The sequence below is a fragment of the Pongo pygmaeus genome, chromosome 3, assembly GCF_028885625.2.
Source record: "Pongo pygmaeus isolate AG05252 chromosome 3, NHGRI_mPonPyg2-v2.0_pri, whole genome shotgun sequence".
NCBI lineage: Eukaryota > Metazoa > Chordata > Mammalia > Primates > Hominidae > Pongo > Pongo pygmaeus.
In genome coordinates, this window is record NC_072376.2 from 186,105,376 (window position 1) to 186,393,733 (window position 288,358).

The window sequence follows — 288,358 nt, forward strand, 5'->3', positions numbered from 1 at the left end:
AAATATTTCCAAATCTTTAATAGGTAAGTTCCAAAAGACTGTATAGTATTTCATCTGCAGCCAGTCACCTTTCCACTTCAAATCAGAAGCCAAATGCTAAACTTGCTTGCTACTTTGCTGTTAACTTGTGGGGGAAAAAATCTGTTTGGTTCTTGTTGATATGACAGATATTTATCTTTCCTATTGTTTTACGTACATTATTTTCAATACACAAAATACTAGGCAAAGCCTTGCTGTAAAGAGCTCTTTTGTTGGAAAAAGCCCATTTCCAAGATTTTCATCTGACTTTACCCAGCAGGACCAGAGGGCAGAAGCCCATCTTTGGAGTGTTGGCTAGGATTACACGCTGCGGCTGTCAGCCAGCAGTAACTGCATAACAGACCTCTGGCATGTCAGTGACTTTTGTGTTCAAAAAAGGGCAATATTTGCAGTTTACAAAGCACTCTAGAAAGTGTAAGATCTAAAAATCTTGCTAGTATCTCCCATCTAGATGAGGAGACGAGAATGTTACCCCAGGATTCATCAGTCACATACTCTCTGTGCACAAACAACCATGAATAGTTCAGCTGCAACTAATGTTTTGCATTTTTTCTATGCATTCTCTGCTTCCTAACTAGAACACCTGAAGGATAAATTGGAAGAATACATGGCCAGATTTTCCAAAGTGAGGATTGTTCGCACCAAGAAGAGAGAAGGACTCATCCGGACCCGTCTCCTGGGGGCATCTATGGCCAGAGGAGAAGTCCTGACGTTCCTGGACTCCCACTGCGAAGTCAATGTGAACTGGCTGCCCCCGCTCCTCAGTGAGTACAGGTTGCTAAGCACCATCCTGGGATGCCTCAGGGGAAGTGAGCGGTTTGCTTCTATTTAGTTTGCAATCAACAAACACTAGAGGTCCCTTCTACAAGTTTTCCAGTAGAAGCCTTGAATTTTATATTTACCACTGCTAAAAACAGTTTACTAGGTAAATGTTTTAGGCAGTATTCTAGGTAATGCCATAAAATTGGCATTTTAAATAATATCAACTTCAATCTAACTTACAGTTTAAAAAAAGATTTCATTTATCTTAGATATCCTCCTTTAGCGTAATCAAATTCACTGGGTGAACACTAAAAGAATAAAGTGTCCCAAAACTCTTTTATAGTCCTGTAACTATGGCAAGATTAAAATACACACACACACACACACACACACACATTGAACAAGTATTACAGGATTGTTAAGAAAAGAGGAAGGAAAATTATTCATCCCCAGAATACAGTTAAAGTATAAGCACCTTGACATTTTCTAGGATTTAAAATGTCGTTTCTTTTCTGTTATTCTCTCCACTTCTGGCACCATCCTATAGCCCTAAATATACAGTTGTTTGTATTTACATAGATTCCTTCTAACACAGTGCAGCTGTCCAGGTGTTATGTCTTAAATGCTCACAATATGGCTAAGCTGAGGGAAAGAAGATTATGTCATAACACACTTGAACTGTTAGAAACACAAAAGAACTGAAAGTAATTTAAGCTAGAAAACATACGTGTGGTTCAGTTCAAGCTTCATTACTTTTGTTTTAAAACGAAGTAAAATATAAAGTCCAGTTGTAGATAGGAAATAAATTGTCAGCTCGAAAAAAAAAAAAACCCTCCTTCTAAAAAGTTCTTGGTGCACACATTGTGTTCTCCTTTCCGACTTTGCTAAATCAACTTTTATTGTAAAAATATCCCTGGCCTTGGAACTAAAGTCACTAGCAACTGCCTTCACAATAGCTGTCTCAGAAAGAACAATTTGCTATTGACTACTGTGTAGGTTTTCAGCAAGAACCAGCAAAGCTCTATTAGTAAAAGATGGGCGGGGTGAGGGGAATCAATTTAAACTGTGTAGGATTTAAAACAGGAAACAACCAGCACCCAACACCCTCCACCACATTGCCCAGCCACATACCCCTGCACAGGTGACTGCCCAGTTATCCTAATCAACTGAATGTTTCAGTGCCCCTGCAGTCAGAGACTCCTCTGAACCTTTAATTAAAAGTACCTTGTCCAAGGACACAGCAATTTAGAGCTTCATCAGCAACAGTGAGATTCCTTCAAACAGAATTTGACCTATATGGTGTTGAATACTCAAGGAAGTCAGCAAAAGGCCTAATTTATTTATGAACCAAAGCAAATCCCTAAACGCCAATTATTGAGTCTCTGATTGTTCACTATGAATCTAACTAAAAAGAAGAAGATAGAAAAAAAAAAGAGTAAGAGAAACCCACAACCCACATTTTCCCATTAAAGTATTTCATTTCCTGTAGTCCTGTTGGATAAGAAATGATTCAAGCTCAGGATCACTATCTTTCTTATTTTCCTCTATCAGTGTCTTGACACATCATCCAAAATGAAAAAACAGGCAGAGCCACACAGTTTCTTGGCTCATTTTTCACCTTGGGATTATACCTGAATTTCAATTTCCCATTAAGTCTGTTTGTTTGATCCCTGGAAATTGAAATGTAGGCACAAGCCTTGGATGAAAAATTAGTCGTGCTGCTTTCAACCTAAGCTAGTACAGCTGGATAAGAGTGAAAAGGAAATTTGAAGGAAAAGTTGACAGTTACTTTAACTGACACATTCTCTTTGGGTCACCTTGGGACTCCTTGATGGTCAGGGAACTTGTAAATCAACCTGATTCTGAATTTGATTGAAGAAAGTCACTGAAACCTTAATACTAAAATACCTGCAGGGATGAGAGAAAAAATATTCTGGACCCAGCAACGATGGTCTCCTCTGTCAAAGACATCTCTGGGGAAATACCATTCAGTAAAATATTACTGAATAGAAATACCATTCAGTAAAACCCATTATAAGGCTTGCCCTGGTAAAAAACAAATGCTTAGCCATCCCTTGGTGCAGATTAACTAGAAATGGTGCTGGGGGGTCTCTTCATCTGCTAATTAAACTAAAGTAAGACAAAGCCCACCTCTAGCTCTCTGTGGCTTACCAGGGCCATGCTCTAAAATCGCAACCCTTTCCACACTCCAGTATCCTGCATTCCCCTTCCCCTGTTTTATTTTTTCCCATCTCATTTATCACCTTTTAAAACACTATATAATTTAGTTATTTATTATGCTTATTAATTGTCTTTGCTTCATTCCTGAAGACAGAAATTTTTGTGATGTTATTCATCATGGTATCCCCGGAACCTAGAAAAACTGACTAGCACATAGTTTCTAATCAATAAATAATTGTTGAAATATGAAAAGAATGACTGGATGGATAAATGGATGGATGGATGGATGGATGGATGGATGGATGGATGGATGGATGAACGGACAGATGGAAGGATGGATGGATGGATGGATGGATGGAAAGGCATATAGACCTAGAGGGGAAAGTTTTCACAAAATTCCGTGGTTTCCATCCCCTGTTTCATCAGTGTCATCGAAATAAAGCCACTTGTTATTACAACCAGTAAAACCTTATGCTTTTTATCCCATGCTTAAGAGAAACTTCTAAAGCAAATGGACAGTTTCCTTACTGCAGGAACTTTATCCCCAACATTTACTCCACAATCTCTGGGGAAACAAAATATGTTACGGAAATAACCAAACTTCGTAATTATGCTAAATGATATCGTTTGTTTATTTGTTTATTTGTTTATTGTCACATCTAAAGGTCTTCCGAATAACAAGAAGTTCTGCCCATTAGACAGCATTGGTCTGTTACAATAAATATTAACTAAATTCACATTCTCGGAAAGAAAGATACCTCACAGACAGCTATTCTAGCTAAACCAAAGGATGCAAATGCCAGTGCCCTGTGCTAGCTGTTAATGTCATCACAATAACCATAGCCACATAGGAAAGGAAGGTGCTGGAACTGGAAAAAACAAATCACCTCTCCGCTACCATGAGAAGCACAATGGAACACTCAAAAGGCCAGGTTTGAAACTGGATTGTTAAGCAGAGGTTGCATCTTGGTTATTGCTCTCAAAAGCTGCATAACCCTTGACAAGTTAATTTCTCTAATCTTACCTTCCTCATGCATAAACTGGGGATGATAATAATAGTTACCCTACAGGGTTGCTGAGTATTAGAATAGCATGAGAATAAATCACTTAGTAGTTGCTCAAGAATTTAAGAGTAGCAGAAGTAATCGCAGTAGTATAATATCACCTAATACTTTTTCGAATATGATAAGGGAAGAAAATGTATAGCTTTGATCAATAGAGTTTAGCTTCAAGAACAGTGGCAAAATAGGACTTGGAAAAATCTCTGGCAAACCTGAGAGCAAAGAATTCTATGTATGATCTGTCAGCATTTATAGAGGAGCAGCCACCGTGATTGTTATAGATTAGATGCTACAAAAACCATGAAGTTAAATATTTACATTTTGGAACCTCCAGAAAGCAGGCCAGTATTTTCTCAGCAGGCTCCAGCAGTATGCTTGAAAGAACACGAGTACTGTTTATACTCTACGCATGTTGGATGCACGATAAAATGACAGATTGGGGACAGGTCAGAGCAAAAATGTGACAGAGGTAGAGCTAAATGGACTTCTGCAAGTCTCTCTGGGACATAACTTTCTTAAAGGAAAATACAACGACTCTAATTGGACCTAATCGCTGTCCCATCACGTTAAGTCCAGAATTCAGAGATTCCTGAAAAGTGCTCTAAGGACGACAGAGAGCCACGGCTGCGAGCATTATGCATTAGTGGAGGACTATAGGCTTCTCTTTGCTGAAAAATGATAGATGACCTAGGCAGGCATGTCATTTCCTATTTTGTGCTTTCATTTTTCAGACCAAATTGCACTAAACCACAAAACCATCGTGTGTCCCATGATCGATGTCATTGACCACAATCACTTCGGGTATGAGGCACAAGCTGGGGATGCCATGCGAGGAGCCTTCGACTGGGAAATGTACTACAAAAGAATCCCCATCCCTCCAGAGCTCCAGAGGGCAGATCCCAGCGACCCTTTTGAGTGAGTAGCAGCCAAGGGAGGGGCCGAGGGGGTGAGGGCAGGTAACTCATTGCAGTGTTAAACCTGGGCTCAAGAAGACACTTATCTCTAACAAAATGGAATAAAACAGGTGGCAACAATATGCAAAACATCAGAGAAAGGTCAGACCTACACCCTGTAGAAAATTACAAGCTGTGCCGAATTCATGGATCACCCCTTCTTAAACTTTGCTAAGCATGAAACAGTACAGATGAAAGAACCAGGAAAATGCATAAACAGAAAATACATAGAGAAGGAAGGCATGTTCCCTTCTTAGATGCTTTCTTATTTTCAGTTGTCTCTGTTCTTTTGACTTTTCCCTAAAGGATTACTGAAAACAACTACTTTGCTTTTCTTTTTATTAGAAATTGATATAAAATATGAACCAGTGTTTAAGCCTACTTTCTACACCCTGTCGAAATTGTCTACCTATAATGGAAGTGTGCTCCTGAGCAGGTGTTCCCACAACTGAAACATGGGGAATTCAATCAAAGTGATATATCCAGAGTCAATTATCTTTGATAATCCTGTCCCTAATTTAAGTACATACTGCACAGAGAAGAATGTACAGCAATGATCTAATGATTAATTTCTACCAAACGACATCCTGTTTTTTCAGTGTGGACATGAGAAGTATGCATTTAAAGAAAAAGAAAAAATATCTATAGTTTAGTTTGACAGACTATCAAGACCATTCATAGTGAATGGTAAACTTTTTCCAACAGTTAGCCTAGAGGTTACCCAAGGTATACTATATATCTATTCCTCATACTGCAACATTTGATATCATTAAAATTGTTATTTTAAAACTATTATATATGTTTTTCTTAGTACAAGAAAAATGTCTGTGATCAAGGCTTTGCACACTCTGAGTCCATTTAAAATGCATTAAAAATATTGTCTTTTCATCAATAATATGGGCCATAAAAGTTTGCAGTAAAGAAGCTACTGAGTACAAAAACCACTTCCCTGACACTAACAGTTTAAATTACAATCAACATTTCATAATTATCAGGAAAATATTTCCTACACTTCTAGTCTTTAGAAAAATGAACTCCTGGGGAAGCAAAAGGAATTTCAGAAGACGTTAGCCTGATACCACGCGAGAGAAGTCGTTTCTTTTGTAAAATGAAGCGCTCTCATTAAATATCCAGAGCTTCTGGAGTTCAGCCTCTTTTGACTCGACACTTACTGGAGAGTTATTGAAAAGAAATAATAAAGGACCTTTGTTACTTCCTCAAATGCTTTGGCCAAAATTTCACGGATATTCAAAACTACTAGAAAAGCTTTTTAGTAATCTAAGCAAAAGTGTTTCTAATAAGCATTTGAAGTGGGCTTAGCTGAGAGAAGCTCTTCAGACTTCTCTGAAGGCAACCATCTGAAAATCTTGACAGAGGGGCTTAAGGTGGGACAAGTGACAAGGGTGTGAGGTGATATGTATGTTAATTAGCTTAATTTAGCCATTCCGCAATGTGTACATATTTCAAAACATCATGTTGTACATCGTAAATATATACAACTTTCATATGTCAGTTTAAAATATAGATGAGAAAAGAAAATAAATTTAAAACGTTTTAAATGTAAAAGATTTTTAAAACATGCGTGTGGAGAAGAGTACAAAAGGGCCTTAACCATGGTAGAACTGTTATTAGATGCTGGCCCACAGCAGAAGAGCCACAGTTCGGCCACTATGATGTGAAAGTACATGTTTTAAGGGCTAGAACTCACCCAGGCTGGCTTTCCAAATACCATGATAGTAACTGGTTATAATGATCTTTAGTTTATTTGCACTGTGATAGCAGAGTAGGGGTCCTGCTTCCTGAAACAGTAGGATCAAAATGCTATCAGAGGAATCTGCAGTGGAGACAGTTATAAAAGTATTCTCAGTGCCTGCACTGACAGTCACAATTTTTGTCAGGCTGACTCTGACTATGGCTATTACAATATCAAGCACCTTGCTTAACTACAGAGCTGGCAGAATTGGTAACTTTCAGAACTAGGTTACCTCTTGTTTCTGCCCCCTACATAGGTGGTTGTTGAGCTGTCAAAAACTGCATTCATCTATTGCATATTACTATCTTTCTGCCTTAAGTCTTATTGATTCCTAGGAATGTGGACACTTTAGCCTCTTGTAATAAATGTAACTTGCAGGAGGTGTCCACTTTGATCTTATAAACCGTGTTTGCCTTCCTGGTAATAAAAGAATGGTTACCCAAGCAGCTCTGAGCAGTGTATCAGCAATTTCATTATCACGGCAGTCACCTGAATGTGCTCATAAACAGACAAGCTTTAGGCTAAAACTTGCTTCTCTAGCTGTAAAGCTTTAAGGTACACAGAAAGAACGAAGGCAGTCTATCTATATATCTTTCTTGTAGTCTTCCACATTTCAAGACACTGCTACCAAAGTGTATCGTTTTCTGTGGGAAGACAGAGAGGAGGCTGAAAGGCTAGGAAGAAGGGAAACAAAGAAGAATGTGCAAACGTATCTCAAACCCCAGTACTTTTCATACAATAAGGATGCAAAAATTATCTTTCTGTAGCAAGTTTATCAAATGTCTTAAGTGACAAGATTTGAATATCTAATTTATTCTGCCATTACTTGAATTTTCAGTGACTATTATAGCAGTGATTACAGCAGTGTTTTCCAACCTGAAAACTCTGTGAAATTAGTGGGGCATTAACAGTATTTAATTATTAATTACTTGGATTGAATTCTGTTGAAAATTTTAGAGTGTTATACTAGTGGGTAGGCATAAGTGTCATTTCTCAAATATTCAATTTCAGTTATAAGGCATATATGAACCTGATGTGGTATAAACTGTATTTCTTCACATAGACTACAGAGTCAAAGAGGTCATCATGTACCAACTTTCTAAACTAGGAATCAAGACTTTCAACAATCTGACTAGAAAAGAAAAGGAAAACTCATGGATAACTTTGAGCACTAAGAAAATATTTACTGATATTTACAAAGGGATCCTGTTTTTCAACAAACTGCTACTAGAACATAAGAGAAAAAGCAACATTCATGATTCAAATTATTATATGGTGGTCATAATTCCTATTGGATTGGATACATTTAAGAAATATTTTGGCTGGGCATGGTGGCCCACACCTGTATTCCCAGCACTTTGGGAGGCTGAGGTGGGTGGATCATTTGAGGTCAGGAGTTCAAGACCAGCCTGTCCAATACAGTGAAACCCCGCCTTTACTAAAAATACAACAATTAGCCGGGCATGGTGGTGGGCGCCTGTAGTCCCAAGCTACTTAGGAGGCTGAGGCAAGAGAATCGCTTGAACCCAGGAGGCAGAGGTTGCAGTGAGCAGAGATCGCACCACTGTACTTCAGCCTGAGAAACAGCCAGACTCCGTCTCCAAAAAAAAAAAAAAAGAAAGAAATATTTTGGGGCCAGGAACAGTCACTCACACCTGTAATCCCAGCACTTTGGGAGACCAAGGCAGGCAGATTGCTTGAGCCCAGGCGTTTGAGACGAGCCTGGGCAACATAGCAAAACCCTGTCTCTACGAAAAAAATATATACATATATAGTGGGGCATGGTGGTGCACACCTGTAGTCCCAGCTACTTGGGAAGCTGAGGTGGGAGGATCACCTAAGCCTAAGAAGTTGAGGCTGCAGTGAGCCATGATCACACCACTGCATTCAACCTGGGTGATAGAGTGAGATCCTATCTCCAAAAAAAAAAAAAAAGTTAAAATAAACAAGAAATATTTTGGGTTATTTATTAAGGAAGAAACCAAAATGTTCCCTCTTTCTGGTGGCTTTTATCATGATGTAATGCTTTGAGGAAATTCTTGTTATTCATGGCTTTTAGAAGGTTTTCTCATTACCGGTCCATCTTGAATTCAGGGCACTTAGCAATGAAAGACTTTTCTGTGTGACAAAACATAATATGCTCCTTCAGCCATGATGACAAAGAGAAAGATGTTTATTTACTTTCTAAAAGTTTAGAGTGGGCCCTAAGAAATTATCTTGTCCAGATTCCCTTCAATGTGAGCAACCACTAAACAATGTCCAAGACAGGCATCCAACCTCTGCAGTAACTCATCTTTAAAGTAAATTTCCTACCTCAAAAGATAGTCGTTTCTGTTAGACTTATTGACAGAAATGTTTTCCCTTGTATGAAGAAAATTATGCCTTCCTGATCCCAAATTGTCCTACTTGAGATACAAGGAATATCTAATTGGTCTTTAATGACAGAGCTATTAGAAATATTTGAGAATAGTTGCCATGCCTATACTGCCCAAGAGGGAAAACAACAAAACATTTTTCTTTTCCAGGCTACATATTTTCAGTTCTATCACCATGTTTTCCAGGTCTACTAGAATCTTGTAAAAGTTCACACTCGTTGATGTAATGGTTCCATACATGTAAATTCACTTCACTGCTGCAATACTACCAACATTTCTCCAACTTGTCTCCAAGGGCAGCATGAAATAGTCCATCCAGTATATCAGGTACCCAGGCCCTAATACATGACTCTGTCAACTATAAAAATCAAGTTAATTTCTAGAGAATTTATGCAGGTTCCTAGCTATCATGCTTCCTTTTGCTAAATACAAAGAATCAATTCAGCAGTTTATTCAATTTTGTAAGTTGATTATATTTTTCAGAATCCACCTGTATTCTGTCTTTGTGATTGTGGGGAAATTATCTTTGCACTGCCAGTCTTCCTCAGATAGATCTTCACAATTCCTTAAAGACTTCTAGAACTAAGAGTTTTAATCACCATCAGTGGAATTCTTGCCTAGACTTATTAGTGAGAACTGACATTCTCTATTTTCCATCTATTTATACCATCAATTTCCAAAATGTTGAAAATGAATATATATATACAGCAGTGGGGAAATTCACAGGCTACAATCATCCTTTTTTTTTTTTGGAGACAAAGTCTCACTCTGTCACCCAGGTTGGAGTGCAGTGGCACGATCTCGGCTCACTGCAACCTCTGCCTCCTGGGTTCAAGTGATTCTCCTGCCTCAGCCTCCTGAGTAGCTGGGATTACAGGCGCACGCCACCATGCCTGGATAATTTTTGGATTTTTAGTAGAGACAGGGTTTTGCCATGTTGGTCAGGCTGGTCTTGAACTCCTGACCTCATGATCTGCCCGCCTTAGCCTCCCAAAGTGTTGGGATTACAGGCATGAGCCACCACACCCAGCCACAATCATCCATCTTATTCTCTCAGAAACCACTATGTTCCACACACATATCAGTTTGAATTCAGTAATTCCTCATCCAGGGCCAATATCTAGCCTACAAATGTCCCTAGGCATGGATAGCAATAGCCATGACCCATTGCCAAGGACCTCAAGGTAGGCACTTCAGACATGAAAGATCCTCTGACATGGGCCAAAGGTGAGATCCTTGTGAGCTGGTTCTGCAATCCAGAAGTGTGAGGCATAGCCCATGCTAAAATGGGGAAAATTCTACCTCTTTGCTACAGAGAGTTGTAACACTGTCACATGGAAGTGGAATGCTTTCTATAGATTTACTGATAGTACCTTCCTTTGTTCTTCCAAGGGACGCAGTGCAGAACTTGCAGACTCTTTCTTGTATAAGAATGTGAGAAAGTGCTGGTGCCAACACCATGTGAAAGTCAGTGGTTCTTAGGTAACAAATATAACTTTCTGCTAAATTTAGGCTTAGAATAAAATCAGAAAAAAGTACAAATAATCATAAATTAATCAAGCTAGAAAAAACCTTAGAGACAATTCAACTTCTTATTTTTACAAAAAAGGAAACCTAAGCTATACAGTCTAAATGACTTATCCAGTGTCACCACTAGCTAACTTAACAGCTACTACTAGAATCTGGGGTTGCTGACTCATCATCCCATGCTATTCTTTCTTTCACGCATGTTGATGGAGGGGAAATTAACAGTTGTTAAATGTCTACTGCTATGGGTCAGGCACTTTGCTAGGAAATTTACATATCTTCCTAACCCATTTCATCCTTATTTCAAGCCTATGAACTATGTAATTTTTACGAATGAGATGATTCAGGCTCATAGAGGTTAAGCAGTTTTCCCAAGTTTACACAGCAAGTAGGAGTAAGAACGCAGAGCTAAGAATTCCCATGATTCCATGGAGATTTCACCTCTCATTCTACTTAGAGAAGACTACACATTCTCTAGTGGTTAAGGAATAATCATACTCAAATAGGGAAAAAACCTTCAGAGAGTACAATTACTTCTTCCCTAAAACACGGCAATGCAGCTGGTAAGTGAATATCACAAAGCCAAAACATCACTGACCTTTACCAATCCTTACAGCAAGTCTTATTTCAAAACACGTTCAGGACACTGGGTCAAACAAAATCACTCCAGGTCTGCCTCATACAGATAGACTTGTGCCTGCACAAGGGTGCTCAGTGGAGAGTGTGTGTAAGGCTAAGATCGAGCCTCTGTTCATAAAGCCATGGACCCAGGCTTGGGTTGACTAACCTGGAGGAAGAGGGGCTCCTTCTCCTTGGTGGGCATAGAAGCTTCACTTTATTAACACAAAGGAGATAACAACAGATTGAGGATCAACTTACTTGATGCCTAGAATAAACTATTAGCTTTTATCAGAACCTTATTGATGGCACTAATTGACCTTCAAAATTTTATCATCCTACTTGGGTAAATTTCATTGAGGGTTAGGGGTACCTTAGCCTACTCAGAATTTGAAAGTAAAGATAATCTGTTTTACACAAAACTCTTTCCACATAGGTTTTGACCCAATATTAGTAATTCTACATTTAATCAAAATCAGTAAAGCATGAAATTGATTTCCCATGGAAAAAGTGACTGGTCAAACTGTGAATTTAAGGTAGAATATAAGCTTAGAAGGATAACTTTGGGGGTTTTCTCCACTTTCACCTCTAAGTTTAATTAGATACTGTTCATCCTCCCTTTTATTCTATCCTGCCCCTATTAGGACACCTCCAGAGCCTGGAAAATCCATTTGGTAGAGTGGGAGAACTTTGTTCATTCCCTGCTTGTCAAGTCAAGTCAATATTCTCACAAATTTTGCATGGTCTCCATGCAATTGCTACAAATCTTCCTCCTTTTTTCCTCAAAAAATCAAATTGATGCATAAAAATACCAAAGTGTGTGCTCCTTGACCTCAACCTCCAACCATGTAATTCTCTATGATTGAGGTTTCAAAACTGAAGTTTCAAACATTTGAAGGATTGGATTAGAATCTATGTTCATCAGTTTAGTCTAGAGACAAGTTCCAGGAGAGTTAACTAGGTCTTTAGCTCTCCACAACCACAACCACAGATCTTGCCAGAACTTCTCATTATTCCAGAAGCCGCTCAATTAAACTGGCCAAAGAATCTATTTCATGAAACCTATGTAGTATGTAATATGAAAACTAACATCTGTTTAGCACTTCACTGTATGTAAAGCCCTCACTATATTATCTAATTAACTCTATGTAATAATCCTTTAGAATGGGTTAAAGTAGATACTGTGGTTTTCTAATTTTGCAAATAGAGTGAGAACCAAAGAAATGAAGGGACTATCATAATGAGTAAGAGACAAAATCAGGACTCAAATCAATGCCTTCATTCATTCATTCAGATTTCAAATCTTAGGTTTAATCAATAGTCTCATAGGACTCAAGTGAATGCCTTCTTTCATTCATTCAGACTTTGAATCCTAGGGTTAATCAAAAATTTTCTTTTACTCTCCTTGTAAGAGAAACTTAGGCACCCACTAAGTGAAGTAGTTTTGTCAATTAATGTTTCATAGTGAGTTCATAATAAGAGCAGGAAAGGAAACAGATTGCCTTGTTCCCCATACTGTGTTCTTATCATTAGACCAAACTGGAGCTGATAGGTTGAAAATGTCAGCTTTCAGTTACTAATGAAGGGAAATGTCAACAATGCCAGCTTCTGGTCTGTTTATAACAAGATCTAATTCAATATTTAACAACCGCAAAAGGACAAAATGTTTAGGGAAAAGACTGTCAAACTTTTAAATGGTGTCCTAATCTACAGAAGGTGAGAATAAAGGAGCAGAAATGGCTCAAGTGTTTAAAAAACTAATCAAAATATTGAATAAAATCAATCTCCTTTGAAAGCTCAGAATAAACACTCACTGAAGATTTTTTAAATGTAAAGTAAAATAGTATAACATGGGCAGAGATGTTCCAAAGCAAAGTTGTAAATTACCCATCTCTCCTTTTGAAGCCCCCTCCCCCATTGCTTGGCTCTGGAGGCCCCTGGCTGCCTTGAGCCCCCAGTCTCCAGGGAAATCACATCTGACAAAGAAATGCTCCGTAAGGGGTGGCAACAATCTCTTTTCCTTTGTCAGGGTCAGAAATGACTGTTTCTTTCTTCCCTCTCCCTGTGGGTATGATCTTTACCTCAACAGGATGTTCCCTATGACTTTCTCCTTCATTTAACAGTTAAAATGATATTAACAAAATTAATTCTTAAATTAGCAATTCCTGTAATTATCCTACTGTACCTCCCTGCTTTTCTTCAGTTTGTCTTGGTCTCTTGAGATCTCTGAGTTCCTGGGATAGCTTGGGCTTTGAGATCTCATCTTTCTGGTTCCTGACCATGTATCCAGACTCTTGAACCACTTTTTTTCACTGCGACTTCAATCATAGGTAGCCTGGTAGGTTATGTGCACTATTTTAAAAGACGGTGAGACCTGTTCATCCATCCTGAAAGAGGTGTTCACTCTTGCATACCAGCCACTCAGGACCACGGTCTCTCTGGAACTCCAGAATACACTGCTCTTCTCTACCCAAACCTTACAGTGACTTTTGTTCTAACTATCCTCTGTGTTTCTTTGGTAACATCACCTCTTGAACTTTGGACTTTTGATCTCATTCTTGGTCTTGCTTCACTGCTGCCAGGATAGATAGCTCCTCCGTAGTCAGGCTAGGGCTTGAATTCTTCATGCCAACCACCCCTAGACCTCCAGTACCACCCAATAGTTAAAGATAAAACTTCACCACCTAAGACATAGCAATGGCTCCCTATGTGTTGAACTGTGAAGTTCATGAATGGATTGATGACTGTTTTTGGTAGGGGTTTTTTTGGCCCATTTACCTGTTATATCAACTATTATCCACTTTGTTCTGCTTCCCCAGCTGGTGTCCTGAGTCTGTTTGTCTGTCTAATGTGTGAGGGTAATTTGCTCTGTCCCTTCCCCACCCTTAAGATGTGACTTCACTTCATCTCATTTATTCCTTAGCTGGGCATTTTCATGGGTTCTGTCCTCTAGGATATAACGCCCCACTCTCTTCTTTCTGGCTCCCCAGTCTTCTTTAACTGAAATCTTGCTCCCTTTAGCTAAGGGAGAAACTTCCATGCACCTGTGAAAATACTGTCACAGCCGCCTTCCCAGCACCTGAAGTTCAGCAATATTGACTCTGCCCCAATAACATGATACCAGAGCATGACAGAATTAAACAGAATGTTCTGCCATTCACCTAATCTTCCTCTTCCCTCCCTGCAGATAGGGATATAGGCCTGAGGCCTATATATTAGCTTCATTTCGCTTCATTTTCTCACCCAAAGCTCCATTGCTAAAATATCACCTTCAGCTCTGCTCTCCTCTTTGCTTTCCTTCTCAATTCAAAAACTCTTCTTTTTTCCTAATCATTTTAACATCAATATTAGAACGTAAACTCCATAAGGGCAGGGAGTGCTGTTTTCTTTCATTCAGTCAGTGCTGCATCACTAGCACCTAGTCCCTGTGCATAAAAGACATGCAACAATATTTATTGAATGGATGAAATAAATATTAAGATTGGAAGAAGAAGTGGTCAGACAAGGTTGTGTATATTTGAAACAGAGATGACAGTTCTTCAGAAAAGGATGCTAGCTACAGAAAATGTTGTGGCAGGACTGAGCACAATTATTTGTAGGGTGTGACCCACAGAGCAGTCTAAATAGAGCATAAATTCTTATAGGGGAGTGGTAGAAAGTAAAGAAGAAAAGGAAGAAATGAAGAAGACAACAGAAGGCATTTATCCAGTATGTAGAAAGAAGAAAGATGATAAATAAATATTTTAGAAAAAAAATAGAAGGCCTTCCTGAAGTCCTTTACACCATGAATGAAAATTAAAATCATTTTTAAAACCACAACCTAGAAGATAACATCTTTAACAAGGGGGCAAGGTAATGATATTGATCTTCAGTTCTGTCCTTTTCTAACAAATAACAAGATGCTACGAGCATCTTGTGCTGTCTAGGTTCTAGACACCACCTACAGCCCAAGCTGGTGGGGGTGATGGACTTCAAGAGAGTTGACCAAAAATCCATGCTTGAGAGCAGGGCTGGGAAGGGCCAGTGGGCTTGATGGCGAGTATAATGTTAGAACTTATATGTGTAGACTATGGTCTTAGAATGGGAGGGCGTAACAAGCCTGAACAATATGTATAGATCTAAAGTCTAGCGAAGAAAACTAAGCCTTACATGTAGTGTGCCGTTGAAGCCTTCAATATTTATATTTAAAGAAATGATGAAAACTAGAATCTGTGTCCAGGGGTCAGCGAGGAGTCTCTAGTCCTGAATTACTCTGTTACTCTGCCACAGAAAAAGAACAGAGTTGGCCGCAAGGGCTTTCAGTCAGAACCTGACTTCCGTGTGTGTGTGTGTGTGTGTGTGTGTGTGTTTATGTGTGTATGTGCACATATATGTAATAATAATAAATTGGGATCAGGTTATTTATATATATTTATATTATGTATATGTGTATGTGAGTATATATATTATTTATGTGTGTATGTGAATGTGTGTGTGTGTAAATTTTGCTTGTAAATTGCTTCAAATGTAAATTGCTTTTTTAAACAAAGTGGATACATAGAAATAATAGGAGTGAAAAAGAAACAAAATCTGGCTTTGAGTCTATGCTGCTGTCTTCTCAGTGGGGCTGACTTTGTTCAGGATCACTCGTGGAGGTAGGAGAGACTGGCTTCAGGTGAGAAGGCGTCAGAAATGAGATAATTCCCTATCTCAATCCTCTAACAAAGTCAGAGCAAAACTTTTTAAAAATAAAACAGTACCGCACATACTCCCCTGATGTAAATAGAGTTGAGTGACACTAGAAAAGTAACAGACTTTCATGAGCTTACGTGTGACAAAAGTCATTAGTCTTTACTGTTTGCTGCTTGGATTATTTATTTGGATCTAGGCTCAGTATCTAAAGTGAGGCTACATCCACAGAGGCACTGGTTTTGACACGATCATCACTCCCGCCTTCAACGAAATAATCAGCAATGACTATGATGCTAAATCGGTGGGACAATTTTTTTTTTTTTTTGGTCTAATACTTCTTGGTATAGATCCACCTAGAAATACATTTAAGAGAAAGAAATGTCTGTTTTTGTGTCCTGGAGTACCAATAAAAATGAGACAAAATGTACTCTTGCGGTGGGAAGGGAGGGAGATTATATGGCATAATTCAGTGGAAAGGCTGAGGCCAGGCCGCCAGTGGAAAGGCTCGTGCTGGTTGGCCACTCCAGGTTGCAGCTTCTGATTCAAAAGTGACCTCGAGGGCACCTTCCCGCTCCAGCCTTCTTCACTGATGGAGCTCGGTGGTAACACAAAGATGTTTGCTGTTTCTGTGTCTTCCTCCAGCATGTTAGCGTGTTTTTCTGTCAGTGGGAACTAGGTTGGAAGCCCAAGACTCTGCCCAGATCCTGCTTCTGGGATTGAGGTGAGCCGGGGCAGGAGGGCAGGAGCTTAAGGTCTCCCAGCCTGCACTGCATTGGTGGGAAAACTCATCCAAGGCCTTCCAGAAGTGGTACATAAAGGGAGAAATTGAGCGAAGTGGTGGATAAGGTAAAAGTATACATGAGAGAAAGAATGATTACATCACAAGCCACAAAAAAAAGAAAGCAGGTTTGAATACCATGTAAGAGGAGGGAAACTGTAGGGGAAAGCTGTACATAGCTGAGAGAACTGGGATCTGCACATACAGAAGCCAGAGTGGGATCAGGCCATATTTCCCTCCTCCCCACATTTATCCCCCAGCCATTCCACCGATTTAAAATTAGTGAAGAATACAGGCTAGCTAAATGTTTTTTCCTTTGCTTGACACTGCTCCAAGAATTTACATTTTAACTTTTTGTAGCAATAGAAACCATCTCATAGATGATAATTGTAGCATATGGAGCAGGTTTGAAACATACAGTTACAACTCAAGTGGGCATGAATGTAACTTTCTTTATCTCCATAATTGAGCCTTGCAGAGCCCTGGAGTCCTGCTTCCACGGTGAGCAGCAGGCTGGCTCCCAACACATTTGGGCCCAGGACAAGAGTGCAAATGAAGGCTCAGGTGGCATATGGCTAAGTATTTGGAAGTTTATAAACTGAGCTAGCAAACTACTGGGTTCTGCTCTGTCCTCCTTTCTTGATCAATGTACCTTCAAAACAACCCAGAGAGTAGGGATGCATGGAGAATTGCTCCTTAGCGTCCATTCAGCTGTTGTAGCACCTGCGGACAGGCAGGACCGCAGCCCACAGCCCACACCTTCCCTTCCTATTTGTCCTGTGCCTCCACAGCCCATGGGCAGACGCTATGCAGGTGGACAAGGAAGCCCACACATCGAATTCCTTCTACAAAAATAGCCATCCTTTGCCCAACCCCCAGCCCTAAGGATATAAATTCCAAACCATGGGAAAGCAGCCCATGGAAAAATAATCAAATAATAATGGAATGACGCAGGCCTTTGAAGCAGGCTCAGAATCCTATGTGCAGGGAATAATGCAGTCTGGAAAACCCAGTTCACAAAAGGTGTGCAGCCTGTGGGGATGGGGGGAACGGGACATCCCTTTAGCCTCCAGACTACCCATCCCGTAGGGAGAGGAACATCCAAAGAAGACCAGAGCACAGCCCACTTTCCTGAATCTCAGGTCACTGGACAGCAGTGAGCCCCTGATCTCACCGATTAAATGTGTATTTCTTCTGATCCAGAACTTGGTCTCTTATGGGTAAATTCTCAGTAAATTCCCAATTCAAACTCAGTCAATTCAAAAGTCTAACTCCATGCCAGGATTGTTTTCCTTTCCAAACTGCTCTGCTCAACTTTCCTCCATTCTCCTCCACTCTCAGGATGGCATCTTGATAGTGGGGCAAGTCACGATGGGGGCAGGTGTCATCTGATACTTTATCTTTCTCAGCTAGCCTCAGCTGGGTTCAGATTGGATGCAGCAGACCTTTCAAAAGAGGCTTTGTCCTCACTGGATACAGTGCCCACAGATGTCATGTCTCCATCTGCTCTCTTGCATGGTAGGGTCACTCTCCCACTGACTCAGCTCTACCTAAGTTCTAAGATCTGGCTAAGGACTAGTCCAAGAGGCCCGGTTGCAGGCTTTTACTGAGCCCTAGCTTTGGTTTGTTCAGCCCCAAATCTTGGAGATGAGTCCCTTCACCCCGCTTCATAGTGCAGGTCCTCTAGCTTTCAACTCTCATCTGGTCCCCTCCCTCCAACAGGCAAGAATTCCACCCTTTGTGGGTTACAGAGAACCAAGAGGCCCTATCTCAGGCTCTGTCTGCCTAACCACACCATGCCACTCATTCTATTATAATGAGCTTCCTCCTGCTGGCATAGAGCATGTTACTTAGAGGTATCTGCAAACCGTGAATTCTAGGCAGGAAGTGGGGACAATCCCTCTATGTTCTGGAATCCTAAAGCTGATCTGGAGTATTTGTCTCCCTACCACACTCCACCCACCAGGACCGATTAGAACTGGGCCAAAACCTCCCAACTTTGATTTGTTGGAACCAACACCTCATGTTCCCTCTTTCAACAAATCATTGCTCTTGCAAATGAAAGCTCTGTTTCTTCGATACTATGTTATTTTGAAAGCCAAGCTGAGCAGTGACTTTCCTATTCTTGGTGGTGCACCGCCTTCCTCTAAACCAAAAGAAGCCTGAGCTTCCATGGGTGGAAAGCCAAATGCAACAAGAAAAATAAAGACGAAAAATTTTATCAATAATAACTTTCTTTCAAAAATACTATCTCACTATACAAGTTTTTTTCACTGCATTCTTTAAGTGGTAGAGCAAGGAATAAAAAATAAGTAGCCTTCTGCTTGCACTTTAGACATTGAAGGAAGAAAGGAAAGGCAATTCTGCTTAGGAGAAAAATACAGTGGACTGGGCGTGGTGGCTCATGCCTGTAATCCCAGCCTTTGGGAGGCCGAGCCAGGCCAATCACCTAAGGTCAAGAGTTCGAGACCAGCCTGGCCAACATGGTGAAACCCCATCTCTACTAAAAATACAAAAATTAGCCAGGCATAGTGTCAGGCACCTGTAATCCCAGCTACTTGGAAGGCTGAGACGGGAAAATTGCTGGAACCTGGGAAGTGGAGGTAGCAGTGAGCCGAGATTGCATCATTGCACTCTAGCCTGGGCAACAGAGCAAGACTCCATCTCAAAAAAAAAAAACAGAAAACAAAAACAAAGCCACTGAAGTGTTCTAACCCTGACTAAACCCTCCTTATTTTGTCAATTGCTGTCCCTGCACCCCACGTCCCACAGGGAGGGAAACCTGCCTGTCATCCTATGCCCCCCTCACTCGGGGCCACAGTCAGCCCTGCTGTCAGGGAAGGACCATTTCCACACCACATACCCAGACACAAGATCCTATGAGCCTACCAGTCTTTTCTTCAAATGTATGATCTGATCACCATCATGTGTTAAATTAGCATAAAAAAAGAGAAAAACCAGAATAAACCAACAGAACCCAGAAGAAACAAAGATACTTATTTTAAATAATCAAATTATCCTCATCCACAATCTAGAACAGTTTCTGTGTGGAAAGGGAACAAGCACAATTCCTCATGTATTTAAAATATGATAACTAAAAGAAAAGATTCAATGGATGAACCAAATAAAAAAAGGAACCAGGCTAAAGTCCACGCTGGCAATCTGGAGAAGAAAGTCAAGGAAATCCCTCACGCTATAAAGAAAAAAAGATGGAACAAAAATCTGGGCTATTTTCCTAGGGCTTCCATAACAAAGTACCACAAACTGAGAGGCTTGAAGTAAGTGAAACTTGTCTCACAGTCCTGGAGGGCAAGACGTCCTAAGCCAGGGTGTCAGCAGAGCTATGCATGCTCCCTCTGAAACACTGGGGAAGGATCTGTTCCAAGCCTCTCTTAGCTTCTCCAAGCTGCGTGCATTCCTTGGCTTGTGGAAGCATCGCTCTGGTGTACTCCCGTGCCTTCACATCCTCTCCCCTCTGTATGTGTATGAGATGCAACCTGAGAGAGAAGAGTTACAACACAGGACGAAGGCATGCAAGACATTCGCCATCCACCTACATGCACTCTTAGGAGCACAAAACACAGACAGGAGAGGAAGAGAGCCAGAGTTCAGATCCACAAGGATGTCAGCAGAGAGTGTGTCTGCCTGTTCCTGGCTGGAACTTCACACAGTGACTCCTCATAGTAGCTACTATTTGTTGGATGAAGGAATGAGTTTGGAGTCAGTATTGGTAGGGATACTCTGGGCTATATCTTTCTTTCTACCCATCCTTCGGCACCTCATTGCTTCAGGTTCAGGAATCTGATATCCATGTTTGAGCAGCACAATGAAAGAAGAAGGTAAAATATTTACTAGAAAGTAAATGGGGATGCAGGGCATGGGATCTGTAGTAGGAAGATTCCTCTTGCCTCTAGAAGGAGAAAATACACCAAAGAACTTCAAATGCTTATTTAGACACAAGTGAATTGGAATAACCTAAATTGCAAGTATTTATTCACCATAATTGAACATTTTGCAACTCACTGTCTTTTCTGAAAACAAAATGCAGTAGACATAGCCTTTAAGTAACAGATTTCTAACTTCCTGATGTACTTCTAACCTTTGCTTCTTGGTTATCTAAAAGTTTAACTAGGCACATCCTGCAAACTACTTCTTGGCTCCTGAGACATAAAATTCATCTTGGCCTGATGAATACTTTCTTCCAGTTTTATTTGAGAAATTCCCTAGAAGATATGGATAATTTTAAAAGTCTGAGAAACGAAATCTCAGGAAATCTAATTCCACAAAGAATGCTGAGTCTAAAAAATAAATTATAATTCTGGAAGACTGAAATAACTCTTTGAAAGACAATATCCCCATAAGTATACATATATCTAGAATGGGTATTCAAATAAATTCCACCAAAAAACTATTTTTCTCATCTGAGGTCACACCATAGCTCAAATAATTTTATCTTAGCTAACATAATATAGTGAATTTAAAGTAGCAACTAAAAATTCATTAAGATGAATGCACATAGTAAAAGAGATAAAGAGAATTTTTCCTAAAGACTCTCTTTTGTTTTATATTTTTGACATGGCAGGGATAAAGGAATTCTTATATATAACCAGGGCCAAACTTTACAGTTTGAAAAAATATATGCGAATGGCTGGCTGATAGTAAAAAGATGACCAATAGAGCAAATCTTTGGAAAGATTCTATTTTTAAATTCAGAATTATTGTAGAAATCTAGGCCAGAATGGGACTGCTATTGCTTGTGATGCTGAAGTGAGCCTAAAATATTAAAAACGGCAGTTTACTCAAACTTTTGTTTGTGTTATACTGCCACCTTCTGGTAAAAAGGTGAATTGTCTTTAAAAGAAAACGCACAAAAGGTCAAAATCTTTGTTTTTGCAAAGGAGGCTTTAACTCCTAAATTAAAGGTAATGTACACAGGGAATCAAGAGGAATAACATCCAGTCCGGATGCCCAACGTGTCCCAAGTTGAGAGGTATGAAATAAACCCTAACTGTAAGGTCATCAAGCTGCCACACCGTGGCATTATTTGTAGGTGAGTAGATTGATTGACAAAATCTTTCTGGTCTCTCCTCTGACAGAGCTCCCATGAAGGGAGTGCACTGTTGCTCTCCATTGTGTAAGATGTGGGGACCAGAGAAAGAGATCTCAGAGATTCTCAAGGGTAGGTTAAAAAGGTATGTGGAGATAAATGTCTGGGGCCTAAAGTAGTTATGAACAGAAAACAAGATTCACAATCAGGCGGGAGCAGTAGTGCACACCTGTAATCCCAACACTTTGGGAGGCTGAGGCAGGTGGATCACTTGATGTCATGAGCTCAAGACCAGCCTGACCAACATGGTGAAACCCTGTCTCTACGAAAATACAAAAATTAACAGGGCTTGGTGGCACATGCTTTTAATCTCAGCTACTCAGGAGGCTGAGGCAAGAGAAAAGCTTGAACCCAGGAGGCGGAGGTTGCAGTGAGTAGAGATCGCACCACTGCACTCCAGCCTGAGTGACAGAATGAGACTCCCTCTCAAAAAAAAAAAAAAAAAAAAAAAAAGATTCAGAATCAAAAGACATGGGCTTATTTATTTACCACGCAAATATATGAGTGCTGGTTTTTCAGTCTTGGAAGCTGCAGCTAATGCAGAGTGGCCTAGAACCCAAGCACAGTAATAGACGAGGAATGCCTTGTCTCTGTTCTCTGAATGGAGATGCAGACGAGGCATAAACACCCGCAACACACCGGGATTCACCGAGTGTACTGCAGATGCTGTGCAAACTGCTCTGAACTGATCTGCCCAAAGGGACTAGGTCAGAAAAAAATTGGAGAGGGGTGTCAGGAAAAGCCTCAGCGAGGTGAGATTTGGACTACACCTTGAAAGATCAGCACAAATAAAGAAAGGTGGTGGAGACGGGGAAAGAAAGATGACTTCCGGGGAAAGGAAACCGTGAAAGCACCAAGGGGGAAAAGCACAGGGTTGGCAACTGACAGGAACCGGAACTGGATGTGGGGTCTGGCTGAGTCTGAAGGGCCTAAGTGTTTGTATCCCTGCAAAATTCGTATGTCAAAGCCTAAAGCCCCAACATGATGGCATTTGGAGACAGAGCCTCTAGCAAGTGATGAAGTCATGAAGGTAGAGCTCTCAGGAATAGGATTAGTGCCCTTATCGACGGAATAAAGAGACCAGAGCTCACCTTCTCTCTCCACCATGTGAAGACACAACAAGACGTCTGCAGTCTGCAACCCCAAACGAGGGCTCTCCCCAGAACCGGACCGTGCTGGCACTCTGATCTCCGTCATCCAGCCTCCAGAACTGTCAGAAATTAATGTCTGTTGTGTGTAAGCCACCAGCTCTATGGTACTTTGCCAGAGCAGCCTGAACAAAGAGAGCCTTGAGCCTCATATTTTCCTCTGAGTCAGGGGCGCCATCACAGCTTTCGGCAAGGATAAAGCCCTGTGTGGACACTAGATTTGTCATCTTGAGGAAATTGCTTTACTTCTCTGGACCTCGGGCTTCTTGGTAAAACACAATGAAGTTGCGGAACCAAGATTCACTTCTTGATCTGTCTGACCCCACTCTCTGCCACAGCAAAAATGCTAACATCTGCCTATCTCGGATGTTGTGTGGGGATGGTGGGAAGTTAATTACTTACTCCCAGATCATCAACAAAGCTGAACTAGGATTTCAGACAGAGATAGAAAGTACGCGGTTCCACCAACTGGCATTCAATGTGTAGTAGCATGCTAAAATATTTTAAATTAGACCATCCTAATGCTTTTGGAGACTCTAAAGGTCTTTCTCATTTAACACCTATTATTATCTCTACCAGGAAGAAACCCGAATTTAATGATCTGTGTCTGTGATAAAGTTTAAATTATCATCATTCTTCTTCTAAGCTGCAAAGATGTGTGACTAGGCAGGCTCAAAAATTTCTCTCCAAAGAGTTTCCCTTTGAAGAGCAGAATGACCTTGGGCCAGGCCCCGGGAGGCTGGCTTCCCCCATAGTGTGCAATTCACCCCAGGAGCAGACAGCCTGAGGAGCAAGGGGGTCAGTGGGCTCACACAGCCCAGTGCCAGAAAGGCCAGAGCCTCACACCTGGAACAACTGGGCCGGGGTCTTGAATATCACCTGGACCCACTTCTGTCTCTCATCTCTCTCTCCTATCTGGGTGGCTTCATCCTCCCAGGCCTTGGGTTTTCACTAGACAGGACAGAAAATCGTGGCCACAGGTGGTGCTTGTCTCACCATCTAACAGCTCTGCCATCAGAAAGAAGGGGCGGTGATCCCCACTAGCTCCAGCTAGAAAAACATGAAGGGAAAACCTCTCTTGTGTGGGCCTATATCACAGCCACGTCCACCCCCATGGCTCTGGCCAGGCGGGAAGAACTGTGATTGGCAGCCCCACAGAACCATATGGTGAGAGTGTGTGTGTGTGGGGGGGGAGTGTTACGCACTAGAACATGGGCGTTCTTCTGGGATGACCCAATAATAAACATCCATTGCACCTGGCCGCAAGACCAGACCATAAGCTAAGTATATTGCATGCAGCTTATACAAGTTCTTCAGTAAGCCAAATTTTTAAAGTGCCCAGTATTTTCTTTTCTCAGTAATTCTGGAAACCTTATGTTGATAGTTTATAGAAAAATTGCAATTTAAGGGAGAAATGATAACCATTTATCATTCTGAAGATACTGCTGTGAGTGGATGCCAGAGAGCCCTTAAGTTGAAGAAAAACTGGGGAAGGCATCTTTTCTTGTCATTCCAATAGTGCTCTAGACAGGGTGAAATAGGGCAACTGGAGTAGGTGAAATCTGCCTACTTCACCCCACCATAGCCGCAAGAAGCCGCATCTCCTGGCTTTCCTCCTCTGCTCTCTGCCTTTCCAAAATCTTCATTCCCTCACACTTGAGCTCCATAAGAATTAGGAACAAGGGCTGATTTGACCAAATACCCGTCATTTATAGTTAGTGTGACTTTAGATTATCATTCTCTCCTGAAGTAAGCAGCTAACCCCAACTCTAATGCCCCATTCTGCAATAAGAGAATATTATTAAAAACAGCATTTCTTGATATCTTGGAATTACAGTGAAAGCCTCGAAACTGAAGTCAGTGGATGGCAAAAACGTCTTTCTACAGAGAGATGCTAAATATTCAAGATAGAAGGGAAGAGTCAACTTCCCCAACCCCTCATTTACAAGAAAAGACTCCCCTTTGGGAGGCTGAGATGGGTGGATCAACTGAGGTCAGGAGTTCGAGACTAGCCTGGCCAACATGGTAAAACCCCGTCTTTACTAAAAATACAAAAAAATAGCTGAGCATGGTGGCTCATGCCTGTAATCCCAGTTACTCTGGAGGCTGAGACAGGAGAATCACTTGAACCCAGGAGGCGGAGGTTGCAGTGAGCTGAGATTGCACTATTGCACTCCAGCCTGGGCAACAAGAGGGAAACTCCATCTCAAAAAAAATAAAAATAAAAATAAACTCCCAAGAATCCTTTAACAGGAAGGGCTGACAAGAGGAAAGGCATCTTACTCTCTGTTTGGAGCCTCCTGAGGTATAGAGAAGTGTGGACCCACCCTGGGTTACCTCTGGACTGGAGAGTAAAAGAAACACTGAGAACCATGAGAGCCCCACATGGCCCAGGAGTGTAGAAGGCCTAAGTGAAGACAGAAGGTGTCTGCCCTATATGTGGAGCAGTCCCAAGGCTGGAGTATGGATGGCGTTGCCCATTACAGTGAGGTAAGCATGGGCAATCAGGGAGAAGCTGGTGGTTTGACCACTCATGCCACTGACAGGACAAGGCACTTCCCAATAGGTCAAGTGGGCAGAGCACCAAGCTTGCAATTTCTTCAAAGGACTGTGCCCGAGAGAACTGCCTGCCAAGGAAAGAAGAGGATGGGCTGCCCTTCTAGCATGGGAATTGAGGGAAGTGGAACCAAGAGATCAGCTGGACAGGAAGACATCAATCATGTCAGGGTGGTCCCTGACAAATGCACCCTTGGAGAGAGCCAATGTCTAGGTACCTACCATGACAGAGAAAACCCAACAGCCAAGAGAGATCTAGAAAGAGCACCAGCTATTCAAATGCCCATTGGCCCCTTTCCTTCACTGTCTCCTTCTTTCACCCTGGAGGAGCCTGAAGCAAAGCAGGGAGAAACGGTGATATAAGGAGAATGACAAAACAATGCTCTCTATCTTCTTCACAGCTTGTTCAAGAACCATGAGTGAGACCTCTGTTGAGGGTGACAGAAAGAGAAGCTTTAAACTGGGGGAAAATTACAGTTTTTATTCTGATTGAATGAGATTTCTGTAATGCCTGAAGAAGAAACTGTTCTCCTTTGAATTCATCTATACCTAAGGTTCTAGAACCTGCTCAAGATGTCACCAAGAAGCAGGAAAGGATAAGCTGACCAAAAGGGTTTGAAAGCAGTGACAGGAGAGACACAAAGCAGGTTCCAGCTTGTGCCCTACCAAGGTCACACAGGTCATTGAAGTGATGAGGCTGCATTGACACCTTGCATTATGCAGTGAAAGGCTTTCTCTTGAAAAAGGGATTTGAAACAAAGTGAGTGAGAGGGAGGAGCATGCTCACAAAACAAAAAGTGCTAACAACAACTTCCCACAACCTGGCACTAGAGAACTCCAGCTGGGAATTGCTGGCACTTGAGGGAGACCTCGAAGGATGAGGAGGTTTTGGAAAGGTGGAGGAAGATGAAGCTATTCCAGGTATAGACAATAACATGAGCAGAGTCACGGAGACAGGTCCAGAGAAGAAGAATGATCTCATTTTAACAGAGTCTTGGCTCCATGGGGAGTTCTTCTCAGTGTTAAACCAGAAATACAGTGTGGAGTCCACACACGGTATGCTTAAATCTAATCTTTAAAATTTGGATTTTATTCTTTAAATAAAACCATGAGAGGCTTTTGAGCAGCAGACTACCATTATACTAATGGTATCTGTGTTTTAGGAGAATAACTCTGGTGACAGGGTGTACCATCCGGAATAGTGAGAGTAGCAAGAAGCCGAATGCACTCAGATTGGTCAGGAAGTGAATACCATGTGGATACCAAGAGACAAAATCATGGCTGTGGTTCCAGAAATGGAAAAAGTAAAACTGAGTAAGCAGATAAGTTAGAGGTAAGGTAGACAGGACTGACCGCGGCACTCCTCATAGACGTGTCTCTGAATACATTACTGCGGTTTGAACGTTTTCCTACAGGACTTCCAAAGAAATTCCCTCATTTCCTAGGGAAACCTAGAGACCCCCAAAGGGCCAGCCATGCTCTATGATGCCCAAAGCTCAGCCCAGCTAATGAAGAGTGAACCTCCACCTGCTGATGGGGCTTTTGCAAATCGGGGCCACTGTTTTCTCAGGGGTATGGGGTCATCTCTGCTGCCTGGCCGGGCAATGGCAGAAACAGCTCTGCCTCCCTCTCCAAGCCCCCAGCAGAGCCGGAAAGGATCTCTATTCCAGTCCCAATCAGGTAGACAGCAGAAGGCTGCAGCAGCTTATTATGTGGCCCACTTGGTTCAGCATGGCCCGTTCTTGCTTCTACAATAGCAGGCAGAAAAGAGAAACACCTGAAATGAATGTTACTGTGATAAGTTTTCCCACCTGAAGAAAACCTTGTGACTACCACAGCCAGAAAAGAGCAAAATCTCACAAGCTGTCAGCTTTCACTTCCCTTTCACATCCAGTTAAACTCCTCCACAGATGTCCTTACCTGGGCTGGGGAAGTTTGCTATATATTCTTCAAAAATAATACTTTATGTAGTGCCATGCTCCAAAGCATGATTTTTATCAACCTGTGTTTGGGGATGACTGCCAGTTACCCTTACAAAGTCTTCCTATGAGTTGTGGCAGTTAGATCAAATTGGATACAGAAGCCCAGACATTCTGAAGAGGAGAAAAATCAATGTAAATACATGTAATTTCTACATAAAATATGCTTTTACCTAATTGAAAAGTCATTATCAATTAGCCAAATACAACTTTAATCAGACATGAATGATTAAGGAATTCTATATTTAGAAGAACACAGGTTGGCATTTGAAAACACTCATGTCTCATGCCATTAGCCTTGAAAACCTTTTCCCATGTAACTGAGGTGTGAGTTTTAATTCCCAGTATCAAACCAAGAATAAAATTATTTTAATTATGGTCAACTGGGTAAGGAACACTGACGATCTAATTGCTGAGCTGTAATTCTGTATTCTGTCCCTGGGAGACACACACCTGAGCCAAGTGCTTCAATAATTCATTAAAGCACTTTCCCTGTGCATCAATTATCAAATCATGTGCCTTGATTACTTAGGGAAAGTTACCCTTGCGAAAAAGACTTTCACCAATTATCAAAACACAGAACCTCTAACCTACATTATACGATTTTCATTAAAATAATACAAAATTGTACAATAGCTCTCAGTTATCTATGTGCCAAAAGCAATAGACAAAATGGTTACAAGGGCCGTAGCCTGACTAGCTTTATACAAAATTATGAGGTAGGCGGGTTTGGGGTTTTACCTCCCTAATTCTGGTTTTGCCAGTAGTTCATCATAAAGAATTGTTTCAATTTTCTTTAAACATCAAAATATTTGTGGTCCAGAATTAGATTGTATCACCTTCATATTCCCATGACGCCAAACTCCATGCTTTGAATATAGAGCACATAGCAGATCATCAGTCCGCTCTTTTCCATAGGTCATTTGTGGCTTTGATCATCCATAGTTATTGTTTTATATATACTGTTTTACCCAAAAATTCATATAAAAAATATATGAAAGAAAGTGAAAAACAGTGAACAAATGTATAAATAAGAGTCTATAAATAGAAACTAACAATAAGATAGTCTCAAAGTATATTTCCTTAGATACATAGAGAAGGCATTCCATAAATATTTGTTAGGTGGTAAATCAACAAAAAAATTAGAAGAGAATGAGAGGGGAGAAAGCCTTCATTTTCAACTTAGTGGCCAAAGATTTTGCCCTTACAGCCAATAAAAAGGAGTAACATTCAATGTGAAATTTAACTTTTCTTCCTGTGCTGATCCACCTCCCTATGATAAAAGTAATTCTAAACAGAAAATCACTGGATTAATGATAGCCAGATAAATATAGATGAGGAAAGGACAATTCACCGATTGAATAATCAATCCTGGATAGCTAAAAACTACCTTCATGGGGTTTACTAACTCATAATAATAAAAAGCAATGAGTATATTTATCCTCTGTAATTATTTCCATTACCAACACTCTTCTTGATACTGTAGTTTTGGGACCAACATGAACACTAGAATTGAGCACAAGGGTAATATATCTCAGTGCAACTGTTTTTTATTATTTTTTTCTGTACCTACTATGGAAAGGAATGCCACCAAAACAGGAACTTAATGTAGTGGATATTTGTCAGTGTTTGCTCGCACAGAATGGAAACACAATTCCTATGTTTGGAAATCAAAGGTGAGGGCAGTGGGGGCAGTTGAGGGATGGGGGGAACAGATCTGAGTTCTGCCTCCTCCCGTCCCACCTCCCACCTCCCACACTGCACTTGTGATCTAGTGATTGTGAAGGTGATCAGGGATTTTCAATCTTGAAAGAATGAGGCATGGGCAGATGTAGACAAAGACTGTTATTCACTGTGGCAGCAGCGGTGAGGGTGGAGTCAAGAGCCCAGCAACGCGGCAGGAAGTGTCTGGTGGGCGGAGTCCAGCCATGCAGTGTGTCCACAGGGATGCCCCAGGGTCAGCTGTCCTGCCACACTGTTCTTGTGGTGGTGGCAGAGGAGTCTTGCCCATGACTTCAATCTCTTCTTTCCCACCTGTTTGCCACACATGGACAATTCTGTGAGCCACCTGTGGTGCTTGTAACAAATTCCTTCTCTGTTTAAGTTAGACAAAGCGGCTTTCTTTTGTTTTGCAACCAAAGTCCCTGCTTTGTAGGATAATAAAATACAATTTTTAAAGGCATAATTTTCTGGGAAATGAAACAGGTGCAAATTCAAAAATTAGACTCGAGAGTTTAAAAATGGCATGCTTTTCCCATCTTTCACCCCTCCCTACTTACAATAACTTCCTCTGATGTATAAAAATAATTCATATAGGCACCAAAGACTCCACTTGACAGCCTGTTTACCCTTTGAAAAATACTTTTTGCCTAATTATAATAAAAAAGTGTCTTAAATTTGGTATTTAGATAAATTCGCAGGTAATCAGGTTAACCCATCACCACAGGGCATAAATGAATGAGGGGGAGAAGAGGAGACTGCCAAATTAGATTATCCAACTAGAGCATCTGTCAATAAACGGAGGGAAGGTGAACTAATTTAGAGTTTGTTTTATTTTACAGACTGTAAAAAGACCAACTGGCTTTTTAATTTAGAGGTAGTCATTCCAGGTTGTCGTAACAGCCAGAGTTCATAATAAAGGGACTATTACAGACATAAGATTACATTTTGCTTCAATAAAAAGGTGAGAAGGCACAGGGGTAAATGTCTGCAACCCACACCCTTTGGGAGGGGCCCCAAGTTTGCAGGTCTGAGCCGAAACCCAATATGAATGTAGCAGTTACCGAAGGCTGCCAGAGTTGTTATGCCTGATATTTCATAGAGGATGTAAATATTGAAGACTGAGAGACTACCTGAAGTTGCTAATCTAATTCTCAGACAATATTAAATTCATGTAATGACAGTTACAGCATCGAATCCTCAGATATTATGCCTATAGTATCTTAATATCACTATGACCTTCTGCAAGGAAACTGACTAATTTAAATTAAAATTCCATTAATGTTCTTAAAAGTCTTGATTAAACTGTGAGCCATTAGAAAGTCATGGCCACATAGAGGTGTGAAGATAGTGAAAAGTGAGTGTGAGTGTGTGTAATATCTGAAGTATTATCTGAAATTCTTTTTCTGAAAACCTGCTTGAGTCCAGGTTTTTAAGATGCCATGGTCTGATAGATTTTAATCATTAGTAAAGGTCTTTCTAGAATACAGAATTGATATATCTTCAGTCCTTACAGGAGATGAGTTAAGTAAAAGTTCTAGCATGCTTAGTCCTAAAATACAATGCCTGTTTGAAAATGTTGGATAACCTTTGAGGCAAAGAGAGTTTGTTCTAAAACTTAAAACTTCTAACCAGAGAAAAATTATCTTTTCCTCTTTTGAAAACAGGAAGGATCTTGGCAAGTGGCACAAGATCCTCTTGAATGAAACCTGAAAAGCAAAGATTCTTTTTATGTGAACATATGCAATTTTTCAGGAAGATTTTAAACAAAAAAATACATAATGCTGACAGTCAGATTTCTGAAGACTAGTTGTCTTACCCTATAGAGGTATGATGTTAACTCAAGTTCCAGAACCAGAGGCAAATGCTTCAAATATTTTCAAATTTTTAAATATTTTTAGCACTAAAAATAAACACATCCACAATAAGTGAGCTGCACAAAAAAAAGGAACCCTGTAAAATAAATTTAAAAGCATCCGCAAACGTTCCTGTTTGTTTTTCTCTGTACTGCCCAAATTCTAAAGATATGAAAGTAGGGTTAATGATGTATTTTATCTCAAAATGTTGAGTCACTAGAACTGTTATAATGTTAAGGCACTTCTTAATTCCTAATCAGACAGTCATCATATAGAAAGTCTGTAAACACTGAATTTAAATTCTATTTCAAAATTGGTTTTAAATTCATCAGTGGAATCGATTGTAGGCCCTTATTCTCAGTCTCAAGTCTTCTGAGCACTCCTCTTTCCCTTCCCCCAGCTGCTGGGCCCTGAACAGCAGTTCTGATGTTAGGATAAGCAAATCTGGATAATTCTCTTCTATCATTGCTAATCCTTTCTCTGAAACTTTCATCATGACCACAATCCTGCTCACCATCCATCCATTCATTTGTTGACTCACACACCAACATTTACTGAACAGCTAATGTGCAAGGCCACTATTCTAGATACTTGGGAGGCAAAGATAAATGAAAGCACAATGAACAGGCTTAGAGTTCATTGTGCAGAAGCACCATGTATACAGAAATGCCAATGACACGCAACATATAGATGTTTTGAAATGGCACAAATGTAACCAATTCAGTGCTTGGCAAATAAATATTCCTGTGAGAGACAAAGATATGTGCTATCCAGATTGTCCTTCAATCAGGACTTGCTACCCCAGCTGCTGGGAGGCTAGAAGTGGATATCCATTAGCTAACTGCCCTTCAGGGACTGGCTCAACACTCTTGCTCAAGACATGCCCTCTCCAGATCAATCCACATCCAAAGATTGATTAAAGGCATGAGCATTTATGCCCAACACAGTGCTGCCTCTGGGGCCAGTGGTCCTTCAGGTGTGCATGCATCTCAATTCTCTGCCTGCTCAATCCTGCCTCTTCCTCCATTCCCCTTCCATAGGTCTTCATTCCTGTGATACTTCCTAAAGAGTCATGCTGCCGCATCTGCTTCCAGGGAAACTCAACCGGCAACATTTCTTAAATAAGTTTTAAAAATAAACTCTGCCCTTAGCTTTCTTGCATTTCCATGAAGCCTCAGAAATATGCTACTGGAAATGGCTGCATTAAACAGAACATTGATAATGGTAATGATAATAATAATAGAATGGCAAAGATTGACATAGGATTTACCCTGTGTCAGGCACTATTTCAAGTGTTCCATGCATATCGGCTCATTTAACCATTGCAACAATTAAGTAGAGAGAATAAGACAAATACCTAGCTCCAAGTTCATGCAGCTACTATTTGGTTCCCAGGCAGCCCCAAAGTGTAATCTCGTAACTACTGTATTAGTCCATTTTCAAACTGCTATAAAGAAATACCCAACAATGGGTAATTTATAAAGAAAAGAAGTTGAATTGACTAACTGTTCCACATGGCTGGGGAGGCCTCAGAAAACTTACAATCATGGTGGAAGGCGAAACAGGCACGTCTCACACAGTGGCTGGAGAGAGAGAGTGTGTGAGTGCACAGGAAAAACTACCATTTATAAAACCATCAGGTCTCATGAAAATCCACTCACTATCACAAGAACAGCATGGGGGAAACCGCCTCCATAATCCAATCACTTCCCTCCCCTCTACATGTGGGGATTACATTTCCAGATGAGATTTGGATGGGGACACAAAGCCTGATCATATCAACCCCTATCTTCTGCCATTTCTCTTATTCTCTAGCGTCCTAACAAATGTCATAGCATCATTAATACCTGCTGTGGAATTATACACCTTAGAAGGTCTTTTAAATAATAACAGCTGCCATTCACTGAGCCCATATCACATGCTGGCTCTGTTGTGAGTCCTTATAACTTTTACTTATGGTCATGACATCCCTGTGGGTTAGGCCAGGCTTGGTTACTCTCATTTCACCAATAAGAAAACAGGCTCACAAGGATGAAGTGGCTTACCCGAGTCAGAGTTCACAAGTAGCAGAGATATTCTCAAATCTAACATTTCTCTCTCTAAAACAAAGTATCTTGAAGTTATCTCGATTTATTTAAACTGTGCTTAATCTATGAACTATAAACTATACTTAACCTAAAATAGCTTAAAGAATTTACCATCTTTAGGATCCATCATTTTTAATTTTGCCACCTTAGCCACTCTCTAAACACGTCAGAAATGTAGAAGACAGAATATGGCTCTCTGTCCGTTAACACAGCTATAGCTATGATCTGGAACTTTCTTTTATAAACCTAGATTACTTAAACAGAATTATTCTCTGTATTCTGTGAAGGACTTCCTGAAGGTCTACTAGAGCTTCTGCTCAAATAAAGAGGCATCATATTCTTTAGTTTAAGCCCAAGTGCTATGAATGCACCACATTTTATGTTTGATTATGTATTTTATGTTTTAGGGCATTGATGCAAATTCTAGGAAATCCCAGTTCACAAGGTGTAATAATATGATGTTATATCTGTGCTCTGAAGATAATTTTAATTTTGAAAAGACCACCAAGGCCTTTGGCCCATGAGTAATTGATTAAATTCAGCAAGCAGAAGTCATTCCTGTAGGTAAGATAATGGATTGGGGAGCTAGGGGAAGGAGGGGGAGAGTAAGAGGGTTTCTCTTATGTCACTTTTTTTTTATGGCAGTGAAATTACATGAATTTTCACCTTGGGAAATACAAAATTATAAATTTATCCTAACCAAAAAAGGACCCCTGAACAGTTTTACTCTAACCAAAGTGAGTCGTGAGGGAAGAGCGGCTCCAACACACAGTGCACAATGCCAGCTTTTGGTAACAGGAACAAATGGACAGAGAATAACGACTTCTGCAAGGCTTGCTCCTTGATGGGGGAAATGCGCTCACTCTTTGTCTCTATTATGTGCTGCCTGACAATTGTTCCCCGCAGTGAAAGGCAAGCTCACCCTCTGGGAATGGGTTCAAATATAAATGACTAAGAGCCCTGTCAAAGGTCCTCTGTAGCTGACACCCCTCTCCTCCACCCCTCATCCCCTCAAGGGCACTTCATTTTCACTTTATTACTTTTTTCCCTCCAAGGGCAGATTAAGGTTCAGGAAAAAATGCCATTATAAATAGAGGTTCTTGATTAGAGGCTAAAATGTCTGCCCTATCTCACCTCCCACTCGCTTTACTTCTGTTCTGCCTCTTTCCAACGTTATCCTTTTCTGCAATTGCAGAATCCCAGTCCCTGGTTTTGGTATTTGAGAGTGGCTTGTGTAATGGCTGCTGTAAGGCCTCTCATGATCGACCCCTAATGAACATGCACAAACCCTGGAAAGCGTTGCTTCAGTATCCATTTACTCTGCTCTCAGCATGACAGCTGACAGCCTCCTGCGCTGAGGGAAAGAAAGGCCATGACTTCTGAAAGCCACAGTTTACTTTACTTTTCCTTCCTTGTGAAAGTCAGGTTCACCCATACAACACTCTTTTCTATGCTCTGGTGTTCTGAAAATAGCAGTCATTTGGCTTCTCGGGAGAGTTAAAACAAAGAAATCACAATGGCAGGAGGCTTGCTATTCCAAAACTTTAAAATAACAAAAATTATGGAATGCATCACAAAAGAAATGACAGATGTCCTTGAAGTGACCCCTCATGACACAGTTCAACAGCCATTTAAAAATAATGGTCAAGCCAGGCACGGTGGCTCACACCTGCAATCCCAGGACTTTGGGAGGCCAAGGCAGGCAGATCGCTTGAAGTTAGGAGTTACTGACCAGCCTGGGCAACATAGTGAGACCCTGTCTCTACCAAAAACACAAAAATTAGCCAGGCGTGGTGGTGCACGCCTGTTACTCCAGCTATTTGGGAGGCTGAGGCAGGAGAATTGCTTGAACCCGGAAGGGGGATGTTGCAGTGAGCTGAGATCATGTCACTGCACTCCAGCCTGGGTGACAAAGTGAGACTCCGTCTTGAAAAATAAAAATAAATAAATAAAAATAATGGTTGACAGCTTGAATTGGGAGGAGACATAGATAGAAAAGAAATGGCTTAAATTCCACAAAATAAGGTTTTGGCTCATAATGTGTACATTGAGCCATGTTCAACATGATCTCTGACAGAGAAAGTAACGTTTTCCATGGTGGGAAGGGCTGGGAAAGGCACTGGCTCAACTGCGCATTACTACAGCTGACCTTTGAAATCTCAAAATCTCTTCACCTCTACTATCTTTCTCGATTCTCACAACAGCCTTCTGAAGTTGGTGACTGCTGTTAATATCTTCATTTCACAGAGAAAAAACAGTGATGCTCAGAGACTAAGTTATTGCTCAGGCATCGACAGCTAGAGAGTGGCAGAGCTCCAGCACAAACTCAAATCTTTTTCTTCCAAAGCTCATGTGTTTTTCACTCCTCACACCGGATTTTAGTGGCATGGCAAATTCTCAGAGGGTTTCAAGTTAAAATTAATTTTTCTTTCATTATGTTAAATCTGCTTCCTTAGAATGCCTAAAATGAGGAGGTCTCTTTTCTTTGGCAGGCAAAATGGTGACCACATGGCTCTCAGTGTGTTAGAATTAACATTCTTTTAAATGAGAAGTTGATCTACCAAACACGATTTCAGTTAAACAGATGCGCAGTGTGACAGTGTTCTCAGGGTAGGTGCCACAGGTCAATTATGCAAGCATTGCATAAGCAGCTCATTGTTGCCAGTTTCTAATTAGATTCATCAGGGACTTATTAACCTCTGGAAAAAGTTACAAGTTTTGCATAGAAGCAAAATGGAAAAAAAAAAAGTCCTCATTCACACAAAGTAAAATATGAAGGAAAAATAAAATAAAAATAAGATTCTGGCTGGGCACGGTGGCTCACGCCTATAATCCCAGCACTTTGGGAGGCCGAGGCCGGCAGATCACAAGGTCAAGAGATCGAGACCATCCTGGCCAGCATAGTGAAGCCCCATCTCTACTAAAAACAAAAACAAAAACAAAAATTAGCTGGGCGTGGTGGCATGCGCCTATAGTCACAGCCACTCTGGAGGGTGAGGCAGGAGAATCGCTTGAACCCGGGAGGCGGAGGTTGCAGTGAGCCGAGATTGCACCACTGCACTCCAGCCTCGTGACAGAGCGAGCCTCTGTCTCACAAAAAAAAAAAAAAAAGAAAAGAAAAAAGAAAAAGATTCACCTTATTCACATGCTCGTGAGAATCAATTGCATAAAAAACTCGTATTTCCTGGGCCTCAGAGACATTAATCCAATAGATATCAGGTAGATTCCAGGAACACAGCATTTTGTGCACTACTCTTATGTAGAGAGTACCCCAACCGCACTTAGAAATGTACTGGACTGTGGGTGGGAGGACATGGGGAGGAAGTTGGATTCCTGAAAAAAGCTGCAATTCAGAGTTTGCAAGATGAGACAAAGTTACCCTTCCTGATGCTGGCTTTGAATGAGAGCATTGTTAGCAGTAATATATAATTAAGCTCTGCCTTCAAAAATCACTGAGACTAATAATAACTTAGTAGACAGTAATTTGACTAGTTTTCAGTTTTAAGTCTCTTCATTGCCTCTTACTGTTTGTAGCTAGAATAAAACTTCATTAATAAAGAAATTAAGTGGACTGAAGTGAACCTTTTTACTATTTTTAAATGATTTGTAAAAACAAGAAAAAAGACTTTTTTTTTTACCATCAAATCAGCAAAGGGATTTTTTTTATGTTAATTCTCAGTATTGGTGAGGCAGGTAAGTTCCTAATTACCTGTAGGAATGCAAATTTGTGTAATGTTTAAATTGTTCTGGAAAGTAATTTGGAAATGTGCATAAAAGTCTTCCAAATAGTCGTAACCTTTGGTTCATAAATATAAGTTCTGTCCTAATGAAAAATGTGCACAAAGATTTGTACATAAATATGTTTATAACAGTGAAATTTTTATAACAATCTAAGTGTCCACAATAGGAAGATAGATAGCCAATTTGTGATACATTTCTATTAAGCATGTCAAGTTACAAATAATCAAATGTATCTAGTGTCCTTCTCAACTGAGCCCTGGCCCCAGTAGGGAAGAGCATGTGTTCCTGACATCCCCAGTTGGAATTTGGAATGCATTTTCCTAAAGAAAATCACACTATAAATAGTCAATGTGATTGCAGGCCAACTAGCAGAAGCCTATTTAACCAAAAAGCTTAAAACTTTAGGAGGAACATGAACCTTAGAAAATATAATAGTGCTATTTCAACATCAAATCCAAAAATGTTATAATTATTACTTGAAAAAATACATTTTCACTGCTAAACAACTGACTTATAAACTGGCATCAGGAACATAATCATCTCGTTATCCGTCTTCTGTGTACATACACAGAACATAACCATATGCCTTTTGAATACTTTCCAAGATAAATTCTCAAAGAATTAGGACAACTGTCAATTTAACCCCCAAATAGTATTATTCAACGATAATAGCAATAGATTTTTCTGTAATATGGCAAAGAAAAATGAGGTTATCCTGTAAAGTGGATTTCAGTTTGTTGTTTTAATTAAGTTATCATGTGGAATTAGTAGTCTAGTAGCATGAGTGGACCTCAGCAATGAACACTTCATTTATGAAGAATGAGTTAAAATCATTCCTATTATTATTGCTAATTTACAGATCAATACCACAATAATGTATTTGTTGCCATGTACACTGCAGGCACTATTGATGAACAGGAAAGTTTAAATCTTAATATATCTGATAAATTTAATCTTAAATATAATTTTGACTACATGAATTTTAGAAGTCTTACATTGTTTATAACATTACCTGAGAGTAATTTTATTCTGTCCTACAATATATCAAATTTTTTCTTTGTTTCTTTCTCTCGTCCTCTCTCTCTCCCTCTCTTTCTCTTCCTCTCCTTCTCCCTTTCTCTCTCTGCATTGCTCCTGACTTAGGTTTTTGAGGACTACACACTGAAAACTTGTCCATGAATATAAGTCACAATCACCTTTTTATTCATCGGCATGGGAAGGCAATAAAAAAGCGATTATATTTTCTTTTGCCTATAGCTTTAAGGCAGCCACTTGACCTATGGCAAACATGAACCAATCTTTATTTCAGAGGTTTGCAATTTCAGCGGTAAAAGTGGTGCTGCATCTCCCTTGAAGACTTTATTTAAGATAACTCTATCACGCTTATTTGAGTTCTTATCAACTATCTTGGCCTTGAATGTATGTTTTCCCTTTATTACTCTTCTTTGGATCTAGCAATACATTCTATTCCATTATAGAGCTCTCTTTTTAAAATTCATATTTTCATATTTCTTCCACCCAGGTAGACAAAGTTAAGACATGTGCACAAATGAGAAAGTTTGTATGTACTGATCAATTTTTTTGTAAACAGAAGATGAATTTTCTCTGTGTATGCTTGTCTGTATATGTATCTATATATTTATTATTATTTTATTCTAAGTAATTCCGTTGCTGAAAGATTTAATCCTACTTTTTCTGTTTAAGTTGCTATATTATTCCCAAAGGTTGTGATGGATGAATTTATTCAGCAGACATTCACTGTGTTCCTGTATGAGCCAGGTTCTATCCTAAGTATTAGGAATTGGGTGAGCAAATGAGACATTCTCTGCCCTCATTAAGTTTTCAGTCTAACAAAGAAGGTGAACATTCATGTAATCTTCACATAAGTATCGTTTTATATTGCCTCACTTTTTTGAGGGTATAAGGACATCTATGTAAATCAGTTTCCAAACTTTCAAGACACAAGGGATCCCTAAACTCCCAGGGACAGTGCACAACTGGGGGTCTTAAGATTGCGTTTTCACCCAGCTTTCTTCCTCTACTAACCATTAAGTGTGAGAGCTACTTAGAGCTCAGTCTGAGAGACCCTCTATCTACATACACCTCACCCTCCCCATAGGCAATTTTATTATGCACATCTAGAAGCTTTAATCATTGTGTATACAAAGGTGAAGGTGACACACATGTCTATGTCTTAGTCCAAAATTTTTTTTGAACTAGATTTCTTTGGATTGGATTGACATATCCTACTAATGACTTGGCTTCTTCTCTTGGGATATCTTTAAATCATCTCAAAAGTTGTGACCTATGTCTGGTGTACATGACCCTGAAAACCTGCTCCTCTTCCAAAAGAAATACTGCTTCACTGAAGCTTTTCAGATCTGAGCTTAAATGTCACCTCCCCAGGGTAGACTCATCTAAGCATCCTTCCTGTCATTACCTTCTTTTATAACAGCCCGTGTTTCCTTTTCATTGACCTGTATTTATTACAAGTAATAATTCTATACTGGTGTTGAATATTCATGTAATTAACATAATAACATATAAATATTTTCAGAAAGCTCTGAGTATAATGGAGCTGCTATTATAGCCTCAATATTTCTTAGAATAGACCCTTAAGAAAAATATTAGCTGGATGAATGAATAGACAGGGGAAACGTCTCAGTTATCTGGATTCAGACCCTGCTGGGAAAAGAGAAGCAGTTGCTGGTTTCTTCGGCTCTCTGAGCAAGTTTAAGAGCTCATCTTGAGTCAACAAGAAGTCTGGCACAGCCAAGAGAGTTAGGGGACAGCTGGAAAGGACGCCACTATCTAATGCACATTAAAAGGGTTATTTTTCTTGTAAATTTGTTGGAGTTCATTGTAGATTCTGGATATTAGCCCTTTGTCAGATGAGTAGGTTGCGAAAATTTTTTCCTGTTTTGTAGGTTGCCTGTTCGCTCTGATGGTAGTTTCTTTTGCTTTGCAGAAGCTCTTGAGTTGAATTAGATCCCATTTGTCAATTTTGGCTTTTGTTGCCATTGCTTTTGGTGTTTTAGACACGAAGTCCTTGCCCATGCCTATGTCCTGAATGGTAATGCCTAGGTTTTCTTCTAGGGTTTTTATGGTTTTAGGTCTAACATTTAAGTCTTTAATCCATCTTGAATTAATTTTTGTATAAGGTGTAAGGAAGGGATCCAGTTTCAGCTTTCTACATATGGCTAGCCAGTTTTCCCAGCATCATTTATTAAATAGGGAATCCTTTCCCCATTGCTTGTTTTTCTCAGGTTTGTCAAAGATCAGATAGTTGTAGATATGCAGTGTTATTTCTGAGGGCTCTGTTCTGTTCCATTGGTCTCTACCTCTGTTTTGGTACCAGTAGCATGCTGTTTTGGTTACTGTAGCCTTGTAGTATAGTTTGAAGTCAGGTAGCGTGATGCCTCCAGCTTTGTTCTTTTGGCTTAGGATTGACTTGGTGATGCAGGCTCTTTTTTGGTTCCATATGAACTTTAAAGTAGTTTTTTCCAATTCTGTGAAGAAAGTCATTGGTAGCTTGATGGGGATGGCATTGAATCTATAAAATACCTTGGGCAGTATGGCCATTTTCACGATATTGATTCTTCCTACCCATGAGCATGGAATGTTCTTCCATTTCTTTGTATCCTCTTTCATTTCATTGAGCAGTGGTTTGTAGTTCTCCTTGAAGAGGTCCTTCACATCCCTTGTAAGTTGGATTCCTAAGTATTTTATTCTCTTTGAAGCAATTGTGAATGGGAGTTCACTCATGATTTGGCTCTCTGTTTGTCTGTTATTCGTGTATAAGAATGCTTGTGATTTTTGTACATTGATTTTGTATCCTGAGACTGCTGAAGTTGCTTATCAGCTTAAGGAGATTTTGGGCTGAGACAGTGGGGTTTTCTAGATATCCAATCATGTCATCTGCAAACAGGGACAATTTGACTTCCTCATTTCCTAATTGAATACCTTTTATTTCCTTCTCCTGCCTGATTGCCCTGGCCAGAACTTCCAACACTATGTTGAATAGGAGTGGTGAGAGAGGGCATCCCCGTCTTGTGCCAGTTTTCAAAGGGAATGCTTCCAGTTTGTGCCCATTCAGTATGATATTGGCTGTGGGTTTACAAATTTACAAGAAAAAAACAAACAACCCCATTAAAAAATGGACAAAGGATATGAACAGACACTTCTCAAAAGAAGACATTTATGCAGCCAAAAGACACATGAAAAAATGCTCATGATTACTGGCCATCAGAGAAATGCAAATCAAAACCACAGTGAGATACCATTTCACACCAGTTAGAATGGCAATCATTAAAAAGTCAGGAAACAACAGGTGCTGGAGAGGATGTGGAGAAATAGGAACACTTTTACACTGTTGGTGGGACTGTAAACTAGTTCAACCATTGTGGAAGTCAGTGTGGTGATTCCTCAGGGATCTAGAACTAGAAATACCATTTGACCCAGCCATCCCATTCCTGGGTATATACCCAAAGGACTATAAATCATGCTGCTATAAAGACATATGCACACGTATGTTTATTGCGGCACTATTCACAATAGCAAAGACTTGGAACCAACCCAAATGTCCAACAATGATAGACTGGATTAAGAAAATGTGGCACATATACACCATGGCATACTATGCAGCCATAAAAATGATGAGTTCATGTCCTTTGTAGGGACATGGATGAAATTGGAAATCATCATTCTCAGTAAACTACCACAAGGACAAAAAACCAAACATCGCATGTTCTCACTCATAGATGAGAATTGAACAATGAGAACACATGGACACAGGAAGGGGAGCATCACACTCTGGGGACTGTTGAGGGGTGGGTGGAGCGGGGAGGGGAGGGATAGCATTAGGAGATATACCTAATGCTAAATGATGAGTTAATGGGTGCAGCACACCAGCATGGCACATGTATACATATGTAACTAACCTGCACATTGTGCACATGTACCCTAAAACTTAAAGTATAATAATAATTTTAAAAAAAAGAAATTAACTCTTTCTCCTCATTATTGCTTTTTCACTTTCTTTTGGTGTTGTACTATAGTGAGTTATATTCTCCAAGTCATCGCAACTAGACAGTAAACTCTTTAAAAATGGGAAGTACTTCTATCATGTTTTTCTTTTGTACCTTTCAGAATACCAGGACAGACCCTGCTGTAAGTAGTAGGTGGTAAAATAACAGTAGGTGGCAAAATAACAGTAGGTGGTAAAATAATATTTATGAAATTGACTTGGGAAAGATGCCTCAGTAAATCTAGAACACATTTTTACAAAAAGTGACTGATGCCTTACTGAGCTTTCTTCTACAGACAGAATTTAAAATAATCCATCATCTAAGTTCAAGCAAAGCTATGTTTTATTTAAAACAAAAACAAAAAGCAAAAGAGCCCACTTGAAGAGAGCAAATTATACAAGTGGAAAGCTAGTCAGGATCCTGAGAACTTTGAGGTGGAAAAAAAAAAAAAAAAAAGAAACACACAGAGAATGGTTTTACAAATAGTTTTCCTCAAATGTGGTTCACATACCACTGTGGTGCTTAAGTTTGTCTAAGTGGTAGAAATACACAGTTTTTATTTTTAATATTTTGTATTTATTTTGATTGTAATGGAAAGATATATATACATAATAATAGTTTCAGGGGTATTTTGCTCATGATGAAACTCAATTAATTTAAGTTTAAAGAAAGAATTGAGTAAATAATAAATAGTTCAAATCCTATGGGATGTAATAAAAGTTGTGAGAAGACTACGGAAATGACTGCAGCTTGAGAAAGAATGACCAATTTCCGTGTTCTAATCAGTCAGCCAAGGTCATGAGAGCTCATTGGAACTTCTGATTTCTCAGTTCTCCTGGCTGATCTCAGGCCACTGTCTAAGGGTCTCTGAATGTAAATCATAGATTTCCCTCAAGAGTTTTCAGCCCTTGAGTATTTGCTTTTTAAAAGACTAGATTCTATCACTGGCCACATTAATACAATTTCTACCAACACCCCAGAATTTCCTCAGCATGTAACATTTCGTTTTTGCACAGCTGTTTCCCAAGGCCACGGGCTCCTGTTGCACCCTGGAACTTGAGTGATGAAGATTCTGTGTTGTTGCTAAAGTGCCTCTCTTCTTCTTTAGAGAGGCCTGGATGTCGATATGCAGCAAACGTCCCACTGTCTGTGGTGCAATCGACATATGTCAACTTGTTTCCAGGCTGGGTCTCTGAAGGGCCAGGTCCAGACTGCATTTTCTTCCCAGTTGTCCAGGCCAACGATCCACACTGTACTGCTTATGAAGGACAGTTGACCTCTCTCTTCAAGGGCTATGGCTTCTAAAACAATGCCGGCCTTCTATTGAAAACAGTTTCATCAGTTGCATTGCTATCCTCAATGATTTTCAGTTTCTCATCAACGTAGTTGGTCCTTCTTGCTGATTCTTAAATAAATGATGATTTACTATTCTTCTTCTGACAACTTGATGATTCCTGACATTATCTTTGTGCAATGAGTGACTGGAACAACTCACATCTGAAACTAAAGCCAGCTCAAAAGCACAAGTCAAATCAGAATTTGATAAAATGGACAATAAAAAATGGTGAGAAACAGAGAAAAATTGTTTTAGTATAACCTTCCACATACAGCATTTTCCCCCACAAACCTTCAAATTATTTTCAAACATCTCATTATATGGGTACTTATTTTCCAGCCTTTTCACTTTTTTTGCCATCTTCCCTATCCATGCTTTAAAAGGAAGTAAGAAAAGACATTGCAAGTTCAAGAAAACACAAGAAGTCAGGGCCATAATTGCACGGCAGGACCATTATTGTTTGTTGCTGTTCACTTCCTAGAAACAAGAAAACAATCTCCTTCTTTTTGTGGACTGATAAAACATGAAGGTTCATTGACTGTGGTTTCTACTCTTCTACCTGTCTGGCTTTACAACAGTTTCAAATTAAAAGCAGGCAGGACAAGGGGATAATAAAGGGTCCAGCCTCATCAGCTTTCAGCTTTTATTCTTTATGGTAAAGGGGATTTCAGTGTTTCTTTGTCAAGCCTATTTTTAAGAAACCACTTTCACAGCTTTTACAAGAAAATGTCACTGTGCCTCTGGTGCAGGCAAGGGGAAATCTAATTTCATTACAGTTAAGTGCCTGACTCCACATTACCCTCCATAATAGTGTAACATGGTATATTATAGGGCTTTAATAAATAGGAAGGATGTGGGTTGCAGCACATTTTAGTAGAAACCAAATTACTTTGGGCCACACATCTGCCTCCTCAGTTCATCCTATTTGCCACCATTTCACAACCTAATTACAGGATTTTCTGGAAATTGCTGTCCAGCAGTAACTGGATGACCTGCTTTATGTGGCCGAGACAGGCAGCTCCACCGACTTCAGTCTTCATCACTGTCACCATGTAATTGCATTGGACTTCCATGTTAATCCGTGAAGGTGGGAAGTAAATGAAATATTATAATTACCTTTTATTCCCTTGCCCCTGAAGCCTGGATTAGGGCAGTGTGCATCCAAAGGAAAGAAGTGGGGACTGCCTCTAAGAGTATTAGCAATGGTCTGATCAAAAGCTGAGGATGGTCTCATCTTCAGCTTTTGGCCTGAACACGGGCCACATCATTAAAGCCCTATGTCTCATCCACTTAGCAAAGTGTGTGGCCCCCATCTGTTTAACACAGGATCACTACGAGACACGTTGGAAAGATCCTGGAAAAAAGGCCTATTATATCAATATATATGTGCAAGGCATTGGAATTTGAAAAGACTTTTCTGAAGGAAAGCGATAGGTGAACTAAACTTAACAAGAGAACTAACATTTTCAGACTATTCCCCTGAAAATATAAAAGTGCATTGCTGTTCTTTTTGAGAAAATTGTATTGGAGTCACTTAATTGACATATCTCACTAAGAATGACCTGAATTATTGAAAAGGTACATGAATTTAAGGCTAAAGTTTTCTAGTCTTTTTTAAAAAGTCTTTAAAATCCAATGATTCTTTAATGAATGGGATAAAAGCAATTGTCTGAATTTAAATTCTACTCATGAGCCTGTAAAAGATATAAAAATAATCCCAATAAAGCAAATCTTGACTTTGAGGAAGGAAATGGCTCTTTGCTGTATTTCATTTACCTTGGTGGGGGTGGGTTGAGTGTAACTGGAGACTAATCCATGGTGACCTGTTGTCCCTGATTACTCTGCAGGCAATCCTTTGAAAATACTTTAAACATGGAGTTCACTTAATTTCTACTTCCCTCCTGAAGAGTTCTAAGCTGGGACAAGAGTCTGTGTCCTTGAGAAGTACCTTTGCAGTTGCACTTTATGGGAATTATTGAATAGTACTCAATTTAGATATAATTTCCCAGAATGCATTTTTCAATGGCACAGCAGGAAGCATGATGAAAAAGGGGTGGCATTCCCTTTAACTAGGCAACTCCTCCAATAATAGAAACAACACTTCTCAATTTTAAAGTGCTGCTTTCACTGTATGCCAACTTTATCACTATGTCCAGAGCTAAGGACATAGGAATAAACAAAATAGCAATATGTTTGTCCTCTTGGAGCTCATACTCCAGCAGAAAATCATCAGAAAAGTAAACATAACCTGCAAAAATGTAAGATCTGTGAGTAAATATAAAGCAAGGTAAGGGGACAGAGATTACAGGCAGAGGGGTTGAAGGAGTTATTCTCAATAGGGAAGTCAGAAATTCTTCTCTCATATAATATCATTTGAGCAGAAACCTGAGGCAATGGAGCAACCTATGCAACTAACAAGAGGTAGAGAAAATCAAAAGAAAACCTTTGGCTGCTGGCCAGGCATAGTAGCTCATGCCTGTAATCCCAGCACTTTGGGAGGCCAAGGTGGGTGGATCACTTGAGGTCAGGAGTTCAAGACCAGCCTGACCAACATGAAACCTACTGTCATGGCATAGTGTTGGTGAGGAAGCACTAAGCAGACTAAAATCTAAGCTGTCTACTGTTCCTGCTCATTCACATGGTACCTACTCTTCAATATCCAGCAGCCTAACGAGCTGACCCAAAAAAAATGGCGCCACTCAAAGATGAACAACCAGATAAGAACGTGACTGGGACTTGCACTAGATAATGCAGGGAAAAGTTGTAACAAAGACAAATGAAAAATATGCATTAGAAAAACTATACCCACAAAGAAAATTAAAAATGAACAAACCCATCTCCATGAAATCAAAGAAATTATGGTCTCTTGAAAAAAAATAAACAACAAAGTTTAAGGATTCAAGAAGATAATGAGTCAACAAAATGGAATGAAATGCAAGCTGGAGTGGTCAGGAAAAAAAAAAAACAATGATAAAGGAAAAGAAAATGGGGTCAGGAATCATATTAACTACAATTTATTCATTGCAAGCAACAGAAGTGGACTCAAACTAACTTCAACAAAAACGGAATTTAATGACAAGATATGGCAGAGCTCCCAAGGTCAAAGGAAAGACTGAAGATCATACAAAGGAACAGCAAGTTCCAGAGGCCTTGTTGAAGGAAAATTATTATAGTTTTACCTGGTGTCACCCCTGTAATAAATGCATGAAAGGTGACTCTCTAGCTTCAACCTTGTTCTCATCTTTGTTCAAGATTCAAGATTGCAGGAGATTAGGTCACGTCCTGGCTCTTGGTTATACCAAGGCAGTACATGAAGTGCTTCAGTATAAGAAGCCCATAGAGATCTTTTCCACATCTTTGTTAGAAGGTAAGAATTTATTGATTTATCATCCTCCGAGACTTGCACCAAACAGGGGAGAGGAAATTCCTTAAAGGGAAATAATGCTGCCGTTCATTAAGTAAATGATACAATGCAAAAAACTAGTAACTATCCACTACAGAGACAAGATAGACAGGTTTGAGAAAAAAATTAACAGGGATAGAATAAAAAGCAAAAAATGAAGGGCTTACAAATAAAATCATACTTTTATAAGACAAGGCAGATCAAATGTAATACTATATACTCCAGGGTTTGCTTTTTTAGTAAATCATAAATGATGACTAAGAAGTATTAAAAATTAACGAAATATACTTATCTCCATAATTCACTATCACCTCACTTTTGCAGCTGTTTTAATGCTGAGTTGTGGTGAAGGTGGTGTAGAATTTTTCATAGTTTACTTGCTCCAAATATAATGAATCCAGCAATACTATAGCCTGACTAGTATTTTCTCTTATGGCTGGCCGACACAGCTCCCTCAATAATACAAAGCTCTGGAAAGAAGTGATACAGATACCTTGTTTATTGTTATTTTTAATTCATTTGTTATCCAGGTCAAGTCCATTTATAATAAGCAAATTAGTTTCCCATCCTCCCATGAATTATACTGAACTACTGAACTGATCTGATTATAAAAGTTGCAGAGAAAGCAGAGACAAATCCACATATGTAACTACTTTTGGCCTGCTGCTATTTCAAATTGCAGCTTGGCAGGGGAAAGAAAATACTTACACCTCTGGTTATATTTTTCTACAAAAAATTTTTTTTGAAGGAACACGCAAGGAAAGAAATAAGGAGACATGGAGATACCTGCTTAAGAGATCATCTCCAAGGCCTGTTTAACACAGCACAGTAGGAGGTTACGGTTATGCTGAATATCTGAAATAGAAAAAAAATTCACAGAAGTACTCAAATTATGCAAATTATCTGACCAAATCATCAGACACATATAGACTAAGGGAACCCTGGGTGTTTTTTGTGTTAAAACAGCTGCTGAGACTTTGAGAGGAATGATACATTAAAACAAAATGTCGGAGCAGTCTGACTAGGTGATCCTTCATTGACGATTTGCTAGGGTTTTGTTATCTTTGGGTCACACAGCCATTAAGAACAGAGGCTCCAGAAACAGACTGGGCCTGCGTGTGGTTTCCAGGCCCATTCTTCACTACAAAACCTCACTCTGGGCTTTGTTTTCCTCATGGGTTGTTTTGAAATTAAATAAAACAAAACATGTAAGGCAATGAAAATGGTACCTGAGGTCACAGGTATTTAATAAACATCTGTTATTTTTATTGTCATTAAAAATATTATGAAGGGATAAAACCATAACAATAAAGACAATGAAAAATTGTGATCACTTTGAAAGGCATGCTACTTTGAAATAGAACAAATTCAAATATGTAGCTAACTCCGTCCTCTGAGGAAGAGGTCCTCAAACACCAGGCCACAGACAAGTACCCATCCGTGGCCTGTTAGTAACCAAGCCACACAGCAGGAGGTAGAGGCCAGCAAGCGAGCAAAACTTCATTTGTATTTACAGGCACTCCCCATTGCTTGCATTACTGCCTGAGCTCCACCTCCTGTCAGATCAGCAGCAGCATTAGATTCTCATAGGAGTGTGAACCCTATTGTGAACTGCACGTTGAGGGATCTAGGTTGCGTGCACCTTCTGAGAATCTAATACCTGATGATCTGTCATTGTCTCCCATCACCCCTGGATGGGACCGTCTAGTTGCAGAAAAAATAAGCTCAAGGCTCCCGCTGTTTCTACATTATGGTGAATTGTATAATTATTTCATTATACATTACAATGTCATAATAATAGAAATAAAGTGCACAATAAATGTGATGCACTCAAATCATCCCCAAACCCCCTTGACGTTGGTCTCTGGGAAAATTATCTTCCATGAAATTGGTCCCTGGTGCCAAAAGTTGGGGACCGCTGCTCAGTGATACAAACATTGTGTTTTACACTTTATAGGTTCTGTGTATACTTCTGTGTTGCACATATATTGTTCACTGATGAGACTGTAACCAATTTGAGGACACAGACTACTTCTGACTCAAATACTTATGATCTGCAGCATATTATACTAAGGAATATAGAATTCATATTTTAATTTTGTTCAGGAGTTGAAAATTAGACAGCTTTTGTTTTTAAGAAAATCAAGTGCAAGCATAATGACAAAAACTAGCATCTAATTGCTTCCAAATACATTAAGACCAAAACTGGCAAGTTTAAGACAGACTGAAATTGGACCTTATTAATCTTTATTTCACAACAACAAAAAAGTAAATTTATTGAGGTTAAATATCCCCAGCCTTTTACTTAAAAGAAATAACCTCTATGACTCAGAACATCTGAGTCTTAGATACTCTACCAAAAAGTGCTGAGGAAACTAGGAAAACCAATAAAGATTGCACAGAAAATAAACTCTTATCTTACTGTAATGCTTATAAGTGAAGTAAGAGAAGATGCTTCTAAATAATATTTACAAGGAAAATATATACGAAAATGATGCCTAAAATTGTTACTAAAATGTAGCAGTTAAAACCAAATCACATTAATGATGTTTAAATCACTGGCATCCTACTCAGCCATTAGTACATTTTATAGGTGATTTTTACACTGCTACTTCACAATAATTACTTATCAACTTGGAAATAATCTTTCCCTGATAATTCTGGCTGTTTTTGTTTAATAAGTGCTATGCTTAATAAGTGCTTAAGTGGATACAGAATCCCATATGGCCTCTTCATATAAATGTCACTCCGTCCATCAGCAATATTGATAAGCATGAGAAAAACAATCTACAGCTCAAGGCATCGTGCTTAGCTTACAGAAGAGAAACTTGGATGCTATTTTCTTTTGTCTTGTAAAAATGAAGACTATGTTCTTCATAATGATTGATAGGACATACAAACTAATATTTAGAAACTTCATTTAACAGAGAATATATTTTAGAATGCACTGGGTTAGGTGAGATTTGAGGATAAGCTGGTGAGAAATAAACTTTTTGTTTCATCAGTAGGTTATGCCTAAACTCTCCTGTTTCTGGAAAAACTTTGCTGTGTAAGGGTGTTGTCTGGCTTGGTTTTTGCTTACGTGTGTGTGTGTGTGTGTGTGTGTGTATGTGTATGTGCGTGTTCTGTCACTCATTTGAGCCCATTTCAAAGCATCTGCCCTGAAGAAACTTTCACTTCCTGGATTAATCCAGGTATAGATCGTAAGGACTTGAATAAGACAATGTGGTTACCATAATGAAATCAATGTCTTGTTCAGATCATATAGGAAGATAATCAAGGTGGAGATTACATGTAAGAGTGAGCCTGGGAGGAGGCCTGCTGTGGATTTTAAACTTTAGCTCAGTCCTACCAATATGGTGTGGCTATGTCCCCACCCACATCTTATCTTGAATTATAGCACCCATAATTCCCACATGTCGTGGGAGGGACCAAGTGGGAGGTAATTGAATCATGGAGGTGGTTCTTTCCCGTGCTGTTCTCATGATAGTGAATAAGTCTCAGGACATCTGATGGCTTTATAAAGGGGAGTTCCCTCGTATACACTCTCTTGCCTGCCACCATGTAAGACATGACTTTGCTCCTCATTCACCTTCCATCATAATTGTGAGGCCTGCCCAGCCATGTGGAACTGTGAGTCAATTAAATCTCTTTCCTTTATAAATTACCCAGTCTCAGGTATGTCTTTATGAGCAGTGTGAGAACAGGCTAATATAGTAAATTGGTACTGATAGAGTGGGGTACTTCTGTAAAGAGGCCCAAAAATGTGGAAGCAACTTTGGAACTGGGTAACAGGCAGAGGTTGGAACTGTTTGGAGGGCTAAGAATAATATAGGAAAATGTGGGAAAGTTTGGAACTTCTTAGAGACTTGGAAAGCTCAGAAGACAGGAAGATGTGGGAAAGATTAGAACTTCCTAGAGACTTGTTAAATGGCTTTGACCAAAATGCTGATAGTGATATGGACAATAAAGTCCAGGTTGAGGTGGTCTAGAACGGAGATGAACAACTTGTTGGGAACTGGAGTAAAGGCCACTCTTGCTGTGCAAAGAGACTGGTGGCATTTAGCCCCTGCCCCAGAGGTCTGTGGAACTTTGAACTTGAGAGAGATTATTTAGGGTATCAGGCAGAAGAAATTTCTAAGCGGCAAAGTGTTCAAAAGGAAGCAGAGCATAAAAGTTTGGAAAATTTGCAGCCTGAAAATGGGATAGAAAAGAAAAACCCTTGGGAGGCCAAGGTGGGTGGATTACAAGGTCAGGAGTTCGAGACCAGCCTGGCCAATATGGTGAAAACCTCGTCTCTACCAAAAATATAAAAAGCTTAACCGGGCATGGTGGCGTGCACCTGTAGTCCCAGCTACTCAGGAGGCTGAGGCAGAAGAATCGCTTGAACCCTGGAGGTGGAGGTTGCAGTGAGCCGAGATCACACCACTGCACTCCAGCCTGGGTGACAGAGTGAGACTTCATCTCAAAAAAAAACAAAAAGAGAAAGAAAAAACCCATTTTCTGGGGAGAAATTAAAGCCAGCTGCAGAAATTTGCATAAGTAACCAGGAGCTGAATATTAATCAACAAGACAACGTGGAAAATGTCTCCAGGGCATGTCAGAGAACTTCACAGCAGCACCTCCCATCACAGGCCCAGGAGCCTAGGAGGAAAAAATGGTTTCCTGGGCTGGTCCCAGGGCCCCCTGCTGTGTGCAGCCTAGGGACTTGGTGCCCTGTATCCCAGTTGCTCTAGCTGTGGCTAAAAGGGGCCAAGGTACAGCTCGGGCTGTGGAAGGTACAGGCCCCAAGTCTTGGCAGCTTCCAGTGGTGTTGATCCTGCAGGTGCACAGAAGTCAAGAATTCAGGTTTGGAAACTTCCACGTAGATTTCAGAGGGTGTATGGAAATGCCTGGATGTTCAGGCAAAAGCTTGCTCTAGGGGCAGGGACCTCATGGAGAACCTCTGCTAGGGCAGTGAAGAAGGGAAAGATGGGATCAGAGCCCCCACACAGAGTCCCCACTGGGGCACTACCTAGTGGAGCTGTGAGAAGAGGGCCACTGTCCTCCAGGCCCCAGAATGGTAGATCCACTGACAGCTTCCACCATGGGCCTGGAAAAGCAACAGGCACTCAACACCAGCCTGAGAAAGCAGCCAGGAAGGGGGCTGTACCCTGCAAATCCACACAGGCGGAGCTGCCCAAGGCTGTAGGAGCCCATCTCTTGCATCAGTGTGACCTGGGAGTGAGACATGGAGTCAAAGGAGATCATTTTGGAGCTTTAAGATTTGACTGCCCCACTGGATTTCAGACTTGCATGGAATCTGTAGCCCCTTTGTTTTGGCCAATTTCCCCCATTTGGAATGGCTGTATTTACCCAATGCCTGTATCCCCATTGTATTTAGGAAGTAACTAACTTGCTTTTGATTTTACAGGCTCATAGGCAGAAGAGATTTGCCTTGTCTCAGGTGAGACTTTGAACTGTGTACTTTTGAGTTAATGCTGTGAACTGTGGGCTTTTGAGTTAATGCTGAAATGAGTTGAGATATTGGGGGAACTGTTGAAAAGGCATGATTGGTTTGGAAATATGAGGAAATGCGATTTGGGAGGAGCCAGGGGTGGAATTATATAGTTTGGCTGTGTCCCCACCCAAGTCTCATCTTGAATTGTAGCTCCCAAAATTCCCATGTGTCATGGGAGGGACCCAATGGGACGTAACTGAATCATGGTAGTGGGCCTTTCCCATGCTGTTCTCATGACAGTGAATAAGTCTCATGAGATCTGATGGTTTTATAAATGGGATGCACACAATTCCCCTGCACATGCTCCCTCTTGCCTGCTGCCATGTAAGACATGACTTTGCTCTTCCTTTGCCTTCTGCCATGACTGTGAGTCTTCCCCAGCCATGTGGAACTGTGAGTCAATTAAACCTCTTTCCATTATAAATTACCCAGTCTCAGGTATGTCTTTATTAGCAGCATGAGAACAGACTAGTACACCTACCAACAAGCTCTTGCTTCCTAACTTAAGAATCCCAGCACATGCTTCCTTCTCAGACCCTTTCCCATTCATCTGCTCCTTATCCCCTTCCTAAAAGCACACAGTAACCCACCCATAGCATTCATCAATGCTTTCTCCCCTGTCCTAGCTAGAATCATAAATAAGTAGAATGGAGCTCACCTAGTAAGCTGAAGAACAGCTTACAGTGTTGGAAAAACCCTAACAAAGAAGAAATAGAATAATTTGAGAAGTACTAGAATAATCTGTGAAATTAATCAAGAATGCTCTGTCCCTATTTAGAAGGTGGCATAAGAATTTTCGCGTGGGTCCATTCTGCTTATATAACAGTTTGCTGTTTCCCTTGGAGAAGCCATGATATCTCTATTTCAGGTTTTTTCACTTATAATATACAGTCATCTGTTTATAGGGCTGCTTAAGATAAAATGGGAAAATGTTGATTAACAATATTTCCAGATCCTTAAAAGAAAGCTTAGTTTAATCTATTAGAAATCTCAAAGTTACATGTGATGTTAAGGCATATCACATATATTAGATTGGATTTGTAGAATATTTGTTTCCTTTTTTCCTTGACATTGTCTTTGATGTTCTATTTCTATCTTTACTATGTTTGTATATATGCCTCTTATTAAAAGTATTTAAAATTATTTTGGAAGGGGACAAGTATCAACATAAATAAAGTAAAACTTTTAGATAAAGGCAAATTATCAGGGGAACAATAGCCATAGACTATCACTGTTATAATTATAGTTGCATTATTGGATCTGCTTGCCTGAAAGGATTTGGGTTTTGTTATCTTCCTAGAAAAAAAAAGAAGTTGAGAAACTATGAACCTTTGATAACCTTTACAATATTTTTTCAAGTTTGCCATGTGCCACCAAGGGAACATTTCCAGGCAGAGCGGAAAATTCATTAGACTTGAGTGTTTCAAATATCTATATCAAGGACAAGGACAAAACTGCTGTCATGGAGAAAAGGCTGGTGCACTAGGGCACAATAACTTCAATTTTTCTTCATCTGGGTCTAGTGACCCATTCCATAAAAATGCCAACACTGCATTATTTGATCCAGAGGAACTGAGGTGATGACATCAAGATAAACGCTGTTTGTTCAGAAAGTCCCATGCACAGCACCACAAGACTACAGTCCTGATAATATTCACAATCTCATTCAGTAGAGTCAAAAGTGACGTCTGGTTTGGATGACATTTGTGGAAATTTTGGCCGAAGTCTTTCTGTTTCCCAAAAGCAAAAACTTTAAATCAATGGGAACAGTAAGTTTAAATTAAGGTATATTTTATAGTAATCAGATAATATTAGATGTTTGATTAATGAGGTGAACAACAACTATAATTGTGATATCTTTATGTACCAATTTAGCTTTGCAAACTTTTAAAATATACACATAAATCACTGTTTAATTATTTTCTAAAAGATACATTATCCCATTTTATATCACCTCCTCTTGCTCTGTCTCTTCTCTTGGCTTCTGTGCCATGATTTTGTCCTGACTTTCCTCCTGTCTGTCTCTTCTCTCCCTCATGAGCCTCTAGTTTCCTCATGTCCTGGGCCTCTTCTGTTCTCACTCCATGTTTATCCTGGGTCTTTTCATCTGATTTTATGCTGATGGCTTTTATGTCTACAGACATCTGTACCACTACCCCAGGTCTTTCTCCAGAGTCTCCAGTCCTGCACATTCTACTACGTATTTAATAACTCAATTTGGATATTGCACAGACAACTCAAATCAAACATGCCCCAAACCGAACTCGTAATCTCACCTGTTTCCATGCCCAACTCTCGGTTTCAGGGAATTGCACTGCCACCTACCTGATTTCCAAAGACACAAACCTTCTAAGTGAAACCACATTTTCAATCTCTCTTTCGACTTCTTGTGATCCTTTGTGCTCACAATCTCTTGGACTCTTTCCTTCTTCCCATCCTTACTGCCTTCATCTTGGATCAGGTTCTCACCCTTCCCACTTGGATGCCTGTAACAGCCTCTTAGCCTTCCCACCTAGGATACCTGTTCAGGTATCCTGCTCCAAACTTTGAATCCCAAACGTCTCCCTACATAGCCTCTCTAAAATAGAAATCTGATGATGCCATTTCCAGCTTAAACACTTCAGTAAATCCTCATTGACTATGGGATGGTGGATGTGAGTGCATATACGAGAGAGAGGAAAGAGGCGAGGAGAAAGAGAGAGAGAAGGAGAAGGAGCATAGGCTAGGCTTTGGTGTCACACCCTCTTGATTCAGATTCGCACAACCATATGACATCAGTCAGATCACTGAAACTCTTTAACCTGAGATGTTTCCATTGTCCAGTGGGGATAAGAACTGTATCTGACTCATAGGGGAATTGTGAGAATAGATTGAGATAAAACATGCAAAGCACTTAGCCCAGTGTCTGGCATATAGTTAGATGTTGATCATTGTTGGTTATTGTTACATTACCTGACAAAGTCCAAACTCCTCAGCATTACAAATGGTCCCTCTGCTCAACCAGCCTGCACTTACTGCCTCCCAGCTTCACCTTTGCTCTGGCCCTCACACCCTAAGATTCTGCCATGTCCTGTGGTTTCGCCTGCCTCTTGCAGTGAGGATGCTGCTGCTCTGTCTGAATTGCCCTGCCTTTTCCCTGGCCAATTCCCACTCACCCTTCAGGGCCCTAACAAGCACATCTTTCTCTAGACCATTTTCCCTGACCCACATCCCTGTCTGTAGTATGGGCTTGTGCTATGAATTTAATAATTACTTCAATCAAAAACTGAGTGCATTTTATGTGTCAGTCCTATGGCAAATGAGAATAAATTGATGTCTGAGAATCCAGATCTTGTCCTCAGAGAGGATGTAGGTTAGAGTGAAATAGCAAATAGACAGGTGTGTCTCCAAGCTTCATGGAAATATGTAGAAGGGGTCCCTCATTCAGTCTTTAAAAGTCTGAGAAAGCTATCTGGAAGAAATGGAATTTTCAGAATCTTCTGAGTATGCTAATCTTGACATTCATTAATTTGTTGCCCAAAAGGAGACACTCCTAAGAATAAAAGAGGGTGCTATTAATCATTACACTGGGCAATAAGCATAAACCAGGACTGCCTAGGACAAAAAGGGTATAACATCCCCCCTACTTGTAGCTATGTTGTAATGAGTATGTCTGCCACCCGTGCTATAAAGTGACAAGTCTACTACGGAGTGCACTTCCTGACATAGCTTAGTAGACGCTAAGTAGGTGTTTGTGGTTTTAGAGGACAGAGGTGGTACATCTGAAGACAGTCAGAAAACAGAAGAGGGCTGGCAGGTCTCCAGAGCAAGAAGAAGCCTCTATCCTTCTGCGTAGGAGCATGGTGGCAGGAAGAAAAATGAGAGAGGAAAATGGGCTTCCTAAACAGCAATAAAGTGAAATCTTCCTGGTGTTGCTGATTTGTCCATATAAGTCTCGGCCTACATCACCCATACAGTGTGGTGAGGGCAAAGGAGATGAAGGCGCACGATGCTTTCTGAGCATCTCATGTTCTTCGCCACTAAGGCCAACAGCAAAGCTTTAATTCTCCAGATAATATCAGTCTTCATCACATGACCAGACTTCCCTATCTTTGTAGCACAGGCAGGTATACCTGTGACCCATGACATTCAGCAAAATGAATGGCTTTCTCTTTTTCAGCTGTAGGGAACAGAGAACATTATGACCACACAGGGAGGAAAGCATATCTTCGGAATATGGTCATCTGAACCATCCAATTGGAGTGGCAGCAGAATAAGAACACCTGAAACACACAGTTAAGTTCAGCCAGTGCTTAACATAAATTGATGCATGGGCAGAAATAAGAGGAGAGTCCTCTCTTGCACACATAGTTGCATATTTAGTACCCCAAGGGAATGCTAATAAACATCATATTACAAAGGCCAGAAGACGATCCTTTGGGCTCTATTTTTGTATTATCAGAACATAGCAGTGAATAGAATGAGCTACATGCAGTTATCTATTCTATTTACAGCCAAAACTGAATATTTAGAAGCCAGGGGTGACCTGTTGACTGAAATTTGCAATGCCTGAAGGGATGCATAAACATAGATATATGATTCAAATCCTGCAAAGCCCATCACAACACTATGCAACAATCACAGGCTCTTGGAGCTAATACCACCCAGCTTAAATGGAGACCCTGCCTCCAAGTAAGTCAAAGCACATGGAAGATCCTTTTTCACACTTTATCTTCTCCACATCTTTGGGAGCTAGGAAGAGGAAAACATTATAAAATTTAGGGAGATGAAAAAGGATATGAATATATGATATAAAAATCTCCTAAGAAGAAAGAATCCAGGCAGTTGAAATGTTAATTGTCTGCCTTTTTATAACAGAGAAAACCTGCTTTTAAGATGCATACTATTGTACTTCAGAACAATGCACCAGTGGATCTTTGCAAGCTCTATAAATTCCAAGAATTACTAGGGCAAATAGAAATGTAAATTTATCTAGCTATTTCACTGGTAGAATATAACAGGAGCACCAAGCTAGGAATCAGCCAATCTGCATTAGGACCTGTCTCTGAAACTTGTAATGGAAGCAATGCTCTGTACTTCATCACTGGTCTAAGCATCAGATGAAATTGTATATAGAAGATTTGGCCATTCATGGAGTACTGTGCAAATCTAAAATACTGAGCACTCTTTCCTTTTCGCTTTTCTTTCTTATTTTTAATCCTGGGACTGGAGGGCACTGAACAAATGAACTGAGGAACACAGTCCTGCCTTCTAAAATTTGTTCTGGCCATTACCTCTCAGCACACCATAATCTATCAGGCTGACATGCTCCATGACAACCTGCTAATGTGTAGTTATAGCCTGTGCATTCCATTAATTGTGCAGACATTAAATACTAGATCTAATTCCAAATAATTGATTTCTTTGGTGTATTTGAGAATATTCTATGTTGGAAGGCATAGAGCGGTCTTTAAAAAGCAGGAAGTGTGGATAAGAAAATTGTATTCAGTCAAGGGAACAGAAGAATTCTACTGCAAATAAATTCTGGCCACTAGTAAGTTTAAAATACAAAATATTTAAGAAGACAAGCTTAAAATGATGAATATAAATCAAATCCACCTAATATAAATTTCTAAAATAAACAATAAACAGTAAGGAAACTGATATAGGTGGAGTTGTCTGAAAGCACAGCTTGAGACACAAATTTGCGTATATTTGATTTCTTAGTGGAGTGTGCGTCAGGAAAGATCTACAAGGGAGCTGGAGAAAAAGACAGAAAAATGAAAGGGGCCAAGAAGGGCATGATCTGATTCAGAAAGGTCTGGAGCATAAAGTGCATGCAGAGGTGGGATTTCTCCATGAGAAAAGGGGGGTGGGCTTTTGCATCCCCACATCCGTCTGGTTTCCAAGTCTGGGCTCCTAACCACTACTCTACATTCAATCCTTAACACTCACTCTCAACATAATGTGAACTTATTTCCAATGTCATCTAAGGTAGAATTACTTGTGAGAAAAGACTATAGTATATTTCCATTTAGATGCCAGCCTACATCCTTTTACCATCTTCTGGTACCCACACCCTGATTTCTCTCTTGGAACAATTCCCTCCTCCACCTCATTCTCTCTGGTTCCCATGAAGTGGACTCTACCCTCTACTCTAGAAATGGAGCAGTCAACCCATGCATAAACTAATCAATACGTTCACATGTGTTAGTCACCCCTTCTTAGGCTCTGGAAAGACTCATCCAAATAGACAAAGACATGACATAGCCCACTCATGACACAGAGTGGATTGTTCTTAACTTCTTTCATTTCCTAATTCCCTTCTTCTTTTCCCTCAGTCCACACACCCTGGTATTTGCTCTGAAATACACGGGTCCAGGTGACCTTTACTGTCATCATCCTCATCATCATCATCATCATCAGATGTTTGTAAAAAGATAGAAATTCCAGTGTACCCCTAACTATTTTCCCTGGGAACCACAAGAACATTTAAGGATCATAAAGATCCTAGGAGTCAAAAACAGCCTACTATTTGAACAAATGTATGTTTAAATTTTTTAAATTTTTTATTTGCTTTTAAAGATGGGTCTCAGTATGTTGCCCAGACTGATTTTGAAAGCCTGGCCTCAAGTAATGCTCCTCCCTTAGCCTCCCAAACCACTAGTATTGCAGGCTTAAACCACCACGTCCAGCCTGAGCAAATTTCTATATTGTCCTTTTGCTGCTGTAATTGTACATATTTTTGTTAACGGTGAGTTTAAAATTGTAAAGTATTTTTTTATTATTTCAGGGCAAAGAATCCATTTCTTCTGTATTTTACAACACAAGACTATTTCAGGTAATAGCCTTTCGCTTTGGCCCAGGGCCTGTGTGCATTTCTCTCTTTGATCTCTTTTATGAGGAATAGTTTTATAGGTTTGACATGAAATGAAAATTTGCTCCTCAAAACTTTTAGCTGCGACACAACAGGTTACAGGGCAGTGTGAGCTACAGAGCAAAGCAGATCCTGCTCTGATTTGGAGATAGTTGAACCGTTCAGACCGGCCTAGGACAGAGACACCTGGTTTACTGATGATAAATCTTTAACGACACTACAAGTACATGATAAATTCATCTCAGGATTATTAGAGAAATGTGACCAGGATTAAAATAAGAAAGTACTTACTCAGAAAGTGTCATGGAGTAAATTCCATGTAAACTTGTATGATATTCTCTGGACCCACTGAAAATAAGTTGGAAAGAGACAAGGACAATTGAGGGTACAGTTTCATACTGACATTAAATGTGGATATTCTTACAAATGATTTTCAAACATGTTTTGTTCAGACCCGGAGTGTTTCATCTGCTGGCTCACAGAGTTGGGAGGCTACAACTACAAATGCCAAAAAAGAAAAATTTTTTTAAGTAAGGGGGTATCAGGGGAAGGCTTTCCCTCTCTCTCTTCACAGAGTTTCTGCTCCATACCCTAATTACTTCTGGTCCCAACCCATGCCAAGGGCCAGGCCTTCTAAAACAACTCCTTCTGACTCCCAGCTTTTGTCCCTTCCTCTAGAGATAATAACAATGAAAATAAAGCTTTTATTTTATTTCCTTCAGGTTCTCGAACATTCAAACTGGCCTCTCCACAAATTGAACATGTTCTTATCTGGTTTCAGAAACTCCACTGTGAGTGATGAATGTGCCCCAACAGAAACAGGGTTACGTGCCCTCCTGTGTCTCAGTCTTCCCAAGCAGGAAATGGACCCAGCAAATAGGCTCTTTAGATATGGCTATACTGATCTACTTTTCCTTCATTCTTTTTCCATATTTTATTAGTGAGAAAAATGTCATAGACTTTAGGCATGCATGTTCCAGGCTTCACATTCATACTTTTTAGCCCAACAGAGGGAACAGTAGGATCTATAGTCTCTGACTCTGGGTGGTGTGTGTGTGTGAGAGTGCGCGTGTGTGTGTGTTACATTGTATATATAAAAGTTGAGAAATAACACTCAAAATTGTCCTTCAAGGCAAATGGTACAATTGTTTCTCAATGGTCAGTTTGGAGAGACTGGTAAAGTTTAGTATAGTTTTTTGTTTGTTTGTTTGTTTTTTTGGTGATGGAGTTTCGCTCTTTCACCCAGGTTGGAGTGTGACGGCGCAATCCTGGCTCACCACAAACTCCTCCTTCCGGGTTCAAGTGTTTGTCCCACCTCAGCCTCCTGATTAGCTCCGATTAGCTGGGATTACAGGCATGCGCCACCACGCCCAGCTAATATTGTATTTTTAGTAGAGACGGGGTTTCACCATGTTGGTCAGGCTGGTCTCAAACTCCTGACCTCAGATGAGTCACCCTCCTCGGCCTCTCAAAGTGCTGGGATTACAGGCGTGAGCCACTGTGCCCAGCAAGTTTAGTATCTTCTAAACAAAAAGATACAGAGATATTTGGGGATTCATTTCTGCTGTAACAACACTGAATTTTGTCCACAGTGGTCGTAAGAAGTAGAGTTTTGATTACGTGTATCCTCCATGCTAATTTGCAGAACAGAAATAGGAAGCAATTATGTGATTGTCGGGGCGGGGGAGAAACTAATTTTTTTCCTCAGATTATTTTTAGGATAAAACTGTGAATGAAAACAGCATCCTATACTTCTGATTTTGATGAATTTTGACTGCCCTTCCCCTCAATTAGGACAAATTAGTAGAAGTTTATTCTAATTACCTTCTGTTCATCTCAATTATTTTAAGCATTTCTATTTTAATGTGATTTCTAAATCAGCATGCTTGAGTTTTAATGTAAATACCTTCTCCTAAAAATGCAAGATGCACTACAATGTAGTGAGACTTTAAATAAAGAAAAATGCAGAAATATCCATCCAAATAAGTTTTTCTTCAAAAAAGAATAGCACATTGTTTAGCCTCAGGAGATTGTTCCAAAGAGTAACTACAAGAAACACTTTTGGAACTCATTTTCCCAGATTACTTTTGGAGTCTGCTTAAGAGTCAAACCAGAAAAGAAATCTCACTCTTTGCAGGCAGATCTTACTTTCTGACCCAAAACTGTAATGTTAGCTTGATCTTTTCTGTTTTTGTTACACCTGCATTTCCTCTTTTCTTGACTAGTTACAGGCCTATCCCACCCCACCTCTCCCGTCAATCACTACCTCCTGCCAATTTTACCTCTTAAATATTCATCCTATTTATCTTTGTTTCCACGGCACTAGCAAAAGTGCCTCATCTCTCCAGGACTGCCATTACCTCCTAACGGGGCTCTGTGCTCTGGTGTTGTCACCCTCAAGCTCACCCTCTCTATGCCATCCAAGTACTCCATCAAAAACAGAAATCTGCATGTATTATTCTCCTGATTAAAATTCTTCAGTGGTACCCAGTCACATACTGGCTAAAATTATTAACCCAAGATTCATAAACTTTCTTGGATTGGCCTTCCAGGAGCATCTATAATTCCCTTGAATCTTTATACAAAATTTTGTGTTTGCATTTATGCAAGGAAAGACCCTTCCACCAGTCTCCCTGAGGGAGGAAAGAATAACAACCAAAAGTTCCCAGTCAAAGCCATGCTACTTAATGTGTTACAAAGACTCTCAACATTAAGTGCTTCCTCCTAGGCTGGTGGCTTCCATGTAGGCTGAATTCTCTCACGATGACTCAGAGCTAAAAGATCAAATGTTCCAACAAACAAGACAGGAGCTACATGGTCTTTCATAAAGCACCTCGGAAGTCACAGGGGGTAAAGTCTGCCATCTCCTCTATGGGTCAGAGCACCCGCAATCCCACCCAGATTCAAAAGGAGGGACACAGACCCCACTTCTCAATCAGAAATGGTTTAAGATTTTGTGAACATGTTTCAAAGCTGCCGTAGATCGTGAGGGAGACAGGTAGAAATAGAACACAACAAGGATGCTGTTTTTCCCTCCTGTCAGAGTTAGATGAAACTTCTTTGTGGATAGGCTTGACCTAGAGGGGCAAATAAGGTGATGCTTTTTTCCAGACTTTTGATAAGTTATACTTATAGACTTTTTGCTTAAGAACTCTTCTTCTCAGGTCCTTTTTTTTGTTGTTGTTTTGTTTTTAAGAAATTAAGGTCATTAAGCAGGGTGTAAACGTACAGTATAAATTTATTAAAAGGTAAAGGGCTGATCAGAGGTATTAAAAAATCCATGCCACATGCAGTAAATTTTTACTTGATATAAAGTGTCAGGAAATGAGACCAAAATTGCCTTTGAGTTGCAATCAGTGCTGTAGAGAAAAAGCATATTTTGCCTTCCTTACTAAGATGAAGGAGTAATGTTTTCATAAGAAGAAACTGTCAAATGTGTATTAAATAAATGAAGCATAAAACAAGCTTTCCTGCAGTTTCAAGCATGCTTGGATTTTAATAACAAGCATTTATCCCATGAATGAAAAGTTATATTTGTATCCAAGAAGAAAGGCTCTCCACTCTACGCTGGGTATTTTCAGCTTTTAACAGTCTCCATTACGGATGAAGTCAGTGATTTGCTCTGCCATTTCACATCACATTTCGATGTTGGTGTTTATGGGAGAGATAAGAGCCTAGACTAAAGAGGGAAGAGCAATGGGAAAGGATCCTTCCAGGGTTGGATGGAGAGTGTAAGGGAATGTGGAAACAGACTACAATTAAGATGGGACACAGAAGCTAAAGCCCAGTAGTGTGCACTCATCAACATTGTGTCAGTGTCTCAGGGATCCCTCTGTGCCAAATTGTGGATTTAGAAAGGGGCAAAGGTCATGTTTTGAGGACAAATGAGGTGGGAAACAGGAGGGTTTCAGAGTCCCCATCCTGATTGTTATAAGATCTAATCTATGTTTTATGTAAGAGAAGTTGGGTACCTTTGCTAAGCCCAAACTGGGATTCAGAGACTGACAGTGCTGGTGAGCCGGTGACACCCTGGGGCATCTATTTACATATATCGCTAGATGTGTGGTTGGCAATTTTTTTTAAGCTAAAGAATTAGAGGAGCATTTGGGAAACTGGGAGAGGAGCAAAAGGCAATAAGGAGAACCTCAAGGTGACATGATGGCGTCTGCTCCTGTCTGGCCTGAGAGACTGCATGGTGGCCCATGTGGAGAGCAAGGTGAATTTCAAAAGAGAAAGAGTTGTTTTGACAAAAGACTTTGTGAAGCTCGGGGCATTCGCAGTGTGGCTTTAGCACTCAAGCCTAGGACAGGACACACAGCTCTAGGCCTAGGTCCCAGGGCAACCTTCCCCAGAAAGGCCACTCCAGGGGACCAGCAGCAGGGTCTGACCATGGCTGGCAGAGCAGCTGCCAGCTGGAGGGGGCTGGCAACAGGCACCATAGCAAGGTGACTTCATGGGCCAGAGGAGAAAAGCACGAGCAGACTAGTTCCTGGGGTTACAGTCACATCCCTGGGGACTCTCAGAAAACCAGGAAAATCCAATGGGCAAAACACTGAAGCACTGCTATCACACAGATGGACCCAAAGACCCTTGTCATCTGGCCATTAATGTTAATGCAACCTCACTTCTCCTGTCAGGCAGGGTGAGTTTGCACTGAGATTGCATAAGAAAATGATTAATAATTGAAACATTACCAAGATCATTATCCTATTATGTAATGTGAATCTAAGGCCGCTTAGAAATTAGAAATGAATGAATCCAGTAAGAATTGCAGGATAATTAGACTAGGGGCATAATTTTGGAATATAAAAAGAAACTAAAATCTATACTTTAGCCAAGGTTCCAATCCTTCTCATTCCTCAGAGAGAAATGGACAGGAAATGACTTAACAAAATAAGCCATCATATTTACACTTTGTATGTCCCCAGACACCTTTGAGGAGATTTCTTCAAAGGAGACAAGATGTGTTCTGCCATTTTTAGGAGTGGAGTGTGGGTGACCCCAGCAGATTGTTTACCATCCACCTACTGAACAGCAGGAAAGATCAGCTCTATCCACCAGGTGAAGCCATCTATCACTCACTGTAGGAATGAGGAAGGGAATTTTGGAACCCTCCATTGTTGTTAGATCCTCCCTTTGCTCATACATAAACACACACATACACACACACATAGACACACACACACACACACACAAATGAGAACAAAACATTTCTGACCACAGAAAAGTAACTGAGGGACAAAGCATCTTGGTCACATAACAGAAGACTAAGACTGAAAAAGTCTTTACAGCATCTTATCCACTTACCTCCTGTACCCACTAAGATATTGTTGATGTAGGCCTTTGGCATCCACAGTTTTCAATTTCATCTCATGTAAAGATCAGTGCCAACCACTGAAGATATGGAGGCAGCAATATTCTGAGCCACTTCAGAACCAACAACTTAATTGAAACATCAAACCAAGGCCCTCCACAATATTTATGGCTATAGTTTGGTTTAATGCCTTATATAATTGGTACTGACATACACAAGATTTCCATCAAGTCTTTATATCCTTTCACAGAGGAGTCTACTAGTCTACATATGAAGTAAGCAGCAAAAAGCATATTCAATCTTATAAAACCTTTTAAACCATAACAGTATTATATGTCATTATGTGTGTGATAAAAACAGAATTATAAATCATGGTACAAAATAGCACAAAATTTGTACCATGATTTATAATTTTGTTTTCTTCCTCATCTTATCCAAAAAGCTGAGAAGTCATAATTCTGCCACCTGCTTTTGGATAACTAGTTGGCCTTATTCCTTTTCTACTAACTCTTTCCTAAACATTTGCATTTGCATTTGTAAATCTAGGAAAACAGAGAGCTTTTTTTATTTTTAAGGAGCAGCTTCCACTTTCATTTTGAGAAGCTCTGAAATCCAGTAAATCCAGTTATACATTGCAATATACCCTGGGGTATGAGTGCAGATAACTTTTCAAAATGACCCCAAAACAATGAGCCTATTTCAGAGAGACTTTAGAAATAAAGAAACTACCCACAAGCCTGTCTCTATCAAGGGCTATTTTCATCTATCAGCAGCATAATGGAAATGCTAATATATCTTCCTTTAAGAGCTTGAATCTCAAAATGAAGTCTGTTATCTGCCATCTATGGGTACACCACAAACCATCCCAGAACTCAGTGGCTTAAAACAGCAACTGTTTTGTTGGTTCACCGTTCTTAGGGTCAGAAATTCAGACAAAGCTTGAGTAAATGGTTGTTCTGTTGGTCTCTTAAATAGGGTAAACAATTTATCTTGTTCGCCTGGGACTTTCCCAATTTTAGCACTAAAAGTTCAGCATCCAGGGAGACTCATCAGTCTCAAGCAAACCACGACAGTTGGTCGCCCTGTGCCTGGGGTCTTTCATGGGGTGCTGGGCATCTGATGGTTCAAATGGAGCTGGGTGATCTAAGACTATCTCACTCGCATACTTGGTAGTTGGTGCTGATTGTCATCTGGGCCACGTGTATCCAACAGGCTTCCTGAAGCAGTAAGAGGGGGTGCAAGCCTCAATGCATAAGACCTGTGCTTGCACCACATTTGTTGATGTTGGCTACACCAAGTCACCTGGCCAAGCCAGTCAATGTAGGAGTGTACCACACAAGGGCATGGATACAGAAGCCACGATTCACTGGGATCATTATGCTTACCATCTAACATAGAGTCGCATTCCATTTAGTTCAGATTTAACAAATCTGAGATCCCCATCTTATTAATGCTGTTACTTTGGGAGTCTGTCCTCTACTGGTAAGTCAAAGAACTCCTCATTCCTGGGATACAATCCAAGTTAACTATTGTTTCTCAGAAAGAAAAGCAGAAAACCTCTGTTTGTTGCTATTTTTGCTTTTGTTGCCTCTTATTAGTGTTTAAAAAATAAAAATTCCAGCAGTCTGGTGCAGTCTAGTGGAAGAAGTAAGAAGTGTAATGCTGCTAAGACATAGATCACTCACTTATTCAATACTTCCTCAGAGTCCATCGAGCACAGAGTAAGCCTCGGTTTACTCAGCACTGCTGTCTCCGGACACAGGCCTGGGCACTTGGTGGGAAACCTCTTCACTTACACAATTTGTTCAGTTCCCATGCTATCAGAGCCATTTTTCCCATTATACATCTGTAGTTCCAAGATGGATGACTCAGGAGAAAGCACAGCCTTCTAAGATTGGAATCCATTTTTTCCTCCACTTCTGCATCCTGGTCTTCCAAAGAGGACACATTTCTCCCAGCCCAGGAACAGCTTCTATCTTTGCCCCTAGAGTGATCATCTCCTTGCATACCAGGAGAGTAGTCCTCTCTCATCGCCATAGAATCCCGTGACACCATAAAAAGTAAGCAAATTATAAAAAATGGTAATTTTTAAACATAAATTATACAAATGAATGTATCTGTAGTTATTTAGCCACCCTTTTCAAAATTCTAATGTAAACAATGCTTTCATACTTCAAAGTGTTTAAAAAGAGTGTTTTAACCTGAAATATCATTTTACTCCACAATTGAATTCTAGCTGAAAATAATTATATTTTAGCTGCAAGTGTTCTGAGTCATGGGCAAACTAAAGATTTCTGGTTATATAATTGAAAATTATGTGGTTCATCTTTATGTTTATTGACTTGGATTGACTGAGTCCTGAGGGAAACTGTGCCGTTTCATTGCTGATCAAAGTCACATCGCAAGCCACATGTCCGGAATGCTCACTGTGGCCATTGAAATGAATGGAAATTGTGAGCCAGTTTATTTTCTAAGAGGCCAAATTGGTAGTCTCCTTTAGTTTACTGAACCTAAGTTTTAATAGTAAGTAAATTTTTTAATAAAATTCTTTATGTATGTTTATCTTTCAATATGATGTCTTTTTTTATTATTCTGACCCCCAAAGATTATACAAGATGCATTAAAACTTGAAATAATGTTGTCTGAAAATGTGAGAAAGTAGGCAAGAATAAGCCAGAGAATTTTTTTTAAATTAAACTCCACCATTTTTTTCATTTATGGCATAAAGAGTCAATATGTGAAATAGTGAATATCAGGAAGATCAGCAGCTCCTTAGAATACTGTAAGAGTCACTCAAGGCTACAAGCATTAAGTACTGTATCTTGGTTTAGAGAAGATGACCAACTACACATTTTGAAAAATGCATTCACAAGTGAAAACATAAAGAATGTTTTCCTGATACCAAGTAAAGAATGGTTTTAGTACACTTTACCTTATAGCCTTGTTAATTTAAAATTTAGCTGAGTTTAGAATATAAAAATTGCTATAGAAAAGTAAACTAGTCTACCATATAAGTAAAAAGGAAAGCATATTTATTACCTTATTTAACAGACAACATAAAATAGAAAATTGATTTCCATTAAATATTCAGAAAAGTCATGTATTTCTATGGCCTGTAGAATAAAAAATCTTCAGTAAGAACATGTTGCTTCGTGATCATATTAATTTTAAAAGGCATCTCATGGATAACAGGTTTGTATTAGTAGCAAAATTCAAAGCCTGATCTGTGATATTGTGAGCAATATTCATAAAGTACATTAATATGTTAAAAGTTACATGGACACAGAGCCACCTTAAAACACAACTGCAATGTGTTAACATTTTCAGGGAAACAAAAATAGCAAGAATATTTTGCAAGAAAACAAACAATGTGAAGATAAACAAGTGGGAGATTGTAGGCAATAGAACCTATGGCTAAAGTTTCAAGTAATTAATATTATATTTTAAGCGAAAGACTGGTAGAACATGCTCAAGATAATAAACTACTCTTTTTCATTTCCTCTAATGAAAAAACAATGTGACACATTAAAATCTTTTATCGTTAATGTATGGGGGAAACAGTCATCCTTGTTAACTTCAGTACAACACTGCACAATAGTTAACTCCTCTTTTGGTGGTGGAGTATGAATTTCAATCCACAAACTCAGTTGTGCGTAATACATCACAATTTCAATTTTCCTTAGGGCCACTTATTTCCAACAGAATACACAAATGGTGTTCATAATATAATTTCATCTATATAAAACGGTGTTCAAAATAAAATATTATTTAAATCTTTTTAAAAGTTAATTGGCCAATTAAACAAAAATAATAATAATACAATGTGGGATTTAAAACATGTGTAAAAGTAAAATGTATGGTAACAAAGGCATAGGCTGGGGGAAGAGAAATAGAGCCATACTCTCAAAAGATTTTTATAGTATATGTGAAGTGACATAATATCTCTGGAACATAAATTGTGATAAAAGAAAGGTATATGCCATAAACCATTATGATAACAAAGAAGCCACTTAAAATGAAGAAACAAGGAGTTTTGTCATGTCAAAAAGGATAATAAATGAAATTATGAAAAATATTCAGTTAATCAAAAAGAAGACAAAAAATGGGGAAAAGAAACAACAGGTGAGACAAATAGAAGAGAAAGAGGAAGATGATAGATTTCAACCTAAACACATGAATAATCATATTGAAAGTAAGTGATCTAAATAACCCAGTTGACATGCAAGATGCAACTATATGTTACCTATAAGAAAACTATTTTAAGTGTAAAGACACAAATAGTTTAAAAGTAAAAATATAGAAAAAGTTATAAATACTAGTATTTAGATAACACAAATCCAAATAAAGCTGGAGTGACTATAGTAATATGAAGACAAAATAGATGACAGAGTGAAGAATATTATTAGGGATAATAAAAGTCATTTCATAGCAATAATAAAGTTAATTCATCAAGAAAAAAACAACAAAAAAGCCTGAACATTTATGCATCTATTAAGAGAGCTACAGAAACATGATGCAAAAAACTGACAGAATAGCAGGAAGAAATAAACAAATCCAGAATTATAGTCATAGATTTCAATACCCCTCTTTCAGTAATTGATACATCAAGGAGACATAAAATCAATAAGAATATAGGAGATTTGAACAACAGTATCAACCAACTTGACCTAATAAATATTTATAGAACACTCTACCCAACAGGAATAGAATACGCAACCTTTTCAAATACACATGGAACATTTACCAAGATAGACCATATTCTAAGCCATTAAAATGTCATAATAAATTTAAAATAATTCAAGTCATACAAAGTGTATTCTCTGACCACAATGGAATTAAATTGGAAATTAATAACCGAAGGATCTACAAAAAATTCCCCAAATATTTGGAAACTAAGTTATATATTTCTATATAACATATAGGTCAAAAAATAAAATAAAAGAGAAATTAAAAAATATTTTGAACTGAATGAAAATAAGAACATGATGTATTCTTATATTTGTAGTAGTCTGCTAAAGCAATAGGTAGGAAGAGATTTACAGTACTAAACACCTATATTAGAAAAAAGTCACAAATCAGTTATCTCAGTTTCCACCTTAAATAACCAGGAAAGCAGAGCAAATTAAATCCAAAGTAAGCAGAAGAATTAATAAGACTAAAGAGAAATCAATGAAATATAAAACAGAAAAACAATAGCGAAAATCAATGAAACCAAAAGTTAGTTTTTTCAACGGATTAATTAAATTGATAAGCCTCTAGCCAGACTTACTAGGAAAAAAGAGAAATGATACAAACACGTTAACATTATTAATAATTATGGAAATGCAAAATAAAACCAAAAGAAGATACCACTACACACCTATTATCATGACTAAACTTCAAAAGACTGACCATAATAAGTGTTGGTGAGGACATGAAGTAAATGGAACTCAACACTGCTTGCAGGAATAGAAAATCATACAGCCACTTTGGAAAAGAGTTTGGCAGTTTCTTGAAAGATTAGACATACCTACTATATGATCTAGTTATTCCACTTCTAGGAATATTCCCAGGAGAAATGAAAACACACATCCACACAAAGATTAGTACACAAAGTTTATGGCAGTTTCATTTGTAATAGCCCCAAACTGGGAACAACCCAAACGTCCATCAACAGGTGAATGGATAATCAATTGCGGTAAATTCATGCAAATAGAATACTACTCTGCAATTTAAAAATAATGAACCATTGATACATGCTACAGCATGGACGAATCTCAAAATAGTTACATTGAATGGAAGAAGACAGATCCCCCCAAAAAATGTATACTGTATAATTCTGGGTATATATAGCTGTAGAAAATGCAAACTAATCTACAGTGATGGAAAGCAGATCAGTCATTGCCTGTTGGAAGGAAATGAGAAGAGATTACAAAGAGACATGAGGAAACTTTGACAAATAATGAATAGGTCCATTTTCAGTGACGGCTGCACGGAGATACACACAAGTCAAAACCTATCAAACTGTACACTTAAAATATGTGCAATCAATTGTATGTCAATTACACAACAATTAAGCTGTTTTTAAAACTCATGGACAAATATGAGTAAACACATAAATACAGTAAATAAAAAGTTTATTTCTTACCTGTCATTCACACCAATCAGGACAGGAGATACCAATTTATTTAGGTCTTTGTAGGAACATCAATAAAGGTACAGAAGATCCATTTGAATTTATGTTATTATATGTCTAAAATAACCTAAGATACACTGCATGGGTTTTTTATAAACTCGTTAAGAAAACAAGATTATTGTGTTTCTGACAATTTGTAATAAAAACTCAATTTAGAATTTTTCTTGCCCAATATCTTTAACACTGTATCTATGGTGGTTCTAGTTTTGAGATTCATTGTGCACAGTGTAAGTTTTGGTGCCCTTTGTCTCATGTTTTACACAAATGAGAATATGTTTGTATGACTTGGGACCTTTCTATTTGCAGTTCAGATTAAATAAGACTGAGAATTTCTGACTACTTATAACCAACACTTGCAGAAGTAATGCTTACAATTGGTAAAGTGTTCTTTGGGGAACTGCACTCGATAAATGTTACAATCCTAGTTTGTTGCAGCTTCAGTTGTAATTCCACTCTGAAATTCAGTGGGTGAAAAATGGGAAAAGATCAGGCTGCTAGAGAGAGGGATAAAGTAAGGTACATATGATTCTAGGATTTTTATTACAAACAAAAAATTACATGAGAGTGTCTTTATATTATTTTCTGAATTCTGCCCACTTTCCCGGAGAAAAACCTAAATCTCTCTTCCAGTCTTGTAATCTCTTCATCTGCATAAAGCCTACAACTTCAAAACAATTCCTAGATTGAAGTAATTAAATCAAGTACCATCTTAGCATGCAAACTCTTTGAAATATATAATACACTTAGACAGATTCAGGTTTATGTTCCCCAAGGGCCTCATAAAGCATTACCAAGACTAAGTTCTCAGTTGTTCAATAAATTGGTGTCTACTATGGTTATGCATATCTTTTTGTGTATATCAACATTTGAAATGTTGTACTGTTATTTATAAATATCCTTTGTTTCAACAAAATTTTCAAAACTGTCACTTCAATTATGTGTTTTTATCGATTTGCTTGATCTGCATAAGGGTGTTCTCTGTTTCATATCCATTTGTATATAGTTATCTCTTTTTGCCTCCGAACATTGAAACAGAAACAGTGTTGTGGTGAAGAGCCCTTGCGCAGCCTCACCACACACTAGCCTCAGCCTTGGGCAACATTCCACCTCTTCTGCGTGATTCCTCAAACCGTATGCATAGGGAAGTTGTTCACAGGGTTGTTGTGAGGATCGATCAAGGTAATTAGGTATAGATTTTATCCTTTAGACCAGCACATAGTGAGCAGTCCAAAAAAAAAAATGAACAAGAGCACCTTTGAACTGCAAAAATATTTAGGGCAGGGCCCACCAAGTGGTTATAATTATCATATTACATGACTGAAATGCATCCTAGCAGAAGTGGAATACTTGAAATTATTATTTAATCAAAATTAATATTTCTTAGGCAGAGAAGACCTAAAAAGAATAGTATAAAATGAAAAGACTTAGTTTAAATTTTAACTTTGGCACATTAAACAACTAATTCTGGTTTCTTATTTTATTCTAACCTGCCGATCTGTAGTTTGTAAACTGGACATGACCTGTTCATAGTAGATGCTTGGTGAATGCGTACTGAGAGATTACTCAAAGATATTGTCTAGAAAAGCGTTTTCAATACTTTCATATGTCTGATAGTATAAGATCCCTTTAGTTTCAGGAAAAACCATAAAATTGAGTGACATTTCTCATTTTATGGGCCATTATTACTCATGTAGTAATATTTCTCACTAGTGATAAACAAGTGGAGCAAATGTGGCTCTGCAGGGCAATTGTTGCATTAAAACCTGAACTGCAAATATTTAATGCTTACAAGAATTCTTCTCCCTCCCCATCCATGTCCACTTCAGTGAGAGACCCAATGAGAACCCTATATCCACTTACAGAAAACCAGTGCTGAAAATTTCCACACAGCTGACCACTAAAACATATCTTGAATTTTACTTTTTTCCCGAGGAAAATGCCATTGTCTGTAATGTTCATAGTCCTTTAAAGATAATTTTGTTCATTTCACAGGTCTCCTGTTATGGCTGGAGGTCTCTTTGCTGTGGATCGGAAATGGTTTTGGGAATTGGGTGGCTATGATCCAGGTTTAGAAATCTGGGGAGGAGAACAGTATGAAATCTCTTTTAAGGTAAGCCCCGAGACCCTCTTCACACTATGTCTACATAATTTTGACAATTCTGATAGAATATCAGCATGTTGCTTTGTGACCTATGTTCTGAGATGACTTAATAATGATAATAGATGTGTCACCTTCCCAAGTGAGCTCTTGCAGTTTCTTTCTTTTTTGGTTTTTGTTTTTATTTTTTCTTGATATATAATCATTATACATATTTGTGGGGTACATGTGAAATTTTGAAACATGTATACAATGCATAATGATCAAATCAGGGTAACTGGGATATCCATCACCTCAAACATTCGTCTTTTCTTTGTGTTGGAAACATTACAATTCTTCTCCTCTAGCTATCTTGAAATATACGATAAATTATTGTTAACTATAATCTCCCTACTTGTATAAGGCCATTTTTGCATTGCTATAAAAGAAGTATCTGAGACTGGGTAATTTACAAAGAAAAGCAGTTTAATTGGCTCACAGTTCTGCAGGCTGCACAAGAAGTGTGGTGCTGGCATCTGCTTCTGGTAAGGGCCTCAGGAAGCTTTTAATCATTGTGGAAGGTGACAGGGAGCCAGCATATCACATGGTGAAAGCAAAGGCAAGAGACACAGGGGTGAGCTGCCACACACTTTTAAACAACCAGATCTCATGAGAACTCACTCACCAGCAAGGGGATGGTGCTAAGCCTAATTGATCCAAACACTTCCCACCAGGCCTCACCTCCAACACTGCGGGCCACATTTTGACATAAGATTTGGAGGTGACAAACAACCAAATTGTATCACTACAGTACTATCAAATACTAGAACTTATTTCTTTTATTTAACTGTATTTTTGTACTCATCAACCAACTTCTTTTTTTGCCGCCTCCCCACCCCCACTCCCTTCTATTCCCAGCCTCTGGTAACCACCAATCTACTTTCTACCTCCATTAGATCAACCTGTTTAGTTCCCCATATGAGCTAGGACATGAGATGTTTTTCTATGCCTGATTTATTTCACTTAAAATAATGACCTTCAGTTCCATCTATGTTTCTGCAAATGATAGTATTTCATTCCTTTTTATGACTGCATAATATTCCATTGTGTATATATACTACATTTTCTTTATCCATTCATCCAGTGATGGACACTTAGGTAACTATTGAGACCATTGTCACAAAACAACGGGAATGCAGATATCACTTCTACATACTGATTCCTTTTCTTTTGAAAATATACCCAGCAGTAGGATTACTAGATTATATGGTAGTTCTATTTTAGTATTTTGAGGACCCTCCATACTCTTTCCCCTAATTGCTACATTACTTTGCATTTCCACCAACAGTGTAGGAGCATTCCCCCTTTCTCTGCATCCTTGCCAGCATTTTTTTATTCTTTGTCTTTGAGAGAATAGCCAGTTTAACTTGGGTAAGGTATAACCTCAATGTCGTTTTGATTTGCATTTCTCTGATGACTAAAGATGTTGAACATTTTTCGTATACCTGTTCGCCATTTGTTTGTCTTCTTTTGAGAAATGTCTATTCATGTATTTTGCTCATTTTTAAATTGAATTATTTGAGGGGTTTTACTATTGAGTTGTTTGAGTTCATTATATATTCTGGTTATTGTCAGATGGATAGTTTGCAAATATTTTCTCCCATCCTATAGGTTGTCTCTTCACTTTGTTGATTGTTTCCTTGCTCTACAGAAACTTTCTAGCTTGATGTAAATGTGTCTATTTTTGCTTTTGTTGCATGTGCTTTTGAGGTCTCACCCAAAAAATACCTGTGCCCAGACCAACATCCTGTAGTGTTTCCCCAGCGTTTTCTTCTAGTAGTTTCATAGTTTTGGGTCATATAACTAAGTCTTTAATCTATTTTCAGTTGATTTTTGTACACGATGAAAGATAAAGATTTAATTTCGTTTTTCTTCACATGGATATCTCATTTTCCCAGCATCATTTATTGAAGAAACTGTCCTTTTCCCCATTGTATGTTCATGATGCCTTTGTCAAAAATGAGTTGGCTGTAAGTGCAAGGATTTACTTCTGGGTTCTCTATTTTGTTCTATTGGTGTATGCATCTGTTTTTATGCCACTACCATGCTATTTTGATTACGATAGCTTTGTGGTGTAATTTGAAATCAGGTAATGGGATGCCTCCAGCTTTGTTCTTTTTGTTCAGGACTGCTTTAGCTATTTAGGGCCTTTTCTTGTTCCCTACAAATTTTTGGATATTTTTTCTGTTTCTGTGAAGAATGTCAATGGTAATTTGATAGGGATTACATTAATTATTTAGATGGTTTCTGGTAGTGTAGAGATTTTAACAGTATTAGTTCTTCCAATCAAAGACCATGGTATATCTTTCCATTTTTTGTGTGTCTTCAATTTCTTTCATCATTGGTTTGTACAGGTTATTTCACTTCTTTAGTTAAATTTATTCTTAGGTATTTTTTAGCTATTATAAATGGGATTGTTTTCTTGATTGCTTTTCAGATTGATTTCTGTTAGTGTATAGCAACTTTATTGAATTAATTTATCAGTTCCAAGAACTTTTGGTGGAGTCTTTAGGTTTTTCTAAAAATGAGATCATGTCATCTGCAAAGATAATTTGACTTCTTCCATTACAATTTTGATGCCCTTTGTTTCTTTTTCTTCCCTAAGCACTCAGGCTAGGACTTCCAGAACTAGGTTGAATAAAAGTGATGAAAGTGAGCATCCTTGTCTTGTTCCAAATCTTAGTGGAAAGGCTTTCAATTTCCCCCCTTTCAGTGTGATCTTACATGTGGGTTTGTAATGTATGGCTGTTATCATATTGAGATATTTTCTTTCTATATCCAATTTGTTAAGAGTTTTTATCATGAAGGAATGTTAAATTTTACCAAATACTTTTTCAGTATGTATCAAAATGATCATATGCTTTTTGTCCTTGGTTCTCTTGATGCGATATATCACATTTATTGATTTGTATATGTTGAGCCATCTTTGCATCTTTGGGATGAAGCCCACTTGATTATGGTGAATGTTCTTTTTAATGTCTTATTGAATTATGTTTTGTCGAAGGTTTTTACATCTATGTTTATGAGGAATGTTGGCCTATAGATTTTTGTGCATGTGTATTAGGTATCAGTTTAGTTTAGGTATCAGGATAATACTGGCATTATAGAATGAGTTTGGAAGAATTCCCTCCTCTTCAATTTTTTGAAATAGTTTCAGTAGAATTGGTATTAGTTCTTCCTTAAAAGTTTGGTAGAAATCAGTAATTAATCCATCAAGTGCTGGGCTTTTCTTTGATGGGAGACTATTACTGCTTTGATTTCATTATTCATTATTGATCTCTTCAGGTTTTCTTTTTCTTCATGGTTCAATCCTCATAGGTTGTATATTTACAAGAATTTATCTACTTCTAGGTTTCCAATATTTTGGTGTATAGTTGTTCATAATGATCTCTAACAATCCTTTGTATTTCTGAGGTCTTATTTGTTGTTTCCTTTTTCCTTTCTGATTTTATTTATTTGAGTCTTCTCTCTTCCATTTTTAGTCTAGCTAAAGAGTTGTTACATTTGTTTATCTGTTTAAAAAATTGGCTGGATGCAGTGGCTCACGACTGTAATCCCAGCACTTTGGGAGGCCAAGGCGGGCGGATCACAAGGTCAGGAGTTCGAGACCAGCCTGACGAACATGGTGAACCCTGTCTCTACTAAAAATACAAAATTAGCTGGGCATGGTGGCACATGCCTGTAATCCCAGCTACTCAGGAGGCTGAGACAGGAGAATCACTTGAACCCAGGAGGCGGAAGTTGCAGTGAGCCGAGATTGCACCATTGCACTCCAGCCTGGACAACAAGAACAAAAAACTCCATCTCAAAAAAAAAAAATATTTTACAGTTCATTGATATTTTGTATTGTTTTATTAGTCTCTATTTTTAAATTCAACTTTTATTTTAGATTCAGGGGGTACACGCACAGGATTGTTACAAGCAAATATTGTGTGCTGCTGCAGTTTGGGTTATAATTGAATGCATCACCCACATAGTGAGCATGGTATACAACAGGTAGTTCTTTAACCATTGACCTCCTACTCCCTACCCCCTCTTGTAGTGATCAGTGACTTTTGTTCTCATATTTATGTCCATGTGTACTCAATGCTTATCCTCCTCTTATAAGTGAAAACATGTGATATTTGATTTTCTGTTACTGCATTAATATGCTTAGGATAATGGCCTCTAGCTGCGTCCATGTTGCTGCAAAGGAAATACTTTTGTTCATTTTTTATGGCAGTGAAGTATTCCATGGTGTATATGTACCACATTATCATAATTCAGTCCACCATTGATGGGCACATAGGTTGATTCCATGTCTTTGTTATCATGAATAGTGCTGCAATGAACATATGAGTGCATGTGTCTTTTTGGTAAAATGGTTTATTTTCCTTTGGACATATACTCAGTAATGAGATTGCTTGGTTCTATTTTTAGAACCAGCAACCAACCCCAGCATGGTAGTTCTATTTTTAGTTCTTTGAGAAGTCTCCAAACTGCTTTCCCCAGTGGCTGAACTAATTTACATTCCCACCAACAGTGTATAAGTGTTCTTTTTTCTCTGCAGCCCTGCCAACATATTCTATTTTAACCTTTTATTTATTTATTTATTTATTTATTTATTTTTCAGATCGAGTTTCACTCTGTTGCCCAGGTGCAATCTCAGCTCACTGCAACCTCCACCTCCTAGGTTCAAGTAATTCTCCTGCCTCAGCCTCCCATGTAGCTGGGACTATAGGCACCTGTCACCATGCCTGGCTAATTTTTGTATTTTTTGTAGAGATGGGGTTTCCCCATGTTGGCCAGGCTAGTCTTGAACTGCTGACCTCAGGTGATCTGCCTGCCTCGGCCTCCCAAAGTGCTAGGATTGTAGGCATGAGCCACTGCACCCGGTCTCTATTTTTACCTTTTAATAATAGCCATTCTGACCGGTGTGAGATGGTATCTCATTGTAGTTTTGATTTGCATTTATCTTACAGTTGGTGATGTTGAGCATGTATCAATATGTTTCTTGGCCACTTGTATGTCTTCTTTTGAGATGAGTCCTTTGCCCACATTTTAACAGGGTGTTTTTCACTTGTTGATTCATTTAGGTTCCTTATGGATTCTAGATATTAGACCTTTGTCAGATACATAGTTTGCAAATATTTTCTCCCATTCTGTGGGTTGTTTGTGTACTCTGTTGATAGTTTCTTTTGTGGTGAAGAAGCTCTTAAGTTTAACAGGCCCCACTTGTCAATGTTTGGTTTTGTTGCAATTGCTTTTGAGATCTTAGTCATAAATTCTTTGCCAAGGCCAATGTCCAGAAAAGCATTTCCTATAATTTTTATAGTTTGAGGTCTTACGTTTAAGTCTTTAATCTATCTTGAGTTAATTTTTATATATGGTGAGAGATAGGAGCCCAGTTTCATTCTTCTGCATATAGATATCCAGTTATCCCAGCACTATTTATTGAATAGGAAGTCCTTTTCCCATTGCTTATTTTTGTCAAGTGGATATCCAGTTATCCCAGTGCTATTTATTGAATATGGAGTTCTCTTCTCATCGCTTATTTTTGTCGACTTTGTAGAAGCTCAGTTCATTGTAGGCATGCTACTTTATTTCTGGGTTCTCCAGTCTGTTCCCATGCTCTATGTGTCTGCTTTCGTACCAGTACCCTCCTGTTATGATTACTGCAGTCTTGTAGTACAGTTTGAATTTAGGTAATGTGGTACCTCCGGCTCTGTTCTTTTTGCTTAGGATTGCCTTGGCTATTTGGGCTCTTTTGTTTCTTCCATGTGAATTTGAGAATAGTTTTTTTCTAATTCTGTGAAAAACGACATTGGTAATTTGACAGAAATAGCTTTGAATCTACAGATAGTTTTGGATAGTATGGCTATTATAACAATATCTATTCTTCCAATCCATGAGCATGGATTTTTTTTTTCATTTTTATGTCATCTATGATTTCTTTCATCAGTGTTTTGTAGTTCTCCTTGTAGAGATTTTTCACATCTTTGGTTAGTGTAGTCCTACATTTGCTTTTGTGTTTGTGGCTATCGTAAATGAGATTGCATTCTTGATTCAACTCTCAGCTTGAATGTTATTGGTGTATAAAAATACTACTGAATTTTGTACATTGATTTTGTATACTGAAACATTACTGAAGTCATTTATCAGGTCTGTAAGCCATTTGGCAGAGTCTGCGGGGTTTTCTAGGCATAGAATCATATCGTTAGTGAAGAGAGGTAATTTGACTTCTTTTCCTATTTGGATGCTTTATAGTTCTTTCTTTTGCCCAAATGCTCTAAGTAGGACTACCAGTACTATGTCGAATAGGAGTGGTGAGGATGAGCATCCTTGTTTTGTTCCAGTTCTTAAGAAAAATGCTTCCAGCTTTTGCCCATTCAGTATGATGTTGGCTATGGGTTTATCATAGATGTCTTTTATTATTTTGATATATATTTTTAATGCCTAGTTCGTTGAGGGTTTTTATCATGAAAGGATAATGGGATTTCTCAAAAGCATTTTCTACATCTATTAAGATGATTATATGGGCTTTGTTTTTAATTCTGTTTATGTGGTAAATCATGTTTATTGATTTGCTTATGTTGAACCAGCCTTACATCCAAGGAATGAAGATTTCTTGATCATGGTGAATTAGATTTTTGATGTACTGCTGAATTTGGTTTGCTAGTATTTTATTGACGGTTTTTGTGTCCATGTTCATCAGGGTGACTAGCCTGTAGTTTTCTTTTTTCATTGTGTCTTTGTCAGATTTTGACATCAGGGTGATACTTTTTCATGGAATGAGTTAAAGAGGAGTCCCTCCTTGTCAATTTTTTGGAATAATTTTAGTAGAATTGGTACCAGCTCTTCGTTGTATGGTTGGTAAAATTTGGCTGTAAATCCATCTGGTCTGGGCTTTTTTTGTTTGCTGGTTTTTCACTACTGATTCAATTTCAGAACTCGATATTGGTCTATTATTCAGTATTTCAGTTTCTTCCTGATTCAATCATGGGAGTTTGTGTACTTCCAGGAATTTATCCATGTCCTCTAGATTTTCTAGCTTTTATGCACAGAGGTGTTCATGACGGTCTCTGAGGATCTTTTTTATGTCTGTGGAATCTGTTGTAATGCCTTCTTTGTCATTTCTGATTATGCTTACTTGGATCTTCTCTCTTTTTTCTTTATTAATCTTGCTAGCAGTCTATTGATCTTGTTTATCCTTTCAAAGAACCAACTTTTTATTTTGTTGATCCTTTGTATTGATTTTTGAGTCTCAATTTCATTTAATTCTGCTCTGACTTTCATTATTTATTTTTTTCTGCTAATTTTGGGGTTGGTGTGTTTTTGTTTTTCTAGTTCCTCTAAGTGTAATGTTAGATTGTTAATTTAATGTAGGTATTCAGAGCTATAAGCTTTCTTTTTAACACTGCTTGTGCTGCATCCCAGAGATTTTGATATGTTCTGTTTCTGTTTCCATTTACTCCAAAGTCATTCAGGAGCAAGTTGTTTAGGTTCCATGTAATTGTGTGGTTTTGAGGGATACTCTTTGTATTGATTTTTATTTTTATTCCACTGTAGTCTGAGAATATGCTTTGTATGAATTTGATTTTTTTGAATTTATTGAGACTTGCTTTATGGCTAAGCATGTGGTTGAGGTTAGTGTATGTTCCAAGTGCCAAGGAGAGGGATGTATATTCTGTGGTTTTTAAGTGGGGTATTCTGTAGATGTGTACTTTGTCCAATTGGTCAAGTGTTGGATTTAAGTCCAGAATTTCTTTGTTAGTTTTCTGCCTCAATGACCTGTCTAACACTGCCAGTGGGGTTTTGAATAGTCCCTATTATTGTGTGGCTGTCTAAGTCTTTTCATAAATCTAGAAGTACCTGTTTTACGATCTGGGTGCTTCAATGTTCAGTGCATATAGATTTATAATAATTAAGTCTTGTTGTTGAATTCAACCATTTGTCATTATGTAATAACCTTCTTTGTCTGTTTTTACTGTTTTTGGTTTAAAGTCTGTTTTATTTGAAGAATAGCAACCTTTGCTCTTTTTTGTTTACCATTTGCATAATAGATCTTTCTCCATTGCTTTCCTTTGAGCCTATGAGTGTCATTACATGGGAGATTGGTCTCTTGAAGACAGCAGAAGGTTGGGCCTTTTTTTTTAATCCAACTTGCCACTCCGTGCCTTTTAAGTGAGGCATTTAGACCAATATGCGAGGTTTTGATTCTGTCATGGTGTCAATGGCTGGTTGCTTCATGGTCTCAATTGTGTAGTTGCTTTATAGGGTCTATAGACTACGTACTTGCATATGTTTTTGTGGTATCTGGTATTGATTTTTCATTTCCTTATTTAGCGCTCCCTTTAACATCTTTTGTAAGGCAGGTCTAGTAGTAGCAAATTACCTCTCTGGAAAAGATTTTATTTCTCCTTAACTTTTGAAGCTTAGCTTGAGGGGATATAAAATTCTTGGTTGGAATTTTTTTATTTAAGAATGCTAAAAATATGCCTCCAATCTCTGACTTATAATGTTTCTGCTGTTAGCCTGATGGGGTTCCCCTCATAAGTGACATAACCCTTTACTCTAGCTGCCTTTAAGATTTATTTCTTTGCGTTGACCTTGTAAAGTCTGATGATGATATGTATTGGGGATGGTCATCTTGTATAGTATCTTGCAGGAGTTCTTTGAGTTTCTCAAATTTACATTTCAACCTCTCTAGCAAGACTGGAAATTTTTTTATAGATTATATTCTCAAATATGTCTTCCAAATTGCCTATTCTTTCTTCTTCTCTCTCAGGAATGCCAAGGAGTCATAGGCTTTGTCTCTTTACATAATCCCATATTTATTGTTGGTTTTGTTCATATTTTCAATTCTTTTTTATTTTTGTCTGACTGGGTCTTTGAGCCTTTACATTCTTTCCTCAGCTTGGTCTAGTCTTTTGTTAAGACTTCCAGTGGTATTTTGAAATTTTCATAGTGAATTTTTCAATTCCAGAAGTTCAGTTTGGTTCTTTCTTAATATGGCCATGTCATTGTTCAAGTCTTAAATTGCTTTTCTGATTTCCATGCATTGGCTTTCAATTTTCTCTTGAATTTCATTGAGCTTGCTTGCCATCCAAATTCTGGATTTTATTATTGAGCTTCCTTGCCATCCAGACCCTGAATTCTATGTCTGTTATTTCAGACATTTCAATGTGGTTAGGATCCATTGCTGGGGAGCTAGTGCAATCCTTTGGATGTAAAGAAATGTTCTGACTTTTTGAATTGCCAGAGCCCTTCTCATATGAGGAGGCTGGCAATTCTTTTTCCTTTTTAAATTGCTCTACTATGGATGAGGCCTTTTGTTTTTATATATTCCTTTTCCCTTGAGGGTTTGACTGTGGTGTATGTTGTGTATAGTTGATTGTCTTCATTTCTGAGTGCTTTCAAAGGGCCAGGGCTCTGTATGGGCTCCTTACTTGTGGATCGTTTCCTGCTTTGGGTTTCACCGGTGTTGGGTGTTGAAGAAATTTTTTCTTCGGTGGTGTAATTCAGGATGCGAACCAGTAGATGGCGCTTAAGAGTAAGGGCCAGCAGATAGGCTCTTAGCCAAGCTCCTCTTGGAGCTTACTGTTGTCGGCTTTGTTCATATTTTTAATTCTTTTTTTTTTTTTTTTTTTTTACTGCTGCATATGCACTTACACCTTTTTTTGTTGTTGTTACTGACTGCTGCATATGCCATATGCCCTTACTCTTAAGTGGTCTGGAGATGGGAGATGGGGGGCAAGAGATGACTCCCTCACCAACTCCATTCCTAGGTCTTGGTAGAGACCTTTTCAATTATTGGTGTTGCATCCATGATTTCTTAGTCTCAAGCGAAACGCTGGCAAACTGCTTTCCCTCCTCCCTCAGGGGCAGCCCAAGGAAAGGTTTACATCACCAGGAAATCCACAATTATTTAGGGACCTACTGGTCCTCTGAGCTTGGCAGAGTCAGAACAGGTTGTGGTGTGTGTCTGCAGGTGGTCTGGTGATGCAGTGGGTCAACAGCAGAGGATGCCCAGGCAGGACAGTAATACCATACATGTGGCACCCACAGCCTGCTGTTCTTAGCCCAGCAGATGGCTGTGGGGCCAACCCAGCTCACACTTGCCCAACCCAGTAAGTCTTTCTGCAGTGTCTGCCCCAGGAGTGGGCCTGACCAGCTAGACTTGTCCCAAACTTTCTGTGCCAAGATTGCTGGGCAGTTCCAGGTGTTCCACGCTGTAGGGATCCCTGAGGAAGAAGGTGCTACTGGCTAATAGGCCACACCCTTCCCAAAACAGTCTTGTCGAGAGAGGGACACCCAGCTCCCACACCAGCACACAAACCTGTGTATCACTCTTCTAAGTGTTCTGGGGCGGGGGGAGGTCTTCCCCTTCTCAAACTCAAGCCAAAGATCTCAGCTCCAAACCCCTGGACAGTGTGCTCGAATCCTGGGGGTTTTGGGACCACGCCTACAGTTTTGTCTGCTGACCCCTCAGGGTCCAGTGCTGGCTGTGCAGAAGGAGCCAAACTACTCCCAGGCAACCAGCAAAACACTCAGGCAGGACAATGAAAGCTGTGCTGTGGGCACCTTCCTGAGGGAGTGACCAGGTAGGCAGTCTTGGGAAGATCTGGTGGACAAGGGGGCACAAAGATCGGATGCACCCCAGTTCCACGGAAGAAATAGCCAAGCCCTGCTCTCTCCCAGCCTGGAAGAAAGCAGGAGCTGTAGTCACTCAGAGCAAAATGGAGAGCCTGGGGGGATGGGTACCTATGGTCACATTTTGTTGCAGCTGCAGTGTGCACTGCAAAACCTTCTGGGATCCAAGCAAGTTTGAGCTCTTCCTCTGCCTTATCTCCAGGCAGTTCCCTCTGCCAATTCAAATGTCTCTGGAGGTCACAGGATCTCATGTATCTAGGATCCCAGATGTCCACAGTGGGAGTGTGGAGTCCCGGAGCTCCTTCACTCGCCCCTTCCTTAGGACCTAGTCAGGTTTGGGAGCTGGTCCTCAGCATTCACCAACTCCAGGCAAGCTTCCCAGCTTATTCCCTCTTCAAATATGGTGTCTATGTCACCTATCAACTTTCAGTATTTTCTTTCAGAAGATCTGTTCAAAGTGTGAGGATTTGCTCAATATTTTGGTTCCTCTCAGTGGGAGCGGTGTCTCAGCTATGTCTAATTAACCATCTTAGTTCAATCACTGTTTTATTGTCTCAGTTTCACATATTTATGTTCTGATCTTTATTATTTCTTTTATTTTGCTAATTTTGGGGATCGGTTTGTTCTTGCTTTTCTTGAGGTGTATCACTAGGTTGTTTATTTGAAGTATTCGAAGTTTGTCTATTTTTTATGTAGGCATTTATTGCTATAAACTTCCCTCTTAGTACTGCTTTTGCTGTATCCCATATATTCTGGTGTGTTATGTTTCCAATTTTGTTTCAAGAAATATTTCAATTTCCTTCTTAACTTCTTCATTGACCCATTGGTCATTCAGGGCATATTGTTTCCATGTACTGGTACAGTTTACAGAGTTTTGCTTTTTATTGATTCTGGCTTTATTCCATTTTGATCAGACATGATTTCAACATTTTTTAATTTGTTGAGACTTGTTTTGTGGTCTAACATATAGTTTATTCTGGAGAATATTACATGTGCTGATGAAAATAACCTGTATTACATATTAATTGGATGAAATGTTCTATAAATATCTGTTAGGTCCATTTGTTCTAGTGTATAGTTCAATTATGATGTCTCTTTGATAATTTTCTGCCTAAATGATCTGTCCATTGCTGACAATGGGGTGTTGAAGTATTCTACTATTATTGTATTGCATTCTCTCTCTCCCTTTAGATCTGTTAATATTTGCTTTATATGTCTGGGTGTTTTGGTATTGGTACTGGATGCACATGTATTTACAATTGTTATATCCTCTTGCTGAATTGATCTCTTTATCATTATATAATGATCTTGTTTTGTCTTTTTTACAGTTTTTTTTTTTTTACTTAAAGTCTCTTGTGTGACATCAGTATAGCTACTCTAGCTCTCTTTTTATTTCTATTTGCATGAGTGGAATAAATTTTTTTCATCCCATCACCTTCAGTATATGGGTATCTTTATAGATAAAGTGAGTTTCTTATAGGCAGCATACAGTTAGGTCTTGTTTGTTTAATTCATTCAGTCACTGTGTCTTTTAATTGGAGAATTTAATTCATTTACATTCAATGTCATTATGGATAAGTAAGAAATTACTACTATCATTTTGTTACTTGTTTTCTAGTTGCTTTGTAACTCTTCTTTTCCCTTCTTCCATTTTTCCTCTCTGTCTTTGTGGTTAAGTGATTTGCTCTGATAGTATTTTTCATTTGTTGCTTTTTACTTTAGTGTGTATGTTATACACTTTTCATTTTTAGTGTTTTTGGTTTTTTTATTTATTTTATTTTATTTTATTTTTTTGCTTTCAGCACTCTGAATATATGGTTCCACTCCCTCCAGGCCTGTAAGGTTTCTGCTAAGAAGCCTGCTGTCAGGCATATTAGAACTCCCTTAAATGTTATTTACTTATTTTCTCTCATTGCTTTCAGAAATTTTCTTTGCCTTTTACTTTTGTGAGTTTGATTATAATATGTTTTAGGGTATTCTTGTTTGGGTTGAATAAAATTGGAGACTTTTCACTTTCTTCTGCATGGGTATTTATATCTATCTCAAGGTTTGGAAAGGTCTTTGTTATTATTTCTTTAAACAAACTTTATGTTCATTTGTCCATGTCAGTTCCCTCTTTAACTCCAATAAACTGAATATTCGCCCTTTTGATGTTGTCCCATAGATCCCATAAGCTTTCTTCATTTCTTTTTATTCTTTTTCTTTTTTTCTCTTCTGTCTGTATATTTTCAGATAGTCTATCTTCAAGCTCACTGATTCTTTTGTTTGATCAGTTCCACTATTGATACTTTCTATTGCATTTTTCATTTCATTCATTGCATTTTTCAGCCCCAGGATTTCTGTGAGATTTTTATTATTATTTCAATCTCTCTGTTAAATTTCTCTGATAAATTTTTGGATTAACTATCTGTGTTTCCTTTAGGTTCATTGACTTCCTCAAGACAGCCATTTTGAATTCTTTGTCTGAGAGGTCACACATCTCCCTCATTTTAGGGTTGCTCTCTAGTACCTTACTTTATTTGTTTGGTCATGTCATATATCCCTTCATGTTCTTGATGCTTGTGGATGTGGAACAATGTCTACACATTGAGGGATTAGGTATTTATTTTAGTCTTCTTTGCCCAGTTTTGTTTGTGCCTGTCCTTTTTCCAAGGGCTTTTCAGAGATTCTAAGCAGACTGACTATTATGTTTCATGAGTCCAGCTATACTCACTGCAGCCATTTCAGCAGTAAATAACCCCCTAAGCCCAGGCATTCTACAAGTCTTCAAAGGACTCTCAGGTTGATGTGGTTTTTCAGTCCAGACAGACCTGGGGAAGGCCCAAAGAAGATACTTGTGTGGAAACTCTGTACAGGGCTGTGTGGAAACTCTCTACAGGGGTTCAAGCCTAGAAGACTGTCCCAGTGGCCCAGACAAGCATGTCTCCCAGCAGATCCCTGCACAGGCAGGATGGATCCTCAATTGCAACAAGGAGAACTTGAATTGAGACTGGGATCCCTCAGGATCTGCTATGGGAAGGAAAATAGCATGCCTGTCACATTGGCTTAAACTGGTACATGTCTCCTAGCAGGACCCTCCACAGATAGGATAGTTCCCTGACTGTAGCAGGAGGGGTCAAAGCTGACACTAGGCTCTCTTGCAATTTGGTGTCAAATAGAGACTGGAAACCCCAGTCTCAGCTCAGAGGGTGCATGTAATGCAGCAAGTTCCTGCACAGATAGGACAGTTTCCTAATTGCCGCAGGAGAGCTGGGAGCTGATACTGGGCCTTCTAGAGATCTGCTGTGGGACAGTGGCTAGCATGCCTGTCAAAATGGCTCAGACGGGCCCACCTCTCCCAGCAGGTCCCTGCACAGATGGGATAATTCCCCAACTGCAGCAAGAGGGACTGGAGCTGAGACTAGGCCTTCTTGGGATCTTCTGTGTGACAGAGGCTAGAACCATCTCCTTGGTTCAGAAAGGCAAACATCTCCCAGCAGGTCTCAGCACATACAGGATAGTTCTCCAACTACAGTGGGAGGGGTGAAAGCTGAGACTGAGCCCCCTCGGGGAGCTGCTGTGGGTAGAGGCTGGAAAGCCTGGTCTCATTGCTAAGAGGGACGCATGTCTTTCAACAAATCTCTGCACAGGCAGGATAGTCCTCTGATTGCAACAGGAGGGTTTAGAGCTGGGAGTAGGCCCCCTAGAGACCTGCTGTGGGACAGAGACTGGAGAGCCTATTAGGCAGGCTCAGACTCTCAGGCTGCACGATATGGGCAATTCGCCCTCTGGGCCCTTGTGAGAGCCACTCTGAGCTAGGACCTCAGCTGAGAGAGGCTGGAGCAACACCATGGCAATTTTCAGGTTCACTGCCTAAACTGATGTCAGTGGGCAGATGAGCCTTTCCACCAATAAGCTAACGTGCAAGGGTCCTTCCAAACCCCTTGGCAGATGGTTTTGATTGTAGGCTCGAAGAAAAATGGGGTTATAACCAAGTTCCTTGGGGGGACGGGTCTGCTTCCATGCTTGAACTTGGAAGCAAGCTTGATGGGACAAAACATGTACCTTGGTGTTGGTCCACACTCTCAAAACAACCCTCCTAGGTCTTGGGCTCTGCTAGGGTTTCACAGACTCCTACCTGAATGTTGAAGCTTCTTCAGAGAGACTTTTGACTGTGGATGGGTGCAGAATATTTGTTTTTGTAGGGGGATGTGAGCAGGTTGCCTTCTATTTTGCCATTTTGGTGATGCTGCTCCTCTCAAGTAAGTTTTCGAATGAGAAAAACTACTTCCTTCTAATCTTTCAGTGAGATGTAGCCATGCCATATGCAAAAAGAAATAATTCAAGCTTTCATTTGCAGGGAGGAAACTTGGTATTGTAGTAGATCTACTGTTCCACTAACAAGTACGTTCCTTCTAAAGCACTTAAAACATACAAGTAGAAGAATTAAGACAAACTAAAATGAAAGAAATCAAGTTATTGAAGCTTTTTATGTTTGTATTGTTTCTAGAAAGAGTAAGCCAGATTTTGATCTTAAGCAATTATTTCAAAATTGCAATAACAGAAGAGGAAACTTAAAAATACAAATGACAATGTACAGCTCTTCTTCACATGTCTCATATGAGCAAGTTTTTTGATTATTTTTATCTGAAATTGCCCAGTTCTCTACTTACTTTGATCAGTAAAATTATATACTTCATTACATACACACACACACACACACGTATATATTTAAGATAAAATATCAAATTTCAGAGCTTATAAATAAAAATAATTACAATAACATATGAAGATGCTAACCAAAGGAAAATAAAGAGCAAAAGGTTATACTCCAAACTACCAAGATGGGTATTTTTTTAAAAAAAAAAAGTTCTCATAAAGTAAAAGAAAACTTTTTTCACTTTTTCCTTCATTACAGTCATTATTTATTAGAAATGTAGGTGGATTCTTGCAACATTTCTCATACAGAAATCTCTCATTAAGCAAATCAGCTGTTGCTAATTACTTCTATTATAAAATCAAACCAGTTATTGCTGAAGGAAAAAAATGCATTCTGAATATAGTACAAGTCAAATGTAAGAATACAGCTAACTTTTAAAATGTATGCATAAAAAGCAAATGATAAAACTGATTTTATTAAACTATAACAGCTATATTCAAATAAGGGAGGAAACCACCCCCCATATTATCTTATGCCCAATTTCTGCCTCAAAGAAAAAGTAGGTGTTAAAGAAAAGACAGAAGTGAAATCAGTAGTCAGACAGCCCAGTGCTGCATTCCAGGCCTGGTAGTTAAACATCAACCCCTGACCTAACCAGTTGTGTTATCTCTAGATTCCAGACATTGTATGGAAAAGCACTGTGAAAATCCCTGTCCTGTTCTGTTCCCTTCAGATTACTGGTGCATGCAGCCCCCAGTCACATACCCACTGCTTGCCCAATCGATCACAACCCTCTCAGGCAGACCCCCCTAGAGTTGTAAGCCCTTAAAAGGGACAGGAATTGCTCACTCAGGGAGCTTGGTTTTTGGAGACGTGAGTCCACCGATGCTCCCAGCTGAATAAAGCCTTTCCTTCCACAACTCGGTGTCTGAGGGGTTCTTGTCTGTGGCTCGTCCTGCTACACAATGTGTTAACAGAAATGTTATGTTGTCTTCAAAGTGTCATATAATAAGATCACCAAAGAGAAAATAAGAAAGCATAATTGTAGGCTTCAGAACATCTAGAAATTTCCCTCTCACTATGGTGGCAGTAATCCCTGAAATACCATCTATTAAATTAGTGCTTGTTTTCCCCAACACTCAAACTCATCTAATTTCACATCTAAGGCACTTTTAAGACTTTTTTGTAGATGCATTTTTAAAAATCTTTGAATTTACTAATGTGTTTTGGGTTATTCTGGTATAGCAATAGTTGTACACTTTGTTACAGTGTGTGTGGCAGGAGGTAATACTAATAGTACTGGTAACTATAGAAATAGCATCTACTACCTTTACTTAGTAGTGTTACCAGAAAGGGGTCCTGATCCATACCCCAAGAGAAGGTTCTTGGATCTTGCTCAAGAAAGACTTCAAGGCAAACCCATAGAGTAAAGTGAAAGCAAGTTTATTAAAAAAGTAAAGGAATAAAAGAATGGCTACTCCATAGGCAGAGCAGCCCCAAGGTCTGCTGGTTGCCCATTTGTATGGTTATTTCTTGACTGTATGCTAAACAAGGGGTAGATTATTCATGCCTCCCCTTTTTAGACCATATAGGGTGACTTCCTAACGTTGCCATGGCATTTGTAAACTGTCATGGCATTGGTGGGAGTAGCGATGAGGACACCCAGTGGTCATTTTTGTTGCCATCTTGGTTTTGGTGGCTTTTGGCTGGCTTCCTTACTGCAACTTGTTTTATCAGCAAGGTCTTTATGACCGGTATCTTGTGCAGACTTCCCATATCATCCTGTGACTAAGAATGCCTTAACCTCCTAGGAATGCAGCCCAGTAGGTCTCAGCCTTATTTACCCAGCCTCTATTCAAGATGGAGTTGTTCTAGTTAAAACACATCTGACGGAAGTACACACCAGATGCTGAGCTGAGTGCTTTGTGTGCATTATCTAGTTTAAAATCATAACTCTAAAAGGTGGGTATTCTCATTTCATTTTACAGATGAAGAACCTGAGATTTAAAATTTTAAAGATTATTAGATTAATGTTTTTAAGTTTTAAAAATCACATAAATTACCCAATGTCACTTAGGGATTAAAATGTTCTGTTTCTGTTTAATTGCAGAGAATGCAGAAACATGAAATTTTCTGACATCCAAATTATGTCTACCAACACCATTCTCAAGTTCACTCTTAACCTTTTGATCCCTACCTAATGGTTTCTCTCATTAAGACTAGTCTCTTCACTAAAGTCTATTAATACAGCAACAAATTTTCTGCTGATCCTGAAAAACTACTATTGATTATCAGATATTGTTCAAATATTATCTGGGTGCAAAGTTTATAATTGCACCTTGAACTTGAAGAACAGAATATTACATTTCATCCTTAAAGAAAAAAAGAAAAGTATTAAAGCATTAAAGAAAAAAATGGCATTTCTGTATTTGCAGTATCTCTGAAATTCAAGGGATATTTTTTAGTTTTCACAGTTCAAGAGGTTTTTTTCTTAAATTTTCTTAATTCATGAATTCTTTAAGCTTAAAGTGTTATTCAGAAAATTCCTATTAAGCAAGAGATACCTGGCTTTGAATAATAAACTGGTTGGTGGATAAAATTGCTATTGAGAATCTGGAGAGTTTGCAAAATATATATTTTGCATTCTAAATCACAAAGGTGTTTTTTAGGCAACCGTAAACTTGCATCTCTCACTTCTCTGTCACTTGTGTCTATCACATCTCTTCTGAGTGACCTGAGATTTTATTGCCTCATTTCCTATTTTTCAGTTATCTGTCATTCTGAACGATATAATTGGAATGCCGCCCTATCGTCTTTGTCTAGAAACCATGGCAACAGTACTGGAAGTTCAGGACTAAATTGCCCCAGGTTGTTTGGTGGGAATGATAGATTCTTTGGTGACAGCTCTGTCTTAAAGGGGTCCCATTTCAGACATAGTCCTTCATTCTTCTCACTATCGTTTGCTGACCCTGGGGGTTCCTGTCCCTCCCTGTTAGTATTTGTGACATGAATGGGATGAAGTTAAACAGGCTTTGGTAGAATTTGCAGTGAGACAAGAAGAATTTTCTGTGTGTGAAAGGAATCAAAAGAGTTGCAGACAAAAAAAAAAAAAAGAGTTGTAGACAAATAGCTCTGTTAAATGGTAATGAAAACAGAAGACAAAAATCAAACATCTGCATTTTAGAACATTTTTCATCAATTGTGATTAATTTTTACAGTGGAAAGCACTGTAAAATATACCTAGTCAGCATTTAAGGTCTGGAAAACACATCTGGATAACTGAGAGTTTACTAGCCAATTTTAGGCCATAATATAGAAATTAAGTCCAGAACTTAGGTGTTCTAATTCAAAAGACTTACAAATGGTCATTATCATGCATCTTTGTTTCCTGTTTACCCTTGAAACAAAGAATCATTTCACTAAAGTGTATGACAAAACTTCATGGCCGAATGAAAAAAATTCCAGAAAATTGCTTTATCTGAAGGACTGAGTTTTTGCTCAAACAGTATTTGGCTAGGAGTGCTCTTCAAATCTGTTTCTATGTAAATATCTTTCCTTTATTTTCCTAAAATCTGACTAGATGAGTAAATTTCACGCCATAACATAAACATCTACCCTGTAGAATTTTCAGGAGTCTGCTGAGAAAATGAGCTCTCTGGAGAAATGATCTGTCTGCACTGCGCCCAGTCTTCAGTCTCTTTTCATATTAATCTGGATTCCTGAATGGCTCACAATTATCCAGCTGCCTTTCAAATGTTTCTAGATTAGCCAGCTGCAGGGGTTGGGGGGCAGAGACAGTATTAAGTCAATCCTTCAACCAGCTTTTATTGAGCATCTAATGTATGCCAGGCATTGTTCCAAATCCAGGTACTTAATTTGGAGTTGCCCCTGGATACACAGAGGAGCCTGAGACAGACCTCACGACGTGCATAGAAGACACACATCCCACATCTTAAATGTTGTCTACTGTTTAAGTTACTAAAATGATATTAAAACCACAAGTCTCTAATTTTTCCAGAGTGCAATTTTACATTTAGTCCCCAAAGATTAAAGTCCAAATATTAACATTTTCAAAAGATCAATCCTTTGATTGCAAAAACTTTTATCAAACTAAAAGTGATTAACGACAATGAACACTAATTAGACACCCACAAGAGACTGAGAAGGAAGCCCAGGGACTCTGCTCTGCAGAATCCTCTGGTAGGAGATATGAAGTCTCAATCCAGGTTGAAGAACACCAAATCTGGTTTCCACTGCCCTTTTCCATCCCCAGGATCTTGCCAACATGGTCCCATGTGGATCTGACAGTTCTTGGGCCATCTATAATTCCAGGAAAAGCTCTTGATCAATAGCCTCAGCAAGGCAGAAACATCCAAGGTTCCAGCTGAGACAAGTATGAACACCGTCTGTCCTAGAATGAATCTAACAAACTTGGGAGCCCTACAGCCTATTGCAAAACCATTCTAATGAATTATAACAAACTAGGTAACCACCTTTGTTGTGTTTTGTTGTCCCACCTATGTGGTAAGCTTAAGGCCCAGACATTTAAGGAAATGTTAACTTATCTCTCTCACAGTCGTTCAGCCCTTATCAGTCACGAATTCATTCAACAGACATCTACTTATTGATTACAACGTGCCAACCCTGGGCTAAGCTCCTGAGATTCAAAGGTAAACATGAGAAGTTTCTATCGCTGAAGGAGCTGACTCTCCAGTAGCAGCCTGGAAAATTAATTCACTACAATTCCTCATCGTCACTATTGTTTGGAATATATTTTATTCCCACATTCACCGTAATAATTCAAGACATAGCCAATAGCTTTTTCAATAGCCTTACCTTGTCTAATCTTTCTCCTCTTTTAATCTACCCAATATTTCATTATTTTTTCCCTGAGTAGCTTTATTTCCCCCCCTAAAAGTTCACACTTGTCACTAATTACTACACAAATCAAATTAACATATTGAATCATAAACCATAAAACTTTCTATAAATTATCTGCTCACCTAACTGCCTCAATCTATACTGCACACCATCCTAAACGTGTTTTCCTCTCCTTCCTAAAAAAAGATGGAGACTTATACTTCCATTTTTGTCCCAATTTACTGCAGGGATTTTAACTAACTAGTCAGACTTGGTTGGTTCTGTTTCTGAGAAATTTGTTTATTCTCTCTAACAATACTAATCAGCAACCTGCACTGTGAGTCCATATAACGTGCAAGCTTAACTCTGCAGAAAAAGGCAAAGGAAGCCCAGTAGAAGCCTTTGGATCAAGTACAACTGAGATGACTATTTCACCCATTAAACATAAACATCAATTAAGCAGGAAAGCATATAAACTACATTAATAATTTTCTCTAACATAAAACCTATAAATGTACATTTATCTATTTACCAGTCTTACACAAGGGAGGCAAAAGTTTTTTTTTTTTTGGCACTTGAGCCCAGTAATTGGAGTAAAACTACAGGTGTATAAACTACTCCCATACTGCATTCTCTGTGATTTCTAGTTTGAGTTCCTTTAAGTTGGAATGAGAACCTAAAGACACATAAAAGCAATCTTAATGCAGTAATAGAATCCTTTTGGGCATTTGTTTTATTATTTTACTCAATCTTTTATTGTTATCTTGCCCACATCTATATTTTTCAACTTTTATTTTAGATCCAGGGGGTGCATGGGCAGGCTTGTTACCTGGGTATATTGTATGATGCTGAGCTTTGCAGTAGAAATGATTCTATCACCCAGGTACTGAACATAGCACCCAATTGTTAGTTTTTTAATCCTTGGCTCCCCCCCGCACATCTATTTTGACAGCATATTTTAACAACTTAAACCTTCCAAACTATTCAAATTAGTTTTGACATGAACAACAATTCTTTCTGTTTTTATAACTGTATTTCATCAGTTTAAATAATATTTAATTAAATTACATAATTACAATGGAAAAACTAGCATAATCACATTTTGGGAAGAAATGCACTGCCTTTGAAGTAAGCATGTAATTTAACTATCGGAAGTATGGGGAGCAAAAGATGACAGGTGTATTCACTGTAGCCTATACGTTTATTGTAACATGGATATCATTCAATGTGTTTACAGAAGAAATAGAGAGCGATGGTTAATACCTTTAATTGGTTAAACAGAGCTTCAGTCCTTGCTCTTAAAACCCTTCTGTCTAATAATAGAGACAGGAAAAGCATCTGTAGCAGGGAGGCAGGGGCACTGCTGCCTTTGCACGGAGGTTAATTTCCCACTTGCTCAGTTTTGTTATGGGATGAGGCTGTCTCATCTGGTCCTTGTCCTAACCTAGGTGCCCCAGTCCCCTGACTTCTGTCCAGGAGGCTTACAGGTGCCCAGGTTTGTTGAATGGCCTGTGTGCTTCAGTGATGAGTCTGTTGGGGAGTCAGTCTTAGAGAGTTGGTCGTCTCCTTTGTCCCTTCCTCTCCACCCTGGTCCTCCAGACCTGTTCCTTCTGCAGTATTTTTAGTTACTTACTTTTAACCACTTATTTTTCTCATCTCCCAGGCCCAGTTATATGTAGTCTCTCTTAAGCAGAAAAAAAAAATTAGTCCTAAAATAACCCTCAGGAGTTTCTTTGAATCTTTGTTTCTACTTTGATGTGGCGCAAAAAACAATGTTCCTGGAGTGAGAAGAGAGAATATGGAAAACACACTGGGCATAACCAGACTAATACTTCAAGGTCTAATTCTGCCACACACAAATGCACATATACAATTTAAAGGGATTGAAATATGTCTGAGATTTTAATAGACAACATCTCTTTTATTTTGTGCCCCTTTATGATTTATAGAATATTTACATTGTATCCCTAAGTTCAGGCCTCTGTATTTTTTCTGTGGCGATGATAACTATAATTTGAGCCTTAACAAGGAAAAGTAACCAGTTAGCACTTGAATGTCATCAAATTTAATTTTTTATCCCATTCAACACTAGTGCAAAATGAAAAAAGGAAAACATCTGTGTTATAATCACAAAACAGGTATTACCTAGTTCATATCAAAGCAAGGATTCAAATTTGGGTTGCTCTCAAAACCATTAACCTAATTTATCTTAGCTGGAGAAATTGAAGACTATACGGTCTTATTAAAAAGTGGCTACTGCTACTTTCTGAAACTACTTTTAAAAGGAAATATAGCTTCTTCCTGTCTGACCTTTATTAAAGAGAAGACCCGAAAAATCTTGTTATGATTTAATATTTAATTTTTTACTATGTTCAAAGTGCAGTGGCTACTCAATAAGGAATGAACATGCATAAGAGAGACTAATCATTGAGTACAGAGCATTTAGTTCTAAAGAATAAATTCAAACAAGGCAACAGCTATCACTACAGAATTATCATAGCTCAGGAAACCACATACTCTAGAGTGTAACCTCATTACAGAACTTCTCAAGAACAACATGGATTTTTACTATTTGTGCCTAAGATAAACTCAAAATTAGTAAGTCTACAAAATTAGCCAAATTTAAAGCTTCCCTACATGGTACATAAGCCACCAAAAATGTTTTAGTTATACTTTATTAATTAGATGTTATATAATTACAATATATTTAGAGTTTTAAGATGGAAAAGAAAGACCTTCTCCTAGGGTTCACTCAAAAAAAAAAAAAAAAAAGGAGAACAAGAAACAGGAAAAATAAAAAACCTAAATTTATCCTTAACAAAACCGGAATCTTACCCCCCAACCACAACCTTTAAGGAAGGATATCATATGCAGGATGGCAAAACAGGGCCATGGAAAGATGCAATGACCGCAACTACAAATCTCACTTGAAATTGTCAGATATCAATTCTCCAAAGTAACTGGCACATCCCACTAAGTGGGGAATCAGCAATCGCTTGCTTGAAACAATAGCAACAGATGAGGTTGCTGGTGGCCAGAACTTCCCCTAGATGAGTTTGGCACAAAGGAGAAGCAGATTTTGTTTTTAGTTTACATGGCCAAAAGGGAATATTTAATAAGAGATATAGGTAGATGTGGAGACAGATAAATTCACGAGAAATGGTTAAGTGGCCATTAAAAAAAAACACACACAAATACCCAAAAATGATAATGGGGAAAAAATTAAAATTTCAGGAAAATTTAAATGAGATTACTTTGCTCAATTCTATGCAAATAAAGTTAAGATTATAGGTGAAACATGATTTCTAAGAAAATATAAATGGCAAACTGACCTTCAAAAAGAAAACACCTAAAGTGACTGTGTTCATTTTCTATTCATGTATAACAAATTATCACAAACTTAGTGGCTTCAAACAATACAAAATAATCTTACAGTCCTTGGGTCAGAACTCCAGCATGTTTTAGCAGAGTTCTCTGCTAAGGTGGACATCAAATGTTCAGCCAACTCTGTCCTTGCCTGGAAGCTCAACTGGAGAAACCTCTCCTTCCAAACTGGCTCTGGTTGTTGGCAGAATCCATTTCTTCGTGGTTGTGGGACTGAGCCCCCATTGTCTTGCTGGCTGTCATCTGGAGATCACTTTCAGCCCCTAGCAGCCACTCTCAGGTCCTTGCCATGTTGCCCCCTCCAGGGCCCTCTCACAGCATGACAACTTACTTCTTCAAGGCCAGCAGGAGAATTTCTCTCGCATTTCAGAATCTTCAAACATCTTCCTTGAGGAAGGGCCAAGTCCCATTTTAAGACTTACTTGTTAGGTCAGACCTATCCAGGAAAATTTCCCTTTTGATAGAACCATAATTATATCTGCAAAACCTCTTCACCGACTTCACAGAATGTCATCTAATCACAGGTTTGAAATCCATCATATTCAGAGTCCTTTCTATACTCAAAGGAAGGAGATGATACAAGGGCATGTATACTCCAGTGGGAATTTTGGGAACCATCTGAAAATTCTGTCAACCACACTGACCAACGACCTTAGAAGAAGGAGAAAATCATCAACAATCTATCTTCTCCAAAAAAAAAAAAGCACCAAACCCCATTAGTTTTTTCCAAACCTTTAAGGAGCACATACTATAATGTTCTAAAAAAACTTTTTTTCTAAAATCAGAAAAGAAATTCTTCAAATTGAATATAAAACTATCACAATATTTTTAACAAAGCTTCACCAGGGTAGCAAAAAAATAGAAAGTGAAGGTATATTTTTGTATAAATACTCATACTGAAAAATGGTAATCATAAATATAATATTACACAATAGACTAGCTATTTAAAAACTATACATCAAATTAACTTGAGCTTTCACAGGTATGTTTCAATATTGGGATATGTATTAACAAATTCACCTTAATAGTAAATTTTAAAGGTTATCATCATCTCTACAGATAACATAAAAGCATTTGATAAAATTTGCAAACTGCTTTTGCAAAATACTTAATACAGTAGATCCCCCTTATCCATGTGGATACATTCCAAGACCCCAAATGGATGCCTGAAACCATGGATAGTACCAAATCTGATTACTGTCGGTTGGAACATGTTTCTGTTCCAGTATTCTGCTCACAAATTTAATGCCTTTCCCATCGTAACTAAGCACTTAACATGCCTTAACAAGCACTGTAGCTATAACTTTTGCAGTTTGAGGTGTGACAGTAAAACTAGCATGAATTTCTTTTTCCTCCTGCACAATTTCATGGGTAGATTTGTTCTTAGGATAGATCTTAGCACCTCAGCCTATGACTTTTTTACTTTCCTTATTAAGTCAAGAACTGTCACCCTTTCACTTAAAGGAAGCACTTTACAGCTTCTCTGGCACATTTCAGTTGCCAGAGTCATCACTCTTGCATTTGGGGGCCATTATTAATCAAAATATGAGTTACTTGAACACAAGTACTGCAGTAATGTCACAGTTGATCTTATAATCAAGGCTATCAGGTGACTACAGGCAGACAGTGTAGCTAGCATGGAAATGCTGGGCAGAGGAATGACCCATGTCCCAGGCAAAATGGAGCAGGAGGATGTGAGATTTCATCACACTATTCAGAACAACACACAATTTAAAACGTATGAATTGTTTATTTCTAGAATTTTCTAATAATATTGTTGGACTGTGCTTGACCACAGGTAACTGAAACCATGGAAAGAGAAGTCATGAATAAAGAAGGACTACTGTATTTAGCATGATTAAAATATAAATATGTGTGTTTGTATAATGGATATATTTCAACTGAAAAGCTATCATTTTCTTAATGAGAAAACGCTAGGAATTTTTCCATTAAATTATTATTTAACGTTATTTTATATTATTCTGCAGATAGTAGGCAATGCAATTAGATAAGAGATAAAAATACGATATAAAAATTAGAAAGCAGGTGGGAAATTTTCTATTAGGTAATATGACCTGCCTAAATAATGCAGTGAAATCAACTGAAAAATGACTATAAACAATAAGAAATCCAGTAAATTACCCGGGTAAAATGTGCGTGTGTGTGTGTGTGTGTGTGTGTGTGTGTGTGTGTATTTGTAAATATATGGAAAACAATAGCCTTTATAAATATAAAAAGAAACCACCCAAAAGATAACAAGAAAAACACAATTTACCACAGCAAAACAAAAACTAGGAATAAATTTAAGAAATGTGCAAAATTCTATCAGAGAATGTTATAATCTACTAAAGGACACAAAAAAAAGACTTGAAAAAAATAAAAATTTATAAAGAAGATTCTCCCTAAGTATACTCATAAATTTAAGGCAATCTCAGTAAAAATGGTAATAATTTTTTTAGCTAAGCTAAGTGCTTCTAGTTCATAAGAAGAAATAGAATAATAAGAAAATTTTGGAGAAAAAATGATAAGGGGCTAATCATAACAAATAATAAAATACATAATAAAATTGGCCTGAATAAACACAGATATCTATAGCACAAAAGTTAAATAGACCCAGATAAAAATGTGAAGTTAACATAAGATAAAATTAACATTTCAAATCAAGGAGACAATAGTTGCCTCAGCGATAGTACAGAACAACTACCCATTCTGAAGAAAAAAAAATTGAATCCCACACTTCATACAAAAAGTATGAAGATCCTAAGAAGACAAATCATTTTAAGCATTAAAAATGACAAAAAATATAATTACAAAAATTACACAAGAATTAGAATAGAGATAGTCTCCTAAGTGTGATTTAAAAAAAAAAAAAACTAGAAGCAATCAACGAAAAGGTTAATTCATTTACATAAAAAAATTTTATGTGAAAATAAAAGTCAAATGACAATCTGGGAAAAATTATTTGCACCTAATACCCTTCATACATAAAGATCTCTCACAAATCAATAAGATTAAGCATTATTTTTAAAAGGCAAAATATTGCGACAGTTCACAGAAATGAAAATACAAATAACTCATCCATCAAAAGTTATTGATTCTCAATTATGATAAGAAAAATGTGAATTAATATTATAATGATAGATTTTTCACTTATCAGATTTGCAACAATCAAGAACTTTGATAGCAATGTGTTGGTTTAGAGGAACAGACGCTTTCAAATACAGTCAGTCACTGTAGTTAAAAGTGGTACAACCTCTAGTTGGAACGATTAGAAAATATGTTTCAAGATGTAAAATGTGTGTATATGTTGGCTCAACAATTTTATTTCTATTCACATAAACCAAAGATAAACTCACACCTGTGTGAAATGACACATATACAACACGTGTATCTCAATATTGTTCTTATGGATGGAAAAAGTGGAAAACACTCAACATTTATCACTAAGGGACTGACTGAATTAATTATTATCTACCTATGCTATAGATTACAGTATAGTCTTTAAAAATAAAGCAACTTTATTTTTACTAGTATGGAATAATATCCAAGCCTATTGGTAAGTGAAAAAAAGGCAAAGTATGTAGAACAACTGTGCAAAAATTAAAATGAAGGGAATACACATGTTTTTATTTATATTGAATAATTTATATATAAAACATATATAGTATATGTGAACATATTTATAAGACAAAATTAAAATGGTTTCATATGCAGACAATATTCATAGATGTCCTCATGAATTCAACAAATATTTGTTGAAAGCCTATTATGTGAAAATGACATTGTTATTGAAGATAATATAATATTATAATCTGCAGGAATGACAAGGTCTCTACCTTATGAAATTGAGTGCCAAGAAAGATTATACATAAACAAATATGATCATTTAAATCAGCCAATATTATAAGGCAGGATGCCCATAATAAAACAGTTATAACTGACCACGTCATTGACTTGGCATCTATATGCCAAGGTGGAAGAGGGCAGAATGGGCTGTGCTATTTCCTGGCCCCCATTTCTCACATATTAAACCCAATACCTGGCTCAATATGCATTCTCTGTTGGCCCCTGAAGGCCCCTGACTTTTAAGACCCTCTTAATGGAAGGAATTTAGTTTGGATGGTCAGAAGAACCTTTTAAAATACATCTATATCTGCATTCATGTGTTAACATATATTTACATGAATCTCACAATTGTTTAAATACAAACTCTAGAAACAAATCCAAGGTATCGATTAGGCCAAAACTTCCAAGCTAAAGGAAGGACTTTGGTCCACTAGGAAACCCCTGAGCAAAGAGAATGAGCGATTTGTTGAATAGTGTTCTCCGCATGGCATCCCTTCCACAGGTCTGGACCCCAGGGTAGCTTCTTTTCTTCACCCCTTACACCTCCAACCTTGAGTCTCTCTCATCCAGCCGTCACCAAAGCACTGTTTGCAGTGAATGTTCCATATGTTATACAACTCACAGATTTGTAAGAGAAACTACAAAATCATGACACACCGGCATCCTAAAGAAACGGGTTGTTTCTGGGCCCTTGTCCCCAAGCCGGGTGGTTGGCCCCCAGCCTCCACACTTGCTAACTTGCCAAACACTTGGTTCCCAAGACAAACCACTGTCAAAGAACCTCAGTATTAATTCATAAGCATTTTCACTTTCTCCATAGTTGTCTGAAAATACAAAAGCCCCCCAGGGTGTTTAATTTATACTCCTAAAGTAGTTCATTTGCCTCCCTGGAAGGGTACAACTCAATCTCATTTTAGGATTTTACACTTTTTCCCTTAAGCCATCTCTCATTAAACTATCATGACAATGCTTTGTACACATGGTTTTGTTAGAAATAAATTCAGCCTTATAAAATGTGCTCATTAGAAATCCTTTTTATGCCAAGGATGATTCTAAAATATTTTATATACCTTCTCATAGCCTTTATGAGACAGTTGTATTAGAGACCACTCCCTACTTCTGAGCTTGCAAAGTAAGTCAAAGTGTAGTTGCATTTCATATCTAAAATGTGACAGAAGCCTTTTTATGGCACATCACTTACCCCCAGATACACAAGAAAATATCTGGAATTGTTCCTATGGAATTTTTCATACAGTATTTAGCCTAGATGACATTAAAATATCCATTTTAGTTCAACATACCCAGAACTGATCTTCCAAAGAAAATATTAAAATGACTCTAAACTCATTCAGAAACTCAAAGATAAACAGAAACAGCTGCTAAATGTCTCACCAGCCAGTCTGAGATTCAATTACCCAACAAAAGATACCTCAGGTGTATCAGAGCACTTTCAAGTTAAATTTTATGTCTATTAGATATAAGCCTAGGGGCAAGTATGAATTCCTCCCAGTTGTTACTTCCTTTATGTCTAATGGCATTTTCCTAATTCCCTGTTTAATTTTATTTTAGCTTTTATAGATAGTTGTAAAGTGAGCAAGCTATAACAGTTTACATGGCATTCAGTACCTGTGGTAAGGTCAATTTGACTTCCTATAGAAATCTTTTTAATGTTGAGATTTTTTTCCAAAGTTTTCTATTTTTCTGGTTGCCATTTTTCCCTAACAAGAAAAATGAAATATAGTCTAATCATGCTAATGCTTCTAACACATCAATCTATATAAAGCAAGTCAGTTTGCCCCCCATACAAGAGGTATTTGTACAGAAAGTTTCAAAATAAAACGCCTCTTCATACAGTCCTCAAGTCCTTCACCCAAATCCAAATAACAATATTACTGTGAGCCTTCAGAGTGTATACACACATTAACTTTAGAGGTATAAGAATTTGATTTTTGGTTCCAAGATGGCCAAATAGGTCTGCATGAGCAACGCAGAAGATGGGTGATTTCTGCATTTCCAACTGAGGTATCAGATTCATCTCACTGGGACTCGTTGGACAGTGGGTGCAGCCCATGGAGTGTGAGCCAAAGCAGGGCAGGACATCACCTCACCTGGGAAGCACAAGGGGTCAGGGAATTCCCTTTCCTAGCCAAGGGAAGCCGTGACAGATGGTACCTGCAAAATCGGACACTCCCACCCTAATACTGCGCTTTTCCAATTGTCATAGCAAATGACACACCAGGAGATTATATCCCATGCCTGGCTCGCCAGGTCCCACACCTACAGAGCCTTGCTCGCTGCTAGCACAGCAGTCCAAGATCCAACTGCAAGGCCCCAGTGAGGCTGGGGGAGGGGCGTCTGCCATTGCTGAGGCTTGACTAGGTAAACAAAGCAGCAGGGAAGCTTGAACTGGGTGGAGCCCACCGTAGCTCAATGAGGCCTGCCTGCTTCTGTAGACTCCACCTCTGGGGGCAGGGCATAGCTAAACAAAAGGCAGCAGAAACTTCTGCAGACTTAAACATCCCTGTCTGACAGCTTTGAAGAGAGCAGTGGTTCTCCCAGCATGGAGTTTGAGATCTGAGAATGAACAGACTGCCTCCTCAAGTGGGCCTCTGATCCCCGAGTAGCCTAACTGGGAGACACCTCCCAGTAGGGGCCGACTGACACCTCATACAGCCGTGTACTCCTCTGAGACAAAGCTTCCAGAGGAAGGATCAGGCAGCAACATTTGCCGTTCTGCAATATTTGCCGTTCTGCCGCCTCCGCTGGTGATACCCAGGAAAACGGTCTGGAGTGGACCTGCAGCTAAGGGTCCTGACTGTTAGAAAGAAAACTAACAAACAGAAAGGAATAACATCAACAAAAAGGACATCCACACCAAAATCCCATTGTAGGTCACCATCATCAAAGACCAAAGGTAGATAAAACCACAAAGATGGGGAGAAACTAGAGCAGAAAAGCTGAAAATTCTAAAATTCAGAGCGCCTCTTCTCCTCCAAAGGATTGCAGCTCCTCACCAGCAACAGAACAAAGCTGGACGGAGAATGACTTTGACAAGTTGACAGAAGTAGGCTTCAGAAGGTTGGTAATAACTAACTTCTTCGAGCTAAAGGAGGATGTTTGAGCCCATTGCAAGGAAGCTAAAAACCATGAAAAAAGATTAGATGAATGGCTAACTAGAATAAACAGCATAGAGAAGACCTTAAATGACCTGATGGAGCTTAAAACCATGGCATGTGAACTACGTGATGCATGCACAAGCTTCAGTAGCCGATTCAATCAAGTGGAAGAAAGGGTATCAGTGATTGAAGATCAAATGAATGAAATGAAGTGAGAAGAGAAGTTGAAAGAAAAAAGATTAAAAAGAAATGAACAAAGCCTCCAAGAAATACGGGACTATGTGAAAAGACCAAATCTACATTTGATTGGTGTACCTGAAAGTGATGGGAAGAATGGAACCAAGTTGGAAAACACCCCTCAGGATATTATTCAGGAGAAATTCCCCAACCTAGCAAGGCAGGCCAACATTCAAATTCAGGAAATACAGAGAATGCCACAAAGATATTCCTCAAGAAGAGCAACCCCAAGACACATAATTGTCAGATTCACCAAGATTGAAATGAAGGAAAAAATGTTAAGGGCAGCCAGAGAGAAAGGTCAGGTTACCCACAAAGGGAAGCCCGTCAGACTAACAGCTGATCTCTCAGCAGAAACTCTACAAGCCAGAGGAGGGGGGGCCAATATCCAACATTCTTAAAGAAAAGAACTTTCAACCCAGAATTTCATATCTAGCCAAACTAGGCTTCATAAGTGAAGGAGAAATAAAAGGCTTTACAGACAAGCAAATGCTGAGAGATTTTGTCACCACCAGGCCTGCCTTGCAAGAGCTCCTGAAGGAAGCACTAAACATGGAAAGGAACAACCGGCACCAGCCACTTCATAAACATGCCAAATTGTAAAGACCATCGATGCTAGGAAGAAATTGCATCAACTAATGAGCAAAATAACCAGCTAACATCATAATGACAGGATCAAATTCACACATAACTATATTAACCTTAAATGTAAATAGGCTACATGCCCCAATTAAAAGACGCAGACTGGCAAATTGGATAAAGAGTCAAGACCCATCAGTGTGCTATATTCAGGAAACCCATCTCACATGCAGAGACACAGATAAGCTCAAAATAAAGGGATGGAGGAAGATCTACCAAGCAAATGGAAAACAAAAAAAAAAGGCAGGGATTGCAATCCTAGTCTCTGATAAAACAGACTTTAAACCAACAAAGATCAAAAGAGACAAAGAAGGCCATTACATAATGGTAAAGGGATCAATTCAACAAGAAGAGCTAACTATCCTAAATATATATGCACCCAATACAGGACCACCCAGATTCATAAAGCAAGTCCTTAGAGACCTACAAAGAGACATAGACCCCCACGCAATAATAATGGGAGACTTTAACACCCCACTGTCAACATTAGACAGTTTAACGAGACAGAAAGTTTACAAGGATATCCAGGACTTGAACACAGCTCTGCACCAAGAGGACCTAATAGACATCTACAGAACTCTCCACCACATATCAACAGAATATACATTCTTCTCGGCACCACATCGCACTTATTTCAAAACTGACCACATAGTTGGAAGTAAAGCACTCCTCAGCAAATGTAAAACAACATAAATTATAACAAACTGTCTCTCAGACCACGGTGCAATCAAGTTAGAACTCAGGATTAAGAAACTCACTGAAAACCTCACAACTACATGGAAACTGAACAACCTGCTCCTGAATGACTACTGGGTAAATAACAAAATGAAGGCAGAAATAAAGATGTTCTTTGAAACCAATGAGCCAGAGGAGGGGGGTGACAAAAGACAAAGACAGAACATACCAGAATTTCTGGGACACATTTAAAGCAATGTAGAGGGAAATTTATAACACTAAATGCCCACAGGAGAAAGCAGGAAAGATGTAAAATCGACACCCTAACATCACAATTAAAAGAACTAGAGAAGCAAGAGCAAACAAATTCAAAAGCTAGCAGAAGGCAAGAAATAACTAAGATCGGAGCAAAACTGAAGGAGGTAGAGACACAAAAAAAAACCTTCAAAAGTTCACTGAATCCAGCAGCTAATTTCTCAAAAAGATCAACAAAATAGATAGACGGCTAGTAAGACTAATAAAGAAGAAAAGAGAGAAGAATCAAATAGATGCAGTAAAAAATGAGGAAGGGGATATCACCACTGATCCCACAGAAATACAAACTACCATCAGATAATACTATAAACACTTCTACACAAATAAACTAGAAAATCTAGAAGAAATGGATAAATTCCTCGACACATACACCCTCCAAAGTCTAAGCCAGGAAGAAGTCAAATCCCTGAACAGACCAATAACAAGGTCTGAAATTGAGGCAGTAATTAATAGCCTATCAACAAAAAAAGTCCAGTACCAGATGGATTCACAGCCGAATTCTACCAGAGGTACAAAGAGGAGCTGGTACCATTCCTTCTGAAACTATTCCAAACAATAGAAAAAGAGGGAATCCTCCCTAACTCATTTTATGAGGCCAGCATCATCCTGATACCAAAGACTGGCAGAGATGCAACAAAAAAAGAGAATTATAGACCAATACCCCTGATGAACAGTGATGCAAAAATCCTCAATAAAATACTGGCAAACCGAATCCAGCAGCACATCAAAAAGCTTATCCACCACAATCAGGTTGGCTTCATCCCTGGAATGAAAGGCTGGTTCAACATATGCAAATCAATAAATGTAATCCATCATATAAACAGAACCAAAGACAAACACCACATGATTATCTCAACAGATGCAGAAAAGGCCTTTGACAAAATTCAACAACGCTTCATGCTAAAAACTCTCAATAAACTAGGTATTAATTGGACGTATCTCAAAATAATAAGAGCTCTTTATGACAAACCCACAGCCAATATCATACTGAATGGGCAAAAACTGGAAGCATTCCCTTTGAAAACTGGCACAAGACAGGGATGCCCTCTCTCACCACTCCTATTCAACATAGTGTTGGAAGTTCTGGCCAGGGCAATCAGGCAGGATAAAGAAATAAAAAGTATTCAATTAGGAAAAGAGGAAGTCAAATTGTCCCTGTTTGTAGATGACATGCTTGTATATCTAGAAAACCCCATCGTCTCAGCCCAAAATCTCCTTAAGCTGATAAGCAACTTCAGCAAAGTCTCAGGATCAAAATCAATGTGCAAAAATCACAAGCATTCCTATACACCAATAACAGACAAACAGAGCCACATCATGAGTGAACTCCCATTCACAATTGCTTCAAAGAGAATAAAATACCTAGGAATCCAACTTACAAAGGGATGTGAAGAACCTCTTCAAGGAGAACTACAAACCACTGCTCAAGGAAATAAAAGAGGACACAAACAAATGGAAGAACATTCCATGCTCATGGACAGGAAGAATCAATATCATGAAAATGGCCATATTGCCCAAGGTAATTTATAGATTCAATGCCATCCCCATCAAGCTACCAATGACTTTCTTCACAGAATTGGAAAAAACTACTTTAAACTTCATATGGAACCAAAAAAGAGCCCACATTGCTAAGACAATCCTAAGCAAAAAGAACAAAGCTGGAGGCATCACACTACCTGACTTCAAACTATACTACAAGGCTACAGTAACCAAAACAGCATGGCACTGGTACCAAAACAGAGGTATAGACCAATGGAACAGAACAGAGCTCTCAGAAATAATACCACAGGTCTACAACCATCTGATCTTTGACAAACCTGACAAAAACAAGAAATGGGGAAAGGATTCCCTATTTAATAAATGGTACTGGGAAAACTGGCTAGCCATATGCAAAAAGCTGAAACTTGATCCTTTCCTTACACCTTACACAAAAATTAATTCAAGATGGATTAAAGACTTAAATGTTAGACCTAAAACCATAAAAACCCTAGAAGAAAACCTAGGCAATACCATTCAGGACATAGGCATGGGCAAGGACTTCATGACTAAAACACCAAAAGCAATGGCAACAAACGCCAAAATTGACAAATGGGATCTAATTAAACTAAAGAGCTTCTGCACAGCACAAGAAACTACCATCAGAGTGAAATGGCAACTTACAGAATGGGAGAAAATTTTCTCAATCTACTCATCTGACAAAGGGCTAATATCCAGAATCTACAAAGAACTCAAACAAATTTACACGAATAAAACAAACAACCCCATCAACAAGTGGGCGAAAGATATGAACAGACACTTCTCAAAAGAAGACATTTATGCAGCCAATAGACACATGAAAAAATGCTTATCATCACTGGCCATCAGAGGAGTGCAAATCAAAACCACAATGAGATACCATCTCACACCAGTTAGAATGGTGATCATTAAAAAGTCAGGAAACAACAGGTGCTGGAGAGAATATGGAGAAATAGGAACACTTTTACACTGTTGGTGGGAGTGTAAACTAGTTCAACCATTGTGGAAGACAGTGTGGAGATTCCTCAAAGATCTAGAACTAGAAATACCATTTGACCCAGTGATCCCATTACTGGGTATATACCCAAAGGATTGTAAATCATGCTACTATAAAGACATATGCACACGTATGTTTATTGTGGCACTACTCACAATAGCAAAGACTTGGAACCAACCCAAACGTCCATCAATGATAGACTGGATAAAGAAAATGTGGCACATATACACCATGGAATACTATGCAGCCATAAAAAAGGATGAGTTTGTAGGGACATGGATGAAGCTGGAAACCATCATTCTGAGCAAACTATCACAAGGACAGAAAACCAAACACCGCATGCTCTCACTCATAAGTGGGAATTGAACAATGAGAACACTTGGACACAGAGTGGGGAACATCACACATTGGGGCCTGTTGTGGGGTGGGGGGAGGCAAGGGATAGCATTAGGAGAAATACCTAATGTAAATGATGAGTTAATGGGTGCAGCACATAAACATGGCACATGTATACATATGTAACAAACTTCCACATTGTGCACATATACCCTAGAACTTAAAGTATAATTTAAAAAAATAAAATAAAATAAAAAATAAAGAATTTGATTTTTATATTCTACATCAAGGTCAGCAATCTATAACACATAAGGCCAACAGAAGTTACCCAGTACTCCCTTTTCCTCTCCAAACAGCTGAGAATACATATAATGCCTTTCTTCACCCAACACACACATTCACAGACCTGCATGTTATCGTACACCCTGACTCCTCTCATGGAGGCCAACATATGGATACACGTCAACCACCTCATGTAACCCCCAACATACCAGAAAAATAGGCTGTCCACTAGGTAGACTATACCGTGTAATCACCATTCTTGAGCACCTATAATGTGCCTCCTCCAAATGCTGTGTGTATTATTTAATTCAGTCCTTACAACCACCTATGAAGTAGATACATCACCCCAACTTTATGGAAGATGACAATGAGACTCAGAAAATGGTGGAAACCACCAAATTGAAGCTGGGGTCACTGTGCCACATCGTGAAAGTGTATCAACTTTTCCTAGAGGTAGAAATAATTTGCAAACACCATTATAAACCTTCAAGAGTCTTCACATTTTTTATTTTGGTGAAAACATCTTCGTATTGAATATTGCTAAAAAAAAAAAACTAACAAAAAATTTAAAACTGAATTTCTATTTGATTCTTTGAAGTATTTATTGCAATGCTGTTCATTTGAGTAGCATTTGACTGAGTGCTTGTTTTAAAGTGCACCCTTGGCTCCTAGAAACCCAAACCCTCACTGTTCACGAAAAGAGTTTTTAAATGTGGATGTTTGACTTGCAAGAAGACAGAAACCCACCTCATTTTAACTTAGAAGAAAGGAAGAATTCGGGAGGAAGCTCATGGAAACAGTGCAAAAGTCAGGAAAATGGATGAGTCTCTTGGTGGCCTGAGGGCCTCAAGTGCTGCTAGGACCTTTGCTCTGAATGTCTCCCCACCATGCCTCTCAGTGTCCGCTTCATTCCCTCTCGTGGACTCCCCTCCTGCCCCTCAGGCATGGCCGCTGAAAGCTCTCGGGCTTTCATTTTCTGCTTCACCACCAGAGAGGTAGTTCCAGCCAGCAAGATGAAACCTCAGAGAAGGACTTCAATTCACCTGGCCTGAGACATGTTCCCACCCCTGCCATCAGGACATGGCAAGATTGACAGCCCAAGTGAGGGGCAAAGGAAAATCCTATTTGAATATTTCTGTAAAAGAAGGAAGTTTCTGTTCCACTACAGAAAGTCAACTCTTTAAAAATGTTTTTAAAACTTTGATTATATTTTTAGCAGATGGTGAATCCAGAAAATTTAAGCAATAAACTCAAATTCTGGAGACATATGGAAATATGGTAAAAAGCAGGTGCTTTGCCTCTGGTGTAAATTCTAAGCTGCAGAATAACAAATTAAGGGAAATGACAGGTTAGGTCCTTAATTACATTTTACCCAAAGAAGCACTCTTCAGATGTTCAAATCCAGTTTTTCCTCCCCAAGACTTAAAGTTTTGAATAAACATTAAGTGATACATCTGTTTTTAAGTTTCATTCCCCGCCCCCAAATCACTGTTTTTAAGACTGCTTAATGTTACTGTAGAAATTGAACACTTTCTTAAAAGTAGTGATCCCGTGAACAATGTAACCTCTGAAGCTCTTCTGCTACCACTCAAACCTCTAGAAACTCATTAAATGCAAAATTGACCACATTTTTTATACTGACACAACAGAGCGTTTCTGACTTAGAAAAAATTCTAAGCAGATAACTCAAGAAATTAGGGAATTTTCCCCTGAAAATAAAACCATCGTATTCTCATTAAAGACTATAAACACATTTCTAACTTCTACTTTTATTTCATTCTGATCAACAAATAGAAAAGGGGGATCAGGACAAGTCAAAATAAGCTGTTCTTTTTTTCTCGCTATCTCAGAGAATAACCTCAAAATCCAGATTTCTGTGAATAAAGGAAAGCAATGCTTTGTGGAAGTGTATCTTCCCAAAGTTACCCTTTTTAAATGTAGTTTTATTACATCTAGCCCAGAAAAGTAGTTTAATGATAGACATAGCCCTTTTCAAAATCTATATCCCAAAGCTTTTCAGGTTAACAATATTTTAATTTCTAGATAGATGGTAAAGTGCTTGACTATCTAGTCTTAAAAATTTTTTCAACCTTACCCGGCCTAAGTCATACCATACAATTAGAAAGTTATTTTCTGGTCCTAGAAATTTAATTATTTATGTATATACAGACTGCTGTATTTTTAACATCACTCATTTCTTTAATTTATAGTAAACCACTTGTGAATGAAAATAAGCTCAAAAAAGCTTATTCCCTTGAAATTTACATTTGAATGTACTATGATCGTAGCTGTTATTTTTAATGGCAGCTAGCTACAGAGTGAGTTATCATTAAGTAACTCAGTTGTCTGGAATTAACCTGACTTTATATTAATAAACCAATAACTCATTCATTCATTCAGTCAACAAATACCTACAGAGTACCATGTGTCAGGCACTGTTAAAGGTGCTTAGGATACATCACTTAATGAACATAGTAAATAAGTGAGATATCTACTGAGTTAGAAGGTGTGAGAACACAGGCAGAAGAGGGTGATGAGTACTGAGAGTATAGGATGGATCAAAAGGATTTGGAGCTATGACTTGAAGGAGATGAGGGAACTAGGCATGTGGAGTTCTGCAAGAAGAGAATTCCAGGCAGAAGAAACAGCCAAGATAATGCCCGAGGGTGACAGAGTATCTGGCTTGTAGGAGGAACAGAAAAGAAGCCAGAATAGCTTGGGCAGAAAGAGGGAAGGAAAGAAGCATAGGAAATAAGATTAGAGAGATAGCCAATTTTGGGACTGAATGCTTTTAATAAATACTTTTTTGAGAATTTGAATTATTATTTCCATAAAGCATATTATGCTTCATCTTACACCTGATAATAATGTTCCCTTATTATCCTCCTAATAACCAGTTTCTTATTGAAACTAATTTCATAGTTCATGTGACCAGTATAATTGTATGATTCTATTGAATTTAACATTCTCTATGTCCAAATTTCAGGTTGTGGCTGATATTGAAAATTGTTTTAAAAATAAGACAAACATTTAATTATTCCATCAATTTGAACTACATTATGACAAAAGAAAAAATGCCAGGCCAGGCACAGTGGCTCATGCCTGTAATCCCAGCACTTTGGGAGGCTGAGGCAGGTGGATCACTTGAGGTCAGGAGTTCAACACCAGCCTAGCCAACATGGTGAAAACTGTCTCTACTAAAAACACAAAGATTAGCTGGGTGTGGCGGTGGGCCTCTATAATCCCAGCTATTTGGGAGCCTGAGGCAGGAGAATCACTTTAACCTGGGAGGCAGAGGTTGCAGTGAGCCATGATTGCTCACTGCACTCCAGCCTGGGTGACAGAGCAAGACCCTGTCTCAAAAAAAAAAAAAAAAGCAAAGAAAAAAATGCATGTGTTCATTCACAGCTGAAATAACATTTCTTCAAAATATTTATGCTGTCAAAAGAAGACACATTATTTGCAAATGTAAAATATTTCTCTAAGAGTTAACTACTAAAGTATGGCGATATGGTTTGACTGTGTCCTCGCCCAAATCTCAACTTGAATTGTATCTCCCAGCATTCTCATATGTTGTGGGAGGGACCCAGGGGGAGGTAATTGAATCATGGGGGCTGGTCTTTCCCATGCTATTCTCATGATAGTGAATAAGTCTCACGAGATCTGATGGGTTTATCAGGGGTTTCCACTTTTGCTTCTTCCTCATTTTTCTCTTGCCACCACCACGTAAGAAGTGCCTTTCACCTCCTGCCATGATTCTGAGGCCTCCCCAGCCATGTGGAACTGTAAGTCCAATTAAACCTCTTTTTCTTCCCAGTTTCACGTATGTCTTTATCAGCAGCATGAAAACAGACTAATACACATGGCATGCCAATTTTTTTAGACTATCATCACATCATACTACCAAAAATGTCTTTTAAAAATATAATCCATATCTTTCAGAACAAATATGGAATTTGATACCTGCCACAACAGTGTGCTTTCCTAAGGAATCATGTTCCCACACTAATACCTAAACAATCTACTGTATCAGAATGTGAATGCTTCTACTGAAATGTGCATAGTTATTGGAAGACTGAAAAAAAAATAAAGTAGTGCATAGTGATATCCAGGGGATAGAGACAAAAACAACTCTAAGATTAAAGATAGTGGAAGCAGTGTGCTATGGTAAAAGTAAGGGGGCCCTGAGGTTGTGTGAAGCAACACTAAATTAAAAAAGCCTTAGGGGCTTCCACATAAGTAGGAGCACTAAGTATAATTGAAAGAAGAAGCCACTGTACTCACTTACTCCACAAATATTTATTGAGTGTCTTCTATGTGCTGAACCCTTCAACAGTAGCTGGAGATATAATAGTGAAAAAAAAAGTCATGGAATTTATAGTCCGGTGAGGGGAGGCAGATGCTAAGCAAATCATACAGGGGCACTCAAAGAAATAACTTCATTACAGTTATCCTAAGTGCTATTGTTAGAGTAGACAGATAGCTAGGCATGAGCAGGATGGGGAGCCCCTGAGGAAATGGAGGTCTGGAGAAATCTCACACCTCAGAGATCACCAGAAACAGGTAGGCCAGTTATAAGCAGAGAGGAGGGGAAATACCTATGTTGGAAGGACAGCTCCTTAAGAGACCCAGTAATCGTCTCTTTGCAGTTAACCTGTCAGGATGTAGCTAGGTGCGTGCTGAGAAGGAAGGGAAGAGGGTTTATTAGTCTGTTTTCACACTGCTGATAAAGACATACCCGGGACTGGGCAATTTATAAAATAAAGAGGTTTAATGGACTTACAGTTCTACATGGCTGGGAAGGTCTCAGGATCATGGCGGAAGGCAAGAAGGAGCAAGTCACATCTTACATGGTGGCAGGGAAGAGAGAACTTGTGCAGGGGAATCCCTCTTTATAAAACCATCAGTTCTCATATGACTTATTCACTATCATGAGAACAGCACTGGAAAGACCCACCCCCATGATTCAGTTACCTCCCACTGGGTCCCTACCACTACACTTGGGAATTGTGGGAGCTACAATTCAAGATGAGATTTGGGTGGGGACACAGGAAACCATATGAGAGGACAGAGAAATTCCTAAGAAATATGCAGGTACAACAAGTATAGATCTGACCTCTATACAACCTTCCTGGGATGGTGCTAATGAGCAATGCAGCCACTAGGTAGACTTAATATCCAACACTGCCCCATGCATGCACACTAAGGGGAGTATATTAGTCTGTTTTCACACTGCTGATAAAGACATACCCAACACTGGGCAAGTTACAAAAGAAAGGTTTAAATGGATTTATGGTTCCACATGGCTGGGGAGGCCTCACTATCATGGTGGAAGGCAAGGAGGAGCAAGTCACATCTTACTTGAATGGCCTCAGGCAAAAAGAGCTTGTGCAGGAAAACTCCCCCTTATAGTAAGCATCAAATCTCGTGAGACTTACTACCACGAGAACAGCACAGGAAAGACCTGCCCCCATGATTCAATTACCTCCCACCGGGTCCCTCATACAACACGTGGGAATTCAAGATGAGATTTGTGTAGGGACAGAGCAAAACCATATCAGGGAGGGTCCCACAAGCCTGGGGTGGGAACTAGGCAGGGAAAGGTCAGGAACTTAAGGCAGAAGCAGGAAAACTAGACAAAGAAAAAAGGTGATGACTTAAGACAGAGGTGAAAACTTCAAGAAAAAAATCCAACATCATAAAAACCCAATGCAGAACTCTCGGGGTGTGCCTGGCCCATTCTCTTTCAGCAGCCCACTCTGCCTCATCTTTCACAATGTCCTGTCCCTTTAAATAAACTCTCTGCTCCCTCTTTCCCTTCAAGTAAAGCTTTCTACTGTCTTTGAAATGGCCAAAACCTTTCTCCCAAGACTATTAAGGACTGAGGATTCCCACACTTCTGGGCAACACTGTCTCCAATTGAAAGAAGGCTCCATGTGCTCAAAACTTTAAGTGGGTCACACATTAGAGCTTCTGTCTGGGACGGATGCTTGGCACCTAGTGAGTGCTCACTACGTATTTGTTCACTTAACGAAGTATATGAAAGAGAAGCACAGGATAGAGTGAGAGCATGAAACAGGGAATGCCAACCACATCTGGAGGCTCAGTGTGAGTTAAGCTGAAATCCGGAAAATATAGAGGAGAAGACAAGGAATAGGAAAGAAGGAAAGGGAAGAGGAGAAGGTGGGAGAATTTTCTTTGGAGAAAACAACTGATGGCAGCAAGCTCTGAGGAGGGAAACCTGATCCTCCCTAAGGAATTAAAAATCGCTCTGGCCAGGGGAGTGGGAAGGTAGTGACTGAGAGACAAGTAGGCAAAGGCCAGATCCTGCAAGGTCTTGGAACCTTTATGGAGCAGTTGTAACTTTGCCCTAAGAGCAATAGAAAACCACTGAAGGATTTTGATAGAGGGATGGTATGCTCAGATCTATGTTTTTTCGTTTTTTTGTTTTGTCGAGACAGAGTTTGGCTCTGTCGCCAGGCTAGAGTGCAGTGGCGCGATCTCGGCTTACTGCAAGCTCCAACTCCTGGGTTCACGCCATTCTCCTGCCTCAGCCTCCCGAGTAGCTGGGACTACAGGTGCCCGCCACCATGCCCGGGTAATTTTTTTGTATTTTTAGTAGAGACGGGGTTTCACCGTGTTAGCCAGGATGGTCTCGATCTCCTGATCTCGTGATCCACCCGCCTCGGCCTCCCAAAGTGCTGGGATTACAGGCATGAGCCACCGCGCCTGGCTTTTTTCTTTTTTTTTAAGTGATCATAGGGGCCCTACGGTGGGAAAAAAAATAAATCGCAGGATTCTATAGTTTTCTCAACACTGAATTTAGAATTTAAAAAGTCTGCCCAGAAGTTTCTTGAATTTGACTTAACTACACAGAGAAACTTCTGAGGGGAAGAATTTTAAGAACCAGGATGAGGTTATCGATAGAAGACATGAATTTAGAGTCCTTGGAAATGGTGGTAACAGAACTCTAAGATGACCCTCTTCCCTTGGTTTATTCACATGAATATGTCAATGTTACATGTAAAAGAGATTTGGCAAATGTAATTAAGATTATCAATCAGTTCACTTTAAGAAGAGGAGGTGGTCAAGGTAGGCCTCGTCTAATCACATGAGTTTAACCACTGCTGGGATGGAAGTTCTGTGAACCAAGGAACTAAAAATGGCGTCGATAAGCTGAGAATGGTCCCCAGTCAGCAGCCATCAAGAAAATGGGGATCTCAGTCCCACAATTTGCAAACTGAATTCTGGCAATAACCTAAATAAACTTGAAAGCAGATTCTTCCCCTGAGGCTCCAAGTAAGAGCTCCACCCAGCAGACACCTAGACTTCAGCCTTGTGAGACCCGTGGTGGAGAGCCTTGTTGAGCCCTCATGGACTCCTGACCTACAGAACTGTGATACAGTAAATGTATGTTGTTTTAAACAACTAAGTATGTGGTCATCTGTTATGCACGTACATCTGTAAACACAGTGTTAGAGTGACCCTGTGAGAATAATTAGTTGAAATTTTATTACTGTGTGTCTATTAGGTTGTTTTGCTATATCTTAAAAAGGAAAGAGTCTTACTTACCCATTTGGGCTGCTACAGCAAAGTGCTATAGACTTATAAATAACAGAAATTTATTTCTCACTGTTCTGGATGCTGCAAGTCTGATATCAGAGTGCCAGCATTGTTGGGTTCTGGAGAGGGCTCTCTACCAAGTTGCAGACTGCCAACTACTCATTGTGTCTTCACATGGTGGAAAGACAGTGAGAGAGTTCTCTGGGGTCTCCCTACCTCCAAATACCACCACACTGGAGGTTAAAATTTCAACATATGAATTTCATAGGGTGGGTGGATACAAACATTCAATCCATAACAGAAAGCAATAATGATTTATTGAACTTTCTCTCGCGGCAGTTTTCATTCTGCAAATACTCTCCTAAGAAGCATTTAGTTCACTTCTGCTCACTTTGTAAGTATTTTACAAGATCACATGAAGTGAAGAATAGGTTAAGGCCAGAAAATGTAAGGCATTGCTCCAGACCTTGATCCCACATCTTGTCCTCACTTGTCACCATCTCCTAGTCCTGCAGGAGAGATTGGCCACCTCCACAAGCTAATCAATATTGTCACTTTTTTGTGAAAAATAAAAAGCTGTGCCAACAAATTCCTATCTCCCAGCTGCAGATGATAAGAAAGTTTCTTTGCCTTGACATTTGCTTATCTTTGACCAATAAGCACTGATATTTGATTATACACTGGACTATCCAGCATTCTCCTCCCTCCCATTTCCCACCCCATCACCTGTTGTCTAATTACTTTTAAATTCTACCTCTTTAAAATGCACGAGTAAGAATTAAAGTAATCTCTCAAATAATTACAGTCACTACATTTGATTTAAAATATCAGAAGAGGCTGAGAAAAAAATGAGTATTAATTAGGGTGGAACAACGTCTATAATACATCCAAAATCTTGGTAATTTAACATTAATAAGAATTTTCTATTGCTTGTCTCACAATTTGGAGGAGGAGGCATGAGCAATGCTTCACCCAGTTTTCAGCAACCCTGTCCCCATCCATTTAATGATTCTACCATCTGCTAGGGCCTCAGAATCCTCCTGTGTATCTTCTGCAATTACTCAGGCTCTGAGGGAAAAATATATTCTAAATAAGGTAGAGAAAGAAGTCCACTTGTAATTTCTTTGGCCCAGAGGTGATGCGCATGACTTCCATTTGCATTCCACTGGCAGGAAACAATTACATAGTCACATCTAAATACAAACGAGCTGGGAATTATAACTTGGCTGTGTGCCCAGGAGGAAGGGAGCATGGAAATTGCTGAGTCCTAGCTCTGTATCCCGTACAATAGAAAAAGATGAAATCTATGAGTGATCCATAAATTTTGGTTATCGGTGTTAGTAATTCACCTTTATCATGGATTTAGAAATATGTAGTTCCAATTACTACTGTTGCATAACAAAGCTTAGCACCATAAAGCAACTGTTTTATTAAGCTTTTGGATTTTGTGGGCCGCAAATTCAAAAAAAGGCACAGAGGAGATAGCTCGTTTCTGCCCTGTGATATCTGGAGTCCCGGAGGGATGATTCAACAGCAACGGGCTGGAATCACGTAGAGGCATCTTTATTCACAGCGCTGGCAGCTAATGTTGGTCATCAGTTAAAACTCCAAGCAAAGGTGTTTACCCAATGCATGACATCTCAGGTGCTTGGACTTTTTCACAATGGAGTAGCCTCAGAGAGTCAGATTTCTCACATGGAAGCCCAGAGTTTCAAACACAAATGCCCCAGAGGACAGGCTATGTGCCTTTTATGACCTATCTTCAACCACTTCTGTTGTACTCTACTGGTCTAAGAATTCATAAGCCCACCCTAATTCAAAGAGAGGAGACACAGACCGATCCCCTAATGGAAAGTTGGTTACCAAGGTCACATTGCAGAGGGGTATGTGCAATGGAAGATATTGTGGTGTCTAATTTTGGAAACTATAATCTCCCACATACATTATCTTAGAATCACTGAACTTTAGTGTTTGAAAGGATTAATTTCCTTATAGAACAAGAGCCAGCAAACAATAGTCCACTGCCAGTTTTTGTAAGCAAGGTTTAACTGAAATACGCCATGCCTATTTGTTAGCAGATTTGAGGAGTTCCAAAAGACACCATACGACCTACAAAGGCAAAAGTATTTATTATCTGGCCCTTTACAGAAATAGTTTGCATAATCTGTAGATACAATATCAATTAAACACGTGGACACTGAAGTTAGACTACTAAGTTTTCAAATCTCAGTTCTGGAAGTGGCCAGTTATGTGGCTTTGAACAAGCTACTCAGCGTCTCTAGGCTGCCATTTTCCCACCTTCATAATTGGGGAAACAGTAAAGTCTGTCATTGAATTGTGAGCATTACATGAAATAATTAATGAAAAGGGCATAATTAGCTTTCATAAATGCTAACTTGTGCTGTAGAATTGCCTTAAATTATCAGCTAGATCAAATGTCCATTCGAGTCATGTGTTTATCTCCAGTGTCATCTGCTGCAGATTTCAACACATCTAATGATACGGGAAGTCCATTCTATCTTTAATCATTTTATTAGAAATTTCTTTCTACTAGGTTGAAATCTGCCCCCTTATAGCTATATGCAATTAATCCTGGTTCTATCTCCTAAAGGCTCTACAAAACATCTCTTCCAAATATTAGGTTCTTTGAAAAGGCTATCTCTGAATTTTATCTTATCAGAACTACACATGTTTAGTTCTTTCAATTGCCTCTCCTAAGACAGAGTTCACATCACTTTTCAACTTTAAAATTCCCTTTAGAAGGAAATATAAAGCATTTATCCAGAAATTAGCAAAAGACTTCAGGCCTGCAGATACATCTAGATCTTTGGTCCCTAAATTCTCCATAGTATGTTAATGATGTGTGTTTTGTGCTACTCAGTCTTTTTCCACACTTCCTGCTGTGGAAGAGTTGATTTCTTAAGATCCTGGGACAGGTGTTTATTGTTGCCTTTTTATGTTCAATGTTATAGAGCTCCAGCCTGTGGAGATCTTTCCAGATGTTGATAATGTAGTTTAGACTGTCCACTGCCCTTACCAGCTTTATATCACCCACACATATTTCTGAAGGCTTGATCCAAATCGTTAATAAATATCCCATCAAGTTGAATTAATACTATGAGTAATCCTGAACTCAATTATAGTAACTGAATGTTGCTTTAATAATTGCACTTCTTCCTTCCTGGACTTCCATTGACCTTAATCACCATTTGTTCAACGATTCTCACTTGGGTGTCATTCCTCTTAGTGAAAGAAGTTGGAAGCAAATATAAAGGAAAACATAAGCATTTCTCTTTCTCTCTTTCAATATTACACTTCAAATCAAGATATGTATCTGTATTACTCAGGGGTCTCAGAGACCCCTGTATTACTGTATTACTGTATCTGTATTACTCAGAGAAACCAAACCAAGAGGAGAGAGAGATTAATTTTAAGGAATTGGTTCACATGATTGTGGAAGCTTGGTAAGTCCACAATCTTCAGAGTAGGTGGGCAAGCTGGAGACCCAGGGATTCTGCTGGCAGAATTCCTTCTTTCTCAGTAAAAGGCAGACTTTGTTCTATTAACATCTTCATCCAATTGAATGAGGCCCATCCACATCATGGAAGGTAATTCACTTTACTCAAAGTCCACTGATTTCAAATGTTAATGGAATGCAAAAAACACCTTCACAGAAAGATCCAGAATAGTGTTTGACCAAGTATCTGGGCACCATGGTCCAGCCAAGTTGAGTCATAAAATTAACCATCAGAGTATCTCTTTTTATAATCATTTATCTTACAATAAAAATAGCTAAGACTATAGCCTATATGAAGCCTGGATTTATGTTTTGATAATTAGTTCTTTTATAATAGAAGATCTGTTATATAAAACCACAATTAAGTGTGCGTCTGTCTGAGAAGGTAGTCATGGTTAAATATAACCATGACTTTTGTTACTAAATATAAAAGTACAGCATCTAGGGCCAGGTGCAGTGGCTCATGCCTGTAATCCCAACACTTTAGAAGGCCGAGGTGGGCAGATCACCTGAGGTCAGGAGTTCAAGACAAGCCTGGCCAACATGGTGAAACTCCGCCTCTACTAAAAATACAAAAAATTAGCTGAGCGTGTGGTAGTGGGCACCTATAGTCTCAGCCACTTGGGAGGCTGAGGTAGGAGAATTGCTTGAACACAGGAGGCAGAAGTTTCAGTGAGCCAAGATCACACCATTGCACTCCAACCTAGGCAACAAGAGCGAAACTCCATCTCAAAAAAAAAAGTACAGCATCTTAACTGATTATTTTCTGTACCTAAGAAAAAGATCAGTGGGGGGCAGAAATGAGAATGCAACTCTGATTTTTAAGGTTAGCACTGTTGCAAGTTTCAGAATGCAACTTAAAAGGTATGATATGCTTGTGTTCTTTAAAGCATTCACCTATTTTTAAAATTTCACTTTTTATATGTTAAATTTTTAAATTGGCATTTTAATTTCAAATGTTATTTCTTCAAATGATTTTACAAGATTATTGAAACAAATATCTATATAAATAAGATGTCTAAGCATGAAATGTCAGTTCAATACAATATTTGTAACAAAATTTTACTAGAATTTTTCTTAAGCCAACATGTTGTCTATGGAAACAGGATTTTATTGAACTAGTATTTTAGTTTTGGTTTTGTTTTGTTAAGACAGGGTCTCGCTCTGTTGCCCAGGCTGAAGTGCAGTGGTGCTAACATAGCTCACTTCAGCAAGCCTACCTCAGCCTCCCAAGTAGCTGGCACTGAAGGCTCACACCACCACACACAGCTAATTTTTGTATTTTTTGTAGAAATGTGGTTTTGTCATGTTGCCCAGGCTGGTCGTGACCACCTGGGCTCAAGCAATCCTCCCTCCTTGGCCTCCCAAAGTACTGGGATTATAAGCATGAACCACTGCACTCAGCTGTATTTTGGTTTTAAACTTTTATGAATCTAGGTTTAAAAAAAAAAGTGGTTTTCTTTTCTGGTTAGCCATTTATAATAAGTAGAAATTATTGATTTAAAGACTTTTAGAGATTTTAAGATGGTTTATGAGTCCTACTGATTATTCCTTTCTTGTGTGAAATTCACTGTTGTCTTTTGTTCTATTTTTCCCTCTTCAGGTTTGGATGTGTGGAGGAGAAATGTTTGATGTTCCATGTTCTAGAGTTGGTCATATCTACAGGAAGTACGTTCCATACAAAGTTCCATCTGGGACAAGCCTGGCAAGAGTGAGTAACTCAGCATCAGAACAGACTGGGGTTGATATGGCTTTCTGTAACCAGAGTAACCAACCTTGCCCATGGCACAGTCTGAGAAAAGCTCTCCAGTGTATAGAGAGCTCCTTTGCTTCTCAGAGTCTTATTTCCATTGCTTAAAGAAGTATTAACTATAATGCTATTTCTTGTTACAAATTGTTTCAAAGCATTTTCACATACATTATATTTAATCTTCATCATTACCTTCTGAGGTCTGTGTTCTTATCTTTATTTTGTAGATGGGAAAATGAAGTCTGAACTAGGTGGTTGTTCATGCTCACATGAATGCCAAAAGCAGAGCAGGTCCGCGAACCTGGGGCAGCCAGTTATCTCCACCCACATGGAGTGTAGCAGGATCTGTAATAAGTCAGATGGAAAAAGGGGTAAATGGGAGATGGGCAAAGGTGGATGTCCAAACTCTGCCTTCTTCTCTTTTATAAGTAGGGCCAGCTCTGCCTCAAATTTTGCCCCATCCTCAACATTTCAAAATTGGCTCAGTCTAAGATTTTTTTCCAATATTGTTTTGAATAAAACCTTTCTTGTAAACCAGATGCAAAGATGCTCTTCTCTTCTGCTGTTTGAAATATTTTTATGCATGTTTAGGAGAACAGACTCACAATACCATCTCCAAACAATCCTGACAATTTCTCTGCTTTCTATATTACTTTCTTCAGGGCTGGGTCAGTTTTTGTCACCACAATATGTACCTGCTACTGCTCAGAATCCAAATCTAGAAAAAGAGAATTTTATCACACTGCTACCCTAGAAATCAAATCCTGAATTATTCATTTTGGTTCTTTTACTAAGGCTGCAAGATATAACTATTTGATCTTTTATATAAGGCTCACATAACAAGCTTTCATAAAAATAAATAAACGAATCCACCAGGAATCATTAGAGTATCAGTAACACAAGGGTAGATCTTTGGTCTGTGTTAGTTACCGCTGTACTCCCAGAACCTAAAACGGGGCTGAGGGAACACTCAGATATTTGTTGAAAGAATTAATTAATCAGGAAAGCTAAGAGAGGAAAATGCTGGAGATTTAAGTTGTTACTAAAACTTAAATACTTTTTAATGAGTATAACAAAATTTTCTTTTACAGTGAATCTTTGTGGGGCGGGGGGAGTTGTTCTTCCTTATTCCCTTTCTGAGAGTATTCATCAACTGTCCATTTTTCTTTAGCCACATCCATATTCTTTAACAGCAATTAGAGCTTCTAGTAATAACATTACCTTGCACACACCTTGAATGGAAATACAGGCTGAGTATCCCTCATCCAAACTGCCTAGGACCAAGAGTGTTTCAGATTTTCAGATTTTTTCCCAGATTTTCAGATTTTTTCCAGATTTTGGGATGTTCACATATACATAATGAGATATCTTGGGGATAAGACCCAAGTCTTAACACAAAATTCATTTATGTTTCATATACGCCTTATATACATGGCCTGAAGGTAATTTTATACAATATTTTTAATAATTTTGTGCATGAAACCAAATTTGTGTTAGTACTTATGTGTGGAATTTTCTACTTGTGGCATCATGTTAGCACTCAAAGAGTTTTTGATTTTGGAGCATTTTGGATTTTGTATTTTCAGATTACGGATGCCCAACCTGTAGTAATATTCCTGCTTTCTCTAACTAAATTAAAATTTTAATTAGATGCTAATAACATATTCCTCTAAGTAGCTGTCAAAATACACTATTTGAAGGGAAAAAGCAGTCACAAAATCATAAAGTAATTAAAAAGCTGCATTTGGGTAAGGAAATATGGTTTGATTTAGTCATAAGACTTAAGACATATGAATCAGAAAACAATAGTTCACAGGAAAGTAAATGATTGAACAATTTAGAGCACATGTCACCAATCAGCCTGGTAGATATAATAAATGATAGCAGTTTAAAATATCCTAAAGATAATAATATTCTCTCATGTATCCACTTTTATTCACTCATATGCTCCCCCGCTTGTGCTCTGAAAAGAACCATCCTTGCAAGACAATGGGTGTGTATGCTTGCTTCGTAGTCTAAAGTGGAGTGTAAAAGCTTGTAGGGGAATGTTGTGCTGATCCAAAAGAACCTATTTTCAAGAAAATAAAACTGTTCATATATTTTCAAGAAAGAAATTAAGTACTTTTTCAAGGATTGTCAAATATGGAGAAACTGGGGTTGGCACATAAAACTTCCAGGAAAAAGTGAATATTTATTCAACTGAAAAAAAGTCCATAATTCTGAATTTTAATCTTTTCCACTCAAATTTTACTTCAGGGCTCATTTTTATTTTTTTTTTCTAAACTGCTAGAGCAATCAGAAAGTCATAAATATTAAAGCTTGACTGTCACTCTGAGAAACATTTTATGGTTTTTTTAAGTTAAAAAAAGTACATTAAAATGAAAAACAATTCTGATATTTTGTGGGAGCACCTCAACTACCTTGCTACATGCTACATTATTACTATATCATCAAAAATGAAGAGAGACTTTATATATACTTCAAATGCAGGGCCACGTCTACTCAACTGGTATTTTAATCTTGCAGCCTCATCAGGAAATGCAGATGAAGGTGGAGACTTGACTCCAAAGGCTTATTTTCTTACTCTACAAAGCTCAATTAATTCTTCAAAAATGTGCACTTTTCACATTGATGATTCCAAAAGACTTCCAAAACATTTAAACACACACATAGACACACAAATGTCTGAACAGCCTTAAACAGCCTGCTGGTTGGTGTATACTATAGAAATACATTTGTAAAATTAGTTCTTCAGTACCTTCTATTTACCTGGCATTAGAGTCTGGTTGCAAGAGACAGGATATCCATATATGAAATCATTAGAGGACAGTACAAGACAAGTAACTGCTTAAATGTATCATAAGGATATGTATAGGTAGAGGGAAGAGGAAGAAGTAGCACCATAGCTGTGACCTTCTTCAGTCCTCTCAAATTAAAGCACTTGAAAGAGGACCTTCAAGAATATGTCCACTGAATTAACGAGTTTCATATAACAGTGGTTTCCAAACTCAGGATGAATGATGAGAGCCAATTCCTGACTAACATTTCACCCAGCCTCAGTGAACTAAGAAAAATAATAATCCCAAAGATAAATCTGTTCAACTTAATAACATCTTTTTATGCAGAAACTATAAGCTATTTTTCATTGGAAAAAAAATAGAATGCAAGATAGTAAATTTTTGTTAGTGCCCTTATTTGGCAAAAACAAAAATCAGCATCACTTTGTCATTTCCCACAAAATGTAAAAACCTAGGACACCATAACTTACACTTCAGCTTCATCTGGGAATCAGAGTATTCACTTGTCATTAATAAGCCTAGATAGTTTTACTGAGTCAGCTCGGGGCCTAATGTCAGCACACTGGGACACGGTTGTGGTGTCTTGCCACAAGGAACAAGCAGCGAGTCCCTGAGGGAAGGGATGCTCATGTCTAGAGTTGCACGGAGACTAGAAAGACAGCAGGGCTGTGGTGACAATCATCCTTTCTTTGGGATGGCACTGGCCATCCTTCATCACAGAAGTGTGAGCACCTCCTCAGCAAAGATCCACTGAGTGTCGCTTTGCACAGCCCGAGGAGGCTGAGTGGCAAATAGGTGGAAGAATCTCAAAGAAGAGATTCTTCTCTTCCTTCCGACAGGTTTTTATGTGAGCCAGGCACTCTGCTGAAGGATCAGCTATTACTGGCACCTATGGGGCCAGTCCGCAAACTCCTCTGTGAATGTCAGTGTGTTCAGGAACAATCAAAGCCACTGGATCTGTAACAGGTGGCTGTAATAGCAGGGACATGTCAGAAGTGGAGAGCAGTCACCCCATGGCTAAACATAGCAGCTGATTGTCACACAGCAGTGGTCTTCACGGGAACAACTTGGCCCATGAGAGTTTCCTCAGACGGTCACCATGCCAGAGTGCTGCCCTGCAGACTGTGAGTGGGGCAGTCCTGGAAGTGCACACAGCCACCCTCGCCAATACAAGACAAGGTTAGAACCAAACACTTACCCCAAGTCTGTAAGAAATATCAGAGAATGCAAACCTGTATATTGCTGTATTTCACCTCTGGCATAGTATCAGTAATTTTTTCATTTTAAAATTTCACCCTAATATCAAAATTAAAAGAACTAGAGAAGCAAGAGCAAACAAATTCAAAAGCTAGCAGAAGACAAAAAATAACTAAAATCAGAGCAGAACTGAAGGAGATAGAGACACCAAAAAAACCTTCAAAAAATCAATGAATCCAGGAGCTGGATTTTTGAAAAGATCGACAAAATAGGTAGACTGCTAGTTGACTAATAAAGAAGAAAAGAGAGAAGAACCAAATAGATGCAATAAAAAAAGATAAAGAGGATATCACCACTGATCCCACAGAAATACAAACTACCATCAGATAATACTATAAACACCTCTACCCAAATAAACTAGAAAATCTGGAAGAAATTGATAAATTTCTGGACACATACACCCTCCCAAGTCTAAACCAGGAAGAAGTCAAATCCCTGAATAGACCAATAACAAGGTCTGAAATTGAGGCAGTAATTAATAGCCTACCAACCAAAAAAAGTCCAGGACCAGATGGATTCACAGCCAGAGGCACAAAGAGGAGCTAGTACCATTCCTTCTGAAACTATTCCAAACAATAGATAGAGAGGGAATTCTCCCTAACTCATTTTATGAGGCCAGCATCATCCTGATACCAAAACCTGGCAGAGACACAATAAAAAGAAAATTTCAGGCCAATATCCGTAATGAACATCAATGTGAAAATCCTCAATAAAATACTGGAAAACCAAATCCAGCAGCACATCAAAAAGCTTATCCACCATGATCAAGTTGGCTTCATACCTGGGATGCAAGGCTGTTCAACATACGCAAATCAATAAACATAATCCATCACATAAGCAGAACCAATGACAAAAACCACACGATTATCTCAATAGATGCAGAAAGGACTTTGACAAAATTCAACACCCCTTCATTCTGAAAACTCTCAGTGAACTAGGTATCGATGGAACGTATCTCAAAATAATGAGAGCTATTTATAACAAACCTACAGCAATATCATACTAAATGGGCAAACACTGGAAGCATTCCCTTTGAAAACCAGCACAAGACAAGGATACCCTCTCTCACCACTCCAACATAGTATTGGAAGTTCTGGCCAGGGCAATCAGGCAAGAGAAAGAAATAAAGAGTATTCAAATAGGAAAAGAGGAAGTCAAATTGTCTCTGTTTGCAGATGACATGATTGTGTATTTAGAAAACCCCACCGTCTCAGCCCAAAATCTCCTTAAGCTGATAAGAAACTTTAGCAAAGTCTCAGGATACAAAATCAATGTGCAAAAACCACAAGCGTATCTATACACCAATAATAGCCAAATTATGAGTGAACGCCCATTCACAATTGCTACTAAGAGAATAAAATACCTAGGAATACAACTTACAAGGGATGTGAAGGACCTCTTCAAGGAGAACTATAAGAACCACTCAAGAACATGGGAGACTTTAAATTTTTTTCTAGTTTCAGGACAGAAGCTAAAACTGAAGTCAAATCTCATAAAAGCCAAATTGTACAGGCTGCTTCCCAGGTCCTGAAAATGTTAACTTAGAGTAAAAGGGATAGAGGTTAAATGGTAAAGGAGTAGAGCTGGGTCTATGAACTGAGGTCTGTCTGGTCGAGGTTCATGCTCCTCACCATAATGTTTCTTCTAGAGTGCTTGAGACAAACTGGAGCAGCCTGGGCATCTCTGGTAGGGCACCAGTTTAGCAAAGTACCAAGTAGAAATGGGCAGGCAGAGAGTTACAGAGGGTGTGCATGGGACCTGTGGAGTTAGCCTTGGAAGACCCTAGATGCAGATCACAGTGTTGACCTTTACTCCTTGACTGTAGGGCCTTGAACAGGAAGTGTCAGGATAAAAATAGAAGAGGCAAAATAGAAAAGTCAACCAACAAATTATTAAAATGGAGAAAGTCTAAAGAAAGTCTAAAGAAATTAACATTTCGAATGCAAGGAGCATTTGTAAAAAAAAATCATAAAAGATTTTTATTGATTTGCTACACTGTGCATGGAGGTGGGGCTCACATGTGACTATGAACTTTCCATCTCAGCATCCCAGAGAAAATAGTATCAGTCAAAAACAGGGAAGGGAGGAAGAGGAAAGAGGAAGAGACTGAGACTGGTTTTAGATAAAGTTAAGTGACAGCTTGGGATAGCCTGGGACAGCCAGATCTGGAGAGATACCCACAGATTTTCCATCCAGAATTCTGAGAGCACACAAAAACTTTTGACAGATTTTCTTTGGCAAATAAATGTTTACTTCTGAAAAAAGAAATGCTTACTGTGCCAGTCACTGTGCTAGGCCCTGGAAGTTTAAGTGATGAACAAGTCAAACACAAATCTCAACCAGACAGTAATGTAGAGTCCACACCATGCAGCAGTAATCCATGTATTCCAATGCCAGAATATCGTGAGGATGAGAAAACGGTTAAATGAAAATAATAAAGCACATTATGGAATGAAATCTGTATCTTATATAGTTCACTATTTGGAAACTGTTTTTTAATAAACTGTCATATTATAATTGAGATTATGATGTAACAAAAGAGAAATATATGCCCTATATAGCATATAGCATTGTTTTATTTATAGCAATATATATTTGATATTAACAAATTATGTTTAATGACCCAATAGGCTAATCTACATACAAGTTACAAACGTTTTTGACTTTATGCATTTACCTAGGGTTTCTTAGCAAAGTGTAATGACCTTTGACGATTTCCTATGGTTATTATACTTCACAGGCACAAAGTTCTAAGTCTGAGGTCTGAGGGAGAATTGCGGTTGTGCCTCTGTAAGCTGTGAAACGACTTCTTTATATACTTCCCAAGATGCCTTTCTTCCTTCCTGTGCCATCTCCCTGGTGACATCCAGCTCTTTTGATTCCATAGATCCTCTCAGACTCTTGAAAATGATGGAGGTTGGGAGAGGCATAGAGAAAGGGAGGAGGAGGAGGTGGAGGCAGAGGGCTTCAATGTAAAAGCCAGACTACCCCAAGTCGATTAATAAATGCTTCTTCATTGTTGACCGTGGTGTCAGCTTTCCCATCTGAAATAGCTGAAATAAAAGAGCACAATGTCAGGCAAACACAGCTCGCCCTTGTTTATGTCAGAAAAAGATATCAGCCGAGGAAAAGCATTAACAAAACCAAAATGACTAGTTTGATATCTGAAAATAAAATCACCAACAAGGTTATAAAGTATGGTGATGAATGGGAAATCTATACTCCCTCAAATTGACCTTTCTCTCCCGATGACTGTAAATCACTGTACTCTCTTAAAGCTGCCCAGCATACAAGAGCTTGTGGCACGATAACCTTGGGACACCAACAGCAGCACCACTTCTCTCTCCTGCTCTTAAAACTGCAGGGTTCAGATGCTCTATTTGAAACCATCATTGAGTTCAGGGGCATGGTGGCCTATTATGGGTTTTTCTCCCAAAAAGCAGGAAATGATAGATCTTCCCTCAGGACTCAGCCCTCATAAATGGCTAGGACTTTTGTGCAGAGGCAATTCTTCTGAAAACAATACCTTTCTCTAATTCTTCCTTACAATATAACCTAAAGGGCAATACGGCTGTCTAATAGTTTTGCTCAAAACTAAAGATGATTCACATACTGCAATTATATGTTTGCTTCTCTCCTGACTTGGCCACAGTTTAAAATATAATACCTCAGGACAGGCATAGTGGCTCATGCCTGTAATCCCAGTGCCTCAGGAGGCTGATGCAGGAGGATCACTTGAGGTCAGGAACTTGAGAACAGGCTGGGCAACATAGCAAGGCCCCAGCCTTAAAAAAGTTTTTTTTTTTTTAAAGTTACCTGGGTGTGGTGGCATGTGCCTATAGTCCCAGCTACTTGAGAGGCTGAGAAGGGAGGATTGCTTGAGCCCGGGAAGTCAAGGCTGCAGTGAACCACGATCAAGCCACTGCCCTCCAGCCTGGGTGACAATGTGAGACCCTGTATCAAAAATAAAACAAAACAACACAAAATATAATACCCTCTACTTAGGAGCTTTTTATTTTAAAAATTAAGGCATCTTCCATAAATAATGTCTCATTATTCTCCATGATTGATATCCTCTCTAAAAGTCAATCATAAATTAATGTGACAATGATTCAATAAATCATTAAATACCATGAGTTCATTGCATGCTATAAAGACAAATGTCATCTCTAACCTCAAAGAAGTCTCAGGCTAGATAAATCCTATTAATAAATATTTATCGAGTGCCTACTATGTGCCAGGCAGAAATGCACACAGCATGCTATGTATCCTAAGCAAACAGCATTGGGCCTTGCCAGTTAGATCAAGCCACCCCTTTGTGATGTAATGTCACCTCACCTTGGGGCATCCCCTGCACTGGGGATGAGTTTCTGGTAGACGACACTGGTAGAGCACTCACTCGCCCTTCAATCCTCCTTTTTAAACATTGAGCATTTCCTGCTTGTGTTAACCATGAGAAAAATTAGACCAAGGGAACCATTCTGTCAGCCAAGGACCCACAGAGAAGAAATGAGAAAATATGAAACACAAATTTATTCGCCACTCAACCCTCATCTACTACCTTAATTCCTAACCCAATGGCATCAGAATTTTTAAACTGTCTATATATTTTGTTAGTTTAACAAATAACAATAGAATCCTACATTGCTTTTAAAAATTTTAAACAATATGGAGGTAAAGCATAGATTTTTTTCATATCAAACATAGACACTAAAACAGAAAGTAAAATAGCAAATTGCTGGCAGGTATAGTCTCTTGCCATTTGCAAGTATCATGAAAAAAATATGTGAGGTAAAGACGACATTATTTTCAAACTTGGTAATTTCCCACAAAACCTCGCAAAACTTTTTTTTTTTTTTTTTTGAGATGAGGTCTAACTTTACCTAGAAGGTAAAGTTGGCTATTGATATATGAAATAATGTTTAAAAAACAGTATGGACTGATTGCAGTAAACACATATGAACTCAAAACTAACTCCACTTCCCAACTAGGAATCATTTATTTATAGAATACAGAAAGTAATTTTTTTTCTTTTTGAAATGGAGTCCCACCCTGTCACCCAGGCTGGAGTGAAGTGGCGTGATCTCGGCTCACTGCAACCTCTGCCTCCCGGTTTCAAGTGATTCTCCTGCTTCAGCCTCCCAAGTAGCTGGGACTACAGGCACACGCCACCATGCCCAGCTAATTTTTGTAATTTTAGTAGAGACGGGGTTTCACCATGTTGGCCAGGATGGTCTCGATCTCTTGACCTCATGATCTATCCACCTCAGCCTCCCAAACTGCTGGGATTACAGGCGCGAGCCACCACACCCGGCCAACATTTTATTATTATTATTTTTTAGAGACAGGGTCTCACTCTATTGCCCAGACTGAAGTGCAATGGTGCAATCTGTGCTCACTGCAACCTGGAACTCCAGAGCTCAAGCCATCCTCCATCTCAGCCTCCCAGGTAGCTGGGACTACAGGCACACGCCACCATGCCTGGCTAATTTTTGTATTTTTGGTAGAGATGGGGGTCTCACTATCTTGCCAAGGCTTGTCTCAAACTCCAGGAGTTCTCAAGCAATCCTCCAGCCTCAACCTCCCAAAGTTCTGGGATTATAGGCATAAGCCACCATGTACAGCCTCAAAACTATTTTTTAAGTTTAGTTTTTTCCAACTTATTTACTCTAAATATTTTTTCTTCAAAAGTTCTCACAGATGTTATATTCTTCCCAACATTAAGGAATTTTGCTTAATTTAAATTTTTCAAATATTCCATGGTGCTTTCCCAAGTTTCAGCTCAGCTATGACTTGTGATTCAATTATCTGATGCTTTCCATTGTGCAAAAGACAGCTTGTAATTGAGTCAGGTAGTCCCCAAGCTATGAGGACAATATTAAGCATTTCTTGAGCTATCACATGAGGACAAAGATTGTATGTTAGCTTTTGTTTATGCCTATTGGGATATTTCATAATGTAAATAGAATATCTGAATAGTGATCCCAGTTAATTGCATAATAACAAGCTATCATGACTAATCATTACTTTCACTTTGTCATTCTTAATGAAATTAAAATGGGATTTATCTTCCACTTCCTATGGGATCTTTTCCAGTTTGTTTTGGTTATTCTTTCTCCTACCTAGAGACCTTGGCATTTCAGGCAGTTATTGAGCATTTATATAACTTTCTTTTTTCAAAACACTTGAGAAACAAACTACATGGTGAGACAAGTTTGTGGACTAGAGAGAATTTTAATTGCATTTTTATCATTATCCCCATTAGAAGTGACCATTTACCTGTATTCACAATTCCACTAGAGTCTCATAAAGGAGAATGCTGGCTCAGACAAAGTAGGTCCCTGCTGCTACAAAATAAAGCTGCTGAAATTTAAGCAAACTCAAATATTTTAGCATGCCATAATCTCAATAACCAAAAATGCAACTCTTGCAAAGAAGAGCAGGGCTGGCCATTTAATAACTGTCTTCCAGGAACCCAATCCCACATCTAAGCCATGGGAGCACCTGGATGGTAGGGACTCATTTCATGGAATTAGCTTCTTCCCATGAGATGTGTGAATGCACAGTACCGCTGTGCTTGGGGCCTCTGCAATTTCATTCACATTCCAATCCTCCATGTTTCCAATGGTTTATTAGTTCATGGCAAGAATTCCATTTCCAACTGCAATTCCAGCCCAAGTGTATCTCCATTTTAGTGCCAGTTGAGATACAGAAAGTAGTTCTAGTTGCTATTTTGTAAGCTGAGAAATGGTCAAAAACAAAATGGCAGCTTTGTGGTGTGTGGATGCTTCTGGGTGTTCTAACTCTGAAAACAGTTGATAGAAATAAAATTTTGCAGATTACTTACAATTTGGACAGATATAATTTTCAATCTAAGACCCCTGTAATGGGCATTTAGAAACATAGGGATTTTATTTTCTGCCTGTTTGAAAGTCTGGGAAATAAAACAAGGTTTATTAATAATAATTGGAATAAATGCTATAGCACCTTTTAGTTCAACCACAGTTTGTTTGAATGCTTGCTGTGGATGTTCTTGTGAGGGAACCAAACTCTTGATAATCTCTTTGGGTGCTGATTAGAAAATGCTGGTTGTGATTTATAAAAAAATATCAAATGGATTAATGATAATCATCTAGAAATAAGGTCGTACTTCATTTTATACCTAAGTTGTGATGACATGAGGCACCATTGGCTTGATTACCAGGAAGAACACCATTCAGATTGTCCTCCAACCATCTGTAGACATTCCCAAAAGCCTCCATCACATATGATTGTGCACCCACTTGTCAGAAGCATACCCATGCTGCACTGCCCCGGATTTGCTTCTTTTGTTTCTGCTTTCATTTGCCTTTGTCTCCTGCCCATGAAGCTGTAGGTGAAGGCACACCTCCACCGCCACTCACAAAAGCATCAACCACTAGCTCACAATGCTGAGTCTGGAGGAACTAAGACTTCAGTCGTTAAAGTGCCAGAACTTCTCTGGGTCCTGGGTAGACTCAGTCAAGATGGCTGTCTCCTACCTGTGGGCCATGCATACTCACTTGGACACAAATGACCTGTGTTTCTGTGGTCTCTCTTCAACAGTTCCAGCTTCTGATTATCTCCACTTTTCCAGGGTTTCAGAAAATCAATCACATAAAATTATTCCGACATACTCTGACCCTCAAACCCAGCCAAAACAAACAAATACAATCTTAAGGGATACATGAAAATTAGCAACCATACTTTCATTTTAGTCCTATTATCCTTTTTTTTTTTTTTTTTTTAACTTCCAAGGTAGGGCATAACAGACATTACAGCTTTCTCCTTGTTCTCTTGGATGACTTGCTTTGGAAGAAGGCAGCACCAAGTCATGGGGATACCCAAGCAGCCCTGTAGAACAGCCCGTGTAGCAGAAAGAAAGCCGAGTCCTCCCACTCAGCACTCATAACAAGCACCAATTTGACAGACATCGAGTGAGCCACCTTGCAAAAAGATCTTTTAGCCCCATCGAAGGCTTAAGATTACTGCTACCTCAGCCAAAATCTGACTGGAACTCATGAGAAATCTGATCCGGATTGTACAGCCTATTTTATTCCCAAGTTCCTGACCCACAGAAACTGTGAAGGATAAAAAATATTTTTTATTGTTTTAAGCCACTCAGGTGTGAGACAGGGTGTTATTTATCAATAGGTAATGAATACAGTTGTTTCTGCTTAATAGTCTTTCATCGGCAACACTCAGACTAATTTTATCTTCAGGGACATGATTACCTCAGGTGGCACATTTGAAGCTCAAAAATTAGGCAAGCTTGTACACCAAAGGACACTGTTCACAGAATGAAAATCCAGCTCACAGAATGAGAGGAAAAAAATGCAAATCATACATCTGATAAGTGCTTAATATCCAGAATATAGAAAGAACTCCTACAACTTAGCAACAACAAACACACGACCTGATTGATATATGCAAGAATCTATTTCTGGAAGAGAAGAGAGAGCCCAGAAATGGATTCTTGCAAATGGTCAGTTGATTTACATAAAGGTATAAAGGTATACATTGGAGAAAACATTATTTTTTCAACAATTGATGCTAGAACAATTAGACGTTCATATCCAGAGAAGTAAATAAACAAACATCAATCTGTATCTTGCACCATATACAAAAATTAATACAAAATCAATCATAGACTTTAAATATATAGGATACAATTATAACATTTCTAGAACACAAAAACAAAGAAGAAAAATTTTTTGAGATGAGGCAAAAATTTCTTAGGTATGACACCATAGAAAAAAACTGACAAATTGAACTTCATTGAAATTAAAACCACCTATTCTTCAAAGGCACTGTTAAGAGAATAAAAAGACAAGGACCGAAAAGAGATATTGGCAAATCACATTTCTGGCCAAAGGTTTGTATCCATAATACATAAAGAATTCTCAAATTTTAATAATAAGTAAAACAGCACAATTTTTAAAATGGGTAAATGATTTGAAAGACATTTTACCAAAGAAGATACTCAGGTGGCAAATAAGGACATGAAAAAATGATTAACATCATTAGTCATTAGGAAAATATAAATTAAAACCACAATGAGATGCTACTGCATGCTTTTATAATGGCCAAAATTAAAAAGACTGACCACACCAAGTGTTGGAGTAACTGGAAATCTCATACAATGCTAATGGGAATGTAAAATGGGTACAACCACTTTGGAAAACAATTCACATTTTTTTTAAAAGTTAGACACATACCTAGAGTACAACCTAGCCATTCCACTTCAAGATTTTTATCCAGGAGAAATGAAGGCAAATATCCATAAAAGACTTGTACAAGACTGTTCATACAGTTTTATTTGTAATAGCCCCAAACTGGGAACAACCCAAGTGTTCATCAACAGGTAAATGGATAAACAAATTGTAGTTTTTTCATGTGATAGAATACAATAAGAATGGGCTGGGCACAGTGGCTCATGCCTATAATCCCAGCACTTTGGGAGGCTGAGACAGGAGGATCACCTGAGGTCAGGAGTTCAAGACCAGCCTGACCAACGTGGTGAAACTCCGTCTCTACTAAAAAAAATACGAAATTAGCCAGGCATGGTGGCGTGCACCTGTAATCCCAGCTACTTGGGAGGTTGAAGCAGGAGAATCACTTGACCCCAGGAGGAGGTGGAGGTTGCAGTGAGCCAAGATCACGCCATTGCACTCCAGCCTGGGCAAAAAGAGCAAAATTCCATCTCAAAAAAAAAAAAAGAATACTATAAGAATGAATACATGCAGCTGCAGCTACATAGATAAAGATCAAAACACTTATACTAAGTGAAAGAAGCCAGACAAAAAGAGCACATACTGTATGATTCTATTTATATAAAATTCTAAAAAATACAAATTAAACTATAGTGAAAAAAAGTACATCAGTGGTTGTCTGGGGACATAGAAATGCCACAGAAAGGAGATCGGGAAAGGGATTTCAAAGAGGCATAAAGAAAGAAACCTTTGCAGGTGATGGACATGTTCCTTATCTTGATAGTGTTGATGACTCCACTAATATAGTATATACATATGTCAACATATACCAAACTATTCACTTTAAATATGAGCAGTTTCTTGTATATCAACTATTCCTCTATAAAGCTGATTTTAAAATTAGGCTTACCAGCATTTTTTAAGACACATTGTTAGCTCATTTGGGGTTTTTGTTTGTTTGTTTGTTTGTTTGTCTTATATCTAAAGGCTACATTAAATGCCATCATAAACACCACCATAGATATCCAAAATATTTGGGCAAAAATACAATAGAGATATAAAATCAAAGAGAAAGCTAACCCTTGTTCATGACAGCCCAAAGAAGATAACCACCTACAAACAGCTCACACAGACTTGGGGAAGAAGGAAAAGGAAATTGTCTGTCAGAGAAGCTCTCTTTATAGGACTAGATTAGCCTCCTCTCCTTATGCTGAAAGTTTCCCACTGACTTCAAAGAAGTGCTCAGATCAGAGAAAAGTAGAGCTAGGCTGAATAATTGTGGTGAGGTTGGGGCTGTCTTAAAGAGAATCTCTTTTGAGCTGTACCCATGATGACATTATCATATTATCAATGATAAAAGGGCTGTGGGGTGGGACTACTGAGCCACAAAAGCACTCTTAAGCATCAAAGAGGAGGCAATAAATAAACGCAGAAATTTAAAATCATGGGATACGGATACACCTCCTTGCTGTAGGAGTGACTGTGACAAATTAGAAACTGTTTCTGTGTGGGACTGGCTTTACTAGTTATCACTAGTTTCAGGGGGAAAAAGCATGTGTGTGTGTATGTGTGTGTGTGTGTGTGTGGTGTATGTGTGTGTGAAGAAAGAGGATTCACTGTAACACAATCCACCACAATACAATAGCTTAATATTGACACAAGCACGATTTGTGAAGCGGGATCTTGCCAGGACACATGTAATAATCACACCTTGCACAAAGAAATAGAAACACTCTACTGAGGTAGGATGGCCCAAATAATACAAATACAGTTGACTCCCAAATAATACACTGAGAAACTGAACAGGGATTGAATAGTCTAACAGTAAGATGTAAAATGTTGCTGGTAAAAATAATAATAATTAGTGGATAGATTTATGCAGTTTCACAAGCCAACAGGAAAAATTGAACTATCTATTTTCCTCATGCTGTACACCAACAGTGATCAGTCAAGCTGGAAATATGTTCTTATGACCTGAGGTAGAAATGTCATTAATGTTCCTGGTAAAATATCAATTCAAAGACCTGATGAGTATTAGAATTAAGGAAAGATTTAGTTTTGGATAGCACAAAGAAAACAAGACTAGAATTCTAAAGACCTCTAATGAAAGGCTGAATGTGTTGATAAATATTTGAGCAACACAGAAAAGAGACATTAATACCAGTTTGGGTTGAATAGAGGAACATATGTGATACACAAAGAACCACAGACAGGTAACATAAAAATAGAGAATACTGTTAACATCTTGTACATAGAAGATGCTCCAAACAACAGTTTCTATTTCATTTATCATTCAAGAAGATGAAGGTCTGCAGATTTTTAAAATAGAAGAATCTTTCATTGGCTTTCTACAGCAAAAAGTAAATATATTCCTCAGCTCCAGTAGCCATTTTTATCAGTCTCTTACATGACTGCCATGCTGGGTACATCCCTAGCATATGAAAACCTCTTGGATCCAACCTGAATGGATTTGGGTCCTCTCAATTTCCCTTGTGCACACTGAACTTGGGGCCTAGATGAAAGCCAACTCAGATGTACAGAAACAGAAAGGCTTCACCTACTTATTTTCACACTGAGGTTAGCATTAAGCCCTAAACAGTTCATTCTGGCCATGCTGAGCCTCACCTCTAGCTACCAATTAGTCCTGCTGTTTCCTCAAATTCTGTGACTGCTTCCCTGTTTGCTTCACAGATAGAGGGCCAGCAGGATCCCACCTCTTAGAAAACAAAAAGCAGTGGGATTGTGTGTTTATATTCTATCAGCTGTGTGTTATGGCAGGCTTCTCTGCAGAGAACTGCTTGAAACTCCTCTGGAATAATTTCCACAAAAGCAAAACATTCTTTATGTATTGGCAATAACAAGACATGCCGGATTCTGCATAGATGTTCACTCAATGAATTAAAAAACATTCACAGAGCACATGTTATATGCAAATTATATACATCAGGAGTAGGATTGCCATTATTTAGCGAGTAAAAATACAGCATGCCTGACTAATTTGAATTTCAGATAAATGACAAATAATTTACTACAAATATGTCCTATATAACATTAATAATACAAGTATTAATTACATTTACAGATTGATATGGTTTGGCTGTGTCCCCACAAAAATCTCATCTTGATTTGTAGCTCCCATAATTCCCACGTGTTGTGGGAGGGACCCAGCAGGAGATAATTGAATCATGGAAGAGGTTTCCTCCATACTGTTCCCATGGTAGTAATTAAGTCTCACGAGATCTGATAGTTTTATAAGGGGAAACCCCTTTCACTTGGCACTCTGATTGTCTCTTGCCACTGCCATGTAAAACGTGCCTTTCACCTTCCACCATGATTGTGAGGCCTCCCCAGCCACATGGAACTATGAGTCCATTAACCTCTTTTACTTTATAAGTTACCCAGTCTTGGATATGTCTTTATCAGCAGTGTGAAATGGACTAATATACAAGTTATTTATTGTTATCTGAAATTCAGTTTTAACAATGTGCCACATATTTTATCTGGCAAGTCTAACTGAAAGAAAAAAGAAAAGCGTTTTAAAGAGCGGGTGGGATCAGACAAATAGGAGAGGACATTGAGTCAGGAGAACCTGTACAGACAGACAAGTGCAGGGAGTAGTTGCATTTTTTTCAGAGATGATGAACAGAGAAGTTTACATAAGCAGAGGTTACATGTAGGGGAATAAAATTCAAGATAACCATTAGGGACCTATTTTGGAATGTCTGAAACAGTGGGCAACCTGTATCTAACAAAAAATTGGAGGTGGGGTGTTACCAAGGGCAAGTTGTTTCTTTTTGGAGAATTATCCTGTTCAGCAATCCATTTTGGTTATGGAAAAGCAGCCAACATGGTTTGCCCAGGATAAGCAAGGACAAACAATGAGAAAGATGAGTTGCCAGGCACGAAAAGAGAGAAGAAATTGTAACATTCTGGTACAGCCCCACAAAAGAGACGTAAGAGAGAGATTTTTGAGTTGGGCAGAACCATGGCAGGAAGCTAAAAGACAGAAGGAGGAAATTTTAGCCAGGGAGAAATTCCCTTTGGCAGCCAAGGGAAAAGAATCCAAGGGGTCAAATACTTCATCTTACATCATCATCTGTGCTGTTTTGTTATCTAAGTCTCTGCTACTGCCCAAAAATCTTCAGTAAAAGTTATGCCCAGTTGATGTACCAAGAGACATTTGAGAGATGAGGGAAAATACCTGTGCACCCCACCCCATTCAAGTCTCTGCAGGACAGAAAGTAGACAGCAAGCTGGGGGCAAGATGCCAGGAGGAGAGAGGGATCACAAACAGAAAACTGAAGTGAAGGATGAATGTGTGAACACCCCTGGAAATCCACAGAAATCTTCAGGAGGACAGGGACATGCAATTTGAGGTTAAAGTATTTTTATTTAAACCTCAAAAAACAAGAACCCCAGCTAACACCTGGCTCTGTAAATAAGGCAACCTCTAGAGATGCAACATCTGATAGTTCAAGAGTAAATGATTACATGTATAGATCTCCCAGCATTCATGCTTGACTCTTTCTTTCCCCTTGATAACTTTTTTTTTGTTTTGGACATCTTAGCAGGTCCACCAATGTCCATTCAATCTCAGAGAAAGATAGGACTACTCAGATTGATTTATTTTCTCTTTTACCATCTCTGGCACGAGGTGTTATTGGGATGTTTCCATTTCATGATTCTACACATGTTTACACAGCCGTAAGTGTTCAAGTGAGAAATATTGCTTTGCTCCTACTCCACTATCTCTGTGTATGTGACTGTGTGGTATGCATGCTCCTACATAAATACCCCAACGAACTCCAATGAGTATACGATTGTACTATTTCTTGGAGTGGGTCAGTTTATTGTACAATCTATAAAAGGCCAACGAAACTCTCTTTTTGCAACTGTTTGCAATATTTCTCAGCTGTGGTACCAATGTTTTCCCCAAAACTAAGTACTGATTTATGATTCCAGTGACAAACTAACACGATGTTTTATTATTTCCAGAATAGTGACCTCAGAAAGATTTTATTTGGCCAGCCACCTGGTTAGTTGAGGAGTGAGGGCTATTCCTTGAATATAATAATTGACACTTTATAAAGTTTCTCCTGATAGTAAATTCTGGAGAACAGGCATCTATAATCCAAAATGTCTAATGAGCCAATCGGGACATTAGAGAATGGTCAGGATGTTTCACTTATGTTTAAATGTTTCTGTAACACTTATAGCTAGAGGGAAACTTGTTATTGCCATCTTTGCAATTATTATGTTGTTTCTGTTTTACCATCTCTTGTAAAACTACAGAAAAGGAATCGATGATTTGACATGATCCTTGGAATATGTCCATGATCCACCTGCTTGCTTTGGAGTGGTTTTTTTGAGGGGGGCTTTTTTGGTTTGATTTTTCTTTTTGCTGCTGTTGTTGTTGTTTTGTTTTTCTTTGAGACAGAGTTTTGCTTTTTTTGCCCGGGCTGGAGTGCAGTGGTGTGATCTCGGCTCACTGCAACCTCCGCCTCTCGGGTTCAAGTGATTCTCCTGCCTCAGCCTCCCAAGTAGCTGGGATTACAGGCACCTGCCACCAGCCCGGCTAATTTTTTTTTTTTGTATTTTTACATAAAAATAGAGATGGGGTTCCACCATGTTGGCCAGGCCTGGTCTCAAACACCTGATCTTAGGTGATCCACCTGCCTCAGCCTCCCAAAGTGCTGGGATTACAGCGTGAGCCACGGCACCTGGCCACTTTGGAGTGTTTGAGAAATCAACACACCTAGTGTCTTTCAACTTGAAAAGGACACGATGATGCAGAGCTACCTGGTTAGTTCCCTAGTTAACTATACTAAAGCCTACTTGACCCTTGGTGACAGCTTTCCAACATGCTGACTTCTGCCTCTTTTACTTATTGATATTGCCTATTCCGGTTAGCATTTATCATGATCCTCTGAGCCACTTCCCGTTGACTGCACCGGAAATAGTTAGTTCCTCTATGAGTTTTGCAGTAATTGCCATATCTATTTCAAAAACCCAAAGCAACAATTTACCATTTAGCAACAGCACTTGTTTTTAATTGTTCCCATTTCAGTGCTTTTATCAATAGATTCATATGCACACTATGAATTTGTTCACATTCATTTCATCATATGATCTTTCATTAATTCAATGATTAGCATGCCCAGATGAGCACACACATGTTTCTGGAACCACACAAGATGCTAGGTCTTTTAAGGCAAAAATAGATATATCCCTAACTTCATGGCACTTATAGTCTGAAAGTGCTTACTTATCAAGTCAAAACAAAGTCCTGAGGGATAGATCTTTTCTGCAAGCTACCAGAATTTTAAAGGCATATTTTTTCTTAAGAAAGTCACTTTCTCATTATTACTGGGTCATTTGCTTCTGCTTTTTGCTATTTCCCAACTGTATTCATTTTCACTTATCACAGAGGTGTAAATTGATGAAAATTCAGTATTTCCACTTTATTTAACATTGCAGTTTAGGGGAAAAGATGGTAACTACAGCCTAAAATCAATTTTGAATATAAAGTTTTAATATTACCAATTAATTTTTTTTTTCATTCTAATCCTCATTAAAAAATTTGGCCTGGCTGGGTGCGCTGGCTCACACCTGTAATCCCAGCACTTTGGGAGGCCAAGGCGGGTGGATCATGAGGTAAGGAGATTGAGACCATCCTGGCTAACACAGTGAAACCCCATCTCTACTAAAAATACAAAAAATTAGCCAGGCATGGTAGCACACACCTGTAGTCCCAGCTACTTGGGAGGCTGAGGCAGGAGAATTGCTTGAAGCCGGGAGGCAGAGGTTGCAGTCAGCCAAGATCGCACCACTGCACTCCAGCCTGGGCAACAGAGTGAGACTCTGTCTCAAAAAAAAAAAGTAAGAAAAGAAAAAGAAAAAAAAGAAAGAAAGAAAAGAAAAGAAAATGTGGCCTGAGGACAAGTAAAATAGAATGCATTTCATACAGAATGTTTGTCACAATGAAATGAAAATAGTAAGATGATATTACAGACTCACGTTGAGGTTTTATGTATGTAGTACAGTGCCATCCCAGAGCAGGACTCTCAAGACATCATCTGTTTCCTTTCTGGTCCCCAAATGAATCAGGCAATTCCGAATTGGTGGCAAGGGCTAGAATATTACAAAACCATGTTGACTCTGATCATCTGTCTGTTAAGGTAAACTGGAGTCCAAGGAGTAGAAAGCGCTATGGGCCAGGCAATGCTGAAGGGATGGTAGGGTGCACAGCAATGGCAAGTAATAATCTCTCAGGGAACAATTCTCACACTCTCAAGGTCATTTCCCTATCTTCCTATCTATGCACCCAGGCACCTTAGAAAGAAAGGAACACAGAGGGAACTGAGAAATCAGAGCTTTCTTTGTGGCTCTGTCTCTTTTCTGCATCTTGCTGGGTTAACAGAGCCCTTCTTGGTGCCCACCATCCACCAAAAGCACCCAAGGAGTGCACGGAGAATGAAGAGCAGGGACAAGGTCAGACAGGAGAGGCCCGCTGGGAGACACTAAACACACAGAGTGGGTGAAGCGGAGTAAGAAAATGTATGGTCTCATCAGGAATGAGGTACCAGTGATGGTGTCTCCAAATCCAGCAGACCTCTGGGCATAGTTCCAGGCCTGAATTAGGATTTTGTAGTCATTTTCAAGATAAAGCACTTTTCCTAAATATCACTAGCTTTTACTTTAGTCACCGATGTCTGATTCTCATTAAAGTTCCTGGCCATTGCAGTCATTTTATCTTCTAAGTGCAAGTGAGAAACAGGAGTGGGTCAATGCTTGCACCAACTGGGCACTTGAAAGAAGAATTTGAACAGGACACAAGAAGTAGAGACTATGGGACACCAGCCTATGAAAATGTACTGCAGCACATTTAAGCTGGAGGCATCAAAACTGGTATCTTCTACACAAATACAGCTGTTCTCCCTACTGTTTAGCACCATAGAGCTTGAAGGCACATCAGAGAGCATCTCATCTCAGCTAATGCCTTTCCTAAAGGCCACAGGAACAATTCCATTAATGTGTGGCCAGCTCAACACCCAGGCTCTCCAATTTCCAATCCTGCACTCTTTTTACTGCTAATAATAGCTCTACTATTTGTGGTACCTATTATGTGCCAGAGACTTATTCTAGGTGCTTTACAGGTGTTGCCTTGCTTAATCCTACAGCCCCCCCGTGATGCAGGTATGTATTACTGTTGCCATTTTCAGGTGAGGAATCTGATACCCAGCATGGATGAGTAACTTGCTCAATTCCAAAACTGACAAAAGGGCTGAGCTTCCTACACTGAATCCACACACTGTCCTACACCTACGATCCATGCTTATTCCCCACCACCAACCTTCTGCTTCCTTCACCCCAGGGACACATCTGTGGAAAGGACTGGCTACTTGGTGCTTCCTTTAGCCCCACTTCATCATGCAGTAAATTACTAAATTCTGATTGATATCTGTGTTGCACACATAGAACATCAGAACACACAGTTTTAAATGTACTGATGCTCTGTGATCTCTCTAAAGTTGGGGGAAAAGAATAACAGCTTGTTTGTCCTCATTCTTTCCAAGATTCTTGTTTCTGGAAATGCTTTAAGCAATTTGATGCCTGAGAGGAATTTCATTCTCTACAGTTACAACACCTTTAGTTTTATGTAAAAAATAAAAAATGTATAATCATGAAATAACAGAGGGAATGAGAAAGCTAATGTAATAGTGAGCTGAATCTTTACTGGCTCTGATAAATTAACTACCAAATTGGCAATTGAACCCCATGCCAGAAGTAGAAATGTGTGCGAAGCCACAGGCTAATTATATCATACCCCTCACTGTTACGAAAACTCTCATTGTTCATAAACCACCAACCAGGGCTGCTTGAGGTTGTCTGCTATCTTTTCCTTTTCTTTTTTCAATTTCTCGTGCAACGAAAAACACCTTTTGAATGAATAAACCAATAAATGACTTTTTTTTTTCCTGCTGCACAGAACCTGAAGCGGGTAGCTGAGACCTGGATGGATGAATTTGCCGAGTACATTTACCAGCGGCGGCCGGAGTACAGGCATCTCTCCACGGGGGACATCTCTGCCCAGAAGGAGCTGCGCAAGCAGCTCAAGTGCAAGGACTTCAAATGGTTCATGGCTGCTGTGGCCTGGGACGTCCCTAAATACTACCCTCCAGTGGAGCCCCCGCCTGCTGCCTGGGGGGAGGTGAGGAAAGGTTGCCTGAGACCTGCGCCTACCTGTGAGACTGTGTGCCTCCCCCATAGCCTCAGGTGGTGGGAGGGACTGCTAAAACCTTCACTTTTACCTTCCAGCCAAGTAGCATTCATTTAAATCATCTCAAATACATGAATGTTCAACCTCTTTTTAGCAATTACTAGATTTAGCTTCAGAGTTGATAGCCTAACCCAGAATTAGTGACCACTGTTGATTCCCCAGATTATTATTATTTTTTTTTTTTTTGAGATGGAGTCTCGCTCTGTCTTCCAGGCTGGAGTGCAATGGCATGATCTCAGCTCACTGCAACCTCCACTTCCCAGGTTGAAACGATTCTCCTACCCCAGCCTCCTGAGTAGCTGGAATTATAGGTGCACACCACGACACTCAGCTAATTTTTGTATTTTTAGTAGAGACGGGGTTTTGCCATTTTGGCCAGGCTAGTCTCAAACTTCTGACCTCAGGTGATCCTCCTGCCTTGGCCTCCCAAAGTGTTGGGATTACAGGCATGAGCCACTATGCCTGGCCATAAATTTTTAAAATACACCTAGAAAATATTTTTATTTGAGATTAGGGAAATCACCATCGGCGTTTGTAGAGAACTGATATATCTGTCATACAAGTGCGTAAATATGGGCACCTGATATACGTGATAAAAACCCTCTGTCCTGGTGCACAGCCTTGCTGCTATTGGTATATGCAAGTACAAGGCAATGAGTGGCTTAGCTATTTTCCCCTCCAGGCTGTGCTGTGCAGAATCATAAAGAAATGCATTTCCATAATATACAGAACTGTGACACAGGCAGCCACATTGACTCTTTAAATAAGCACCAACCTTTCCACCTCTGAACACTTCTATTCAGTGGAAATAGAATGGACAAAGCTGAATAGCCCCAGGCCCCAAATTTAAAATATCTATCTTTTGGCATAGAAAAGACTATTGCACTGGGTTCGGTTCCATTCAATACTGTTACTATAGCCTTTCTCCGTAGAATAGAGTCTGCTAAAAGCAGGACTAAAATTGGATAGGGTGGATTTATCCTAGCAATTCAACCTGCTCTGAACTGAGGATATCAGGGGAAATGCATCAAGGCTAGATGTTCACACCATCCCACTTCTCCAGCCTTTCAGAAATCAAGAGTTGATTGTCTCGCATTGTGGAGGAGTATCATCAGTGTCCTTGGTTTTATAGTCTCTGAAAGAAGATGTCATTGCCTAGATAGTGTCTGTGGCTGCAGAGCTCTGAGAAAAGGCTACCCCAGGGCATGGTAGGAGAGGCCAGAGGACTCAGGCAGTGTTCCTGGGCGAGCTGTTCCAGATCCCCGTAGAAGACGTGTTCAGCAAGTCACAGGTGCACTGCTTGTTGTGTTCAGAGGGTCACTCTTCATACCTGGGACACCCAGGATGAAGGAAAGAGTCAATCCTGCCACTATACCCTCCATCTCCTCATGGTTTTTGCATGTGTATGTCATCCTGACATTGTCTGCTTAATTCAAGTTAGTAATTTGGTCTCATCCTTTGCATCTTAAACATTTTATTAAAACATCCCTAGAATATTAGTACTATTAGCCTGCTTGTATTAATTTAACTGTCTACCACAGACTCAATTCACAGCAGTGGAAATTTGAAAAGAATTTTCTTATCCTAATGTGTTGGAAGGCATGGGAAGTGAGCTCCTTCTACAGTTTTTTTTTTTTTTTATAAGGTTCTGTTTGTCATCTTTCTATGATGATTCAAATGCTGTCCTGCCTAGTGACTAAGAAATACACTTGAAGAGCCCACAGTATCATTGTGTGATTCACTACAGGGCTAAAATCTCATCAATCTTTTATCTGCCTTATGTGGAAACGTGAATTTTTCTTCCTACCAGTTACTATGTTCTGCAAACTGCAACTGGTCACATTTTTCCCACAGTACCTGATTAAAACATAACCTAAATTTATATAGCACCTTTTCTAAATAGACTCAAATCTTCCACTCAGTTTCTAGGAAAGGTACAACCTTCCAGAAAGATGGTTCCAAAATCAGAACCAACTTAAGCCCAAGTAGGCTATGCCAGTGTGTTTATATCTATTACCCTAGATTGCCTCATACTTTTACAACACTTGCCTTATCCCTGGAGACATTTGCATTCATTATTTCCGGCTTAAACAATCAGACATTGAGATCGGATTTTTTATTTTTCCCGAGACAAGGATTTGCTCTGTCACACAGGCTGGAATGCAGTGGCATGATCATGGCTCACTGCAGCCTCAAACTCTTGGACTCAAGTGATCCTCCCACCTCAGCCTTCTGAGTAGCCCAGACTACACATTCACACCACCAGTCCCAGCTAATTTTTTAAATTTTTTGTAGAGACAAGGTCTCAATATGTTGTCCATGCTGATCTTGAACTCCTGGCCTCAATTATTCCTCTTGCCTCAGCCTCCCCAAGTGCTGGAATCGCAAGCATGAGCCACCACACCTGGCAACAGATTTTTTTTTTCTTTTTTAACACAATGGCGAATTTCTTTCCCCAAAGCCTCAGAACAGTAAACAAATAAAGGTCATATTTAAGTTTAGGAAAGAAGAAAATGGGGACATAGTTTATGGGCCAGTTGCATTCAGTTGTATTTGTTCAGTGAAGATGTGATGCATAGCAAGAATGAAGACATAGAGGATGGGAGGAAGGCAAGAAGAAAGGAAATCAATAAAAGACAAGGGTTTGCACTGTTAAATACTAGTTTTTAAAAGTATCTAATTCTCAGGCAGAGTAGATCTCTGAGAGTATAAGTGAAACACGTACATTTAATGCAGGAGGCAAGTGAACGATTTGAAATGCAGCTTAATCAAAATGAAATAATGAAAAAAGATTATTTTCTAACTCTAGGTGGGTAATAATATTTTTAAGAGTGGCTAGGCTGGGCACAGTGGCTCAAACCTGTAATCCCAGCACTTTGGGAGGCAGAGGCAGATGGGTCACCTGAGGTCAGGAGTTCGAGACTAGCCTAGCCAACATGGTGAAACCCCATCTCTACTAAAAATACAAAAATTAGCTGGGCATGGTGGCATGTGTCTGTAATCCCAGCTACTCGGGAGGCTGAGGTAGGAGAATCACTTGAACCCGGGAGGTGCCACTGCGCTCCAGCCTGGGTGACAGAGTGAGACTGTCTCAAAAAAAAAAAAAAGAAAAAAAAGGATAAAAAATTATTAAAAGTGCAGAATATATGTGTTGAGCAACTTAATCTCTGATGAAAAAAAAGACTTTCAAAATGTTGACACATGCAATTTCTTTTGCCTTTCAGAGGATTTCTTAAAATAAACTTTTTATTTTGGAATAATTTTAAATTTACAGAAACATTGCAAAGATAGTGCAGGAAGTTCACATATACCCTTCACCCAGCTTCTTCTAATGTTAACATTTTATATTTACTTTCACTTGCGTCCCTGTGAAGAGACCACCAAACAGGCTTTGTGTGAGCAACAAGGCTGTTTATTTCACCTGGGTGCAGGCGGGCTGAGTCCAAAAAGAAGGGAGATAGGGGTGGGGCTGTTTTATAGGATTTGGGTAGGTAAAGGAAAATTACAGTCAAAGAGGGGGGTTGTTCTCTGGCTGGCAGGGGTGGGGGTCACAAGGTGCTCAGTGGGGGAGCTTTTGAGTCAGGATAAGCCAGGAAAACGAATTTCACAAGGTAATGTCATCAGTTAAGGCAGGAACAGGCCATTTTCACTTCTTTTGTGGTGGAATGTCATCAAGTTAAGGCAGGAACCGGCCATCTGGATGTGTACGTGCAGGTCACAGGGAATATGATGGCTTAGCTTTGGCTCAGAGGCCTGACATTCCTGTCTTCTTATATTAATAAGAAAAATAAAACAAAATAGTATTGAAGTGTTGGGGTGGTGAAGATTTTTTGGGGGTGGTATGGAGAGATAATGGGCGATGTTTCTCAGGGCTGCTTCAAGCGGGATTAGGGGCGGCGTGGGAACCTAGAGGGGGAGAGATTAAGCTGAAGGAAGATTTTGTGGTAAGGGGTGATATTGGTGATATTGTGGGGTTGTTAGAAGAAACATCTGTCGTATAGAATTATTGGTGATGGCCTGGATATGGTTTTGTATGAACTGAAAAACTAAATGGAATAAGACAAGGAGAAAAACAGGTATTAAAGGACTAAGAATTGGGAAGACCTAGGACATCTAATTAGAGAGTGCCTAAGGAGGTTCAGCATAGCCCTGCCAGCAAAGATTATTTATTTACTTTAAGAGGGAGTTAAGAGTGGCAGTTTGGGGATAGCAGCAGGAGATATCAGCTGTGATGGCTTGGAGAAACAGTGAAAACCGGCAGTTGAGAACAGTGCATAGGAGCATGACTAGACAGAAGATAGTAGAGATGAGAACAGTGAATAGGAGTATGACTAGACAGAAGATAGTAGGGATGACAAGTTTTTTGGGGCACAGGCCAAGTTGGTCTGGTGTCTGGAATGAGGCTGGGGCCTAATAAAAAGAAGCATCTACACAGGAGCTTAAATGGGCTGTACCTTGTAGCATTCCAAGGACAGGCCTGAATTATGAGAAGGGAAAGAGGTAAAAGTACTGTCCAGTCCTTTTTAAGTTGGAAGCTGAGCTTGGTGAGGTGTGTCTTTAAAAGACCATTAGTCCATTCTACCTTTCCCAAAGATTGAGGATGGTAAGGGATATGAAGTTTCCACTGAATACCAAGAGCCTGAGAAACTGCTTGGGTGATTTGACTAGTAAAGGCCGGTCTCTTATAGGACTGTATAGAGGTGGGAAGGCCAAACCGAGGAATTACGTCTGACAGAAGGGAAGAAATGACCATGGTGGCCTTCTCAGACCCTGTGGGAAAGGCCTCTACCTATCCAGTGAAAGTGTCACCTAGACCAAGAGGTATTTTATAGTTTCCTGACTCGGGGCATGTTGAGTAAAGCCAATTTGCCAGTCCTGGGTGGGGGCAAATCCCCAAGCTTGATGTGTAGGGAAGGGAGGGGGCCTGAATAATCCCTGAGGAGTAGTAGAATAGCAGATGGAACACTGAGAAGTGATTTCCTTAAGGATAGATTTCCATGATGGAAAGGAAATGAGAGGTTCTAAGAAATTGACTAGTGGATTGTAACCTACATGGAAGAGGTTTTGAAATGATGACAGAATAGAATGGGCCTGTGAGGCTGGAAGGAGATATTTTCCTTGGTCTAAGAACCATTTGCCTTGTGTGGGAAGAGATTGATAGGTGGAAGTTTCAGCAGGGGAGTAGGTGGGAGTGGCCAGATGAGAAGGAGAAAAACTGGAAGTGAGGGATAGAAGTTGGAACGCTAGCTGCTTTTTTAGCTATCTTATCAGCATAAGCATTTTCCTGAGTGATGGGATCTGATGCCTTCTGATGGCCTTTGCAGTGAATGACTCTAGCTTCCTTTGGAAGTAAAGCGGCTTTGAGAAGCGTTTTTATTAAAGACACATTAATGATAGAGGACCCTTGTGTAGTGAGGAAACCTCTTGCATGGTAGTGCAGGATATGGAAGGCATATTTAGAGTCAATATAAATATTGACATGTAGTCCTTTTGCAAGAGTGAGGGCTTGACTTAAGGCAATGAGTTCGGCTTGCTGAGAGGTAGTGGAGGGGGGCAGAGCGGTAGCCTCAATGATAGATGTGGAAGATAATATAGCATAGCCTGCCTTTGCCGGTGAGTGGTGATTAGGCCTGGTGGAACTGCCATCAATAAACCAAGTGTGTTCAGGGTGAGGAACACGAAAGAATATGGGGAAATGGAGTGAATGTCAGGTGGATCAGAGAGATACAGTCATGGGGGTCAGGTGTGGTATCAGGAATAATGTGGGAGGCCGGATTGAAGTCCGGGCCAGAAATAATGGTAACTGTGGGAGACTCAACAAAGAGTGAGTACAGCTGAAGGAGCCAGGGAGCAGAAAGTATATGTGTCAGGTGTGAGGAAGAAAATAGATTTTGGAAGTTATGAGAACTATAGAGTGAGTTGAGCATAGTTTGTGATTCTAACGGCCTCTAAGAGTATTAAGACAGCGTCAGCCGCCGCATGCAGACTTGAGGGCTAGGCAAAACAGTAAGGTCAAGTTGTTTGGATAAAAAGGCTACAGGGTGTGGTCCTGGTCCTTGTGTAAGAATTCCGACTGCACAGCCCTGCACTTCAGCTGTGGGTAATGGAAAGGGTTGGGATGAGTCAGGGAGAGCTAGGGTGGGGGCAGTCTCTAAAGCTGTCTTCAAGGAATGGAAAGAGGAGTGGGGAAAGGATTTAGGATCTATGGGGTCAGCTGGGTTTCCTTTTGTGAGTTTATATAATGGTTTTGCTAGGATGGCAAAACCAACTATCTAAAGTCGAAAGTATCCAACCATGCCTAGGAAGGAAAGAAGTTGTTGTTTTGTGGAAGGTACTGGGGTTTGAGAGATCAGTCAGACATGATTGGCAGGGAGAGCATGTGTGTTTTTATGAGAATTATGTCGAGACAGGCAAAAGATGAGGAAGAAATTTGGGCTTGACTGAAGTAATGGGGTCTGTCTGTGAAGCCTTGAGGCAGTACAGCCCAGGTAATTTGCTGAGCTTGATGGATGTCAGGGTCAGTCTAAGTGAAAGCGAAGAGAGGCTGGGGTGAAGGGTACAAAGCAATAGTGAAGAAAGCATGTTTGAGATCCAGAATAGAATAATGGGTTTGTGGAGGGAAGTATTTAGGATAGGAGAGTATATGGGGTTGGCACCATGGGGTGGATAGGCAAAACAATTTGGTTGATAAGGCATAGATCCTGAACTAACTTGTAAGGCTTGTCTGGTTTTAGGACAGGTAAAATGGGGGAATTGTATGGAGAGTTTATAGGCTTTAAAAGGCCATGCTGTAGCAGGCCAGTGATAACAGGCTTTAATCCTTTTAAAGCAGGCTGCAGGATGGGATACTGGCATTGAGAGGGGTAAGGGTGATTAGGTTTTAATGAGATGGTAAGGGGTGCATGATCGGTCACTGAGGAGGGAGTAGAGGTTTCCTATACTTGTGGTTTAAGGTGGGGAGATACAAGGAGAGGACGTGAAGGAGGCTTTGAACTGGGGGAAAAGGTGGCAATGAGGTGTGGCTGTAGCCCAGGAATAGTCAGGGAAGCAGACAATTTAATTAAAATGTCTGGACCTAATAAGGGAGCTGGGCAGGTGGGGATAACTTAAAGCAGTGCTTAAAAGAGTATTGTCTAAGTTGGCACCAGAGTTGGGGAGTTTTAAGAGGTTTAGAAGCCTGGCCTACACCTACAACAGTTATGGAGGCAAGGGAAACAGGCCCTTGAAAAGAAAGTAATGTGTAGTGGGTAGCCTCCATGTTAATTAAGAAGGGGATAGACTTACCCTCCACTGTGAGAGTTACCTGAAGATCAGCATCCGTGATGGTCTAGGGGGCTTCTGAGGCGATCAGACAGCGTCAGTCTTCAGCCACTAAGCCGAGAAGATCTGGGATGGAGTCAGTCAGAGAGCCTTGGGCCAGAGTTCCAGGGGCTCTGGGAGTGGCTTCCAGGTGAGTTGAACAGTCCGATTTTCAGTGGGGTCCTGCACAGATGGGACATGGCTTAGGAGGAATCCCAGGCTGTGGGCATTCCTTGGCCCAGTGGCCAGATATCCGGCACTTGTAGCAAGCTCCTGGAGGAGGCGGACCTGAAGGAATGCCTGGCCGCTGTGGTTTAGGCATTTGGAATTCTTGTGTGCTGGAGATGTGGCTGGGGTTTGTCTCACAGTGGAGGGAAGGAATTGCAACTCAGAAATACATTGCTACTTGGCTGCCTCTACTCTATCATTGTACACCTTAAAGGCGAGGTTACTTAAGTCCTGTTGTGGGGTTTGAGGGCCGGAATTTAATTTTTGGAGCTTTATTTAATGTCAGGAGCAGATTAGGTAATAAAATAAAATGCATATTGAGAATAAGATGGCCATCTGACCTTTCAGGGTCTAGGGCTGTAAAGCATCTCAGGGTTGCTGCCAAACAAGCCAAAAACTGGACTGGGTTTTTATATTCAATGAAAAAGAGCCTAAACCCTAACTGATTTTGGGAGGGGTCGGATAAAGAAAAAGGAGCATTAACCTTGACTATGCCTTTAGCTCCAGCCACCTTTTTAAGAGGAAATTGCTGGGCAGGTGGAGGAGGGCTAGTCGCGGAATGAAACTGTAAGCCAGACCAGGTGTGAGGAGGGGAGGTGATAAAAGGATTATAGGGCAGGGGAGCAGAGGCTGAGGAAGAATTGGGACCTGGCTCAGCCTGGCGAGGAGCAGCCTGGGGAAGAGGGGAGAGGTCAGATGGGTCTGTAGAAAAGGAAGATTAGAAAGATTCAGCGACGCTTGGGGTTGGGACTGAGGGGACAGATGGGAGGGAAAGAAGGAAGATTTGGGATGAGTCGCATTGGGAACAGAGACTAGGGAGGGAACAATGTGTAAAAGAATGCCTGGACATCAGGCACCTCAGACCGTTCCCCCATTTTACGACAAGAATTATTTAGATCTTGTAGGATGGAAAAATCAAAAGTGCCATTTTCGGGCTATTTGGAACGACTGTCGAGTTTGTATTTGGGTCAAGCAGCATTGTAAAAGAAAATAAGGCATTTAGGTTTTGGGTCAGGTGTGAGTTGAAGAGGTTTTAAGTTCTTGAGAACACAGGCTAAGGAAGAAGGAGGAATGGAGGGTGGAAGGCTGCCCATAGTGAAGGAGGCAAGCCCAGAGAAAAGAGAGAGTAGAGACATGGAGAGAAGGGGTGGGGGGTGCTTGCTCTCCAGGAAAGGGGAGAAGGGGTAGAGACACGGAGAGAAGGCGTTGGGGGGTTCTTGCCCCCCAGAAAAGCACAGAAGGGGTAGAGACATGGAGAGAAGGGATGGGGGTGCTTGACCCCCAGGAAAGTGGAGAAGGGGTAGAGAGAGAGAAGGGGTCAGGGGGTTCTTGCCCCCCAGAAAAGCAGAGAAGGGGTAGAGACACAGAGAGAAGGGGTTAAGGGGTTCTTGCCCCCCAGAAAAGCAGTACTTGCCACTAAGGGTGAAGGACCAAGGCAGGCATCCCCGCATGGTCAGACACCTCTGAAACGTGGGTGAATAATCAGGCAGGTGTCCCCATGTGATTATACACTAAGGGAAGATTGTCTTCCCAGTCTGTGACCAGTGCCGGAGTTTTGGGTTCATGGATAAAATGTGTCTCCTTTATCTCTATCAGAAAAGGAAAGAAACTGAAATTAAGAGAAGGGAGAGATTGAAAGATGGCGCCAAGATTGAAAGGAGAAAGAGGTTGAGGGATAGTGAGAGAGGTTGGAGAAGAGGATAAAGAGAGGCCACTTACCGGATTTAAAATTGGTGAGATGTTCCTTGGGCTGGTTGGTCTGAGGACCAGAGGTCATACGTGGATCTTTCTCACAGAACAAAGAGCAGGAGGACAGAGGATTGATCTCCCAAGGGAGGTCCCCTGATCTGAGTCATGGCACCAAATTTCACATGCGTCTGTGTGAAGAGACCACCAAACAGGCTTTGTGTGAGCAACAAGGCTGTTTATTTCACCTGGGTGCAGGTGGGCTGAGTCTGAAAAGAGAGTCAGTGAAGGGAGATAGGGGTGGGGCCATTTTATAGGATTTGGGTAGGTAAAGGAAAATTACAGTCAAAGGGGAGGGTGTTCTCTGGCTGGCAGGGGTGGGGGTCACATGGTGCTCAGTGGGGGAGCTTTTGAGCCAGGATGAGCCAGGAAAAGGAATTTCACCAGGTAATGTCATCAGTTAAGGCAGGAACAGGCCATTTTCACTTCTTTTGTGGTGGAATGTCATCAATTAAGGCAGGAACCGGCCATCTGGATGTGTGCGTGCAGGTCACAGTGGATATGATGGCTTAGCTTTGGCTCAGAGGCCTGACATTTACCACATTAACTATGGTATATTTAATCAAGCTAAGTAATTAACATTAGTATAATACTATTAACTAAACAGGACTTTATTCAGATTTCACTAGTTTTTTTTACTAATGTCCTTTTTCTGTTCCAGGATCCAATCCAGTATATGAAAGAGCTTTTTAGTTTCCTATAAACTTTAAATTAATTGTCAGAATGGGCAAAGTTCCTAAATAAATGTAATAAGTCAATTATTATTTTAGTAAGAAAGTGAAAAGGGGAATGCAGACTCGGTGGTTCTTTTCAAGCAGTTATGGGAAGGAACCACAAACCTCCAGCAATGTAAACACAAGATTCCTTTATGGGAGATCTGGGCCAAGAAGCAGGGCAACTCACCATTTTATGCACTTGTACTTGGAACAGTTTTCCACCTGCTTGTCTGTGCCAGCCTGATTCTGGGTAAACAATGACGTGCTTAGGCAATTTTTGGCTCTGGTACTTGGAACTCGGCTTGTAAAGGATATGTTACAGACCATAAACAGCCTATAAACCGCCACTCATTTCCCTGACAAATTCAGCTGGATTACTGCACTTGTCTCCTGGCTCATCTCCCTGCTTCTGCCCGCCCCGCTTCAGTTTATTCTCAACACAGTCCACTTAAAACCAACTGGAGACGAGGCCACCACTCGTCCATTCAAGCTTTCACTGGCTGCCATCTATCTCTAGGTAAAAATGAAAGTCCTTACCTATAAGATTCTAAACAATCTGACCCCTGTTGTGTCCCCTCCAACCTCCTCTCTGACTCCTCACCCCCTGGCTTCCTCCTCTCAGGGCCCACTGGCCTCGTCACCAGTCTTCACACAGGCCAGGTCAGTCTGACCTCAGCACCTTTGCATTTACTATTCCTACAGCTTAGAATCCTCCAGTCTCAGAAATCATATGGCTCCCGCCCTTACTTCCTTCTGGTCCTCACTCAAAAATTCATCTTCTCAGTAAGGTCTTCCCTAGTCATCCTATCTAAAATTGCAACAACACCCACACACATCCACATGCATACTTACACACTCCCTACTCCCTTTCCTCCTTTATTTTTCTCCCTAGCATCCATCACTATATAACAAGCCATGTAATTTTTTTTTTTATCATGTTTCTCATCTATCTCTCCCACTAGAAAGTAAACTCTGTGACACAAGGATTTTGTTGGTTTGTTGTGTTGCTACTGCTCTTTCGCAGAAAGACATAGTGTCTAGCATATAGTAGGTGCTCCATAAATATTTGTTGAATGAATGAAAGATGAATGAATGGGGGATCCTGGCTCCGTGTTGTCCCACCTGCCATTCACTGCTTTGCCCACACACCTGTGTGTGTGAAGCCTCCCCAGGGCACACTAGACACTCACTCCCTCCACGGCCACACAAAGTCCACTTCTTTGGAAAGCTCGGCCAGAAAGGCAGTTTGAGTAATGACTCTCAGGTAACTGATTCTCATGAACGGTCGGGTCTATGGTCCATTTCATAGTTAAACAAGTTACAAAATATTCCGTTCTGACATCTTATGGGGAAAAAAGAGAAACTCCAAAAGTTAAAAGCCTCTGTTCAGCAATTTCCAAACTCTGCCTACCAGCTTCCTATTTAAAAGGCAGAAGAGATTACAGTCACATCTGATACAGCAGTACTCTCCAGAAGTCATTCCATCCTCTGGTAGGCAAGGAGAGTGGGTAGAGTGGGGAGGTGATGAGTCCCAGAGAGAATAAATAGGATTCTGAACCATGGAATAAATTGAACAGCCCTCAGTGCTGTTCAAATAGAAGCAATGTGCTTTCCCCCATGCTATGTTGGATAGGGTAAGAACAGGTTTAAAGTGGAAAACTATTCTTAAACCACTCACATATGGAGTGCCTCTTTTTGTGTCAAGATGCTAAATGAAAGAAACTGAATTTCCTATTATTTTCCCCTTCTCCTCCTTAGAATTCATGAATTTGCTAAAGTCATTTAGAGTGCTCCTTTATAGTCTAAAAAGAAGAGTTCTGCAGAATTCTAAATATCATGTGTAAGAAGGAATAAAAGATGTAAAATAGACAAACGTGTCTTTTCCAAGCAGTGCCATAAATTCTTTTAAGAAGTGTCTGCTTACTGTCCTCAATGTGCCAATCTGGGCACATCCATTTGTCACCTTGCAATTGTGCAAACTTTTAAAAAAATCTTTATTATAAAAATTCATGTCAATACCGAACTACCTAGGCTGTTTATTTGAATTCCTTCCTCAAGATTAATGTCACCCTGAATTGTGGAACATTCACAAAGACAGGCACCCTAAATAATTCCAGTTCTCCTCCTCTGCTGCAGGCTGCTGTTCTTAACTTCTTTTCACCTGCTTGCTTCTTTCTTTTAATGTTCTCTCAGTGCACAAGGCTTTTCAGGTTTCTCCCTATCAGCTTACACAAAAGGAAGTTCAACACTAGGAGGTGCATTATCTCAAAGACCATCTGAGGATGCGATGTCTCAAAGAAATTCTGTGTGAGTGCTGCTGATGTGTGATGCAGGAGTAAAAAGCAGGTGCTTTCTGCAAAATGAGCGAGGCTCCCTCGCATTCTTTTGGAACAGCCAAAGCCAGCTTTCCTGAATTCCCCTGCAACCTAGTCTCACAACCAGGAAAGCTGCAAAGTGAGATTGTCCTCCTATTTCCCTGGCAACTATGCAGGGTACTGTCTTTGCCCTTTAAGTGCTATATCTCATCAACCCAGATCTTTAAATTAAGCACTCATTCAGAGATGATTTATCATTCAGACTGTATTAGACTTGACTTGATCTGTCATTTATTTTCTCAGGCAGAGGCAGTGCTGGTACACTATGCTATGTCATCTCTCTAGGGCTCAAAAACGAGGTTGGGAAAAATGTAACAACACATAAAGAACTGCATTATCCTCTCAAATATTTCTGTGCTTTCTGAGTTTTCAACATTGAGACAGGGCTATGAAGACAAACTTAAAGTGTCCTATAATAAACACAATTTGGCCAGGCGTGGTGGCTCACGCCTGTAATCCCAGCACTTTGGGAGGCCGAGGCAGGCGGATCACAAGGTCAGGAGATCGAGACCACCCTGTGAATGGTGAAGCCCCGTCTCTACTAAAAATACAAAAAATTAGCCAGGCGTGGTGGCGGGTGCCTGTAGTCCCAGCTATTCGGGAGGCTGAGGCAGGAGAATGGCAGGAACCCGGGAGGCGGAGCTTGCAGTGAGCTGAGATTGTGCCACTGCACTCCAGCCTGGGTGACAGATCGAGACTCTGTCTCAAAAAAGATAAATAAATAAAATAAAAATTAAAAATTAAAATTAAGAAAAAGCTATTTTAATTCCACATTCCCAGATGAGCAAATTGGACATCTTAGTGCCCCAACAGTGGCAACTTAATTCAAGTCATAACAGAATCAGAGGTGCTTCCGAGTTAACCAATATTTTTTTTCTTCTCCTATCTGGCGTATATAAATTAGGCAAACAAAACATTCTGTCTTATCTTTCTGTTTATTTTATAAACGTATGTATTTGTATTTGATATATGTTTACACACATAAATATATACTTTTTTTTAATTTATTTATTTATTATTATTATTATTATTATACTTTAGGTTTTATGGTACATGTGCGCAATGTGCAGGTAAGTTACATATGTACACATGTGCCATGCTGGTGCGCTGCACCCACTAACTCATCATCTAGCATTAGGTATATCTCCCAATGCTATCCCTCCCCCCTGGGTAGGAAGAATCAATATCGTGAAAATGGCCATCCTTCCCAAGGTAATTTACATAAATATATACTTTTTTGGATTCATGTGACAGGAGTCCATGACATTTTAAGTGTATGTTAGCCTACTCATCAATTTTTCCTAGTATTTAATTTTCAATGAAAATTAGTGCCTTTCTAATTCCAAGAATGACAGTAAATTAATAGAACTTAAATAGAATGAATAAAATTAATCTTTGCCAAAATTAATCAGTTGGGAGAATGTTAGACCGAAAAATTAAGACAATTGAATAGAATTCACTCAACTATCATAGCAAAATTTCTAATCCACAGCCTTAGAAAGTTAACATATATAGAAAAATTCAATATAATGTTTCCAGTCTTGGACATAGGATACCTCCACCCTACCAATGGGATGACAAAGTGACCTGCTGGCTTCTGTGATAAATAAGAGTGGCCTCTGCAGTGGCAACTGCCCTCAACTTGCCTTAAACATCCAGTAACCATCCACAGGCTGGTGGACAAGAATAGCGCAGCCAAATAAAAAGGAGCAAGGGAGGTTCCTGGGGTCCTGGGATGAAATTTTTTAAAACAGGGAGTCAGTCTTTTTTCTTTTTGAGATGGAGTCTTGCTCTGTCACCCAGGCTGGAGTGCAGTCGCGTGATCTCGGCTTACTGCAACCTTTGCCTCCCAAGTTCAAGCGACTCTCCTGCCTCAGCTTCCCAAGTAGCTGGGATTACAGGCATGCACCACCACGCCCAGCTAATTTTTGTATTTTTAGCAGAGACGGAGTTTCGCCATGTTGGCCAGGCTGATCTTAAACTGACCTCAGGTGATCCACCCACCTCGGCCTCCCAAAGTGCTGGGATTACAGGTGTGAGCCACCACGCCCAGCCCAGGGAGTCAATTCTAAGACTAATGCCAGTATGCATTATTGGGCTTGAAATTTTATTTTAATCATCTGCAGGCAGGCAACAGTTTAAAAATCAGAGCCAATATTCCTCTAAGTGTCCTTGCAATGTATTGAGCCACTGTGTTAGCAGCAGGCCATCATGGGCACTGCTCCAAGCTCTGAGAAGTGTGGTGACTGTGCTGCTAAAGGGTAAGTTGTCTCTTACATTCACAGGAGGGACCTTTTTAGAAACCCGAAGGTCATCGATCAGTCTTAGATTTTGTAAGCAACCCAAAACATAGGTACATCTGTCGTGGTTTGGGAGGTATGCTCCCCATCGGCCTCTGTGGCTAAATTCTTTCTCCATGTTTCATTTTCTCACAATTATCTCCGTGTCTTTGATCCACTTGATTGCATTTCCTCCTATTGACTTTAGGAGATGCAGGAATTAACGTTTACCTTATATTTCCAAAGTTCTCTGTTTGTCTAATTGATAACCTAGTTGTATTTTGCTCAGCCTTCACTTACATTTTGCCTTAGACCTTTTCCTTTTTATAGAGCTTGCATGGCTCTTTGTGTTGAGATTTTATTGCCCGATCGAAATGACGCCTGGTCAATTTCTGGAAAGGATGGCCCATTGTTTAGGCCCATTCCAAAGAGAAACTAAAATAACAAGATAATCTTAGGAGGAGCTTAATTTTCTATACCAATCCCTAGCACAGGAAGTACAAATCAGCTTTTTCAAGTCTTGTTTTAGACTCAAGTCCTCCGGAACTAATCATATACATTGAAACTCTTTGCCTATGCTTTTTTATTGTCAGAATTGCATATAAGTTTGTAGCAAATACAGAAGTCTTCCATTATCCATGGTCTCACTTTCTGCACTTTTGCCCAACTATATTATGAAGTCTCAACTATAATATTATGGGACTTCAAGATATTATATTATTTTGGAACAGAGAAAGAGAGACCACACTGACATAACTTCATTATAATATAGTGCTATAATTGTTGTATTTTATTATTGTTGGTGTTAATCTCTTACTGTGCCTAATTTATAAAGTAAACTTTAGCATAGGTACATATGCATAAGAGAAAACATTGTAGCCATAGGGTTTAGTACTATCTGTGGTTTTAAGCATCACTGGGGGTTTGGAATGTATCCTCCAAGAATAACGGGGGACTACTGTAGTTTCGTTTCAAATTTCAATACTCAAGTACTTCCCTCCTGTTGAAAATGATGGAATGATGCCAGAAATAGAAAAGCTACATTTTCTACAGTATTCTTTACTTAGAATATATTAGCATTTCTGATGCTAAAAGCATGGCAATGCCATGGTTTTGTTTAATCATCAAGACCAGACAGAACATTGAGGATAGCAAAAGAAAGAAACAAACAACACGGACATGATCTTACATAAAACTGATGACAAGAAATCCCTCAAGTACTACAGATCATAGGTTAGTGTCACCAAAACACCAGACAGCAGCAGATCCAGTGTGGGGCCAGGAGAGATGAAGAATTGGTAGAAAAGAAAAAGGGGAGTACTGCTACTTCTCCAAGAAGAGTACTCAGAAATCAACAACAAGCATTCATTCCCAATAGGAGAAGAGCCTTTCCAGAACAGGAATGAAGGCAATCAAATCTGCACCTTACCAGTGGAATTAAAAGACCCTCTTACAGGCTCCAAGCTGAGGCCACTGCAAAGAGACCATAGGGAACCAGTAATGTAAACCATGCTAATGCAGAGTTACCCTGCATATATCTGAGAAACACTCCAAAGTACTACCTTCTGGAAAGACAGAGACTCATCCTCTCCCCTCCTCCCCACACAAAAAAAGAATAAGAAATCTGCTGTGAATTCAATCTAAAATATAACACTGAGGAAGCCAGCAAGAAAAAAGCTTCCAAACCAGAGAAGGAGGCATCAGAGATAGATCTCAGAAAGTACAGAATGACAAACACATTCAAAGGTAACAATACTGCTTTGAAAGGAAAGACCTTTAGAACTCTAGACAACACAGAGTTAGAGCAGGAAGTTTTTGTGAACTAGGCAGAGCCCTAAGAGACAGAGAAGTGCCCCTATAAAAAGGCCATATTTTTTAATACTTCACAGTAACAACAGAGAAGAGAGCCCTACACAGGAATCTTCCTCTAATAGTCCAAGAAAATTATCTCATTTATATATGAGATCGTTCATATATGGAAAATAACAGCAGTTTACAATAAAACCCCATGCTGAGATACAAGGATAAAGATAAGAATTAATCAAATATAGTTCCAACACATAAAAATATACGACAAAAGTGGCTATAAAGAAGATGAAAACTACAACATAAGATTTCAAAATGAGCTAAAACAATCTTAAAACTAATCAAAGCTTGAAAGAACCATACAAATCAGAATTAGAACTGCTCATAAATAAGATGGCTAGAACAATATGAAACATCATTTTATGGAAAGAGAACTGAGAAAACTCAGGGATGAACTAGAAAAGAAAGAAACAGTATTTCAGAAATTAAGGGTATATTAGAAGAAATAAAAGGGCAATAAGAGACCATGGAAGGCACAGTAAGAGAAACTGAGGTTAGAAGGGAGAATGAAACTAATAAAACAGACACAAAGAAAAGAGAACAAAAAGAATTTGTCAAATGATTTGGAGCAATAAGTGAAGGAGATTCAACATAAAATTCCCAAAAGAAGGAAGCCCTCTGAGAAGAAAAAACAACTAATATATAAAACTATAATTCAAAGAAACCTTTTCAAAATAAAAGATTTGAATCTATGTATTAAAAGGACCATCTGGGAAATCCAGCTAAGAACCATCAACACTGAAACACTTTCTAATAAAATGGTTGTATTGTTAAAACAAGAAAAAAAATTGCATCCAAGCAAAGAATGAATCAGACTTTGAAGTATACACATTTTGTACCAGAAGACAATGAAGCAGTATTGTAAAGATGCTCAAGAAAAGAAAATACAAGCCAAAGATTTTATATCCAACCAAACTATCCCTCAAGTATGAAGGTGGGTTTATGATTTGAATTTGTCCCCTAAAGTTCATGTGTTGGAAACGTAATCCTCAATGCAACAATGTTGAATAGTAGGATGTTTGAGAGGTGCTTAGGTCATGAGGGCAAAGCCGTCATGAATGCATTGATGCTATTATCACATATCGGGGGAACCAACCACCAATATTTCAATGTACGTTCTTTCTATTTTCCGTAAGTGTCAGCTGGTCTGAGAAATAAAGAGAAAGAACACAAAGAGAGGAATTTTACAGCTGGGCCGCCAGGGGTGACATCATATATCGGTAGGTCTGTGATGTCCCCCAAGCCACAAAACCAGCAAGTTTTTATTAGGGATTTCAAAAGGGAAGGGTGTGTATGAATAGGTCACAAGATCACATGCTTCAAAGGGCAAAAAAAGGAGAACAAAGTTCACAGCTTCTAAGGCCAATAAAGATCACAAGGCAAAGGGCAAAGCAAGATCACAAGGCAAGGACAAATTTAGAATTACTGATGAGGGTCTATGTTCAGCTGTGCATGTATTGTCTTGATAAACATCTTAAACAACAGAAAACAGGGTTCGAGAGCAGAGAACCAGTCTGACCTCAAATTCACCAGGGCAGGATTTTTTCCCCACCCTAATAAGCCTGAGGGTACTACAGGAGACCGGGGCGTATTTCAGTCCTTATCTCAACTGCATAAGACAGACACTCCCAGAGCGGCCATTTATAGACCTCCCCCCAGGAATGCAATTCTTTTCCTAGGGTCTTAATATTTAATATTCCTTGCTAGGAGAAGAATTTAGCGATATCTCTCCTACTTGCATGTCCGTGTATAGGCTCTCTGCAAGAAGAAAAATATGGCTCTATTCTGCCCAACCCTGCAGGCAGTAAGACCTTTGGTTGTCTTGCCTTGTTCCCTGAAAATTACTGTTATTCTGTTCTTTCTCAAGGTGCACTGATTTCATATTGTTCAAACACACGTTTTACAATCAATTTGTACAACAGTGGTCCTGAGGTGATGTACATTCTCAGCTGACAAAGATAACAGGATTAAGAGATTAAAGTAAAGACAGGCATAAGAAATTATAAGAGTATTATTTGGGAACTGATAAATATCCATGAAGTCATCACAATTTATATTCAGAGATTGCAGTAAGGACAGGTGTAAGCAATTATAAAAGTATTAATTTGGGGAACTGATAAATGTCCATGAAATCTTCACAATTTATGTTCAGAGATTGCAGTAAAGACAGGGTAAGAAATTATAAAAGTATTAATTTGGGGAGCTGATAATTGTTCATGAAATCTTCACAATTTATGTTCCTCTGCCATGGTTCCAGCCAGTCCCTCCGTTCAGGGTCCCTGACTTCCTGCAACAATCACAGGAGTGGGTTATTGTGGGAGCAAGCTTCTAATAAAAGAATGAGTTTGGCTCCCTTCCCTCTTTCTCTCACCCCCATAGGATGATGCAGCAAGAAGGGCCTCACTGGATGCAGCCCCTCAGACTTGGACTTCCCAGTCGCCAGAACCATGAGCCAAATAAATTTGTTTATTAAAAATTATAGTCTGTGATATTCTGTTATAGCCGCACAAAACAGACTAAGACACGAGGCCATCAAAAAGCAGTTATAAATATTCAAGAACTCTGGGATTATTTTTACCAAAAGCCTTTCTGAACAATCTGCTGGAGAAGGAGCATTAGAAAACCAAGAGCTGCTTGAAGAAGCTTGTTGCAGGGTCTGGTAGAAACTGGCTACAGGATAGAGGAATATACAAATTATATATAATCTGACAATGTAGAAATAATACAAGTAACAAGTGGGGAAAGTGAGTGGAAAGCAGAATACATTTGCTGATTGTCGCATAGGCATTAACCAGGAGTAAAACAGTATCATCTATGTTTAGACACTGGGGAGGATGGAAGAAAAGCAGTAATAATTATAGCCAACTTTGGTATTGCTTAGAGAAAGATAGAGTTAGGCATTAATTTAAAAAGAGAAGCATCAGCTATTATAAATAATATTAGTGTAAAGGCAACAAGTGGAACAAAAACACAAACTATATTAAATACTAAAGATTGGAAAGAGAAAACAGGCCATATGGGAAAAGACCTTCTAGATAACAGTAACTTATGTAATAAATCAGTATGTCAGAGCTGAGATCAAACATATAAATCCACTGAAAGAAAAAGATTCAGATTGACTAAAAAGGCAAATCTCTCTGCCGTATATGAGACATACCTAAGTCAAGATGATACAGAAAGATTAAAAATTAAAGAATATGCGTAAATATACCAGGCAAATTTAAGTAATAAGAAAGAAGGGCTTGAGATCTTGATAGGAAGCAAGGTAGAATACAGAGAGAAAAAAAGTTAAAAGAGGCTGAGAAAGGCATTATAATATCAAAGACTGCAATCCATTGAAAACAACTTACATAAGGCAGAAACTGCTAAAAATCTAAGGAGAAACAGAAAGAAACATGCTAATAATAGAACCTTAACACACCTCTCTTGATCCAATAATGAATAAGTGGACCAAAATGAATAAGAATGTATAGAACCGAAACCATGTCATCAATAATGTAGATCTAATAACCTATCTAACTCTAAAGCATTTTTGGAATTTACTTTCCTTTCAAGTGCACAAATTTAAAAGTATGTTAATATTATAAACAAATAAGATTTTTGAACAGGTATCAAAAGATATCTAAACCTAAAATTAAAGAAACAAATACCCTACAATCTTAAACTTGAATTAGAAATTTCAACGTCAGCTACTTTCGGAAAATAGCCACATTCTAGTTTTGTCCACTGAAAAAGTCTAGAAATAACTTCAATCCAATCAGTGAGCACACCTAGCTTTCAATTGTGGTCTCTAAATAGAATTGTTCACAAATAGAACTAAAGATTCATGAAGAAATAGCTGATTCTAGTTGTGGGGCAGGAAAGGTAGACGGTGGGCTGAGATAGTTTGTTACTCTAGAAAGCAGAAAGGGAAGAAAGCTTTCAAAGGCTGGTGGAGGTCATGTCAAAAGGACATGAGAGTCAGCTACAAGGGGATCCCACTTGCCATAGATGAGACAACATGAACAATAAAAAAGTGACCCCACTAATTAAAACAAATTGAATATACAAAATGTGGTAAAATTAAAATGATATTTTTTAAAAGGGGGTTAGGAGAGAAAGAAAAATAAAATAAAAGTCACTGGGCACCAATGGCAGTTGCTTGGGCACCAAATCATGACTCTAGAAATTGACATTTAAAGGGAAACAAGCATTTGTCTGGCTTTTCTGGTATAATGTGCATTTCAGGATGTCCAAAGAGCTCTGTAGTTGAGGGATTTTATACAGATGCTCAGATAATAAATTCAAAAGGAAAGAATTTTCTAAATCAACATTTTGCAATTCCTGATGCAATAACTGATTAAAGAAATGGTCCTCATTAGATAACAAAACCTTAGATGAAGTATTGATGATAAACTTCACAATAAAATTATCAAGCTACCATCACCTAAACCCACTGATCAATTTTAGCATCACTGAATCATACACATTCTGGTATGATATGATGCAACGTGAAAGCATTTTAGACAAGCCAGGAAATCAAGAACCATGCATGGAATATTCTTTTTATAAAACCAAAAGAACATCTAACTGAATTTAATCAAGTCTTTAACTTCAGTCTACAGGAAATTCAGAAGTTGAGGGAAACTTGAATAGCACCTCAAGCCAAATCTAGAATGTAGGAATCTAATTTAGTCAATAAGTCCATGGCAGAGAGAAAAGAGGAGATAGGAAGAACTGTTCTAGATTACAAGATACAAGGCTGAAGTACAATAAAATGAAAACTGTTTAAATCATAAATATTATATATGCTATGATTTCATATAATCATATATTCTACTAGTTCAGTTAATCATGGAATAAGTGAAAAGAGATATTTTAGACAACTAGAGGAATGTAAATATGGAGCAGATACTGGATGATATTAAGTATTAAGTAATTATTGTAAATTTGTGGATACGTAAGAAAATGGTTTTTTCTCTCTCTTTCTCTCTTTGCCTGCCACTTTCACTCTTTCTCTCTCCCTCTGTCTCTGTCTTTTTCATTTGGAAAAGCTTGCTAAAATATTAGGAGTGAAAGGACATGCTGCATGGTATTGACTTCAAAACTCTGCAGTAAAACAGAGAGAGATTGGGAAATGTATAGATGAAGAAGTATGTAAAATGCTGATGGTGTTCAAAGTTCAACGACTGGCTCATAAAAATGTTCATAATAAATGTATTTTTTAAATGCAATGCCTTTGAAGGTATGTGGGAACATAATAACTATAAGAAAGACAAAGCATACACACGCTTTTTGGTGATATTGTAGGTAACTAGGTATCAGTATTTTTATTGTACTTATGCCCTACAGCTAAAATAATTATATTGAAACACATCACCATATCCTGTTATGTTGAAATGGCATAGTGCCACAATAACAAAAAATTTCATTCAAAGTTTATATTTAGGATATGTATTTGTTCTATCTTAGGACTGTTGTGAAAAAACATGAGACAAGGTGCTGTATAATATATGAGCAGACGGCACCTTTCTGTCTACCTCTCTTCCTCTTTCTCTCTCCCCCATTTCTTAATGTTGGAGCACTGATAATCAGTTACCTAGAGTACTTTCCTCTTTCTCACCAATAAATAAAATAACTTTTGAAATTATACTACAATTAGTAAAATTTATAGAATAATTCATGTTTTCAAAATGCTTACTGTAATTAAATTCTCAAAACGTGTATGAAACATATGAGCCAATTATTCATCATTTAACTAGATAGCAGTAGAGGCCACGCTGGTGTCACGGGATCCTTGGGGTGTTGTTTTGCCAGCCAGAAGCCTCTGTGGCCAGTGGTATCTTTGCCAGAGTTTTTACTCAGGCCCACTGGGCTCATTCCACCCACTCAGCCTGGCAGTCTGCACTCAGTTCATCCTACCAGCCTGAATCCCATGCCTGTCAAGGGCGAGCCAGGTGCAGACTGGTGAGGGGTGTGTGAGTGAGCACAGGGTCTGGCCACTGTGTAAAGCCAGGCATGCCGGCTGCAGCAGGGCAGGCAGCTCCAGGCACCGGCACGGACCCTGGCTCCCTGCGAGGCTGCAGCTGCACCAGGCATACCGCAACCAGCTTCTACTGTGGGCACCAGGGAACACAGTGATGCTCAGAAGCCTGGAGACACCAGGAACCACAGAGCTCCAAAGAGGGTGTCACAGCCCTGGCTTGGGGAGCTCCTATGTCTGGGCTCCCCAAAGGACTACAGCTCTTCCCTCTCTTCTCTCCTTCTGGTTGCCCCCACGTGGCAAGCAGGGGATGGGTGTGTGTTTCAACCATTTGTGTTACAGCTCTCTTAGTCCCACCTTTTGGCAAGTCTTGAGTTTTTGCCCTGCATCCAGGAAGAATGAGGTGTGTGGACAACTGCAGGGTGAGCAAGGTGAAGAGTTGCTTTATTGAGCAACTGTACAGCTCTCAGGACACCCAAAGTGAGTAGCTCCTATCTGCAGGCAGGTCATCCCATTGAGTTTGCAGCATTTAGTGGAGAGGAGACCCAGAGTGGGTAGCTTCTATCTGCAGGCAGGTCATCCCATCAAGTTGATGAGACCAGAATTGGGTAGCTCCTTCCCACAGCTGGTAGTCCCCACATCTGTCTGAGTCTCGCTGAGTCCGGGGTTTTTATGGATGTCAGAGGAAGTGCATGCTGACTGGTCCATGGGAGGCCATGGGTGGGCCCAGAAATGGCACTAAATGGCACCATAATTCTCATTCTGGTCCACTGAACTGACAGCCTGGCCACCAGGCTTCAGGGAGTCCCTGGTTTGAAGGTGGGGCTTCACCAGGGACCTGTCTCTTTCTACCCAGGAGCCTGTTCCCTGCTGTCATCCACAATGCCCAGGCTGTTCTGAGGGATGCCTGCAGGCACATGCTGAGCCATCCTCAGCCCCTTGCCTCAGCCGCCCTTCCATGCTCATCCGCGAGGGGGCTAAGGAAGGAGGAGCCTGGCATGTCAGCGCCAGCCGGAGCACACACACACCCAGCCAGGTCACAGCCACCCAAGCTCAGCCTCAACTTTGCTTCGAAATCTGAGTGGGCAACAGGATCGGGGAGAAGCCAGACAGCAGGAGTAGGCACTTCGGAGCCTGCAGGGTTGGGCCGGGGGTGGCTTCCCAGGCCCCTGAGTGTGCAGGGATGCACAGCTCCACAGCTACAACTGGGTGGCTGCAGCTGCGCCTGGGAGGACGAGGCTCCTCCCGGTTAACTGGGAAGGGGGCGGAGCTCCAACCTGTTCCTGGCTCCCACCAGCTCCCTGGAGTGCCCACCGCCTGCCATGCCTCCCCCGCTGTAGCCAGCTCCTTGGCAGTCACTGCTCCAAGTGGACCACCACTGCCATCACTGGTATTTAAAAAGGAGAGAGAAAATTAAAAAGAATTGCTATTGAACCAGGTTGAGGAGATCCTAATCACCACAACCAAAATTACTATGTAGCAATCTAAGTTAGTCATTAAAAGATCAAAATAATCAGTCATTTTCTGGTATAAAAAATTCTATTTAGAGGAAGTTAAGTAGCTAAAGCTCATAAAATAGATTTTTAAATTATAAAATTGTTTAAAACTCTAAGACATAGAAGTCACATAACTGCAAGACTTAAGCATGTGTCTAAGGCAGGGCTTCTGAAATCACATAAGCATATCCCTGCAGGAGTACTCAGCTGCATGCCCAGAAGTACAGTACGTGGGCCACAGGAAACCACAGCATCTCTTTCCAGAACATCAACTGTACTTAAAGTTTAGTAGGCAAAAAAATCATATGAAAATAAAATTGACACAAAATAGATCAGTTACAGAATAGAATGCACACTTTATAACATTTTTAAAATAGAAAGAATGCTTCAGGAAAATGTTGTATTTCAATCTAATATTGCTGACTCCCCAGACACCTGTCCACCTTTTCTGATTTCAGCCTGGTCCACACAGAAGGATTTGAGAGACAGCAGCCTAAAGAAAAGGCTGGATGCAAGAAACTGACTCTCTTCTTTGAAGACCTAGAAACACTCTTTTACAGCCTTCACAATGATAAGGTCCCCAGGACTGATTGTCACCAACTAAAATGCACAGGAGCCTGAGATCAACACCAAAATATCCACTATTAATAGACAATGAAAACTATTTAATACAAGTGTCACAATGCTCAGAAATCCAGGTGTGAGTAAAATCAGTGAGTTTGGTCTCAGAAAGCTATGTAGACATCAAATGTTCATTGGAAACCTCTTTGTTGATTTTGCATGAGAAATTACTGTCAAACGAATAGAAAAACATGAAATCCATATCATCAGCACATTCTCTCCATGTAAGCAGATTACACAGAGGTCAAAAAGTTGTTTGATGAACATGGAATCAGAACACAGACGAAGAGGCTGTTCACGTTATCAGGGAGGCCATTGGGTTTGTTTGCCAGAAAAAACAACACTCTGGGTCTATTGGCGAAAGAATCCTACCTTCAGCTCCATCCCATGGACAGCCCTTCCATTGAGGCTAGGAATATTTGAGTCAGTGTTTATCCTGAGTAGCATTTGAGAGGCACTGCCAAAACTTACTTCTCAGTCACCTTTTTCTGTCCTTCCACAACTGAACAACTCCTCACATTCTTTCTCTTGTCTATGCCAGGATACTGAGTGGGTCATTGTGGAGTTTTGCTGTCTCCATCAGATGGTTGTTGGCTGTCGTGAGACCTCAGTTTTTGTCTTCTCAGTTTAAATGAATGTAAACGAGAGACACACAGCAAAGAAGATGCAGCATAGAGCAATTTATTGTAAAGAAAAAAGAATATTTGGAAAGTTTGGTGCAGAATACACCGCACACTCTGAGAGAGAGAGGATTCGGGGCGGGCTGCTGGTAAGGATGAGACAGCAAAGATCGGCACTAGGGAGACTCTCTCTAGGGGAGTCTTACATGATGATTCATAAGCGGGTGGGAAGAGGTGTTACTAGGAAGCATGTTCTGGGTGGTCCTCTGGGTGCACATATACAGTAGCTGTACATGCTTGTTCATACGTCGCATGTCTCATTAGCATCTTAAATCTTCACCTGTATGTTTGGTTTTTGTTTTGTGGCGCATTCTCGCTCTGTTGCCAGGCTGCAGTGCAATGGCGTGATCACAGCTCACTGCAGCCTCTGCCTCCCAGGTCCAAGTGATTCTCCTGCCTCAGCCTCCCAAGTAGCTGGGATTACAGGTGCCCACCACCACGCCCAGCTAATTTTTTGTATTTTTAGTAGAGACGGGATTTCACCATGTTGGCCAGGCTGGTCTCAAAGCTCCTGACCTCAGGTGATCCATCCGCCTTGGCCTCCCAAAGTGCTAGGATTACAGGTGTGAGTGTGGTTTTACTATTATAATGAGCAAAGGGTCAGTCTGAGAATAGGTAAAATAAAAATTTCTCTCTACAGGAGAAATTTCCTACTGGATATAACTTTGCTTGAATGAGTTTGACTATGATGCAAATGCTGAGGCTTCTTGGGTTGACTGTATAGTCCCACAGTTGCCGAATCCCAAGAACATGATTACTAATCACAAAGGAAAAGGTGAGCATTTTAGACACTAGTTGAGCTCTAATGAGGATGAGCTGCTTCCATCATTTTGAGCAGCAGACATCTCACTCACAGGATACTGAGTAAATCCTAGAGCTCTTGAAGCCCTCCTAATTGTGCACAATGACTTCTGAAGAGACCCCATCTCCACAGCCACAATATGGCAGACCGCAACAGAGTTGAAATGCATTGTTCTTCAGTAGTCCCAGCCTGTGCACCCCAAGAAAATCAAATCCACAATTCATCCCCTTATATTAGTATGTTACCCAATTTCAGTGCATAAAATGAGCAAAAAAATTCCATATTGAAATAACTTCTAAGTTAACATTTGAGATATTTAGCACAATGCTAAATATTCATTGGCTTTCCTCATTCTTTAATTCTACAAACATATATTGAGCTCATTCTGCCACAAATAAGGCACAACATGCAATGTTGTGGCAAACACAACGATAAATAGAAAATGATCACTGTTCTCAGCTCCTCACAGATTGGCACACATCCTCAGTTCTATTGAATTCCCAGGCATCTCTGTTTAAATTTCAGCTCCAACATTTACTGGATGAATATGTTAGAATCAGGCAAGTCACTTTAATCTCTCTCAGTTTCCTTAGCAGTAAAATGAGGATAGTAGTCCCTGTATTATAGAGTTTGTTGAGGATTAACTATAAATAATTCCTGCAAAGCTCTTACCTCAATGTCTGGTACATGACGAGTAATCAACATAAGTCACCTGTTAGTACTGGCAGTGATTTTGGTACTAATAGTGGGTGGTGGTAGTGTAAATATTTGCACATCCAAATTAATCGTTAACAGTAACTGGAGTGTTGGGGTTTTTTAATGGCCCCTGGCCATATCAAAGCCAAATGAATGCAGAATTACCCAAAGATTCATGCGTGCCAAAATTATTGACAATGAAAACTTAAAGTATGAAAACTTAAAGTACCCCATATCTAAAAGAGAAATACATTGAATTCCCTTCCATGCCAAAGTAAAAGTGACCAAATATTCTCTCTTGAAGAAAATTGTTCTTTCCTTCCCTAAAGGTCCAATTCACCAGAAAATATTCTGGATAGAAGTTGCAAGCTACATAAAATAATAACTGAATATGGAAAAATAAATTGCTTTCAATATTGTCAGGCTTCATTGTGATGTTCTGAGTAAAGAGTTCAAGTTCATATCTAGCGTATACCTTAGTTAAACTGAGTAGAGCAATGCAAGAGCCTCCTACTTTTCAAATATTATTTCCTCTTCCTGATCCTGTCTCTCTGAGTGAACTATAAAATTGCTTATGGAATTTAAAAGCAGATTGGTTTTGTATCTTCCGGCTCATTCAAATATTCACCTGGCTTTAGGAGCCCTTTGAGTTGCCCCGCTTGGTTCTTAAACGCTGGTTGACACCTACCACTGGAAAGCTTGGCTGTTAACTACTTGAACAATACTTTGAAAAACCAATCTTTGTTAGCTTCTCAAGAAGACAGCATGCATTGAAAGGGACAATCTCAGATGAAGCAGGAATAAAGGGATAAAATAAAAACAAGAATGCTTACCACTTTCTAATGTCCTCCCTGCAATTGGAAGTAATCCCCGTCCTTTTGGGAATTTCCAGTTGTTATCTCTCCTAAGACAATTATGCACCATCATGGAAAAACAGATAATGCTATATGTCTTTGTAACATTTCTCTTTATGTATAAAATGAGGGTGAAACACCTCATCGGTGTGAGATAGAGTCAGCTCTAAATATACTGAGAAAATTGTATTTACTCAGAGGCCGTATTGACTACATCTCTACTTCTTTCACCTCACAGAAAAGGAATTAGGTCCTGCCTTATGTGATCTGCTAGTCCCCATCAGACCCTACAACTTGGTTTCTTCTCTTGCAGAGATTTACACAAAGCAAAAGCAACACTGTCCCAATCACTACCAAATAGACACTGTATGATATTTTTGTATTATATACAGACTTAACTTTAAATTTGCCATTTTAATCAGTGGCATACCAGTACAGTGACATTAGCATGCATTCACATTGTTGTGCAACCAGCACCACTATCCATCACCAGAATTTGTTTTATCATCACAGCCTGAAACTCTGGAGCCATCTTTATTAGTCACCTCTGGCTGCTGTAACACAATGCCACATAGTGGGTGGCTTGTAAACAACATACATTTATTTTGTCGCTGCTCCTGGAGGCTGGAATTCTAAGATCAGGACACTAGCATGGTCAGGTCAGGTTCTGGTGAAGGCTGTCTTCCCGGCTTGGAGACAGCCACCTCCTCTCTGTGTGTTCATATGGTTGTGCATGTGCTGGGTTTGGTGGGCAAGGGGAAGACTCCTTTTCCTCCCTCTTGTTGTTAAGCCAGTTTTATCAGATTAGGACTCCATCCTTATGACCTCACTTAGCTTAATTACCTCCTAAAAGCCCTATCTTCAAATACAATTACATTGACGGTTAGGGCTTCAACATATAAAGTGGCAGGGGAAAGAGAGGGGCACAATTCAGTCCATTACACCATTAAACAATAACTTCCTATTCACTCTTCCCCCAATTCCTAGTAACTTCCATTCTACTTTTGTTTCTATCAATTTGACTATTTCAGGTACCCCTCATATAAGTAGAATCATACAATATATTTCCTTTAAATACTGGCTTATTTCGCTTAGCATAATGTTTTCATACAACATCCATGTCATTGTATGTATCAGAACTTGGTTTCTTTTTAAGGCTGTATAATATTCCATTGAATGTATATACCACATTTTCTTTATGCATCCATCTGTCAATGGACACTTGGGTTGTTTCCACCTTTAGGCTATAGTTAATAATGCTGCTGTGTACATAGGCATATAAATATCTGTTCAAGCCCTTGCTATCAATTCTTTTGGGTATACACCTAGTAGTGGAATTCTGCATCATATGGTAATTCTGGGTTTAACTTTTTGAGGAAACGTTAAACTTTTCTTCCAGAGCAGCTACACCATTTGGCATTCCTACAACAGTGCACAAGGGTTCCAATTTCTCCATATACTTGCCAACACTTGTAGTTTTCCATTGTTGTTGGGATTTTTTAATAGCCATCCTAATGAATGTGAAGTGGTATGTCACCGTGGTGTTAATTTGCATTTCCCTAATGACTAATGATGTTGAACATCTTTTCATGTATTTATTGAACATTTATATTTTTTCTTTGGAGAGATGTCCAAAACATCTTTTGCCTGTTTCTATTGGTCTATATGTCTGTCTTTATGCAAGTACCATACTGCTTTAATTACTGTGGCACTATAGTAAGCTTAGAAATCAGGAAGTGTGAGCCTTTTGACTTTTTTGTTCTTTTTCAAGATTTTTTTGGCTATTTTGGGTCCCTTGAGATTCCACAGGAATTTAAGGATACATTTTTATATTTCTTTAAAAAAAAATTGAGATATTGATAGGACTTGCATTAAATCTATAGAATCCTTTGAGTAGTATGAACATCTTTTTTTTTTTTTTTTTGAGATGGAGTTTTGCTCTTGTTGCCCAGGCTGGAGTGCAGAGCGATCTCGGCTCACCGCAACCTCTGCCTCCCAGGTTCAAGCGATTCTCCTGCCTCAGCCACCCAAGTAGCTGGGATTACAGGCATGCGCCACCACCCTGGCTAATTTCGTATTTTTAGTAGAGACAGGGTTTCTCCATGTTGGTCAGGCTGGTCTTGAACTCCTAACCTCAGGTGATCTGCCTGCCTCGGCCTCCCAAAGTGCTGGGATTACAGGCATGAACCACCACGCCCAGCCAAACATCTTAACAATATTAAGTCTTTTGATCCAAGAACACAGGACATCTTTCCATCTACTTATGCCTTCTTCAATTTCTTTCTGCATGTATAATATTTTAGCCAAATGTTCCCACAAGCTCACTGCCCTTCTGCCCAGGCAGGTCCCAAATGCAGCTCAGCAGGCTTCCCAGGTTCCTCAGAGCCCTCCCTCTGCTCTCTCCATGACACCATCACCATGGGACGTCTCACACCAGAATAAACCCAAGGAGCTAAACTAGAGGGAGGAACTGTGCCCTTAACGTGATATTTGGCTTTATTGTCCCTGGCTAAGCTTCTTTGTTTATTTGTGTGAGTCAGCTTCAAATTTCCTCCAGAACTGAGACTGCTATCAAAATGGGCCCTGACATGTTAGCCAGCAGCCAGTCTATATACATAAGACAACGGTCCTCATGACTGAAAGTCAGAAGAGACACTCAAGTCTACAATTAGAAAGTGTGGGACTTTCACAAGCTCTTGAGGCCCCAAGACAAGGGGTTGGAATCCCAGGTTTACTACTGACTCACTATAAATTACCTATGTATTGTCTAGCAGGTCAAATGAGGGCCCACAAAAAGATATGTCACATCCTAATTTCAAGAACATGTGAATGTGACTTTTTTTGGAAAAAAAAAAAAGAAAAGTTTTTTTCAGATGGAATGAAAAGATAATGCAAAAAAATTTTTTTTCCAAAAAAACATTATCTGAGATGAGATCATCCTGGATTTTCTAGATGAGGTATAAATCCAATGAAAAGAGTCTTTGTAAGTAGCCAGGCACAGAAGGTCAACTATCACATCTTCTTACTTATAAGTAGGTGCTAAAAAATGTATACACATGGATATAGGGAGTGCAATAACAGACAATGGAGACTCAGAAGGGTGAATGGGTGGGAGGGAGGTGGATGATGAGAAATTAGTTAATGGGTATAATGTACTTTATCTGGGTAATGGATTCCCTAAAAGCTCTGACTTAACCACTACACATTCTATGCATGTAACAAAATTGTACATGCACTCCATAAATTTATACATTTTTTAAAAAAAGAATCCTTGCAAGAGACATTCAGGGAAGGCAGAGATTGCATAAGCAGCCACAAGCCAAGGAATGCTGGCAGCCACCAGAGGCAAAGAACGTAATCTCCCCTAGAGCTTCTGGAGGAAGCACAGCCCTGCCAACACCTTGATTTGAGACTTCTGGCCTCCAGAACTGTGAGATAATAAATTTCCAGCCACCAAGTTTGTGATCATTTGTTACAGCAGCCACAGGAAACTAAGACACCCTGTTTCCTCATTCAAAATATGAATAATGGACAGGTGCAGTGGCTCACACCTGTAATCCCAGCACTTTGGGAGGCCAAGGCAGGCAGATCATTTGAGGTCAGGAGTTTGAGACCAGCCTGGCCAACATGGTGAAACCTTGTCTCTACAAATAATACAAAAATTAGCTGGGTGTGGTGGCACATGCCTGTAATACCAACTACTCTGGAGGCTGAGGCAGGAGAGTCACTTGAACCTAGGAGGCAGAGGTTGCAGTGAGTCGAGACTGAACCATTGCACTCCAGCCTGGACAGCAAGTGCAAAACTCTGTCTCAAAAAAAAATATATATATATGAATAATAATAGTACCTACTTCTAGAGTTGTTGTGATGGTTAAATAAAATTATCATGGAAAGCAAGTAGCATAGGGCCTACCGCTATAAACTCTCAATAAAACCCTGATTAGCATTACAAATGGAGGAGGGAGGCAACACAATGCCTAAGCTTATAAGAGCCAGAGGTCCAGGAAAATAATTGTTTTTGCCTGCGACATCTCCCAGTTGATTTTTTTTTTAAGGTTAAAAACTACAGTCATTTTCTTGCTTACTGAAGTCCATGGGCTATAGACAAAATATCACATTCTGCATTCCAAAAAATAAATATCAAACTCCCATGTGTTTGTGCAATGGGAGGTGGGGAGAAAACTATATATGTAACAAACATATGAAAATGTTCTTAGGCCACCAGATATAGAAAGCAAAAATACTTTGTGTGCCAACTGTTGTGTCTGTATATGTGTAGGTATTGGTCCGTTCTCAGATTGCTAATACAGACATACTAGACTAGGTAATTTATAAGGAAAGAGCTTTAGTTGACTTACAGTTCCACATGACTGGAGAGGCCTCAGAAAACTTACAATCATGGCTGAAAGCAGCTCTTCACAGGGCAGCAGGAGAGAGAATAAGTGCTGAGCAAAGAAGGAAGCCCCTTATAAAACCATCAGATCTCAGGAGAACTCACTCACTATAACAAGAACAGCCTGGGGGAAACCGCCCCCATGATTCCACTATCTCCACCTGGTCCTGCCCTTGACATGTGGGGATTATTACAATCAATTCAAGGTGATATTTCAGGGGGGGTGGGCACAGAGCCAAACCATAGCAGTGTACATTTCTTCTGGAGAGTTCATAACTTTCATCAGATTCTCAAAAAGAGTCTGTGTGGAAACAATAGACACTGGGGACTCCGAAAGGAGGGAGGGGGCGAGGACGGCAAAGCCTGGGAAACTTCCTACTGGGAACTGTGTTCACTGTCTGGGTGACAGGATCAATAGAAGCCCAAACCTCAGTATCATGCAGTATCCTCTTATAAGAAACCTGCACATGCACCCACTGAATCTAAAATTAAAGTTGAAATTAATAAAAATAATAAAACAAATCAATAAAATTCTTTCAAAAACACTGCCATGGAAGATTAAAGGAAATTATAATTGCTCTAGGAAATTAACATTTCTAATTACTATAATAATGAACATTTTTTATGCAACAGTGGATACTAATGGGAATTTATTTATGCTATTAGAAGATTACACTGTGTTAACCCTAACAAAAAAGAGTCTGTACCCCCAAAAAATGTTAATCACTTACATAAAATAATAGTGATGGCCTTGAATAAAATGCTTAAAGCCAGGCTCTAAAAAATAAACCAGGCAAGTATTACATTCAGCCAGGGGGCTACCTGTGGCTCAAAACGTCATTGCTGGAGCCTTGCCCATGACCCAATTCCAGCAATATGAGATGAGTCTGGATTCGAGTAAGAGATTTGAGAGAGAAATGAACAGCAAGTGGCTTCGACAATATAGCAATCTCCCAGTTGTGTAGTAACAGAAAGTGCATTTAAACATGACCTGCAAAAAGTTCTAGCAATAAATTACTTTTAAATTGTTTGGTGAGGCCTCTTTGTGAAACTCTAAGATTAATTGTAAAAAAAAAATAATAAATTGCTGTCATTGTGACCCCTCACATTCATAATCAGACAAACTAGATAGAAAATATTTAACATTTTTTCTTTATTTAAAAGGCAATTATTGAGTAAGTACTATATCTTTGTAACCACCTGACAGGTTCATCTTGCCTGTTGCCTAAACAGCTGATTTATCAAGACAGGGAATTGCAATAAAGAGTTTAATACATGTAGAGTCAGCTAAATGGGATGCTGAAGTTTTCTTACTACTCAAACCAGCCTCCCTGAAAATTCGAAGACTAGGATTTTTTTAAAGATAGTTTGGTAGTCAGAGAGCTAGGAAATGAGGAATGCTGAATGGTAGGGTGGGAATGAAATAATAGGAAGTCAAAGCTGTCCTCTTATGGTGAGTCAGTTCCTAGGTGGGAACCACAAGACCAGATGAGCCAGTTTACTGGTCTAGGTGGCACTAGCTGATCTATCAGAATTCAGGATCTGAAAAATACCTCAAACATCAATCTTAGGTTTTACAATAGTGGTTATCTATAGGAGGAATTGGGAGTTTGAATTCTTGTGGCCTCTGGCTGCGTGACTCCTAAGCCATAATTTCTAATCTTGTGGCTAATTTGTTGGTTTTACAAAGATAGTCTGGTCCCTAAGCAAGAGGAGAGGGGAGGTTGTTTGGAGAGTGGGCTTTTTACATTCTTTTCAAAGTTAAATTATAAACTCAATTACTCCCAAAGTTAGTTCAGGCTACCCCCAGCAATGGACAAAGGCAGCTTGGAGGTTAGAAGCAAGATCAGCTGATTAGGTCAGATTTCTTTCACTGTCATAATTTTCCCATGTCAAATTTTTCTCACTGTCATAATCTTTGCAAAGGCAGTTTCAATCTCCCCTCTTGGGTTTCATCACACATTATTCTTAAAGGTAAGAGGAATGAAACCACTTTGCAGCTGTCTGCATGTATTCACAGGTGCCTATTTGGGGTTTCAAGACTTGCATGACAATGATGTTACTACTCTCATCCACAGTTTTAGCACAGCACTTCAATGAGCAGCAGACTAGAAGATAATGAGTCTTAATGTCAGGAGTGAAAGTCCGAGCTTCAGTCTTTTTTGTAGAATTGATTTGAAACTCTGGGGGATTCAGGCAAATAGCTCTGAGAACCAATCAGACATAGGGTCACTAGTAGAGAGAGATTTGGGTCAGGTTGTTAGAAAGACAAATTGGGACACACAGAAAAGAGAAAATTTAAATATATCATCTCATATATTTTTAGTCAGCTTTTTAGACCTGAGAATAGATCAGTTGAGTTAAACAGTAGTGTCCCATTCTAGGAGGTGGCATTGCAGATGGGCTATGCTCCTATAAGTGAAGAAGGTAAACAAATTTTTAATAAGAGGTATTTCTATGGAAACAGAAGAAAAAGGTTAATGTTAAGCACAATCTATCCAGATGTCCAATTCAAAACACTTTTAGTTACAGAGGAGGAAGACTGTGGTAATTTGACACATTTTTCTTGACTGTAACCCAAGGAATAAGCTTTAGCTTGTAGGGCCTCAGGGAAAAAAGAAGGTAGTAGTCCAAATCCGAAATATGGAAGAAAAATATGTAAGCATTAATTTGGGGACTTGCAGGCCAGAAAGAATTTCAGTCAGTCCAAACTGTAGAACATATTTTTTTTAATTAAAAACAATGAACAAGACCAAAATCTAACAACAATTGTAGTGTAGCTTTTAGAAACATAATTTTTCTCTCTCCAGTCTCCCAATTTTATTAAAGACAAATCATAGTAGGACTGATTTACTTGCAAAATAAGCTTTAGTTCATGTATTAGTCCATTCTCACACTGCTAATAAAGACACACCCAAGACTGAGTAATTTATAAAGGAAAAAGGTTTAATTGACTCACAGTTCAGCATGGCGGGGAGGCCTCAGGAAACCTATAATCATGGTAGAAGGGAAAGCAAACACATCCTTCTTCACATGGCGGCAGCAAGGAGAAGTGCTAAGCAAAAGGGGGAAAGCCTCTTATAGAACCATCAGATCACATGAGAACTCACTATCATGAGAAGACCATGAGGGTAACCACCCCCATGATTCAATTACCTACCACTGGGTCCCTCCCATGACACATGAGGATTATGGGAACTACAATTCAAGATGAAGTTTTGGGTGAGGGTACAGCCAAACCATATCAGTCCAATTATACTTGGCCCAATTATTTGCATAAAGTACAGCAAGAATGATTATTTGTTATATGGTGATATGATTTGGATTTGTGTCCCCACCCTAATTTTATGTTGAATTATAATCCCCAATGTTGGAGAAGAGGTCTGGTGGGAAGTGACTGGATCATGGGGGCAGACTCTCCACTTGCTATTCTCATGATAGTGAATGAGTTCTTATGAGATCTGGTTGTTTAAAGGTGTGTAGCACCTCTCCCTTCTCTCTCTCTTTTTTCTTCTCTGGCCTTGTAAGATGTGCCTGCTTCCCCTTCACCTTCCACCATGATTAACAGTTTCCTGAGGACTCTCCAGCCATGCTTCCCGTACAGCCTGCAGAACTATGAGCCAATTCAACCTTTTTTCTAATAAATTACCCAGTTTCAGGTATTTATTTAAAGCAGTGAAAGAATGGACCAATACAGAAAATTAATACTGGGAGTGGGGCATTGCTATAAAGATACCTGAAAATGTGGAAGCAGCTTTGGAACTTGATAGTGGGCAGAAGTTGGAACAATTTGGAGGGCTCAGAAGAAGACAGGAAGATATGGGAAAGTTTGAATCTTCCTAGAGACTTATTAAATTGTTGCAACCAAAATGCCAATAGTAATATGGACAATGAAGTCCAGGCTGAGGTGTTCTCAGATGGAGATGAGGAACTTATTGGGAACTGGCCTAAAGGTCACTCTTGCTGTGCTTTAGCAAAGAGACTGGCAGCATTGTGCCCCTGCTCTAGGGATCCGTGGAACTTTGAACTTGAGAGAAAGGATTTAGGGTATCTGGCAAAAGAAATATCTGTGCAGCAAAGCATTCAAGGTCTGCCCTGGCTGCTTCTAACAGCATATGGTCATATGCATGCGAAAAGAGATTATCTCAAATTGAAATTTTTTAAAGGGGAAGCAGAGCATAAAAGTTTAGGGAATTTGCAGCCTGACCATGTGGTAGAAAAGAAAGATTCATTTTCATGGGAGGAATATGCCTAAGTAAAGAGCATATTAATATTAATAGCCAAAACAATGGAGAAAATGCATTGAAAATGTTTCAGAGACCTTCATGGCAGCCCCTCCCATCACAGGCCTGGAGGCCTAGGAGGGAGGTATGGTTTCATGGGCCAGGCCAAGGACCCTGCTGCCCTGTGCAATCTTGGGACACTGCTCCCTGCATATTGTCTTCTCCAGCTCCTGCTATAGCTAAAAGGGCCCCAGATAGGTCTCAGTCCACTGCTCCAGAGGGTGCAAGCCCTAAGCCTTGGCAGCTTCCACATGGTGTTAAGTCTGCAGGTGCACAGAAGCCAAGAGTTCAGGCTTGGGAGCCTCCACCTAGATCTCAGAGAATGTATGGAAATGCCTGGATGTCCAGGCAGAAGTCTGCTGCAGGGGCAAGCCCTCATGGAGAACCTCTGCTAGGACAGTGCAGAGGGGAAATGTGGTGGCAGGGCCCTCACACAGAGTCCTCAAACTGGAGCACTGCCTAGTGGAGCTATGAGAAGAGGGCCACTGTCCTCTAGACATCAAAATGGTAGATCCACTGGCAGCTTGCACTGTGCACATGGAAAAGCTGCAGGCACTCAATGCCAACCTATGAAATCAACCAAGGAGGCTATATCTTGCAGAGCCACAAGAGTGGAGCTGCCAAAACTTGGCTGATTTCTACCTTTGGGAATAGGTGTATTTATGAAATGCCTGTACACTCATTGTATCTTGGACATAACTAACTTGTTTTTTATTTTACAAATTATATGCAGAAGGGACTTTCTTCGTCTCAGATGAGACTTTGGACTATGATCTTTTGAGTTAATGCTGAAATGAATTAACACTTTGGGGGACTGTTGAAAAGGGGTGATTATATTTTGCAATGTGAGAAGGACACGAGATATGGAGGAGCCAGGGGAAGAACGATATGGTTTGGATTTGTGTCCCCACCCAAATCTCATGTCAGATTGTAATCCCCATTGTTGGAGTAGGGGCCTGGTACAGGGTGATTGGATCATGTGGGCAGACATCCCCCTTGCTGTTCTCATGATAATGAGTGAGTTATCATGGGATCTGGTTGCTTAAAAGTGTGCAGCACCTCCCCCTTCTCTCTCTGTTCCGCCTTCTTTGTCCACGTGAGACATGTCTGCTACCCCTTCACTTTCTGCCATGACTGAAAGTTTCCAGAGGCCTTCCAGCCATACTTCCTGTACAGCCTGTGAAACAATGAGCCAATTAAACCTCTTTTCCTATAAATTATCCAGTTTCAGGTATTTCTTTATAGCAGTGCAAGAATGGACTAATCCATATAGACTTTTTAAAAATTGGCTTTTCTGGAGGTTTCTCCTTAAGGAATCTCACATTAGACTTTTTAAAGCCTTGAGCCCAGCCACAAATTTATCTGTGCCTTCAAATGCGTATATGATTGGATGAATTTCTCTCCTCTTGAGCCTGGGCCCATCAAAAATTACCACAGGTCAGAAAATCTGTACAGGGACTGTGTAAATAAGATATAAGTCCAGTTCTCCCAAGGGGCTTTTATTGGCTCTGTAAGTCAACTCTGATTCCTTCAAGCAGTCTGTTTATATCTGAAAGCATGTCATTCCAATTTAAACCTTGATAAAGTAGCCAATGTCTCCAATTGTGTCCTGTTATAAAAGAAAGCAGATCCTTATTGCACCTATGCAAATAACTATATTGCCATAAGTTAAGAAAACTCACAAGTAGTTTCCAAATTCTGATAAATTAGGTAAAGAAAGAAACATTTTTTTAATTTTTGTTCATAGGAGTATAATTTCTTCAATTGTTAAAAGCTATAAATAACTCAGAAGAAAAAGTTTTCTATACTCTGAAAAACAGAACAAAAAAGATCAGCAGTATGTCAAGCAGTAAGTCATAAAAAGGTTATTTGGGGCTTCTGTTAGTTCAGTTCATGCAATTAACCCTTGTTCTTCCTGTTGTTGAGCCAGCAGTGCTCCTGAACACATCAGCTGTCTACAAGAGTCCTGAAAGTTTTTTTTTAGTTCCAATGACCCAGTCTCCCAAGTTATCAAAAACCTGCACTCAAAAGCAGCTGTCAGAGTCTCATAGCGGATTATAAACTGCCGTTTGTAAAGGATAAAAACAAGATAACAATTATCTGTGGATAACAAAAATCTTAGTATAGCCACAATTAAAGACAAAATCAATGAGGAAATCTGGTCATCTCTGTGGCACACAATAATTTAACATAATCATTATTAATCATAACATATACTGAGACATATCAGAATTACAGAAATCTTATAAAGTTTTGAAGCACAAATTTATAACACATTTCTATGAATATAAAGAAAATTAAAAACCATTTTATCTTTGAAAATGCTTTCTGTATGATTTTAATATACCAAATAAGCTGAATTTGTCCCTTTTTGGAATTCAGGGGACATAATTCTTAAAAAGTTAATGAGGCCAAAAAAGACTTAATTTAGAATTTGATTTTGGAAAGTTTGTCAAATATCAAAGATTTAAAACACTTGGTATTATAAAATAGAATTCCATGTTACTATAAGTAATTTCTTTAACAAAAATGATAACTCAAAAATTTTAAAAAGACATAAACTTTTACTCATTAATAGAGGGGAGATTCAGCTTTCCAACCAACAAGATCCAATAAAGACAGTATGAAGACAACTGAATCTATCTCTTCTCTCTTTTTGCATTTTTTCTGTAGTTGATTTAAAAGGCAAAATATATTTTATTATCTCAATATTACATGAAAATCTTGTTCAAAAGAGAAAACCCTATTTTACTTTTGTATTCGCATATGATTTTTGTTAAACCCAGTTTTTTTGTTTGTTTGTTTGTTTTTGAGACAGAGTCTTGCTCTGTCACCCAGGCTGCAGTGCAGTGGCATGATCTCAGCTCACTGCAATCTCTGCCTCCCAGGTTCAAGCAATTCTCCTAACTCAGCCTCCTGAGTAGCTAAGGCTACAGGGGCATGCCACCACACTCAGCTAATTTTTGTGTTGTTGTTTTTTTTTTTGCGTAGAGATGGGATTTTGCCATGTTGGCCAGGTTGGTCTGGAGCTCCTGACCTCAAATGATCCTCCCGCCTCAGCCTCCCAAAGTGCTAGGATTATGGGCATGAGCCACTGCTCCCAGCCTAAACCCAATTTTTAATAAAACCTCATAAACAAATTTATCTCATTTTAATTAGTGTGAGCATAAGATAAGGTTTTGACAACTCCATTATTACTTTATAATTTCTTGTTAAAAAGCAGATCAATATTTTAAGAAAATCTTGTTATTTTGACACAGAGCCCAGATCCGGCCCTGCATTTTATTTTAATGTTTCATTTATGGGAAAACTAAATAATATCCTTTTAATTTTAGCCAATTTGCTCACACACAGAATTTCTTTTACGAGATGAATCTATCATAAACCTTATAAACTTGCTTAAACTTTTAGTTTTATCTTCTCCTTTATTAAATTTAGAACAATTCCTAAACCCTCTAAGCTAGACCCAAAAAACCAAATTCTTATGTCTTTTTACCAATAGCACACAACTCCTATTTTTAAGCATAAGCAATTTTAGTTATGTACCAGGTGCAGAGCCTATGACACAGGACAGAACTGCAGATAATGTCTGACTCTTTCCAACTAGCTAAGGGACATGGCTAAATCCACATATCCTCAGGCCTTGCTTACGATTTAAAATTTGGAAAATATTTCTAAAGCAGGCAAGAAGACACCTATCAAAAGTCATAGAAGCAGTGTGTAACTTTAAAGCCTCTAGTAAATACAGTATCTGAACTGCCTAATTTAGATGAAATGTGTAAATCGTGAAGACATTTTTATTTTATTTTACCAATAATCTTTAAAACTGCCTTTATTTTTCAAAGCTTATTAGAGTCCTGTGAACCAAAAGGCATTAAAGTTTCCATTTTTCTGGCAAAATATTTGATTTCAATGCTTATTTTTAAAGCCAATTAATTAGAGCTCTTTTATATATTTTAATAATGAGGCATCACATATACACATGACATATATGAATACACAGAAGCAGATCTGGTAGAATCTGCTGCTTTTAATTTTTTAAACAGTCTGGGTAGCACCAGCTAATCCATCAGAATGCAGGGTCTGAAAAATACCTCAAACATCAATCTTAGGTTTTACAACAGTGATGTTATCTGTAGGAGCAACTGGGAGGTTATTATCTTGTGGCCTTTGGCTGCATGACTCCTGAGCTATAGTTTCTAATCTTGTGGATAATTTGTTGGTTTTACAAAGGTCATCTGATCACTAAGCAAGGAGGGAGTTTATTTTGGGGAGGAGATGTATTGTCTTTTTTTCAAAGTTAAACTATAAGCTAAATTACTCCAAAAGTTAGTTCACCCTACCCCTAAGAATGAACAAGGGCAGCTTGGAGGTTACAAGTGAGATCAGTCGATGAGGTCAGATTTGTTTCACTGACATAATTTTCCTATGTCAGATTTTTCTCACTGTCATAATCTTTGCAAAGGCAGTTTCATCTCATGAACTGAATTGTGTCCCCCCAAAAATTCGTATGTTGAAGCCCTAATCCCCAATTGTCTGTATTTGAAGATAGGGTGTTTAGAAAGTGCAACAGGTCCCAAGGGTGGCGCCCTAATCTGATAGGACTGGTGTCCTGATAAGAAGAGAAGAGACACCAGGGATGTGTGCACACAGAGAAAAGGCTATGTAAGGACACAGGTAAAAAGTGGCCATCTGCAAGCCTAGGAAAGAGGCCTCAGAGGAAGCCAAATCCTGCTGACACCTTGATCTTGAGCTTCCTGACTCCAGAACTGAGAATCTCTCTTGTTTAAGCCACCTAATCCGTGGTATTTTGTTATGGCAGCTCTAGCTATATACCAAAACCATTCCAGGTGCCAGTTACAGAGGTGATTAAGGCAAGCTTCTCCTAAAGAATGTCTCACTGGCATGAGGTTACATTACAGACCACTGCAAGAAATAGATCCCACTCAGCCTCTCATGGCCACTTGATAAGCTTTCACTTGATATGGCCTGGACTGGCTGATTAGGTTGTCCATGCAATGGGGCTCATTAGACTAGAACTAGACTACTGTTCACTTCCCTCAAAACCTCTTTTGTTTTGCTCTGTTATCATTTTGTTTTGTTCTGTTCTGCTTTATTTTCAGGGAGAACTCATCTCACTGTCTTCCCAAGAAAGGATAAATGTTGGCTTTTCCGGGCATGGTGGCACATGCATGTAATCCCAGCTACTCGGGAGGCTGAGGCAGGAGAATCACTAGAACCCAGGAGGCGGAGGTTGCAGTGAGCCGAGATTGCGCCACTGTACTCCAGCCTGGGCAACAGCAGAGAAACTCCATCTCAAAAACAAACAAACAAACAAAATCTTGGCTTTTGACACCCACCCTTCATATCACAGTCCAACCAAACCCCAACCCGTTCATTGTCAGAACTATCCACTCATTGAATCTAGCAGGATTCGTTGCATCCACAGTAAGAAATTTGAGAGGAGGGAGATTAAATAAAATGCTTAAATAAGAAGCACATATGAGATTTTTCAGAAAGCTGACTGGAGCATTCACATCAGATTACTACAGTAACTGTTGTATAAGATGGTGCCCTGGGTGGCATTTCTGATGTCACTGGTTTGGAAGGAGTATATTTGCTTTTTTATAGAAAATATCAATCAGTTTTCCCTATCAGTTTTGCATGAATTTCCCTTGCTACAGAAAACAGTGATGGACTGCTGGTCAGTGTGACTCGGAACTTTAAGGCTACACCTTTGAAATTCAACAGTTTAGGCTCCCCATTAGTTTGATTTTAGAGCAGGAGGTAATAAATAGTTTGAAGATATATTTTTACCACATCTCAGTTGTGAGCTCCACAAAACAGAAAGGCCATTGCTTTATAATTTAAGGCTCACAGAGAAATATTTCAGGGAAGTAGTTATACCATGAAATATTTTACAAACGTTACATTACAGTTTCATATGCCAAATGAAATTTGACATTTTCACCTTTGTTCCCCTTAAAGAGCCAAGTCATCTCTTTCAATATGTTGAATATGTTTAACAGTGCTGACATTTGCAATAGAAAACCCAGACTCTGAATTATTTTACCTGAAAATAAAGACAATTTGCAGGCCTTCCTTAGAGGACTGGCTATTACACTCAAGAATGGGCTCAAGACAATCTACTTCTCTAGAGAACTTGAAAAGCCCCATGGGTCTCAGGGGTTTTGCTGCCATCCTGTCCAGGGCTAAAACGTCACATCCTCGGAACCAGTCCCATGATTTTAATTGCAGGTCTTCATGGACTAATGGTCCTGAATCTTACACAGAGCTTAACAACTGTATATTAGACCATATTTTCAACCTGCTCACATTTCAACCATCTGACCTGACTTCAAAGGGAGAATTATTTTATCTAGACACCGTATTGTGTGAGTAGTTTTTCAAGTACTAAAAATTTGCTTTATCTTCAAAGCCTGTGACTACGGCCCTTGGCTTTGAGGATAATGTTGGAAGTGGCTTTTCATGATTGTACTAGAACCGGAGCAAATCTTAGATTTATTGGCAATTCATATATGAATCCAACCATTGGGAGAAGTGTTTATATTCATAAAATAGCACTTCAGGAAAAAAATGACAGGAATATTAAATGTGGAGACATTAGTTAAAAGATCAGCTGCTTACCCTGCACAGTGTGGTTCAGTCTGAAAATACAGCTGCATGCCATTTTCTGACTGATGATGCAGGAAATATGATGACCAGCCACGTCCAGCTTGCAGGCCACTTGAGGTTTCTTCCCACAATCTGGGAGTGGAAAGGGGCCACACTGTCTCCACAGCACATAAGCCAACTTCTGTGGCTTTCCTTCAAAGCAGCATTCCCTGCTTTTAAACATCAATTAGTGGAGCACAGGAACTGCTATTCCCGTAGATTCTTTCTCCCACAGAATACTGAAAACTCATGAACTCCTGACTTAAAGTACCTTTCAGGACTTTCAGGTATACTTTTGATGAGTTTCTCTGCAGATATTCTTGAAGTCTCACGGTGAAGTTTTCTATCAGATCTCATTTTCTCTCCTCTTGTGCACCCTTAATTTACTTATCTGAGTTTTGTAAATTGTAGGGAGAAAAAGAAGAGCTAAAGTAAACTTGTTCATCTCCTAAGTTACTTCTTATAACTGTTTTAAATGCCTGCTTTCATGTTTCTGACATGCCATGCTCTTTTGTCTCGTAACAAATATTTGAATAACTCATTTCAAAACATAACATTGTCACCTGAGTTTTCAAAAACTCTTGGTCAGCCAAGCTGGCTTTTGGTTATTTCCTCACCTGACCATGCCTCTGTTCCAACAGGGCACTCATGAGAGGATCTATAACAAAATACTTCTTTCCTTGACTTTATGAAATCACAGCACAAAAACCTAAGAAAAAAATTTAACTGTGGTAAAATGATTTATATTCCTTTGGATACATACCCAGTAATAGGACAAATGCACGATATGTTCATTGCAGCACTATTCACAATAGCAAAGACATGGAATCTATCTAAATGTCCATCAGTGACAGACTGGATAAAGAAAATATGACACACACACACCCACACACACACACACACACTCACCATGGAATATTATGCAACCATAAAAAAGAATGAGATCATGTCCTTTGCAGGGACATGAATGAAGCTGGAGGCCATTATCCTTAGCAAACTAACGCAGGAACAGAAAATCAAATATTACACGTTCTCACTTATAAGTGGGAGCTAAATGATGAGAACACATGGACGCATAGAGGGGAACAGCACACACTGGGGGCTATGGGAGGGTGGAGGGTGGGAGGAAGGAGAGGATCAGGAAAAATAACTATTAACTACTAGGCTTAGTATCTGGGTGACAAAATAATACGTACAACAAACCCCCATGACACAAGTTTACCTATATGACAAACCTGCACATGGACCCCTGAACCTAAAATAAAGTTAAAATTTTTTTTAACTTAAAAAAAGAATTAATAGTTTCCGAGGGCTCACATTCTCATGTGATCAGAAAAACACAAATTGTTCCATATTCTCTGTTTACAAAGAGTAAGTCCAAGCTAGCAAAGCTTTCTAATCTTCAAAGATGATATGAGAGGGCAGGAATAAACTTGCACTCAGGCAGAACCAAGTAGAGTGATGTATCCCTGGCTGTTGATCACAAGACGAGCTACTTTCCAGTGAACTGTATGAGTCAGGATGAAGTCACTACTCTTCTGCCATTTTCTAACTTTTCCTTTCAGAAATGGATTTTTTTAAGTCCAGGTTTAAAATCTAGAGCCTCTTGCAAAGGTTAGGAGGTGTTTGCTCCTATTGCTACTCCATGATGCCTTTTCTTGTGCCACCGCAGCCTCCCCTAGAGTCAAGCCACTCATGGGTAACCAGGTCTTCTTCTTCAGTCTTGTACTTTGACGACTTCATTGTCATGTCTCCATCCCTTGGCAGCCCCAAGTGTTAAAGTGATTTTCTTTCTAACTCTACTTCAGTGTCTCTATCTGTACCAGACTCCAATCCTATTTTTGACTAGGATCACTTCTTTTCTAAACCCAAGGACTCACAGCCTTCTTTAATTTCCATGTGTTTCATTGAGCTCAGTAAAGCAGTTGCCACAGATTTAACACCTAAAATGACATTTTTTCCAGTGAATTAGTTATAACCATTACCATTTCCTTGGTAAACAGAGCCCAGGTCTAGGAATTAGACATGGGTGCGAATCCTGCCTGCTGTCTGCTGGTTGGATAGCACTGGACAAACCACCTACTTTCGCAGAGCCTCAGTTGCAAATGTGAATGAAAACACAGCATGGCGAGAGTGCAGACGAGGAAGTGAAATGATGCCCGTGAAAGCATCCAGTTCAGTAAGAACCTTAATTTATTTTCCTTCTAGCAGAAAAGAGTTGCTTACCCTAACCTGAAAAGGTAGTAGAGTAGCTTCTTTATATGAATTTCTCTCTGTGTCTATTTGTGAAAATCAGCTTGTTTTTTGGCCAGAGATCCTCAACTTAAAAGTTTCTATTTTGTGATAATAGACTGGGAAGGGTGAGTGGGGGCAGGGGGAAGGGTGAAGAGATGTGGATTAAAGAGTACAAACATGCAGTAAGATAGAGGGAGTAAATTCAATGTTTGATGGCAGAGTAGCGTGACTATACTTCACAAAAATGTATTGTGTTTGGGAGATGGACACCATAAATACCCTGACTTGGTCACTATGCTTTATATGCATGTAATGGAATTTCCCATGTTCTCCATAAATTCACACAAGTAAGAAAGTTTTTGTTTTGATGCCAGACATATTTCACAAATAATAAAATGCTTAGCTTCAAGTGGCAAGTTCCTAAAGACATGGCTTTAGGAAAAGGTGATTTGGAGCAGAACACATATAAACCTGAGGGCCCTCTGATAATATTTCTGCTGTGGGCTCTTCTTTCTCTTGCATAATGTAAGCCAGCCTCTGAAATGAGTAGTCCCAACAAGTCCCAGGGCAAGAGAGAGATGCCAAAGCAATTACATTTATGGTAAATTCAGAAAAAGAAAATGAGCACAAGATAGGAAGAAAATCTCTGCAGGCGTAATTTCAAGGAAAGGCACTAGGTGATCTCTGCCAGCAGTCATTGGATGTGACTAGCATGGAGCAATTAGAGGTGGAATGGATCTGTTTTAGCAAAAATGGTGCGATGGCTATGAGGCAAAGCCTTAAATAGTGAAAAATCCTATAAGAATCACAAAAGCATTTCTAGTATGTTGCATTTATATGCTGCTTTTAATTTCTACAAGCACTTCACAATTTTTTTATCTGAGTCTCAAATGAATTATGTCAGGGCTTATATGTAATTCTATCCTCAAATCTCCCTATCCCCAAAATGTTTATTTTAATTCTGCTTTTCTCCTGTATATATCATTCCCATCTCTATCAAGCTTCTCAAAAGAGAAACTTCCATTTGTTGACTCTGTTCACCTTCCATTTTTTTCTCAGTCCTCTTGGCAATCTGTCTTCTACTTTCATTCATCAAACCACAGAAACTGTCCTTTGAAAGGTCTCTGGAGACTTCCTTATTGCCAAATCCAACAGCCTCTCCCTAGGCCTCCCCTACTGGATCCCTCTATGAAATTTGACACTGCAGCTCACCCCTCCCACCTTGAAACTCTTCTCCCAGGCTTCTTTATGATTTCTTCTTATTTTCTCCTTCTTATTTCTAGCTACACTTTCTTTGCTCACTTTCAAAAAAAGTCATTCCCTGGAGTTCCCTCCTCAGTCTTCTCATATTCCTTTCTATTCTTTGCTTGAGTGAGATCATGTACTTCTATTATTTCAATTCTTACTCATATGTGGTTGCATCAGTCCAAGTCCAGCCAGAAGACAGAAATCACACCAGTAATTTGAATAGGGACATTTTAATATTTAAAAAAAAAAAAGTTAGCTGGTAAAAGGGGTAAAAAAGGGCTCTAGGGAGTACTGAAGCAGCAACTCCAAAAAACAGTAACCATCATTAGGGCTGAGGAATGTGACCAAGGCAGGAACTTGGAAACTTAGAAGAACTCTCCAACTTTTCCCATGCCAAGGTTGAGATTCAGGCCTCATTTGATGTGGTGTGGCTGTCATATATATGCAGCTTGGTAGTGACGAAGAAACTTGCAGGACATAGCAGCTGCTGCTTATCTCTGAGGGCCACTCCTGTGAGGGCTGCTCTCTTCACCCCACCCCACATGCCCATTTACTGGCTATCACATGGAAAAACTGTGCATGTGCACATGTGCACACTCACACACACACACACGAAAGACCCTTCCTCCTGCTCAGCCCTTCCAGTGTCCTTCCAGCACCCTCTATTAGCAAAATTGAATCCACTGACAAAGGAGAAATATCTACAGGGTCCATCTTGAGAATCACAAAGTAAGGGAAAAAAGGATTTGAAGTTGAAAGGCAAAATATTGGTAGAATATTAGCAAAATATTAGTAGAACAGTAGATAAGAGCATATACCCAAATAGGCATTTCTTACCCTGACCCATCTTCCAAATTTCAGACTTCTAGGTGTCTATATATAGATGTCACACAGACACCTCAAACTCAGCATGCCTTCTTTATTACACACATGGAAACAGCTGTCAAGATCTGTAATTTTTATTTAAAATGTCTAAACACATATCTTCTTTTGAATACATATAATATATACATATAATTCGGATATATTATCTGGATACATTGTATCACCAGTTCAGATTCTCATTGCCAATTAGAACTAGTACCCATTATGACAATTACATAACTCTCCACCTGTCTTTCTCATAATCACCAGAATTTACTGTCTAAAACAAGTTTTTGTTCTCAAAAACATTTAATGATCTTTTTGCCAACAGAACAAGGTCTAAATCCCTTATCTTGATATTTAAGACTCTTCACAAAATGGCACCAATACACTGCCCCAGTCTCATTTCTTACTACATCTTGATACTACTGCTACTACTACTATGAAACATTAACATCTATTGAGCACATAATATGGTCCATACACTAAAACAAATATATGTATAATCTCATTTAATACTCACAGCAAATTTATGAAGCGTTATCCTTAATTTTAAGGAAAAAAACTGAGGCAAAAATAAGTTAAGTTAACTTGCTTAATGTCACGCAGCTCTACTAAATGGTGAAATCAAATTCTGGGCAGTCTAACTTCAGAATATGCGCATTTAACCACTACATTATATGTCTCCCTAAAAATAAATGAGAGTAGAAATACATTTAACAAATCGGTCTAAAGACTCATAAAAAAACACAAAACATTACTGAAAGAAATTGCTTATCTAAATAAATGGAAAAACATCCCATGTTCATGGATTTAAAAACGTGTTATTGTTAAATGGTGATACTACGCAAAGTGATCTACAGATTAAATGCAATCTATCAAAATCTAAATGGAATATTTTGTGAAAATAGAAAAACCCATCCTAAAATTTATATGGAATCTCAAAGGACCCTGAATAATGAAAATAATCTTGAACAAGAAAAACAAAGTTGGAGAACCCACATTTCCTAGTTTCAAAACTTGATACAAAGCTACAGTAATCCAAAAAATGTGTGGTACAGGCATAAAGATAGACATATAGACCAATGGAATCGAATAGATTGCCAAGAAATAAGCCCTCACAAGCAAAGTTAATTGATTTTTGACAAGGGTGCCAATATCACTCAATAAGGAATGGACAGTCTGTTCAACAAATGGTGCTGGGAAAACTGGATATCCACTACTAATGGATTGAATTATGTCTCCCCAAAATTTGTATGTTGAAATCCTAATCCTTGGTACCTCAAAATGTAACCTTATTTGGAAATCAGGTTATTGCAGATGTAATTAATTAAGATGAGATTATTCTGAGTATGGTGGGCCCCTAATCCAGTATGATTGGTGTCTTCATAAAAAGGGGAAATTTGGACACCAGCACACACACAAACAGAACATCAAGTGAACATAAAAGCAGAAACCAGCATGATATGTTAACAAGCCAAGGAACATCAAAGATTGCCACAAACCACCAGAAGCTAGGAGAGAAGCATATTATGTACTCTCTTTCACAGCCCTCAGAAGGAACCAACCTGCGAACACCTTAATCTTGGTCTTTTAGCCTCCAGAACTGTCAGGCAATAAATTGCTGTAGTTTAATCCACTCGGTTTGTGGTGCTTTCCTATGGAAGCCATTTCAAACTAATATATCTGCATGCAAAAAAATGAGGTTGTAAACTTTACTTTACACCATACACAAAATTTAATTCTAAATGGATCAAAGACCTAAACATAAGAGCTAAAACTATAAAACTCAGAATAAAACATAGGGGAAAATCTCCATGGCACTGGAATGGCAATGATCTCTTAAATATGACACCAAAGCACAGGCAACAAAAGAAAACAAATAGATAAACTGGACTTCATGAAAATTAAAACTTTTGTGCATCAAAGGCACAATTGACAGAATGAAAAGGCAACCCACTGAATAGGATAAAATATTTACAAGTCATATACCTGATAAGGGATTAAGATGTAGAATATATATTTTTAAAACTCCTTAAACAAAAATAAAACCACAAATGACTCAATTCAGAAATAGGCAAAGAACCTGAATAGGCATTTCTCCAAACTATACAAATGCTTAATAAGCAAATGAAAAGGTTTTCAACATCATTAGTCATTAGGGAAAAGCAAATCAAAACCACAATGAAATACCACTTTACATCTACTAGGATGGCTATTACACAAACCAAAAAAACTACAAGTGTTGGAAAAAATATGAAGAAACTGGAACCATTGTACATTGCTTGTGGGAATGTAAAACGGTTCAGCTACTGTGGAAAACAGTTTGATGGTTCCTCAAAAAGTTAAACATAGAATTACCTTATGACCCAGCAATTTCATTCCTAGGTGTATAGGCAAAATAATTGAAAACAAGGATGGGAAAGATATTTACATGCCAGTGTTCACAGAAGCATTATTCACGGTAGCCAAAAAGCAGAAACAGGCCAGGAGCGGTGGCTCATGCCTGTAATCCCAGCACTTTGGGAGGCAGAGTTGGGCAGATCACGGGCAGATCAAGAGGTCAGGAGATCGAGACCATCCTGGCCAACATGGTGAAACCCTGTCTCTCCTAAATTACCAAAAGTTAGCCAGGTGTGGTGGTGCACACTTGTAGTCCCAGCTACTCAGGAGGCTGAGGCAGGGGAATTGCTTGAACCCAGGAGGCGGAGAGTACAGTGAGCCAAGATTGTGCCACTGCACTCCAGTTTGGCAACAGAGTGAGACTCCATCTCTAGAAAAAAAAAAAAAAAAGTAGAAACAGTGCAAGTATCCATCAACAGATGAATGGATACAAATTTGGCATATTTATATATGTGTTCATTCATATAAATATATATGAGGTCAGGCATGGTGGCTCACACCTGTAATCCCAGCACTTTGGGAGGCCAAGGTGGGTGGATCATGAGGTCAGGAGATCGAGACCATCCTGGCTAATAAGGTGAAACTCCGTCTCTACTAAAAATACAAAAAAATTAGCCGGGCATGGTGGTGCACACCTGTGGTCCCAGCTACTTGGGAGGCTGAGGCAGGAGACTCACTTGAACCCAGGAGGTGGAGGTTGCAGTGAGCCGAGATTGGGCCACTGCACTCCAGCCTGGGGGACAGAGCGAGACTCCGTCTCAAAAAAAAAAAAAATGAATATTGGCCTTAAAAGGAAATGAAGTTCCGATACATGCTACAATGTTAAGTTAAATAAGCCAGACACAAAATGGCAAACATGGTATGGTTCCATTTATATGAGGTTTACAAAATATTATTTATAGTCAGTAGAATAGACAGTACCAGGGGTTGGGGGAGGAGGGGAAGTAGGGAGTTATTGCTTAATGATTAATAGTTGCTGTTTTGAATTATGAAATATTTTAGAAATAGATCTTGGTGATGGTTACACAACATTTTGAATGCACTTAATGCTATTCAATTGAACATTTAAAATGGTTAAAATAATAAACTTTACATTATGTATATTTTATCACAATTTTTTAAAACAGCTCATGAGAAGATGTCAAAGGGCTGGGAGACTGGGATGGAGAGGAAAGGAGTGGGACATTCAGTACCTAGGACTAGAATCAGCAGAAATTGTTCATTCATTGAGGGGTAGGGAGGTGGGTGTGTTTGGTGTGGTGCTCAAATTGCCAAATTGAGATCTTGGGGGATTGTGTAAGACACTGTGAAGTTTAACCGGTGATACACACTGAAGAACAGGCCTGCAATGCTGGACCAAGGCTTGTTCATCTGCAGTCTCCTTCGACTTAAGTGCTGTGAGCAATCACATGATATAATAGAAATGTGATTTGGCCATGGCAGCACCCCATTTACCATCACAGACAATTCAGCCAAAAAAATTAACAAACAAATAAATAGTAGCTAACATTTACTGACCACTTGCAATGTACAAACACTGTGCCAGGCCCTTCGCATGCATCTGTTTAATCCTCACAACTGCCCTCTGAGGCATGATCATCTTCATTTTACAAACCTTATGTTGAGCCATGCTATATCATTTGCCATTCCCTAAAAAATGCCGTACACTGTCAAACTTCAATATCCGTATTCATTTCTGATTCCTAAGGCAATAGTGTCCTTCTGTCATTTTACTGTGTACATTCAATTCTACTCATCCTCCAGGGCCCCTTCTAATGTCATCCATCCTACCAAGTGCTCCAAGCCCATCTCACCCAGAACGGTCATTTCCTCTTCAGGTCTCACTTAGCATTTAGTCTCTTAAGAAGATGTCTTCAGAGTAATGTCTCCCTGATATGTGTGGGCTCCTTGAGAACAGAAGCCAGTTTTTCTTAGTCTTTGAATTTCTAACTACAAAGTGCCTTTCATTCAAAATCACTCTCAGAATGTTGACTTCCTGTAAGTGGATGAACTGAGCTTTAAAAAGGACAGGAGGCTGAAGTGGGAAGATCGCTTGAGCCCAGGAGTTAAAGACTGTGGCAAGCTGTGAGCTGTGAACACACCACTGCAGTCTAGCCTGGGCAAAAGAGCAAGACCCTATCTCTTGAAAAAAAAAATGAGGTTATAGGGAACCTCATTTGTACCTCATGAGCAGAACCCAGACCTGCTCAGTCTCCATCCAGTTCTCTTTCTGTGTTACCCTAGTGTCTTCTGTCTTTCCAGCTCTGCAAATAAATTTGCATTCTAAGATCAACTATAGTCCAGAGGTTGGGCAGAGTGGCTCACGCCTATAATCCCAGCACTTTGAGAGGCCAAGGCAGCGGATCATCTGAGGTCAGGAGTTCAAGACCAGCCTGCCCAGCATGATGAAACCCCATCTCTACTAAAAATACAAAATTAGCTGGGAGTGGTGGTGCATGACTGTAATCCCAGCTATTTGGGAGGCTGAGGCAGGAAGATCGCTTGAACCCAGGAGGTGGAGATTGCAGTGAGCCGAGATTGAGCCATTGCACTCCAGCCTGGGCAACAAGAGTGAAATTCCATCTAAATAACTAACTAACTAACTAACTAAATAAATAAATAAATAAATAAATAAAATTAACTATAGTCCATAAAAGGGAGCATCTTAATTTTTTTGCCACGTTAAAAATTCACAGCCAGAAATATTGGAAGTCTCAAGCCTTTCTTCCATTCAGGTCCTCTCTGATGTCCTCACTAGACCATCAGGTGCACAAAGGATAGGACTGGTTCTTTTTTAATTTTTTGCTGTATACCTGGTTTCCAGCAGAGTGCCTACGACATAGCAGGTACCTAGTAAATGTTGAATGAGGAATGAACCCACCACTTCTTACTTAAAAGACCTAAGGCTATCAGGAGGAATTAGCAGACCATGCTGGCTCATTTGTTAAGCTAAGGCTAGTCCCTCTCTAACAGTCAGTTGAATTACCTACCCCACATCCACCAGGCTCCTTGACATTTATGCCACATTCCCCTTCTCTTGTACCTCTCTGATAAAAACCTCCTGTGTTGGGAGCTGGGGGGCCAGTATTAAAGCTAAGCCTGACTTCTCTTGCAGACCTAAAGAACTCCTTTACTCTCTGCCAGACCTTTTCCTGATCCTTGCCCAAAAGGAGATTATCTCTGTAATTCCTGTCACACATTATGATTCCCCTTTTCCTCATTTTTCTCCTTCCCACCCATTCCCAGCCAAGCACTGCCTCATTTTCTAATCCTGTTCAGTGTCTCTGAGGATTCCTTGACACAATTTCAATGCTGTCAAGCTCTGAAGCTGGGCATCAAAGGAATAAGGCCTGAAAATGATTGATTCTGCCATAGACGTATTTAATATCCCGTGTCCTAGGTTTGGGCCATGTGTATGTGTGTGAACTGCTTCACCTTCAGCCAGAGGTACAGAGCCCATGTTGAAAAAATATGAATCATCATAAGTGTTCTTGTCTACATTTTTTAAAAAATATATTATTAGCGTGAATAAACAAGTATTAGAATCAGTTCTGTTAGAATTTTATCCACTTGTTTATTTTAATGGAGTTGAGTTTGTGAGCAAAATGAGAGAATCTGAATATGTGCTGGAGAGAGGCAGGTGGACAGGTAAGAAGAGAAGCAAGTGGGAATGGCTGGACACTAATCTTGAGGAAGAGCTGGATATTAATCTCGTATCCAGCTGCCTACCTTATCCTATAGTGAACTCACAGCATTTCCTCTCTGGCACAACTTTTTGCTGGAATTTACACAGATGTAGACAATTATGCCTTTGAAACCTGAAATTTGGCTTCCAAAGCAGTTTATCCCATTGTCTACACAGATGCCGCTTGAGTGAGAATTTAGAAAATTCAAGAGTTTAGAAAATGGTATCCTCCATCCCTGCCAGAGGCCTTTTGAGCTCATAACATTTAAAAACAAAACGAGGCACTCCAATAGGCTTTTGTGCATGTCCACAGGCAGATTTGGCAGACTTGTCACTCAGTGTCCCTGGCTTGAGTATGTTTTTTTCTCCCCCACATCCTCCTTTTCCAGGAGCAGAGCTGCTCCACATGTGAGTTCAAATGCCAGCCGACATAGGAGAGTAAGCTTCTCCCCTGGGATCCACTGGCCATGAACCTGCAAGCAGCTGCTTTTTCTTCCCAAATGTGTTCAGAGCTCCTGGACTCAAGTAGAGAGAAAAATAGTGCCTTGAAGTTGTCTTCAGTATAAACTGATACTGGTTCTCTAAGAAGAGTGTGTCTGTGAGTTAGATGGCCCAAGAATGAAAAGAAAGGCCTGCTCAGAGTTCTGTCAGGTAGCTTTCAGGTTATAGACAGCTTTAGAAAACCAACACGCTGCACTCAGATAAGGAGATCAAATAGGAGATTTACAGAGTGTGCCAGGCTCAAGACAGCAATAGCAAAATCTACCTTTGACCTTCTGGGTGTTTCTATTTCACTAGAGAAACTCCATCACACATCAGGAAACTGATTTTACAAAACGTGTATTTTAAGCTTGGCTTCACAAATTCTAGAGGGAAGTTCCTCCCTGGTACTTATTTCAGGGAAGGTGTAGTAAAGGTAAAAGAAATGAGAGCAAAACAGATGCCTTCTGACAACCAGCCAAGTCCATTCCCTGTCTTTCTAGATCTCCTACACTGAGAGAAGGAATGCAACTAGTTCCCAAGGGGTCAGGGCAGGCATTTTCCCTAATTCAGGGTTCAAATCTGGAGTCGATGGGTTCCAGGAAAACCAATTCGAAAGTGCTTGGACATATCCACTTATAGTTTTGTTTGTTTGTTTGTTTCAAAAATGTCCACCACTTTCCTTGGATTCTCAGAGAAATCTGTAGGCAAAACCAGGTTAAGAACTGTTCCCCTGTACCCTGCATTATTTCACATTACCTTGTCATCAGGGACAGAGATCCTGAAAGCAGAGCCCCAGCAGTAGCAGATGAACCCAACCTGTTGCCTAAGTCCCTATTGAATAAGGAGATTAGTACCCACCACATTGATTCCCTCCTGACTGGCATCCCCAACCTCTACTCCTAGAGTAAATGAAATATGAACTACTCTTTCCACCACCACCATTCTATCCCAGCATTATTTATTCCTTTCATGATACTCAGTATATTTCATAAAAACCTTCTCTCTGCCTCATTGCCCACCCCAGCAGGAACGGGCCCAGGTGGGTATTCTTCTGTTGCAGAGACTCCTTTCCTTATCTACTCATCCAGGCAAAAGAACCTTGGTTAAATGATCAGTTGGGCCCATCCTGGTTTTGTTTCCATTCTTAAAAGGACCTGAAGGTATTATCATAATCCAGGACTATATAAAGGCTTAAAAAGGATTAAGATCATTGACTTTCTGTAAGGGTACACACCTAAATAGCAAACTATCAAGAATATCCATCTCTGCTACAGGCTGTGCTTCTGACACTATCAGGAAGATTGGTGAAACCTTCAAGCAGGAAGATATGACGAAAGGGCCAGGTGTGGTGGCTCACACCTGTAATCCCAACACTTTGGGAGGCCGAGGCAGGTGGATCAAGTGTGGTTGGGAGTTCAAGACCAGCCTAGCCAACATGGTGAAACCCCATCTCTACTAAAAATACAAAAATTAGCTTGGCGTGGTGGCACACGCCTGTAATCCCAGCTATTCAGGGGGCTGAGGTAGGATAATTGCTTGAATCTGGGAGGTGGAGGTTGCAGTGAGCCGCGATTGCGCCACTGCACTCCAGCCTGGGTGACAGAGTGAAACTCGATCTCAAAAAAAAAACAAGATATGACAAAAGGACATGTCTCTGCCCAGACTCTACTTCTGTTGCTGTTTCAGCTTTTGACACTTTTTATCATCAACTCTTCTCCCACCTCTAAGTATTGAGTTCCTTATATCAGTGCTAACATAATTGTAAAGAATTATCCTTTTATCCACTCTGCAAATTTTCAAAGGTCAGGCTTTATGTAGAGAATCTTTATCCATCATAGTATTTCAGCAATAACACTGTCTTTCCTATTTTGCTAATACTCTAGAGTGACATTTAATTTATCATCCACAAGCAATGCTAAACTATGACAATAGGTGTAGACCAAGACCATTGTAGCCAAACTGAAGCCAAAGGTCACCATGTTCTGCACAGAACCATGCAGGGCTAAGTGGTTCACTCTCCTCCATCACATCCTATAACTGCAACATTCGCCTCATATTGGATCTCTCTCCTGCTAACATGATAGTGGTAGAAGGTGCTTTGAAGCAGGAAGATAATAAATTCCAGATTAAGCACTATCTGAAAAGAAAAGTCTCCCATTTTACCGAAGTCATAAACTCTAGGCTACTGCCTATGTTGCATTATCAACACATTCTTTGCCCCAACCAGCTGCAGTTTGGCTGTTTAACCATCTCATGTTCTTTAGCATGTCGAGTAGACCATGTTTTAACCATAATAGGCCTGTTGCCTGATGTGTACAGCAAGTCAATACACCAAGATATGAGGTTGCAGCAGAGAAAGAGTTTAATTATAGGGCCACTAAATGAGGAGACGAGAGGAAACCTCAAATCTGTCTCCCCAAGGAGTTTGGGGCTAGGATTTTTAAGGGATTTGGAGTAGGCTGAAGTTGGGAGATTATTGATTGGTCACAGAGAGCAGCATGAGGTCATGGGACAGGGAGATGAAGAAACAATATTCTCATGTTGGTCCATTTCCTCTGTGAGGGTCTTTAAACTGGCTGCAGTCAGCTGTTGCACTGGAATTCAATATCTGCTTAAGCAATTCTTAAACAAAAACCTTATGATTCTAACATCAGAAATCCTATGTATAGGAACAATGGAGATGCAAATAGTCAGTATCTAGTGCTACAGACTTTCAGTTACAAGGAAGTGGGTCAAAGTACAGACTGATTAATACTGAATTATAACTATATTTCTTTCCAGAATTCTTGTTAAGCCTGTGAAGATGGCTTCAATGTTACATTTAATTCCCTGATTTTTCTCCATAAATTGCATACAAATTCAAGGTCTCATTCAATATGCATGTAACCAAAAAGATAATCTATGTCTTACTTAATCTATACCATGGTTGTTAGGAGCCAATGATAAAATACAACATAGCCCCACACTCAAAATTCTTTCTTCTTTCCACAGATCCGAAATGTGGCAGCAAATCTCTGTGTGGACAGCAAGCATGGAGCCACCGGAACAGAGCTGAGGCTGGACATCTGTGTCAAGGATGGTTCTGAAAGAACATGGTCTCATGAACAGGTGCGTCACCTCCCAGAAGACAGGGTAGTGGGAGCCAGTCGGGGGCTGAGGCAGACACAGAGGGATGCAGCTGGAACAAATCTATGAATGGTGCAGATGGTACTTGTGGGACCTGGAGTGAGGCCGCTGTATCACCAACCAGCCCTGCAGTTCAGTGAATCACTTAATGTCTCTGTTTATGTTTCTTCTCAGAGCAGTTGTGATAATCAGTTCAGATAATGTACACAATTATGCTCTAAATATGAGAAAGGATGGGAGAAATGTGGATTGCGACCCTAGTCTTATTTCTTTTCCCAGAATGGTAGTTTAACAGAGGAAGCCTGTAGAGTGCTTTGGAACACTTCCAACTAAATTTCATGGTTTTAATGACTCTGCTGTTGTGTGTTTGTGATGTAATCTTAACCTTGCTTTTCCCCTGACTATGAACAGATCACTTTACATGGGCCTCCTGTTGTTGTAGTAGTTTTTAATCTTACATATGAAGGATATAAGCAACAACACCCCGACGTGGACTTCAGGAAATACTTTAAGGCTATGTATTGCTTTTATTGATTTTTGTTTTGTTTGCTTTTTTCTATTTTTGTGGTTACATAGTAGGCGTATATATGGGGTACATGAGATGTTTTGATACAGGCATGCAATGCATAACAATCACATCATGTAAAATGGTATCCATCCCCTCAAGCATTTATCCTTTGTGTTACAAACAATCCAATTATATTAGTTTACTTATTTTAAAATGTACAATTAACTTATTATTGACTATAGTCGCCCTGTTGTGCTATCAAATACTAGGTCTTTTTCATTCTTTCTATTTTTTGTACCCATTAAGCATCCCCACCTCCCACCCCCCACCTCATACCCTCCCACTACCCCTGCCAGCCTCTGGTAACCATCCTTCTACTAGCATCTCCATGGGTTCAATTGTTTTGATTTTTAGATCCCACAAATAAGTGAAAATAGGCAATGTTTGTCTTTCCATACCTGGCTTATTTCACTTAACATAATGACCTCCAGTTCCATCCATGTTGTTGCAAATGACAGGATCTCATTCTTCTTTATGGCTGAATAGTACTCCATTATGTATAGGTACCACATTTTCTTTATTCATTCATCTATTGATGGACACTTAGGTTGCTTCCAAATTTTGGCCATTGTGAACAGTGCTGCATCAAACATGGGAGTGCAGGTGTCTCCTCGATATACTGATTTCCTTTCTTTTGGGTATAAACCCAGCAGTGGTATTGCTGGATCATATGATAGCTCAATTTTTAGTGTTTTTTTTTTAGACAGAGTCTCGCTCTGTCACCAGACTGGAGTGCGGTGGCACAATCTCGGCTCACTGCAACCTCCGACTCCTTGGTTCAAACGATCCTCCTTCCTCAGCCTCCCAAGAAGCTGAGATTACAGGCACACACCACCATGCCCAGCTAATTTTTGTACTTTTTTTTTTTTTTAGTAGAGACGATGTTTCACCATGTCGGCCAGGATGGTCTCGATCTCCTGACCTCATGATCTGCCCACCTCGGCCTCCCAAAGTGCTGGGATTACAGGCATTAGCCACTGCGCCCAGCCAATTTTCAGCTTTTTGAGGAACCTCCAAACTGTTCTCCATAGTACCTGTACTAAGTTACATTCCTGCCAACAATGTATAAGGTTTCCCATTTCTCTGTCCTCAACAGCATCTGTTATTGCCTGTCTTTTGGATAAAAGCCATTTCAACTGGGGTGAGATGATAACTCATTGTAGTTTTGATCTGCATTTCTCTGATGATCAATAATCTTGAGCACCTTTTCATATGCCAGTTTGCCATTTGTATGTCTTCTTTTGAGAAATATCTATTAAAATCTTTTGCCCTATTTTTAATCAAATTATTAGGTTTTTTACATAGAGTTGTTTGAGCTCCTTATATATTACAGTTATTAATCCCTTGTCAGATGGGTATTTTGCAAATATTTTCTCCCATTCTGTGGGTTGTCTCTTCACTTTGTTGATTGTTTCCTTTGCTGTGCAGAAGCTTTTTAGTTTGATGTGATCCAATTTGTCTATTTTTGCTTTGGCTGCCTGTGCTTGGCGGGTATTACTCAAGACATTTTGCCCAGACCAATGTCCTGGAGAGTTTCCTCAATGTTTTCTTGTAGTAGTTGTATAGTTTGAGGTCTTAGATTTAAGTCTTTAATCCATTTTAATTTGATTTTTGTGCATGGCAAGAGATGGGGTCGACCTACTCTCCCGAGTAGCTGGGATTACAGGCTTCTGCATGTGTATATCCAGTTTTCCCAGCGCCATTTATTAAAGAGACTGTCTTTTCCCCAGTGTACGTTCTTGGTACCTTTGTCAAAAATGAGTTGACGACTATAGGTGTGTGGATTTGTTTTTGGGTTCTCTATTCTGTTCTATGTAAGACTGAATTGCTTTTAATTGAAAAACATTTCACTGCAGCTCAGTTTAAGTGAGATGTGATTTCTAACCCACTTAGAAATTTGAAAGTCCTTGCAAGCAGCTTCCCTGATACTGTGTCACCTGTGAAAGAGAAAAGATAGTGGGAAAAATTGCTTTGCTCTCTTTTAGCGTTTTTGTTTCTTATATTTTAGAGGTGGGGTCTTGCTCTGTCACCTAGGCTGGAGTGCAGTGATGTGATCAAAGCTCACTGCAGCCTCAAACTCCTGGGCTCAAGCGATCCTCTTGCCTCAGCAGCCTGAGTAGCTCAGACCACAGGTGCATACCACTAAGCTCACCTAACCCTTTTCACTGTTTTAATTTTAAATTAAGAAATATTTCAATAGAAAGCTATAGAAAATATCATAGCAGATATTTATGTACTCATCACACTCATCTCTTATGAAAAGCAAAAAAGTAAGCAAGCAGTTCCCAGTAAGGCGTTACTGCCTCCTATAGCCAGATTCCTCTGGTGTCCATCTTGTACATTAAACTAGAAAAGGTCCACCATGCTCAGCGCAGGATGTTAAAGAATTGTCCAGATGTGCTGAGATTCACCTCCCACGCCCCACGTCACTGCCTCTCCCTGCCTCACCTCCACCACGCGTTACAATGCAGAGCATCATGATGTGAGGAAAACAGCCAAAAACCAAGTCCACAATACAGTCCAGAGTCTTTCAGTCCATCAACAGCGCCTCTCCCTAACCACTGATCTGATCTTTGAACCCTCTCCCCACAGCCTCATGGTATTCTAGGAAGACTGTGGGCCTTGTAGCCAGGCCAGGCTGGATTTTAGTTTAAACCATGTGGCCTTGTGAAACTGTGAAATCTTTCTAGGCCATAGTTCTTCCATCTTGGACAGGGTGGTTAGGAGAATAAATCTTGCGGTGGCATCTTGCACATGCAGCAGGTGCAGAGTAATATCCTCTCCCTCCTGCCTTCCTTCTCTCAAACACTCACAAATCCTTTTATGCTAATACCAAGTTAGAAACCTCTCTCAGGTCCAAGGCAGCTGGGACTTTGGCTTCAGTTATCTGTTCCCAGCACAGTCAGCAAATACTAGTTATTATTCATTCAAATGTGCCCTGCCTGGCTGGGCACGGTGACTTACGCCTATAATCCCAGCACTTTGGGAGGCTGAGGCGGGTGGCTCACTTGAAGTCAGGAGTTCAAGACCAGCCTGGCTAACATGTTGAAACCCCGTCTCTACTAAAAATACAAAAATCAGCCAGGCTTGGTGGCTAATTTATATATATATGTATGTATGTATATATCCAGATGGGTTTATAGAAGGCTCTGTGACTCCAGGATTTATTGATAGGAATCAAATATCAGTGAAAAGTGATTTGCCTCCTCCTTCCTCTGTCTGTTTCTGTAAGCACCATGGGGTTGTTACTGGGGACCTGAGGAATAGTGTTGGACTGTTAACTCCAACAAGCAATTCTGACTTCAGCCTGGGAGCAAGAGAGAAGGCTTTAGAAGCTAACGGTAAGGCTGGAATCTAGAGTGGAAAAGAACTTTTTAAAAAAGAAAAAGGAGCAAGCCATAAGGAAAAGCTTCATTTCTTGGGCTAAATTCCTCTCTACCACCTCTATTCAGCCCAACTAAGAAACACACGTGGCCAGCTGGTGAATATAAAGCAGGCCTTGATGTCTGAACTGGGCTTAGTATTTCTATCCAGTAATGCTCTAGAATGAAATCTTCTCTGGCCTGCAGATTTTATTTGACAGCTGAACATGGATATAAACAAAGGCAACGATATTGCATACACTTTAAAAATTGCTAGTTCACTCCCCGCACCCCCCACGCCCCCGCCAACTCCCCATCTCCCACCCCCAGGCTAAAATGCAAAAATCTATGACCTGTAATTCAAGAAATGGTCACCAGAGGGCAGCACTAGACAAGCAGAAAACTACATAGGCAGAACAGAAAGACCAGTTAATACAGCTCTTTAAAAAGATTTCCTGTCTCTAGAGATCCTAAAAATGAAACTACAGTAGGATTAAATAAGGTTGATAAGTGGTGGAAAATGCATCATATTTGAAATATTGCCATATATTGACTTGGAGGTTAAAACATTACAAGCTGTTTCATTCGCCAGTAATTAACTGTAAGCTTTATTCAGTATATCACTCAGTGACTTATAAGAATTAGGAATCACTCTTCTACATTTAGATTAAAATTCCTGCATGAGGAAGGCATATCGGACCATGAAAATTATGGATTTTCTTTTTAATTCAAAAACATTCAAAGTACACAAAAGGAGACTTATTAGAGTTGAAATAATCCCTTTTTTCCAAAAAAAAAAAGTGGCAAAAATAAAAAAAAGGAAAAAACAAAATTGTTACATGGGAAATAAAAAAGAGTCCATTGAAGGACCTGTATAAGAAAATGCCTTCTGCTGCAGAACACTGGTGGTGACTAATGTGGTTTCTGTGAGGAAGCAAATGTATGATTCATTTTGCCAGGGCAATATGCGTAGCTGTTTGATATCATGGTAGCATTATGCTTCCTTTAGGGATCAAGAAAGAAAAACAAAAATAGATCCTAATAAGACTATAAGGTCTGGAAAGAATACTCCCCAGCTCCCATTGAGTCCAAGGGAGAGGAGTGGGGAGGAGGAGGAACCCCCTTGGCCTAGTTTGGCTGTTCCCACTCTGCAGGCCCAGCAGCAGGCTTTGATGTCATGCTGGGGAGCAAGTGTTGCAGCCCAGCTTTCGTCCTCCCGAGGAAGCAAACACGGACTCCATTTCCAGGGCCTAGGGGAAGATTCACAAAGACAGAAGCAAGCAAATGTGTGCATCCAGGGGAAAGATTCTTTTGCTTTCTTTTTTCCCTCTTTGGGAAAAGAGTCTCATTATCAAGACAGAGCATACCGATGGGTGCAAACTGCAAGGAGGAACATGCTGTATTTCAGGTTTCTGCAAACCTCATAACAATGAAATGAAACATCACAATCCAGACAGAGAAAAATATTTTCTGTTGTCTCAAGTCAGGTAGCAAGAGCAAGAGATAATAAGTGTATTTGCAGTACCAAATCCAGTGACCTTATTCATATAATACAAAGAGACCCAGGCAACATGACACATATCACATTAATATTAAAGCAAAGAAATAAGAGTTAACATTGTGATATGGTTTGGCTGTGTCCCCAAATCTCATCTTGAATTGTAATCCCCATAACCCCCATGTGTCATGGGAGGGACCCGGTGGGAGGTAATTTAATCATGGGGGCAGTTACCCTCATGCTGTTCTCCTGATAGTGACTGAGCTCTCATAAGATTTGATGGTTCTATAAGGCGCTTTTCCCCCTTTTGTTTGGCACTGCTCCTTGCTGCCGCCATGTGACGATGGATGTGTTTGCTTCCCCTTCTGCCATGATTGTAAGTTTCCTGAGGCCTCCCCAGCCAGCTGAAATGTGAATCAATTAAACATCTCTCCTTTATAATTTACTCAGTCTCAGATATGTCTTTATTAGCAGCATGAGAACAGACTAATACAGTAAATTGATACCGGTAGGGTAGGGTGCTGCTATAAGGATACCTGAAAATGTGGCAGCAACTTTGGAACTGGGTAACAGACAGAGGTTGGAACAGTTTGGAGGGCTCAGAAGAAGAAAGGAAAATGTGAGAAAATTTGGAACTTGCTAGAGATTTGGAGGGCTCAGAAGACAGGAAAATGCAGGAAAGTTTGGAACTTCCTAGAGACATGTTGAATTACTTTGACCAAAATGCTGATAATGATAAGGACAATGAAGTCCAGGCTGAGGTGGTCTCAGATGGAGATGATGAACTTGTTGGGAACTGGAGTAAAAGTCACTCTTGTTATGCAAAGAGACTGGTGGCATTTTGCCCCTGCCCTAGAGATCTGTGGAACTTTGAACTTGAGAGTGATGATTTAGGGTATGTGGCAGAAGAAATCTCTAAGTGGCAAAGCATTCAGGAGGAAGCAGAGCACAAAATTTGGAAAATTTGCAGCCTAACGATGAGATAGAAAAAAAAATTTCTGGAGAGAAATTCCAGCCTGCTACAGAAATTTGCATAATTAATGAGGAGCCAAATGTTTATCACCAAGACAATAGGGAAAATGTCTCCAGAGCAAATCAGAGACCTTCACAGCAGCCTCTCCCATCACAGACCCAGAGGTCTAGGAGTCAAAAATGGTTTCTCAGGCCAGGCCCAGGGTCCCCCTGCTCTGTGTGGCCTCAGGACACGGTGCCCTGTGTCCCAGCTGCTTCAGCTCCAGCATGGCTAAAAAGGGGCAAGGTACAGCTCAGGCCATTGATTCAGAGGGTGCAAGCCCCAAGCCTTGGCACCTTCCATGTAGTGTTGGGCCTGCAGGTGCACAGAAGTCAATAATTAAGCTTGGGGAACCTCCACCTAGATTTCAGAGGATGTATGGAAATGCCTAGCTGTCCGGGCAGAGGTGTGCTATAGTGGTGGGATCCTCATGGAGAACCTCTGCTAGGGCAGTGCAGAAGGGAAATGTGGGGTTGGAGCCCCTACAGAGAGTCCCCACTGGGGCACTACTTAGTGGATCTGGGAGAAGAGGGCCACCATCCTCCAGACCCCAGTATGGTAGACCCACTGACAGCTTGTACCATGAGCCTGAAAAAGCCACAGGCACTCAATGCCAGCCTGTGAAAGCAGCTGGGAGGGGGCTGTAACCTGTAAAGCCACAGGGGCAGAGTTGTCCAAGGCCGTGGAAGCCCACTTCTTGCATCAGCATAACCTGGATGTGAGACATGGAGTCAAAGGAGATCATTTTGGAACTTTAAGGTTTAATGACTGCCTCACTGGATTTTGGACTTTCATGGGGCCTTTAGTCCCTATGTTTTGGCCAATTTCTCCCATATGGAATGGCTGTGTTTACCCAAAGCCTGTACCCACATTGTATCTAGGAAGTAACCAACTTGCATTTGATTTTACAGACTCACAGGTGGAAGGTACTTGCTTTGTCTCAGATGAGACTTTGGACTTAGACTTTTGAGTTAATGTTGGAATGAGTTAAGACTTTGGGGGACTATTGGAAGGGCATGATTGTGTTTTGAAATGTGAGGACATGAGATTTGGGAGGGGCCAGGGGCAGAATGATATGGTTCGGCTGTGTCTCCACCCAAATCTCATCTTGAATTGTAGTTCCCATAACCCCCACATGTTGTGGGAGGGACCCAGTGGGAAGTAATTTGATCATGGGGGTGGTTACCCTCATGTTGTTCTCATGACAGTGAGTGAGTTCTCATGAGATCTGATGGCTTTATAAGGGGCTTTTCCCCCTTTTGCTTGGCACTGCTCCTTGCTGTCACCATGTGAAGGAGGATGTGTTTGCTTTATCTTCTACCATGATTGTAAGTTTCCTGAGGCCTCCCCAGCCATGCTGAACTGTGAGTCAATTAAACCTCTTTCTTTTATAAATTACCCAGTCTTGGGTATGTCTTTATTAGCAGCGTGAGAATGGACTAATATACATTGTAAATCTATGTTTTAAAGGATCATTCAAAAGAAGAAAGCGGAGAAATTAACATCAACTTCCTTTAACACTGAGGAATTTAAGGTTGAAAAGAAATCAGGAGTTATTATACAGGAAACCTGAGGAAAGTCTAAATTCTTCTGTCAATAAGAGCAGGCCAAGGGTGAAGACAAACTATAAATGTCACAATGACATTACCCAAAGCAAACAATGAATATAATTCAATGAATATAATTTCATAATGTCTATTTGTTTCTGCTTTGACAAGCAGGAAACATTTGCAGACAGGAAAATGTGCCAGTGAAAAGACTCAATGCCTGATTGGTTTGACATGGCCACTGAGATAAGATAAATGGCAATAAGAAGTATTTCAAAGACCTAAGAGAGAAAAACATTAGCTAATCGCAGGTGTAGAAGAATAAAGTAATTGATACAATCTGAAGATGTATCACCTTGGATGCAGGAAAGTAATCAACAGGTAATAATAATAATACATAAAACACTGTGAAAATGACAGGCTAACCATCAGGCTACAAATCTAAGCATGATCATGGCACTACAATACCCGGAAACAAGAAACAGAAGTCACCTAAGGATGCCCGCAGATATAATTGTGACAATAGGTGAATAAAGTTGCCCAACAGACAGATTTGCCAGTGTTTGCTGTAACACAGGTATTCTTTTGGACTTAACTGATGCATTTAGTAAAAAGTATGAAAAGGCCATCTACCAAAGAAGGGAGGACTCTTGAGATGTGACAGAAGCAAGACACTCATTTTCTGCAGGCCTGATTTTCCCCAGCTGACTCATGAGGGACTGTACTAGGCAGTGATTAGATTCCCTTTCAGCTCTGGCCTTCTGAGTGTATAAAAACCAAAGACAGAGAGATGGAGACAGAGCGGGAAATAAATCAGTCAAGACCACTTGTTCCTGCATTGGTTGGACTGCCTATAGTACAGGGACATGTGCTATTTAAATAAAATAAAGATTTAATCAAAGCCAATGGCAGGTTTATTGGCCAGGAAATTTCTATTAATTTCTATTCCAATAATAGGTAACTGAATCCAGAGTCATCAAAGTAGAAAATTCAAAATGTAAGCATTATCATTTGTTATTGTTGTAATTAAACAGCACAAACTCATTTGAGAGAATAAAAAGACATTCATTTATTTTGATACTTATCTCAACATATAATAACAGACAATTGTGGGTTTTATTTATTCAATAGAAATTTAATTGAGGATCTACTGTGTGTCATAAATTGTTCTGGGTGCTGGAAACACTAAGGTAAAAATGTTCCAAGCCCTGCAACCAAGGATCTCACTGTCTAGGGAGGGATAGAGAAACATAAGTGGACAATCATGATGAAATAGGTAAGGGATGGAAAGCAGTAAGCGGTTCAAAGAGGATGGCTTCCTGGATGACTGGACACTTGAACTGAATCTTACATGACAGGTGAGCATTACCTAGGTTGGCTAGTGAATGTCTGCTTTCCAACCACGGGGATTTACACGAACACGGCACAGAAGGAAATACACAGCCTGGTTTGTGTGAGAACTACAAAGGTTTTAGCATTGCTGGAACATAAACTTGAAAGAAAGGAATGTAGGTGGAAAGAACAGCAAAGGCCAGATTGTGGAGAATTCCTAAGAGGTCAAAGAGTTTGAACTGTATTCCCTAGGGGTTATGTGAAAAGGTTGTGAGATTTTAGATTGAGAGGAAACAAGGTCACACAGGCCTTTCCAACAGACTTCCCTGGAGGCTGCGGAAGGCAGATGTGTGGTAACCAAAAAAGGCAGGTGGGAAAGAAGCCAGTTTGGAGATCATTGCAAGAGCTTTTGAGAGCAATGGTTGTGGGCATAGAAGGGAATGAACAAATTTCAGAAATGTTTATAAAACAAAAGTGGTAAGACTTGGTCACTGATTAGACGAAGATGGTAAGGGAAACAAAGAAGTTAAAGACTCCAAGGTTGATAAGGTGCATGACATGACCACCAATTAAACCAAAATAAAGGAGCAGGAACAGGGCAGAAGAGAAGAAAATCAATTGCATTTAGAATATGCTGGATCTGAGACGTCCATGGGATGTGCAGCTGGGAAATTCTGCAAGGAACTGGACATAAGATGGATGATGAGTGACCGGCATACTGGTGAGAGTTGAAATGAGAGTGTAAAAGACCAACCAGGGGAGGTGCAAGGACAGGGTCCAAGAGAGAACCCTGAGCAACACCTGCAGTGGAGACATGCATGAAAGAGAGGGTGGTGAGACAGTTACAGGATAACAGAGGTGCACAGTGCTTCCAAATCCAAGAGAGCAGTGAGTTCTGAATAGAAGAGAGTGATCAAAATCTGAACAGACACTTCCTTGAGAAGTCATTCTTCTCTGCGGGATTTAAATGAATCTAAAAATGTCTCAGTCCACAATTATACTTTAAAAACTCTAGGAAAAAAGACTACACAATTCCTCTTCGTGAATTTATTTCAAATGCCTATTCTAAAAACCTCTTGTTCTTCTATATGAAATCTTCTCTTTTATCCTGTCTTCCAGGGTAACAGAGTACGCAGTGGCCATGATTCAGAAGGTTGCTGTTCCCATGCTCGTTTAGGTCATTTCTTGAGACCTCTTAACCCAGTTCTTTGCATTTGTCTTCAGATTCCTCACCACCTAACTATTTTTGTTAGCCATCCCTGGAATTTTGCCAGGTTCTCTACATTTCCTTTCCTAGGTAGAACCTAACAGCTGAAATATACTGAGGGCCTGGTCGGTGCATAGTGTATTATCTGCATACAGCTCAGCATTGTGCTTTCTTTTATATCCACAGGGTTTCCCTGACAGCTCTTTTTTATTTTGCAATTCACAGTTTGGCTTCACACAGCCAGCCTGCCGTAAGTCCTATTGTAAGAATTACATAACCTTCCTGGGATTTTAGAATTGGGAGCAATCACAGGGCTCATCTAGTCCATTTTCACACTTACTTAAGGATTTCTCCTACTGTACCTTTCAAATACCCTTATTTGTTGTACAGTACAAATAACTCAAGCAAATGCTCCTCCCCTACAGGTGTGTTGCTTGTTTGCTTGTTAATACATTGTAAAGCCAACTTAGTGCATCATAGGTCACATTTTTAATATAATAGAATGGGATGGATATAATACAATGGGATAATATGATAGAATGGGATAATAGAATGGGATGGATATAATAGAATGGGATAATATGATAGAATGGGATAATATAATAGAATGGGATGGATATAATAGAATGGGATAATATGATAGAATGGAATAATATAATAGAATGGGATGGATAATAGAATTGGAGAGGCTGGACTAGGATAGGAACGTGTTGGATGGAATATCAGTCAATTAAACTCAGTAAGGGTAAATATCCTTTCATGAAACTTCTGTTTCTATTGGAATCAGGAGGTCTCTGTGTGTGTGTGTGTGCGTGAACTGCATTTCTTACTGTGAGTTACAGTCTAAAACTTTCTACATTGCCCTGCAGAATTACTCTTACCAACCCTAGGGAAATTAATTGGCCCATTCTTCACTTCATCAAGCTTAGCTTTCCTTTACATTAGGTTTTTCAAGGTGCTAGAATCAATTCGGCTCATCTCTACTCCTTGTCTCTTTAGCTAATCTGCAAATTTGGGCAAACTGTGTAGGATTTGTTCCAGTAACATTTTAGCTAAATAAAGACCGTAGAGTGTTATTAAGGACTTTCCGGCCAGGCACAGTGGCTCGCGCCTGTAATCCCAGCACTTTGGGAGGCCGAGGTAGGTGGATCACCTGAGGTCAGGAGTTTGAGACTAGCCTGGCCAACATGGTGAAACCCCATCTCTACTAAAAATACAAAAATTAGCAGTCGTGGTGGCCTGCGCCTGTAATCCCAGCTACTCGGGAGGCTGAGGCAGGAGAATCGCTTGAACCTGAGAGGCGGAGGCTGCAGTGAGCCGAGATCGCGCCCCTGCACTCCAGCCTGGGAGACAGGGTGAGACTCCATCTCAAAACAAACAAACTAACACTTTATTTCTCTCTCTGACCCTCCTCCCTCTCCCCTCTATCTTTCCTCCCTCTGTCCTCTTACTCCTTCTTCAATCTCCTTCTTCCATGCCCCTCCCTGCATCTCTTTTTCCACCACCCTCTGTATTTTCTCTGGTACCTGATTGCAAACTCTTCATTTGTGTTTTTTGGCAGCCTGGACCAAAAGTGCAGCTGTTACTGCTATAGCACTTTATGACACGTGCCTTTTCCAACACCTCTGTTAGGCTGAGACTTAGCTCTTTTTGGTAGATCACTAAGCAGGAGTTCTACATTGCTAAAAGACATACCTTCTCCTGCCCTTGCATCTTCTCTCCAAATCAAACTCACTGCAGCTTTTCTGCTACTGTTGCTTTGCTAGCTTTTTACCTTTGGATGGAGAGAAGATATTCGACCTGGTGAGCCACTGCATACCCGGAAATACTGCTTTGATGCGATCTCACACAACAGCCCCGTTACACTCTATGACTGTCACGGCCTGAAGGGGAACCAGCTCTGGGGATACCGGAAGGTAAGAGTCAGTCCACTGTGATCATTCTCAAATTGCTGTGGCTTAAGTTATTCTTACTCAAAGTTTTCTTTGAAAACACACCGTTTTAGGCCTGGCGCAGTCACTCACACCTGTAATCCTAGCACTTTGGGAGGTCAAGGTGGGCAGACCACCTGAGGTTGGAGTTTGAGACCAGCCTGACCAACATAGTGAAACCCTGTCTCTACTAAAAATACAAAAAAATGTCAGGCATAGTGGTGGGTGCCTGTAATCCCAGCTACTCAGGAGGCTGAAGCAGGAGAATCACTTGAGCATGAGAAGGGGAGATTGCAGTGAGCCAAGATTGTGCCACTACACTCCAGCCTGGGTGACAGGGCAAGACTCTATTAAGAAAAGAAAGAGAGAGGGAGAGAGAAAAAGAAGGAAGGAAGGAAGGAAGGAAAAGAGAGAGAGAGAGAAGGCAGGAAGGCAGGAAGGGAGGAAGGGAGGGAGGGAGAGAGGAAGGAAGGAAGGAAGGAAGGAAGGCAGGAAGGGGTTTTGATTTGAAGTTTTACCTAGTCATACATACACACATTTGGCTCACACATCCGGAGATCACCAGCAAAGGTGAAGGGAAAAATCGAGTGTGTAGAAAGGGGCAAGCTTTTGGCTTCACTTGTTATAAGTATGGCCATCACAATCAGTTCTGATTGAAAAATGGCTTTGAGCCAGAACAAGGGATGGGTCTAGGTTTAACTCAGAACACTCCCAAAAGGAGGAACCACATATCCAATAAGCAAAACCACACATGCATAATTTTTAACACCACCATTCACACACAACACACATACACACAGATTGTGGCATCCATTCATTTTTTATGTATCTCAGGCTCACTTGCTTGGGACCTGTCTGGGTTAAGACAATGATGTTTACACAAATATTTATACATCTATGTAGATATAATTGCTGCAATCCTTATACACAAAGTGACCCATTTACATTTTCACCAAAATCCTGCCCAAAGGTAGCAAAGAAGAATTTATTTGGGGAATTTAAAAGTTTCAAAAATTATAAAGTTAACAGTGAATGGTAGGAAAAATTCAAAAACATACATAAAGTCACATTTTATTGAGTTAATAAAATAAAGAGCAATTAAGTTATTGTTTGAAAATATTTTTATTGTTTCCTTTTGACAACTTTTTAGAATACTATACAAAATTGCTTTTCAGATTCTTTGCTTTTGGGGATAGAACTTGGCTGTCAATTAGCAATTACTCCATAAGCTCCATTCTGCCCCTCAAATCCATGGACCTGCTGGGGCCTTCTCAGCCAGGGAGAAGTTGCCTTCTGTTTGCTTTTTCACACTCTGAGGCCAGCCTTGCCTCAGCCTTATAAGGAAAATGGAATATCCCCCACTTTATTCATGAACTTGGCCATCCTGTGGCTGAGGCAAGGTCAGTGTCCCCCCCAAATTACAGAAAGCTAAAGGAGAGAAGTGGTGGAGAATCAGTGTGGGTAGAGGGAGGACTGGTTATGTCACTTGTTCCCTTACTTAATAAGCACTCTAGTTTCCACTTCTTAGAGATGAGCTTCTAAAACTATATTCACCCAAAGGTGGACTTGTTTGTGTAAGTTTATTCTGCATCCCACCCCCACCCAAACACCTGGCAGGTTGTGGCTGTGTCTAGCAAAATTACAAAACATCAGTTGAGCTGGGCGCAGTAGCTCACGCCTGTCATCCCAACACTTTGGGAGGAGAGGTGGGAAATCACCTGAGGTCAGGAGCTCAAGACAAGCCTGGCCAACATGGTGAAACCCCATCTGGACTAAAAAATATAAAATTAGCCAGGCATGTTGCTGCATGCCTATAGTCCCAGCTACTCGGGTGGCTGAGGCAGGAGAATTGCCTGATTCTGGGAGGCAGAAGTTGCAGTGAGCCAAGATCACACCATTGCACTGCACTCCAGCCTGGGTGACAAGAGCGAAACTGCATCTCAAAAAAAAAAAAAAAAAAAATTCAGTTGTTATATACTTCTACAAAACAATCTAGAATGAAAGGAGCTCAGAAGATGGTATCCGATAAAAATGAGGCTGGGGGAATATCACTGCAATAGGAAAACCTCATCGTTTTCTTTATGAAATGTATAATAAATGATTCATCTTATCAAACTATTTTGCTATTCAACATGATACAGCCTGTGCGTGGTGCAATAAAGTAAGGTTTTTTTTTTTAATGATTATATTCTGACATCTAAAGAGTTACTTTCTGCGCACATCAATAAAATAGCTGATTGGCCATTTGCTTAGTATGTTGGTGGTCCCTAATGAACAGAACATTTCTCATTACTGTACATTTATAGCATGACACACCAACCACTCAATAATATGCAGTTAAGCCAAGAAAATGCAATTGTTTTTATTAGGGAGCTTAAAAAGCTTACAGATGGATAAGACCAACTAATACACAGAGCTCCTGGGGAGAAAAAAAACAGGCTGCAGTGGGTTCAAGGGGAAACTCTTAGGAGCTTCAATGCTAAACCTTTCCAGGATCCTAAGGGATTTGTGAAAGGAAACCACTAGATTCAATTGTGCTGTGGCTCTCTTCTCAGCTTTTTGTAGCTGTTGGTCTTGCATTACTTAGCAAAAGGTTATACTCCATGTGTATTTATACAGCAAGCAAGGTATTTATACTTAATCAGGAACATGCAAAGGCTCAAAATGGAAAGTTTCTGAAATATCACATTTTGGTGGATGACTCAGGCCTATTCAGACACACCTGTTTTAGAAAATTCCTCTTGTTTTTTCCAAGGGCTATGCCTAAGGCATAAAGAGAAAAAGCACAAAGAGAAATCTCTCTGGGGTGCTACCTTGTCTATTTGGATGCAGTACTTGGCTCTGGAGGCTTCTGGCAGTTTTGGATGTTTTTGTTTGTTTGTTTTTTGAGATGGAGTTTCGCTCTTGTCGCCCAGGCTGGGGTGCAATGGCATGATCTTGGCTCACTCCAACCTCCTCTCCCAGGTTCAGGCAATTCTCCTGCCTCAGCCTCCCAAGTAGCTGGGACTACAGGCATGACCACCATGCCCTGCTAATTTTGTATTTTTAGTAGAGACAGGGGTTCACCATGTTGACCAGGCTGGTCTCGAACTCCTGACCTCAGGGGATCCACCCACCTTAGCCACCCAAAGTGCTGGGATTACAGGCATGAGCCACTGTGCCCAGCCTGGAACTCCCACTTTTTATAAGCATATTCATGAATCAATCAGAGCCCTCTACTAATTGCCTAAAGGGCTGTGTGAGCCATCTCCTAAATTCCTAAAATCATCATCATCATCATCATCATCATCATCGTCGTCGTCTCCAATTTAGACATCAAGCTGATGCTTTACACACATTATCTCAAACCTCAAAACCACTTAGTAACCACTTAGGTACTATTGTGTATAATTGACACAGGAAGAAACTGATACTAGCAGATATGTGGATTCAAACACAGGTGAATCTGGCTTTAAAGTTTCTACTATTTCCTCTGCCATGCTCTTAAGGAATAAGATCAATATTTCCTAGGAGAGTTCCCCAATGCCTTGGATTCAGTGTCACTGATACCAGCCAACCCCTCCCTCCCAGCTACATGGAGATATCTTGGAGAGAGAAGGTGCCCAGAAGCCACCTTGCTTGAGTGGATGAAAGTTGTTTTCGGGCCTTGCTTCCTGGTTTCAGCAACTCTCACTCTGCTTTTAGTTATTTTTAGATGTGGCTCTTTGCCACCACAAAAGGAGAAGAGCATCCTTATTCTACGATGCTGGGGCTATGTTCAGTTGCACAGCTGTTTCCTACAATAACAGGCACCCAGGACCAGGAATCCTGTTCCCGGTTTTCTTTTACCACCAGGGGGACCCCTGTTACAAGAACAGTGAATTGTTGAGGCAACCACAGTAAAAATATTTGTCCTCATCCAGCATCAAACAGGAAACTGTCTTTCCTCTTCTTCAACCCCCATTGGTCACTAAGACTTGTCACCCACTTCCATCCCCAGTCATTGGTCACTAAGACTTGTCACCTGCCCCCCTCAGCCAATATCTCTGAAATCCACCCGCTCTTTGCCATTTCTATAGCCAGCCCCTGCCTGGTTCAGTCTTCACATCTTACCCCTGGGTTATTGCAATGGCTTCCTAAAGGGCTGCCCTGCTTCCTGTCTTTCCCCTTCCCCTTCCCCATCTTCCATCCTGAAGCCAGAGGGAGATTTCACAAAACCTGGTCATGGCATTCCTCTGTTTTATGACTTCATTTCGTTTCTCATTGAGTAGAAGATCGAGTGCTTTAGCCTCTCAATACTCATCTGGATCCTTCACAACCTGGCCAACATAACAGCTGACCATCAGCCCTTAGAGTTATTCAGGCTTAATACACCCCAATTCATCCTGAAATTGTAAGGGGATCTTGAATAGTTGTTTTGCTTTTATGACTTTCAACTGCTTCACCAACATAATAATGATAATAACTGAGTGAGATAAACTATGGAAAACTTCTAGCACAGTTTCTGATCATAAGATTTCCATCTGTGTTGGTGACAATGCACTTTTTACATTGATCATCATGGCAAGGTATATCCTAATATACCATATCATTAAAGCAATCTCTCCTAGGCAATACTGACAGTTGTTATCCCTCTAAAATTGAGAGCTATCTCCCATGCCCTTTTCATTTTAAGTAAACATTTTATTAGATTATAGCTTATGTCTTAATTTGGGTTTCCCCATATATGCAACCTAAAGTAAGAATTTTAATGCACATGGTACAAGAAATCTTGACAGGGAGTGAGGAAGTGAAATGGAGGAGATATTGGAGCCAATAAAGGGTGCCTTATCAAGCAAGTACCACTGCAGGCAATTAGAACTCAATCCTACTGAAGATCTCTGGAAATGGTATATAGAACACACATCAGGGAGTCAATTTTTTAGTCAGGTTCCTGACCAAAGATTGACTGGAATGGTGTATAAATACCCCCAACTCCCTTGATACCTCTGGCCTGCTGCTCTTACAGACAGACCATTCTTAAGTCCGGAGAAAGTCCTTAAGCAGAGAGATGCAGTGACATCTAGGCCAGCATGCACTGAAATGGAAAGGCCTGAAGGGCCATGCTCAGGGTACAGGCACTGCCAAGAATCCAGGTGCTCTGCATCCTCACCAACACTTGGTATTGTCAGTTTCTTTTTCTTTTTTATTCTGTGATTGTAAAGTGATATGTTTGTTAGCCATTTTGGATATTTTATTTGTGCAGCACCTACTTGAGTCTTTTGCCCATTTTCAAAACATGGGCTGTCTGGCTTTTTCACACAGATTTTTAGGGATTTTTTTCTATATATAAGTGCCTCATTGGATGTATGCATTGCAATATCTTATTCTTGCTGGTGTCTTGTCTTTTTTCTGTTTAGTGGAGTGTCTTAATGAAAAGCTATTATTTATGATTCGTGGGTTTTGTGTTCTGCTTAGGAATTCCTGGCTTTCATGTAGTTAGTCTTCCAAGTCATCTTTGGAAATTTTATTGCTTAATGTTCTACATTTCGGTTTATAATTCCCTGATATATCTATATATCTATATAGATATATATAATTTTTTGAGACAGAGTTTCACTCTGTCAGCCAAGCTGGAGTGCAGTGGCGTGATCTTGGCTCACAGCAATCTCCACCTCCTGGGTTCAAGCGAATCTCCTTCCTCAGCCTCCCAAGTAGCTAGGATTACAGGCGCATGCCACCCGGCTACTTTTTGTATTTTTAGTAGAGATGGGGTTTCACCATGTTGGCCAGGCTGGTCTCGAACTCCTGACTTCGTGATCCGCCCACCTCTGCCTCCCAATGTGCTGGGATTACAGGCGTGAGCCACCACGCCCAGCCCTCCCTGAAATATTTTTATGTGTATAATGTAAGATAAGGGTTGATTCATATACAAAGATAGAAATAGATATAGATATATATTGATAGAGACATGCTATTGATCAATCACCATTTATTTAAAAGACCATTGTTTCCCACTGCACTGAAGTGACACTTTTATTGTAAGTCAAGAGGTCTTATATACATTGGTCTATTGTTAAATCCTCAAGTTTTTACCATGTAACTAAATAGTCTTAGCCATACAGAAAGTAAACTAATAAACTAAATTAATCTAATAGGAAGTACAGCCAAAAACCCACAACTACCATCACTCTTAGTGGTGAAATGTTAAAGCTCTCCTCCAGAGATGGGAAATAAAATAGAAAGTTGACTATAATCATGCTTTTCAACCTTTTATAGGATAACTAATCAGTGTAATCAGGCAAGATACAGACCTTTAAAGGAATAAGAATTAGAAAGGAAGAAATAAAACAGTCCATTCGTAGATGTCATGTTTGGGTATTTAGAAAATCCAAAAGATTATGCAGCTAAACTATTTTAAAAATGAATAGATACATTTAGCATAGGCCCAAGATGAAAATGAATTGTTTATATACTAGCAACAAAAAATAGAAAATGAAGTTTAAAAGTGATTCCATTTGGTCACTGTGAAAAGCACAAAATAGGAATAAATCACGGCAAAGATGTGAAAGACTTCTATGCAGAAAACTACAAAGCATCACTAAGAAAAATCTTAAAAACTATAGAGGGATCCGTCATGTTCAAGGATTATGTCTCAATATTGTGAAGATGTCAGTTTTTAAATGATCCAAACATTTAATGCAAAACCAAACAAATCTCAGGAGGCTTATTTGTGGAAATTGATAACCTGATTCCAAAATTTACAGGGAAATGTAAGGGACAAGAATAGCTAAGAAAATCTTGAAGAAGGAAAAAAAAGTACTAAAACATTGTAAAAGCACCAGGTATCAAAACATTACAAAGGTGTATTATTAAGGCAATGTACTTGCATGAGGATAGACTGACTGAGGCTCTCTAGAAGGTGAAGCCTGGGTATTGATATTCTTTGAAAGGTCCCGAGAGAGTCTAATAGACAGTCAGATGGAGAATCACTTTTGTAGCTCTAATTTTTACCTTCTTTCTTTAATCTACTCCTCCCTTTTGCTCTAGTTGGAATTTTCCCCTCTTTCTGTATAGCATTTTGTTTCCTATAGCATTTTGTTTCCTTCTTTCTACTTAAAACACTGTATATTATACATACTTAGCCCCCTCACCCCCGCCAACTACCTGAGGGCAAGAACTTTTTAAAAAATGTCTATACGGCCTGCCTAATACCTAATATATGAAGTTCCTAAATAAGCATTCATTGACTGGCTTAAAGAACCACTAGTTCAATTATTGATATGACCCCTGCCTTCATAAACCCCAACCTGTGCTGGATAAAACTTAACACATTTATTTGTCTCAAAACTACATATGCAACCTCCCAAAGACCAAAAATAAAAGATTTAAAATTACTTTCTTTAGTTGCTCTCTGGGGGTTCTTATAATTTAACTTTCATAATAAAGGACTTGCAAATAGCATCAAACAGGAAGTACAGGTAAGAAGGCACCTGCCAGGCTAAATTGATAACAGTGTGACAATCCCATTCATTTAAAAAGTGAGTGGGTGGAATTCTTGGCATCTGCCTACATTTGACTCTTTGTTGTAACTTATGATATATGCCAGGTTTTGGGCTCTCAGTTCATAAAATGAGGATGTACCGGTCCACAAAGATGCCAGATAGAAGGGCTCGAGGTTGTTATTTTAAATCATTCTGCACAGGTATTGATTTGGGACCAAAAATTAAGGAAAGTGTATACAACAAATTTAACTTAAAAGTCATGTAATTCAACTCTGGTTCTGATAAATGAAGTCCCTAAAAAATCCTGGACATGTGGTCAGAGGTTGGGCAGTCACACTCTCCCCGGTCAGTCCTAATTGCCAAAAAGCTCTTCCCTGGCCTTTGGTTACCACACAGATTATATTTAATTCATTTTACTCAAGACAGATCCCAAATATTTGAATAAATACCTGCCTGGTCTTTAATCCAATTAAATGGCCCAATTTCCTGCCACTGCTCTCCATATGACTTAATTTGAACCTACCTCCATCTCCTGGACACTCACCCCTAATGTACTGCAGATAGTCTTAGAGAGTAGCATGATTCCCAGAACACAATATTGTAAAAATGTTGTCAACAAAGAAAGTAGAATAAGTTTCTAGCACATTTTGTTATGAGCTTCTAGCATGCTTTGCTGTGAGCAATGTTTCTGTTAATTTAGCCTGAGTTGATTGATTTCCTGCCTTAACTTCACACACTCAGCTTCTTAATGAGTTTTCAGTACTGGAGAAAAAAAAAAATCTCAGTCTTTTTCTCTTGCTTTGCTAAACAGACATATCTCTCCAATCTTATACCTGTACAGGTCATCTTTTACATTTATGTTGCTATCCACTTTTTCCATTAAACTCTATCCTATTATAATTATCCCAACCTGGATTTAAACATTTTGATTCAACTTAATAGCAATTGAACTATAATTTGTTCCATCCACAGATTGGATCAGCATCCATTCATGCCTTCATCTAAATTGTTGATCCCAGTGCAAAGTCAAGCACTGAGCCCTCTGTCATATAGCAGAGGTAACAAAATCCATTAATGAGCATCATTTGGAGGAAGTTACTCAACCAGATAAAAATTCATGTAAAATTATCTTCTAGACCACCATTCTCCAGCTTGCCCATAAGAAAACAAAATTGGACTCTTCAAACATCTTGCTGAAAACCAGATGCCCAATGTCTGCAACATACCCCTTTTGGTAACAGATGACTTATGTCATTTTATCCTAAGAAGTTGTGACCCTTATGCAGAAAATTTCAGTGCAAATTGAAAATTCAGTTACCTTATCAAAGAAGAATTAGGCTAACTCTCAGGAGGACTATACATTCGCCCCAGCAGTGAAGCTGCCTTTTCAATAATTAATTCTATCTTCCCATCCTATTTTTAGCGGTATGTCTAACCCAGCTGAAACCACTTAGGTTGTTATGACCTTCTAACTTTTGCCATTTCAACTTACCAATATTCCTACTGTTTACCTAACATACTTAACTGCCATTCTCTGGTCACTCTGAAATAGAAAGGCGCTGTTATGACTCTCCTGGGGCTCTTCCATAAAGAGAAAGTCTTTGTGAATTGAATGCCTGCCCAGATCTAGACTGACAAACAGAAAAGAATCTTGTTAATAGGAACTATGAAAAAATCAAATTAGTGTTTGTTGATCAGGACAATTCTTTCCTACCAAGCAGGTGTGGGGTGGGAGCAGGACTGGTAGTTGGCTCAGCCAAGAAAAGAGATGAAACATAACTCAAAGACTCTGCGCCCGGTCTGTGTTCTTAACCTCTGAGTTATGTTTCATCCCTAATCCTAGCATTTTGGGAGGCCGAGGCATTTGAGAGGCCAAGACAGATCATTAGAGCCCAGGAGTTCAAGATCAGCATGGGCAACATGGTGAAACCCTGTCTCTACCAAAAAAAAAAAAAAAAAAAAAAATAGCTGGGCATACTGGCACAGACCTGTGGTCCCAGCTATTTGGGAGGCTGAGGCAGGAGGATCACCTGAACCTGGAAGGACTAGGCTACAGTGAGTCATGCCACTGCACTCCTGCACTCCAGCCTGGGTGACCCAGCAAGACCCTGTCTCAAGAAAAGAAAAGAGAGAGAGAGAGCACAGGCTCTGGCTCCTGCAGAGCCTGATAATAGTCACTGGCCCCACTGTGGATGCTGGCTTTGGGACCTTGGGCAACTTTCTTACTATGAATTTCTGTTTCTTCATTTATAAAATGGGGATAATAATTCCCTTTATTATCTACTTTAGTATATGCCTTAGCAGGTTATTCTGATGATTAAAAAAAAAAATTAAGTGCACCTAGAGCATAGCACATAACAAGAGTTCAATTGATGTTAGCCGCTACTATACCATGCACTCAGCAAGATAACATCTGATTTGATTTTAGCTCTCCAAATAGATCTGCATACAGAAATAGATGGGCTAACTAGTCATATTTCTACACTGTACATTTCTGTACTATTTTAACTATTTAGTTGTAGCTAAATCTTAGAACATCAATTTCATGAGAGCAGGAATTTTTCTCTGCTTTCTTTCGTGCACTCTTTCCAGCATCTAAAACACTCTGTGGCACATAATAGGTACTTAATTCAAATTCACTGAATGAATGAATAAGTGAATCTAGCTTCCTGTTTGTCCACATTCACTATCTCTTCAGGTTACTTAAGTGGGTTTAGGTAGGGAAAAAAAAGACAGAGAGAGAGAGAAACTCTGGGTAGAATACTTAGCACTGCCTGACGCCTAGATACATTTGACGAATAGTAGCTATTATGTTCACATGACTTGGGGCAGGTTTACTGAGGGGAGCTAAAGAGATATGGATAGACGGAAACAAGATGCAAAACATGTGGGCTTGTTCTACTCATGGAGATTTCAGTATAGAGGGGAAGCAGACAAATACTACTTAAAGGAAGTGTACAGGGTAATATGAGAACACAAAACACTGGGCACTATCCAGATCAGAAGGGTGAGGAAGCCTTCTCTGACAAACTAACTTCTAAATGGACACCGAAAAGATGGAGACTTTTACCTTTTTAGATAGGTAAAGAAAGTGATGGAGAAAAAGACCCCAGACGTCCGGATCAACTTGTGCAAGGCCCTGAGATAAGCAGGATATTGGTTTTCTCAGAACAGAAAGAAGCCAGTTGAAACGCATACGTGCGACAGAAAATGAACTATTAGGTTGGTACTAAAGTAATTGCAGTTTTTACCATTAGAAGTAATACAAGGGCCGGGCGCTGTGGCTCACGCCTGTAACCCCAGCACTTTGGGAGGCCAAGGCGGGTGGATCACGAGGTCAGGAGATCAAGACTATCCTGGCTAATACGGTGAAACCCCGTCTCTACTAAAAATACAAAAAGAATTAGCTGGGCGTGGTGGCGGGTGCCTGTAGTCCCAGCTACTCGGGAGGCTGAGGCAGGAGAATGGCGTGAACCCGGGAGGCGGAGCTTGCAGTGAGCCGAGATCCTGCCACTGCACTCCAGCCTGGGTGACAGAGCGAGACTCCGTCTCAAAAAAAAAAAAAAGTTATATAAGGTCAGACATCCCAGCCTGGGTAACATGGCAAAACCCCATCTCTACAAAAAAAAATACAAAAATTAGCTGTGTGTGGTGGCAGCACACATGTGGTCCCAGCTACTCAGGCTGAGAGGGAACGATTGTTTGAGCCCGGGATGTCGAGGCTGCAGTGAGCCAAGGTGGTGCCACTGCGCTTCAGCCTGGGCAACAAAGTGAGACCCTATCTCAAAAATATAAAAAAGGCCAGACATCTGTAGAAGCAGGACTATACAAGACCTTGTAGGTCAGGCTAAGAATTTAGCTAAGAGAGTGTGAAGTGTTTGAATGGATTGCAGAGCAGGCATCGAACACATCAGGATTGATTTTTTTTTTTTTCATGATCCTGGCTGCTCTCGGGAGAACTGAGGACAGACTGTGCACATCACTTGACCACAGCCCAAAAATGCTGGTGAGAAGAGCAGAAGGAGGGTTTGAAGGTTTGCTGTAGCCAGCACCGTCTCAGCACACACACCAAGGGGCTCTGTCAGGGCATTAAGAAACATTAATTCTTTTCTTTTTTTTTTTGAGATGGAGTCTCGCTCTGTTGCCCAGGCTAGAGTGCAGTGGTGTGATCTCAGCTCACTGCAACCTCCACCTCCTGGGTTCAAGTGATTCTGGTGCCTCAGCCTCCCGAGTAGCTGGGATTACAGGCATGCGCCACCATGCCTGGCTAACTTTTATGTTTTTTAGTAGAGATGGGGCTTCACTATGTTGGCCAGTCTGGTCTCAAACTCCTGGACCTCAGGAGATCCACCCACCTCGGCCTCCCAAGGTGCTGGGATTGCAGGCATGAGCCACTGTGCCCAGCCAACAAACATTATTCTGATTGGCCAAATTAACCACTAATGCAGGAAGACCAATTTTCTCCTCCAGTGAGGAATTCTAGCTGTCAAAAAAAAAAAAAAAAGGAAAAGGGTAGACAAAAAGACTGCTTTGTCCCTTTTATGCCTATCAAGGTGTTATTTGCGTTCTCTCAGATGCCAACAGTAAAAATAGGCAGAAAAAGCCTCCTTGATTTGTCTTTCTTCCAGATGGCTCAAAGGATAGTCAAATATCAACCTTGTTCTTCTGCACAACCCTAAGAGGTGGGAAAGCAGATCTTTTAATTCCCTGTCTCATCCCACTCCTCTCCTGCTCACTCCATTCACTTTACAGATGGAAACCCTGAATCACTGACAAACTAAGTGACCACAAAAGGTTATTGTCAGAGATAAAACTAGGATTAAAACTGGTTTCTTAATTCCAAGCCTTCATTCCCTCATAGCCATATTAGACACAAAAGGCTTTGAACAGGAAGGAGTTCTCTCTTACAGAAACATCCTCTTCCAATGTATACTCTTGAAATGAATCTTTCTACTTACATGGAAATTGATAGGAGGGGGTAACTCGAGTCTCCCAACTTGACACAGAGGAGCTACCCTGAGATCCAGTCTATATCTAACTGCTCACTGGGCGTCTAAACCTTGATGTCCCATAAGCATCTCCAACTCGTCATACCTAAAACTGAACTCATTATCATTCCCACACCAATCCTGTTTCTCTTTCTGCATTTCTTGCCTCAATACAGCTTTTCCTCTAGACATCCACCTCCTCCCTCTACCTCAACCTCCTCATCTCATTAATCAGAATGCCCAATGCATTTCACTTCTCAGATCACTCCCTGGGTCACCCCCACCTCATCCCCATTGCTCTCGTTTTTGCATTAGCTGAAATCTGAATCATTGCGGTAGCCTCTGGTGGTTCTCTCTTATTGCAGTCCAATGCCTTTCTACCCCTCCTCCATCTTCCTCACTGCCACCCTAACTATAGACCCTGTGACTCTTGTTCAAATCTCCCAGTGACCATTCTGAGATACTTTCATGACAAGTCAAGCCTTAGCACTGTACCACCATCTCATCATGATGTGGCCCCTGCCTATCTCTCGGATATCCTCGTCTGGAATTTTTCCCCTTGCTCCAGCTACACCACATGACTTGCTGGTCTGTGGCACAAGACCCAACCTCCATCACCTCTGACAACATCTCCTCACTCTGGCTTCCTCACTGTTCTCTAACCACCAGGGTGCATACCTGCTTAGGGCCCAGACCCTGGCCATTCCCTCTGGGTAGGAAGGTCTGAGACTCTTTGCATGGTTAATTAGCTTACCTTCTTTGAGACTCCTCAGATGTTACCTTCTCAGTGAGATTTTCCCTGGCCACTCTATTCAATATTCACAGTGGCCCCACCCCTGGCACTCCAGGTCCTTCTGACTGCCTTGATTTTTTTCATGTCACCTCTGAACAGGCTATGTGTTTACATACTACGTTCATTGCTCATTGTCTGTGCCCCCACTGCCCCAACCTCACCCCTACCTCTGGAAAAGAAGCTCCAGGAGGGCAGGGATTTTTGTCTCTTTAAGTTCATATTCCAAGCACCTAAAATAGTGCCTGGAAAATAGCAGGTGCCCAATATATTTTTTTGCTGAATAAATTGAATGCATAAGTATATATATTATTTTATATAGTTTTTAATGTGTTCTTCCTTAAATCTAGAACAACCTAATTCATATCCTACTCACCCTCATCTATAATCTCATTGACACTTTTTTACCACAAACATTTCTTTTTTTTATTATTATACTTTAAGTTCTAGGGTACATGTGCACAACATGCAGGTTTGTTACATATGTATACATGTGCCATGTTCTTTTTGTTTTTTTTGAGATGCAGTTTTTTGAGATGCTCTTGTTGCCTGGGCTGGAGTGCAATGGCGTGATCTTGGCTCACTGCAACCACCTCCTCCCAGGTTCAAGCAATTGTCCTGCTTCAGCCTCCCGAGTAGTTGGGATTATAGGCATGTACCACCAGGCCCAGCTAATTTTGTATTTTTAGTACAGACAGGATTTCTCCATGTTGGTCAGGCTGGTCTCAAACTCCTGACCTCAGGTGATCCGTCTGCCTTGGCCTCCCAAAGTGCTGGGATTACAGGCGTGAGCCACCGCGCCTGGCCTACTACAAACATTTCTTGTTTACCTATTGGTCTCCCTATGTCATGGGTCAGAGGGTGCCTCTTAGGTTATCTTTCTATGCTCTCTCCTCAAACATACCAGAAAATAAAAGTCACTTAGTAAATATTTGTCAAACTCAACTGATGTGATTAATGTTATCTTCTAGGCAAAGGACCTAAACACATAGATCAGATACAAGCTCTGATCATAATTGCACAGAAGAGTTCATTTCAGAGCCATAGATACCTTCGCTCCATAAATCCTTTTGCTTAAAACGGGAGGTACTATTGCATCAATTTGGATAACCAGTTGAGGCAGAGGCTAACTTTTGAAAATTCTATTTTGCCAGGACTTCAGAAAACACAATTTGGTGTCGAATAGCTGGTCTCAGACCAGATGGTTGGTACATTCTGATTTTTAGAACTAGGGACGCTCCCTGACTGAAAATAAAGTAGTAGAAAGGGAGGGAGGAATCACTATTACTTAGTTATTTACTTATAGGCAGGACACTATGCCAGTGATTTTATATCTATTAACTCTTTTTATCCTCAAAATAAATATGTGAGGCATACTGTCATTTACATGTTACAGATAAGTAACCTGAGGTTCAGAAAATTAAACAAGTTGTCCAAGATTACATAGCAGGACTAAAATTTGATAAATCCCCTACGCCACAAATCCAAGCACTTTCCCAGGACCGTCTTGTCTCTCCACCCACTATGTGGTAGTTTCATTCTTGGAATCACCTACCTATACATAATGGACTCATATACCTATTTTACTATCTTTGCATCTTTAGCATTTGGTTCTTTTATGACCAGTGTGGAATCTTTTCTGTAACTCACACATTCTTTTAGAGTTCGGAGCCTACAGGACTATGGAAACTAATAAAGTCTAGCACAAACCCGTGAGTGCCACAAAGTGTCACACACATGCCAATCAAGTCCGCGGGCCTGCTATAAAGAAGTGCCCCTTTCAATGAGCTACCTGGAAAGGTGCACCTACACTTGCCAGGGTAGACTGATCGACTGGCATTGAGCATTGATTAGGAAGTAGTCCTGGATTCAAACTTTTGCATTTCCTCTCAAGGATTTCTAATTTTCTCAGGCAAAACAAAACAAAACCCAAACAAACAGAAAGACACAAAAATAGATGGAGTAGGCATCCAGGAAAAGTGAGAGGAGTAAAGGGAAATGCACTGCTGGATTACACTGTGAATAGCCAGAGCACAGGCCGTGCCATCCCCCAGGACTGGACAAAGAACAATCTAGTTAAAAGCACAGAAAGGACGTCTTCTATCATCCTTTAGGGAGGGTTGTTTTAGAACAGCAGACTTGCCGAAACACTCAGAAGTCTATTCCACAGAAGAAACTGTGTTCAGTTCTGTTACAGCCATCACTGCTGTGACCACTGAGGTGAAGGGCAGAGGAGGGAAAGGCTGTCATAGAACCAAAGACCACATTCAAAAGACAATTACTCGATCCACTGACTTAAGTCCAACCAGGAAAAGCACCAGGAAAGACATTTAGTGATTCACAAGCTTAGCTGAGTAGAAACGTAAAGATGGCAATGATGTAGCTTAGCCCCCAAGGTCAAAAGTGGAAAATGCTTGCCATGGGCAAGGCAGAGGGCGCTTCGAGAAGCTTCACCTCCGGGACTCCTGGGCACTCCCAAGACAAGGGTGAGCAGAGCTCTGTCTCCAACCAGGGAACAAATAGTCTGTGGATCTACTGATCACTGTGGATGGTCTCTAGTTTGACACCTCATCATTTGTCTCTGTCACTAGTGACCTTTGGAATAAAATGCTCATTCAATTTTATGACTAGGAGAGGATCCAGAGATTTATCTAATCCCCCCACCTCATTTTACTGATGAAGCTTCTCAGACATAGACAGATGAAGGGAATCCAATTTTTCAACTTTTATGAGAACATGAAGTACAAGAACAGAAAACATATTCTGGATGGTTCAGGGTAGTGGTATATTTGCATACTCGACTTTGTTCAGCCCAGGAGTACATCTGTATTTCTCAGAGCATGTGTTCCAATATGGGATTTGGAAAAATATGATCTGTTGATGGCTCAGAAAATAATGTTCGAAAAAATAAAATGTTCAGAAAGGCTGGTTTGGCATTTGCATGCATGCTGAGGTACACAAGCTAGGGAAGAAAAGAGAATAGAAACATGTCCTACTCCTTTTCTCATTTCTTAACTCTCATGAAGTTATGTGTTTTGAGGGGGAAATTGTGCTCATCTGGAGGGTCCACATGAGCATTTTTTTTTTTTTTTTTTTTTTGAGACAGAGTCTTGCTCTGTCTCCTAGGCTGGAGTGCAGGGCCTGATCTCGGCTTACTGCAACCTCTGCCTCCTGGGTTCAAGTGATTCTCCTGCCTCCGCCTCCCACGTAGCTGGATTTACAGACGTGCACCACCACGCCCGGCTAATTTTTATATTTTTATTAGAGACGGGGTTTCATCATGTTGGCCAGGCTGGTCTCGAATTCCTGGTCTCGTGGATCTGCCCGCCACGGCCTCCCAAAGTGCTGGGATCACAGGCGTCAGCCACGGTACCCAGCCCCACATGAGCTATTGATAAAGGTAACAACAGGAAAAAATACAGATAGTGAAGAGGGGGCAAGAAGTGCATGTGTATAGAACAAAGTGAATTAGAATGTAGCGGGTCACCTAGAATTTTCATGACTATAACAGCTTAAGAGTGCTCTTTGAAAAACTGACCTAAATATATTAGATCCATGTAGCTTCACTATTGGTTGGGGCTGAGAGAATGAGCATGAGAGATGCTGGGGAAGAAGAGAGAAGATAGTGAAGGAGACTGCTGCCTGAGGAGCCACAGCAGCGGCGGGGAGAGGGCATCTGGGACAGCAAATATCTAGGACCCCCAGAAAGAAGGGCTGGCGGAGTGAGCTGCAGCCTGCATTCTCCTTCCTCCTGGAAGCTGCTTCCTCCACCCCAGAGGAGAGGGAGGAGAGAGTTTCTCAGAGTCTTTCCCTGGGGTCAGACACGGGTGGAATTAATGAAGCAGGAGGGAAAGAAAATGGCAAGGAGATCTCAGGAGCCCTCTTTGTGTAAGGAAAGTAAAATCCACAATAAACTCAGGAAACTCATAAAGAGAGCAGGAGAGAATAGCAAGCCTTTGTATTAGGCACAGCTCTTTGTTTACACTGAAAATAGAAACAGGCAAACTAAATTGCCTGCAGGTTGCCTTTCTCCTTCCTTATTCTTTCTTCCTTCATGCAGTGCTTAACTATGCAAACATCCGGATCCTAAAAGGACATTAAATATTGGTTGATGGAGTCTTAAAATCCAAGAGCAACCCAGAAATGTTTACAAAGGGTGCCTGAGAAACTCCTAATTCTAAAAGCATTGCAAGTTTAGTATTCCTCAGATAAAGGTAACCAGAGCCTGTAAACCTTTCCTCAACTAAATAATAAAACATTACTTGATCCTAAAATATAAGCAGTGATTTGGGGATGTTTTCTTGTATTATTGGCATTATAGACAACATTAGAGGTAAATTTATTACTAGTTAGGAAATTTTTTTTTAGCATTACCTTTTCACCACTTAACACAATTAAAAAGGGGTGTGTGTTAACAGAGCTTGTTCAGATAATGAGCTTGCTCACTACTTAAACTTTCTGTCCCCGTGGTATATTTTCATTCACTGGGCTGTTATCTGCATCATGTAGCTGGGGGCTTTTTTAAAATGAATGTTGCCTCCTCCATTTTGCGGAAAGCAATGAGAACAGCAGCATTGGAACACCTGCATTATATCAATAAAGGGATTGAGAGGAGACTGAAGCTTAAGAGCTAGCAAATTTGAATTTGTACATTCAGCTATTGCCTGTGTGTCCCTTGTCCCAAACTCATATTCATCTTCTGAAAAGGGCAGCTGAGAACCCAGCACTTTTGACTGCTGTTTTTTTTTTTCTTTTGTATTTCTGTTTCCCATTAGAGATTCAATGTGAGGGAATTATGACTCTTCTAGCCATTGTGTGTGCGTGTGAGCAGGGGGTATTATTTACTGTGGACTAAAATATAATTTTTTGTGTATGTGTTTCTTCCCAGATAGCTACATCATTGGCTACTTGACAGGCAACCCCATATACTTATTATTTTCAAAATCTAAGCAGATAGCAAAAACCTCACCACAGAGCAGAAAATGAATGGATTGCTTTTTTTAAAAAAGTGGATGATTGAATGAATGAATGAATACATTTATTGTCTCTAATTGAACCTGCTTGTAGGCCCTACATGGTGCCAATACAGCCTACAAATTCACATTCCATATTGGCAACTCCACCTGCTATTGTTTGATTTGGGAGCTGTTCTATTTACACAATGAATATATACTGAAATATAAACAGAAATATCTTACTTCTGTATGTGTTGGGTTGTAACCATTCACCACGTATTACAACAGTCTTTTCTTTTCTTCCTCACTCCTCCAGGACAGAACATTATTCCATCCTGTGAGCAACAGCTGCATGGATTGCAACCCCGCAGAGAAGAAGATTTTCATGGCCAGATGTGACCCTCTCTCTGAGACTCAGCAGTGGATTTTTGAACACATTAATATGACTGTTTTAGAAACGTTTAACCACCATGCCAGCTCCTAGAAAGAAGAAAGGAAGAAAGAGTGATTACCTACAGGTTATAAATTAAATTTTAGCCAGCATCTGGGTCGAAGGAGTCAGGAATAACATTTCCTCGATCCAGGAAGGCTGGTTTAAAAATTTGTAAATGCCATGTCAAAGTAGGTTGTTTTGAAGAACTTCCTGCATCTGAAGAACTTGGCTGAGAATCTCACCAGCTGCTTCTGAGAACTCGAGACTAGCAGTTCCCTTGCTGGCCAAGGGCAAAGATAATTTAGGGACTTTTCAAAACAACTGCTGAGCTAATAAATCCTAGCATTTCTCAGGTCAAATCCTGCAGTAGTGAGTAGCTATGAATGGATCCTATTAACTGGGTGGGAGGGGGGTGAAAACGGAGTGCATGACTGCTCTGACAACCTGAGGATATCACAGGTTTAGAACTAACCAAGCTTAAGGGGTGAGCTGTACTCTTTGGTGCCATTCTCTGACTAAGAATGGGTTCAGCAGGTTTAACCCTTAAAAGTGCTGCAGATGATTTCAGAGTGCTCATACTATTCTGGGTTTTTTTTTGTTTTATTTTTAAATGAGGGTGCAATATCTAATGTAAGACTTAAATTACATAATGAAATGGACATCCAGTGTTCCCATTCTTTCGTTTATATTTGCCATTTTTTTTCAGAGCAAAGGTTTCTTATTCATGAAAGTTCATGCTCCAAGAATCCACTGAATTTCTAATTCAGTGCCCTTCTATGAATCCAGTTAGAACAAAAGCAAAAACAAAAATCTATGCTATCAAGTGACTCCAAAGAAAGATTTCACAGAAGCAGCAAAACCATATAAGATTTAGGAGAGGGTCTTCCCTGGGAAATCTATTTTTACTTTTCTATTATTTTTAAAATCTTAAAAGTCTGATATTTGTCCAGTCATAATTTTTATTAAGCAAGGAAATGGAGTGAGGTTGATGTAATTTGTTTAGGAGATTCTTAAACCCAAATAAATCTACACTCCAAGTGATATGTGAAAATGGCTTGGTTCACTTCAATTCTGTTTAGTCAGTGGTGGAAGCTTAGAAGTGGTTTTATTTGTTCGTTTGTTTGGGTTTTGCTTTTGTTTTTTATTTTTTTCTTGTTGTTGTTCTTTTGTAGTGTTGATATTAATGATGTTCTTTTATTTGGAAGCTCATAAAAGGAATTACCATTAATAAAGTGTTTCTGACACCATTTTCTGTTAATGGGACAATATTTCAGGGATGAAGAAAGGAATGCTCCGAAAACTAAATGGAACACTTAATCCTTAAAGCAATTTTTTACTGTTCAATAATATCACGTTGGGGGAAGAAAATACAGGTATCAAGGTGGTTCTCGGGAAAAAAGAATCATGTTTATTACACATCTCTCAAGTTTTTTTGGTATAAAAATGTTTTAACTTTGCTTTCTTTTTGTTTTTTGTTTGAAGTTGGTTTTCCTGTTAATAAAAATTTATATAACATCTTGGATCTAGAGCATTAAATTTGAGAACTGGGAGGACTCCTAGGATCCAGTCCCTTTGCTTCTTCAGATGAATCACAAAAGCCCAGAAAGGACCAACTCCTGGCAAGGCTGATGTCTTCTGAGCCCTATTCCTGTGTTTTTTATCTTGTACTGTGTTGCCTCACTCTGTTACCCAAGCTGGTTCTGGATATTACTGTGATTTAACTTGAGATTTTCAGTCACTAGATGAGAATACTATGCCTCCCTGGGGATGCCCACTAAAGTAATATTCACATTCAGAAACTTTAATACAGTACATGACGCCTCTTCTTATACATGTTCATGATTTTGTTATCTCCCTGAAACTTAATGAAAATGTCTAGTTAAACTACCAGGCTATAGTTGGGGAAGAGTTATTTCATTATCTTTACTGATTTTTCAAGCATTCTTTTGAAGGGCTATTTTTTTTCTTTTTCTTTCTTATTATACTTTAAGTTCTGGGATACATGTGGAGAATGTGCAGGTTTGTTACATAAGTATACACATGCCATGGTAGTTTGCTGCACCCATCAACCCCTCATCTACATTAGGTACTTCTCCTAATGCTTTCCTTCCCCTAGTCCCCCACCCCCTGACAGACTCCAGTGTGTGATGTTCCCCCAGTGTGTGATGTTCCCCTCCCTGTGTCCATGTGTTCTCATTGTTTAGCTCCCACTTATGAGTGAGAATATGTGATGTTTGGTTTTCTGTTCCTGTGTTAGTTTGCTGAGAATGATGGTTTCCAGCTTCATCCATGTCCCTGCAAAGGACATGAACTCATCCTTTTTTATGGCTGCATAATATTCCATGGTGTATATGTGCCACATTTTCTTTATTCAGTCTATCATTGATGGGCATTTGGATTGGTTCCAAGTCTTTGCTATTGTGAACAGTGCTGCAATAAAAGTATGTGTGCATGTGTCTTTACAGTAGAATGATTTCTAATCCTTTGGGTATATACCCGGTAATGGAATTGCTGGGCCAAATGGTATTTCCGGTTCTAGATTCTTGAGGAAACGCCATACTGTCTTCCACAATGGTTGAACTAATTTACACTCCCACCAACAGTGTAAAATTGTTCCTATTTCTCCACATCCCCTCCAGCATCTGTTGTTTCCTGACTTTTTAATGATCGCCATTCTAACTGGTGTGAGATGTTATCTCATTGTGGTTTTGATTTGCATTTCTCTAATGACCAGTGATGATGAGCTTTTTTTCATGTTTGTTGGCTGTATAAATGTCTCCTTTTGAGAAGTGTCTGTTCATATCCTTTGCCCACTTTTTGATGGGGTCATTTTTTTGTTGTAAATTTGTTTAAGTTCTTTGTAGATTCTGGTTATTAGCCCTTTGTCAGATAGATAGATTGCAAAAATGTTCTCCCATTCTGTAGGCTGCCTGTTCACTCTGATGATAGTTCCTTTTGCTGTGCAGAAGCTGTTTAGTTTAATTAGATCCCATTTGTCAATTTTGGCTTTTGTTGCTATTGCTTTGATGTTTTAGTCGTGAAGTCTTTGCCCATGCCTATGTCCTGAATGGTATTGCTTAGGTTTTCTTCTAAGGTTTTTATGGTTTTGGGTCTTATGTTTAAGTCTTTAATACATCTTGAGTTAATTTTTGTACAAGATGTAATGAAGGAGTCCAGTTTCAGTTTTCTGCATATGGCTAGCCAGTTTTCCGAACACCATTTATTAAATAGAGAATCCTTTCTCCATTGCTTGTTTTTGTCAGGTTTGTCAAAGATCAGATGGTTGTAGATGTGTGGCTTTATTTCTGAGGCCTCTGTTCTCTTCCATCAGTCTATATATCTGTTTTGGTACCAGTACCATGCTGTTTTGGTTACTGTAGCCTTGTAGTATAGTTTGAAGTCAGGTAGCATGAGGCCTCCAGCTTTGTTCTTTTTGCTTAGGGCTGTCTTGGCTATACAGGCTCTTTTTTGGTTCCATGTGAAATTTAAAGTAGTTTTTTCTAATTCTGTGAAGAAAGTCAATGATAGCTTGATGGGAATAGCATTGAATCTATAAATTACTTTGGGCAGTACGGCCATTTTCATTATATTGATTCTTCCTATCCATGAGCATGGAATGTTTTTCTATTTGTTTGTGTCCTCTCTTATTTCCTTGAGCAGTGGCTTGTACTTCTCCTTGAAGAGGTCCTCCACATCCCTTTGTAAGTTGTATTCCTAAGTATTTTATTCTCTTTGTAGTAATTGTGAATGGGAGTTCACTCATGAGTTGGCTCTCTATTAGTGGTGTATAGGAATGCCTGTGATTTTTGCACATTGATTTTGTATCCTGAGATTTTGCTGAAGTTGCTTATCAGCTTAAGGAGTTTTTGGGCTGAGACAACGGGGTTTTCTGAATATACAATCATGTAATCTGCAAACAGAGATAATTTGACTCCCTGTCTTCCTATTTGAATACCCTTTATTTCTTTCTCTTGCCTGATTGTCCTGGCCAGAACTTCCAATAATATGTTGAATAGAGTGGTGAGAGGACATCCTTGTCTTGTGCCAGTTTTCAAAGGGAATGCTTCCAGCTTTTGCCCATTTAGTATGATATTGGCTATGGGCTTGTCATAAATTTGAAGAGCTATTTTTTTAACCTTCTGTCACAGAGATATTTTGTATAGGTCAAGAGATCTTGAAGCATTCAAGATGTATACTGGAGAAAATCAATAGTGAGAAATTAACCTGTGTGTTGAGCAATTCCAGAGAGTAAATGAAGATTTATCTCAAGTGTTCAGAGAGCAATCTTGTTGTAGAATTAGATGATCCTATAAAAATTCACATTATGTCATTAAACAGCTGACTGCTATTTACACTTCTATGAAAGAGACAACCATGGGTTCTGCACCCTGCAAAGCTCAGATTCACAGTGATCTTGTAGGATGCTATAATCATAGAAAGCTAGCCATAACATGTTTGGCTCTGTCCTTTGAGAAAGCCTGCATATATTGCATTATTTTGGTGTGACACACAGAGGTTAACCAAGATTGGTCTCTTGATCTCTGAATAAAACAATGTAATATTTTGGGGCCTATTTGAGGGTAGAGGGTGAGAAGAGGGAGAGGATCAAGAAAAATAACTTACTGGTACTGGGCTTAATACCTGGGTGATGAAATAATCTGTACAACAAATTGCCATGACACAAGTTTATTAATATAACAAACCTGCACATGCACTCCTGAACTTAAAAGTTTTTAAAAATTAAATTAAAATTTTTAAATGTAATATAAAAAATTAATTTTTTAAATTAAGGAACGCTTGAGACATTAAGGCCAAAATTAAAACTCTAAACTGTCAAGCAACTATTAAATGTGTGCAAATAGGAAACAAATAGAACGAGATGAAGCCTCTAGAATCTACCCCTAAGCCAAAGAGCACAACATTGCTAATAAGCACATCTGAGGAGGCATTTCCACTCCACTGAAGGTTAAGACTCTGTTTACCCGAAGCACCACTACTACCATTCTGAAAAGTAGAAAACTACGTATGTTGGTATGTTTATTTAACAAAGGGGACTGAACAATCCTCAGAAAGACTCTCTTTCCTGGAAATAACATGATTTGAAAATTGGACAGTAGGCCGGGCATGTGGGTCACACTTGTAATCTCAGCACCTTTTGAGAGGCCGAGGTAGGCGGATCATGAGGTCAAGAGATTGCGGCCATCCTGGCCAACATGGTGAAACCCCGTCTCTACTAAAAATACAAAAATTAGCTGAGGATGGTGGTGTGCACCTGTAGTCCCAGCTACTAGGGAGGCTGAGGCAGGAGAATCATTTGAACCCAGGAGGCAGAGGTTGCAGTAAGCCGAGATCATGCCACTGCATTCCAGCCTGGCGACAGAGCAAGACTCTGTCTCAAAAAAATAATAATAATAAATAAAAATAAACAGGACAGTAGAGTACTGACCTACCCTTTTATCAGAATGGGAGGAAAAATCATAATCTGGCCTTGGAAATTGCTACTTCTCCATCATAAGACATGGTTTTGCCAGAAAAATTAATGTTTAAAATCTTTTTTACGTATTTACAAAGAAAAAGCTGTGCTTTAAAGCAATCATGAACTAAACGCAGGACTTACATTTTTTTCAAGGCTGGATTAATAACCTGGCAATAGCAATGTACAGGCATCTATGTCTACTGGTACTTACTTAAAAACATTAATATGATCACATAACTGTTTTTAAAAGTATTCACTATATCAGAAGCCTCAGGGAGTAATGCAAGTTCCAGAATTGCTTTATGAATTGATAACCTAAAACTTTATGCAATAAATGAATAACAGAAAATGAAAATGGACTTACAAGCAATGAAAGAGTGTGTTAGGCCCATTCTTCTCATGTTTCTTGGAAAACATGAAACCCATGCCAACACTTGACATCATTTCCTTTAGGAGCAATGTTTTAAAAGAAGATAGCCAAATATAAATAAGTAAATACCTATTAATATTTTGTGCTTCTTCCTCGCAGATGAAAAACTTTTATTTCAATCTTTTTATAAATATCTCCATAAGGAAATAGTAAAAAAGAATGCCTTCTTGGAAAAATAAGCACTGTGAAGTTTATGGCTGACCCATCAAAAGAGTTAGCGCCCCAGGCGCAGTGGCTCACACCTATAATCCCAGCACTGTGGGAAGCCAAGGTGGGAGGATCACTTGAGTCCAGGAGTTCAAGACCAGCCTGGGCAACATAATGAGACCTCGTCTCTACAAAAAATAAAAAAAAATTAGCTGGGTGTCATAGCACATGCCTGTAATCCCAGCTACTGGGGAGGCCGAGGTGGGAGGATCACTTGAGCCCAGGAGGTCGAGGATGCAGTGAGACATGATCGCACCACTGCACTCCAGCCTAGGTGACAGAGTGAGATCCTGTCTTAAAAAAAAAAAAATTCAATCACACTTTGATTACAAAGCCGGCTATCCAGCAGTCATAGAGGGCCCCACCTGCCACTGTGGGATATTCTTGGCCCAGGATATCACACACCTAAGAATTCAGAAGAAAGTTGATGATAAGGCTATGCCAGATGTGCCTTTGACTTCTTGTCTTACTGCAGAATCTCCCCCAGAACTAGGCAGTTCTCCTGACCCTCCCCTGAAGAAGAGTGCTAGGTTATATTTTTTCAGAATTTAGAATCATCGTAACAATATGACATTGTGAACATTGATTTATCCCTAAAAACTCATTTAGTAAAATGTCTTTAGACTTGTTACCCCGGCAGGATTATGAGGCTGCAACGCGCTTCCATAAACACATGCTGGAGATATGCTGGAAATAAAGCATTTCTTATAAATCATGAGAAAGAATGCCTCAAAGGGAAAATATTTTTAAGTGATTCCCTATGATTCTGGGAGTACATATAAATGGAGATAAGTAAATTGTATCTCTCAACATGGGGCACGCTTCATTCTCTCCCTTCACCTCATCGACCAGGCCTGTTCCTGCCATCATTCCTCTCAGATGACACCACCAACTGTAATTACTCTCCATGTGTGAAACGGTGGCTGAGGACACTGAAGCGTGACAAGTGGCCAGTCTTTCCCGCACTGCCGACATTGGAAGATTGCTCTTTGATTTATGTCTATAGCCTTTGCTTGCAGAACTGGGAGCTGTTTGCAACTCTATTTGGTAGACTTGACATTGACCTGAAGCTTTTATTCATAGTCACTCATCTCTGAGCTTGACATACCAGACTGGTGTGTCTGGTACTGCAGCCTCTTGGCAGACAACAGCTCAGGCACATGTTTGATGCTTCACTTCAGAGAAACCTGGAAACATTTCTTCCATCCCTGCTGCCTGAAGTTGCCTGCTTCTGCCCAAAGCACAATAGCTTCCTGGGCTTTCCACAGGCCTCTGCTGTCCTTCTTTCCTCGTTCCAATGCGGTGCTCCAACTGACCTCAGTACAGAAAGGCTGGTTATATTTCAGAATGTTTTTGCCAATGAGTTTATTCTGACTTTACTCACCTTGAGGGGGCTATTCATAACTGAACAGCTTAGGTGCTGGGTTTAACTATGTTACTTTATGCCTATGCTTGTTGTCCTGTGTGATTTTTAATAATGCCCCTTTTACTGTTTTTTTTTTTATTTTAATTTTTACTTTTATTATTTTTGAGAGGGAGTCTTGCTCTGTCACGCAGGCTGGAGTGAAGTGGTGCAATCTTGGCTGACTGCAGCCTCTGCCTCCCATGTTCAAGCAATCATTGTGCCTCAGCCTCCCGAGTAGCTGGAATTACAGGCATGTGCCACCACGCTTCACTAATTTTTGTATTTTTAGTAGAGACATGGTCTCACCATGTTGACCAGGCTAGTCTCGAACTCCTGACCCCAGGTGATCCACCTATCTCGGCCTCCCAAAGTGCTGGGATTACAGACCTGAGTCACTGCATGCCAGCCTGTTTTTATTTTTTAGAGACAGGGTCTTGCTTTGTTGCCCAGGCTGGAGTGCAGTGATGCAATCTTAGTTCACTGCAACCTCAAACTCCAGGGCTCGGGTGATCTTCTTGCCTTGGCTTCCCAAAGTGCTGGGGTTACAGGTGCGCACCATCATGCCTGGCCCCCTTTTACTCTTAAAAGTGTCCTAGTTTCAGTAACAAATACTCACCCTATTTATAATCCACGTGCCTGTTTATAATTCCTGTAGGAAAAGAAAATGTATTTTGCTTATTAAGGCTTACAGTCTACAAGAAATCAACTCAACTTATTCCTTCCCTTCAAACAGGACCAGACCAAAATCAGCTTCTTGATGACTGTGTATTGCATTCACATGGGTCTTTACAAGTTACTTAATGAAAGCTTTGTAATCAAGAGTTCTATATCCACCTAAATCTCTTTGCTGAATGAAGTCTAATTTAAATGATTTTTTCATAATTTAAAAAATTTATTTGAAATCAATGCAGTCATTTTATATTTTTCCAAGCTCAAAACATGGCCTATTAACCACATTATTAATTCTGAATATTATGGTAAGGTGTAGATAGATAGATGATAGATAGATAGATAGATAGATAGATAGATGATAGATAGGTGATGGATAGATATGCTATTTGCATTATTGCTTTTGTTTTTCTAAGCAATTTTGTATGTATTATCTCACTCCACGCTTTTAACAACCTGTAGTGTAGATAATATTATAATCCTTATGAAAAAAACTGAAGGACTCAGAGTTAAGGGGCTTGTAAGGGGATAGCAAGTTAACAGCAGAATCAGGACTAGACAGATTCAGGCCTTCTAATATGTAGGCCTCTGCTCCTTCCATTCTCCATGGTACTTTATACCTCACTACAGGGTCATTCACCCAGAGCAAAGCCCATATGAGTTGTATGGAGGTATCTCAAAATAGCAAGATCACTCATTCCTTGGGGACTTCTGTTTTTAACCCCTTAATTATGTTTGTTCTTCTCTGTACCTGTGTGTTTTTGTGGATTTTCCCACAAGCTTATTAAAGAAAGAACTGAATCCAGGATTAGTCCTTCTTAATGAGATTTCTAAGGTACTTTTAAGAAAAGAAGTGATCTATTAAAGCTATTTGCATAGCTCTAGATGATAAATCCAAAAGCAAATACTGTGTTCTTGGTAATTATCAATGGGTTCAGTCCTCAGGGAGAGGAAAACAGTCATTAAGCAAAGAATTTGCACTCACTTCGCAGTAAGACTCCAAGCTGACCTTCTTTTAATAGTCTTATTTCTGAAAAGTTGTCAGGCACATTTCTTAGCCATTGGAGACTCTCTGTCTGCACTGATATGAATTCTCTCTGGCAGTTTTTCTCTTCTGAGGGTACAAATTAAACATGAGTATTACTAGGCATTTTGGTCCGTTTGGGCTGCTATAACAAAATATCATACACTGGGTAACTTACAGATAATAGGAAAGTATTTCTTACAGTTCTGGAGGCTGGGAAGTCCAAGATGGAGGAGCAGGCAGATTCAGTGTCTGCTGAGGCCCCAGTTTCTGGCTTAAAGATCACATCTTCTCACTGCGGCCTCACATAGTGAAAAGGGCAAGGGAGCTCTCGGGGCCTCTTTCTTAAGGGCACTAATCCCAATTATGAAAGCTCTGCCTTCATGACCTCATCACTTCCTAAAAGGTCTCCCTCCTAATACCATCACTGTGGAGGTCAGGATTTCAATATATAAATTTGGGGGATAGGGACACAAACATTTAGAATATAGCACCAGGTCTTACCCCAAATCTACTATATCGGAATTTCTGGGTTAGGCCACTAGATACAGAAAATTCTATTATCAAAGAGATAAATAATTGCTTTGTGCCCCAGTTCCTAATTTCCTACCACTAGCAAATCCAAGTTAATTCTCTGACATGGTTGTTCACAAATAAACACTGCAGATCTCTGGAAGAATGATCAGTTGTAATCCAAAGCTATTATAAATTTGCATTTAGAGAAACATGCCTAAGAACATTTTATTTCGAAAATCCTCTGGCTTTTGTTAGGTCAGTGATTATTATACTGTTTAAACACCTGGAGGTAATGTTAAAACACAGATTGCTGGGCCACCCCTTAGTGATTGAAATGAGGCTAAGGAATTTACATTTCCAACATGTTGCTAGATGATGATGATGCCGATGGTCTGGAGTCCACATTTTGAAAGCTATTGGTTCAGACCAATGGTCTCACCACTTTGAAAATATCTTCTTAAAGATAATTTTGTTAATGTTGCATGTGTTTAGAAAGCCTTAGTTATATTTAAGAGGCATCTATTGGAAATGATAAAACCCCAACACACACAAAATTCAAACAAGTGTTAATTTAATCCAATAAATATTTATAGCTGGAAGAAAGTTTCTCCCATAAATTCTTTAAAGCAGGATCACAGAATTTGAAGACCAAGAATAGGCAGTATTATGGTATCATAGTAAATATCTTTTCAATCACTTAAATTTCTCAATTAAAGTATAACAAATACATCAAGACTCCTACTTTCAGTGCTCGGTATTGAGTCTCACATTAATAATTTGATATTATTGTCCCTTTCTCTAAATTCCTAGTGAACTTCATTCTACTGTAGAATAGAACTGAAAATCAGAAGAAGGCATAGCATGGTGAACTGATTTACTCAACATTGTTTTTCAGTGTATTAGTCCTTCTGCCCCCAAACCATGCTTTTTCTCAAGTTTTGTCTTGGGAAAGGAAACATTAATTTCTGATGGCAAATAACCAGCCAAGATAATTTCAAATACATTGTGTAAATACAATTGAGCTATGGTTCCCCCATCTTTGAAAAAATGCTACAAGTTTAATTAAAAGTCTTTTAAGTGTAACAATATCTCACTATGCTCAACTCAGTTCACTAACTTTGTTAGAAAAAAGTTGCAGAAGGTAAGGAAAAGCTTAGAATTTCTGCTGTGTTTTAACTGTGGTTCTCTCAGATTTGTAACTTTCTTTTCATTGAAAATAAACACTAAGGCCTTCTTTAAAGGTCATTTCTACCTCATCCTCTGTCTTCAAAAATAAAAGGTAATTTAATTTTTTTCTTTTCAGTTTATTTAAATTTCAGCCTCTAATGGCACACAGAGTAAATCCTCCACATTATTTTTTTCCAAATATTTTTCTGTTATTTTTGTGTATACTAAGGATGCATGAAAGAGAACGTATGGGAAAGGGTGTTTCACTTTACTGATGTTTGCCATTCAAATCTCTACCACCCAGAAAATTGTTTGCTATGGAATTTATAGTATGGTTTTGCACCAATAATCCAAGCCATGTGTTCAGATTTTATGATGAAAAAAAAAATGCAGCAGATGCAAAATATCCTATTAGAGTCAAAACCTAGACAGTGCATCTCAAATCAAAAGGATAAAATTAGATGATCAGGACTTTCAGTTTTTGTTAAAGATAAAGGGAGTATTGAGGGCCTGTCCAACACTCCCTATTCTAGTAAAGAATGGAGGTGGGAAAGTGTCTATGGGTGGGATTGGGAGACAGAAAGAAACAGTCACGCTGTATTGCTTAAGACAATTTTTTTAATGTCCTAGAGGAAGCAGCAGGGAAGTGTCAGAGTGACTGAGATGTCAAAGAAATAATCTCACAAAAGAAATGCTGCATTTGAAGCAAGGAGCCAGTTCTCATTAATGTCTATCCGCTAGCAAATGGTTAGGGTCAGAAACATGTACATTCTCCAAAACTGCCTTCAGTCGGAAGACAAGGATATATATATATATAAAAAAAATAGGAGCTCAAACAAGTATTAAATAACTCTGCAGAGTCAGCCATTGAAATGTTTAAAATAAAACAATCTTTGGGGCAATTCATCTGGATAATAAATGTCTCTGCTTGAAAAAGGGTCTGGAGTTGAGGTTCTTTTATTGTGAACGACAGGAAGGATTTAACTGGAGGAAAGCTAATGACCTTGTTTCTACATTCCTCAGACATCAGCTGTCTGCCAGAAAATCGCCTATGAGGTTGAGGCAGTGACGGTTTAAAATGGCCAGGGAGAAAGTCTACAGAGAAAATGAGCTGCAGCTTCAGTGGCAGTTTCTAAAAATGTTGGTGAATATTTCCACTATGGAGCAAAGCAACACACGTTCCACTATCTGCTACCAGAGCTAAGCCGCTGGCCAAGATGCAAAGCTCTTTGAGAAATTATTCTTTCTGCTTTAAAAAATTCTTTTCTATTTCCATCAACCCCGAGTAAACTTCCTCTAAGAAAGTTAAACCATCAGATGAGTGAAAATCCTTTGGTAAGGAAATCAAAGGATCTTTCTTGTTGGAGTAAAGAGAAATGTTAGAACGGCAAAATCCCCAGTCTTCTCTCATATCATACTTTGTGTGTCTCTTCTCCCAAACTAGGATAAACTGTTTCAGGCAATGTCAGCAGCTTGGTCTTTTGCTCTGAGGGCGCAACATTCTCTCCAGATTTATTTCAATAAATGTTTGTTGAATATTAACAAGGGTGAGTTTTTGCATTAGACTAAAAAGTATATGCAGCTAGGGAAAAATGTCTGGTTAGTTGTCAAAAAATGACTGCTACAGTCTTTCTTTCGCATTTGAAATTGGACAAATATTCAATCCCTTTAGACCTTCTTAGGATTGTGTGAAATACGATAATAAACATGAAATTGCTTCATAACTTGCAAAGCAAAATGTAAATGAAAGAGTTTAGTATTTAATGAAACCCTGTCCTCCAGCAGCCTACAGTCTAGCAAAGTGCTTCTTAGGTAGGGTGGCCATATTATTTATTGTGCAAACCAGATAATTTTTTAGAGTGAAATGAGGTGTTATTTGTAATTACAGAGGAAAAGTAGATGAAAATAAGGACTGATTTTCTTCTTAAAGACATTGAACAAAATACTCACGGACAATATGAAATATTAAAATAGAATCCACAGTCAACATGTAGGGGTTCACAAAGTAGGTTTGGGTTTGAGTACTTGGATTACTTATTGAAAAGTTCTAGGCCAGGCATGGTGGCTTATGCCTTTAATCCCAGTACTTTGGGAGGCCAAGGCAGGCAGATCACCTGAGGTCATGTTCGAGACCAGCCTGGCCAACATGGTGAAATTCCATCTCTACTAAAAATACAAAAATTAGCCAGGCATGGTGGCGGGCACCTGTAATCCCACCTAGTTGGGAGGCTAAGGCAGGAAAATCACTTGAACCGTGGAGGCAGAGGTTGCAGTGAGTTGAGATCACACCATTGCACTCCAGCCTGGGCAACAAGAGTGAAATTCTGTCTCAAAAAAAAAAAAAAAAAGAAAAGAAAAGAAAAAGAAAAATCCCTTGAAATCATTTAGGCAACGTAGTTCTATTTTACTGTTTTTAAGTTCAAGCATGAAGCTTTATCTAATATAAAATTGTTTGTGTGCTGTTATAGCTAGATTATAATATCTAGGCTATTCACTGCTTGAAAATGTCCCTACAACCTTTCTTCATCAATCATGTATCAAAATAAATCATAATAACAAGCTTAATTTAGAGTATATAAATAAAAAACATATAAAGAAGGTGCTTTACAAAGGAAATACAGTCTTCTACTCTGTTTTGATATGCAATTATATACACTTAATTAAAAAGTAAAGAAAAAGTGAAAGTAGAATTCACAAAACAATTGAATTGTCAAACACCTTCCACAAGATTAAAATTGTTATTTTGTAATTTGCTTTATGTATATTGCCAATAAAATTGTGTTTCACTTGATGAATGAGGATTTTGGAAGGAGACTGCTGTCAGGGAATTTAGCAATAAAACAAAGCAGTGAAGAAGATATTAGCTTTTTATTGCTAATTTACTTCCTTGGCTTTGCATTGCACCAGGGGTAATTCCTCTATCAAAGTGTGGTAATAATGTCTGATAGACTTACCTGATAAATGTGCCCCATCTTCAGAATGTAGGATGAGCTGTGTTTGTTCAATTTTACTGCATCCTGAGACAAATGAAATTGGGGAAAAGCTGCTATGAAATGAAGCTATTTTCTACAGAGTTTGTCCTTGACAAGCTATATTGCAGCCCCAGCCACAATAAAGAGACAATGACTCATTGGGCATATAGCAAAACAACGAAAATAAAATAAACAAACAAAAACAAATATAAAGTTCCTAAATGCTATTCCAGCAATAGACCTGTAAAGAGGTATCAGTTAATCTAAAATATGTATATATTAGATGCTTAACATTTTTTTGTTGGATGCATGAATGAATAGCAGGAATAATGCCTACTTCAATGCACTACTTTCAATATTTCCCGTAGTTCAACCTAGAAAATGGAAAGCAGAGAGAGAAAGAGATAGATAAAATAAGAAGAGAGGGAGAATGAGAGAGGAAGAAAAGTAACCGAGAGTAAATGAAAGTCTTCACTCAAAATCATAAGGAATGTATCTCAACTGAATATTTTGATTGATGTGATGCATTGTTTTATAATTGCTGCTCCAAGGAAAAAATTGAGGCGTGAGGAAAATATACCCCACTGGGCAGTGGGCAGGAAAAAAAATCTCTGTCAAAGAGCACAAATCTTATTTACAATGGACCTTTAATGACTCTAAGCTGCTTTAACTCCCATGTAGTTCCCCCATTGGAAGAAGATTATAAAAGACTGCTCTCCTCTCTCCCAGCTCACACTGATGTTTTTACCCCATTCAAAATGAGTATGGTAATGGCATTCACTAGGGATTATCAACCTGTAGAGAAAAGAGTTTGAGAAAAAGAAAAAAGATCCAATACAAGCTGAGAAGAATACAAATTATCTATGGAGCTTCTATTGGTGGAAATGGCAAGTATAGATATTAATATATTACATGAGTCACTCGTGGTAGACATTCATCTTAATGGCTTAGACCTCAATAAAGCTAAGGCAGAGGGACCCATTGTATAATAGTTTTAGGACTCTTCACTGCTAATGGAATAAGCTCTAACCCTTTCCAAAGGAGCCTGGAGTACCAGAATCACGGAGAGAGAAAAAACAGTGTAAGCTATGTATGATTTCCCAATGTACTCACATTTATCCACTTATGAGTGGGAATCTGTGATTTGAAAGCTTTCCAGAGTGACACTGATTTCTAAAACTAATTAAGCAACAAGAAATGCATGAAACTGAGAAAGGAGACACGTCTAAGGTGAACACTGGGCTATAACACAATCATAAGAGGCTTCAGAAATAACTGAAGAAGGCTGACTGTTCTTGACCTATAACTTTACCTCATTTTGCTTGTACTGCTGAATCGCATAAATGGAAAATAAGCAAAAGCAGTGGTTGTTGTAATTACTTTCATAATGGTGACGATTTTGACCTGATGTGAATTAATATTCTTAAACTTCTTCAAGGTACATTGCATTTGGCCAATTCTTCTTATTCTAAATCACCACAAAAGAACAAGGCTTACCATACATCTTAACAAAGCTGTTTTTTGTTTTTGTTTCTAATTCTTAAGGTCATCAACTCTAATTTTACAGAAGTTAAGCTTTGTTCTAATTGGCTATATAATCAGGGGTAAGTAATCTAATTTCTATAATTTAGGGTATTTATTCCTACATTGCACTGTACATTGTTCCTTACAAGTAGAAGACTATGTGATTTTGTAGTAGTAATAAAGTCAAAAAGGGTGTCCATGTTAAGCTATGAGAATTCAGTCTGGAGAACATGGAGCATATTTTCCCTCACTTGGAGGGCTAGGGTAAGAGTAATTATTGGCAATGTTAGACTGAACAAACAGTACACTCCGTAAAAAATGAGATGGCCGACAACATTATCAATTGCATAAGATATTGGCTCATTCATTCATCAAACGTTTATTGGTTGACACTAACCATGCAAGTTTACAAAAACCTGCAATACAGCTTCATGGCAAAGCTTTCTCCTATGAAGCTTTTTACATAATAAAATTCAGGGAGAAAAATAGTCAAATGCATACTCGGTAAACCTTCCCAGTAGGCTGAAAATCTGTTTCCCAATTGAAAAACCACAGCCAGATATCATGTATAAAGGAAAGTCATTCATAGTAATCTTACCCTCCCTTTACTATTGTTTTTTAATAGATAACTGAAGAATCCTGAGAGAATAAGATAAAAAGAAAAAGACAGAAAATATTGAATATGTTTGAAGTCTTTAACCCTTATAAAATAAAAATATCCAATCATCTTCACTACAGGAAGGAAACTAGGAATATACATCTTTGGGAGTAAAAGACACCTCGCCTTCCTTTTCCTAAATAGTCCCTTCTGGCTCAATTAGCTGATAAAGGAGAGCTATTTCACCCTTGAAATCCTAACAAGGGAGCATGGGAAGGGCAGCAGTGCTCCAATCCTTGTTGGGTCCACCCCTGGATCTTGATCAGGGATTAGGGGTGTCACAGTTAATTCATTCATAACATATAAAGCTCCGAAGTTTCTACATTTTTAACTGAGCTAAAGGAATTTAAATTTTTCCTAAAATAATATCATTTTCACTCCCTTGTACTCTGTTATGCTTTCTCAGTAGCATGAGAAGGGATTAGAGTTACAGTTAGTCCTGAGAATTGAGGACAGTTAGTCCTAGTTGTGATGATAGGACAACATCAGACACGTGAAGGCCACCCATCATTGTCACAAGGGAACAACACAGAACAGATACCTCAGGGAATTCCTGGTGATTTAGTCACCCACCTTTCCCCGCTTTGCCTCTTGGGATCTCTGAGCTCTAATGGTGGAGAAAAGGGAAGGAGATAAGGGTCAGTGCTTCCCTCCGAGGGAAAGTCCTAAGAAAGCAGTGCACAGCCATTGAAGGTCCGAGGCCATTCACTCTGTACAACACACTGATAAAAAACAAACCTGTGAAAAATAAAGTCTAGTTAACTCAGGCAAATGCTTTTGAAAAAGTCAAATTCAAAGTCTATCAAATGTTAACTAATTAGGAGGCAATTTCTCTACCAACAGTGAGCAGGTTTCCATTTGCATCCCCTGGTTTCAGATTTCTCTTCAAAGAGACATAGTAAATAGTGCACTGATATTTTTCAACCTGGCAGGAAATGTGCCACATGCACCAGCCGTTCGTTGGAAAGGGAAGACTATTATCCCAATTGCCAATTTTAACCAACCCAGTAAGTAAACAGCCTGGGCCTAATCTTTATAGGCAGTTAAACTGTGCAGTGCTTGATAAATACAGCACTGGCTTGATAAATACAGCAGTGGCTGTGTTAAAGCAAAACAAAGAATACTGCTGGATAACAAGACAGCTGCAAAAATTAACGTTAGATCCCAGAGGAGATAGGAGTTTCCGGATCACAGAAGCTATCTGTGACAAGAGAGATACCTATTACAAAAGAGTGATGGTTATTAAAAGAACAATAAGCCACTGCAGATACATTTAAGGCATTCTACAATCAATTTTGAGATAAGTAACATTGCCTGAAGTTAAGATAACAAAATAGAAACCCCATCCAAATGTATCAAAGCCTGGCAATTAACTTCTCATTACCAGAAACAAACTTTGTGTAAAATGGCTATTGAAGAAGGATATTGGTCCAGGAAGGCAATAATGGAGTTTGGTGGGTCAGACCTTGAGTTTTCTACAAAACGTATAGCTTCTCTTTTCAACTAAGTGTAAAAATCCTTGCCAGAAGCAGGAAAAATCTATATGCTAATCATATTTCCAATTGGGCTCAAACTGAAGGAAGTTAAGAGGACAGCACAAGTATGACTCAGAGGGCAAAGAGACTGACATACACAAAGAAATGATTAAAAGATTCTCAAATGCCCAGCTCTGCTGAGTAGCGACCGAGAGGAGACGTGATTGTCATTGGAAAGTGTCCACAGAGTAAACAACAGTCAGAGTCATTACTGGGCTGAATAGAAGGACTAAATTGGGGTAAAACTAAGGACAGAGAGATTTAAACTGAATGTCCGTGATGAGAAGGGCTGCCAGATAGTGAAACATCTCCCCAGGGTTAACCATGAGACATCCTCTCAGAAGGCTTTTAAAAGTCAGGCTCTACCATGAACCAAAGGAGCATTTTTCCAATCCAAAGGAATGAAAAAAAAAATCCCTCCTTAAAGAGCAGGATTATATTTTGGGAGGGGGGCAGGAATAATTATCTAAGGTTTCTCCTAGAGAAGGAAAAGTCTGTAGTGGGAATCAACAAGGGAAGCTCATTTTAGAGGAGGTGGGGAAGAAGGCAGGAAGCATGAAAAAGGGAAGGTCACCAGCCAGCAGAAAAGAGGTAGGAAGCAACACCCTGTCTAGACTCCAGAAAAACAATGACAGACCCATGACTGGCAAACACTTCTGCAGTGGTTTTGTGCTGAAAGTGATGGCACAGGCATCTCCTTGAGCTCATCAGCATGACGTGGTTTTTCCTAGCAGTAGCCTCAACAGTTGGTGATAACCTACCATGTAAATTCCTTGTGTCCTTAAGCTAACAAATAATTCTCTAAAAACCATAGGAAGCTAGTCTTTGTAGTATTTTCTATTTTTAACTAATGGCACTTAACAGAGTAGTGGTTTAGAATACAAGCTTGGCATCAAGCGGATCTGGGTTCAAATTTCACCCCATTTACTGTGTGACTATTGGTCCTCTAACATAGCCTTTCAATGACCCAAACTGTCAGCTGAAAATGGGGTGATAACATACACCGTTAGCAACCAGTGCTCTTGGTTGCAAGAATTACACTGGAAAACATCAGCAGAAGAGGAATTTATTGGAAGGATATTAGAAAGCTCATAAAATCAACAGTAGCACCTGAGAAAATGGGTGGGAATTAAGGGAGGTAGAGCGCACTGCACCATGGGCAAGGCTATGCCACAGAAACTGCCTGGTGAGGGTGTCACTGTATGAATTGCTGCTCCCACACACTGTCAGATTCTGCTGCCACTGGACACTGGATGCTGTTCCCATCCCCTCTGTGTCATCATTATGAAGTGAATTCTGAAAGATCACTGCCTCTTGTTTATCTCACTTAAGATTCTCATTCAACACTGGGAGCACCTGATTGGCCAAGACTCCGCCACAATGCATGTAGCATAGCTGCCAGGGGAACAGAGAAAAGGTAGTAGCTGATCCTTTGCATCTTCTTTAGTGGAAGGCAGGATGCAGTGTCCCATGGAGATTTACAAAGCGCATGTTTTCCTCCATATAAGAAAGAGATTTGAACACTGGAAAGCCAAAACACAGGACAAACATCTTTCCTAGTTCAACTCTATGTCTGCCCAACTTTGCCTACATTCTTCTTCCCCTAATTAAACTTCCAAAAACTGTTCACACCTAACAAAACACAATGACCCTTATATAGTGAATAACCCTCTTCCAAACAGAAAACAAGACATCAATTCTCACACCAACTGGAATCCAGGCTGCCTGAATGATGTTAATTACTCTAACATCTCATCTTGATATCCATCAACCAATGAACCAAGTTGTAACATGAGTAACTCTACCTTAGGCTGTTGGAAAGAGAGAGGAAAGAAAAAGAAAAAGAAAAACAGCAAACATGCAAGTGTCTGTCTAACCCATATCTATCAGGTTCTGAGCTCAGAAAGTAAAAGGTTGGATAGGAGATGTTATTTATACATTTGACAGCAAAGAAGGAAATACAGATAGGAAGAAAATCAGTGGTCATTATATCTATAATTGGTCACTAGGCCATAGCTACAATTTAATTTCCTCTTCCATAGCCCCTTTGCTGCTCAGAGTTCTTTTCCTAGTAAGGCCACCCAAATCTTTATTTCTGAGAGATATAGGTCCTTTGGGGGTTCTGCCTATATAGAATTGTAGTAGCCTTCCCTATTCAATGTCACCTCTGGTTGCAGTAGAAGAAAATACCTCAGAATATGCCCCTAATGTCACAACAGAAGCCCACTGTCACTTTGAAGCTCAGGATCAGTCACCACAACCAACACCAAATCCTCTATTCCAATGGCATAAGGAGACCAAAATGGTCATGTTGTAGTTTCCAATTCAGGAGAACCATTGTTTTGTTTCCTGGAAGACACACCCATCCCTTGAGTACTTAAGGTTCCAGCCAATAGCAGCCAGGGTCAAAAGACTAGAAGCAAAAATTTCAAATTGGTCATTAGGTATAATTATTTCTATTCCTTGGTTCCAAGATACCTGTATTCAAACTGGACAAAGCATCATAAATTGGCCTAAGAAAATACAGTTGGTATCAGCTGTATACAGCACCCTGAAAAATGTTACATACCAGCTGGTATTATAAATAAGTCTTTAACACACATTTCAACAAAGTCAGCTGCTTTTGAGTGATGGGAAACATGTGAAGGCCAACAAATAACTGAGTATAAACCCATTACCTTCCTTGATTCACTACAAAGTGAATTCTTGGTCAGAAGCAAATTTGTGTGGGATAGTGGTAAAATCATGATTATCAGAAATCCAATCACTAACCAAACCATTACCCATTGGTCATAATATATATAAATACTTACATCATGCTGCACTCCTTTCCAGACTTAATAGCTAGTAGATAGATACTGTTCAGAGTTCTTCCCACTGGAAGGACCTGCCTTCATCACTCTTTCAGGATCAGGCTCAATAGGGCTGTCATTGCACTACACTTCACATCTGGCTTATGCCAGCTAGGGGTTCAGAGTGCTAAGTCAAGCTCAAAGCGTTCCCTCATGAAAATAGTCATAGAGAATCACCATTAGGCCATACACGTTTGCTCAGTTGCAAAATGGGTTTTAATAGATTGTAAGGTTGAAATGGAATATGCTTTTGAATCTCTTAGTCCAAAGTCTGACATAAAATAAATATCCCCAAATGCAAATAACTAGGGTTGTCAAAGTACATTTTTAGGTAAGAGCCAAAGTGTTTAGGTAAGGAAATGAAATCAAATATAGGTTTTCCTGACTCTACGTATTTAATAAATAAGAGTAGTCAATACATAGATTAATAGATACATATTTAGCATCCTGTTATTACTGAAGTTATGCATTTTAAAACCAATTAATTGACACACTCTCATTCTTTAATAACTTACCAAGGGAAAATAATACAGGTCTATGATATCAACTAAAAGGAAAAAATTATAATCATTTCTGCCTACCATGAGGCTTACATAAAACATCTTATAACAGGTTATTTTAAGCTGAAAACAACTTAATGTTGATTACATAAAATAACACTACATTTTACTCCCCCCACACACATTTCATGTAGGTTTTGTTTTTAATTTTTATTTCAGTAGTTTTGGGGAACAGGTGGTGTCTGGTTGGATGGAAAAGTTCTTCTGTGTGATTTCTGAGATTTTGGTGCATCCATCACCCGAGCAGTACACACTGTACCCAATGTGCAGTCTTTTATTCCTCACCTCCCTCCCACCCTTCCCCCCAAGTCCCCAAAGTCCATTATATCATTCTTATGCCTTTATGTCCTCATAGCTTAGCTTCCGCATATAAATGAAAACAGATGATGTTTGGTTTTCCATTCCTGAGTTACTTCACTTAGAATAATGGTCTCCAACTCCATTCAAGTTGCTGCAAATGCCATTGTTTATTCCTTTTCATGGCAGAGTAGTATTCCATGGTGTGTGTGTGTGTGTGTGTGTGTGTGTGTGTGTCACAGTTTCTTCATCCACTCAGTCAATGAGCATTTAGGCTGGTTTCATTTTTTGCAATTACAAATTGTGCTGCTATAAACATACATGTGCAAGTGCCTTTTTTATATAATGACTTCTTTTCCTTTAGGTAGATACCTATTCATGGGATTGCTGGATCAAATGATAGTTCTATTTTTAGTTTTTGGGGAATTTCCATACTGTTTTCCATAGTGGTTTTTATTAGTTTGCATTCCCACTAGCAGTGTAAAAGTGTTCCCTTTTCACCACATCCATGCCAACATCTTTTTTTTTTTTTTAATTTATTGATTATGGCCATTCTTGCAGGAGTAAGGTGGTGTCTCATTGTGGTTTTGATTTGAATTTCCCTGATAATTAGTGATGTTGAGCATTGTTTCATAGGTTTCTTGGCCATTTGTTTATCTTCTTTTGAGCATTGTCTACCCATGTCCTTTGCCCACTTTCTGATGGGATTGTTTTTTGTTTTTTATTTTGTTTTTTGTTTTTGTTTTTGTTTTGCTGATTTGTGAGTTCCTTGTAGATTCTGGATATTAGTTCTTTGTCAGATGCATAGTTTGTGAAGATTTCCTCCCACTCTGCGGGTTGTCTGTTTACCTTGCTGATTATTACTTTTGTTATGCAGAAGCTTTTCAGTTTAATTAGGTCCCATGTATTTATCTTTGTTTTTGTTGCATTTGCTTTTGGGTTCTTGGTCATGAACTCTTTGCCTAAGCCAATGTCTAGAAGAGTTTTTCTGAGGTTATCTTCTAGAATTTTTATGGTTTCAGATATTATATTTAAGTCTTTCATCCTTCTTGTGTTGATTTTTGTATAAGGTGAGAGATGAGGATCCAGCTTTGTTCTTCTACATGTGGTTGGCAAATTATGCCAGCACTTTTTGTTGAAAAGGGTATCCTTTCCCTACTTCATGTTTTTGTTTGCTTTGCCAAAGATCAGTTGGCTATAATTATCTGGCTTTATTTCTGGGTTCTCTATTCTGTTCCATTGGTCTGAGTACCTATTTTTATACCAGTACCAAACCATAGTATAGCCTTGTAGCATAGTTTGAAGTTAAGCAGTGTGATGCCTCCAGATTTTTTTTTTTTTTTTTTTGGCTTAGTCTTTGATATGGTTTGGCTGTGTCCCCACCCAAATCTCATCTTGAATTTTAGTTCCTATAATTCCCACGTGTTGTGGTGGGGACTGGTGGGAGATAATTGAATCATGGGGGTGGTTTCCCCCCACTGTTCTTGTGGTAGTAAATAAGTCTCACGAGATCTGATGGCTTATAAGGGGAAACCATTTTCACTTGGTTCTCACTTCTCTCTTGTCTGCCAGCATGTAAGACATGACTTTCACCTTTCACCATGATTGTGAGGCCTCCCCAGCCACGTGGAACTGTGAGTTCATTGTACCTCTTTTTGTTTATAAATTACCCTGTCTCGGATATGTCTTTATAAGCAACGTAAAAATGGACTAATACAGCCTTGCTTTGCCTATGCATGCTCATTTTTTGGTTCCACATAAACGTTAGGATTGTTTTTTCTAGTTCTGTGAAGAATGATGATGGTATTTTGATGGGAATTGCATTGAATTTGTAGATTGCTTTTGGCGGTATGGTCATTTTCATGATATTTATTCTACCCACCGTAAATATGGGATGTGCTTCCATTTGTTTGTGTTCTCTATGATTTCATTCGACAGTGTTTTATAGTTTTCTTCATATAGACCTTTCACCTCCTCGGTTGGGTATATTCCTAAGTATCTTATTTTATTTTATTTTATTTGTAGCTATTGTAAAAGGGGTTGAGTTCTTGATTGTTTCTCAGCTTGGTCACTATTGGTGTATAGCAGTGCTACTGATTTGTGTATATTGATTTTGTACCTGAAACTTTACTGAATTCATGTATCAAATGTAGGAGCTCTTTGGATGAGTCTTAGAGTTTTCTAGGTATTGATCATATCATTGATGAACAGCAACAGTTGGATTTTCTCTTTACTGATTTGGATGCCCTTTATTTCTTTCTTATCAGGGAATCTGCCCCGATATTCACATAGGTTCTTTTCTATTTTCCTTAAGCGTCAGCCAGCTTGAGAAATAAAGGGACAGAGTACAAAAGAGAAATTTTAAAGCTGGGTGTCTGGGGGAGACATCACATGTCGGTAGGTTCCGTGATGCCCCACAAGCCGCAAAAACCAGCAAGTTTTTATTAGGGGTTTTCAAAAGGGGAGGGAGTGTGCGAAGAGGTGTGGGTCACAGACATCAAGTACTTTACAAGGTAATAGAATATCACAGGGCAAGTGGAGTCAGGGCGAGATCACAGGACCACAGGACTGGGGTGAAAGTAAAATTGCTAATGAAGTTTTGGGTACCATTGTCATTGATAACGTCTTATCAGGAGACAGGGTTTTGAGAGCAACTGGTCTGACCAAAATTATTAGGCAGGGATTTTCTCTTCCTAATAAGCCTGGGAGCGCTATGGGAGACCAGGGTCTATTTCACCCCTGCAGTCTCGATCATAAGAGACAGGCACACCTGGGGTGGCCGTTTATTGACCTATACCTCCAGGCACGTATTCTCTTTCCCAGGGATGTTCCTTGCTGAGAAAAAGAATTCAGCAATATTTCTCCCATTTGCTTTTGAAAGAAGGGAAATATGGCTCTGTTCCACCCGGCTTACTGGCGGTCAGAGTTTAAGGTTATCTCTCTTATCCCCTGAACAATTGCCGTTATCCTGTTCTTTTTTCAAGGTGCCCAGATTTCATATTGCTCAAACACACATGCTGTACAATTTGTGCAGTTAAGGCAATTATCACATGGTCCTGAGGCAACATACATGCTCCCCAGCTGACAGGATTAAGAGATTAAAGTAAAGACAGGCATAGGAAATCACAAAGGTATTGACTGGGGAAGTGATAAGTGTCCATGAAATCTTCACAATTTATGTTTAGAGATTGCAGTAAAGACAGGCATAAGAAATTATAAAAGTATTAATTTGGGGAACTAATAAATGTCCATGAAATCTTCACAATCCACGTTCTTCTGCCATGGCTTCAGCCGGTCCCTCTGTTTGGGGTCCCTGACTTCCTGCAACACTTTCTCTTACCTGATTGCTCTGGCTGGGACTTCCAGTATTATGTTGAATAGAAGTGATGAAAGTGGGCATCTTTATCTTGTTCCAGTTCTCAGAAGGAATGCTTTTAACTTCTCCCCAGTCAGTATAATGTTGGCTGTGGGTCTGTCACTAATGGCTTTTGTTACCTTGAAGTATGTCCCTTCTATGCCAATTTTGCTGAAGGTTTTAGTCATAAAGTGATGCTGGATTTTGTCAAATGCTTTTTCTGCATCTATTGAGATAACCATATAGTTTTTGTTTTTAATTCTGTTTATGTGTCACATTTATTGACTTGCATATATTAAACTATCCCCGGTTTAATATATGGTGGATTATCTTTTTGATATGCTGTTAGATTTGGTTAGCTGGTATTTTGTTGAGGATTTTTGCATCTATGTCATCAGGGATATTGGTCTGTGGTTTTCATTTTTTGTTATGTCTTTTCTTGATTTTGGTATTAAGGTGATACTGGCTTCAGCCTCTTTCTCTATCTTTTGCAATAGTTTCAGGAAGATTGGTACCAATTCTTCTGTGAATGTCTGAAATAATTCAGCTGTTAATCCATCTGGTCCTCAACTTCTTTGTTGGCAATTATTAAATTACTGTTTTAACCTTGTTACTTGTTATTGGTCTGTTCAGAGTTTCTATTTCTTCCTGACTTAATCTAAGAAGGTTGTGTATTTCCTGTAATTTATCCATCTTCTCTAGATTTTCTAGTTTGTGTGAACAAAGGTGTTCATGGTATCCTTGAATGATCTTTTGTATTTCTGTGGTTTTGGTTGTAATATCTCCCATTTCATTTCTAATTGAGCTTATTTGGGTTTTCTTTCTTCTTTTTTTTTGGTCTATTAATTTGGTTTATCTTTTCAAAGTACCAGCTTTTTGTTTCATTTATCTTTTGTATTTTTTGTTTCAATTTCATTTAGTTCTGCTCTGATCTTTGTTATTTCTTTTCTTCTGCTGAGTTTCGGTTTGGTTTGTTCTTGTTTCTCTAGTTGCTTGAGATGTGACCTTAGATTGTCTATTTGTGCTCTTTCAGACTTTTTGATGTAGGCATTTAATACTATGAACTTTCCTTTTAGCACCACTTTTGCTGTTTCCAAGAGGTTTTGATAAGTTGTGTCACTATTATTGTTCAAATAATTTTTAAATTTCCATCTTGATTTCATTGATGACTCAAAGATCATTCAGGAGCAGATTATTTAATTTCCATGTATTTATATAGTTGTGAGGGTTCCTTTTGGAGTTATTTTCCAATTTTATTCTACTGTGGTCTGAAAGGGTACTTGATATAATTTCAGTTTTCTTAAATTTATTGAGACTTGTTTTGTGCCCTATCATATGGTCTGTCATAAAGAGTGTTCCATGTGCTGATGAGAAGAATGGATATTCTGCAGTTGTTGGGTAGAATGTTCTGTATATACCTGTTAAGTTCATTTGTTCTAGGGTATAGTTTAAGTCCATTGTTTCTTTACTGATGTTCTGTCTTGATGACCTGTCTAGTGCTGTCAGCAGAGTATTGAAGTCCGCCACTATTATTGTGTTGCCATCTATCTCATTTGTTATATCTAGTAATAATTGTTTAATAAATTTTGGAGCTTCCATGTCAGGTGCATATATATTTAGGATTGTGGTATTTTCCTGTTGGACTACTACTTTTATCATTATGTAATATCTCTCTTTGTCTTTTTTACCTGTTGTTGAATTAAAGTCTGTTTTGTCTGATATAAGAATAGCAACTCCTGCTCGCTTTTGGTTTTCATTTGCATGCAATATCTTTTTCCACCCCTTTACCTTAAATTTAAATGAGTCCTTATACATTAGGTGAGTATCTTGAAGACAATAGATAAGGTACTTGGTTGGTGGATTTTTATCCATTCTGCTAGTCTGTATCTTTCAAGTGGAGCATTTAGGCCATTTACATTCAATGATAGTATTGAGATGTGAGGTACTATTTTATACATCATTCTCATTGTTGGCTAAATATCTTTTTTTTCATTGTGTTATTGTTTTATAGGCCCTGTGAGATTTATGCTTTAAAGAGGTTCTACTTTGGTGTATTTCAAGGTTTTGTTTTGAGTTCAGAATTTTTTGTAGTGCTGACTTTGTAGTGGCAAATTGTCTCAGCATTTGTTTTTCTGAAAAAGACTTTATCTCTCCTTAATTTATGAAGCTTAGTTTTTCTGGATACAAAATTCTTGACTGGCAATTATTTTATTTGAGGAAGCTAAGGATAGGGCCCCAATCCCTTGTGGCTTGTACAGTTTCTGTTGAGGAATCTGCTATTAATCTGATAGGTTTTCCTTTATACATTACCTGATGCTTTTGCCTCACAGCTCTTAAGATTCTTTCCTTTGTCTTTACTTTAGATAACCTGATGACTACGTGCCTGGGTGATGATCTTTTTGTGATGAATTTCCTAGGTATTCTTTGAACTTTTTTTATTTGAATGTCTAGCTCTCTAGTGAGGCCAGAGAAGTTTTCCTCAATTATTCCCTCAAATATGTTTTCCAAACTTTTAGATTTCTCTTCTTCCTCAGGAACACTCATTGTTCTCAGGTTTGGCCATTTAATATAATCCCAAATTTTTTGGAGGCTTTGTTCATTTTTTTAAATTATTTTTTCTTTGTCTGTGTCTGATTGGGTTAATTCAAAAGCCTTGTCTTCGAGCTCTGAAGTTCTTTGTTCTACTGGTTCGATTGTTGAAATTTTCCAGTGTATTTTGTATTTCTCAAAATGTGTCTTTCATTTCCAGAAGTTGTAATTGTTTTTTATTTATGATATCTATTTATCTGGAGCATCTTTTGTCCATATCCTGTATTGTTTTCTAAATTTATTTAAGTTGGTTTTCACCTTTCTCTGCTATCTTGAGTAACTTAATAATCAACCTTCTGAATTCTTTATCTGGCAATTCTGAGATTTCTTCTTGGTTTGGATTCATTGCTGGGGAGCTAATTAGTCTTTTGGGAGTGTTACAGAACCTTGTTATCAGAGTTGCTTTACAGATTTCTTCTCATTTGGGTACACTAGTTAAGTGGAAAACCTGAAACTCAAGAGCTGCTGTTCAGATTTTTTTGTCCCATGGGGTGATCCCTTAATGTGGTACACTCCCCTTTCCCCTAGGGATGGGGCTTCCTGGGAGCAAGACTGCAGTGATTGTTATTGTTCTTCTGGGTCTAGCCACCCAGTGTGGCTACCAGGCCCTGCCTGGTGCTGGCAAATGTCTGTAAAGAGTCCTGTGCTGTGATCCATCTTCAGGTCTGTCAGCCATGGATATCAGCACCTGCTCTGGTAGAGGTGGCAGGGGAGTGAAGCAGACTCTGCGAAAGTCATTGGTTGTAGATATGTTTTGTGTGCTGTCTTTCTCAAATGCTGGTTATGCTAGAAGTGAAGTTGTCACATGGAAAGACTCAGGACCACTGGTTAGCCAAGATGTTGCAGGGAGTGTAATTAGCTGCCATTTTCTCTTTCCTTGGAGCAGGGTTATTCTGTCATGAGTTGCTATAATGTCTTAAGTTGATTGGCCTCCAGCCAGGAGGTGGCACTTTTGAGACAGCACCAGCTGCAATAGTAGAAGGGAGATATAAGCTTGCTCTAAGTTGGCCAGGATAAGTATTTGGGTTTCTCAGGGTGATGAGTGGGTTCATAAAGCTCCCAAGAGTTAATGTCTTTTGTGATGGGCTACCAGGGGAGGTAGAGAAATACCATCAGACAGGGCAGGATTAGGTGGGTCTGAGCTCAGACTCTCTTTGGGTGGGGCTTGCCTTGGCCACTGTTGGGGATGGAGGGGTGGCTCTTAGGCCAATGGGGTTATGTTCCAGAAGGAATTATGGCTGCCTCTGTTGCCAGGGAAGTGGGGGGGAGCCAATAGCAATAGGCCTCGCCGAGCTCTCACAGAGTTTACGTGGCCAGTCTCACTCCTGCAGTGCCTTGCTAACAGCAGCAAGTTTATCTCCAGGCAGCCTGCAGGGAGAGACTCAGACCTAGCCCCAGCCTATATGTTTCCCTGCTGACAGGCCATGCCCGTCCCTGTCTGCCCACACTGTTGGCTGCATCTCCTGCTTTCCTTTTTGCCGCTTTTCCTGTTCATCCCCAAATTTTGCTCAAGAGAGTTTGTGCCCAGTCTAAATTATTGCAAAGTTCCATTGGAAGCTTCATTCACCATGTGACTCCCTCCCAAATTCCACCACCTGCCTTCCCTGAGAGCCCCTGTAAGATACAGTCAGGGATAATGCCTTTGGGCTCAAACTGGAGAATAGGAGTGCCTACAAGGCTCTTCCCACTACTGCTTCTACTTTTGTATTTCATGCCTGATTTGTTCCAACTCTAGGTAAGGTTAAATACGTCTCCCATAATCTGTACTTTCAGGTTCTGCAGTGGGGATGTGTGTTCAGAGGCAGGTTTTCCTCCTCTCACACTTTGGGAACTCAATTTTTCACCTGTCTCAGAATCTGCAGCAGCTTGCTGCTTCTTTCAAAGGATCTGTGATTTCTTTCAGTTTTCCTGGTATGCTCCTGCAGTGGTTCCTGGAGCAAAAGTCTATGGTGTGAGTCTCCACATATCGTTCTGTTCATCCAAGTGAGAGCTGCATGTTAGCCCTGTCTTCTATCTGCCATCTTCCCTCCATTTTGTGTTTTGATGTCGCATTTACATATTTTTATATTGTGTATCACTAACAAATTATTGCAGCTATTATTAGTTTTGTCTTTTAACCTTTTTACCAAAGATATAAATGATTTACATACCACCATTACAGTATTAGAGTATTCTGAATTTGACTGTGTTCTTACTTTTATCAGTGAGTTTTATACTTCCATACATTTTTGTGTTACTAATTAGCATCATTATCTTTCAGCTTGAAGAACTCTCTTTAGCATTTCTTGTAAGACAAGATTGGTGATAATAAACTCCCTCAACCTTTGTCTGAGAACGTATCTTGCCTACATTTCTGAGGGATAACTTAGGCAGGTACAGTATTCTTGGTAGGCAATCGTTTTCTTTTAACACTTTGAATATATTATTCCACTCTCTCCTTACTGTCAGGTTTCTGCTGAGAAATCCACTGCTAGCCTTACTGGAACTTCCTGATGTGTTACTTACTTCTTTTGCTGCTTCCAGGTTCCTCTCTTTATCTTTGATTTTTGACAGTTTGATTACATGTCTTAGTGTAGTCTTATTTGAATTGAATCCAGTTGAAGACTTCTGATCTTCCTTTAACTGGATATTTACGTCTTTCCTTATATTTGGAAAGTTTTCTGCAATTATTTTTTAAAATAGGCTTTCTGGACCTTGGACTTTCTCTTCTTCTTAAACTCATATAATTCAAATATTTGTTCTTTTGGTGCTGTCTCATAAATCCCATGAGCTTTATTTCTTTTTTCTTCTCTGACTGTATACTTTCAAATAACTTTTCTTTGAGTTCACATATTTTTTTTCTTTACTCAGTCAATTCTGCTGTTGATGTTTTTCTATTGCATTTTTTATTGCATTCATTGTCTTTTTAAGCTCTGTAATTTGGTTTTTAAATAATTTTATTCTTTCTGTTAAATTTTTCTTTTTGGTCATTTATGATTTTCCTTATTATGTTGGGTTGCTTCTCTGTATTTTCTTGATGTTTGCTGAGCTACCTTAAAAACAATTATTTTGAATTCCTTGTCAGGCAGTTCATAAATCTCCATTTCTTAAGGGTCAGTTACTGGAGCTTTATTTTGTTCCTTTGGTGGTATCATATTTCCCTGATTGTTGTTGAATCTTGTGGCTGTATGTTGGTGTCTGTGCATTTCAAGAGTGGTGGCTTATTCCAGTTTTTGCAAACTGGCTTTTTCTGGGAAAGACCTTCAGTAGTTAGCCCATCTAGAGATTCTGGGCAGGCCATCTGGCATGGTCTCTGGGCAGGCTTGCTTAGTGTCTGGGTCAGCAGGTGCACAGACCTCTCTCTCAGATCCACAAGATTGAGCCTGCAGCCTGTGTCTGTGGGGTTGGCCTGTGATATATGCCCCTGTACTGGGGTAGGCCTAAAGCCTGAGTTCATAGGGGTGGGTGTGGGTCCACAGGGGCTGCCCTGGAGTCTGTGTCTGCAGAGGTGGTTCTGGAGCCTGAGTTCATGGAGGTGGGTCTGCCATGGAGTCTATATCTGCAAGGGTGGTCCTGGAGCCTCAGTCCATAGGGGCCAGTCTGGCACTGGAATCTATTGGAGTGGGTCCGTATCTTGTGCCTTCTGGAGCCTTGATCGACAAGGACCAGCCTGGAGACTGGAAGTGGTGTAGTGCTGGGTCAGACATGGAGCCTGGGTCCAACAAGGGCATCTTGAACCTAGGATCCCAGGTGCTGGTCTGGAGCATGGGCTTGAGGGGGCCAGCTTGGAGGATGGGTATGCAGGTGCTGGCCTAAAGCTAGTTCTTCAAGACTGGCCTGGGTCCTGGGACCATGGGGGCTTACATGAAACCTGAGTTCAGAGGGGTGGTCCTGGAGCCTTGATCCATGGGCACTGGCTCAGCACTGTGGTCTACTGGGATGGGTCTGCTGGACCCCAGGTCTGTTGGAGTGTGGGGGCACAGGTGCTAGCCTAGAGAGTAGGACTACAGGGAACAATCTGACACAAGGCAGACCTGGATCTTGAGGCCAGGGGTGCTAAACTGGCAGTGGGGAAGACGAAGTTTAGGGATGCGAGGGCCAGTTCACTGCTGGAGGCTATTGGGAACCAGAGGCCACCAGGGTGAGCCTCTTGTTCATGTGTGCCTAGAAACTGAGTCTGCCAGGCAAGCCTGGAGCCTGAGGCTAGAGGATCTACCCTGGTGCTGGGCAGGTCTGGAGGCTCAGTTCACGGATACCAGCCTGGGGTCTAAAGTCATGGGGACTCGCCCAACATTGGGTTTTACTGGATCTGTTCCAGTGTTGGGGCCCAAGGCAAAGGCTGATGCTCACATTCCTCTCCTTTCCCCACACAAAGGGTACCTCTCTCCAAGCTGTGATGCCCGGGGTTGGGGGAGGGGTGATGCAGGTGATATAAAACTATCTTTCCTACCTTCTTCGATGTATCTTTTCTTATTTCTGTGCTATTCCCAGGTGCTGTAATCTCTCACCTGGTTTCCTTAGCTCTTGTGAAAATAGTGTTATGCATAGATAGTTGTTTAACTTGATGTTTCTGTGAGGGCACAAGTGTTAGAAAGTCATATTCTGTCACCTTGTTCACATCTAGATGGAGAATGGATCTAAATATTTCTGCATAGAATACTTTCTGCATACAAAAAAATCATCTGTCTAGTCTAGTAGGTTACCAGGAGGTTTTTTTGGCTCATAAATTGATACCCTTTATTTAACTGTATCCATTTAGCAGATCCAAGCTATGACATTGAGAAAGGAATCTGTAAAGAGGTCACAGAACAAAATCTTAGAGTCCAACTAAAGTCTCATCTGTGAAATTTCCACTCTGACAATGTCATCATGCTGTGTACAGCTCTATACACTCTCCACCAGATCATCTTTTCCCAAACACTAATATAATTACCAGAGGAAGAAATGAGCACAGGAGACATCTGGAGAAACTCAGAAACCTGAAGGTGAGAGACTGCTTGTTACACCTCCTCCTACATGATGTATTCTAGACTGAAGTTTTAGAGTGTCTCTTATAGCAAAAGTGTTATTTAATCAAATTACCCCTTCACTAATTCAGTTTCAAAATAACTGAATATTTAATTAATTCTCCAGAGGGATCTAAAATATGCAATATCTGAATTGATTAGTGAGTAAAAATTTTATGTTTTTTTCTATAATTCTAACCTCATTGAACTCAAGCTAAATGCCCCTAAATGCTATCAATCTAAAGGATATTCAAATGTTAGAGCTGAATATTAAGAACATCTATAGGACCATGGGCTTCTAAATAGCACCCACCCTGTTTTCACAATTAAGCTGTACCTGAAGTTAAAGGAGAGGGAACTATTCATGTGTAATTTTATAAAAATATTTAATTAAGCATTTGTAAATGCTAGGTCACAGTCAAATTTTTAAAAAGCTATTTTGTGGATATATTTACTGGTTATGCTGTGGTTTGAATGTCCCTTCAAAAGTCATGTTGAAACTTAATCCCCAATGTGACATTATTGAGAGGTGGGGCCTTTAAAAGGTGGTTGAATCACGAGGACACACCCATTAACCCATGCTAAATGGGTCTGTCCTTGTGATTCAACCACCTTTTAAAGGTCCCACGTCTCAATAATGTCACATTGGGGAATAAGTTTATACTTCCCCTAATTATAAAGCCACCATGATGTCACATTATGGATTAATGTGTTAATGAATTAATAAGTTATTGTGGGCAGGGAACCAGTGGTTTTATAAAAAGAGAAAGAGAGGCCTGAACAAACATGTTCAGTCCTTACCATATGATTCCCCACACCACTTCGGGACTCTTCAGAGTCTCCACCAGCAAGAAGGCTCTCACAAGATGAAGCCCCTCAACCTGGGGCTCCTCAGCCTCCAGAACTGTAAGAAATAAAAGCATTTTCTTTATAAATTACCCAGTTTCAGGTATTCTGTTATAAGCAAGGAAAAATGGACTAAGACAGGGTACTTGCTTAATTCCACATGATAAAAATTCTGCAGCAGAAAAAAAATAATATGTAGGTTCCACCTAACTGCAACTAAGCAATTAGAAAAACAAATCTCTTATAGTTCTAAACACCTGAGACGGGGGGAAAAAAAGAAAGAAAAGGGAAAAAACCAAATCTCTTTGTTAAAATAGTGTGCAGCTCAAGGCTGATTACTTGTCTAACTAGAATGACAACAAACAAGGCATTTCAGGACAATCTTGAGAACAATTCATATATCAAAAAAGCCACCAATCGGGTATAAGGTTCTCCTTATTACGAGAAGTTACAAAACAACCTCTGCTTTGATAGATACCCTTATGGCAATGGAAATGACAATGTGAGTGGCAAAGTCGACATAAGAATATACTCAGTAGCAAAATATGGGAAATATTCTTTATTTCCTTAATCAAAACAGGAGTGGTTAAAGAGAGTCACAGATTATACCCAGGGCAAGGAGCACTAAAAATGGGTCATAGGTGAGGTCACCTCGATGGACCTTCAACATCTAAGTGGTCAATTTTTCAGCTCATTACAATTTAAGCACATCACCCATCTACTTAAATAACAACAACAACAACAACAACAACAAACCTTCCTAAAAATTAACATTTTCATACAAATGTTTGAATATGCAGGTTCTTATTTGTAATATTGGACTCACCAGCTCTAAAAATAAAATTGTGACAGCTCACAGTCTTTCACTGTACAGTTAACATCCCAGATTCACTCATGCTCAAAACTCGTTCATCCTAAATTGTCAACCAGCAAGAAAATTGTGTTTTGTTTTGTTTAAAAATTTTCTTGAAAGATAAATAAAACTAATCTGGCCTGGCATCTCTCTGAGTCCTCTAGGTTTAGGAGACTGGGTGGAACCCAGTGGAGGCAGCAGTCAGTGGCATCTATACAAAAAGTAGTTCCAGCCAGTGAGGCAATTAATTACCCAGCACAGATGAAAGCAGCATAAACAAAAAAGAGAGAGAGAGAGACTCTCTTAAATAAGGAATCCAAGTTGTTAGCACAAGAATAACAAAAACTGGTATGTCAAATGCAAGGGCTGAAAGGGAGATTTCTTAAAAGGGAAATGAGCCAGGAATTATGGGCAGAAACAGGTGATAAGGCACAATTTAAAACTAGCCAAGGTGAATTTTCACAATGTAGGTGTGGTGCTGAGTGCTGTATACAGGGTAAAGATACAAGGCTGGACTGGGTGATGTAAAAACTCATTAAATAAATTGTCTGTTAGAGTGCACTGACTGGTATTCATGAGAGAGTTTATTTGCTGCAAAAATACCTAGTCATTTTGTTTACTCCCAAAATGCCACTTAGGAATTCAAGGTCAGGTTTAAATTTGCACTTTTCTTCCCTAAAGCAGATGGATGGGCAAGGTCTTCGGCACCAGTTTGGAATGCAGCTTATTCAGAGGCCCTGCTGTCATGCTTAAGGCAGCCCACTTTTTAAGGGGTGGCCAGCTGAGTAGGCATTTGTCAAGCAGAGAGCAGAAACAGAACAAGATGCATGGAGGGAACATTAAGCACAAAATCAGGCCATGTGGCAATAAGCATCCCTGCTGTGAAGCAATCTCAGCACCTAGGAGAAAGTGAGTCATTGTGAATGCGGGGAGAAAAGACATAGAGCAGCAGATTTTGCAAACAGTGACCACAACCACCAAGCCCAGGCAACAATACAAATGGACTCTGAAAAGGACTGCGTCAAACACACACACAGACACACAGCACACACACACACGCAGCACACACACACACACACACACACAGGGTTTAACACTCTTGCTGTAAGCACCTCTAACATATATCACTAACAGAAAAGGAATGAAAGAGAAAAAGCACTTTTTAATAATTATGTTTAATAGTCATATTGTCAAATAAATTATCTCTATTTTAATGCTATTTTCTCTCTTTGGGTGTTCTCCTGGATTTCTCCAAAAGCTGAAAAAAAATTTTTAAGTATAAATCAGCTATTATCAGGAAATTAGAATGATTTTCAGATGATGATTCTTTCTTTCTTCCTTCCTTTCTTTTTTTTTTTTTGAGACAGGGTCTTGTAATCTTGCTATGTTGTCCAGGTTGGTCTCCAACTTTTGAGCTCAGGTGATCCTCCCACCTCAGTCTCCCAAGTAGCTGGGATTACAGGCATGTGTCACCATGCCTGGCTTCCGTGATTCCAGATTTCTAAGACTACTAGTTAGACAGGTAGATAATAAACTCTTTCATTAATTCACTCACTTATTTGTTCATTCAACCATTATTTATCAAGCACCCAGCCTAAGACAACACTGTACAGACCTCTGGAGTCACAATGGTGAGCCTTACAGATACAGTTTCTGCCCTATCAGAGTTGACATTCTGGTAGAAAAGTCAGATATTAATTAAACAGTCTCATGAATTTGGAAGCATACAGTGGAGGACTTGGCATAGTCCCACAGATACAAGAAAAGTTTTCTTGAGGAAATGACATTTAACCTGAGCTCCAAAGGATGAGGAGAAGTGTTTTAGGACCTGCCAATTTAGGCATGATCCCCTCTCTTAGGCCTTGTTTTGTTTTGTTTCCTTTTGTTTTTAAAATATATAATGTGATTAAAGTATCAAGGCACCAAGAAAGAGACCAGCCAAAAGTGCAGGCATTTGCAATGACATCCAGCATCTTAAAGATGTTCTGTCGCTCAGGCTGGAGTGCAGTGGTGGCGCCATCTCAGCTCACTGCAACCTCCCCCTCCTGGGTTTAAGTGATTCTCCCACCTCAGCCTCCTGAGTAGCTAGGACTACAGGCACCCGCCACCACACCCAACTAATTTTTGTACTTTTAGTAGAGACGGGGTTTTGCCATGTTGGCTAGGTTGGTCTCAAACTCCTGACCTCAGGTGAACTGCCCGCCTCAGCCTCCCAAAGTGCTGGGATTACAGGCATGAGCTATTGCATCTGGCCAGGTCATGTATTTATATATGATATCAGGAATTGGGTGAGAGAATCACTATTAGACCAGCATAAAGCTCACTAATAAATGAGTGAGGAGTAAAAGGACAGTCATAACAACTGGAAGGAAGAGAGGCCAAAAGGCACATGCCTCAATGAAGCACAATTTTCAAGAAGACTGTGGAAGCTACACAAAAACAGCATTGAAGAGCAAGGAGAACCCCAACCCTCTCTCTATTCGCAGAGGCATATGTGGCATGCAAAAATGCACAACTATCCCCAAGGCAACCTCAAAGTCTATGCTTCCATTTCGCCAGACCATCTGCCCTTGCTCTTCCAAGTCTATCCTTTTTACTCTGTCAAAAGTTTATGGAATGATACCATCATTTCTTTAAAATTATAAACATTATTGGGTATTTGAAAGATCACATTTTTGGTTTAGCTAGCTCAACCCTAAGATAGTTAAAGCTGCTATTATAGGCCTATCAGACAGTCTCAGAAGCATCAAAAAAGTGGAATGTTTGGATAACACTCCACTTTTTTTTTTTTTTTGAGATGGAGTTTCGCTCGTGTTGCCCATGCTGGAGTGCAATGGCATGATCTCGGCTCACTGCAACCTCCGCCTCCCAAGTTCAAGCAATTCTCCTGTTTCAGTCTCCCAAGTAGCTGGGATTACAGGCGTGCACCACCACACCTGGCTAATTTTTTGTATTTTTAGTGAAAACGGGGTTTCATCGTGTTAGCCAGGCTGGTCTCAAACTCCTGACCTCAGGTCATCCACCCACCTTGGCCTCCCAAAGTGCTGGGATTACAGGCGGAGTTTAACTTTTAAAGTAAGACCTTCAAGGAATATTCATCAGGGATGCATATTCACAATCTATTCAGTTGGTATATTTGGATTTTATACTCAATATGTCTATAATAGCATACTTTCACACTTCTGCATCTCCACAGTTACAAGGTCTTAATCATAGTGACTCATAGTGAACTCTTCTTTGGTAAGTGGGATTAACATTCCCATATGAACTCGAGACACTAAATTATTAATAGCCTCCCAAGGCTTTTGGTTTTTACTGCGATGCCTGCAATGCTTTCATAAAAGTTTAACAGCATTTAAGTAAAATATAGCTCAAAGTATAACAGTTTTTAAAGCTATTTTTCCTACTATGATTTCAACATTCTTCAGGATAGGAAAAAACTAACAAAAAAGGCCACTGTAAGCTTCTCATGAGGTAAATATTAAGTGAGGTGATGATCTTTGTAATTATTTTTAAATGTTATTACATCACACTGAAGAGTTTTGTTTTTACTATGTAGCATTTATGGCTCATCATCATGACTTTCTTGACCATCTGTGTTGGCATGAAACCAGTAGTAGTCAATGAAAAGTGAAAAACCGAAACAACTGTGAGATGGCTCCCAAAAGACGTGTGGTTTTACTGGGTTTTGTCTATTAATTTTCATGAAGGTAACTGGGGAAGACAATACTAGAAAATATTCATGAGAAATGCTAATCACAAAGAGGAAATCCCTTTGCAAAATGCTGAAGAATTTATCATTAAAAAAGCAAGGAGGGCTGGTCGCAGTGGCTCATGCCTGTAATCCCAGCACTTTGGGAGGCCAAGGTAAGAAGACCACTTGAGCCAAGGAGTTTGAGACCAGCCTGGGCAACATAGCAAGACTCTGTCTCTATTAAAAAAATTATTTTTTTAAATAGGTAAGGAGGAAGGGAGATGAAGGAAATTAGTCACAGCAATGTTACCTTCAAAGGTGGGAATTAAAATAAAAAGGGTCCAAAAACAAAGGAAAATAGACCCTAAGAAGGGGTTTCCAGAAGAGATGTAGATTACAGTTGACCCTTGAACAATGCAGGGGTTAGGAGCACTGACCTTACTCGCAGTCAAAAATACATGTATAACTTTTGACTCCTCCCAAATCCTAGCACTCCCAAAGTGCTAGGATTACAGGTGTGAGCCACTGAGTCCAGCCACATTTACAGACTTTTAATGGACTTCAGGTTGTGATAGGGTGAAAGGAAACAATCATCATATTTACCAAAGAAAGTACTCAAGAGTATATTTGTTTCAAAAGCTTTGCCATTGTTAGAAGAAGAATGACATGGAGTGAGAACATTCAGATAAGTTGCAGAGGAAAAAAAAACAAAGAAAATAAGAATTCTGGATCTGCAGTTGATGGAACTCACCTAGAGGAGAAAGGAATAGCAAAGGGTATAAATTACATAATGGAAATTAGAATATGAGATGAAATTGAAAGGAAAACCTGAAGAGTCAAAGTAAGAAAGAAGGGGGAGTTTACAGGAAACCTAGAAGTGGTGACACCATTATACAATCATGAAGAAAGCAAAACTTTTAGAAGAGAAAAGCAAAATAAATAGCACATACATGTAAACAGGTAGTAAGAGAAGACTACAAAGCTCAAGATACACTTTTCAAACTAGTTTTTTCAAAATTATAGACAATGAACAGACAAAGTGTGAAGCAACCGGCATCAGGGCTCCTTTCAGTGGTAGTATTAGTTTGCTAAGGCTGTCATAATAAAATACCACAAACTCAGTTGCTTAAACGTTCTGGAGGGTAGGAGTCTGAAATCAAGGAATCAGCAGGGTTGGTTCCTCCTAAGGCTGTTCAGAGAAGGATCTGTTCCAGGCTTCTGGACTTGGTCATAGACGAAGATCTTCTGTGTCTCTTCACATGACATTCTTGTGTGCATATCTGTGTCCAAACTTCTCAATTTTTTTTTATACTTTAAGTTCTGGGATACATGTGCAGAATGTGCAGGTTTGTTACATAGGTATACACATGCCACGGTGGTTTGCTGCACCCATCAACCCATCATCTACATTAGGTATTTCTTCTAATGCTATCACTCCTCTTGCCCCCCACTTCCCAACAGGCCCTGGTGTGTGATGTTCCCCTCCCTGTGCCCATATGTTCTCATTGTTCAACTCCCACCTATGAATGAGAACATGCAGTGTTTAGTTCTCTATTCCTGTGCTGAGAATGATGGTTTCCAGCTTCATCCATGTCCCTGCAAAGGATATGAACTCATCTTTTTTTTATGGCTGCATAGTATTCCATGGCATATACGTGCCATATTTTCTTTATCCAGTCTATCATTGATGGGCATTTGGGTTAGTTCCAAGTCTTTTCTATTGTAAATAGTGCTGCAATAAACATATGTGTGTGCATGTGTCTTTATAGTGGAATAATTTCTAATCCTTTGAGTATATACCTAGTAATGGGATTGCTGGGTCAAATGGTATTTCTAGTTCTAGATCCTTGAGGAATTGCCACAGTCTTCCACAATGGTTGAACTAATTTACACTCCTACCAACAGTGTAAAAGCGTTCCTATTTCTCCACATCCTCTCCAGCATCAGTTGTTTCCTGACTTTTTAATGATCGCCATTCTAACTGGTGTGAGATGGTATCTCATTGTGGTTCTAATTTGCATTTCTCTAATGACCAGTGATGATGAGCTTTTATTCATATGTTAGTTGGCCACATAAATGTCTTCTTTTGAGAAGTGTCTGTTCATATCCTTCGCCCACTTTTTGATGGGGTTAGTTTTTTTTCTCATAATTTGTTTAAGTTCCTTGTAGATTCTGGATATCAGCCCTTTGTCAGATGGATAGATTGCAAAAATGTTCTCCCATTCTGTAGGTTGCCTGTTTACTCTGATGATAGTTTCTTTTGCTGTGCAGAAGCTCTTTAATTAGATCCCATTTGTCAATTCTGGCTTTTGTTGCCATTGCTTTTGGTGTTTTAGTCATAAAGTCTTTTCCCATGCTTATGTCCTGAATGGTATTGCTCAGGTTTTCTTCAAGAGGTTTTATGGTTTAAGGTCTTATGTTCACATTTTTAATCCATCTTGAGTTAATTTTTGTGTAAGGTGTAAGGAAAGGGTCCAGTTTCAGCTTTTGCATATGGCTAGCCAGTTTTCCCAGCACCATTTATTAAATAGAGAATCCTTTCCCCATTGCTTGTTTTTCTCAAATTCGTCAAAGATCAGATGGTTGTAGATGTGCGATGTTATGTCTGAGGCCTCTATTCTGTTCCATTGGTCTATATATCTGTTTTGGTACCAGTGCCATGCTGTTTTGGTTACTGTAGCCTTGTAGTATAGTTTGAAGTCAGGTAGCATGATGCCTCCAGCTTTGTTCTTTTTGCTTAGGACTGTCTTGGCTATACAGGCTCTTTTTTGATTCCATGTGAAATTTAAAGTAGTTTTTTCTAATTCTGTGAAGAAAGTCAATGGTAGCTTAATGGGGATAGCATTGAATCTATAAATTACTTTGGGCAGTATGGCCATTTTCATGATACTGATTCTTCCTATCCATGAGTATGGCATGTTTTTCCATTTGTTTGTGTCCTCTCTTATTTCCTTGAGCAGTGGTTTGTACTACTCCTTGAAGAGGTCCTTCACATTCCTTTAAGTTGTATTCCTAGGTATTTTATTCTCTTTGTAGCAGTTGTGAATGGAAGTTTACTTATGACTTGGCTCTCTGTTTGTCTATTATTGGTGCATAGGAATGCTTGTGATTTTTGCACATTGATTTTGTATCCTGAGACTTTGCTGAATTTGCTTATCAGCTTCAGGAATTCTGGGTTGAGACAATGGGGTTTTCTAAATATACAATCATGTCATCTGCAAACAGAGATAATTTGACTTCCTGTCTTCCTATTTGAATACCCTTGATTTCCTTCTCCTGCCTGATTGCCCTGGCCAGAACGTCCAATACTATGTTGAATAGGAGTGGTGAGAGAGGGCATCCCTGTCTTGTGCCGGTTTTCAAAGGGAATGCTTCCAGCTTTTGCCCATTCAGTATGATATTGGCTGTGGGTTTGTCATAAATAGCTCTTATTATTTTGAGATACGTTCTGACAATACCTAGTTTATTGAGTGTTTTTAGCATGAAGGGTTGTTGAATTTTGTCAAAGGCCTTTTCTGCATCTATTGAGATAATCATGTGGTTTTTGTCTTTGGTTCTGTTTATATGCTGGATTACATTTATTGATTTGTGTATATTGAACCAGCCTTGCATCCCAGGGATGAAGCCCACTTGATCATGGTGGATAAGCTTTTTGATGTGCTGCTGGATTCTGTTTGCCAGTATTTTATTGAGGATTTTTGCATCAATGTTCATCAAGGATATTGGTCTAAAATTCTCTTTTTTTTGTTGTGTCTCTGCCAGGCTTTGGTATCGGGATGATGCTGGCCTCATAAAATGAGTTAGGGAGGATTCCCTCTTTTTCTATTGATTGGAATAGTTTCAGAAGGAATGGTACCAGCTCCTCCTTGTACCTCTGGTAGAATTCGGCTGTGAACCCATCTGGTCCTGGACTTTTTTTGGTTGGTAAGCTATTGATTATTGCCACAATTTCAGCTCCTGTTATTGGTCTATTCAGAGATTCAACTTCTTCCTGGTTTAGTCTTGGGAGGGTGTATGTGTTGAGGAATTTATACATTTCTTCTAGATTTTCTAGTTTATTTGCATAGAGGTGTTTGTAATATTCTCTGATGGTAGTTTGTATTTTTGTGGGATCGGTGGTGATATCCCCTTTATCATTTTTTATTGCATCTATTTGATTCTTCTCTCTTTTTTTCTTCATTAATCTTGCTAGCGGTCTATCAATTTTGTTGATCCTTTCAAAAAACCAGCTCCTGGATTCATTTATTTTTTGAAGGGTTTTTTGTGTCTCTATTTCCTTCAGTTCTGCTCTGATTTTAGTTATTTCTTGCCTTCTGCTAGCTTTTGAATGTGTTTGTTCTTGCTTTTCTAGTTCTTTTAATTGTGATGTTAGGGTGTCAATTTTGGATCTTTCCTGCTTTCTCTTGTGGGCATTTAGTGCTATAAATTTCCCTCTACACACTGCTTTGAATGCATCCCAGAGATTCTGGTATGTTGTGTCTTGGTTCTCATTGGTTTCAAAGAACATCTTTATTTCTGCCTTCATTTCGTTATGTACCCAGTAGTCATTCAGGAGCAGGTTGTTCAGTTTCCACGTAGTTGAGCGGTTTTGAGTGAGATTCTTAATCCTGAGTTCTAGCTTGATTGCACTGTGATCTGAGAGACAGTTTGTTATAATTTCTGTTCTTTTACATTTATTGAGGAGAGCTTTACTTCCAAGTATATGGTCAATTTTGGAATAGGTGTGGTGTGGTGCTGAAAAAAATGTATATTCTGTTGATTTGGGGTGGAGAGTTCTGTAGATGTCTATTAGGTCTGCTTGGTGCAGAGCTGAGTTCAATTCCTGGGTATCCTTGTTGACTTTCTGTCTCGTTGATCTGTCTAATGTTGACAGTGGGGTGTTAAAGTCTCCCATTATTAATGTGTGGGAGTCTAAGTCTCTTTGTAGGTCACTCAGGACTTGCTTTATGAATCTGGGTGCTCCTGTATTGGGTGCATATATATTTAGGATAGTTAGCTCTTCTTGTTGAATTAATCCCTTTACCATTATGTAGTGGCCTTCTTTGTCTCTTTTGATCTTTGTTGGTTTAAAGTCTGTTTTATCAGAGACTAGGATTGCAACCCCTGCCTTTTTTTGTTTTCCATTTGCTTGGTAGATCTTCCTCCATCCTTTTATTTTGAGCCTATGTGTGTCTCTGCACGTGAGATGGGTTTCCTGAATACAGCACACTGATGGGTCTTGAGTCTTTATCCAATTTGCCAGTCTGTGTCTTTTAATTGGAGCATTTAGTCCATTTACATTTAAAGTTAATATTGTTATGTGTGAATTTGATCCTGTCATTATGATGTTAGCTGGATATTTTGCTCGTTAGTTGATGCAGTCTCTTCCTAGTCTCGATGGTCTTTACATTTCGGTATGATTTTGCAGTGGCTGGTACCGGTTGTGCCTTTCCATGTTTAGCGCTTCCTTCAGGAGCTCTTTTAGGGCAGGCCTGGTGGTGACAAAATCTCTCAGCATTTGCTTGTCTGTAAAGTATTTTATTTCTCCTTCACTTATGAAGCTTAGTTTGGCAGGATATGAAATTCTGGGTTGAAAATTCTTTTCTTTAAGAATGTTGAATATTGGCCCCCACTCTCTTCTGGCTTGTAGGGTTTCTGCCGAGAGATCCACTGTTAGTCTGATGGGCTTCCCTTTGATGGTAACCCGACCTTTCTCTCTGGCTGCCCTTAACATTTTTTCCTTCATTTCAACTTTGGTGAATCTGACAATTATGTGTCTTGGAGTTGCTCTTCTCGAGGAGTATCTTTGTGGCGTTCTCTGTATTTCCTGAATCTGAATGTTGGCCTGCCTTGCTAGATTGGGGAAGTTCTCCTGGATAATATCCTGCAGAGTGTTTTCCAACTTGTTTCCATTCTCCCCGTCACTTTCAGGTACACCAATCAGACGTAGATTTGGTCTTTTCACATAGTCCCACATTTCTTGGAGGCTTTGCTCGTTTCTTTTTATTCTTTTTTCTCTAAACTTCCCTTCTCGCTTCATTTCATTCATTTCATCTTCCAGGGCTGATACCCTTTCTTCCATTTGATCGCATCGGCTCCTGAGGCTTCTGCATTCTTCACGTAGTTCTCGAGCCTTGGTTTTTAGCTCCATCAGCTCCTTTAAGCACTTCTCTGTATTGGTTATTCTAGTTATACATTCTTCTAAATTTTTTTCAAAGTTTTCAACTTCTTTGCCTTTGGTTTGAATATCCTCCCGTAGCTCAGAGTAATTTGATCATCTGAAGCCTTCTTCTCTCAGCTCGTCAAAGTCATTCTCCGTCCAGCTTTGTTCCGTTGCTGGTGAGGAACTGCGTTCCTTTGGAGGAGGAGAGGTACTCTGGTTTTTAGAGTTTCCGGTTTTTCTGCTCTGTTTTTTCCCCATCTTTGTGGTTTTATCCACTTTTGGTCTTTGATGATGGTGATGTACAGATGGGTTTTTGGTGTGGATGTCCTTTCTGTTAGTTTTCCTTCTAACAGACAGAACCCTCAGCTGCAGGTCTGTTGGAGTACCTGGCCGGCCGTGTGAGGTGTCAGTCTGCCCCTGCTGGGGGGTGCCTCCCAGTTAGGCTGCTCGGGGGTCAGGGGTCAGGGACCCACTTGAGGAGGCAGTCAGCCCGTTCTCAGATCTCCAGCTGCGTGCTGGGAGAACCACTGCTCTCCTCACAGCTGTCAGAGAGGGACATTTAAGTCTGCAGAGGTTACTGCTGTCTTTTTGTTTGTCTGTGCCCTGCCCCCAGAGGTGGAGCCTACAGAGGCAGGCAGGCCTCCTTGAGCTGTGGTGGGCTCCACCCAGTTCAAGCTTCCAGGCTGCTTTGTTTACCTAAGCGAGCCTGGGCAATGGCGGGCGCCCCTCCCCCAGCCTCGCTGCCGACTTGCTGTTTGATCTCAGACTGCTGTGCTAGCAATCAGTGAGACTCCGTGGGCGTAGGACCCTCTGAGCCAGGTGCGGGCTATACTCTCCTGGGGCACCATTTCCCAAGCCCGTCGGAAAAGCACAGTATTCGGTTGGGAGTGGCCCGATTTTCCAGGTGCCGTCTGTCACCCCTGGAAGGGGAACTCCCTGACCCCTTGCGCTTCCCGAGTAAGGCAATGCCTCGCCCCTGCTTCGGCTGACGCACAGTGCGCTCACCCACTGACCTGCGCCCACTGTCTGGCACTCCCTAGTGAGATGAACACGGTACCTCAGATGGAAATGCAGAAATCACCCGTCTTCTGCGTCGCTCGCGCTGGGAGCTGTAGACCGGAGTTGTTCCTATTCGGCCATCTTGGCTCCTCCCTTTCCCACTTTTTCATGTGGGCATTTAGTGCTATAAATTTCCCCCTAAACACTGAGTTAGTTTTGTCCCAGAGATTCTGGTACATTGTGTCTTTGTTCTCATTGGTTTCAAAGAACTTATTTATTTCTGCCTTAATTTCATTATTTACCCAGTAGTCATTCAGGAGCAGGTTGTTCAGTTTCCATGTAGTTGTACGGTTTTGATTGAGTTTCTTAATCCTGAGTTCTAATTTGATTGCACTGTGGCCTGAGAGACTCTTTGTTATGATTTTTCTTTTGCATTTGCCAAGGAGTGTTTTACTTCCAATTATGTAGTCAATTTTAGAATAAGTGTGATGTGGTGCTGAGAAGAATGTATATTCTGTTGATTTGGGGTGGAGAGTTCTGTAGATGTCTATTAGGTCTGCTTGGTCCAGAGCTGAATTCAAGTCCTGTATATCCTTGCTAATTTTCTGTCTCATTGATGTGTCTAACATTGACAGTAGGGTGTTAAAGTCTCCCACTATTATTGTGTGGGGGTCTCAGTATCTTTGTAGGTCTCTAAGAACTTGCTTTATGAATCTGGGTGCTCCTGTATTGGGTGCACATATATTTAGGATAGTTAGCTCTTCTTGTTGCATTTATCCCTTTACCATTATGTAATGCCCTTCTTTGTCTTTTTTGATCTTTTTTGGTTTAAAGTCTATTTTATCAGCAACTAGAATTGTAACCCCTGCTTTTTTTGCTTTCCATTTGCTTGGTAAATCTTCCTCCATCCCTTTATTTTGAGCCTATGTGTGTCTCTGCACATGAGATGGGTCTTCTGAATACAGCACACTGATGGGTCTTGACTCTTTATCCAATTTGCCAGTCCGTGTCTTTTAATTGGGGCATTTAGCCTGTTTACATTTAAGGTTAATATTGTTATGTGTGAATTTGATCCTGTCATTATGATGCCAGCTGTTTGTTTTGCCCATTAGTTGATGCAGTTTCTTCATAGTGTCGATTGTCTTTACATTTTGGTGTATTTTTGCAGTGGCTGGTACCAGTTTTTCCTTTCCATATTTAGTGATTCCTTCAGGACCTCTTGTAAGGCAGGCCTGCTGGTGACAAAATCCCTCAGCATTTGCTTGTCTGTAAAGGATTTTATTTCTCCTTCACTTATGAAGCTTAGTTTGACTGGATATGAAATTCTGGTTTGAAAATTCTTTTCTTTAAGAATGTTGAATACTGGCCCCCACTCACTTCTGGCTTGTAGAGTTTCTGCCGGGAGATCCACTGTTAGTCTGATGGGCTTCCCTTTGTGCGTAACCCGGCTGTTCTCTCTGGCTGCCCTTAACATTTTTTCCTTCATTTCAACCTTGGTGAGTCTGAAAATTATGTGTCTTGGGGTTGGTCTTCTCAGTCTGACCCTTATCAGAGCTTTCCTGAATTTGAATGTTGGCTTGTCTTGCTAGGTTGGGGAAGTTCTCCTGGATAATATCCTGAAGCGTGTTTTCCAACTTGGTTCCATTCTCCCTGTCACTTTCATGTACATCAATCAAACGTAGGTTTGGTCTTTTCACATAGTCCCATATTCCTTGGAAACTTTGTTCATTCCTTTGCATTCTTTTTTCTCTAATCTTGTCTTCATGCTTTATTTCATTAAGTTGATCTTCAATCTCTGATATTCTTTCTTCCACTTGATAGATTTGGCTATTGATACTTGTGTATGCTTCACAAAGTTCTCATGCTGTGTTTTTCAGCTCCATCAGGTCATTAATGTTCTTCTCTAAACTGGTTATTCTAGTTAGCAGTTCCTGTAACCTTTTATCAAGGTTCTTAGCTTCCTTGCATTGGGTTAGAACATGCTCCTTTAGCTCAGAGGAGTTTTTTATCATCCACCTTCCAAAGCCTACTTCTATCAATTCATCAAACTCATTCTCTGTCCAGTTTTGTTCCCTTGCTGGCAAGGAGTTGTGATCCTTTGGAGGAGAAGAGGCATTCTGTTTTTTGGAATTTTCAGCCTTTTTGCACTGGTTTTTCCTCATCTTCGTGGATTTATCTACCTTTGGTCTTTGATGTTGGCAACCTTCAGATGGGGTTTTTGCATGGTCATCCTTTTTATTGATGGTGATGCTATTTTTCTGTTCGTTTTCTTTCTAACAGCCAGGCCCCTCTTCCGCAGGTCTGCTGGAGTTTGCTAGGGGTCCACTCCAGAACCTGTTTGCCTGGGTATCACCAGCAGAGGCTGCAGAGCAGCAAAGATTGCTGCCTGCTCCTTCCTCTGGAAGCTTCATTCCAGAGGGGCACCTGCCAGATGCCAGGTGGAGCTCTCCTGTATGAGGTGTCTGTCAACCCCTGCTGGGAGGTGTCTCCCCATCAGGAGGTACAGGGATCAGGGACTCACTTGAGGGGGCAGTCTGACCCTTATCAGAGCTTGAATGCTGTGCTGGGAGATCCACTGCTCTCTTCAGGGCTGACAGGCAGGAACATTTAAGTCTGCTGAAGCTGCGCCTTCCCCGAGGTGGTCTGTTCCAGGGAGATGGGAGTTTTATGTATAAGCCTCTGACTGGGGCTGCTGCCTTTCTTTCAGAGATGCCCTGCCCAGAGAGGAGGAATCTAGAGAGGCAGTCTGGCTACAGCGGCTTTGCCACACTGCAGTGGGTTCTGGCCAGTTCGAACCTCCCAGCAGCTTTGTTTACACTGTGAGGGAAAGCCACCTACTAAGGCCTCAGTAATGGCAGATGCTCCTTCCCCCGCCAAGCTCGAGAATCTCAGGTTGAGTTCAGACTGCTGTGCTGGCAGCAAGAATTTCAAGCCAGTGGATCTTAGCTTGTTGGGCTCCATAGGGGTGGGATCTGCTGCGCAAGACAACTCGGCTCCCTGGCCTCAGCCCCCTTTCCAGGGGAGTGAACGGTTCTGCCTTGCTGGCGTTCCAGGAGCCACTCAGTTGAAAATGTAGAAATCACCCACCTTCTGCGTTGGTCTTGCTGGGAGCTACAGACCGGAACTGTTCCTATTTGGCCATCTTGCCTGGGAATCCCCCCACTTTTTTTTTTTTTTTTTTTTTTTTTTAAGACAGGGTCTTGCTCTGCCACCCAGGCTGGAGTGCAGTGCAGTGGTGCCGTTTTGGCTCACTGCAACCTCTGCCTCCCAGGCTCAAGCAATTCTCATGCCTCAGCCTCCCGAGTAGCTGGAATTACAGGCATGTGCCACCATGTCCAGCCAATTTTTGTATTTTTCGTAGAGACAGGGTTTCTTTATGTTGGCAAGGCTGGTCTTGAACTCCTGGCCTCAAGTGATCCACCCACCTCGGCCTCCCAAAGTGCTAGGATTACACAAATTTCCCCTTCTCATAAGAATACTAGTCACAGTGGATTAGAGGACCGCCCTATTCCAGGATGACTTCATACGAACTTAATCAATTTTGTCAGCAAGAATTCTCTGTCCAAATAAGGTCACATTCTAGGGTACTGGGGTTAGGGTTTAACATGTGAATTTTAGGAGGACATAATTCAACCCATAACAGTAGTCAACAGGGTTGCCAGCAGAATGCCAAGCAGTAGAGGGATTTTTATGTAACCCAGCTATCATCTGAGGTCTCCTGCTCCTTGAAATTTAAATACAATCATAATGAACCCCTATCCACGCCCAGTGGATATTCACGCCCTCCCCATTACTTCAGTGGTTTCCCTGGGTATTGTCAAGGCAAACTCCGATTTCTGGTTCCTGCTCCCATGTGCTCTCTATCTTGCTGCAATGACCCACGAGAGCAATATGTGTCTTCCTTCCTTGGTATCCACCAAACTAATGAAAAACAAGTAAGGGTCCTACTCATTCTAAGGACTCGTGAGGGTAATGGATGTTGCTAAAGGTACAAAGACCATTTGGGACAATGAGGTGTGGGAGATGAGGTATGTGTGTGTAGCAGCACACAGTGAACCACTAAACCTTTCTGTCATGAAGTGTGTTGCAGGCCAGTTTGCCACCAGGCTTCCATGCCAAGGTTGCTCCTTCCTGATGCCTGGTAAATCTTCAAGCAAATCTTTGTGCTGCCAAATCAACCACGTGTTTCCTGTAGTCCTCTGAACTGGAGTGAGTTCCCTGAAGAAAAGGAGAGAGGCCCTGTTCCATCCCCACTGGGTCACATTTGTCACATTGGCACTGGAGCAGGGCCGCTTGTGTGTTGCAGTGGGCCTCTTGTGGTTACAGCCCTCTCAGCTTCCCTTTGAGCCTCTGTCTCCATTGAGACTCATCCGAGGGTGGGATCCTTTATGAAAGGTACAAACTGTGCAGCCTCCTCCATTCCTTTCCTCCCTTTCCCCAGGGTGTAGGGCAAAATGCCTTTACCTCACTTCATGCAGATAAACTTCTTATAGCACCATCTATGAATCTAGGCTTGTCTGCATCCCAGAATATACTAAAATAGGAACTTATGTTTCATTTACTTATTAAGCTTTCTGAAATGTGAGCTTCGGCAATGAAACACAAGAAAATTCCCATCACAACTGAAAGAAACTGAAAAATGTAAGAGAAATGATCTAGGGGAGTGAGGATCTGTTCTTTCAATGTGTCAGAAAACAGGAAACATATTACAATACATAGAAACTCTCAACGGAAAGCACAAAGCCAAAGATTTTTAAAGAGCAAAGCAAACATTCCCAACTGTGAGCATATTCATCAAGCACATGCTAGAAAAAACAAAGGTAAAATACCGGAGTGAGATATCAAAAGACAACATCTGAGAGACAGTTCTATCAACAGAGTCAAGACTGATAAGGGAAGAAGAGAAATCAAGCAAGATTAAAGACATCTCCTACAGATATTTTAAGTAGACAAGGAGAGACTAAAGAATGGTAGTGGGCTTAGGAACTAGAAATAGATTGAAGTTTAGCCAGAGGAAAAGAAAATAAAAAAGATCTTTAAAAGGAGCACTGCACAGAATTGTTTCCAAAACAAGGTATGGAAGGGACCAATTCTCAGGAAGGTGGGGTGGACACTATGATGTGCTGCCCAGGCCCCTGCAAGCAGAGAAGGACCCTTTACCTCAACTGCTGGAGGTGCTGGGTACCTTCAGTTGGTAGCCCTTTCAGGGACTGCCTCAGTTGGCAAGAGAGCCCTGCTCGAGGTCATGTCCCTTCTCAGGAAAGCCCACATTCAGTCACTCCTCAATTCAAGGACATAAAGGTCTGGCCACTTTGACCCAACTCAGGACATCTCTGAAGGGCCATTCTAGCTCCAGAGTTCCCGGTGGGGTTGGTTAACACTGTCGATGGGTCTGCATAACAGTTTGTCTTCTCCATCTACCCTCTTCTGCTTCCTCCCCTCCCTTTCTTATGCATTGATATCAAAAGCATTCCTTAATTACTATACTAACAACTAAACTTCATCTTGGAGTTTTCCCTCGCTTTCCTGGGAACGCAGTTTGTGAAAAAAGGTGAACCACCTTAAATAAACAAATGAATTTATGCATCCCTACAAGTGAGTGATATGAATAAGATGCTAAGCAGAGGGAAAGCTCCTGTGTTTATAACATCACTGCTTTGTTCTTAAAACTTTGAGGATGGTCTGAGAAAACTTGGTTTTCAATGTCATATGCAGGAAAAGTCAGCATTCACAATTTAAAGAAACAAGTATATTATCAATATAGTGTTAAACAGAGAGAGGAAAGGCAGTTTTCACTTGATGGTATTACCACTATGCAAACTTCTTTTAGAATAATTATTACGGATATATAATAGTTGCACATATTTATGGAGTAGATGTGATACTTTGATACAAACATACAATGTGTAATGATCAAATTGGGATAACTGAGGTATCCATCATTTCAAACATTTATCATTTCTTTGTGTTTGGAATGTGCCAATTGCTCTCTTTCGGTTATTTTGAAATATAAGATAAATTATTGTTAATTATAGCCATCCTTTTGTGCAACCAAACATTATATCATATTCCTTCTATCTAACTGTATGTATGCATTAACCAACCCCTTTTTATCCCCCACCTCCCCACTACCCTTACTGACTCTGGTGTCTATCATTCTACTCCCTACCTTCATGAGATCAACTTTTTTTAGCCCCATATATATGAGTGAGAACATGCAATATTTCTCTTTCTGTGCCTGGCTTGTTTCACTTAACATAATGTCATCCAGTTCCATCCACATAGTTGCAAACAACAGGATTTCATTCTTTTTTACGGCTGAACAGATTTCCATTGTGTATATGTACCACACTTTCTTTATCCATTCTTCTGTTGATGAACACTTAGGCTGATTCCATGTCTTGGTTATCATGAGCAGTGCTGCAATAAACGTGGAAGTGAAGACACCTCTTCAGTATACTGATTTCCTTTCTTTTACATATATACACAGCAGTGAGATTGCAGGGTCATATGGGAGTTCTATTTTTAGTTTTTTGAGGAACCTCCACACTGTTCTCCATAGTGGCTATACTAATTTACATTCCCACCCAGTGTATGAGGGTTCCCCTTTCTGAACATCCTTGCCAGCACCCATTATTGCTTGACTTTCTTACAAAAGCCATTTTAACTGGGATGAGATGATATCTCATTGTAGTTTCTATCTGCATTTCATTGAAGATTAGTGATGTTGGGCATTTTTCACATACCTGTTTGCCATTTCTATGTCTGTCTGTTTGTTTGTTTGTTTGTTTTGAGACAGAGTCTTTCTCTGTCACCCAGGCTGGAGTGCAGTGATATGATCTCAGCTCACTGCAACCTCTGCTTTCCTGGTTAAAACAATTTTCGAGACTCAGCCCCCTGAGTAGCTGGGATTACAGGCATGCGCCACCATGCCCGGCTAATTTTTGTATCTTTAGTAGAGATGGGGTTTTGCTACATTGGCTAGGCTGGTGTGGAACTCCTGTCCTCAAGTGATCCACCTGCCTTGGCCTCCCAAAGTGCTGGAATTACAGGCATGAGCCACCACACCCGGCCCATTTTCATGTCTTCTTTTGAGAAATGTCTATTCAGATCTTTTGCTCATTTTTAATTAGATTATTTGTTCTTTTGCTATTGAGTTGCTTGAGCTCCTTATATATTCTCATTATCAATTCCTTGTCAGATGGGTGACAAATTTCTTGTATGAATCTTATTGTAAAGTCAGGTGTGCACGGTAGAAAGATGATGGACAAGACACAATGTTGTGCCAAAAAGAAGGGAAGTATAGCTGCATAGTGGTTTAGGATAACTAAAGAAGCAAGCTAGGGAAGGGCATATGTTATATTATGTTACATACTAGGAGGAAATCTGAAACAAATGAGCTGTAGGCAGCCATGTTCCAGGATGAGGAGCAAAGATGAGAGGTAAAGGGAAAATCCTGTGGATATTCAGGTCCTGCTTTTAGTTTATTCTTAAACCCTGTGAAGAAAAAGGATCTCTATCCCATGTTAGCCTGAGGGAAATACAAGGCTTTGTAGAAGAGCCTTTGGTTTGAAGATAATCTTCAAGAAGGGGCAAGTAATCTATAAAAAGAGAGGAAGTTAAGCCTAAAGAAGCAATTTCTGGGGCCAACTTTCTCTTCCATGGTAGTTCTTACTACCATTAAAAAGTGTGCCGTTTCAATGGCAAATTAAAACCAGACATTCAAAGCACGCTGTAGCTCTATATGAATTCATATGAAAAGGAGTCAATGACATAGTGTCCAATGAAAGAAGACTTTAAAGCAGTATTTATGACCTCATTAAGGTAAAATATCTTATTTCTATATATGGATGTATGTACCCAGTTATCTGTGGATAGTGGGATTTTCAAGGTTGTTTTTGTATACTGTTACACTGGCTGAATTTTCTACAATATCATACAGAACCCATATAAATTTTAATATTGAGTAAATAATGAAATCAGGCCCGGCACAGTGACTCACACCTGTAATCTTACCTCTTTGGGAGGCCGAGATGGGAGGATCACTTGAAGTCAGGAGTTTGAGACCAGCCTGGGCAACATATTGAGAACCTATCTCTACAAAAAAAAAAAAAAAAAAAAAAAAAGCTAGACATGGTGGTGCATATCTGTAGTCCTAGCTTCTTGGGAGGCTGAGGCAGGAGGATCACTTGATCCCAGGAGTTTGAGGCTACAGTGAGCTATGATCATGCCACTGCACTCCAGTCTGGATGACAGAGCAAATGCTTATCTCAAAATAATGATAATAATAATAACAAAATCAAATAAGTCTTTGGGTGAAGACTTTTCTATATAATGGAAATATGAAAGCCTACAAGTGTGAAAAGAAGACAAGAATTTTTCAAAAATCGTAAAACATAAAAGGATAGTAGAAATAAACAAAATTAAAGCCTTTTTGAAAAAAATAAACTAAATTAAATTTTTGAGAAATCGAAGCTGTTGGGGGACAATTCTTCATGGATATATTTCATTTTTGCATGGCTCAGGCCTTCTGAGTGAAGAACACTTTTTAAGAACAGCCTTGGGAGCTAGAGATAGTGTAATCCTCTGCAGAGATTAAGTGATAGAGACATGCCTCACCAGAGATATTCCATGGTAATAAAGATATGAGCCTCTTCTCCACCTAGAATCATTTACTTACATTCCAGGATAATGAGGAATCTCTCTCTAGAGGGGAGGAGATGGGAAGATGCTCCAGGAGCCCAATTTAGCTAAGAGTCTCCTAAATGGGGGATTCCTCTCCTGTGATGTACCCTGCTGCATACACAGGTAACATCTGGTCCTTATCACATCACTATGCAGTGATTGGGATGTGGGAACCAATACATGATGCTCTTTGGCTGCGGTTTTTGCAGGGAGTGATAAATGATCTGTTTTGCAGGCTCAGGGATCTTGTGCTCTTATGTCAGTATATGTAGATAAAGTTGGGGCAGTTTAACTTGTTATCTTTCAATAAGAGTAAAATCTTGGAGCCTTTGCAGTTTTGTACTTAGCAGAGACAATGTGTAAATTTTATTGGTTTCATTTTGTGTTGGAAAAAGAAACATAAATATTTTGAATTTATCATCTCCATGATAACCACATATAAGTTATCAGGCCAGGCGCGGTGGCTCACGCCTATAATCCCAGCACTTTGGGAGGCTGAAGCAGGCGGATCACCTGAGGTCAGGAGTTCAAGACCAGCCTGGCCAATATGGTGAAACTCCATCTCTACTAATAGTACAAAAATTACCTGGGCATGGTGGTGGGCACCTGTAATCCCAGCTACTCAGGAGGCTGAGGCAGGAGAATTGCTTGAGCCCAGGAGGGGAGGCTGCAGTGAGCTGAGATTGCACCATGGCACTCCAGCCTGGGCGACACAGTGAGACTCCATCTTAAAAGAAAAAAAAAGCCATTAAAATTCAAAAACCTATGCAAATATAAGGAGACGGGTCCAGTAACTCATAGTGATAATCTTAAACTCAAATAGAATGGACATTGGTGGCACTGTAACCTTCAGATGTGGAACGTGCTTTACTGCATTTCTGTTCGATAAATAGTTGTTACATTTGATGTTTACGTGCAGAAATACAACTTGCATATGTGTATGTCTATATTCATATTTTTGATCACCTTTTTCTTCAGCCTTCCTCTCTTCTTTCACCAGATCCAATTACTTTATTTTGCCCCCACCCTTTCTGCCCAGTGCCTGCCCACTCTCCATCGCTTCACTGGGCCTGTGACTTTTGCCTTAACAGATTTTGGCACCTTGCCTGCAGCTGTGGGTATTGGGATGCTCAGTGTGCTTTATTGTTCTATGATGTGTTTTTTTCAGCTCCTGAAGTTTATCAGTTTTGTCATCTTTCTCAGAAGGGCAAATAACTGCCATCAGCCACCACTGACTGATGGGAGAAGGGATTGTCTGCCCTCTCTATCATCCAGGGACCCCTTGTCAATCTTCTACAGTGACCTTATTCCAAAGACTATCTGAGCCTTCAGGGTTTCTCCCAAGTAAACCAAGAGACAGACACATGTTGGGGACCTGAATTAAATGTCAAGAATAGCTCCCTTGACAGTGCTCTTAGAGTGTTTCAGATGCTCTGGCAGTGAAAGCAAGCCATTGGAATTTTTTTTTACCTTCTTCATACTTGGTCAAGCTGCTCCCTCTCAATTGCTAGTTTCTTTCAAGTTGCAGTCTTATTATCCATTGTCATAACAAACATTTCTGATTGCTTTATTCAAAAGGTCCACTCAAAATATGCTATAAAGATGTTTCCTGGAAAATTGACTGTTGTTGCTTAAATGCACATTTGTCAGAGAGCTCTAAAGAACTAGTAAGTTTCTACATTTACATAAGATTAATTTGCATCACAACTGTTGCCATTTCAATGCCTTTAGTTTTTCTTCTTTAGCATTAGTTTCTTAACCTCTTGTCTTCACTGCGTTATTTTAACACAGCACTCTCTGCTTGTCAGTGATAACACTGAGGTGGAGTCTTCAATAGATAATATTGCATTGTTTCTAGGACTAGGTTGAGGTGCCCTTGCCTAGCTTAGATCTCTTCCACTACTGGCTCTCATCCTACCCACACCAAATATTCTAAAATAAAATGTCCCTTTCCTTGTTTTGCTATTTAGTTTAACTCTCTCTGCTGCTCAGTAGAGTGGGAAAAGAGCTGGAGAATGGAGGTGAGTCACTGACTGAAAAGTACAGGAGGTTTGGAAGAGATATTACCTAGATCAGGATAACCAAGGGAACCTTCTTTGAAATCGCTATTAAATGTGGCTGAGACAGGTTTGTTCTCGGCACAACTTCAGTGACCAACCACTATAATTCCCTCTGATCTGAAGTATTACATAGAGGAGAAGTGGAGGAAAGCAGATATGTCAGGAGTTATATTCCAGGGCTGGGATTGGTAAACACTGGACAGGTGAGTGTGAATGTCAGTCCATCAGATCCTAGTCAGAGTTAAATGGAAACTTCAAGCTCAGCTCGATTTGGATTTAGGGACCAACAAAAGACAGGAAATAGTGGAGGGTAATGACAAAATTCAAAGTGCTTTTGTGAAGCCCATGTTGTGATAAGATCAGTTTGAGTCTTAAGATGAGATGCCTGTAGCCTATACAGGTGGGCATAACCAGGGTGGGAATGAAGAAGAGAGACTGGCTAACCAGAAGTCTTTATCCTGCTTTGTTGATGTTACTATTCTTCTAATTATTTCTTCCCCTCTAGCTTTTCTACTTATATATTAAACAATTACAAAGCAAGGAGGATGTATGGGACAGTGTACCAGGAGACATGAAAATTAGATAAGACAGTGTTCCTATCTTTGGAATAACCCTATTACAGGAGGTGATGGTCTAGGCCTATATTTTCTAAACTACATGTGAAGAGTCATTACTGTCCCCATAAGCTCTAAAATGTTTTCTGATGTTTTATTTCCATAGTCAAAGAAGTTTGGGAAATGCTGTATAACATATCACTCTTAGATGATCACTATGTATATTAGCACAGGAAAGGTACTGATATACCCTGCAATGCAGAAATTGTTTAACTTATTATATCATCAATGTATTTGACCATAGAACTCTGTTTTTTCAATATCCTAAATGAAGGAATTCTTGGAACATGCTTATAATGGAGGGCTTAAAGTGTTTGTCTAGTAAGTCCAACATCTGGACTTCCACAAAGACAGTTTCTATCGACTGCTTTGTATCCTGTTTGTGAACTATATTGCCTTGCAAATCATCACACAGTCAAAGTTTTGAGTCAGGTCACATAGACCTGACTCTGAGAATAGAACTTTTCCATGAGCTTCCAGACAAGCCAAGTAATGACAGTTCTCTGGGCATGGGACTTTGGTGTAGCTCCAAACTGTTCTGTCCCATCCAGTGGGTGCTAAGCTTCTGGTTTTCACAGCTACCATTGTTATGAATCTGTTGGTTTTCAAGGCTATG

At 39.7% G+C, this 288,358-nt stretch overlaps 1 protein-coding gene across 1 annotated transcript; it reads left to right on the forward strand.

The window, feature by feature from the left end:
- The first annotated feature begins 625 nt into the window (after window positions 1-625).
- LOC129034653 (polypeptide N-acetylgalactosaminyltransferase-like 6) lies at window positions 626-231,748 on the forward strand. The gene is made up of 8 exons (XM_054484099.1): window positions 626-803; window positions 4,775-4,958; window positions 72,515-72,632; window positions 120,816-120,923; window positions 143,237-143,458; window positions 200,408-200,524; window positions 212,835-212,984; window positions 231,512-231,748. The coding sequence occupies exons 1-8, from the start codon at window positions 647-649 to the stop codon at window positions 231,677-231,679; spliced, it is 1,224 nt and encodes a 407-aa protein (XP_054340074.1). The 5' UTR covers window positions 626-646; the 3' UTR covers window positions 231,680-231,748.
- The last annotated feature ends 56,610 nt before the right edge of the window (window positions 231,749-288,358 follow it).

Excerpts from the sequence above, each read along its gene's own strand:
- LOC129034653 (XM_054484099.1), top strand. The coding sequence starts at position 647 with ATGGCCAGATTTTCCAAAGTGAGGATTGTTCGCACCAAGAAGAGAGAA. Across the intron at positions 804-4,774 it reads CTGGCTGCCCCCGCTCCTCA|ACCAAATTGCACTAAACCAC; the intron begins GTGAGTACAGGT and ends TTCATTTTTCAG. Across the intron at positions 200,525-212,834 it reads GAACATGGTCTCATGAACAG|CTTTTTACCTTTGGATGGAG; the intron begins GTGCGTCACCTC and ends TTGCTTTGCTAG.